This window comes from Engystomops pustulosus, chromosome 5 (assembly GCF_040894005.1).
Source record: "Engystomops pustulosus chromosome 5, aEngPut4.maternal, whole genome shotgun sequence".
NCBI classification, from domain to species: domain Eukaryota; kingdom Metazoa; phylum Chordata; class Amphibia; order Anura; family Leptodactylidae; genus Engystomops; species Engystomops pustulosus.
Genome location: NC_092415.1, coordinates 208702608 through 208929521, shown reverse-complemented (window position 1 = coordinate 208929521; position 226914 = coordinate 208702608). Strand labels below are relative to the sequence as shown.

Genomic DNA, 226914 nt, shown 5'->3' with positions numbered 1-226914 from the left:
GGTAGTAACAGCCACGCCCCCTGCCTGTATATCCTGTGTGAGAGGTAGTCACAGCCCCGCCCCCTGCCTGTATATCCTGTGTGAGGGGTAGTCACAGCTCCGCCCCCTGCCTGTATATCCTGTGTGATGGTAGTCACAGCCCCGCCCCCTGCCTGTATATCCTGTGTGAGCGGTAGTCACAGCCCCGCCCCCTGCCTGTATATCCTGTGTGAGGGGTAGTCACAGCTCCGCCCCCTGCCTGTATATCCTGTGTGATGGTAGTCACAGCCCCGCCCCCTGCCTGTATATCCTGTGTGAGAGGTAGTCACAGCCCCACCCCCTGCCTGTATATCCTGTGTGAGCGGTAGTCACAGCCCCGCCCCCTGCCTGTATATCCTGTGTTAGAAGTATCCTCTATGTGAGAGATGCATATAGAGAAAACCCAGTGCAGACATCGCAGTGTATAGAAGTCTTATTACTGGGCCTGATATGATAGTGGGTTCCCCCTGGGGCAGTGTGTGGTAATAGATCCCAGGCAGTAGGTGAGGAGGAGGCCCATGGTGTTAGCAGCAGCCCGGGATCACTCCCAGTCTCTTTAATGGCAGACAGTCCAGGTCACAGGATGTAAACACCTGAGTGAAGTTGGCCCCCCCACCTTGTTCAAATCAAACAAAATTGGTGTCAAACGTTTGTGCTGGTTTGTGCAGCAGAAATTTTTGTTTGTGCCGCTATCGTTTTTAAGATTTTAATGAAAGTTTCCAGAGGTCATCAGAGGTCAACCAGCCCCCCACATTGCCCAAATCAAACCAAACTGGTGCCGAACAATTCTGCTACGTTTGTGCTGCGCAAATTTTTGTTTGTGCTGCTTTTGTTTTGAATTTATGAACAAAAAATTAAAGTTCAAAAGTTCAAGCAGCCCCCCCCCCACACACATTAACCGAATCAAACAAAACTGATGTCAAATGTTAGTGCTGCGTTTGTGCAGCAAAAATTTTCGTTTGTGCCGCTATCATTTTTAATATATTCATACTTTTTTGCAGAGGTCATCAGAGTTCATTTCTTCCATAGTACAATGTGTTTGCTAGCTCCCCCTGGTGATCAAACCAGGGAAGTGTCACTAGGTTTGTTTTTTTACCAGTTCATCCTAAACACCTCAAACACCTGAACATACCTTAAAAATTATAGCGGCACAAACAAAAATTTTTGCTGCACAAACCAGCACAAACATAGCGCTAACGTTTGACACCAGTTTTGTTTGATTTGAACTTCACTCAGGTGATGTAAACCCCTCTCTGCGGGTGCACACAAGGTGCTGGATTAGTCGGCTGTGGATCCGGATGTTGTGATTCCATGGAGAAGGTGGAATTGACTTGGGTGTCAGGGGCTGGATATAGGGGCCATAGGGGCGAGCTGGGAGCAGGAGTCTCATACTAGAGAGAAAGATCTGGACACAGAGAGAATTTATAGACTCTGTGATCTGGGGATTTCCAGGACACCAACCAATGACCGGCCTGGGTGCTGCAGAAAAGTTACAATGTGTAAGATAACAAAAATAAACATTTAACTCCATAGTGGTGGGTATGCTGTAATATAGAGGTAAATATCACTTTCACACAATAGATGGATAACTATCAGGGGAGCTGCAGAATCATAGAGCTACTGTTAGTAATGACCCATCCAGCGGGACATTACATTATGTTGTTGTCAATGGCAGGACCCCAGTCTATGATGAGTCATAACCCCTATCATCCAGCAGCTACATGCAGCGGGCTTTGTGCTGCTCTCATACATCACTTTCTCCTGGACGTGTAAGAGCAGCACAGAGATTCCTCTATCTGTTGTAGTCTGGACAGGGCTGTAGGGGAGGGGCCTAAGGAGCAGTGTGAGAGCCATAGATGCTTCTTGCCTTTTTCCTTCTCTTTGCACCACAAAAGCTCCAGTATGTACTGCTGCCTACAGTGATCTTACTACCCCCCCAGGGGGAATACTGCCCATAAGAGGTAAATACCTGTTATTTATTATCTATCAAAACAGGCAGAATCTGAGGGAAAGTGAGAGCGGGCGGACCAATCGATTCTCCAGCACCATATGTGTTCACAGCCCTCAAAGGCACAAGTAGAGAATGAAGCGGCACCACCTCACCCTGGCCCTACATCCGGAAGATGATCCTTAGTGGGCTGCAGGTTCCACACTGTAGGTGCTCAGCTCCCAGTACTTAACCCATAGGGGGTCATTTATTAAGGGCCCGATTCGCGTTTTCCCGACGTGTTACCCGAATATTTCCGTTTTGCGCCGCTTGTACTTAAATTGCCCCGGGATTTTGGCGCACGCGATCGGATTGTGGCGCATCGGCGCTGGCATGCGCGCGACGGAAATCGGGGGGCGTGGCCGAACGAAAACCCGACGTATTCGGAAAAACCGCCGCATTTAAAAACCGAAAATGTGTCGCATAAGGACCGCTTACCTTCACCTGGTCCAGCTCGGTGCATTCCGGCGCGATGAGTTTACTTTCAGCGCAGCAGCGCCACCTGGTGGACGGCGGAAGAACTACCTTATTAAATCCCGGCCGGACCCGAATCCAGAGCGGAGAAGCCGCCGCTGGAACGCGAATGGACCGGGTAAGTAAATTTGCCCCATAAAGTCAATCAACAAATATAGGAAATGGAGCGGGACGTTCTATTCACAGTGTATCAGACATTCATGGAATTTGGACATTGGGGGTCATTTACTAAGGGCCCGATTCGCGTTTTCCCTACGTGTTACCCGAATATTTCCGATTTGCGCGATTTCCCCTGAATTGCCTCGGGATTTTGGTGCACGCGACGGAAATGGGGGGGCGTGGCCAAATGAAAACCCGACAAATTCAGAAAAACCGCCGCATTTAAAAAAAAAAAAAGTGTCGCGAGACTTGCACTTACCTTCACCAGGAATAGGCTGGTGAACTTGAGTGCATTTCGGCGGGCCTCGGGGAACTTCAGCGCAACATTGGAGGAACTGCCTTAGTGAATCCCGGGCGGACACGAATCCACCGCAGAGAACGCGCCGCTGGATCGCAAATGGACTGGGTAAGTAAATCTGCCCCATTATGATACACACCTCCGCTGCGGCAGGACCACATGATACACACCTCTACTGCTGCAGGACACCATGATACACACCTCCGCTGCCGCAGGACATCATGATACACACCTCCGCTGCCGCAGGACCACATGATACACACCTCTACTGCTGCAGGACACCATGATACACACCTCCGCTGCCGCAGGACATCATGATACACACCTCCGCTGCCGCAGGACATCATGATACACACCTCTACTGCTGCAGGACACCATGATACACACCTCCGCTGCCGCAGGACATCATGATACACACCTCCGCTGCCGCAGGACATCATGATACACACCTCCGCTGCCGCAGGACCACATGATACACACCTCTACTGCTGCAGGACACCATGATACACACCTCTACTGCTGCAGGACCACATGATACACACCTCTACTGCTGCAGGACACCATGATACACACCTCCGCTGCCGCAGGACATCATGATACACACCTCCGCTGCCGCAGGACCACATGATACATACCTCTACTGCCGCAGGACATCATGATACACACCTCTACTGCCGCAGGACCACATGATACACACCTCTACTGCTGCAGGACACCATGATACACACCTCCGCTGCCGCAGGACATCATGATACACACCTCCGCTGCCGCAGGACCACATGATACACACCTCTACTGCTGCAGGACACCATGATACACACCTCCGCTGCCGCAGGACATCATGATACACACCTCTACTGCTGCAGGACACCATGATACACACCTCTACTGCTGCAGGACACCATGATACACACCTCCGCTGCCGCAGGACATCATGATACACACCTCCGCTGCCGCAGGACATCACGATACACACCTCCGCTGCCGCAGGATCATTTAACAGTCCGGACTAATTATGACACATGATATAACACACTTATATATGAGAATGGAAATGTAAGAATTTTTTTCACTATAACAAAAATCTTTATTTCATGCAAATATATTTAACTCTTTCCAAGCTGAATTAGTCATTAAGTTGTGTATTTGTGCGCCAACTACCTGCAGTCCTAAGTAACACTACAATATATAACAGAATATTATAATCTCGCTATAAATCTGTATAATGTGTTATAGATATCGCGGTCATAGGGCCCATTAACTACAAAGGTTTAGTCTTTAGCAGGGCCCTGGTGTTTGTCCTTGGGGGGGGGGGGCACTGACCACCCCAGAGCTATCCAGTGCACCCAGTACCAGACCTCATTTCCAGGATGGCCGCCTGTTATGATCTGGGGGCTTTCCTCTACTGGGACCACCTCCATTTTGTTTGTCTCTCATGTGGGACTCATGACCCGTGTCTCTCCCTCTTGACCTTCCATCTGATGTCCCGGGGGCTGTGGGGTCCCTGCTGTTAGAAGATATTTGCTTACTCTTCATGGGGGGACGGGACAGGACTGAACGGTCAATGATAGTTTGGGCCAGTTTGCCTCCGGTTCCCCTCCACTCCTGAATGAAGGGCAGGATCTCATCTGAAGGACCAATAACACACAGCGAGCCGCTCGCCCTTGGCCAGATGCACATCTTGCGCTCCTGTAGATGCTCCTCCATTATTCTGGTGACTTCTTCTCTGGAATATCTCAGATTGGTCGGTAACTCAATTCTTTCAGCTCGAAGGCGATTGGTATAATAGTCAAATATATATTTTATTTTATCACAAGCTTCTCCAAAGCGCTCCGGCTGTCCTGGTGACCGGGAGGTCAATGTGATGTTGGTAAAGCCTTCAGAATTGTGTTCTTTCATGTGAACATTGTATCGTGTGAGAAGGTCCTCGATCTTCTGTGCTTGGAATGTTCTTAAATATCTATGGACTGGAAGGTCTACGACAAAGGACTGGGACTGTGATTTGGGGCTGGGGACTCTTTGGACATGGGTCGGTGCTGGTTCTCTGGATGATCTAGTGGATGACTCCTGAGGACCTCCTTCTGGGGAGATTATAGCAGAACCTGCTGTATCTCTTGTTCTGACATGGACATCCTCACCAGTGTCTCTCCCTCTTGACCTTCCATCTGATGTCCCGGGGGGTGTGGGGTCCCTGTTGTTAGAAGATATTTGCTTACTCTTCATGGGGGGAAGGGACAGGACTGAACGCTCAATGATAGTTTGGGCCAGTTTGCCTCCGGTTCCCCTCCACTCCTGAATGAAGGGCAGGATCTCATCTGAAGGACCAATAATATGCAGACAGTGGTCCCCCAGGGACATGGAGAAGATGTCATGGTTATTCAGATACTCCTCCATTATTCTGGTGACTTCTTCTCTCGAATATCTCGAATTGGTCGGCAACTCAATTTTTTCAGCTCGAAGGCGATTGGTATAAAAGTCAAACATGATTTTTATTTTATCACAAGCTTCTCCAAAGCGCTCCGGCTGTCCTGGTGACCGGGAGGTCAATGTGATGTTGGTAAAGGCTTCGGAACTGCGTTCTGTCATATCGACATTGTATTGTGTGAGAATGGCGTCGATCATGTCTTGTCTGAATGTCCTTACGTATCCATGGACGAGAAGGTCCACTACGAAGGTCTGGGGCTGTGATTTGGAGGTGGAGACGTTTTGGGCTTGGGTTGGTGTAGGGTCTCGGGTTGATCTGGTGGATGACTCCCGGAGACTTGGGCTACCAGGATGGTTCTTCTGGTTTCTTGGGGCAATGTGTCCTCTCCCTTCAGGTGGTCTTCTGCTCAGGCCGGATGATGATGGTGACATCCGGTCTGGGGAGTCGGTGACATTCTGGGGTGTTTTTCTGCCCTTCTCTTCTGATGATAAATATTGACTTGCTTTGGGTCCTCTCGGGTCCTCCATAGCGAGGACCTTATACAGGTTCATGCGGCATCTTCTCAGGTCACAGAAGTCTCCCTTGATGCCAAGTTCTGAGCTTCTCTCACAGTAAATACTCATCCCATGCTGCTCCAGGAGCCACTTCACCTTGGAAACATCTCGGAAGTGAGACAGGTCCAAGAAGGTCCGAACAGGCATGGAGAACTGCGGGCAGGAAACAAAGGGTTAAGGTTCATTGTTTGGTCCTAGTTAATAAAGAATCAAACATCTCCTCAACTTTTCCAAGCTCTTCGCTTTATGGGACATAATTTTAGCCTAGTCATGATCACACAGCTGAGGGTTTGTTTCAATGTACACAAAGCAAACAGGTTGGGGGTCATTTACTAAGGGCCCCCTAAGAATCGTGTTTTTACGGTGAGTTACCCGAATTTTTCAGTTTTGCTCAGATTTTCCCTGAACTGCCCCGGGTTTTTGGCGCACGCGATCGGATTGTGTTGCATCGGCGCTGGCATGCACGCGACGGAAATCGGGGGCGTGGCTGAACAAAAACCCGACGGATTCGGGAAAAACCACCGCATTTAAAAAAATAAAAGTGTCGCTAGACTCGCGCTTACCTGCGGCCAGGATAGGATAGTGAACTCCGGCGGGCCTCGGCGGACTTCAGCGCAGCAGCGACACCTGGTGGACGGCGGAGGAACTGCCTTAGTGAACCCCGGCCGGACCCGAATCCACCGCAGAGAACGCGCCGCTGGATCGCGAATGGACCGGGTAAGTAAATCTGCCCCAATCAGGTTCTGGGTGATGGAGTCGGGTCATACATGACACTTGTGTACAATAAGAGATCCCGGACCATGGGTCACTGCTGGATTGTGCAGAGATGGGATGATGGCCACTTACCTGTGAGGCACGAGGCTGATGGCGCCTCACTTCCAGCGCATGGAGACACTTGTTTATTAGCAGTGAGTGCTTTCTGCTCAGAATCCTCTCGGCCACTGTAATAATATGAGCGTTATTATCACTTAAAGGGGAACTCCACCTACACACAGAACGGTTACTGCTGTTACCAGACAAGAATGACTGCGCCATCAGACTACACATGGATTGTTTGTAGTCTGTTACCATGGAGACACATTAAAGCTGTAAACTCAATGTGTGGATTTTCACTGCAAAACCGATAAAAATTGACAAAACGATAAATCACCTTTCTCGTCTTCAAACACCAGTAAGGCGACACCCTCCTCCTCCGTGGGGTACTGGGGGGTGACATCACAACCTCCACCATTTCTGCGCAGCAGGAAGTGGATATGGATCTTGTCTCTGATCGTTTCGGCATCGTAGAGGCGACTGGGGAGACCGGAAACTTCTAAAACGCGTCCGTCCGCCATAGACACGGTGTCACCTGGTACGGTCCAAAGAGAGAGATTACACCCAGCATGGACCATACCATGTGCATAGAGGACCCCTGCAATGTCGGGTGATGTGTACCTGACCACCTTATTAACCCCTTAAGGATGCAGCCTCTCTTTTTTGTTAAATTCTTCACTTCCATCTTCCTATAACTATTTCATTTTACCATTTTCCATGTACAGAGGGGTGTGGGGGGGGGGGGCTTATTTTCTGCAGAACAAATTGCACTTCGCAGTCAAGGGATTTATTATTCTGGGCCGTGCACTGGGAAGCGGGAAAAAAATTCCAAATGCAGTGAAATTGATGAAAAAACGCATTTGCGCCATTTGTTGTGGGCTCAGTTTTTACGGCGTTCACGGTGCGCCACAAACGACAGGTCTACTTTGGGTCAGTGCGATCACGGGGGATACGAAATCTGTATATAGAGGCTGGCAGTGCAGGGGGCGCTGTATATAGAGGCTGGCAGTGCAGGGGGCGCTGTATATAGAGGCTGGCAGTGCAGGGGGAGCTGTATATAGAGGCTGGCAGTGCAGGGGGTGCTGTATACAGAGGCTGGCAGTGAGTGTTGTCTCCGGCAGTGCAGGGAGCGCTGTATATAGAGGCAGTCAGTGCAGGGGGCGCTGTATATAGAGGCAGTCAGTGCAGGGGGTGCTGTATATAGAGGCTGGCAGTGCAGGGGGCGCTGTATATAGAGGCTGGCAGTGCAGGGGGCGCTGTATATAGAGGCTGGCAGTGCAGGGGGTGCTGTATATAGAGGCTGGCAGTGCAGGGGGCGCTGTATATAGAGGCTGGCAGTGCAGGGGGCGCTGTATATAGAGGCTGGCAGTGCAGGGGGAGCTGTATATAGAGGCTGGCAGTGCAGGGGGCCCTGTATATAGAGGCTGGCAGTGCAGGGGGCGCTGTATATAGAGGCTGGCAGTGCAGGGGGCGCTGTATATAGAGGCTGGCAGTGCAGGGGGCGCTGTATATAGAGGCTGGTAGTGCAGGGGGTGCTGTATATAGAGGCAGGCAGTGCAGGGGGCGCTGTATATAGAGGCTGGCAGTGCAGGGGGCGCTGTATATAGAGGCTGGCAGTGCAGGGGGAGCTGTATATAGAGGCTGGCAGTGCAGGGGGCCCTGTATATAGAGGCTGGCAGTGCAGGGGGCGCTGTATATAGAGGCTGGCAGTGCAGGGGGCCCTGTATATAGAGGCTGGCAGTGCAGGGGGCGCTGTATATAGAGGCTGGCAGTGCAGGGGGCGCTGTATATAGAGGCTGGCAGTGCAGGGGGCGCTGTATATAGAGGCTGGCAGTGCAGGAGGAGCTGTATATAGAGGCTGGCAGTGCAGGGGGCGCTGCATATAGAGGCTGGCAGTGCAGGGGGCGCTGTATATAGAGGCAGGCAGTGCAGGGGGCGCTGTATATAGAGGCTGGCAGTGCAGGGGGCGCTGTATATAGAGGCTGGCAGTGCAGGGGGCGCTGTATATAGAGGCTGGCAGTGCAGGGGGCGCTGCATATAGAGGCAGGCAGTGCAGGGGGCGCTGTATATAGAGGCTGGCAGTACTGTATATAGAGGCTGGCAGTGCAGGGGGTGCTGTATATAGAGGCTGGCAGTGCAGGGGGCCCTGTATATAAAGGCTGGCAGTGCGCGGGGCGCTGTATATAGAGGCAGGCAGTGCAGGGGGCGCTGTATGTAGAGGCTGGCAGTGCAGGGGGCGCTGTATATAGAGGCTGGCAGTGCAGGGGGCGCTGTATATAGAGGCAGGCAGTGCAGGTATGCGCTGTATATAGAGGCTGGCAGTGCAGGGGGCGCTGTATATAGAGGCTGGCAGTGCAGGGGGCGCTGTATATAGAGGCTGGCAGTGCAGGGGGCGCTGTATATAGAGGCTGGCAGTGCAGGGGGAGCTGTATATAGAGGCTGGCAGTGCAGGGGGCGCTGTATATAGAGGCTGGCAGTGCAGGGGGCGCTGTATATAGAGGCTGGCAGTGCAGGGGGCGCTGTATATAGAGGCTGGCAGTGCAGGGGGCGCTGTATATAGAGGCAGGCAGTGCAGGGGGCGCTGTATAGGGAGGCTGGCAGTGCAGGGGGCGCTGTATATAGAGGCTGGCAGTGCAGGGGGCGCTGTATATAGAGGCTGGCAGTGCAGGGGGCGCTGTATATAGAGGCTGGCAGTGCTGTATATAGAGGTAGGCAGTGCAGGGGGCCCTGTATATAGAGGCAGTCAGTGCAGGGGGCGCTGTATATAGAGGCTGGCAGTGCAGGGGGAGCTGTATATAGAGGCTGGCAGTGCAGGGGGCGCTGTATATAGAGGCTGGCAGTGCAGGGGGCGCTGTATATAGAGGCTGGCAGTGCAGGGGGCGCTGTATATAGAGGCTGGCAGTGCAGAAGGCGCTGTATATAGAGGCTGGCAGTGCAGGGGGCGCTGTATATAGAGGCATTCAGTGCAGGGGGCGCTGTATATAGAGGCAGGCAATGCAGGGGGTGCTGTATATAGAGGCTGGCAGTGCAGGGGGAGCTGTATATAGAGGCAGGCGGTGCAGGGGGTGCTGTATATAGAGGCAGGCGGTGCAGGGGGTGCTGTATATAGAGGCTGGCGGTGCAGGGGGCGCTGTATATAGAGGCAGGCAGTGCAGGGGGCGCTGTATATAGAGGCAGGCAGTGCAGGGGGCGCTGTATATAGAGGCTGGCAGTGCAGGGGGCGCTGTATATAGAGGCTGGCAGTGCAGGGGGCGCTGTATATAGAGGCTGGCAGTGCAGGGGGAGCTGTATATAGAGGCTGGCAGGGGGCGCTGTATATAGAGGCAGGCAGTGCAGGGGGCGCTGTATATAGAGGCTGGCAGTGCAGGGGGTGCTGTATATAGAGGCAGGCAGTGCAGGGGGCGCTGTATATAAGGCTGGCAGTGGAGGGGGCGCTGTATATAGATGCTGGCAGTGCAGGGGGCGCTGTATATAGAGGCTGGCAGTGCAGGGGGCGCTGTATATAGAGGCTGGCAGTGCAGGGGGCGCTGTATATAGAGGCTGGCAGTGCAGGGGGCGCTGTATATAGAGGCTGGCAGTGCAGGGGGCGCTGTATATAAAGGCTGGCAGTGCAGGGGGTGCTGTATATAGAGGCAGGCAGTGCAGGGGCGCTGTAAATAGAGGCAGGCAGTGCAGGGGGCGCTGTATATAGAGGCTGGCAGTGCAGGGGGCGCTGTATATAGAGGCTGGCAGTGCAGGGGGCGCTGTATATAGAGGCTGGCAGAGCAGGGGAGCTGTATATAGAGGCAGGCAGTGCAGGGGGCGCTGTATATAGAGGCTGGCAGTGCAGGGGGCGCTGTATATAGAGGCTGGCAGTGCAGGGGGCGCTGTATATAGAGGCTGGCAGTGCAGGGGGCGCTGTATATAGAGGCTGGCAGTGCAGGGGGCCCTGTATATAGAGGCTGGCAGTGTTGTATATAGAGGCTGGCAGTGCAGGGGGAGCTGAATATAGAGGCAGGCAGTGCAGGGGGCGCTGTATATAGAGGCTGGCAGTGCAGGGGGCGCTGTATATAGAGGCTGGCAGTGCAGGGGGCCCTGTATATAGAGGCTGGCAGTGCAGGGGGCCCTGTATATAGAGGCTGGCAGTGCAGGGGGCGCTGTATATAGAGGCTGGCAGTGCAGGGGGCGCTGTATAGGGAGGCTGGCAGTGCAGGGGGCGCTGTATATAGAGGCAGGCAATGCAGGGGGTGCTGTATATAGAGGCTGGCAGTGCAGGGGGAGCTGTATATAGAGGCAGGGGGTGCTGTATATAGAGGCTGGCAGTGCAGGGGGCGCTATATATAGAGGCTGGCAGTGCAGGGGGCGCTGTATATAGAGGCAGGCAATGCAGGGGGTGCTGTATATAGAGGCTGGCAGTGCAGGGGGAGCTGTATATAGAGGCAGGCGGTGCAGGGGGTGCTGTATATAGAGGCAGGCGGTGCAGGGGGTGCTGTATATAGAGGCTGGCGGTGCAGGGGGCGCTGTATATAGAGGCAGGCAGTGCAGGGGGCGCTGTATATAGAGGCAGGCAGTGCAGGGGGCGCTGTATATAGAGGCTGGCAGTGCAGGGGGCGCTGTATATAGAGGCTGGCAGTGCAGGGGGCGCTGTATATAGAGGCTGGCAGTGCAGGGGGAGCTGTATATAGAGGCTGGCAGGGGGCGCTGTATATAGAGGCAGGCAGTGCAGGGGGCGCTGTATATAGAGGCTGGCAGTGCAGGGGGTGCTGTATATAGAGGCAGGCAGTGCAGGGGGCGCTGTATATAAGGCTGGCAGTGGAGGGGGCGCTGTATATAGATGCTGGCAGTGCAGGGGGCGCTGTATATAGAGGCTGGCAGTGCAGGGGGTGCTGTATATAGAGGCTGGCAGTGCAGGGGGCGCTGTATATAGAGGCTGGCAGTGCAGGGGGCGCTGTATATAGAGGCTGGCAGTGCAGGGGGCGCTGTATATAAAGGCTGGCAGTGCAGGGGGTGCTGTATATAGAGGCAGGCAGTGCAGGGGCGCTGTAAATAGAGGCAGGCAGTGCAGGGGGCGCTGTATATAGAGGCTGGCAGTGCAGGGGGCGCTGTATATAGAGGCTGGCAGTGCAGGGGGCGCTGTATATAGAGGCTGGCAGTGCAGGGGGCGCTGTATATAGAGGCTGGCAGTGCAGGGGGCGCTGTATATAAAGGCTGGCAGTGCAGGGGGTGCTGTATATAGAGGCAGGCAGTGCAGGGGCGCTGTAAATAGAGGCAGGCAGTGCAGGGGGCGCTGTATATAGAGGCTGGCAGTGCAGGGGGCGCTGTATATAGAGGCTGGCAGTGCAGGGGGCGCTGTATATAGAGGCTGGCAGAGCAGGGGAGCTGTATATAGAGGCAGGCAGTGCAGGGGGCGCTGTATATAGAGGCTGGCAGTGCAGGGGGCGCTGTATATAGAGGCTGGCAGTGCAGGGGGCGCTGTATATAGAGGCTGGCAGTGCAGGGGGCGCTGTATATAGAGGCTGGCAGTGCAGGGGGCCCTGTATATAGAGGCTGGCAGTGTTGTATATAGAGGCTGGCAGTGCAGGGGGCGCTGAATATAGAGGCAGGCAGTGCAGGGGGCGCTGTATATAGAGGCTGGCAGTGCAGGGGGCGCTGTATATAGAGGCTGGCAGTGCAGGGGGCCCTGTATATAGAGGCTGGCAGTGCAGGGGGCCCTGTATATAGAGGCTGGCAGTGCAGGGGGCGCTGTATATAGAGGCTGGCAGTGCAGGGGGCGCTGTATAGGGAGGCTGGCAGTGCAGGGGGCGCTGTATATAGAGGCAGGCAATGCAGGGGGTGCTGTATATAGAGGCTGGCAGTGCAGGGGGAGCTGTATATAGAGGCAGGCGGTGCAGGGGGTGCTGTATATAGAGGCTGGCAGTGCAGGGGGCGCTGTATATAGAGGCTGGCAGTGCAGGGGGCGCTGTATATAGAGGCAGGCAATGCAGGGGGTGCTGTATATAGAGGCTGGCAGTGCAGGGGGAGCTGTATATAGAGGCAGGCGGTGCAGGGGGTGCTGTATATAGAGGCAGGCGGTGCAGGGGGTGCTGTATATAGAGGCTGGCGGTGCAGGGGGCGCTGTATATAGAGGCAGGCAGTGCAGGGGGCGCTGTATATAGAGGCAGGCAGTGCAGGGGGCGCTGTATATAGAGGCTGGCAGTGCAGGGGGCGCTGTATATAGAGGCTGGCAGTGCAGGGGGAGCTGTATATAGAGGCTGGCAGGGGGCGCTGTATATAGAGGCAGGCAGTGCAGGGGGCGCTGTATATAGAGGCTGGCAGTGCAGGGGGCGCTGTATATAGAGGCTGGCAGTGCAGGGGGTGCTGTATATAGAGGCAGGCAGTGCAGGGGGCGCTGTATATAAGGCTGGCAGTGGAGGGGGCGCTGTATATAGATGCTGGCAGTGCAGGGGGCGCTGTATATAGAGGCTGGCAGTGCAGGGGGCGCTGTATATAAAGGCTGGCAGTGCAGGGGGTGCTGTATATAGAGGCAGGCAGTGCAGGGGGCGCTGTAAATAGAGGCAGGCAGTGCAGGGGGCGCTGTATATAGAGGCTGGCAGTGCAGGGGGCGCTGTATATAGAGGCTGGCAGTGCAGGGGGCGCTGTATATAGAGGCTGGCAGAGCAGGGGAGCTGTATATAGAGGCAGGCAGTGCAGGGGGCGCTGTATATAGAGGCTGGCAGTGCAGGGGGCGCTGTATATAGAGGCTGGCAGTGCAGGGGGCGCTGTATATAGAGGCTGGCAGTGCAGGGGGCGCTGTATATAGAGGCTGGCAGTGCAGGGGGCCCTGTATATAGAGGCTGGCAGTGCTGTATATAGAGGCTGGCAGTGCAGGGGGCGCTGAATATAGAGGCAGGCAGTGCAGGGGGCGCTGTATATAGAGGCTGGCAGTGCAGGGGGCGCTGTATATAGAGGCTGGCAGTGCAGGGGGCCCTGTATATAGAGGCTGGCAGTGCAGGGGGCCCTGTATATAGAGGCTGGCAGTGCAGGGGGCGCTGTATATAGAGGCTGGCAGTGCAGGGGGCGCTGTATATAGAGGCTGGCAGTGCAGGGGGCCCTGTATATAGAGGCTGGCAGTGCTGTATATAGAGGCTGGCAGTGCAGGGGGCGCTGTATATAGAGGCTGGCAGTGCAGGGGGCGCTGTATATAGAGGCTGGCAGTGCAGGGGGCCCTGTATATAGAGGCTGGCAGTGCAGGGGGCGCTGTATATAGAGGCTGGCAGTGCAGGGGGCGCTGAATATAGAGGCAGGCAGTGCAGGGGGCGCTGTATATAGAGGCTGGCAGTGCAGGGGGAGCTGTATATAGAGGCAGGCAGTGCAGGGGGCGCTGTATATAGAGGTTGGCAGGCAGGGGGCGCTGTATATAGAGGCTGGCAGTGCAGGGGGCGCTGTATATAGAGGCTGGCAGTGCAGGGGGCCCTGTATATAGAGGCTGGCAGTGCAGGGGGCGCTGAATATAGAGGCAGGCAGTGCAGGGGGCGCTGTATATAGAGGCTGGCAGTGCAGGGGGAGCTGTATATAGAGGCAGGCAGTGCAGGGGGCGCTGTATATAGAGGTTGGCAGGCAGGGGGCGCTGTATATAGAGGCAGTCAGTGCAGGGGGTGCTGTATATAGAGGCAGTCAGTGCAGGGGGCGCTGTATATAGAGGCTGGCAGTGCAGGGGGCGCTGTATATAGAGGCTGGCAGTGCAGGGGGCGCTGTATATAGAGGCTGGCAGTGCAGGGGGCCCTGTATATAGAGGCTGGCAGTGCAGGGGGTGCTGTATATAGAGGCAGTCAGTGCAGGGGGCGCTGTATATAGAGGCAGGCAGTGCAGGGGGCGCTGTATACAGAGGCTGGCAGTGCAGGGGGCCCTGTATATAGAGGCTGGCAGTGCAGGGGGCGCTGTATATAGAGGCTGGCAGTGCAGGGGGCGCTGTATATAGAGGCTGGCAGTGCAGGGGGCGCTGTATATAGAGGCAGGCAGTGCAGGGGGCGCTGTATATAGAGGCTGGCAGTCACTGTATATAGAGGCTGGCAGTGCAGGGGGCGCTGTATATAGAGGCTGGCAGTGCAGGGGGCGCTGTATATAGAGGCAGGCAGTGCAGGGGGCGCTGTATATAGAGGCTGGCAGTGCAGGGGGCGCTGTATATAGAGGCTGGCAGTGCAGGGGGTGCTGTATATAGAGGCTGGCAGTGCAGGGGGCGCTGTATATAGAGGCTGGCAGTGCAGGGGGCGCTGTATATAGAGGCAGGCAGTGCAGGGGGCCCTGTATATAGAGGCTGGCAGGCAGGGGGCGCTGAGTATAGAGGCTGGCAGTGCATGGGGCGCTGAGTATAGAGGCTGGCAGTGCAGGGGGCCCTGTATATAGAGGCTGGCAGTGCTGTATATAGAGGCTGGCAGTGCTGTATATAGAGGCTGGCAGTGCAGGGGGTGCTGTATATAGAGGCTGGCAGTGCAGCGGGCGCTGTATATAGAGGCAGTCAGTGCAGGGGGCGCTGTATATAGAGGCTGGCAGTGCAGGGGGCCCTGTATATAGAGGCTGGCAGTGCTGTATATAGAGGCTGGCAGTGCTGTATATAGAGGCTGGCAGTGCAGGGGGTGCTGTATATAGAGGCTGGCAGTGCAGCGGGCGCTGTATATAGAGGCAGTCAGTGCAGGGGGCGCTGTATATAGAGGCAGTCAGTGCAGGGGGCGCTGTATATAGAGGCTGGCAGTGCAGGGGGCGCTGTATATAGAGGCAGTCAGTGCAGGGGGTGCTGTATATAGAGGCAGTCAGTGCAGGGGGCGCTGTATATAGAGGCAGGCAGTGCAGGGGGCGCTGTATATAGAGGCTGGCAGTGCAGGGGGCGCTGTATATAGAGGCTGGCAGTGCAGGGGGCGCTGTATATAGAGGCAGGCAGTGCAGGGGGAGCTGTATATAGAGGCTGGCAGTGCAGGGGGCGCTGTATATAGAGGCTGGCAGTGCAGGGGGCGCTGTATATAGAGGCAGTCAGTGCAGGGGGCGCTGTGTATAGAGGCAGTCAGTGCAGGGGGCCCTGTATATAGAGGCTGGCAGTGCAGGGGGCGCTGTATATAGAGGCTGGCAGTGCTGTATATAGAGGCTGGCAGTGCTGTATATAGAGGCTGGCAGTGCAGGGGGCGCTGTATATAGAGGCAGGCAGTGCAGGGGGCGCTGTATATAGAGGCTGGCAGTGCATGGGGCGCTGTATATAGAGGCTGGCAGTGCAGGGGGCGCTGTATATAGAGACTGGCAGTGCAGGGGGCGCTGTATATAGAGGCTGGCAGTGGTGGGGGCCCTGTATATAGAGGTTGGCAGGCAGGGGGCGCTGTATATAGAGGCAGGCAGTGCAGGGGGTGCTGTATATAGAGGCAGGCAGTGCAGGGGGCGCTGTATATAGAGGCAGTCAGTGCAGGGGGCGCTGTGTATAGAGGCAGTCAGTGCAGGGGGCCCTGTATATAGAGGCTGGCAGTGCTGTATATAGAGGCTGGCAGTGCAGGGGGCGCTGTATATAGAGGCAGGCAGTGCAGGGGGCCCTGTATATAGAGGCTGGCAGTGCTGTATATAGAGGCTGGCAGGGCAGGGGGCGCTGTATATAGAGGCTGGCAGTGCAGGGGGCGCTGTATATAGAGGCTGGCAGTGCTGTATATAGAGGCTGGCAGTGCAGGGGGCGCTGTATATAGAGGCAGTCAGTGCAGGGGGTGCTGTATATAGAGGCAGTCAGTGCAGGGGGCGCTGTATATAGAGGCTGGCAGTGCAGGGGGTGCTGTATATAGAGGCTGGCAGTGCAGGGGGCGCTGTATATAGAGGCTGGCAGTGCAGGGGGCGCTGTATATAGAGGCAGTCAGTGCAGGGGGCGCTGTATATAGAGGCTGGCAGTGCGGGGGGCGCTGTATATAGAGGCTGGCAGTGCAGGGGGCGCTGTATATAGAGGCTGGCAGTGCAGGGGGCGCTGTATATAGAGGCTGGCAGTGCAGGGGGCGCTGTATATAGAGGCTGGCAGTGCAGGGGGCCCTGTATATAGAGGCTGGCAGTGCAGGGGGCGCTGTATATAGAGGCTGGCAGTGCAGGGGGAGCTGTATATAGAGGCTGGCAGTGCTGTATATAGAGGCTGGCAGTGCAGGGGGCGCTGTATATAGAGGCTGGCAGTGCAGGGGGCGCTGTATATAGAGGCTGGCAGTGCAGGGGGCGCTGTATATAGAGGCTGGCAGGCAGGGGGCGCTGTATATAGAGGCTGGCAGTGCAGGGGGCGCTGTATATAGAGGTTGGCAGGCAGGGGGAGCTGTATATAGAGGCAGTCAGTGCAGGGGGAGCTGTATATAGAGGCAGGCAGTGCAGGGGGCGCTGTATACAGAGGCAGGCAGTGCAGGGGGCGCTGTATATAGAGGCAGGCAGTGAGTGTTGTCTCCGGCAGTGCAGGGGTTACCTGTGACCGTTGAGCCGCTACTCGCTGATTGGCTGATGACAGGTTACTTTGTATCTCTGTGTGCGCCGTGTCTTAACCCTTTGCCCTCCCGGCAGTTGCTGATGTCGCACACACAGACCATAGAGCAGCCGCTTGTGTTACTTCCGGGGTGCCCCTCGGGCAGGGTGTGGGGTGCAGCTCGGGGGCTCCACAGCAGAAGTCTCTTCGTATAAGAAATGAAAGTGAAAGAAACACAAAGTTTCCTCCCACATAATAACTGCAGAGCGACCTCCCCCAGCTGTATATACAGGGTACAGGGCAGTATATACAGGGCGCAGGGCAGTGTATACAGGGTACAGGCAGTATATACAGGTTACAGGGCAGTATATACAGGGTACAGCCACTATATACAGGGTACAGGGCAGTATATACAGGGCACAGGCAGTATATACAGGGTACAGGCAGTATATACAGGGTACAGGGCAGTGTATACAGGGTACAGGGCAGTATATACAGGGTACAGGCAGTATATACAGGGCACAGGACAGTATATACAGGGCACAGGACAGTATATACAGGGCACAGGCTGTATATACAGGGTACAGCCACTATATACAGGGCACAGGCAGTATATACAGGATACAGGCTGTATATACAGGGCACAGGCAGTATATACAGGGCACAGGCAGTGTATACAGGGCACAGGCAGTATATACAGGATACAGGCTGTATATACAGGGCACAGGCAGTATATACAGGGCACAGGCAGTATATACAGGATACAGGCTGTATATACAGGGCACAGGCAGTATATACAGGGCACAGGCAGTGTATACAGGGTAAAGGCGGTATATACAGGGCACAGGGCAGTGTATACAGGGCACAGGCTGTATATACAGGGCACAGGCAGTATATACAGGGCACAGGGCAGTGTATACAGGGCACAGGCTGTATATACAGGGCACAGGCAGTATATACAGGGCACAGGCAGTATATACAGGATACAGGCTGTATATACAGGGCACAGGCAGTATATACAGGGTACAGGCAGTATATACAGGGCACAGGCTGTATATACAGGGCACAGGCGGTATATACAGGGTACAGGGAGTATATACAGGGCACATGCTGTATATACAGGGTACAGGCTGTATATACAGGATACAGGCTGTATATACAGGGCACAGGCAGTATATACAGGGTACAGGCAGTATATACAGGGTACAGCCACTATATACAGGGCACAGGGCAGTGTATACAGGGCACAGGCTGTATATACAGGGCACAGGCAGTATATACAGGGCACAGGGCAGTGTATACAGGGCACAGGCTGTATATACAGGGCACAGGCAGTATATACAGGGCGCAGGCAGTATATACAGGGCACAGGCAGTATATACAGGGTACAGGGCAGTGTATACAGGGTACAGGCTGTATATACAGGGCACAGGCAGTATATACAGGGCACAGGCAGTATATACAGGGCACAGGCAGTATATACAGGGCACAGGCAGTGTATACAGGGCACAGGCAGTATATACAGGATACAGGCTGTATATACAGGGCACAGGCAGTATATACAGGGCACAGGCAGTATATACAGGATACAGGCTGTATATACAGGGCACAGGCAGTATATACAGGGCACAGGCAGTGTATACAGGGTAAAGGCGGTATATACAGGGCACAGGGCAGTGTATACAGGGCACAGGCTGTATATACAGGGCACAGGCAGTATATACAGGGCACAGGGCAGTGTATACAGGGCACAGGCTGTATATACAGGGCACAGGCAGTATATACAGGGCACAGGCAGTATATACAGGATACAGGCTGTATATACAGGGCACAGGCAGTATATACAGGGTACAGGCAGTATATACAGGGCACAGGCTGTATATACAGGGCACAGGCGGTATATACAGGGTACAGGGAGTATATACAGGGCACATGCTGTATATACAGGGTACAGGCTGTATATACAGGATACAGGCTGTATATACAGGGCACAGGCAGTATATACAGGGTACAGGCAGTATATACAGGGTACAGCCACTATATACAGGGCACAGGGCAGTGTATACAGGGCACAGGCTGTATATACAGGGCACAGGCAGTATATACAGGGCACAGGGCAGTGTATACAGGGCACAGGCTGTATATACAGGGCACAGGCAGTATATACAGGGCACAGGGCAGTGTATACAGGGCACAGGCTGTATATACAGGGCACAGGCAGTATATACAGGGCGCAGGCTGTATATACAGGGCACAGGCAGTAAATACAGGGCACAGGCAGTATATACAGGGTAAAGGCGGTATATACAGGGCACAGGCAGTATATACAGGGCACAGGCAGTATATACAGGGCACAGGCAGTGTATACAGGGCACAGGCAGTATATACAGGGCACAGGCAGTGTATACAGGGCACAGGCAGTGTATACAGGGTAAAGGCTGTTAAGGAGGTGGCACTGGTTTCGGACGCCATCTTGACTACTGTCCGCCATCTTGGATACAGCGGCCATGTTCGCTGACCACTGTCCAGTTAATGTCATGATTCAGACTTCATGTTATGTGACGTGTTTGCTGCCTGTCAGCTCATACCCTGTGACATGTAATGAGAAGCCAGTCTGTCCGTGATTATATTGTGATTCTGGAGCCACTTATCATCTCCTTCTCAGCGTTAGTATAAACAATATCTGTGTACAAGGTCTCTGAGGACTGAGCACAAGTAATTCACTTTTTCCCAGAATGTGCTGATGACCAATAGCTCTGCAGTATACTATTCACGCCCCCTAGATGACTCTTCTGTCTGTTATATATTATGCATTTTGATTATTAACCCCTTAAGGACGCAGCCATTTTGTAGCTTAAGGCTCAGTCCCATTTTTTGGATTCTGACTTGCGTCTCTTTATACGGTTATAACTTTTGAACACTGTTACTTATCAAAGCGATTCTGAGATTGTTTTTTCCCCACATGTTGTACTTCATTTTAGTGGTAAATTTTGGCAGATAAGTTTTGCGTTTATTTACAAAAAAAAAGAAAATATGATACATTTTTGGAAAAATTTGCCATTTTCGAAATTCAAAATCATTGCGTTTTCAGGCAGATCGATTTACCACCTAAATAAGTTGCTGAATAACATTTCCCATTTGTCTACTTTACATTTTCATAATTTCTGAAATGTCTGGATAATTTATTTTGATGTCACGCGGCTTGCAAATAGAATATCGCTTTTCCGGATTTTCAGAATTGACTATTTTGGGGATAAATACAGTTTGGAATGAAATTTTACATATTTAGCATCAAAACCCCCTATATAATCTACCCATTTTCAAATCTGCACCCCTCAAGCTATCAGAAACAGCTTTTACGAAGATTGTTAACCCCTTGAGATCTTCATAGTAATTGAATCAAAATGGAGGTGAAATTTAGAATGGTCATATTGTTCCCTTATACGTTCATTTAGCCCTAAAATTTACACATTTCCAAAAGATAAAAAGAGAAAACTCACCATACAATTTGTTCTGCAATTTCTCCTGAGTACAGAGACCCCCCACATGTGGCCGTTACTTGTTTTATGGGCGCACAGCGAGACGCAGAAGGGAAGGAGGGCGCTGCAGCTGCCAGGATTTTAGTTTCCTCATTGGCCCCTTTTGAAGGCTATAAAATTTTCGCTTTTTCGTTATTGGGGCCATGTGATGCCATTTTTTTTGCGGGATGAGATGCTTTTTCCAATGTTACCATTTTGGGGTTTGTATCACCTATTGTTGAAAGTTTAGGAACGTTTTTTGAGGACAGGAGTAGAAAAGCATCAATTCTGTACTGGATTTTTTACTTCTTTTTTTGTTGGTGTTCACCGTATAGACTAATAGTCATGTTATCTTTATTCTATGGGTTGATACGATTACGGGGATACCAAACATGAATATATTTTCTTACGTTTTACTAAATTTGTCAAACAAAACCCTAATGTGGGGAAAAATCTATCATTTATGTATTGCCGTCTTCCAAGTGGCAGAACATTGTTACTTTTTTGGCTACGGAGCTGGTTGATGGCTTGTTTTTTGCGGGACATGTTGTACATTGCACCAGTATCATGTCGCAGTACATATGGTTTTTTGATCACATTTTATAGCATTTTTTGTGGGATTGAAAAGGTAAAAATCATAATTTTTGGAGGGTTTATAACAGTTTTTTTTTACGGCGTTTATCGTGGGGGTTCAATAATGATTTACTTTTATTCTACGGGTTGTTACGGACGCGGTGATACTATATATGTGGGGTTTGTGTTATGATTTAGACTTTTTTTTTGAGTTATATGTCTCTTTATATGTTTTGGGGGTTTGGGGCATTTTTAGTGACTTATGACTTTATTTTTTTATTGAATAACTTTTTTTTTTTACTTTTTTACTTTTATACCATGGGACATGAAGAAGCAATCTTCTGATTGCTTCTTCATGATAATATTCTGCAATACTGATGTATTGCAGAGTATTATCAGTGTCAGCCTATACACTTGCATAGGCTGGCACTGTGCCAGTAAGATGACGTCACAGACGCCATCTTACTGGCAATTCTTGCAGGTAACTCTGGGGTCCAGATCGGACCCCAGAGTTACTATAGCAACGATCGGCGCCCCCCGAAAACGGTTCGGGGGGGCCGATCGTGGGGGAAAGATCCCCCAGATACATGTTAGATGCCGCGGTCGCGCTGACCGCGGCATTTAACGGGTTAAGCACCCGCGATCGGAGACAACTCCGATCGCGGGTGTTACACTGGGGTGCCGGCTATCAGTCACAGCCGGCACCCCGTCTTTCCCGATGCCGGTTCGGCTCAGATCTTGAGCTGAACCGGCATCAGCTCAGCGTCCGATATATCGGACGCTGAGCGCTAAGAGGTTAAAGGAGAGAAGATCTTGACTAAGAGATTGACGTATGTCTTGGTCTCTATGTTCAATCAAGGGTTAATTAGGACTCACCTTACAAAAGTCAAGAGGGCTGTTGGGGCCCTGCATAAAAATCCCTAACAAGGCGGTATATACAGGGCACAGGACAGTATATACAGGGCACAGGACAGTATATACAGGGCACAGGCAGTATATACAGTGCACAGGCAGTATATACAGTGCACAGGCAGTATATACAGGGTACAGGACAGTATATACAGGGCACAGGCAGTATATACAGTGCACAGGCAGTATATACAGTGCACAGGACAGTATATACAGGGCACAGGCAGTATATACAGTGCACAGGACAGTATATACAGGGTACAGGCAGTATATACAGGGTACAGGACAGTATATACAGGGTACAGGACAGTATATACAGGGTACAGGCAGTATATACAGGGCACAGGCAGTATATACAGTGCACAGGCAGTATATACAGGGCAGTACATACAGGGTACAGGGCAGTATATACAGGGCACAGGCAGTATATACAGGGCACAGGCAGTATATACAGGGCACAGGCAGTATATACAGGGCACAGGCAGTATATACAGGGCACAGGCAGTATATACAGGGCACAGCCACTATATACAGGGCACAGGCAGTATATACAGGGCACAGGCAGTATATACAGGGCACAGGCAGTATATACAGGGCACAGGCAGTATATACAGGGCACAGGCAGTATATACAGGGCACAGGCAGTATATACAGGGCACAGGCAGTGTATACAGGGTAAAGGCGGTATATACAGGGCACAGGCAGTATATATAGGGCACAGGCAGTACAGTATATACAGGGCACAGGCAGTATATACAGGGTACAGGCAGTATATACAGGGCAGTACATACAGGGCACAGGCAGTATATACAGGGCACAGCCACTATATACAGGGCACAGGCAGTACAGTATATACAGGGCACAGGCAGTATATACAGGGCAGTACATACAGGGCACAGGACAGTATATACAGGGTACAGGCAGTATATACAGGGCACAGCCACTATATACAGGGCACAGGCAGTACAGTATATACAGGGCACAGGCAGTATATACAGGGCACAGGCAGTACATACAGGGCAGTACATACAGGGTACAGGCAGTATATATAGGGCACAGGCAGTACAGTATATACAGGGCACAGGCAGTACAGTATATACAGGGCACAGGCAGTATATACAGGGCAGTACATACAGGGCACAGGCAGTATATACAGGGCACAGCCACTATATACAGGGCACAGGCAGTATATATAGGGCACAGGCAGTACAGTATATACAGGGCACAGGCAGTATATACAGGGCAGTACATACAGGGCACAGGCAGTACAGTATATACAGGGTACAGGCAGTATATACAGGGCACAGCCACTATATACAGGGCACAGGCAGTACAGTATATACAGGGCACAGGCAGTATATACAGGGCAGTACATACAGGGCACAGGCAGTATATACAGGGCACAGCCACTATATACAGGGCACAGGCAGTACAGGATATACAGGGCACAGGCAGTATATACAGGGCAGTACATACAGGGCACAGGACAGTATATACAGGGCACAGGCAGTATATACAGGGCACAGGCAGTATATACAGGGCACAGGCAGTATATACAGGGCACAGGCAGTATATACAGGGCAGTACATACAGGGCACAGGACAGTATATACAGGGTACAGCCACTATATACTGGGCACAGGGCAGTATATACAGGGCACAGGTCAGTATATACAGGGCACAGGCTGTATATACTGGGTACAGCCACTATATACAGGGCGCAGGCAGTATATACAGGGTACAGGGCGTATATACAGGGCACAGGGCAGTATATACAGGGCACAGGCGGTATATACAGGGCAGTATATACAGGGCACAGGGCAGTATATACAGGGCACAGGGCAGTATATACAGGGCACAGGCACTATATACAGGGCACAGGACAGTATATACAGGGCACAGGACAGTATATACAGGGCACAGGACAGTATATACAGGGCACAGGACAGTATATACAGGGCACAGGGCGGTATATACAGGGCACAGGGCGGTATATACAGGGCACAGGCAGTATATACAGGGCACAGGCAGTATATACAGGGCACAGACAGTATATACAGGGCACAGGGCAGTATATACAGGGCACAGGGCAGTATATACAGGGCACAGGGCAGTATATACAGGGCACAGGCAGTATATATAGGGCACAGGCAGTACAGTATATACAGTGCACAGGCAGTATATACAGGGCAGTATATACAGGGCACAGGCAGTACAGTGTATATACAGGGCACAGGCAGTACAGTGTATATACAGGGCACAGGCAGTACAGTATATACAGGGCACAGGCAGTACAGTATATACAGGGCACAGGCAGTACAGTATATACAGGGCACAGGCGGTACATACAGGGCACAGGCGGTACATACAGGGCACAGGCGGTACATACAGGGCACAGGCGGTACATACAGGGCACAGGCAGTACATACAGGGCACAGGGCAGTATATACAGGGCACAGGGCAGTATATACAGGGTACAGCCACTATATACAGGGCACAGGTCAGTATATACTGGGTACAGCCACTATATACAGGGCACAGGCGCAGTATATACAGGGCACAGGCCAGTATATACAGGGCACAGGCCAGTATATACAGGGCACAGGACAGTATATACAGGGCACAGGACAGTATATACAGGGCACAGGACAGTATATACAGGGCACAGGACAGTATATACAGGGCACAGGACAGTATATACAGGGCACAGGACAGTATATACAGGGCGCAGGCCAGTATATACAGGGCGCAGGCAGTATATACAGGGCGCAGGCAGTATATACAGGGCAGTATATACACGGCGGCAGTGCCAGGGATCTGCTATATATAGGGCATTATTTACAGGGTAGTGGTGCCGGGGGTCTGCTATATACTGGGCAGTATATACAGTGCACGGGCAGTATATACAGGGCAGGGGAGGCTCTCATGGCTAGCAGTTCAGGTTATGAACACCCCAAAACACCCTGTAGTGAAAAGATGAGCGTCCCCTTCCTCTGTTTAATATGAGGTTTTCAGTAGAAGAGCAGTCACTATGATGCAGCCCAGGATATACAGCAGGGCTATGCTCCATCTATAGTGATATCAGCGTGACTGAGGACCGTCATTTGTTTTTCTTTACCTTTTTTTCGTTCTTTTATTGTTATATTGATATTTCCTGTAGTAACTATGCAAAACAAACGGACACAAATTTCTTGAATGCAATTTATTGAACATGTATGTATCATTACTCCTGGGAAAGAATCCTGCCACTACTGTACTGTACACGGGATTACAGATCCTGGGAGCAGCTCCGCTCTGCACCCATAATATGGAAATTAGGCAAAGATTTGGTTGAGTTTACAGCAATTTCATCCGTTTTTATGCCCAAATATGAATCTTTAAGTGTAAAAATAAAACAGATGCAACCTATATGTAACCAACAACAAAAACAATAGAATTTATTACTATGAGAACCGCTTACAATTCCCAAGGGAAAGGGTTAAATACAGAAGAAAACCAAAGAATAAAAAACCAAGCAGGAGTCTGCCCCACAAGGCTTACAATCTATAACGGAGGGGGATGAGTAACGGGAAGAGGTCAGAGACGGTTTCCAGACTCCAATCCTGAAAAAGACCAAAAATTGTATTAAAAAGAAGGAAAGATGAAGCTCAACAATTCATAGAGACATCAGAAAGACTAGAGAAACCTCCCAAGTAATGAGTGCGAGGTGTTAAAGGGGATGTCTGGGGTTTCCTATAACCTTTCCCTATAGAAGGAGCAGGGGGAGGCCTCAAACTGTCCCAGGTCTGATCTAGCAGATCTACAGGAATGGCCGGGACTACCACAAGCCGCGCCATGCTGGAAGATCTGCACCAGTCACATGACCGGCACCGGAGCATTATAGGACCTGCACCAGTCACATGACCGGCACCGGAGCATTATAGGACCTGCACCAGTCACATGACCGGCACCGGAGCATTATAAGCCCTGCACCAGCAACATCCCGTCATCTTACCTCCAGCTCCAGGGCGGGACCTCTAGCTCCTCCTCCGGCGCCATCCACGCTTCTATCCATGCTGTGACCTGATTGTTTCTCATGTCACGGAGGATCCGGCTGAGAAGAAACATTCAGTAAATGTCAGGGTCCTACAGATGGCATTACCCCCCCCCCCCCTGGTGCCCATATAACATGCAGCGGGTGTCTGGGATTTTACCTAACCACCCCCTGCAGAAGGAGCAGGGAGAGGCCTCAAACCTCCCAGGTCTGATCTAGCAGATCTACAGGAATGGCCGAGACTACCACAAGCCGCGCCATGCTGGAAGATCTGCGCCAGTCACATGACCGGCACCGGAGCATTATAGGACCTGCACCAGTCACATGGCCAGCACCGGAGCATTATAATACCTGCACCAGTCACATGACCAGCACCAGAGCATTATAATACCTGCACCAGTCACATGACCAGCACCAGAGCATTATAATACCTGCACCAGTCACATGACCAGCACCCCAAGCATTATAATACCTGCACCAGTCACATGACCAGCACCCCAAGCATTATAATACCTGCGCCAGTCACATGACCAGCACCGGAGGAGCATCCAGAGGATCATACAAACCTTGTGTGCAGCTCCATCACCAGGAGAGAAGGTCCAATCCCTACAAGACAAAAGAAGTGTGAAACTGATTCTGTAGGAATATCCTAAGTAACAATTATTAATGGGGATGTCTGGGGTTTCCTATGACCTCTCCCCATAGAAGGAGCAGGGAGAGGCCTCAAACTGTCCCAGGTCTGATCTAGCAGATCTACAGGAATGGCCGGGACTACCCAAGCCGCGCCATGCTGGAAGATCTGCGCCAGTCACATGACCGGCACCGGAGCATTATAGGACCTGCACCAGTCACATGGCCAGCACCGGAGCATTATAGGACCTGCACCAGTCACATGACAAGCGCCGGAGCATTATAGGACCTGCACCAGTCACATGACAAGCGCCGGAGCATTATAGGACCTGCACCAGTCACATGACAAGCGCCGGAGCATTATAGGACCTGCACCCACCACATCCCGTCATCTTACCTCCAGCGCGGGACCTCTAGCTCCTCCTCCGGGCCATCCACGCTTCTATCCATGCTGTGACCTGATTGTTTCTCATGTCAGGGAGGATCCAGCTGAGAAGAAACATTCAGTAAATGTCAGGGTCCTACAGATGGCATTACCCCCCCCCCCCCCCCGGTGCCCATATAACATGCAGTGGGTGTCTGGGATTTTACCTAACCACCCCCTGCAGAAGGAGCAGGGAGAGGCCTCAAACCTCCCAGGTCTGATCTAGCAGATCTACAGGAATGGCCGGGACTACCACAAGCCGCGCCATGCTGGAAGATCTGCACCAGTCACATGACCAGCGCCGGAGCATTATAGGACCTGCACCAGTCACATGACCGGCACCGGAGCATTATAGGACCAGCACCGGAGCATTATAGGACCTGCACCAGTCACATGACCGGCACCAGAGGAGCATCCAGAGGATCATACAAACCTTGTGTGCAGCTCCATCACCAGGAGAGAAGGTCCAATCCCTACAAGACAAAAAAAAATTGTGAAAATCTCATTCTGTAGGAATATCCCAAGTAATGATTAGGACAGAGGTCGCACTAACATTTTTCCAGAAGGGTAATAATACTCCTATTACTATTATTTAAGGAGTATTTTTTAGCTGAGGAGGAGTATGAATACAAAATACATAGCTCTACACACAGCGCGCGCACACTACACACAGCACGCACATAGAGTGCAGTGACCACAGAGTGTGCGGATAAGCCCCGGCCACAGCTCACACTCACCTGGCACTGCTCTCAGGTCCCACCAGGATCACAACACTGGCGGCTGCTGCACAGGCCTGCAGGACAGGCAGGGAGAGCGGGAGCATGATGAGCAGCCTGCATGTCTCGCCTCCAGTCTCTACAGCGCCGACACGGATCACAGCGTCACATGTCCTGCTGAGCAGTCTGGCGAGTGCTGATATTTCCCCCTTTGCAGTGCACGCTGGAACGCTCAGCCTGCCCGCTACAGGGCAATTATTTTGCGGTCTAATAGCACCTAATCACGCATGGTGAGGTGTTAATGCGACCTCTGTATACAGGTACTTTTCTGAAGATCAGACACTGGGAGATGGTATCCCTAGGCTTTAGGGTCATGTATATCACAAAATAATCACATCTATGTCAGGAGCAAAATGTGCACAAAATGTGAACCAAGCCTTATACCTTCAGGCTGTGGTCACACCGCTGTCAGGATTTCTGTTCCTCTCCTGTCACATTAGAGCGAATGGAGACTTGTGGCAGGCAGGACACATACAGATCCTGACATGATGATGAACACGTGCAGTGTCAGCAGTATCTATAGGTATTGGCCATTTCATACAGGACACGTGTACAGTGTAAGAAGCTATGCATACCCCAGCACCTGCCATATGTTTCCCCTGCACACTGTCACCATATACTAAGCCACCACCTGTTCCCTGTCAGGCCTTCGCCCCTCCATTCACCGCTGCCCACTCTGCCTCCCTAGTGCCTCCCCCGTGCACGTCCACATGGTCCTCGCCTCCAGCATTGACAGCCCAAATCATCCTGTCACCCAGCCCGACTTCATCTACCGCAAGAAGAGCAACTACAGCAAGCAGCAGCGACGCCAATGAGACCCGGACATGACTCTGGGCACTGGGGCATATCTCGCCCAGGCCGAAGCTCTCGTTCCGGGTCTCTCCGGCGCGCCGCTGACACGGATCACAGCGTCACATGTCCTGCTGAGCGCTCTGGCGAGTGCTCTACTGATATTTACCTCCTTTACAGCGCGCACTGGACCGCTCAGCCTGAGGGCTACACAAAATAATTGCCAAGCGTACTTTTGCGCATGGCAATTATTTTGGGGGGTAATGGCGCCTCATGCGTGGTGAGGCTTTAATGCGACCTGTGGATTAGTAGTTATTAATGGGGATGTCTGGGGTTTCCTATGACCTCTCCCTATATAAGGAGCAGGGAGAGGCCTCAAACTGTCCCAGGTCTGATCTAGCAGATCTACAGGAATGGCCGGGACTACCACAAGCCGCGCCATGCTGGAAGATCTGCGCCAGTCACATGACCAGCATCGGAGCATTATAGGACCTGCACCAGTCACATGACAAGCGCCGGAGCATTATAGGACCTGCACCAGTCACATGGCCAGCGCCGGAGCATTATAGGACCTGCACCAGCAACATCCCGTCATCTTACCTCCAGCTCCAGTGCGGGACCTCTAGCTCCTCCTCCGGCGCCATCCACGCTTCTATCCATGCTGAGACCTGATTGTTTCTCATGTCACGGAGGATCCGGCCGAGAAGAAACATTCAGTAAATGTCAGGGTCCTACAGATGGCATTACCCCCCCCCCCCCGGTGCCCATATAACATGCAGCGGGTGTCTGGGATTTTACCTAACCACCCCCTGCAGAAGGAGCAGGGAGAGGCCTCAAACCTCCCAGGTCTGATCTAGCAGATCTACAGGAATGGCCGAGACTACCACAAGCCGCGCCATGCTGGAAGATCTGCACCAGTCACATGACCAGCGCCGGAGCATTATAGGAACTGCACCAGTCACATGACCGGCACCGGAGCATTATAGGACCAGCACCAGTCACATGGCCAGCACCGGAGCATTATAAGAGCAGCAACATCACATGACCGACACCGGAGCATTACAAGACCTGCGCCAGTCACATGACCAACACCAGAGCATTATAAGAGCAGCAACAGTCACATGACCGACACCGGAGCATTATAGGACCTGCACCAGTCACATGGCCAGCACCGGAGCATTATAAGATCTGCACCAGTCACATGACCGACACCGGAGCATTATAAGAGCAGCAACAGTCACATGACCGACACAGGAGCATTATAAGACCTGCGCCAGTCACATGACCAACACCAGAGCATTATAAGAGCAGCAACAGTCACATGACCGACACCGGAGCATTATAAGAGCAGCAACAGTCACATGACCGACACCGGAGCATTATAAGACCAGCGCCAGTCACATGACCGACACCGGAGCATTATAAGACCAGCGCCAGTCACATGACCGACACCGGAGCATTATAAGAGCAGCAACAGTCACATGACCGACACCGGAGCATTATAAGAGCAGCAACAGTCACATGACCGACACCGGAGCATTATAGGGCCTGCACCAGTCACATGACCAGCACCGGAGCATTATAAGACCAGCGCCAGTCACATGACCGACACCGGAGCATTATAAGATCCGCGCCAGTCACATGACCAACACCGGAGCATTATAAGATCCGCGCCAGTCACATGACCAACACCGGAGCATTATAAGACCAGCGCCAGTCACATGACCGACACAGGAGCATTATAAGACCAGCGCCGGTCACATGACAAGCCCCAGAGCATTATAAGACCTATGTCTGACACGTGACCAGCACCGGAGCATTATAAGACCTGCGCCAGTCACATGACCAGCACCAGAGCATTATAAGACATGTCTCCATAATACCGAAGGAGTGTATTAAGCCTATAATATCCAGGCACTCACCAGCCCAGGACACGAGCGGCTCCTCACCCGAGCACATGCAGCAGAGACTGAGCCCCTCCCCGCCGTCCGTGCCTGCACCTCCTCCGGGTCATACCATTACTATCCCCAGCACCCGGCCCTGCGCCCTTTACCGCCCACACCTGGGCAGCGCACACACAGGATGCATTATGTGATACGTCAACCGGCGACTTATATCAGTAAGAGCTCGAAGCTCAGGGGGAAGAGCCTCGAAAAGGCGAAACTATTCCCCCTACAGCCGGGCAGAATGGTACGGTCCGGATGTGAGGGCGCTGCCGAGGAACTGAGAGTGCGCAGATCCGAGAGCGTGTGCGTGTGCGTGTGTCGGGGTCACGTGTGCAGAGGCGGGACAGAGCACCGGGGTCACGTGTGCAGGGAATGTAGCAGTGCTGAGAGGGTGCTGGCATCACGTGTGCAGGAGATGTAGCAGTGCTGAGAGTGTTGGTATCATATGGTCAGGGAGGAGGCAGAGTCGCATTAGGCGCTGTTCACACTGCATTAAGGTGCTGAGGAGTTTATATTGCAGTGGAATGATATAACTACAGTGTGTGAATGCAGCACATAATCCTGTGTATATTACACATCTTCCAATCTCCCATAGGTGTGCAGGAGGGGGAGCAGCAGCCGTGTGCAGGAGGGGGAGCAGCAGCCGTGTGCAGGAGGGGAGGCAGCCGTGTGCAGGAGGGGGAGCAGCAGCCGTGTCCAGGAGTGCAGGAGGGGGAGCAGCGGCCGTGTCCAGGAGTGCAGGAGGGGGAGCAGCAGCCGTGTCCAGAAGTGCAGGAGGGGGAGCAGCGGCCGTGTCCAGAAGTGCAGGAGGGGGAGCAGCGGCCGTGTCCAGGAGTGCAGGAGGGGGAGCAGCGGCCGTGTCCAGAAGTGCAGGAGGGGGAGCAGCGGCCGTGTCCAGGAGTGCAGGAGGGGGAGCAGCGGCCGTGTCCAGGAGTGCAGGAGGGGGAGCAGCGGCCGTGTCCAGAAGTGCAGGAGGGGGAGCAGCGGCCGTGTCCAGGAGTGCAGGAGGGGGAGCAGCGGCCGTGTCCAGAAGTGCAGGAGGGGGAGCAGCGGCCGTGTCCAGGAGTGCAGGAGGGGGAGCAGCGGCCGTGTCCAGGAGTGCAGGAGGGGGAGCAGCGGCCGTGTCCGGGAGTGCAGGAGGGGGAGCAGCAGCCGTGTCCAGGAGTGCAGGAGGGGGAGCAGCGGCCGTGTCCAGAAGTGCAGGAGGGGGAGCAGCGGCCGTGTCCAGGAGTGCAGGAGGGGGAGCAGCGGCCGTGTCCAGGAGTGCAGGAGGGGGAGCAGCGGCCGTGTCCAGGAGTGCAGGAGGGGGAGCAGCAGCCGTGTCCAGGAGTGCAGGAGGGGTAGCAGCAGCCGTGTCCGGGAGTGCAGGAGGGGTAGCAGCGGCCGTGTCCGGGAGTGCAGGAGGGGGAGCAGCGGCCGTGTCCGGGAGTGCAGGAGCGGGAGCAGCGGCCGTGTCCGGGAGTGCAGGAGGGGGAGCAGCGGCCGTGTCCGGGAGTGCAGGAGGGGGAGCAGCGGCCGTGTCCGGGAGTGCAGGAGGGGGAGCAGCGGCCGTGTCCAGGAGTGCCGGAGGGGGAGCAGCAGCCGTGTCCAGAAGTGCAGGAGGGGGAGCAGCAGCCGTGTCCGGGAGTGCAGGAGGGGGAGCAGCAGCCGTGTCCAGAAGTGCAGGAGGGGGAGCAGCAGCCGTGTCCGGGAGTGCAGGAGGGGGAGCAATAGCCGTGTCCAGGAGTGCAGGAGGGGTAGCAGCAGCCGTGTCCAGAAGTGCAGGAGGGGGAGCAGCGGCCGTGTCCGGGAGTGCAGGAGGGGGAGCAGCGGCCGTGTCCAGAAGTGCAGGAGGGGGAGCAGCGGCCGTGTCCAGGAGTGCAGGAGGGGGAGCAGCGGCCGTGTCCAGAAGTGCAGGAGGGGGAGCAGCGGCCGTGTCCGGGAGTGCAGGAGGGGGAGCAGCGGCCGTGTCCGGGGGTGCAGGAGGGGGAGCAGCGGCCGTGTCCGGGAGTGCAGGAGGGGGAGCAGCGGCCGTGTCCGGGAGTGCAGGAGGGGGAGCAGCGGCCGTGTCCGGGAGTGCAGGAGGGGGAGCAGCAAAACAGCAGTCATGTGCAGGAGGGGGAGCAGCTGCCTAATATGCCCTTCACACTCACTGCCGGATATACCTGTCACCGAGCTATGAAGGGCGTATGAGGAAGGCTCTAGGGTTGAGCTCTAGTCATAAAGATTTGGGGTTGGCTGCGTATCGCTAACAGTGGCTCGTTGTAATCCTATGTAAAAATGCCATATAGTGCAATATAGTACTAAAGTGTATGGTAGCAACGATCAGACCATCTAGGGTTAAAGTACCCCCTTTCCCTCGAACTGATATAACATTAAATAAACAGTAAAATCACAAACACATTGCGTATCTCTGCGTCTCATAATGACCGATCTATCAGAATATAAAGATGGTTATTGGCTGCAGAGAACCCATGAACGGAAAATAGCGCAAAAATGTCCGAAACGCGACTTTTATACCATTTTACATAACATAAAAAAATGTAAAGCCGCACTGTCTCCAAAATGGAAGCAAGAAAAATGTCATCTCGCAAAAAACGACCCCGATCCGAAGTGTGAGAAGGTATCAGCGCCAGGAATTATGTTCTTTTTTCCGTACACGTTGTTTTCATTTGTGAAACATTATAAAACCTTTATACATCTGTTATCACCGCGATCGCACGGAATTTGGGGCGCACAGAGGTTATACAGGAGGTGACATGTGATGGATTTCTGAGGGGGGGGGGGGGGGTGTCCTCAGGGGTTATACAGGAGGTGTCATGTTATGTACGGGGGGGGGCTATGTCCTCCGGGTTATACAGGAGGTGTCATGTTATGTACGGGGGGGGCTATGTCCTCCGGGTTATACAGGAGGTGTCATGTGACCACAGGGAGCGAGTAAGTAAAAACCCAAAACAAAATACATATTTATTGTAAAATGAATAAATAACATGACATAGTAATCGCCTGACTCCTCCCACTGCTCCATAGTCAGTGATATCTGCGGCCTCCCTCAGGGCAGACTGCGTGTAGTAGTGGACGCCATCTGTCCGGTCAGCGCCAGACACGTGGTGCAGGACCCTCAGATCATCCACTGGTCCTGGTCGGCGCCCTCCATGTGGTGCAGGACCCTCAGATCATCCACTGGTCCTGGTCCTGCTCGGCGCCCTCCATGTGGTGCAGGACCCTCAGATCATCCACTGGTCCTGGTCCTGCTCGGCGCCCTCCATGTGGTGCAGGACCCTCAGATCATCCACTGGTCCTGGTCCTGCTCGGCGCCCTCCATGTGGTGCAGGACCCTCAGATCATCCACTGGTCCTGGTCCTGCTCGGCGCCCTCCATGTCAGCCTGAGGATGAAGGGGAGAAGTCAGTGACTGGTTCTCCGGATGCAGCGACATCACAGGAGCGGCCGCAATCACCTCAATCTCGCCGTCATCAGGAGACTCGTTGTAGTCATTCATCTCGTCCATGTCCTGCATGTCCTCATCATCCTCAGAGTCCTCCTCACTGTCCTCATCATCCTCATCGTCCTCCTCCTCCTCTTCATCATACGTCTGGTGACCACGAGAAAGAGCAGCTACTATCACATAGTCCATACCAGACCCCCCCACCCCCCCGCCAATAACCCCCGAATATGGGGGTGCGGAGCAGTGCTGGGACCACCACACCCTGTATCCTCCTATCACTACTATCTGTCCCCCCCTCCTCCTATCACTACTGTGCATCACTATTATCTGTCCCCTCCTCCTCCTATCACTACTGTGCATCACTATTATCTGCCCCCTCCTCCTATTACTACTGTGCATCACTATTATCTGTCCCCTCCTCCTCCTATCACTACTGTGCATCACTATTATCTGTCCCCCTCCTCCTATCACTACTGTGCATCACTATTATCTGCCCCCTCCTCCTCCAATCACTACTGTGCATCACTATTATCTGCCCCCTCCTCCTATCACTACTGTGCATCACTATTATCTGCCCCCTCCTCCTATTACTACTGTGCATCACTATTATCTGTCCCCTCCTCCTCCTATCACTACTGTGCATCACTATTATCTGTCCCCTCCTCCTATTACTACTGTGCATCACTATTATCTGTCCCCTCCTCCTCCTATCACTACTGTGCATCACTATTATCTGTCCCCCTCCTCCTATCACTACTGTGCATCACTATTATCTGCCCCCTCCTCCTCCAATCACTACTGTGCATCACTATTATCTGCCCCCTCCTCCTATCACTACTGTGCATCACTATTATCTGCCCCCTCCTCCTATTACTACTGTGCATCACTATTATCTGTCCCCTCCTCCTCCTATCACTACTGTGCATCACTATTATCTGTCCCCTCCTCCTCCTATCACTACTGTGCATCACTATTATCTGTCCCCCCTCCTCCTATCACTACTGTGCATCACTATTATCTGCCCCCTCCTCCTATCACTACTGTGCATCACTATTATCTGCCCCCTCCTCCTATTACTACTGTGCATCACTATTATCTGTCCCCTCCTCCTCCTATCACTACTGTGCATCACTATTATCTGTCCCCTCCTCCTCCTATCACTACTGTGCATCACTATTATCTGTCCCCCCTCCTCCTATCACTACTGTGCATCACTATTATCTGCCCCCTCCTCCTATTACTACTGTGCATCACTATTATCTGTCCCCTCCTCCTATTACTACTGTGCATCACTATTATCTGCCCCCTCCTCCTCCTATCACTACTGTGCATCACTACTATCTGTCCCACCCTCCTCCTATTACTACTGTGCATCACTATTATCTGTCCCCTCCTCCTCCTATCACTACTGTGCTTCACTATTATCTGTCCCCCTCCTCCTATCACTACTGTGCATCACTATTATCTGTCCCCCCTCCTCCTATCACTACTGTGCATCACTATTATCTGTCCCCTCCTCCTCCTATCACTACTGTGCATCACTATTATCTGTCCCCTCCTCCTCCTATCACTACTGTGCATCACTATTATCTGTCCCCTCCTCCTCCTATCACTACTGTGCATCACTATTATCTGTCCCCTCCTCCTCCTATCACTACTGTGCATCACTATTATCTGTCCCTCCTCCTCCTATCACTACTGTGCATCACTATTATCTGTCCCCTCCTCCTCCTATCACTACTGTGCATCACTATTATCTGTCCCCTCCTCCTCCTCCTATCACTACTGTGCATCACTATTATCTGTCCCCTCCTCCTCCTATCACTACTGTGCATCACTATTATCTGTCCCCTCCTCCTCCTCCTATCACTACTGTGCATCACTATTATCTGCCCCTCCTCCTATCACTACTGTGCATCACTATTATCTGTCCCCTCCTCCTCCTATCACTACTGTGCATCACTATTATCTGTCCCCTCCTCCTATCACTACTGTGCATCACTATTATCTGTCCCCTCCTCCTCCTATCACTACTGTGCATCACTATTATCTGTCCCCTCCTCCTCCTATCACTACTGTGCATCACTATTATCTGTCCCCTCCTCCTCCTATCACTACTGTGCATCACTATTATCTGTCCCCTCCTCCTCCTATCACTACTGTGCATCACTATTATCTGTTCCCTCCTCCTCCTATCACTACTGTGCATCACTATTATCTGTCCCTCCTCCTAACACTACTGTGCATCACTATTATCTGTCCCCTCCTCCTCCTATCACTACTGTGCATCACTATTATCTGTCCCCTCCTCCTATCACTACTGCGCATCACTATTATCTGTCCCCCCTCCTCCTATCACTACTGTGCATCACTATTATCTGTCCCCTCCTCCTCCTATCACTACTGTGCATCACTATTATCTGCCCCCTCCTCCTCCTATCACTACTGTGCATCACTATTATCTGTCCCCTCCTCCTCCTATCACTACTGTGCATCACTATTATCTGTCCCCTCCTCATATCTCTACTATGCATCACTATTATCTATCCCTCCTCCTCCTATCACTACTGTGCATCACTATTATCTGTCCCCTCCTCCTCCTATCACTACTGTGCATCACTATTATCTGTCCCCTCCTCCTCCTATCACTACTGTGCATCACTATTATCTGCCCCCTCCTCCTATCACTACTGTGCATCACTATTATCTGTCCCCTCCTCCTCCTATCACTACTGTGCATCACTATTATCTGCCCCTCCTCCTATCACTACTGTGCATCACTATTATCTGTCCCCTCCTCCTCCTATCACTACTGTGCATCACTATTATCTGTCCCCTCCTCCTCCTATCACTACTGTGCATCACTATTATCTGTCCCCTCCTCCTCCTATCACTACTGTGCATCACTATTATCTGTCCCCTCCTCCTCCTATCACTACTGTGCATCACTATTATCTGCCCCCTCCTCCTATCACTACTGTGCATCACTATTATCTGTCCCCTCCTCCTCCTATCACTACTGTGCATCACTATTATCTGCCCCTCCTCCTATCACTACTGTGCATCACTATTATCTGTCCCCTCCTCCTCCTATCACTACTGTGCATCACTATTATCTGTCCCCTCCTCCTCCTATCACTACTGTGCATCACTATTATCTGTCCCCTCCTATCCATCTATTATCTGAATAATGAAATGACGATCAGGGCTACAAGGCTAATATGGCAGCTCTGGTACCTCGGAGGACGGCTTCCCTATTGGCACCAGGTTGTTGTCCTTCTCTGCGATGCTCTGGAGCTAAGGGGAGAGCGAAGGTTAGTAACAGGTAACATGGGGAGGGGGTCTGCAGGTGGTAACATGGGGGGGGGGGAGGAGTCGGTCTGCAGGTGGTAACATGGGGGGGGGGGGTCGGTCTGCAGGTGGTAACATGGGGGACGAGGGTTTGCAGGAGGTAACAAGGGGGGGGGGGCGTCTGCTGGTGGTAACACGGGGGGGGGGGGGGCGGCTGGTGGTAACACGGGGGGGGGGGGGCGGCTGGTGGTAACACGGGGGGGGGGGGGGGGTCTGCTGGTGGTAACATGGCGGGGGGGTCTGCTGGTGGTAACATGGCGGGGGGGTCTGCTGGTGGTAACATGGCGGGGGGGGGTCTGCTGGGGGTAACATGGGGGTGGGGTCTGCAGGTGATGTCATGTGGTCTGACCCAGGCCTGGTGCTGTTGTTCCTGCTGCTGTAGCTCATTCTCATCCACACACGGCCGATCCAGATTAAACCACAGCGACTCCGTAACTTGTGGGAAGAGCGAAGGGAAGAGCGTGGACATGATCTGCGGAGAGAGAGAGAGGCACCCCGTCATCTACAGGGGGTCCCCAATACTATACACACATATATACCAGTATATATATAGGAATAAACCCCACATGTCACAGTCATAACCCCCTCCCCCCTGTGTCACAGTCATTAGTGTCCCCTCATCTCCCCCTGTGTCACAGTCATTAGTGTCCCCTCATCTCCCCCCTGTGTCACAGTCATTAGTGTCCCCTCATCTCCTCCTGTGTCACAGTCATTAGTGTCCCCTCATCTCCCCCCTGTGTCACAGTCATTAGTGTCCCCTCATCTCCCCCTGTGTCACAGTCATTAGTGTCCCCTCATCTCCCCCCTGTGTCACAGTCATTAGTGTCCCCTCATCTCCCCCCTGTGTCACAGTCATTAGTGTCCCCTCATCTCCTCCTGTGTCACAGTCATTAGTGTCCCCTCATCTCCCCCTGTGTCACAATCATTAGTGTCCCCTCATCTCCCCCTGTGTCACAGTCATTAGTGTCCCCTCATCTCCTCCTGTGTCACAGTCATTAGTGTCCCCTCATCTCCTCCTGTGTCACAGTCATTAGTGTCCCCTCATCTCCTCCCTGTGTCACAGTCATTAGTGTCCCCTCATCTCCCCCTGTGTCACAGTCATTAGTGTCCCCTCATCTCCCCCTGTGTCACAGTCATTAGTGTCCCCTCATCTCACCCTGTGTCACAGTCATTAGTGTCCCCTCATCTCCCCCCTGTGTCACAGTCATTAGTGTCCCCTCATCTCCTCCTGTGTCACAGTCATTAGTGTCCCCTCATCTCCCCCTGTGTCACAATCATTAGTGTCCCCTCATCTCCCCCTGTGTCACAGTCATTAGTGTCCCCTCATCTCCTCCTGTGTCACAGTCATTAGTGTCCCCTCATCTCCCCCTGTGTCACAGTCATTAGTGTCCCCTCATCTCCTCCTGTGTCACAGTCATTAGTGTCCCCTCATCTCCTCCTGTGTCACAGTCATTAGTGTCCCCTCATCTCCCCCTGTGTCACAGTCATTAGTGTCCCCTCATCTCCTCCTGTGTCACAGTCATTAGTGTCCCCTCATCTCCTCCTGTGTCACAGTCATTAGTGTCCCCTCATCTCCTCCTGTGTCACAGTCATTAGTGTCCCCTCATCTCCTCCTGTGTCAGTCATTAGTGTCCCCTCATCTCCCCCTGTGTCACAGTCATTAGAGTCCCCTCATCTCCCCCTGTGTCACAGTCATTAGAGTCCCCTCATCTCCCCCTGTGTCACAGTCATTAGAGTCCCCTCATCTCCTCCTGTGTCACAGTCATTAGTGTCCCCTCATCTCCCCCTGTGTCACAGTCATTAGTGTCCCCTCATCTCCTCCTGTGTCACAGTCATTAGTGTCCCCTCATCTCCTCCTGTGTCACAGTCATTAGTGTCCCCTCATCTCCTCCCTGTGTCACAGTCGTTAGTGTCCCCTCCTCTCCCCGTGTCACAGTCATTAGTGTCCCCTCATCTCCTCCTGTGTCACAGTCATTAGTGTCCCCTCATCTCCTCCTGTGTCACAGTCATTAGTGTCCCCTCATCTCCTCCTGTGTCACAGTCATTAGTGTCCCCTCATCTCCTCCTGTGTCACAGTCATTAGTGTCCCCTCATCTCCCCCTGTGTCACAGTCATTAGTGTCCCCTCATCTCCTCCTGTGTCACAGTCATTAGTGTCCCCTCATCTCCTCCTGTGTCACAGTCATTAGTGTCCCCTCATCTCCTCCCTGTGTCACAGTCGTTAGTGTCCCCTCCTCTCCCCCTGTGTCACAGTCATTAGTGTCCCCTCATCTCCCCCCTGTGTCACAGTCATTAGTGTCCCCTCATCTCCTCCCTGTGTCACAGTCGTTAGTGTCCCCTCCTCTCCCCCTGTGTCACAGTCGTTAGTGTCCCCTCCTCTCCCCCTGTGTCACAGTCATTAGTGTCCCCTCATCTCCTGTGTCACAGTCATTAGTGTCCTCTCATCTCCTCCTGTGTCACAGTCATTAGTGTCCCCTCATCTCACCCTGTGTCACAGTCATTAGTGTCCCCTCATCTCACCCTGTGTCACAGTCATTAGTGTCCCCTCATCTCCTCCTGTGTCACAGTCATTAGTGTCCCCTCATCTCCCCCCTGTGTCACAGTCATTAGTGTCCCCTCATCTCCCCCCTGTGTCACAGTCATTAGTGTCCCCTCATCTCCTCCTGTGTCACAGTCATTAGTGTCCTCTCATCTCTCCCTGTGTCACAGTCATTAGTGTCCTCTCATCTCCCCCTGTGTCACAGTCATTAGTGTCCTCTCATCTCCCCCTGTGTCACAGTCATTAGTGTCCCCTCATCTCCCCCTGTGTCACAGTCATTAGTGTCCCCTCATCTCCTCCTGTGTCACAGTCATTAGTGTCCCCTCATCTCCTCCTGTGTCACAGTCATTAGTGTCCCCTCATCTCCCTGTGTGTCACAGTCATTAGTGTCCCCTCATCTCCTCCTGTGTCACAGTCATTAGTGTCCCCTCATCTCCCCCCTGTGTCACAGTCATTAGTGTCCTCTCATCTCCTCCTGTGTCACAGTCATTAGTGTCCTCTCATCTCCCCCTGTGTCACAGTCATTAGTGTCCCCTCATCTCCCCGTGTGTCACAGTCATTAGTGTCCCCTCATCTCCCCCTGTGTCACAGTCATTAGTGTCCCCTCATCTCACCCTGTGTCACAGTCATTAGTGTCCCCTCATCTCCCCCTGTGTCACAATCATTAGTGTCCCCTCATCTCCCCCTGTGTCACAGTCATTAGTGTCCCCTCATCTCCCGGTCTGCTATATCGGAGGTGACTATGTAAATACATAAATAAATGCACCATCACATAACGCACATGTACCGCACTCCCTTGTACACACAAAACATTCAACTACTCACGCGACGGCGCCCTCTTTCTTCGGCTGGTGCCGTGCCTCCAGTAAGATGGCGGATAACGGTCAATGAAGCCCCGCCCCCTCCCGACACCGATCATAGAAACGAATGGGATAGAAGTGCCCTCTATCATGACGTCAGTCCTCCAGACACACCCCTGTCCCCTTACACACTTTTCGTGTCGCGCTGCATGATGGGAAGTCTACACCCAACATGGCAGGAGACTTGAAAAGATTGTGGGGCGCCCGGCGAGAGGAGGAGGCCTGAGAGGGGACGTGAGTGCACCCCACCGCACCCCGCTACTGTGCATCACTATTATCTGTCCCCTCCTCCTCCTATCACTACTGTGCATCACTATTATCTGTCCCCCCTCCTCCTATCACTACTGTGCATCACTATTATCTGTCCCCCCTCCTCCTATCACTACTGTGCATCACTATTATCTGTCCCCTCCTCCTCCTATCACTACTGTGCATCACTATTATCTGTCCCCTCCTCCTATCACTACTGTGCATCACTATTATCTGTCCCCTCCTCCTCCTATCACTACTGTGCATCACTATTATCTGTCCCCTCCTCCTCCTATCACTACTGTGCATCACTATTATCTGTCCCCTCCTCCTATCACTACTGTGCATCACTATTATCTGTCCCCTCCTCCTCCTATCACTACTGTGCAGCACTATTATCTGTCCCCTCCTCCTCCTATCACTACTGTGCATCACTATTATCTGCCCCCTCCTCCTATCACTACTGTGCATCACTATTATCTGTCCCCTCCCCCTCCTATCACTACTGTGCATCACTATTATCTGCCCCCTCCTCCTATCACTACTGTGCATCACTATTATCTGTCCCCTCCTCCTCCTATCACTACTGTGCATCACTATTATCTGTCCCCTCCCCCTCCTATCACTACTGTGCATCACTATTATCTGTCCCCCTCCTCCTATCACTACTGTGCATCACTATTATCTGTCCCCCCCTCCTCCTATTACTACTGTGCATCACTATTATCTGCCCCCTCCTCCTCCTATCACTACTGTGCATCACTATTATCTGTCCCCTCCTCCTCCTATCACTACTGTGCATCACTATTATCTGTCCCCTCCTCCTCCTATTACTACTGTGCATCACTATTATCTGTCTCCTACTCCTCCTATCACTACTGTGCATCACTATTATCTGTCCCCTCCTCCTATCACTACTGTGCATCACTATTATCTGTCCCCTCCTCCTCCTATCACTACTGTGCATCACTATTATCTGTCCCCTCCTCCTCCTATCACTACTGTGCATCACTATTATCTGTCCCCTCCTCCTCCTATCACTACTGTGCATCACTATTATCTGTCCCCTCCTCCTATCACTACTGTGCATCACTATTATCTGTCCCCTCCTCCTCCTATCACTACTGTGCATCACTATTATCTGTCCCCTCCTCCTATCACTACTGTGCATCACTATTATCTGCCCCCTCCTCCTCCTATCACTACTGTGCATCACTATTATCTGTCCCCTCCTCCTCCTATCACTACTGTGCATCACTATAATCTGTCCCCTCCTCCTCCTATCACTACTGTGCATCACTATAATCTGTCCCCTCCTCCTCCTATCACTACTGTGCATCACTATTATCTGTCCCCTCCTCCTCCCATCACTACTGTGCATCACTATTATCTGTCCCCTCCTCCTCCTATCACTACTGTGCATCACTATTATCTGTCCCCTCCTCCTATCACTACTGTGCATCACTATTATCTGTCCCCTCCTCCTATCACTACTGTGCATCACTATTATCTGTCCCCTCCTCCTCCTATCACTACTGTGAATCACTATTATCTGTCCCCTCCTCCTCCTATCACTACTGTGCATCACTATTATCTGCCCCCTCCTCCTCCTATCACTACTGTGCAGCTCTATTATCTGCCCCCTCCTCCTCCTATGACTACTGTGCATCACTATTATCTGTCCCCCCTCCTCCTATCACTACTGTGCATCACTATTATCTGCCCCCTCCTCCTCCTATGACTACTGTGCATCACTATTATCTGCCCCCTCCTCCTCCTATGACTACTGTGCATCACTATTATCTGCCCCCTCCTCCTCCTATCACTACTGTGCATCACTATTATCTGTCCCCTCCTCCTCCTCCTATCACTACTGTGCATCACTATTATCTGCCCCCTCCTCCTATCACTACTGTGCATCACTATTATCTGCCCCCTCCTCCTCCTATCACTACTGTGCATCACTATTATCTGTCCCCTCCTCCTCCTATCACTACTGTGCATCACTATTATCTGTCCCCTCCTCCTCCTATCACTACTGTGCATCACTATTATCTGTCCCCTCCTCCTCCTATCACTACTGTGCATCACTATTATCTGTCCCCCTCCTCCTATCACTACTGTGCATCACTATTATCTGTCCCCTCCTCCTCCTATCACTACAGTGCATCACTATTATCTGTCCCCTCCTCCTATCACTGCTGTGCATCACTATTATCTGTCCCCTCCTCCTCCTATCACTACTGTGCATCACTATTATCTGTCCCCTCCTCCTCCTATCACTACTGTGCATCACTATTATCTGTCCCCCTCCTATCACTACTGTGCATCACTATTATCTGTCCCCTCCTCCTCCTATCACTACTGTGCATCACTATTATCTGTCCCCCTCCTATCACTACTGTGCATCACTATTATCTGTCCCCTCCTCCTCCTATCACTACTGTGCATCACTATTATCTGTCTCCTCCTCCTCCTATCACTACTGTGCATCACTATTATCTGTCCCCCCTCCTCCTATCACTGCTGTGCATCACTATTATCTGTCCCCCCTCCTCCTATCACTGCTGTGCATCACTATTATCTGTCCCCTCCTCCTCCTATCACTATTGTGCATCACTATTATCTGCCCCTCCTCCTCCTATCACTACTGTGCATCACTATTATCTGTCCCCTCCTCCTCCTATCACTACTGTGCATCACTATTATCTGTCCCCTCCTCCTCCTATCACTACTGTGCATCACTATTATCTGTCCCCTCCTCCTCCTATCACTACTGTGCATCACTATTATCTGCCCCTCCTCCTATCACTACTGTGCATCACTATTATCTGTCCCCTCCTCCTCCTATCACTACTGTGCATCACTATTATCTGTCCCCTCCTCCTCCTATCACTACTGTGCATCACTATTATCTGTCCCCTCCTCCTCCTATCACTACTGTGCATCACTATTATCTGTCCCCTCCTCCTCCTATCACTACTGTGCATCACTATTATCTGTCCCCTCCTCCTCCTATCACTACTGTGCATCACTATTATCTGTCCCCTCCTCCTCCTATCACTACTGTGCATCACTATTATCTGTCCCCCCTCCTCCTATCACTACTGTGCATCACTATTATCTGTCCCCTCCTCCTCCTATCACTACTGTGCATCACTATTATCTGTCCCCCCTCCTCCTATCACTACTGTGCATCACTATTATCTGTCCCCTCCTCCTCCTATCACTACTGTGCATCACTATTATCTGTCCCCTCCTCCTCCTATCACTACTGTGCATCACTATTATCTGCCCCCTCCTCCTCCTATCACTACTGTGCATCACTATTATCTGTCCCCTCCTCCTCCTATCACTACTGTGCATCACTATTATCTGTCCCCTTCTCCTCCTATCACTACTGTGCATCACTATTATCTGTCCCCTCCTCCTCCTATCACTACTGTGCATCACTATTATCTGTCCCCTCCTCCTCCTATCACTACTGTGCATCACTATTATCTGTCCCCCTCCTATCACTACTGTGCATCACTATTATCTGTCCCCTCCTCCTCCTATCACTACTGTGCATCACTATTATCTGTCCCCCTCCTATCACTACTGTGCATCACTATTATCTGTCCCCTCCTCCTCCTATCACTACTGTGCATCACTATTATCTGCCCCCTCCTCCTCCTATCACTACTGTGCATCACTATTATCTGTCCCCCCTCCTCCTATCACTGCTGTGCATCACTATTATCTGTCCCCCCTCCTCCTATCACTACTGTGCATCACTATTATCTGTCCCCTCCTCCTCCTATCACTATTGTGCATCACTATTATCTGCCCCTCCTCCTCCTATCACTACTGTGCATCACTATTATCTGTCCCCTCCTCCTCCTATCACTACTGTGCATCACTATTATCTGTCCCCTCCTCCTCCTATCACTACTGTGCATCACTATTATCTGCCCCTCCTCCTATCACTACTGTGCATCACTATTATCTGTCCCCTCCTCCTCCTATCACTACTGTGCATCACTATTATCTGTCCCCTCCTCCTCCTATCACTACTGTGCATCACTATTATCTGTCCCCTCCTCCTCCTATCACTACTGTGCATCACTATTATCTGTCCCCTCCTCCTCCTATCACTACTGTGCATCACTATTATCTGTTCCCTCCTCCTCCTATCACTACTGTGCATCACTATTATCTGTCCCCCCTCCTCCTATCACTACTGTGCATCACTATTATCTGTCCCCTCCTCCTCCTATCACTACTGTGCATCACTATTATCTGTCCCCCCTCCTCCTATCACTACTGTGCATCACTATTATCTGTCCCCTCCTCCTCCTATCACTACTGTGCATCACTGCTATCTGTCCCCTCCGCCTATCACTACTGTGCATCACTATTATCTGTCCCCCCTCCTCCTATCACTACTGTGCATCACTATTATCTGTCTCCTCCTATCACTACTGTGCATCACTATTATCTGTCCCCCCTCCTCCTATCACTACTGTGCATCACTATTATCTGTCCCCTCCTCCTCCTATCACTACTGTGCATCACTATTATCTGTCCCCCCTCCTCCTATCACTACTGTGCATCACTATTATCTGTCCCCTCCTCCTCCTATCACTACTGTGCATCACTATTATCTGTCCCCCCTCCTCCTATCACTACTGTGCATCACTATTATCTGTCCCCTCCTCCTCCTATCACTACTGTGCATCACTGCTATCTGTCCCCTCCGCCTATCACTACTGTGCATCACTATTATCTGTCCCCCCTCCTCCTATCACTACTGTGCATCACTATTATCTGTCTCCTCCTATCACTACTGTGCATCACTATTATCTGTCCCCTCCTCCTCCTATCACTACTGTGCATCACTATTATCTGCCCCTCCTCCTATCACTACTGTGCATCACTATTATCTGTCCCCTCCTCCTCCTATCACTACTGTGCATCACTATTATCTGTCCCCTCCTCCTCCTATCACTACTGTGCATCACTATTATCTGTCCCCTCCTCCTCCTATCACTACTGTGCATCACTATTATCTGTCCCCTCCTCCTCCTATCACTACTGTGCATCACTATTATCTGTCCCCTCCTCCTCCTATCACTACTGTGCATCACTATTATCTGTCCCCTCCTCCTCCTATCACTACTGTGCATCACTATTATCTGTCCCCCCTCCTCCTATCACTACTGTGCATCACTATTATCTGTCCCCTCCTCCTCCTATCACTACTGTGCATCACTATTATCTGTCCCCCCTCCTCCTATGACTACTGTGCATCACTATTATCTGTCCCCTCCTCCTCCTATCACTACTGTGCATCACTGCTATCTGTCCCCTCCGCCTATCACTACTGTGCATCACTATTATCTGTCCCCTCCTCCTCCTATCACTACTGTGCATCACTGCTATCTGTCCCCTCCGCCTATCACTACTGTGCATCACTATTATCTGTCCCCTCCTCCTCCTATCACTACTGTGCATCACTATTATCTGTCTCCTCCTCCTCCTATCACTACTGTGCATCACTATTATCTGTCCCCTCCTCCTCCTATCACTACTGTGCATCACTATTATCTGTCTCCTCCTCCTCCTATCACTTCTATGCATCACTATTATCTGTCCCCTCATCCTAACCTTAATGTCGAATTTTTTTATTCCAGATGCAGATTACCCATGGTCACCAGGTTATAAATTACAGCACAAGTGATATTCCTCCCTCCATCACCTCTTCTCCTACCCCAAATCCTTCTCAACGGCCACTCCCACTAGAGGGCCCATTTTTGCTATAATTTCACCTGTAGCTGCTGGGCTGCAGGTATGTCATTGACCTCCCCATCACGGCCGACAGCAACACCACCCCCCTCCTCTCCCCATTCGTCATCTGCCGCCCAGGATCGCAGGAGGAGGAGACACCGCAGGTGAGAGATGGAAGATGACAGCAAGAAGGGCAAAAAGGTAAGTACAAGTGCCAGGCTGTGATGTGGTGATGTAACTCTGGATCAGTACAGGATAAGTAATGTCATGTATGTACACAGTGACTGCACCAGCAGCAGAATAGTGAGTGCAGCTCTGGTGTATAATACAGGATGTAACTCAGGATCAGTACAGGATAAGTAATGTCATGTATGTACACAGTGACTGCACCAGCAGCAGAATAGTGAGTGCAGCTCTGGGGTATAATACAGGATGTAACTCAGGATCAGTACAGGATAAGTAATGTCATGTATGTACACAGTGACTGCACCAGCAGCAGAATAGTGAGTGCAGCTCTGGGGTATAATACAGGATGTAACTCAGGATCAGTACAGGATAAGTAATGTCATGTATGTACACAGTGACTGCACCAGCAGCAGAATAGTGAGTGCAGCTCTGGGGTATAATACAGGATGTAACTCAGGATCAGTACAGGATAAGTAATGTCATGTATGTACACAGTGACTGCACCAGCAGCAGAATAGTGAGTGCAGCTCTGGGGTATAATACAGGATGTAACTCAGGATCAGTACAGGATAAGTAATGTCATGTATGTACACAGTGACTGCACCAGCAGCAGAATAGTGAGTGCAGCTCTGGAGTATAATACAGGATGTAACTCAGGATCAGTACAGGATAAGTAATGTCATGTATGTACACAGTGACTGCACCAGCAGCAGAATAGTGAGTGCAGCTCTGGAGTATAATACAGGATGTAACAGTGACTGCACCAGCAGCAGAATAGTGAGTGCAGCTCTGGGGTATAATACAGGATGTAACTCAGGATCAGTACAGGATAAGTAATGTCATGTATGTACACAGTGACTGCACCAGCAGCAGAATAGTGAGTGCAGCTCTGGAGTATAATACAGGATGTAACTCAGGATCAGTACAGGATAAGTAATGTCATGTATGTACACAGTGACTGCACCAGCAGCAGAATAGTGAGTGCAGCTCTGGGGTATAATACAGGATGTAACTCAGGATCAGTACAGGATAAATAATGTCATGTATGTACACAGTGACTGCACCAGCAGCAGAATAGTGAGTGCAGCTCTGGGGTATAATACAGGATGTAACTCAGGATCAGTACAGGATAAGTAATCTCATGTATGTACACAGTGACTGCACCAGCAGCAGAATAGTGAGTGCAGCTCTGGAGTATAATACAGGATGTAACTCAGGATCAGTACAGGATAAGTAATGTCATGTATGTACACAGTGACTGCACCAGCAGCAGAATAGTGAGTGCAGCTTTGGGGTATAATAGAGGATGTAACTCAGGATCAGTACAGGATAAGTAATGTCATGTATGTACACAGTGACTGCACCAGCAGCAGAATAGTGAGTGCAGCTCTGGAGTATAATACAGGATGTAACTCAGGATCAGTACAGGATAAGTAATGTCATGTATGTACACAGTGACTGCACCAGCAGCAGAATAGTGAGTGCAGCTCTGGGGTATAATACAGGATGTAACTCAGGATCAGTACAGGATAAGTAATGTCATGTATGTACACAGTGACTGCACCAGCAGCAGAATAGTGAGTGCAGCTCTGGGGTATAATACAGGATGTAACTTGGGATGGGTGATATAATAATGTTGTGTCTCTGTATACTCGGTGCTGGGAATGTTCCAGGATGTGTTTCCAGTCTTCTCCGGGTTGTAGCTATAAAAGCAAACAGATACAGCGTCTGTAAGTTGGGGCAGCGCTGGGTGAGCAGTGAGATGACGGCGTCTCCTCTGTTGTTTCTGTTACTGTGTGTGACATCTGCTGTGGGGGCGTCATGGAGGTCGCAGAATCTTATAATTATCTGGGACTTTCCGGGTTACACACAACTTCTCTCCTATACGGTGACCTTTGATCTCGTCCTCGCCAGGGTTTTTAGGCTAAATCTCTGTTTTCTGTCAGTGAATGTTAACTGTCTCATCCACAATCCATTCTGATATAACACTGCTCACAGCTGAGGGTTTGTTACAACTGTATCCTGTGTAAAAGGATACTTTTTACTCCAGTCCTGATGGTTTGTTACAATGTATCAGTGCATGTAACCGTACCCCACTGGGAGCTCACAGACTGCTATCCAGACCATTGTAGCAGCCCCCCAGCTGTTTGCAGTATTGTATGGCTTCTCATGATTCATGGCTCAGGCTTTATTGACATCTGACCCCCGACCCTCTATTAACCCTTGCATTATTAATGCTGCGGTGTCCGGTGCTCCTCCAGCGCGTAGATCCCTGCAGATAACATTGTCACATTCACCCGAGGCCAAAACTGCAGCTCTACAAAACACAGGGGACCCCCTAATGGTACGTGTAAGACCCCCCTAGCACCTGTGCTGTCATATTCTGTCTGTCCACCAGGGGGGAGCAAAAAAAAAAAACAACACTTTTCCAATAGCAACAAAATATTCCAATATGGGATTGATTGGGTTGGGAAAAATTGAACCGGACCCAAAGATTAGTGCAAAATCATCAAATCCTTTATATGTTTGTGCAATAAGTGTGTAATAATAGAGGGTGATATATAGCGCCCCCTAGTGACCTCACCCATAGCTGCAGCCTCACCGCTCTTCCATTCAGCCATTGTAATCTTCCTGCCAGATGGTGGCGCTGTCAGTCTCCAAGCCCTTCCTGTAAACAGAATTGGAGAAGCAACGTTGCAGTGTAAAGTACGGGGAAGCGCTATTCTAGCAGTTGTGCAGAACAGGATTAGTCACAATTTAGCTTTTTAAATTTTTTTTATTTTTGATGTTCTTCTCCCCAAAACTAAATACACAGCCGAGTGTACAGCGGGTCTGACTGATTGTAGCACAAAACAAAGCTGAGGTGTGACAATCTGCAGGGGAATATGGAGCGATGATCTGCGCGTCCTCCTCCCCTCCCCCGTCCATTGCTGTTTATTCAGAGCAGGTGAGGAGCCCGGCCTGGAAACTTTCCCCATCTGCACATTCTCAGGCCGAGAGATGATCTGCGTTTCCAGCGCCGCTGCCAGAACATTCATAACAGGAAAGTGGAACATAATGGGTGTTGTCTACCGCAGCTCTGGTGACTTACCTTGTGTGCCCCGGGGGTAAGTGACCATGCCCCAGCCCCAAGCCAACTAATGTAGGGTAATCCTAGCAAGAAACATTCACTACTAATGTAATACTGCCCCCTATGTACAAGAATATAACTACTATAATACTGCCCCCTATGTACAGGAATATAACTACTATAATACTGCCCCCTATGTACAGGAATATAACTACTATAATACTGCCCCCTATGTACAGGAATATAACTACTATAATACTGCCCCCTATGTACAGGAATATAACTACTATAATACTGCCCCCTATGTACAGGAATATAACTACTATAATACTGCCCCCTATGTACAGGAATATAACTACTATAATACTGCTCCCTATGTACAGAAATATAACTACTATAATACTGCCCCCTATGTACAAGAATATAACTACTATAATACTGCCCCCTATGTACAGGAATATAACTACTATAATACTGCCCCCTATGTACAGGAATATAACTACTATAATACTGCCCCCTATGTACAAGAATATAACTACTATAATACTGCCCCCTATGTACAGGAATATAACTACTATAATACTGCCCCCTATGTACAGGAATATAACTACTATAATACTACCTCCTATGTACAGGAATATAACTACTATAATACTGCCCCCTATGTACAGGAATATAACTACTATAATACTGCCCTCTATGTACAGGAATATAACTACTATAATACTGCCCCCTATGTACAAGAATATAACTACTATAATACTGCCCCCTATGTACAGGAATATAACTACTATAATACTGCCCCCTATGTACAGGAATATAACTACTATAATACTGCCCCCTATGTACAAGAATATAACTACTATAATACTGCCCCCTATGTACAGGAATATAACTACTATAATACTGCCCCCTATGTACAGGAATATAACTACTATAATACTACCTCCTATGTACAGGAATATAACTACTATAATACTGCCCCCTATGTACAGGAATATAACTACTATAATACTGCCCTCTATGTACAGGAATATAACTACTATAATACTGCCCCCTATGTACAAGAATATAACTACTATAATACTGCCTCCTATGTACAAGAATATAACTACTATAATACTGCCCCCTATGTACAGGAATATAACTACTATAATACTGCCCCCCTATGTACAAGAATATAACTACTATAATACTGCCCCCTATGTACAAGAATATAACTACTATAATACTGCCCCCTATGTACAGGGATATAACTACTATAATACTGCCCCCTATGTACAGGAATATAACTACTATAACACTGCCCCCTATGTACAGGAATATAACTACTATAATACTGCCCCCTATGTACAGGGATATAACTACTATAACACTGCCCCCTATGTACAGGGATATAACTACTATAACACTGCCCCCTATGTACAGGAATATAACTACTATAACACTGCCCCCTATGTACAGGAATATAACTACTATAATACTGCCCCCTATGTACAAGAATATAACTACTATAATACTGCCCCTATGTACAGGAATATAACTACTATAATACTGCCCCCTATGTACAAGAATATAACTACTATAATACAGCCCCTATGTACAGGAATATAACTACTATAATACTGCCCCCTATGTACAAGAATATAACTACTATAATACAGCCCCCTATGTACAGGAATATAACTACTATAATACTGCCCCCTGTGTACAGGAATATAACTACTATAATACTGCCCCCTATGTACAAGAATATAACTACTATAATACTGCCCTTATGTAGAGGAATATAACTACTATAATACTGCCCCCTATGTACAAGAATATAACTACTATAATACTGCCCCCTATGTACAGGAATATAACTACTATAATACTGCCCCCTATGTACAGGAATATAACTACTATAATACTGCCCCCTATGTACAGGAATATAACTACTATAATACTACCCCCTATGTACAAGAATATAACTACTATAATACTGCCCCCTATGTACAAGAATATAACTACTATAATACTGCCCCCTATGTACAGGAATATAACTACTATAATACTGCCCCCTGTGTACAAGAATATAACTACTATAATACTACCCCCTATGTACAAGAATATAACTACTATAATACTGCCCCCTGTGTACAGGAATATAACTACTATAATACTACCCCCTATGTACAAGAATATAACTACTATAATACTGCCCCCTATGTACAAGAATATAACTACTATAATACTGCCCCCTATGTACAAGAATATAACTACTATAATACTGCCCCCTATGTACAAGAATATAACTACTATAATACTGCCCCCTATGTACAAGAATATAACTACTATAATACTGCCCCCTGTGTACAGGAATATAACTACTATAATACTGCCCTTATGTAGAGGAATATAACTACTATAATACTGCCCCCTATGTACAAGAATATAACTACTATAATACTGCCCCCTATGTACAGGAATATAACTACTATAATACTGCCCCCTATGTACAGGAATATAACTACTATAATACTGCCCCCTGTGTACAGGAATATAACTACTATAATACTACCCCCTATGTACAAGAATATAACTACTATAATACTGCCCCCTATGTACAAGAATTTAACTACTATAATACTGCCCCCTATGTACAGGAATATAACTACTATAATACTGCCCCTATGTACAGGAATATAACTACTATAATACTGCCTCCTATGTACAAGAATATAACTACTATAATACTGCCCTTATGTAGAGGAATATAACTACTATAATACTGCCCCCTATGTACAAGAATATAACTACTATAATACTGCCCCCTATGTACAGGAATATAACTACTATAATACTGCCCCCTATGTACAGGAATATAACTACTATAATACTGCCCCCTATGTACAGGAATATAACTACTATAATACTGCCCCCTATGTACAAGAATATAACTACTATAATACTGCCCCCTATGTACAGGAATATAACTACTATAATACTGCCCCCTATGTACAGGAATATAACTACTATAATACTGCCCCCTATGTACAGGAATATAACTACTATAATACTGCCCCCTATGTACAGGAATATAACTACTATAATACTGCCCCCTATGTACAGGAATATAACTACTATAATACTGCTCCCTATGTACAAGAATATAACTACTATAATACTGCCCCCTATGTACAGGAATATAACTACTATAATACTGCCCCTATGTACAGGAATATAACTACTATAATACTGCCCCTATGTACAGGAATATAACTACTATAATACTGCCCCCTATGTACAAGAATATAACTGCTATAATACTGCCCCCTATGTACAGGAATATAACTGCTATAATACTGCCCCCTATGTACAGGAATATAACTACTATAATACTGCCCCCTATGTACAGGAATATAACTACTATAATACTGCCCCCTATGTACAGGAATATAACTACTATAATACTGCTCCCTATGTACAAGAATATAACTACTATAATACTGCCCCCTATGTACAGGAATATAACTACTATAATACTGCCCCTATGTACAGGAATATAACTACTATAATACTGCCCCTATGTACAGGAATATAACTACTATAATACTGCCCCTATGTACAGGAATATAACTACTATAATACTGCTCCCTATGTACAGGAATATAACTACTATAATACTGCCCCCTATGTACAGGAATATAACTACTATAATACTGCTCCCTATGTACAGGAATATAACTACTATAATACTGCCCCCTATGTACAGGAATATAACTACTATAATACTGCTCCCTATGTACAGGGATATAACTACTATAATACTGCCCCTATATACAAGAATATAACTACTATAATACTGCCTCCTATGTACATATCAGTGGTTGTGTATATATATACATGTCGTGTTCCTCTGGCTTTTGGGGTGTTTCCTGGGAATTGTCCTCTCCCCCGGTCTCAGGGCTGCGCCTCCTCCTGTGTATATAAGGACAGGATATGTTATGGAGCACACAATGGATGTGTCTGTCCTCCGCCTCTACGTCTGAGGTTTCGGCTCTACATGTCATGGTAGGTCTCTGCTTATCAGTCTTGTGTAGTGATGTCGTTGTCCTCCTCTAAGGCTTCGGCTGAGACCTTTCTGCTTCTTGTGAACCTGGAGCTGCAGGATGTGCTGTAGTCAGATGTTATAGGAGAGAGATTGGTGCTGCTGATGGGTTCCCTTACACTGGATTACTAAGTTGTATACAAGTGTACAAGGACTGTCTAATATGCTACAAACCGCGTAGTAGTAGTGATGTATAGTATATATGTAGTGATCTCCCCCTAGTGGTGGTGTATAATGTGTATGTAGTGATCTCCCCCTAGTGGTGGTGTATCATCTGTATGTAGTGATCTCCCCCTAGTGGTGATGTATAATCTGTATGTAGTGATCTCCCCCTAGTGGTGGTGTATAATGTGTATGTAGTGATCTCCCCCTAGTGGTGGTGTATAATCTGTATGTAGTGATCTCCTCCTAGTGGTGGTGTATAATCTGTATGTAGTGATCTCCCCCTAGTGGTGGTGTATAATGTGTATGTAGTGATCTCCCCCTAGTGGTGGTGTATCATCTGTATGTAGTGATCTCCCCCTAGTGGTGATGTATAATGTGTATGTAGTGATCTCCTCCTAGTGGTGGTGTATAATCTGTATGTAGTGATCTCCCCCTAGTGGTGGTGTATAATCTGTATGTAGTGATCTCCCCCTAGTGGTGGTGTATAATCTGTATGTAGTGATCTCCCCCTAGTGGTGGTGTATAATCTGTATGTAGTGATCTCCCCCTAGTGTTGGTGTATAATGTGTATGTAGTGATCTCCCCCTAGTGGTGGTGTATAATCTGTATGTAGTGATCTCCCCCTAGTGGTGGTGTATAATGTGTATGTAGTGATCTCCCCCTAGTGGTGGTGTATAATCTGTATGTAGTGATATCCGCCTAGTGGTGGTGTATAATCTGTATGTAGTGATCTCCTCCTAGTGGTGGTGTATAATCTGTATGTAGTGATCTCCCCCTAGTGGTGGTGTATAATGTGTATGTAGTGATCTCCCCCTAGTGGTGGTGTATAATCTGTATGTAGTGATCTCCTCCTAGTGGTGGTGTATAATCTGTATGTAGTGATCTCCTCCTAGTGGTGGTGTATAATCTGTATGTAGTGATCTCCCCCTAGTGGTGGTGTATAATCTGTATGTAGTGATCTCCCCCTAGTGGTGGTGTATAATCTGTATGTAGTGATCTCCTCCTAGTGGTGGTGTATAATCTGTATGTAGTGATCTCCCCCTAGTGGTGGTGTATAATGTGTATGTAGTGATCTCCCCCTAGTGGTGGTGTATAATCTGTATGTAGTGATCTCCCCCTAGTGTTGGTGTATAATGTGTATGTAGTGATCTCCCCCTAGTGGTGGTGTATAATCTGTATGTAGTGATCTCCCCCTAGTGTTGGTGTATAATGTGTATGTAGTGATCTCCCCCTAGTGGTGGTGTATAATCTGTATGTAGTGATCTCCCCCTAGTGGTGGTGTATAATGTGTATGTAGTGATCTCCCCCTAGTGGTGGTGTATAATGTGTATGTAGTGATCTCCCCCTAGTGGTGGTGTATAATCTGTATGTAGTGATCTCCTCCTAGTGGTGGTGTATAATGTGTATGTAGTGATCTCCCCCTAGTGGTGGTGTATAATCTGTATGTAGTGAGCTCCTCCTAGTGGTGGTGTATAATGTGTATGTAGTGATCTCCCCCTAGTGGTGGTGTATAATGTGTATGTAGTGATCTCCCCCTAGTGGTGGTGTATAATGTGTATGTAGTGATCTCCTCTTAGTGGTGGTGTATAATCTGTATGTAGTGATCTCCCCCTAGTGTTGGTGTATAATGTGTATGTAGTGACCCCCCTAGTGGTGGTGTATAATGTGTATGTAGTGATCTCCTCCTAGTGGTGGTGTATAATCTGTATGTAGTGATCTCCCCCTAGTGTTGGTGTATAATGTGTATGTAGTGATCTCCCCCTAGTGGTGGTGTATAATCTGTATGTAGTGATCTCCCCCTAGTGTTGGTGTATAATGTGTATGTAGTGATCTCCCCCTAGTGGTGGTGTATAATCTGTATGTAGTGATCTCCCCCTAGTGGTGGTGTATAATGTGTATGTAGTGATCTCCCCCTAGTGGTGGTGTATAATCTGTATGTAGTGATCTCCCCCTAGTGTTGGTGTATAATGTGTATGTAGTGATCTCCCCCTAGTGGTGGTGTATAATCTGTATGTAGTGATCTCCCCCTAGTGGTGGTGTATAATCTGTATGTAGTGATCTCCCCCTAGTGGTGGTGTATAATGTGTATGTAGTGATCTCCCCCTAGTGGTGGTGTATAATCTGTATGTAGTGATCTCCCCCTAGTGGTGGTGTATAATGTGTATGTAGTGATCTCCTAGTGGTGGTGTATAATCTGTATGTAGTGATCTCCCCCTAGTGTTGGTGTATAATGTGTATGTAGTGATCTCCTCCTAGTGGTGGTGTATAATCTGTATGTAGCGATCTCCCCCTAGTGGTGGTGTATAATCTGTATGTAGTGATCTCCCCCTAGTGGTGGTGTATAATGTGTATGTAGTGATCTCCCCCTAGTGGTGGTGTATAATCTGTATGTAGTGATCTCCCCCTAGTGGTGGTGTATAATGTGTATGTAGTGATCTCCCCCTAGTGGTGGTGTATAATCTGTATGTAGTGATATCCCCCTAGTGGTGGTGTATAATCTGTATGTAGTGATCTCCTCCTAGTGGTGGTGTATAATCTGTATGTAGTGATCTCCCCCTAGTGGTGGTGTATAATGTGTATGTAGTGATCTCCCCCTAGTGGTGGTGTATAATCTGTATGTAGTGATCTCCTCCTAGTGGTGGTGTATAATCTGTATGTAGTGATCTCCTCCTAGTGGTGGTGTATAATCTGTATGTAGTGATCTCCCCCTAGTGGTGGTGTATAATCTGTATGTAGTGATCTCCCCCTAGTGGTGGTGTATAATCTGTATGTAGTGATCTCCTCCTAGTGGTGGTGTATAATCTGTATGTAGTGATCTCCCCCTAGTGGTGGTGTATAATGTGTATGTAGTGATCTCCCCCTAGTGGTGGTGTATAATCTGTATGTAGTGATCTCCCCCTAGTGGTGGTGTATAATGTGTATGTAGTGATCTCCCCCTAGTGGTGGTGTATAATCTGTATGTAGTGATCTCCCCCTAGTGTTGGTGTATAATGTGTATGTAGTGATCTCCCCCTAGTGGTGGTGTATAATCTGTATGTAGTGATCTCCCCCTAGTGGTGGTGTATAATGTGTATGTAGTGATCTCCCCCTAGTGGTGGTGTATAATCTGTATGTAGTGATCTCCCCCTAGTGGTGGTGTATAATGTGTATGTAGTGATCTCCTCCTAGTGGTGGTGTATAATCTGTATGTAGTGATCTCCCCCTAGTGTTGGTGTATAATGTGTATGTAGTGATCTCCTCCTAGTGGTGGTGTATAATCTGTATGTAGTGATCTCCCCCTAGTGTTGGTGTATAATGTGTATGTAGTGATCTCCCCCTAGTGGTGTTGTATAATCTGTATGTAGTGATCTCCCCCTAGTGGTGGTGTATAATCTGTATGTAGTGAGCTCCTCCTAGTGGTGGTGTATAATCTGTATGTAGTGATCTCCCCCTAGTGGTGGTGTATAATGTGTATGTAGTGATCTCCTCCTAGTGTTGGTGTATAATGTGTATGTAGTGATCTCCCCCTAGTGGTGGTGTATAATGTGTATGTAGTGATCTCCCCCTAGTGGTGGTGTATAATGTGTATGTAGTGATCTCCCCCTAGTGGTGGTGTATAATCTGTATGTAGTGATCTCCCCCTAGTGGTGGTGTATAATGTGTATGTAGTGATCTCCTCCTAGTGGTGGTGTATAATCTGTATGTAGTGATCTCCCCCTAGTGGTGGTGTATAATGTGTATGTAGTGATCTCCTCCTAGTGGTGGTGTATAATCTGTATGTAGTGATCTCCCCCTAGTGGTGGTGTATAATGTGTATGTAGTGATCTCCCCCTAGTGGTGGTGTATAATGTGTATGTAGTGATCTCCTCCTATTGGTGGTGTATAATCTGTATGTAGTGATCTCCCCCTAGTGTTGGTGTATAATGTGTATGTAGTGATCTCCCCCTAGTGGTGGTGTATAATCTGTATGTAGTGATCTCCCCCTAGTGGTGGTGTATAATGTGTATGTAGTGATCTCCCCCTAGTGGTGGTGTATAATCTGTATGTAGTGATCTCCCCCTAGTGGTGGTGTATAATCTGTATGTAGTGATCTCCCCCTAGTGGTGGTGTATAATGTGTATGTAGTGATCTCCCCCTAGTGGTGGTGTATAATCTGTATGTAGTGATCTCCTCCTAGTGGTGGTGTATAATCTGTATGTAGTGATCTCCCCCTAGTGGTGGTGTATAATGTGTATGTAGTGATCTCCCCCTAGTGGTGGTGTATAATCTGTATGTAGTGATCTCCCCCTAGTGGTGGTGTATAATGTGTATGTAGTGATCTCCCCCTAGTGGTGGTGTATAATCTGTATGTAGTGATCTCCTCCTAGTGGTGGTGTATAATCTGTATGTAGTGATCTCCCCCTAGTGGTGGTGTATAATCTGTATGTAGTGATCTCCCCCTAGTGGTGGTGTATAATCTGTATGTAGTGATATCCCCCTAGTGGTGGTGTATAATCTGTATGTAGTGATCTCCTCCTAGTGGTGGTGTATAATCTGTATGTAGTGATCTCCCCCTAGTGGTGGTGTATAATGTGTATGTAGTGATCTCCCCCTAGTGGTGGTGTATAATGTGTATGTAGTGATCTCCCCCTAGTGGTGGTGTATAATGTGTATGTAGTGATCTCCCCCTAGTGGTGGTGTATAATCTGTATGTAGTGATCTCCCCCTAGTGGTGGTGTATAATCTGTATGTAGTGATCTCCTCCTAGTGGTGGTGTATAATCTGTATGTAGTGATCTCCTCCTAGTGGTGGTGTATAATCTGTATGTAGTGATCTCCCCCTAGTGGTGGTGTATAATGTGTATGTAGTGATCTCCCCCTAGTGGTGGTGTATAATGTGTATGTAGTGATCTCCCCCTAGTGGTGGTGTATAATGTGTATGTAGTGATCTCCCCCTAGTGGTGGTGTATAATGTGTATGTAGTGATCTCCCCCTAGTGGTGGTGTATAATCTGTATGTAGTGATCTCCCCCTAGTGGTGGTGTATAATCTGTATGCAGTGATCTCCCCCTAGTGGTGGTGTATAATCTGTATGTAGTGATCTCCCCCTAGTGGTGGTGTATAATCTGTATGCAGTGATCTCCCCCTAGTGGTGGTGCATAATCTGTATGCAGTGATCTCCCCCTAGTGGTGGTGTATAATCTGTATGCAGTGATCTCCCCCTAGTGGTGGTGTATAATCTGTATGTAGTGATCTCCCCCTAGTGGTGGTGTATAATCTGTATGCAGTGATCTCCCCCTAGTGGTGGTGTATAATCTGTATGTAGTGATCTCCCCCTAGTGGTGGTGTATAATCTGTATGTAGTGATCTCCCCCTAGTGGTGGTGTATAATCTGTATGCAGTGATCTCCCCCTAGTGGTGGTGTATAATCTGTATGTAGTGATCTCCCCCTAGTGGTTGTGTATAATGTGTATGATAATGTAGTGATCTCCTCCTAGTGGTGGTGTATAATCTGTATGCAGTGATCTCCCCCTAGTGGTGGTGTATAATCTGTATGTAGTGATCTCCCCCTAGTGGTGGTGTATAATGTGTATGTAGTGATCTCCTCCTAGTGGTGATGTATAGTATATATGTAGTGATCTCCCCCTAGTGGTGGTGTATAATCTGTATGTAGTGATCTCCCCCTAGTGGTGGTGTATAATCTGTAAGTAGTGATCTCCCCCTAGTGGTGGTGTATAATCTGTATGTAGTGATCTCCTCCTAGTGGTGGTGTATAATCTGTATGTAGTGATCTCCTCCTAGTGGTGGTGTATAATCTGTATGTAGTGATCTCCCCCTAGTGGTGGTGTATAATGTGTATGTAGTGAGCTCCTCCTAGTGGTGGTGTATAATCTTTATGTAGTGATCTCCTCCTAGTGGTGGTGTATAATCTGTATGTAGTGATCTCTCCCTAGTGGTGGTGTATAATCTGTATGTAGTGATCTCCCCCTAGTGGTGGTGTATAATCTGTATGTAGTGAGCTCCCCCTAGTGGTGGTGTATAATGTGTATGTAGTGATCTCCCCCTAGTGGTGGTGTATAACCTGTATGTAGTGATCTCCCCCTAGTGGTGGTGTATAATGTGTATGTAGTGATCTCCCCCTAGTGGTGGTGTATAATCTGTATGTAGTGATCTCCCCCTAGTGGTGGTGTATAATCTGTATGTAGTGATCTCCCCCTAGTGGTGGTGTATAATTTGTATGTAGTGAGCTCCCCCTAGTGGTGGTGTATAATCTGTATGTAGTGATCTCCCCCTAGTGGTGGTGTATAATCTGTATGTAGTGATCTCCCCCTAATGGTGGTGTATAATTTGTATGTAGTGATCTCCCCCTAGTGGTGGTGTATAATCTGTATGTAGTGATCTCCCCCTAGTGGTGGTGTATAATCTGTATGTAGTGAGCTCCCCCTAGTGGTGGTGTATAATGTGTATGTAGTGATCTCCCCCTAGTGGTGGTGTATAATCTGTATGTAGTGATCTCCCCCTAGTGGTGGTGTATAATGTGTATGTAGTGATCTCCCCCTAGTGGTGGTGTATAATCTGTATGTAGTGATCTCCCCCTAGTGGTGGTGTATAATCTGTATGTAGTGATCTCCCCCTAGTGGTGGTGTATAATGTGTTTGTAGTGAGCTCCCCCTAGTGGTGGTGTATAATGTGTAGGTAGTGAGCTCCCCCTAGTGGTGATGTATAATCTGTATGTAGTGAGCTCCCCCTAGTGGTGATGTATAATGTGTATGTAGTGAGCTCCTCCTAGTGGTGGTGTATAATGTGTATGTAGTGAGCTCCTCCTAGTGGTGGTGTATAATCTGTATGTAGTGATCTCCCCCTAGTGGTAATGTATAATGTGTATGTAGTGAGCTTCTCCTAGTGGTGGTGTATAATCTGTATGTAGTGATCCCCCCCTAGTGGTGGTGTATAGTCTGTATGTTGTGATCTCCTCCTAGTGGTGGTGTATAATGTGTATGGAGTGAGCTCCTCCTAGTGGTGGTGTATAATCTGTATGTAGTGATCTCCCCCTAGTGGTGGTATATAATCTGTATGTAGTGATCTCCCCCTAGTGGTGGTGTATAATGTGTATGTAGTGATCTCCCCCTAGTGGTGGTGTATAATCTGTATGTAGTGATCTCCCCCTAGTGGTGGTGTATAATCTGTATGTAGTGAGCTCCTCCTAGTGGTGGTGTATAATCTGTATGTAGTGATCTCCCCATAGTGGTGATGTATAATCTGTATGTAGTGAGCTCCTCCTAGTGGTGGTGTATAATGTGTATGTAGTGATCTCCTCCTAGTGGTGGTGTATAATGTGTATGTAGTGATCTCCCCCTAGTGGTGGTGTATAATGTGTATGTAGTGAGCTCCTCCTAGTGGTGGTGTATAATGTGTATGTAGTGAGCTCCTCCTAGTGGTGGTGTATAATCTGTATGTAGTGATCTCCCCCTAGTGGTAATGTATAATGTGTATGTAGTGATCCCCCCCTAGTGGTGGTGTATAATCTGTATGTAGTGATCCCCCCTAGTGGTGGTGTATAGTCTGTATGTAGTGATCTCCTCCTAGTGGTGGTGTATAATGTGTATGGAGTGAGCTCCTCCTAGTGGTGGTGTATAATCTGTATGTAGTGATCTCCCCCTAGTGGTGGTGTATAATGTGTATGTAGTGATCTCCCCCTAGTGGTGGTGTATAATGTGTATGTAGTGATCTCCCCCTAGTGGTGGTGTATAATCTGTATGTAGTGATCTCCCCCTAGTGGTGGTGTATAATCTGTATGTAGTGAGCTCCTCCTAGTGGTGGTGTATAATCTGTATGTAGTGATCTCCCCCTAGTGGTGGTGTATAATCTGTATGTAGTGATCTCCTCCTAGTGGTGGTGTATAATGTGTATGTAGTGATCTCCTCCTAGTGGTGGTGTATAATGTGTATGTAGAGATCTCCTCCTAGTGGTGGTGTATAATGTGTATGTAGTGATCTCCCCCTAGTGGTGGTGTATAATGTGTATGTAGTGATCTCCCCCTAGTGGTGGTGTATAATGTGTATGTAGTGATCTCCCCCTAGTGGTGGTGTATAATCTGTATGTAGTGATCTCCCCCTAGTGGTGGTGTATAATCTGTATGTAGTGATCTCCCCCTAGTGGTGGTGTATAATCTGTATGTAGTGATCTCCTCCTAGTGGTGGTGTATAATCTGTATGTAGTGATCTCCCCCTAGTGGTGGTGTATAATCTGTATGTAGTGATCTCCCCCTAGTGGTGGTGTATAATCTGTATGTAGTGATCTCCTCCTAGTGGTGGTGTATAATCTGTATGTAGTGATCTCCCCCTAGTGGTGGTGTATAATGTGTATGTAGTGAGCTCCCCCTAGTGGTGGTGTATAATGTGTATGTAGTGATCTCCCCCTAGTGGTGGTGTATAATGTGTATGTAGTGAGCTCCCCCTAGTGGTGGTGTATAATATGTATGTAGTGAGCTCCCCCTAGTGGTGGTGTATAATGTGTATGTAGTGAGCTCCCCCTAGTGGTGGTGTATAATGTGTATGTAGTGAGCTCCCCCTAGTGGTGATGTATAATCTGTATGTAGTGAGCTCCCCCTAGTGGTGGTGTATAATCTGTATGTAGTGATCTCCTCCTAGTGGTGGTGTATAATGTGTATGTAGTGAGCTCCCCCTAGTGGTGGTGTATAATCTGTATGTAGTGATCTCCCCCTAGTGGTGGTGTATAATGTGTATGTAGTGAGCTCCCCCTAGTGGTGGTGTATAATGTGTATGTAGTGAGCTCCCCCTAGTGGTGGTGTATAATGTGTATGTAGTGAGCTCCCCCTAGTGGTGATGTATAATCTGTATGTAGTGAGCTCCCCCTGGTGGTGGTGTATAATCTTTCCTCCTCCCCTGGGGCTCCCCCTGGTGTCTGTGTTGCAGCAGATGTTGGGTTGTGTAGTTTGGCAGGAAGTTTTGGTCCGGCTGCTTCCTGCTCCCTCTGTGTGCTGTGTATGCGCTGGTGCTGGGGGAGAGTTCATGCTGAGGAGTGTGACCTCTGCTCTGAGGTCGGGGTCGTCCACTTCTACAGATGGATGGAGAGGTAGGAGAGCACCAGGGAGCAGCACTACTACTACAGATATATATTCAGCCAGAGCCTTCTGGTACCTGATTAAGGCTGTAGATGTTCTGTGACACTCTGAGGGGGTGGAGGTGCTTGTATATTCTTGTCTGAAAGCCCTAAATGTAAACGATAGCACCCGGTGGTTGTCACCCAGGAGGTGTAGGAGGCCCCGGTGATAATAGGGGGAGAGGTCCGGATGATCCGGGTCCTTGCTCCTTTGGCTTCTCGTGTTGTATGGAGTCGTCTGTGGTTGAGGTGGAGTCGGTTTCGATAGTTTGTGGTCTTCTGGTTCCTCATTCCTCCTCTGGTGACCCTCTGCAGGGGTAAAGCCTTTACTACAGACCTGAATGATCCTCAAACATATATTCAAAAATCTGATTAATATCGCAGCTCGGCACCAGGGATGAAACATGACCGGCCCAATATCACCGGCTTTACAACAGAAACTTACAGCAACCAATCACATTGTGTCATGAGGTCCCGGCGGGCATTGTTTATTTTTCACATACATGCACTAGGGCTTCTCTCTTGTGGAGCGTCACTTGTGCCATTCTCCTCCCTTGTGGAGCGTCACTTGTGCCAGGCTTCTCTCTTGTGGAGCGTCACTTGTGCCAGGATCCTCCCATGTGGAGCGCCACTTGCGCCAGGCTCCTCCCTTGTGGAGCGTCACTTGTGCCATTCTCCTCCCTTGTGGAGCGTCACTTGTGCCAGGCTTCTCTCTTGTGGAGCGCCACTTGCGCCAGGCTCCTCCCTTGTGGAGCGCCATTTGCGCCAGGCTACTCGCACCTCTCTCCTATAGGTTGTAGTAATCAGATTTTCTGCCCTCATCAGGCTCCTTTCTCCTCTGCAGTAGTAATCAGATTCTTTCCTGTGCGGTAGGACTTGCACCAGGCGTCTCTCCTTTGCCTCAGATTTATCCCCTGCTGTAGTAATTGCGCTGTTGTGCAGGAGAGCTGGCACCAGGCTTTGCAGACTTTGTGTTGTGAAGCCGTACTCTTTTCTCTCCCCTCTGCAGTAGTAATCAGATTCTTTCCTGTGCGGCAGCACTTGCACCAGGCGTCTCTCCTTTGCATCAGATTTTGGTGCCCTCTCGTCCCCTGCTGTAGTAATTGCGCTGTTGTGCAGGAGAGCTGGCACCAGGCCTCGCAGACTTTGTGTTGTGAAGCCGTACTCTTTTCTCTCTCCTCTGCCGTAGTAATCAGATATTTTCTTTTGTGATGTATTTGATCCCTTGTCCTCTCTCCCAGCAGCCTGGAATTGTGTCTCCATTCAAACGGGTGTTCCTGAAGGGGGAGAAGGGGCGAGACAAGAAGGCCCAGGAGAAGGTGACGGAGCGGAGGCCTCTGCACTCTGTGTCCGCGTCGCAGGCCGAGCACCGCGTGGAGCCCGATGTGCTGCTCAACGACTACATAGAGAAAGAAGTCAAGGTGAGAGAATTGTCCGGGTGAGGGGGGGAATCTGAGCCGCACTGCCCTGCACCACCACCAGGGAGCCGCAGTATAGGGACAGGCTGGAGGCCGGGTATGGGGGGAGATCTGAGCCGCACTGCCCTGCACCACCACCAGGGAGCCGCAGTATAGGGACATGCTGGAGGCCGGGTGTGGGAGGGAGATCTGATCCGCAGTGCCCTGCACCACCACCAGGGAGCGGCAGTATAGGGACATGCTGGAGGCCGGGTATGGGGGGAGATCTGAGCCGCTCTGCCCTGCACCACCACCAGGGAGCCGCAGTATAGGGACATGCTGGAGGCCGGGTGTGGGGGGGAGATCTGAGCCGCTCTGCCCTGCACCACCACCAGGGAGCCGCAGTATAGGGACATGCTGGGGGCCGGGTGTGGGGAGGGAGATCTGAGCCGCACTGCCCTGCACCACCACCAGGGAGCGGCAGTATAGGGACATGCTGGAGGCCGTGTGTGGGGGGAGGGAGATCTGAGCCGCACTGCCCTGCACCACCACCAGGGAGCGGCAGTATAGGGACATGCTGGAGGCCGTGTGTGGGGGGAGGGAGATCTGAGCCGCACTGCCCTGCACCACCACCAGGGAGCGGCAGTATAGGGACATGCTGGAGGCCGGGTGTGGGGGGGAGATCTGAGCCGCACTGCCCTGCACCACCACCAGGGAGCGGCAGTATAGGGACATGCTGGAGGCCGGGTGTGGGGGGGAGATCTGAGCCGCAGTGCCCTGCACCACCACCAGGGAGCGGCAGTATAGGGACATGCTGGAGGCCGGGTGTGGGGAGGGAGATCTGAGCCACTCTGCCCTGCACCACCACCACGGAGCCGCAGTATAGGGACATGCTGGAGGCCGGGTGTGGGGGGAGATCTGAGCCGCAATGCCCTGCACCACCACCAGGGAGCGGCAGTATAGGGACATGCTGGGGGCCGGGTGTGGGGGGAGATCTGAGCCGCACTGCCCTGCACCACCACCAGGGAGCGGCAGTATAGGGACATGCTGGAGGCCGGGTGTGGGGGGGAGATCTGAGCCACTCTGCCCTGCACCACCACCAGGGAGCCGCAGTATAGGGACATGCTGGAGGCCGGGTGTGGGGGGGAGATCTGAACCGCACTGCCCTGCACCACCACCAGGGAGCCGCAGTATAGGGACATGCTGGAGGCCGGGTGTGGGGGGGATCTGAGCTGCCCTGCACCACCACCAGGGAGCCGCAGTATAGGGACATGCTGGAGGCCGGGTGTGGGGGGGAGATCTGAGCCGCACTGCCCTGCACCACCACCAGGGAGCGGCAGTATAGGGACATGCTGGAGGCCGTGTGTGGGGGGGAGATCTGAGCCGCACTGCCCTGCACCACCACCAGGGAGCGGCAGTATAGGGACATGCTGGAGGCCAGGTGTGGGGGGGGGGGGGGAGATCTGAGCCGCACTGCCCTGCACCACCACCAGGGAGCCGCAGTATAGGGACATGCTGGAGGCCAGGTGTGGGGGGGGGGGGGGAGATCTGAGCCGCACTGCCCTGCACCACCACCAGGGAGCCGCAGTATAGGGACATGCTGGAGGCCGGGTGTGGGGGGGAGATCTGAGCCGCACTGCCCTGCACCACCACCAGAAAGCCGCAGTATAGGGACATGCTGGAGGCCGGGTGTGGGGGGGGGGGGGGAGGGAGATCTGAGACGCACTGCCCTGCACCACCACCAGGGAGCGGCAGTATAGGGACATGCTGGAGGCCGTGTGTGGGGAGGGAGATCTGAGCCGCACTGCCCTGCACCACCACCAGGGAGCCGCAGTATAGGGACATGCTGGAGGCCGTGTGTGGGGGGGGGGGGGGAGATCTGAGCCGCACTGCCCTGCACCACCACCAGGGAGCGGCAGTATAGGGACATGCTGGAGGCCGTGTGTGGGGAGGGAGATCTGAGCCGCACTGCCCTGCACCACCACCAGGGAGCCGCAGTATAGGGACATGCTGGAGGCCGTGTGTGGGGGGAGGGAGGTGTAATCTGCAGATCTGAGCCGCACTGCCCTGCACCACCACCAGGGAGCCGCAGTATAGGGACATGCTGGAGGCCGTGTGTGGGGGGAGGGAGGTGTAATCTGCAGATCTGAGCCGCACTGCCCTGCACCACCACCAGGGAGCCGCAGTATAGGGACATGCTGGAGGCCGTGTGTGGGGGGAGGGAGGTGTAATCTGCAGATCTGAGCCGCACTGCCCTGCACCACCACCAGGGGGCCGCAGTTTAGGGACATGCTGGAGGCCGGGTGGGGGGGAGATCTGAGCCGCACTGCCCTGCACCACCACCAGGGGGCCGCAGTTTAGGGACATGCTGGAGGCCGGGTGTGGGGAGGGAGATCTGAGCCGCACTGCCCTGCACCACCACCAGGGGGCCGCAGTTTAGGGACATGCTGGAGGCCGGGTATGGGGGGAGATCTGAGCCGCTCTGCCCTGCACCACCACCAGGGGGCCGCAGTTTAGGGACATGCTGGAGGCCTGGACTGTAAGGGGTGACATTTTTGGCTCGGTCCTGATCTGGTTTTCCCTCTCCCGTCTTTCTCTCCAGTACTTGGGGCAGTTGACCTCGATCCCCGGATACCTCAATCCTTCCAGTCGGACTGAAATTTTGCAACTTCTTGACAATGCGAAGGTAAGTGATGCATGTCCTGATCCGTTCTCTGAGGCGACTCTTCGAGGGGGGTCCTTACTTCTGTGATGATTGTGACCCCCAGCGCCTGCACCAGCTCCCGGCACAGCTGACGCAGGAGCATGATGCGCTCATCAGTCTGTCCGCCTACAACGTGAAGGTGGTGTGGCGGGACGGAGAGGACATCATCCTGCGTGTGCCCATCCACGACATCGCCGCCGTCTCCTACATCCGGGACGACTGCCTGCACCTGGTGCTCCTCAAAACAGGTGAACTCCAAGCGCTGTCCCCATAATCCCGCGCCTGCTAATCCCTAATCTGTGGCCTAATGGTGTCTGTAATCTGCAGCCCAGGACCCCGGGATCTCCCCCAGTCAGAGTCTGTCTGCCGAGAGCGGCAAAGTCTTAACATCGGGGTCGCTGTCGGAGTGCGGGACGGGGCCGGTGGAGTCCTGCTGCCTGGTCATCCTGGCCACAGACAATAAGGTAAGTCCCTCCCATCACTGGCCCCGCCCTCCAGCTGTGCACGCGGTCACTTACCTTCTCCCTCTCCCTGCAGGCGGCTGCCGAGGAGCTGTGCTCCCTGCTGGGACAGGTCTTCCAGATCGTTTACACAGAATCCACCATCGACTTCTTGGACCGGGCCATATTTGACGGAGCGTCCACCCCCACCCGCCACCTGTCGTTACACAGCGGTAAGTGAGGAGGGTGGCTCAGGGGTCAGGGGGGTCCAGCGCCGCTCATGGCTTCAGTTTAGTGAAAGGTTCTGCAGCTTTTATGTGTGTGACACCCAATCACTTAAAGGGGTTGTGTCACCATTGCACATTGCTGTAATTGGGTCCAATGCATTGTGACAAGTACTTTCACCATTTACACTTATTAGAAAATATGCAGGCTTACTGAGATAACCTCCTTTTGTTCTGGTTGCTGGCGCCCCCTAGTGGCAGCTGTGTCCCGTCCTGAGCAACAGCTGATCTGGCCGAGTCTGCCACAAACATTCCACCAGCTGCTCTGCACTACAGATCACTCCACACTGAGAGATCACCTGACACACTGCAGCCAATAGGAAGTGAGACATGGGGGCAGAGAGCTCAGCCGTCTACACCAGTGAATGAGGTGATTTCCACTGCTCCACAGGAGCTTCCAGCAGCAGATACAAGGTAACTGCAGACATACATGACTATCTGCTGCACAGCGGAGTCCCCCATAACATGGATCATAGCAATGTAGCAGCCCTCTCCTCCCTCCACCATTAGTCAGGTCACACAGGAGCCTACAGCAGCAGATACAAGGTAACTGCAGACATACATGACTATCTCCTGCACAGCGGAGTCCCCCATAACATGGATCATAGCAATGCAGCAGCCCTCTCCTCCCTCCACCATTAGTCAGGTCACACAGGAGGCTGCAGCAGCAGATACAAGGTAACTGCAGATATACATGACTATCACCTGCACAGAGGAGTCCTCCCCTAACATGGATCATAGCAATGCAGCAGCCCTTTCCTCCCTCCACCATTAGTCAGGTCACACAGGAGCCTACAGCAATAGATACAAGGTAACTGCAGCCAGACATGTCTGCACAGAGGAGTCCTCCCCTAACATGGATCATAGCAATGTATCAGCCCTCACCTCCCTCCACCATTAGTCAGGTCACACAGGAGCCTACAGCAGCAGATACAAGGTAACTGCAGATATACATGACTATCTGCTGCACAGAGGAGTCCCCCCTAACATGGATCATAGCAATGCAGCAGCCCTTCCTCCCTCCACCATTAGTCAGGTCACACAGGAGCCTACAGCAGCAGATACAAGGTAACTGCAGACATACATGACTATCTGCTGCACAGAGGAGTCCCCCCTAACATGGATCATAGCAATGTAGCAGCCCTCTCCTCCCTCCACCATTAGTCAGGTCACACAGGAGCCTACAGCAGCAGATACAAGGTAACTGCAGACATACATGACTATCTCCTGCACAGCGGAGTCCCCCATAACATGGATCATAGCAATGCAGCAGCCCTTCCTCCCTCCACCATTAGTCAGGTCACACAGGAGCCTACAGCAGCAGATACAAGGTAACTGCAGATATACATGACTATCTCCTGCACAGCGGAGTCCTCCCCTAACATGGATCATAGCAATGTAGCAGCCCTCTCCTCCCTCCACCATTAGTCAGGTCACACAGGAGCCTACAGCAGCAGATACAAGGTAACTGCAGACATACATGACATCTGCTGCACAGCGGAGTCCTCCCCTAACATGGATCATAGCAATGTAGCAGCCCTCTCCTCCCTCCACCATTAGTCAGGTCACACAGGAGCCTACAGCAGCAGATACAAGGTAACTGCAGACATACATGACTATCTGCTGCACAGAGGAGTCCCCCATAACATGGATCATAGCAATGTAGCAGCCCTCTCCTCCCTCCACCATTAGTCAGGTCACACAGGAGCCTACAGCAGCAGATACAAGGTAACTGCAGACATACATGACTATCTGCTGCACAGAGGAGTCCCCCATAACATGGATCATAGCAATATGGCAGCCCTCTCCTCCCTCCACCATTAGTCAGGTCACACAGGAGCCTACAGCAGCAGATACAAGGTAACTGCAGATATACATGACTATCTCCTGCACAGCGGAGTCCCCCATAACATGGATCATAGCAATGCAGCAGCCCTCTCCTCCCTCCACCATTAGTCAGGTCACACAGGAGCCTACAGCAGCAGATACAAGGTAACTGCAGACATACATGACTATCTGCTGCACAGAGGAGTCCCCCATAACATGGATCATAGCAATGTAGCAGCCCTCTCCTCCCTCCACCATTAGTCAGGTCACACAGGAGCCTACAGCAGCAGATACAAGGTAACTGCAGACATACATGACTATCTGCTGCACAGAGGAGTCCCCCATAACATGGATCATAGCAATATGGCAGCCCTCTCCTCCCTCCACCATTAGTCAGGTCACACAGGAGCCTACAGCAGCAGATACAAGGTAACTGCAGATATACATGACTATCTCCTGCACAGCGGAGTCCCCCATAACATGGATCATAGCAATGCAGCAGCCCTCTCCTCCCTCCACCATTAGTCAGGTCACACAGGAGCCTACAGCAATAGATACAAGGTAACTGCAGATATACATGACTATCTCCTGCACAGCGGAGTCCTCCCCTAACATGGATCATAGCAATGCAGCAGCCCTCTCCTCCCTCCACCATTAGTCAGGTCACACAGGAGCCTACAGCAGCAGATACAAGGTAACTGCAGACATACATGACATCTGCTGCACAGAGGAGTCCCCCCTAACATGGATCATAGCAATGTAGCAGCCCTCTCCTCCCTCCACCATTAGTCAGGTCACACAGGAGCCTACAGCAGCAGATACAAGGTAACTGCAGACATACATGACTATCTGCTGCACAGAGGAGTCCCCCATAACATGGATCATAGCATTGCAGCAGCCCTCTCCTCCCCCCACCATTAGTCAGGTCACACAGGAGCCTACAGCAGCAGATACAAGGTAACTGCAGACATACATGACTATCTGCTGCACAGCGGAGTCCCCCATAACATGGATCATAGCAATGCAGCAGCCCTCTCCTCCCTCCACCATTAGTCAGGTCACACAGGAGGCTGCAGCAGCAGATACAAGGTAACTGCAGACATACATGACTATCTCCTGCACAGCGGAGTCCCCCATAACATGGATCATAGCAATGCAGCAGCCCTCTCCTCCCTCCACCATTAGTCAGGTCACACAGGAGCCTACAGCAGCAGATACAAGGTAACTGCAGACATACATGACTATCTCCTGCACAGCGGAGTCCCCCATAACATGGATCATAGCAATATGGCAGCCCTCTCCTCCCCCCACCATTAGTCAGGTCACACAGGAGCCTACAGCAATAGATACAAGGTAACTGCAGACATACATGACTATCTCCTGCACAGCGGAGTCCCCCATAACATGGATCATAGCAATATGGCAGCCCTCTCCTCCCCCCACCATTAGTCAGGTCACACAGGAGCCTACAGCAGCAGATACAAGGTAACTGCAGACATACATGACTATCTCCTGCACAGCGGAGTCCCCCATAACATGGATCATAGCATTGCAGCAGCCCTCTCCTCCCTCCACCATTAGTCAGGTCACACAGGAGCCTACAGCAATAGATACAAGGTAACTGCAGCCAGACATGTCTGCACAGCGGAGTCCCCCCTAACATGGATCATAGCAATGTAGCAGCCCTTTCCTCCCTCCACCATTAGTCAGGTCACACAGGAGCCTACAGCAGCAGATACAAGGTAACTGCAGACATACATGGCTATCTCCTGCACAGCGGAGTCCTCCCCTAACATGGATCATAGCAATGCAGCAGCCCTTTCCTCCCTCCACCATTAGTCAGGTCACACAGGAGCCTACAGCAGCAGATACAAGGTAACTGCAGACATACATGACTATCTCCTGCACAGCGGAGTCCCCCATAACATGGATCATAGCAATATGGCAGCCCTCTCCTCCCCCCACCATTAGTCAGGTCACACAGGAGCCTACAGCAATAGATACAAGGTAACTGCAGACATACATGACTATCTCCTGCACAGAGGAGTCCCCCATAACATGGATCATAGCAATGTAGCAGCCCTCTCCTCCCTCCACCATTAGTCAGGTCACACAGGAGCCTACAGCAGCAGATACAAGGTAACTGCAGACATACATGACTATCTGCTGCACAGGGGAGTCCCCATAACATGGATCATAGCAATGCAGCAGCCCTCTCCTCCCTCCACCATTAGTCAGGTCACACAGGAGCCTACAGCAGCAGATACAAGGTAACTGCAGACATACATGACTATCTCCTGCACAGCGGAGTCCCCCATAACATGGATCATAGCAATGTAGCAGCCCTCTCCTCCCTCCACCATTAGTCAGGTCACACAGGAGCCTACAGCAATAGATACAAGGTAACTGCAGCCAGACATGTCTGCACAGCGGAGTCCCCCCTAACATGGATCATAGCAATGTAGCAGCCCTTTCCTCCCTCCACCATTAGTCAGGTCACACAGGAGCCTACAGCAGCAGATACAAGGTAACTGCAGACATACATGGCTATCTCCTGCACAGCGGAGTCCTCCCCTAACATGGATCATAGCAATGCAGCAGCCCTTTCCTCCCTCCACCATTAGTCAGGTCACACAGGAGGCTGCAGAGATAACACAAGTAACAGGCTGAGCTCTGATCTCTCCTGATGCATCTCCTGTACTCTCCACCATTCACTGTCCCTCCATGTTACACTGCTGTCCTGCAGTCCTCCTCCTGTACTCTCCACCATGCACTGTCCCTCCATGTTACACTGCTGTCCTGCAGTCCTCCTCCTGTACTCTCCACCATTCACTGTCCCTCCATGTTACACTGCTGTCCTGCAGTCCTCCTCCTGTACTCTCCACCATTCACTGTCCCTCCATGTTACACTGCTGTCCTGCAGTCCTCCTCCTGTACTCTCCACCATTCACTGTCCCTCCATGTTACCCTGCTCTCCTGCAGTCCTCCTCCTGTACTCTCCACCATTCACTGTCCCTCCATGTTACACTGCTGTCCTGCAGTCCTCCTCCTGTACTCTCCACCATTCACTGTCCCTCCATGTTACACTGCTTTCCTGCAGTCCTCCTCCTGTACTCTCCACCATTCACTGTCCCTCCATGTTACACTGCTGTCCTGCAGTCATCCTCCTGTACTCTCCACCATTCACTGTCCCTCCATGTTACACTGCTGTCCTGCAGTCATCCTCCTGTACTCTCCACCATTCACTGTCCCTCCATGTTACACTGCTTTCCTGCAGTCCTCCTCCTGTACTCTCCACCATTCACTGTCCCTCCATGTTACCCTGCTTTCCTGCAGTCCTCCTCCTGTACTCTCCACCATTCACTGTCCCTCCATGTTACACTGCTTTCCTGCAGTCCTCCTCCTGTACTCTCCACCATTCACTGTCCCTCCATGTTACACTGCTTTCCTGCAGTCCTCCTCCTGTACTCTCCACCATTCACTGTCCCTCCATGTTACACTGCTTTCCTGCAGTCCTCCTCCTGTACTCTCCACCATGCACTGTCCCTCCATGTTACACTGCTGTCCTGCAGTCCTCCTCCTGTACTCTCCACCATGCACTGTCCCTCCATGTTACACTGCTGTCCTGCAGTCATCCTCCTGTACTCTACACCATTCACTGTCCCTCCATGTTACACTGCTGTCCTGGTGTCCTCCTCCTGTACTCTCCACCATTCACTGTCCCTCCATGTTACCCTGCTGTCCTGCAGTCCTCCTCCTGTACTCTCCACCATTCACTGTCCCTCCATGTTACACTGCTGTCCTGCAGTCCTCCTCCTGTACTCTCCACCATTCACTGTCCCTCCATGTTACACTGCTGTCCTGCAGTCCTCCTCCTGTACTCTCCACCATTCACTGTCCCTCCATGTTACACTGCTGTCCTGGAGTCCTCCTCCTGTACTCTCCACCATTCACTGTCCCTCCATGTTACACTGCTGTCCTGCAGTCCTCCTCCTGTACTCTCCACCATTCACTGTCCCTCCATGTTACCCCGCTGTCCTGCAGTCCTCCTCCTGTACTCTCCACCATTCACTGTCCCTCCATGTTACACTGCTGTCCTGCAGTCCTCCTCCTGTACTCTCCACCATTCACTGTCCCTCCATGTTACACTGCTGTCCTGCAGTCATCCTCCTGTACTCTCCACCATTCACTGTCCCTCCATGTTACACTGCTCTCCTGCAGTCCTCCTCCTGTACTCTCCACCATGCACTGTCCCTCCATGTTACACTGCTTTCCTGCAGTCCTCCTCCTGTACTCTCCACCATTCACTGTCCCTCCATGTTACACTGCTTTCCTGCAGTCCTCCTCCTGTACTCTCCACCATGCACTGTCCCTCCATGTTACACTGCTGTCCTGCAGTCCTCCTCCTGTACTCTCCACCATGCACTGTCCCTCCATGTTACCCTGCTTTCCTGCAGTCCTCCTCCTGTACTCTCCACCATTCACTGTCCCTCCATGTTACACTGCTGTCCTGCAGTCCTCCTCCTGTACTCTACACCATTCACTGTCCCTCCATGTTACACTGCTTTCCTGCAGTCCTCCTCCTGTACTCTCCACCATTCACTGTCCCTCCATGTTACCCTGCTTTCCTGCAGTCCTCCTCCTGTACTCTCCACCATTCACTGTCCCTCCATGTTACACTGCTGTCCTGCAGTCCTCCTCCTGTACTCTCCACCATGCACTGTCCCTCCATGTTACCCTGCTTTCCTGCAGTCCTCCTCCTGTACTCTCCACCATTCACTGTCCCTCCATGTTACACTGCTTTCCTGCAGTCCTCCTCCTGTACTCTCCACCATTCACTGTCCCTCCATGTTACACTGCTTTCCTGCAGTCCTCCTCCTGTACTCTCCACCATTCACTGTCCCTCCATGTTACACTGCTGTCCTGCAGTGCTCCTCCTGTACTCTCCACCATTAACTGTCCCTCCATGTTACATTGCTGTCCTGCAGTCCTCCTCCTGTACTCTCCACCATTCACTGTCCCTCCATGTTACACTGCTGTCCTGCAGTCCTCCTCCTGTACTCTCCACCATTCACTGTCCCTCCATGTTACACTGCTTTCCTGCAGTCCTCCTCCTGTACTCTCCACCATTCACTGTCCCTCCATGTTACACTGCTGTCCTGCAGTCCTCCTCCTGTACTCTCCACCATTCACTGTCCCTCCATGTTACACTGCTGTCCTGCAGTCATCCTCCTGTACTCTCCACCATTCACTGTCCCTCCATGTTACACTGCTGTCCTGCAGTCCTCCTCCTGTACTCTCCACCATTCACTGTCCCTCCATGTTACACTGCTTTCCTGCAGTCCTCCTCCTGTACTCTCCACCATTCACTGTCCCTCCATGTTACACTGCTGTCCTGCAGTCATCCTCCTTTACTCTCCACCATTCACTGTCCCTCCATGTTACCCTGCTTTCCTGCAGTCCTCCTCCTGTACTCTCCACCATTCACTGTCCCTCCATGTTACACTGCTTTCCTGCAGTCCTCCTCCTGTACTCTCCACCATTCACTGTCCCTCCATGTTACACTGCTGTCCTGCAGTCCTCCTCCTGTACTCTCCACCATGCACTGTCCCTCCATGTTACACTGCTGTCCTGCAGTCATCCTCCTGTACTCTCCACCATTCACTGTCCCTCCATGTTACACTGCTGTCCTGCAGTCCTCCTCCTGTACTCTCCACCATTCACTGTCCCTCCATGTTACCCTGCTTTCCTGCAGTCCTCCTCCTGTACTCTCCACCATGCACTGTCCCTCCATGTTACACTGCTGTCCTGCAGTCCTCCTCCTGTACTCTCCACCATTCACTGTCCCTCCATGTTACACTGCTGTCCTGCAGTCATCCTCCTGTACTCTCCACCATTCACTGTCCCTCCATGTTACACTGCTGTCCTGCAGTCATCCTCCTGTACTCTCCACCATTCACTGTCCCTCCATGTTACACTGCTTTCCTGCAGTCCTCCTCCTGTACTCTCCACCATTCACTGTCCCTCCATGTTACACTGCTGTCCTGCAGTCCTCCTCCTGTACTCTCCACCATTCACTGTCCCTCCATGTTACACTGCTTTCCTGCAGTCCTCCTCCTGTACTCTCCACCATTCACTGTCCCTCCATGTTACACTGCTGTCCTGCAGTCCTCCTCCTGTACTCTCCACCATGCACTGTCCCTCCATGTTACCCTGCTTTCCTGCAGTCCTCCTCCTGTACTCTCCACCATGCACTGTCCCTCCATGTTACACTGCTGTCCTGCAGTCCTCCTCCTGTACTCTCCACCATGCACTGTCCCTCCATGTTACACTGCTGTCCTGCAGTCCTCCTCCTGTACTCTCCACCATGCACTGTCCCTCCATGTTACACTGCTGTCCTGCAGTCCTCCTCCTGTACTCTCCACCATTCACTGTCCCTCCATGTTACCCTGCTTTCCTGCAGTCCTCCTCCTGTACTCTACACCATTCACTGTCCCTCCATGTTACACTGCTTTCCTGCAGTCCTCCTCCTGTACTCTCCACCATTCACTGTCCCTCCATGTTACCCTGCTTTCCTGCAGTCCTCCTCCTGTACTCTCCACCATTCACTGTCCCTCCATGTTACACTGCTGTCCTGCAGTCATCCTCCTGTACTCTCCACCATTCACTGTCCCTCCATGTTACACTGCTTTCCTGCAGTCCTCCTCCTGTACTCTCCACCATTCACTGTCCCTCCATGTTACCCTGCTTTCCTGCAGTCCTCCTCCTGTACTCTCCACCATTCACTGTCCCTCCATGTTACACTGCTCTCCTGCAGTCCTCCTCCTGTACTCTCCACCATTCACTGTCCCTCCATGTTACCCTGCTTTCCTGCAGTCCTCCTCCTGTACTCTCCACCATTCACTGTCCCTCCATGTTACACTGCTTTCCTGCAGTCCTCCTCCTGTACTCTCCACCATTCACTGTCCCTCCATGTTACACTGCTTTTCTGCAGTCCTCCTCCTGTACTCTCCACCATTCACTGTCCCTCCATGTTACACTGCTGTCCTGCAGTCCTCCTCCTGTACTCTCCACCATGCACTGTCCCTCCATGTTACCCTGCTTTCCTGCAGTCCTCCTCCTGTACTCTCCACCATTCACTGTCCCTCCATGTTACACTGCTGTCCTGCAGTCCTCCTCCTGTACTCTCCACCATGCACTGTCCCTCCATGTTACCCTGCTTTCCTGCAGTCATCCTCCTGTACTCTCCACCATTCACTGTCCCTCCATGTTACACTGCTGTCCTGCAGTCCTCCTCCTGTACTCTCCACCATTCACTGTCCCTCCATGTTACACTGCTGTCCTGCAGTCCTCCTCCTGTACTCTCCACCATTCACTGTCCCTCCATGTTACACTGCTTTCCTGCAGTCCTCCTCCTGTACTCTCCACCATTCACTGTCCCTCCATGTTACACTGCTGTCCTGCAGTCCTCCTCCTGTACTCTCCACCATTCACTGTCCCTCCATGTTACACTGCTTTCCTGCAGTCCTCCTCCTGTACTCTCCACCATTCACTGTCCCTCCATGTTACACTGCTGTCCTGCAGTCCTCCTCCTGTACTCTCCACCATGCACTGTCCCTCCATGTTACACTGCTTTCCTGCAGTCCTCCTCCTGTACTCTCCACCATTCACTGTCCCTCCATGTTACACTGCTGTCCTGTCCCTGACTAGCAGGGAAGTAGCTAAAGATCAGTAACATGTGAGAAGCTGTCACCTATTTATCTATGCATCCATGCATGTCAGCCTGACCGACCATGATGCTGTGAGAATACATAGTACATGTGTACTATGTGCAGTGTCCTGTGTAGTGTGCAGTGGGCGCCAGATTCAGGATTTCTGGCGCACGTTCTTCATGAATCTGGTGCCCCCTGCACTGCTTTGACTTTTTTTTGGTGCACTTTTAACATGGGGCGTATGACACATTTCTATTGGATCAGTAAATGCAGGGACTATTTGAGCACAGCAGGTGGAAGGAGACTCTGAAGGCTGAGCGCTCTGTAGCACTGAGTTGTGCAATAACTGCAGCTGTCAGTGCTGTGCATGTGCCTGGCCCCTCCCACATCTGTGCATGTGCCTGGCCCCTCCCACATCTGCTTCTGTGTGGAGCAGAATAGAGGCTGAACACGCATCATAATAACACATAGAAAGGTACTTTTACTTCCAGGTAACCTTTACAAATAGATTTTTGAAATATTTTAACCTCTTTGACAGCTTTTTGCAGTCAATTGTTTCATGGCATAACCCCTTTAAAGGAAAACTCCATCAGAGTCCATCCTGATAAACCAGGGACACTACCCCTAGATCCAGCCTCCGGGACTGTGGGATCTTCTTATATTTGTTATGCATGGCCTCTTTCCTTCTCAAATCAACTTGTGAAAATATGCTAATGAGTCTGAAGGGCTCGGGGAGGGCATTTCTGATTCATTGGCAGTTACACTGTCTCCTCCTCCCTCAGCACTTCCCCCTCCCACTGCTTGATGTAATCTCACTGCAGCACACGAGGTTTAAGCATACAGTGGGAAAGGGGAGACAGTGTAACAGCCTGTGAATCAATGTAAAAGTGGATTTGAGAAGGGATGAGGCCACGGATAAGAAATATAAGAAGATCCTGGAGTCCCGGTGCCGGATCTATGAGTGATGTCCCTGGTTATCAGGATGGGTTGTCATGGTAGATACGGGCTGCAGTACCACTCGCTACCTGTAAGAAGTGGTGTCACTATTTCCAGAGTGTAGATTAGCAGTATTTTCCTGGAGAAGTAGCAGGACATGTTGCTCTCCTGTACTTGTGTGTTGGGGGTCACTTTGGGATTTTGCGGTTTATTTGTGATGTGATTATTGCAGATGATTCTTCCAGTAAAGTGGAGGTGAAGGAAGCGTACGACCTGGAGGCCGGAGCCTTGTGAGTTATCACTATAGTAACGATAATCTTATCATGTCCTGCTCTGTATCCGGGGGCCAGTCCTGTGTCCTGCGCTGTATCCGGGGGCCAGTCCTGTGTCGTGTCCTGCGCTGTATCCGGGGGCCAGTCCTGTGTCCTGCGCTGTATCCGGGGGCCAGTCCTGTGTCCTGCGCTGTATCCGGGGGCCAGTCCTGTGTCGTGTCCTGCGCTGTATCCGGGGGCCAGTCCTGTGTCCTGCGCTGTATCCGGGGGCCAGTCCTGTGTCCTGCGCTGTATCCGGGGGCCAGTCCTGTGTCGTGTCCTGCGCTGTATCCGGGGGCCAGTCCTGTGTCGTGTCCTGCGCTGTATCCGGGGGCCAGTCCTGTGTCGTGTCCTGCGCTGTATCCGGGGGCCAGTCCTGTGTCGTGTCCTGCGCTGTATCTGGGGGCCAGTCCTGTGTCGTGTCCTGCGCTGTATCCGGGGGCCAGTCCTGTGTCGTGTCCTGCGCTGTATCTGGGGGCCAGTCCTGTGTCGTGTCCTGCGCTGTATCCGGGGGCCAGTCCTGTGTCGTGTCCTGCGCTATATCCGGGGGCCAGTCCTGTGTCCTGCGCTGTATCCGGGGGCCAGTCCTGTGTCGTGTCCTGCGCTGTATCCGGGGGCCAGTCCTGTGTCGTGTCCTGCGCTGTATCCGGGGGCCAGTCCTGTGTCGTGTCCTGCGCTGTATCCGGGGGCCAGTCCTGTGTCGTGTCCTGCTCTGTATCCGGGGGCCAGTCCTGTGTCGTGTCCTGCTCTGTATCCGGGGGCCAGTCCTGTGTCGTGTCCTGCTCTGTATCCGGGGGCCAGTCCTGTGTCGTGTCCTGCTCTTTATCCGGGGCCCAGTCCTGTGTCGTGTCCTGCTCTGTATCCGGGGCCCAGTCGTGTGTCCTGCACTGTATCCGGGGGCCAGTCCTGTGTCGTGTCCTGCGCTGTATCCGGGGGCCAGTCCTGTGTCGTGTCCTGCGCTGTATCTGGGGGCCAGTCCTGTGTCGTGTCCTGCGCTGTATCCGGGGGCCAGTCCTGTGTCGTGTCCTGCGCTGTATCCGGGGGCCAGTCCTGTGTCCTGCGCTGTATCCGGGGGCCAGTCCTGTGTCCTGCGCTGTATCCGGGGGCCAGTCCTGTGTCATGTCCTGCTCTGTATCCGGGGGCCAGTCCTGTGTCGTGTCCTGCGCTGTATCCGGGGGCCAGTCCTGTGTCGTGTCTTGCGCTGTATCCGGGGGCCAGTCCTGTGTCGTGTCCTGCTCTGTATCCGGGGGCCAGTCCTGTGTCGTGTCCTGCTCTGTATCCGGGGCCCAGTCCTGTGTCCTGCACTGTATCCGGGGGCCAGTCCTGTGTCGCGTCCTGCGCTGTATCCCGGGGCCAGTCCTGTGTCGTGTCCTGCGCTGTATCCGGGGGCCAGTCCTGTGTCGTGTCCTGCGCTGTATCCGGGGGCCAGTCCTGTGTCGTGTCCTGCGCTGTATCCGGGGGCCAGTCCTGTGTCGTGTCCTGCGCTGTATCCGGGGGCCAGTCCTGTGTCGTGTCCTGCGCTGTATCCGGGGGCCAGTCCTGTGTCGTGTCCTGCGCTGTATCCGGGGGCCAGTCCTGTGTCGTGTCCTGCGCTGTATCCGGGGGCCAGTCCTGTGTCGTGTCCTGCTCTGTATCCGGGGGCCAGTCCTGTGTCGTGTCCTGCGCTGTATCTGGGGGCCAGTCCTGTGTCCTGCGCTGTATCCCGGGGGCCAGTCCTGTGTCCTGCGCTGTATCCGGGGGCCAGTCCTGTGTCCTGCGCTGTATCCGGGGGCCAGTCCTGTGTCGTGTCCTGCGCTGTATCCGGGGGCCAGTCCTGTGTCGTGTCCTGCGCTGTATCCGGGGGCCAGTCCTGTGTCGTGTCCTGCTCTGTATCCGGGGGCCAGTCCTGTGTCGTGTCCTGCTCTGTATCCGGGGGCCAGTCCTGTGTCGTGTCCTGCTCTGTATCTGGGGGCCAGTCCTGTGTCGTGTCCTGCTCTGTATCCGGGGGCCAGTCCTGTGTCCTGCGCTGTATCCGGGGGCCAGTCCTGTGTCGTGTCCTGCGCTGTATCCGGGGGCCAGTCCTGTGTCGTGTCCTGCGCTGTATCCGGGGGCCAGTCCTGTGTCGTGTCCTGCGCTGTATCCGGGGGCCAGTCCTGTGTCGTGTCCTGCGCTGTATCCGGGGGCCAGTCCTGTGTCGTGTCCTGCGCTGTATCCGGGGGCCAGTCCTGTGTCGTGTCCTGCGCTGTATCCGGGGGCCAGTCCTGTGTCGTGTCCTGCGCTGTATCCGGGGGCCAGTCCTGTGTCGTGTCCTGCTCTGTATCCGGGGGCCAGTCCTGTGTCGTGTCCTGCTCTGTATCCGGGGGCCAGTCCTGTGTCCTGCGCTGTATCCGGGGGCCAGTCCTGTGTCGTGTCCTGCTCTGTATCCGGGGGCCAGTCCTGTGTCGTGTCCTGCTCTGTATCCGGGGGCCAGTCCTGTGTCCTGCGCTGTATCCGGGGGCCAGTCCTGTGTCGTGTCCTGCGCTGTATCCGGGGGCCAGTCCTGTGTCGTGTCCTGCGCTGTATCCGGGGGCAGAACAAGGATATTTTATGTATCCTATGTTGAAGGGACGAGGGGCTGGATACCTCCCACCATGTATTAGCTGTTACTACTACCCCCACCCAGCCAGCGTGTGGCATGCTGGGAGATGTAGTTTTCGCTATGGCCACAGGTTGGGATCCTCTTCCTGGGGATCTGGCTGTCCCGGGGTTCTGTCTGTCCTGGGGGGTCTGGCTGTCCTGGGGGATCTGGCTGTCCTGGGGGATCTGGCTGTCCTGGGGGGTCTGGCTGTCCTGGGGGGTCTGGCTGTCCTGGGGGGTCTGGCTGTCCTGGGGGGTCTGGCTGTCCTGGGGGGTCTGGCTGTCCTGGGGGGTCTGGCTGTCCTGGGGATCTGGCTGTCCTGGGGGGTCTGGCTGTCCTGGGGGATCTGGCTGTCCTGGGGGGTCTGGCTGTCCTGGGGGGTCTGGCTGTCCTGGGGGGTCTGGCTGTCCCGGGGGGTCTGGCTGTCCCGGGGGGTCTGGCTGTCCCGGGGGGTCTGGCTGTCCCGGGGGGTCTGGCTGTCCCGGGGGATCTGGCTGTCCCGGGGGGTCTGGCTGTCCCGGGGGGTCTGGCTGTCCCGGGGGGTCTGGCTGTCCCGGGGGGTCTGGCTGTCCCGGGGGGTCTGGCTGTCCCGGGGGGTCTGGCTGTCCTGGGGGGTCTGGCTGTCCTGGGGGTCTGGCTGTCTGGTAACTCTCCTTCTCTTCTGGCAGCTCCTTTCAGGACTCCCCGGATATGGAGGGAAATTCTCCTCCTCACAACAAGACGGCGAGTGAGAGCGAGCTGAGCGCCACGGCGGCGGAGTTACTGCACGACTACATGATGACGGTAAGGACGCCGCTAGGAGGTCATGTGACCAGTGGCGAGGTGAACAGGGGATGTGTCCGCACTATAGTAACTAAGAGGTTGTCACTCAGCTTTCCCTCCCTCCTGATAGACACATGTGCCCATCCCTGCAGCTCCCAGGACTTGTCCTCTCCTCCTCCTTAGAGTCCCTGGTGCCGATCAGAGGTTTGATGAAGTTGTGTGGGAACCAGTTTAGTTACTCAGCTTTCCCGTGCTCCTGATAGTCAGTGATGTATTTCCCATATCGATGAAAGCTGAAGTCCAGTTCAGTACCAGATATGTTGCCAGCATTGTTGTCACCCAGCTTTTCCAGGATCAGATAGGATGTACGTTCCATCATTTCCTGTCTTGTTGCAGTTGAGGACGAAGCTGTCGTCCCAGGAGATCCAGCAGTTCGCCATGCTCCTGCACGAGTACCGCAACGGCGCCTCCATCCACGAGTTCTGCATCAACCTGCGCCAGCTGTACGGGGACAGCAGGAAGTTCCTCCTACTAGGTAAGTAGCCGGTCACCACCCGAGTGCCCCCCATACAGGAGCGAGACCCCAGGCACATGCAGGAGCCAGGCCCAGCCAGATCCAAAGTATCAGTACAAAAGACACTTATCAATGCACTGCAGCCAGTGTTATGTATTGTCCCTGGAGAGATGTGTAATCAGGCCTCACACTGCTGTGCTCTGTGCTCTCTGCAGCCAGTGTTATGTATTGTCCCTGGAGAGATGTGTAATCAGACCTCACACTGCTGTGCTCTGTGCTCTCTGCAGCCAGTGTTATGTATTGTCCCTGGAGAGATGTGTAATCAGACCTCACACTGCTGTGCTCTCTGCAGCCAGTGCTATGTATTGTCCCTGGAGAGATATGTAATCAGACCTCACACTGCTGTGCTCTGTGCTCTCTGCAGCCAGTGTTATGTATTGTTCCTGGAGAAATGTGTAATCAGACCTCACACTGCTGTGCTCTGTGCTCTCTGCAGCCAGTGTTATGTATTGTCCCTGGAGAGATGTGCAATCAGACCTCACACTGCTGCGCTCTGTGCAGCCAATGTTATGTATAGTCCCTGGAGAGATGTGTAATCAGACCTCACACTGCTGTGCTCTGTGCTCTCTGCAGCCAGTGATATGTATTGTCCCTGGAGAGATGTGTAATCAGACCTCACACTGCTGTGCTCTGTGCTCTCTGCAGCCAGTGTTATGTATTGTCCCTGGAGAGATGTGTAATCAGACCTCACACTGCTGTGCTCTGTGCTCTCTGCAGCCAGTGTTATGTATTGTCCCTGGAGAGATGTGTAATCAGACCTCACACTGCTGTGCTCTGTGCTCTCTGCAGCCAGTGTTATGTATTGTCCCTGGAGAGATGTGTAATCATACCTTACACTGCTGTGCTCTGTGCTCTCTGCAGCCAGTGTTATGTATTGTCCCTGGAGAGATGTGTAATCAGACCTCACACTGCTGTGCTCTGTGCTCTCTGCAGCCAGTGTTATGTATTGTCCCTGGAGAGATGTGTAATCATACCTCACACTGCTGTGCTCTGTGCTCTCTGCAGCCAGTGTTATGTATTGTCCCTGGAGACATGTGTAATCAGACCTCACACTGCTGTGCTCTGTGCTCTCTGCAGCCAGTGCTATGTATTGTCCCTGGAGAGATGTGTAATCAGACCTCACACTGCTGTGCTCTGTGCTCTCTGCAGCCAGTGTTATGTATTGTCCCTGGAGAGATGTGTAATCAGACCTCACACTGCTGTGCTCTGTGCTCTCTGCAGCCAGTGTTATGTATTGTCCCTGGAGAGATGTGTAATCAGACCTCACACTGCTGTGCTCTGTGCTCTCTGCACCCAGTGTTATGTATTGTTCCTGGAGAAATGTGTAATCAGACCTCACACTGCTGTGCTCTGTGCTCTCTGCAGCCAGTGTTATTTATTGTCCCTGGAGAGATGTGTAATCATACCTCACACTGCTGTGCTCTGTGCTCTCTGCAGCCTGTGTTATGTATTGTCCCTGGAGAGATGTGTAATCAGACCTCACACTGCTGTGCTCTGTGCTCTCTGCAGCCAGTGTTATGTATTGTCCCTGGAGAGATGTGTAATCAGACCTCACACTGCTGTGCTCTGTGCTCTCTGCAGCCAGTGCTATGTATTGTCCCTGGAGAGATGTGTAATCAGACCTCACACTGCTGTGCTCTGTGCTCTCTGCAGCCAGTGTTATGTATTGTCCCTGGAGAGATGTGTAATCAGACCCCACACTGCTGTGCTCTGTGCTCTCTGCAGCCAGTGCTATGTATTGTCCCTGGAGAGATGTGTAATCAGACCTCACACTGCTGTGCTCTGTGCTCTCTGCAGCCAGTGTTATGTATTGTCCCTGGAGAGATGTGTAATCAGACCTCACACTGCTGTGCTCTGTGCTCTCTGCAGCCAGTGTTATGTATTGTCCCTGGAGAGATGTGTAATCAGACCTCACACTGCTGTGCTCTGTGCTCTCTGCAGCCAGTGTTATGTACTGTTTCTGGATAGATGTGTAATCAGACCTCACACTGCTGTGCTCTGGGCTCTCTGCAGCCAGTGTTATGTATTGTCCCTGGAGAGATGTGTAGTCATACCTCACACTGCTGTGCTCTGTGCTCTCTGCAGCCAGTGTTATGTATTGTCCCTGGAGAGATGTGTAATCAGACCTCACACTGCTGTGCTCTGTGCTGTCTGCAGCCAGTGCTATGTATTGTCCCTGGAGAGATGTGTAATCAGACCTCACACTGCTGTGCTCTGTGCTCTCTGCAGCCAGTGTTATGTATTGTCCCTGGAGAGATGTGTAATCAGACCTCACACTGCTGTGCTCTGTGCTCTCTGCAGCCAGTGTTATGTATTGTCCCTGGAGAGATGTGTAATCAGACCTCACACTGCTGTGCTCTGTGCTCTCTGCAGCCAGTGTTATGTACTGTTTCTGGATAGATGTGTAATCAGACCTCACACTGCTGTGCTCTGTGCTCTCTGCAGCCAGTGTTATGTATTGTCCCTGGAGAGATGTGTAATCAGACCTCACACTGCTGTGCTCTGGGCTCTCTGCAGCCAGTGTTATGTATTGTCCCTGGAGAGATGTGTAGTCATACCTCACACTGCTGTGCTCTGTGCTCTCTGCAGCCAGTGTTATGTATTGTCCCTGGAGAGATGTGTAATCAGACCTCACACTGCTGTGCTCTGGGCTCTCTGCAGCCAGTGTTATGTATTGTCCCTGGAGAGATGTGTAGTCATACCTCACACTGCTGTGCTCTGTGCTCTCTGCAGCCAGTGTTATGTATTGTCCCTGGAGAGATGTGTAATCAGACCTCACACTGCTGTGCTCTGTGCTCTCTGCAGCCTGTGTTATGTATTGTCCCTGGAGAGATGTGTAATCAGACCTCACACTGCTGTGCTCTGTGCTCTCTGCAGCCAGTGTTATGTAATGTCCCTGGAGAGGTGTGTAATCAGACCTCACACTGCTGTGCTCTGTGCTCTCTGCAGCCAGTGTTATGTACTGTTTCTGGATAGATGTGTAATCAGACCTCACACTGCTGTGCTCTGTGCTCTCTGCAGCCAGTGTTATGTATTGTCCCTGGAGAGATGTGTAATCAGACCTCACACTGCTGTGCTCTGTGCTCTCTGCAGCCAGTGCTATGTATTGTCCCTGGAGAGATGTGTAATCAGACCTCACACTGCTGTGCTCTGTGCTCTCTGCAGCCAGTGTTATGTATTGTCCCTGGAGAGATGTGTAATCAGACCTCACACTGCTGTGCTCTGTGCTCTCTGCAGCCAGTGTTATGTATTGTCCCTGGAGAGATGTGTAATCAGACCTCACACTGCTGTGCTCTGTGCTCTCTGCAGCTAGTGTTATGTACTGTTTCTGGATAGATGTGTAATCAGACCTCACACTGCTGTGCTCTGGGCTCTCTGCAGCCAGTGTTATGTATTGTCCCTGGAGAGATGTGTAGTCATACCTCACACTGCTGTGCTCTGTGCTCTCTGCAGCCAGTGTTATGTATTGTCCCTGGAGAGATGTGTAATCAGACCTCACACTGCTGTGCTCTGGGCTCTCTGCAGCCAGTGTTATGTATTGTCCCTGGAGAGATGTGTAATCAGACCTCACACTGCTGTGCTCTGTGCTCTCTGCAGCCAGTGTTATGTAATGTCCCTGGAGAGGTGTGTAATCAGACCTCACACTGCTGTGCTCTGTGCTCTCTGCAGCCAGTGTTATGTACTGTTTCTGGATAGATGTGTAATCAGACCTCACACTGCTGTGCTCTGTGCTCTCTGCAGCCAGTGTTATGTATTGTCCCTGGAGAGATGTGTAATCAGACCTCACACTGCTGTGCTCTGTGCTCTCTGCAGCCAGTGCTATGTATTGTCCCTGGAGAGATGTGTAATCAGACCTCACACTGCTGTGCTCTGTGCTCTCTGCAGCCAGTATTATGTATTGTCCCTGGAGAGATGTGTAATCAGACCTCACACTGCTGTGCTCTGTGCTCTCTGCAGCCAGTGTTATGTATTGTCCCTGGAGAGATGTGTAATCAGACCTCACACTGCTGTGCTCTGTGCTCTCTGCAGCTAGTGTTATGTACTGTCCCTGGAGAGATGTGTAGTCATACCTCACACTGCTGTGCTCTGTGCTCTCTGCAGCCAGTGTTATGTATTGTCCCTGGAGAGATGTGTAATCACACCTCACACTGCTGTGCTCTGTGCTCTCTGCAGCCAGTGTTATGTACTGTCCCTGGAGAGATGTGTAATCAGACCTCACACTGCTGTGCTCTGTGCTCTCTGCAGCCAGTGTTATGTATTGTCCCTGGAGAGATGTGTAATCAGACCTCACACTGCTGTGCTCTGTGCTCTCTGCAGCCAGTGTTATGTATTGTCCCTGGAGAGATGCACTGGAAGGGGTGTCCTCCGAAAACTGGCTGCGGAGAGCACAGAGCACAGCAGTGTGAGTCCTCAGCTGTAGGACATGGCAGGATCTTGCAGTATTTCTCGGTAATGTCGGTTTCCTCTCACCTTCTGCTCAGGACTTCGGCCGTTCATCCCGGAGAAGGACAGCCAACACTTTGAGAATTTCCTGGAAACCATTGGGGTGAAGGACGGGCGAGGGATAATCACGGATAGCTTCGGCAGGTACAGGCGGACCATGAGCACCGCCTCCAACTCCACCACCAATGGGAATGGCGCGGCGGAGGGATCTGATGACCAATCGGTGCCGTCTGAAGGAGATGAGTGGGACCGGATGATCTCGGACATCAGTAATGACATTGAGGCCCTCGGGTGTAGCATGGACCAGGAGCCGGCAGCACCGGCACCCACAAACTATTCCTGATCCCCTGCCGCCAACCACCATCAGCCCAGCGCCTCCGCCATAGTGCAAGTGCAAACTCTGAACCGTGCCGACACCCCGTTACCCCCCCCCCCCTGCGCCCGTTATCCCCCCCCCTGCGCCCGTTACCCCCCCCCTGCGCCCGTTACCCCCCCCCTGCGCCCGTTACCCCCCCCTGCGCCCGTTACCCCCCTGCGCCAGTTACCCCCCCTGCGCCCGTTACCCCCCTGCGCCAGTTACCCCCCCTGCGCCCGTTACCCCCCTGCGCCAGTCCCCCCCCCTGCGCCCCGGACATTTCTACAGACACTTTTTTTATAGTTTGCACAAGAACTTTTTGTGTCGCTCGTGAAACGGCGGAAAAGAAGAAAAAAAAATTGTAAGAGTTTACGACAATGTGAATCGTGGCGCCTGTGGCGATGTGCGTGGCCTCTGTGTATTCGCACCAGTGTTGGCCGGGCCCCAGGCCCCATGGTTACACAAGGCGGCTCTCAGCTGGTAGTCCTGGGCCCCATGGTTACACGAGACGGTTCTCGGGCTGGTAGTCCCGGGCCCTGGGCCCCAAGGTTACGCGAGCCGGCTCTCAGCTGGTAGTCCTGGGCCCCATGGTTACACGAGCCGGCACTCAGCTGGTAGTCCTGGGCCCCATGGTTACACGAGCCGGCTCTCAGGCTGGTAGTCCCGGGCCCCATGGTTACAGGAGCCGGCACTCAGCTGGTAGTCCTGGGCCCCATGGTTACACGAGCCGGCTTTCAGCTGGTAGTCCTGGGCCCCATAGTTACACGAGCCGGCTCTCAGCTGGTAGCCCCCGGGGCGCCCTCTATTTATGCTGCGTTTTTGTTACAGTTTATATAAGGTCTTGCGCTGTTTACAAGAACCGGATCGCGGTTCTATCGGGTCGCTGTCTTATCCACGAGTTCTGCTGCCGTGCCAAAGCCTCCATATGCTAAAGAACAGGTGGGTCCACGGCTGCCGGTCCATCAGAACCGCAGAGAAGTTCTCCAAACCCTTCAGACGATGGATGTGAAAGATGCTCTAGATGTAAGAATTGTGAACGCAGCTCTGGATGTGACTGGAGTAGAAAACATTCTGTAAATCAGGAAGAGCACATTGTAAACTCTACAACTCCCAGCATGCAGGACGGGTGGCACCAGGCTGTCTGTGCATGCTTGGAGTAGTAGTACTTTGCGGAGGCACAACCATTGTAGCCGCTATAAGATCCGCTTGTTGTCTCTCATCAGAAACCTTATCTCAAGCAGCTGATCATTTGTGACAATGACGCAATCTCTCTGCAGTCCAGGACAGAAAATATAGTGGTGCTGCTGCTGTGATTGAATGCACTGATACATTGTAGCAAACACTCAGCTGTGTGAGGAGAGCTAGGCCTCCCACTCCCATCGTATAATGAGTGAGTCACTAGTTAAGCAATCTTTTAGTGAGGATGGAGTTCCCCTTTAAATAGTGGATTAAGTGCGAGGTTACATCAGCCCAGCAGGAGAAGGCCCGATCTGTCTGCGGCGGCCATCTTGTTCTGGTTCCGGTGACGCTCCTTACTATTTGAAGGTTTGTATTTTGCGTGTGTTGGCGGAGGCTGAAGTTTTGTGTTTTTAATTTTGGATTTTTTTAGTGCTTTTATACCCATTTGTTTACTCGCTGTGTGTACACCTCATTTTGTATGTATTATTTTTATCTGTAAATATAAGCGTGCATTCATCCCGCTGCCGACTCCTGATTTTTGACTCGTGAGAGTTGATGTTCAGTCACTGAGCTCTGAAACTGCAACTGCACAAGTAAGAACCACCTGCTGTGCTCTGTGTGAAGCTGCAAGTTCAAAGGGACCAACCCTGAACTTGCAGCTTCAGTAGTTGGGAATTCCCTCTGAGCTCTGAACCTACAGCCCCACAAGAAGGGACCACCCACATGGCTCAGAACCTATAGCGTGACAAGTGGGAAATGGCTGAAGAGCTCTGAGCCTGTTGGAAGTCCCTTATGAGCTCTGATCAGAAAGCTCCTCAAGTGGGGTTCACTCGTCATGCTGATGCTGCAGCTCTACATATAGGTACCAACCTACAGAACACTGAACCTGCAGCACCATTACTAGGGTACACTCACTAAGCTTCACCTGCAGCAATTACCAGCAGGGAATGACCACTGAGCTCTGATGTTGCAGCACCACAAGCAGGGAATGGCCACTGAGCTCTGATGTTGCAGCACCACAAGCAGGGAATGGCCACTGAGCTCTGATGTTGCAGCACCACAAGCAGGGAAAGGCCACTGAGCTCTGATGTTGCAGCACCACAAGCAGGGAATAACCACTGAGCTATGATGTTGCAGCACCACAAGCAGGGAATAACCACTGAGCTCTGATGTTGCAGCACCACAAGCAGGGAATAACCACTGAGCTCTGATGTTGCAGCACCACAAGCAGGGAATGGCCACTGAGCTCTGATGTTGCAGCACCACAAGCAGGGAAAGGCCACTGAGCTCTGATGTTGCAGCACCACAAGCAGGGAATGGCCACTGAGCTCTGATGTTGCAGCACCACAAGCAGGGAATGGCCACTGAGCTGTGATGTTACAGCACCACAAGCAGGGAATGGCCACTGAGCTGTGGTGTTGCAGCACCACAAGCAGGGAATGGCCACTGAGTTCTGATGTTGCAGCACCACAAGCAGGGAATGGCCACTGAGCTCTGATGTTGCAGCACCACAAGCAGGGAATGGCCACTGAGCTCTGATGTTGCAGCACCACAAGCAGGGAAAGGCCACTGAACTCTGATGTTGCAGCACCACAAGCAGGGAAAGGCCACTGAGCTCTGATGTTGCAGCACCACAAGCAGGGAAAGGCCACTGAGCTCTGATGTTGCAGCACCACAAGCAGGGAATGGCCACTGAGCTCTGATGTTACAGCACCACAAGCAGGGAATGGCCATTGAGCTCTGATGTTGCAGCACCACAAGCAGGGAATGGCCACTGAGCTCTGATGTTACAGCACCACAAGCAGGGAATGGCCACTGAGCTCTGATGTTACAGCACCACAAGCAGGGAATTTCCACTGAGCTCTGATGTTGCAGCACCACAAGCAGGGAGCACCCACAGCTTGTTCCCTGCGGCTCCACAGAGAGACCACACACTGAGCTGCGGGGGAACCCATCCATAAGCTAGCAGCAATCCTTGAGCTCTGCACCAGCAGCGCCACAAGCCCATTCACTTCATATTATGTTCACCAGTCACAAGAATGGACCGAGGGCTAATGAATCTACACGTCCACCCCTTAAATCCGGTGATAGAAATGCACGGGAGCCGGCTCTATCAGGCAAGGTTTATTGAGCAGCTTTGTCGGTGCATCCTAGTAGGAATATATGCAGGTCTAATACAGAGGCAGTTACTGAATAGCTGTGCATCTATACAGGAGGGAGGCTCCAGGAGCCCGTGCAGCCCAGCAGCTACATGGTTAATTCCTGCAGAAGAAGAAGAAGAAGAAGGATGTTACCCAGATAGATCAGGTGTGGCCATCTATACTCTATTCACAGCCAGAGCTGCATGCAGGAATCTGCTGAGCGCATTACAGATCTGTAGCCGTAAGGGTGGTGTCACACGTGGCGTTTTGAACCGGTTTTTAAGCATGCGTTTTCAGTCTGTTTAAAAAAACACATGAGTTTTTTAAAACGTGTCAGTTTTTGACTGTTTTTTGTCAGTTTTTCCCAATTATCTTAAGTAATTGCTTAAAAACTGTGTGGCATCACCCTTAGGCTGCATGCACACGGCGGGCACACGGCAGCGCGAGGAGAGGAGGAGGAGGTGAGCGCAGCTCACTCCCGCCCCTCTCCATAGCGATATATGGCCGCGGCGCCGTAATACGGACATGTCCTAACTTTTCCCGGGCTACGGAGCGGTACGGTGCCACATGTGTGCTGCACCGTACCGCTCCCGTAGGGCGCCGCGAGCCCATAGAAGTGTATGGGGGACGTATATTGGCCGCATATACGTCCCCCATACTGTAGTCTTAGGCTGCGTTCACACGTTGCGTTTTGTTTGTGTTTTCAAACGCATAACAACAGCTGAAGAGATTTGTCTAATTACATTGTTGGCAACAAAGCGTTAACAAAATGTTAACACGTGCATTTTGTAAACGCAATGTTGACAACATTGTAATCAGGTAGCTGTTGTGGTGTGATTGAAAATGCCTGCGTTAAACGCACACAGAAGGCGGCGTGTGACCACAACCTTAGGCTACATTCACACTGGCGTAGTGACGTAGCACGGCGGGCACATGTGGGCCCCGGGGAGAGGAGGAGGGGTGAGCGCTGCACATCCCCGCACCTCTCCATAGAGGAACATTGTGCATGGCGCCGTATTCCGAGAAAGGATAGAACATGTCCTATCTATTCACGGAGTGGTATCGTACTGCTCCCGTAGGGCGCCGTGCACCCATTGCCGGCTATGGGGGGGGGGGGCCTATATATAAGCCGCATATACGTCCCCCATACGTGTGTGTGAATTCAGCCTTAGAGGATCAAGCATGCATCTTATTCACTGACCATGATGGCGTTGACGATGTCGTTGTTGTTGTGTCTCAGCGCTCGCACCGCCTTCGCCCTGGAGACGTTGGCCTGCGCCATCACCAGCTCAATGTCCCGCACCTCTAGTCCGGCCTCGTCCACCTGCCGGGGAGAGAAGCCCAAATTCATGAAATGTCCTACAAGTCCCATCTCAGGCCTCGTTCACACCTGCAGAAAGCACAATGCAGCAGCAGCTTTTTTTTTTTCCAAAATGTTAACAATTGCATAACGGAAAACCTCGATGCAGGTGTGAACTGGGGCGGAGAGAAAGTGATGCAGAGCCGCGCAGCGAGGCCCCTCCATAGGCTTGATCCGTGATCACGTGCTGAAGTTACATTGTGTGTCATCTCAGCGCGTGATCAGGGTAAAGCCTTTGGAATGCACCAAAAAATGCAACGCAACATGTGGAAGCGGCCTAAAGTAGAGGAGATAATTCCCACCTCCTCCTCCTCCTCGCTCTCCTCCTTGATGGTCAGGGCGGGCGCCGTCTCGGTGATCAGCGGCGAGTGATCCATCGGGACCTTGAACTTCTCGGCGGCCGCCTTGTGCACTTGCTGCGACAAATCTTCAATCTACGAGGAAAGTGAAGAATAAGCAGAGGATAAAAGCCCCGGGGACCCCCATATATGCTGCGTGTAGTAATGGGGGTGGTATAGGACCCAGAAGTGCAGGGGCCCCCCTACTAACGAGGCTGCAGCCATCCGGGAATAGCGTGGAGGGGGGGGGGGATATTTTGTTATTTTGGACCCTATGTTATTATGATTCCCAGTCCGGCATCTGAGGTCACAATCCGGTCACATGATCTGGTCCCATCGGGATATGTTGCTGTCATCCCAATATCTTAGGGTCAAGGATCCAGATTTGGGGCGTATGATGTCATGTGACCTAATACATCGGGGTCAGGACAAGCTCTCGGCCCGAGCTGCTGCAGAAACTTAGGACTGTCATTCTCCCCAATCATGTCCCACCCGCAGGTGCCCCCTCTGACCGCCCCCGGGCCACAGCCGTCACCTTGGCTTCTCCAAACACAATGTAGATGTCGGACGCTGGACTCTTGAAGACGTCGGGTTTGGTAATGACGAATAGGATGTTCTTGGACTTGCGGATGGTGATCCTGGTGACGCCGTGGATCTGCCGCAGCCCGAGCTTGGACATCGCCTGCAGGAGTCATGGCAAGACAGGTAAATGTTACTACAAGACCCGGAACCACGGAGGACGTAGGAGAAAGACATGGCAGCATTCTGTAAGAGCGCCACACCTGGCCGCAGGTCGTGTCTGGTAATGCAGCCTCCTGCGGCTTCTCCATAAATCAGAATATCAGCAAATAGTGTTTTTCAGTAACGCATTTTAATTAAGATAATTGGTAAAATCAGTAAAAAATGGATGCATTTTCGAAAAACGCACGCATTTTTTAACAGACTGCTTAAAAACGGCTCAAAAACGGGTTCAAAACGCCACGTGTGCCGCCAGCCTTAGTCTGGTTCAGTAGGCGACACAATCATAAGGAGACGGCTGACTTGACAGATGTCCCACAGGCAGTCAGTGCGCTCTCCACTAAGAGGAGCAGCCACACAATGACATTGCTCTAGAAGCTGTTCACACAGCGCTGTATCACAGCACATTAAAGGGATTGCCTGAGACTTATCAAAAAAACCAAAGGTGGCCGGAGGGACCTGCTTAAAAAATAAAGATGTGCTTACCTCCTGTCATCCTCCGGGTGTCCAGCGCTGCTATCGCTCCGGTCTGTGCCCCATGTAAACAAACATGGCCACGGAAGCAGCGCTGGATTCAGCACGGCACGGACTGAAGTGATAGCAGCACGGGACACCCGGAGGATGACAGGAGGTAATTGGGTGGAGATTCACAAGGGACGGACACTGCCTAAACACCTCTGCAGCACCATCAGCTGATCCCCCCATAAAACCTCTGCAGTGCCATCAGCTGATCCCTCCATGCCATAACACCTCTGCTGCGCCATCAGCTGATCCCTCCATGCCATTACACCTCTGCAGCGCCATCAGCTGATCCCTCCATGCCATAACACCTCTGCAGCGCCATCAGCTGATCCCTCCATGCCATAACACCTCTGCTGCGCCATCAGCTGATCCCTCCATGCCATTACACCTCTGCAGTGCCATCAGCTGATCCCTCCATGCCATAACACCTCTGCAGCGCCATCAGCTGATCCCTCCATGCCATAACACCTCTGCAGCGCCATCAGCTGATACCTCCATGCCATAACACCTCTGCTGCGCCATCAGCTGATCCCTCCATGCCATTACACCTCTGCAGCGCCATCAGCTGATCCCTCCATGCCATAACACCTCTGCAGCGGCATCAGCTGATCCCTCCATAACATTACACCTCTGCAGCGCCATCAGCTGATCCCTCCATGCCATAACACCTCTGCAGCGGCATCAGCTGATCCCTCCATAACATTACACCTCTGCAGCGCCAGCAGCTGATCCCTCCATGCCATAACACCTCTGCAGCGGCATCAGCTGATCCCTCCATGCCATTACACCTCTGCAGTGCCATCAGCTGATCCCTCCATGCCATAACACCTCTGCAGCGCCATCAGCTGATCCCTCCATGCCATAACACCTCTGCAGCGCCATCAGCTGATACCTCCATGCCATAACACCTCTGCTGCGCCATCAGCTGATCCCTCCATGCCATTACACCTCTGCAGCGCCATCAGCTGATCCCTCCATGCCATAACACCTCTGCAGCGGCATCAGCTGATCCCTCCATAACATTACACCTCTGCAGCGCCATCAGCTGATCCCTCCATGCCATAACACCTCTGCAGCGGCATCAGCTGATCCCTCCATAACATTACACCTCTGCAGCGCCAGCAGCTGATCCCTCCATGCCATAACACCTCTGCAGCGGCATCAGCTGATCCCTCCATAACATTACACCTCTGCAGCGCCATCAGCTGATCCCTTCATAAAACCTTTGCAGCGCCATCAGCTGATCCCTCCATAAAACCTTTGCAGCGCCATCAGCTGATCCCTCCATAAAAACTTTGCAGCGCCATCAAATGATCCCTCCATGCCATTACACCTCTGCAGCGCCATCAGCTGATCCCTCCATGCCATAACACCTCTGCAGCGCCATCAGCTGATCCCTCCATGCCATAACACCTCTGCAGCGCCATCAGCTCATCCCTCCATGCCATAACACATCTACAGCGCCATCATCTGATCCCTCCATGCCATAACACCTCTGCAGCGCCAGCAGCTTATCCCTCCATGCCATAACACCTCTGCAGCGCCATCAGCTGATCCCTCCATGCCATAACACCTCTGCTGTGCCATGAGCTGATCCCTCCATGTCATAACACCACTACAGTGCCATCAGCTGATCCCTCCATGCCATAACACCTCTGCAGCGCCATCAGCTGATCCCTCCATGCCATAACACCTCTGCAGTGCCATCATCTGATCCCTCCATGCCATAACACCACTACAGTGCCATCAGCTGATCCCTCCATGCCATAACACCTCTGCAGCGCCATCAGCTGATCCCTCCATGCCATTACACCTCTGCAGCTCCATCAGCTGATCCCTCCATGCCATAACACCTCTGCAGCACCATCAGCTCATCCCTCCATGACATTACACCTCTGCAGCGCCATAACACCTCTGCAGCTCCATCAGCTCATCCCTCCATGACATTACACCTCTGCAGCGCCATCAGCTGATCCCTCCATGCGATTACACATCTGCAGCGCTATCAGCTGATCCTTCCATGCCATAACACCTCTGCAGCGCCATCATCTAATCCCTCCATGACATTACACCCCTGCAGCGCTATCAGCTGATCCCTCCATGCCATTACACCTCTGCAGCTCCATCAGCTGATCCCTCCATAACATTACACCTCTGCAGTGCCATCAGCTGATCCCTCCATGACATTACACCTCTGCAGTGCCATAACACCTCTGCAGCTCCATCAGCTCATCCCTCCATGACATTACACCTCTGCAGCTCCATCAGCTCATCTCTCCATGACATTACACCTCTGCAGCGCCATCAGCTGATCCCTCCATGCGATTACACCTCTGCAGCTCCATCAGCTCATTCCTCCATGCCATAACACCTCTACAGCGCCATCAGCTGATCCCTCCATGCGATTACACATCTGCAGCGCCATCAGCTGATCCCTCTATGCCATAACACCTCTGCAGCACCATCAGCTGATCCCTCCATGCATAACACCTCTGCAGCGCCATCAGCTGATCCCTCCATGACATTACACCTCTGCAGCGCCATCAGCTGATCCCTCCATGACATTACACCTCTGCAGCGCCATCAGCTGATCCCTCCATGACATTACACCTCTGCAGCGCCATCAGCTGATCCCTCCATGTCATAACACCTCTGCAGCGCCATCAGCTGATCCCTCCATGAAATTACACCTCTGCAGCGCCATCATCTGATCCCTCCATGACATTACACCTCTGCAGCGCCATCAGCTCATCCCTCCATGACATTACACCTCTGCAGCTCCATCAGCTGATCCCTCCATGCCATAACACCTCTGCAGCCCCATGAGCTGATCCCTCCATGCCATAACACCTCTGCAGCGCCATCAGCTGATCCTTCCATGCCATAACACCTCTGCAGCACCATCAGCTGATCCCTCCGAGCTATAAAACCTCTGCAGCGCCAGCAGCTGATCCCTCTATGCCATAACACCTCTGCAGCGCCATGAGCTGATCCCTCCATGCCATAACACCTCAGCAGCGCCATCAGCTGAGCCCCCAATGCCATAACACCTCTGCAGTGCCATCAGCTGAGCCCTCCATGCCATAACACCTCCGCAGCGCCATCAGCTGATCCCTCCATGCCATTACACCTCTGCAGTGCCATCAGCTGATCCCTCCATGCCATAACAACTCAGCAGCGCCATCAGCTGATCCCTTCATGCCACAACACCTCTGCAGCGCCATCAGCTGATCACTCCATGCCATATCACCTCTGCAGTGCCACCAGCTGATCCCTTCATGCCATTACACCTCTGCAGTGCCATCAGCTGATCCCTCCATGCCATAACACCTCAGCAGCGCCATCAGCTGATCCCTTCATGCCATAACACCTCTGCAGCGCCATCAGCTGATCCCTCCATGCCATTACACCTCTGCAGTGCCATCAGCTGATCCCTCCATGCCATAACACCTCTGCAGCGCCATCAGCTGACCCCTCCATGCCATAACACCTCTGCAGCGCCATCAGCTGACCCCTCCATGCCATAACACCTCAGCAGCGCCATCAGCTGATCCCTTCATGCCACAACACCTCTGCAGCGCCATCAGCTGATCCCTCCATGCCATACCACCTCTGCAGCGCCACCAGCTGATCCCTTCATGCCATTACACCTCTGCAGTGCCATCAGCTGCTCCCTTCATGCCACAACACCTCTGCAGCGCCATCAGCTGATCACTCCATGCCATACCACCTCTGCAGCGCCACCAGCTGATCCCTTCATGCCATTACACCTCTGCAGTGCCATCAGCTGATCCCTCCATGCCATAACACCTCAGCAGCGCCATCAGCTGATCCCTTCATGCCACAACACCTCCACAGCGCCATCAGCTGATCCCTCCATGCCATTACACCTCTGCAGTGCCATCAGCTGATCCCTCCATGCCATAACACCTCTGCAGCGCCATCAGCTGACCCCTCCATGCCATAGCACCTCTGCAGCGCCATCAGCTGACCCCTCCATGCCATAACACCTCAGCAGCGCCATCAGCTGATCCCTTCATGCCACAACACCTCTGCAGCGCCATCAGCTGATCCCTCCATGCCATACCACCTCTGCAGCGCCACCAGCTGATCCCTTCATGCCATTACACCTCTGCAGTGCCATCAGCTGCTCCCTCCATGCCATTACACCCCTGCAGTGCCATCAGCTGATCCCTCCATGCCATTACACCTCTGCAGCGCCACCAGCTGATCCTTTCATAACATAACACCTCTGCAGCGCCACCAGCTGATCCCTTCATGCCATTACACCTCTGCAGTGCCATCAGCTGCTCCCTCCATGCCATTACACCCCTGCAGTGCCATCAGCTGATCCCTCCATGCCATTACACCTCTGCAGTGCCATCAGCTGATCCCTCCATGCCATAACACCTCAGCAGCGCCATCAGCTGATCCCTTCATGCCACAACACCTCTGCAGCGCCATCAGCTGATCCCTCCATGCCATACCACCTCTGCAGCGCCACCAGCTGATCCCTTCATGCCATTACACCCCTGCAGTGCCATCAGCTGATCCCTCTTTGCCATTACACCTCTGCAGTGCCATCAGCTGATCCCTCCATGCCATAACACCTCTGCAGCGCCACCAGCTGATCCTTCCATAACATAACACCTCTGCAGCGCCATGAGCTGATCCCTCCATGCCATAAGACAGACATTTTATTATGAAAAATCAAAAAATAAGAGAAGCATTTCAAATCTTCGATTGAACGCCACAGATATGTAACACAGATTAACTAAATAATTATCCAGGTAATGAGCAGTACTTTATCTGCCACTCCTTATAATGGCATGGATAAGACTGCAGCTCTGGATGTGACTGGAGTATCACATCTGATGTAAGCGCAACAGAAACGCATTATCTCACACATAAGCTGTCTTATACTAAGAATGATAACTGTAGATTGATACTCCATTCACAGCCAGAGCTGTAGGCATGATCTAACGGTAGATAGATGGTTGCAGCTCTGGTTGTGACTGGAGTATCACAGATGATATAAGCATCGTAATTGACAACATATGATTTCATATCACCTCATATATCACTTCGTATCACTTTACACGAGGGTCTTATACTCATTGCTTATAGTAACCAATCACAGCTCAGACCTCATATTAACGACCTGTGGAAAAATAGAAGCTGAGCTGTGATTGGTTGCTAACTACCATAGCAGCAGCAGACAATGGATCCTGTATATTCTGGTTAATAAGTGTATTATGGTGATTGTAAATGTGACAGTGGGCACATATATACACACATACAGACATACATACAGATACACACACATATATACATACACACATATATACATACACACACATATATACACACACATACATACATATACACACAAACATATATACATACATACATACACACACATACATATACACATACACATATATACAAACATACACACATCTGGTCTGTCCCTTTAAGGGACCACTCAGGCGGCGGCCATTATGGGGCGGAATTTGAGGACATTTCCATGAATCTCATGAATTATTCACCTTCCGGGCCTTCTTCTCACTGCGGCTCTGCTTCACCTTACTGACGGCCTCCTCCCCCGAGCCACTGCACTGCAGCACCTGCTTCTACAGGAAGACAAAGGGAGGTCAGAGGGCGTCACCCCGACCCCACAACCCCCCGACCCCGGGACCCCCCAGTGTTATACATCTCCCGGAATATAATGATATATGTACAGCCGGTATAACCTGGGGATCTCCTGTATATAATGATATATGTACAGCCGGTATAACCTGGGGATCTCCTGTATATAATGATATATGTACAGCCGGTATAACCTGGGGATCTCCTGTATATAATGATATATGTACAGCCGGTATAACCTGGGGATCTCCTGTATATAATGATATATGTACAGCCGGTATAACCTGGGGATCTCCTGTATATAATGATATATGTACAGCCGGTATAACCTGGGGATCTCCTGTATATAATGATATATGTACAGCCGGTATAACCTGGGGATCTCCTGTATATAATGATATATGTACAGCCGGTATAACCTGGGGATCTCCTGTATATAATGATATATGTACAGCCGGTATAACCTGGGGATCTCTTGTATATAATGATATATGTACAGCCGGTATAACCTGGGGATCTCCTGTATATAATGATATATGTACAGCCGGTATAACCTGGGGATCTCCTGTATATAATGATATATGTACAGCCGGTATAACCTGGGGATCTCCTGTATATAATGATATATGTACAGCCGGTATAACCTGGGGATCTCCTGTATATAATGATATATATACAGCCGGTATAACCTGGGGATCTCCTGTATATAATGATATATGTACAGCCGGTATAACCTGGAGATCTCCTGTATATAATGATATATGTACAGCTGGTATAACCTGGGGATCTCCTGTATATAATGGTATATGTACAGCCGGTATAACCTGGGGATCTCCTGTATATAATGATATATGTACAGCCGCTATAACCTGGGGATCTCCTGTATATAATGATATATGTACAGCCGGTATAACCTGGGGATCTCCTGTATATAGTGATATATGTACAGCTGGTATAACCTGGGGATCTCCTGTATATGATATATGTACAGCCGGTATAACCCGGGGATCTCCTGTATATAATGATATATGTACAGCCGGTATAACCTGGGGATCTCCTGTATATAATGATATATGTACAGCTGCTATAACCTGGGGATCTCCTGTATATAATGATATATGTACAGCCGGTATAACCTGGGGATCTCCTGTATATAATGATATATGTACAGCCGGTATAACCTGGGGATCTCCTGTATATAATGATATATGTACAGCCGGTATAACCTGGGGGTCTCCTGTATATAATGATGTATGTACAGCCGGTATAACCTGGGGATCTCCTGTATATACTGATATATGTACAGCCGGTATAACCTGGGGATCTCCTGTATATAATGATATATGTACAGCCGGTATAACCTGGGGATCTCCTGTATATAATGATATATGTACAGCCGGTATAACCTGGGGATTTCCTGTATATAATGATATATGTACAGCCGGTATAACCTGGGGATCTCCTGTATATAATGATATATGTACAGTCGGTATAACCTGGGGATCTCCTGTATATAATGATATATGTACAGCCGGTATAACCTGGGGATCTCCTGTATATAATGATATATGTACAGCCGGTATAACCTGGGGATCTCCTGTATATAGTGATATATGTACAGCCGGTATAACCTGGGGATCTCCTGTATATAATGATATATGTACAGCCGGTATTACCTGGGGATCTCCTGTATATAATGATATATGTACAGCCGGTATAACCTGGGGATCTCCTGTATATAATGATATATGTACAGCCGGTATAACCTGGCGATCTCCTGTATATAATGATATATGTACAGCCGGTATAACCTGGGGATCTCCTGTATATAATGATATATGTACAGCCGGTATAACCTGGGGATCTCCTGTATATAATGATATATGTACAGCTGGTATAACCTGGGGATCTCCTGTATATAATGGTATATGTACAGCCGGTATAACCTGGGGATCTCCTGTATATAATGATATATGTACAGCCGGTATAACCTGGGGATCTCCTGTATATAATGATATATGTACAGCCGGTATAACCTGGGGATCTCCTGTATATAATGATATATGTACAGCCGGTATAACCTGGAGATCTCCTGTATATAATGATATATGTACAGCTGGTATAACCTGGGGATCTCCTGTATATAATGATATATGTACAGCCGGTATAACCTGGGGATCTCCTGTATATAATGATATATGTACAGCTGGTATAACCTGGGGATCTCCTGTATATAATGATATATGTACAGCCGGTATAACCTGGGGATCTCCTGTATATAATGATATATGTACAGCCGGTATAACCTGGGGATCTCCTGTATATAATTATATATGTACAGCCGTTATAACCTGGGGATCTCCTGTATATAATGATATATGTACAGCCGGTATAACCTGGGGATCTCCTGTATATAATTATATATGTACAGCCGTTATAACCTGGGGATCTCCTGTATATAGTGATATATGTACAGCGGGTATAACCTGGGAATCTCCTGTATATAATGATATATGTACAGCCGGTATAACCTGGGGATCTCCTGTATATAATGATATATGTACAGCCGGTATAACCTGGGGATCTCCTGTATATAATGATATATGTACAGCCGGTATAACCTGGGGATCTCCTGTATATAATGATATATGTACAGCCGGTATAACCTGGGGATCTCCTGTATATAATGATATATGTACAGCCGGTATAACCTGGGGATCTCCTGTATATAATGATATATGTACAGCCGGTATAACCTGGGGATCTCCTGTATATAATGATATATGTACAGCCGGTATAACCTGGGGATCTCCTGTATATAATGATATATGTACAGCTGCTATAACCTGGGGATCTCCTGTATATAATGATATATGTACAGCCGGTATAACCTGGGGATCTCCTGTATATAGTGATATATGTACAGCCGGTATAACCTGGGGATCTCCTGTATATAATGATATATGTACAGCCGGTATAACCTGGGGATCTCCTGTATATAATGATATATGTACAGCCGGTATAACCTGGGGATCTCCTGTATATAATGATATATGTACAGCCGGTATAACCTGGGGATCTCCTGTATATAATGATATATGTACAGCCGGTATAACCTGGGGATCTCCTGTATATAGTGATATATGTACAGCTGGTATAACCTGGGGATCTCCTGTATATAATGATATATGTACAGCCGGTATAACCTGGGGATCTCCTGTATATAATGACATATGTACAGCCGGTATAACCTGGGGATCTCCTGTATATAATGATATATGTACAGCCGGTATAACCTGGGGATCTCCTGTATATAATGATATATGTACAGCTGGTATAACCTGGGGATCTCCTGTATATAATGATATATGTATAGCCGGTATAACCTGGGGATCTCCTGTATATAGTGATATATGTACAGCCGGTATAACCTGGGGATCTCCTGTATATAATGATATATGTACAGCCGGTATATCCTGGGGATCTCCTGTATATAATGATATATGTACAGCCGGTATAACCTGGGGATCTCCTGTATATAATGATATATGTACAGCCGGTATAACCTGGGGATCTCCTGTATATAATGATATATGTACAGCCGGTATAACCTGGGGATCTCCTGTATATAATGATATATGTACAGCCGGTATAACCTGGGGATCTCCTGTATATAATGATATATGTACAGCCGGTATAACCTGGGGATCTCCTGTATATAATGATATATGTACAGCCGGTATAACCTGGGGATCTCCTGTATATAATGATATATGTACAGCCGGTATAACCTGGGGATCTCCTGTATATAATGATATATGTACAGCTGGTATAACCTGGGGATCTCCTGTATATAATGATATATGTACAGCCGGTATAACCTGGGGATCTCCTGTATATAATGATATATGTACAGCCGGTATAACCTGGGGATCTCCTGTATATAATGATAAATGTACAGCCGGTATAACCTGGGGATCTCCTGTATATAATGATATATGTACAGCCGGTATAACCTGGGGGTCTCCTGTATGTAATGATATATGTACAGCTGGTATAACCTGGGGATCTCCTGTATATAATGATATATGTACAGCTGGTATAACCTGGGGATCTCCTGTATATAATGATATATGTACAGCCGCTATAACCTGGGGACCTCCTGTATATAATGATATATGTACAGCCGGTATAACCTGGGGATCTCCTGTATATAATGATATATGTACAGCCGGTATAACCTGGGGATCTCCTGTATATAATGATATATGTACAGCCGGTATAACCTGGGGATCTCCTGTATATAATGATATATGTACAGCCGGTATAACCTGGGGATCTCCTGTATATAATGATATATGTACAGCCGGTATAACCTGGGGATCTCCTGTATATAATGATATATGTACAGCCGGTATAACCTGGGGATCTCCTGTATATAATGATATATGTACAGCCGGTATAACCTGGGGATCTCCTGTATATAATGATATATGTACAGCCGGTATAACCTGGGGATCTCCTGTATATAATGATATATGTACAGCTGGTATAACCTGGGGATCTCCTGTATATAATGATATATGTACAGCCGGTATAACCTGGGGATCTCCTGTATATAATGATATATGTACAGCCGGTATAACCTGGGGATCTCCTGTATATAATGATATATGTACAGCCGGTATAACCTGGGGATCTCCTGTATATAATGATATATGTACAGCCGGTATAACCTGGGGATCTCCTGTATATAATGATATATGTACAGCCGGTATAACCTGGTGATCTCCTGTATATAGTGATATATGTACAGCCGGTATAACCTGGGGATCTCCTGTATATAATGATATATGTACAGCCGGTATAACCTGGGGATCTCCTGTATATAATGATATATGTACAGCCGGTATAACCTGGGGATCTCCTGTATATAATGGTATATGTACAGCCGGTATAACCTGGGGATCTCCTGTATATAATGATATATGTACAGCTGGTATAACCCGGGGATCTCCTGTATATAATGATATGTGTACAGCTGGTATAACCTGGGGATCTCCTGTATATAATGATATATATGTACAGCCGGTATAACCTGGGGATCTCCTGTATATAATGATATATGTACAGCCGGTATAACCTGGGGATCTCCTGTATATAATGATATATGTACAGCCGGTATAACCTGGGGATCTCCTGTATATAATGATATATGTACAGCTGGTATAACCTGGGGATCTCCTGTATATAATGATATATGTACAGCCGGTATAACCTGGGGATCTCCTGTATATAATGATATATGTACAGCTGGTATGAGCTGGGGATCTCCTGTATATAATGATATATGTACAGCCGGTATAACCCGGGGATCTCCTGTATATAATGATATATGTACAGCCGGTATAACCTGGGGATCTCCTGTATATAATGATATATGTACAGCCGGTATAACCTGGGGATCTCCTGTATATAATGATATATGTACAGCCGGTATAACCTGGGGATCTCCTGTATATAATGATATATGTACAGCCGGTATAACCTGGGGATCTCCTGTATATAATGATATATGTACAGCCGGTATAACCTGGGGATCCCCTGTATATAATGATATATGTACAGCCGGTATAACCTGGGGATCTCCTGTATATAATGATATGTGTACAGCCGGTATAACCTGGGGATCTCCTGTATATAATGATATATGTACAGCTGGTATAACCTGGAGATCTCCTGTATATAATGATATATGTACAGCCGGTATAACCTGGGGATCTCCTGTATATAATGATATATGTACAGCTGGTATAACCTGGGGATCTCCTGTATATAATTATATATGTACAGCCGGTATAACCTGGGGATCTCCTGTATATAATGATATATGTACAGCCGGTATAACCTGGGGATCTCCTGTATATAATGATATATGTACAGCCGGTATAACCTGGGGATCTCCTGTATATAATGATATATGTACAGCCGGTATAACCTGGGGATCTCCTGTATATAATGATATATGTACAGCCGGTATAACCTGGGGATCTCCTGTATATAATGATATATGTACAGCCGGTATAACCTGGGGATCTCCTGTATATAATGATATATGTACAGCCGGTATAACCTGGGGATCTCCTGTATATAATGATATATGTACAGCCGGTATAACCTGGTGATCTCCTGTATATAGTGATATATGTACAGCCGGTATAACCTGGGGATCTCCTGTATATAATGATATATGTACAGCCGGTATAACCTGGGGATCTCCTGTATATAATGATATATGTACAGCCGGTATAACCTGGGGATCTCCTGTATATAATGGTATATGTACAGCCGGTATAACCTGGGGATCTCCTGTATATAATGATATATGTACAGCTGGTATAACCCGGGGATCTCCTGTATATAATGATATGTGTACAGCTGGTATAACCTGGGGATCTCCTGTATATAATGATATATATGTACAGCCGGTATAACCTGGGGATCTCCTGTATATAATGATATATGTACAGCCGGTATAACCTGGGGATCTCCTGTATATAATGATATATGTACAGCCGGTATAACCTGGGGATCTCCTGTATATAATGATATATGTACAGCTGGTATAACCTGGGGATCTCCTGTATATAATGATATGTGTACAGCCGGTATAACCTGGGGATCTCCTGTATATAATGATATATGTACAGCTGGTATAACCTGGAGATCTCCTGTATATAATGATATATGTACAGCCGGTATAACCTGGGGATCTCCTGTATATAATGATATATGTACAGCTGGTATAACCTGGGGATCTCCTGTATATAATTATATATGTACAGCCGGTATAACCTGGGGATCTCCTGTATATAATGATATATGTACAGCCGGTATAACCTGGGGATCTCCTGTATATAATGATATATGTACAGCCGGTATAACCTGGGGATCTCCTGTATATAATGATATATGTACAGCCGGTATAACCTGGGGATCTCCTGTATATAATGATATATGTACAGCCGGTATAACCTGGGGATCTCCTGTATATAATGATATATGTACAGCCGGTATAACCTGGGGATCTCCTGTATATAATGATATATGTACAGCCGGTATAACCTGGGGATCCCCTGTATATAATGATATATGTACAGCCGGTATAACCTGGGGATCTCCTGTATATAATGATATGTGTACAGCCGGTATAACCTGGGGATCTCCTGTATATAATGATATATGTACAGCTGGTATAACCTGGAGATCTCCTGTATATAATGATATATGTACAGCCGGTATAACCTGGGGATCTCCTGTATATAATGATATATGTACAGCTGGTATAACCTGGGGATCTCCTGTATATAATTATATATGTACAGCCGGTATAACCTGGGGATCTCCTGTATATAATGATATATGTACAGCCGGTATAACCTGGGGATCTCCTGTATATAATGATATATGTACAGCCGGTATAACCTGGGGATCTCCTGTATATAATGATATATGTACAGCCGGTATAACCTGGGGATCTCCTGTATATAATGATATATGTACAGCCGGTATAACCCGGGGATCTCCTGTATATAATGATATATGTACAGCCGGTATAACCTGGGGATCTCCTGTATATAATGATATATGTACAGCCGGTATAACCTGGGGATCTCCTGTATATAATGATATATGTACAGCCGGTATAACCTGGGGATCTCCTGTATATAATGATATATGTACAGCCGGTATAACCTGGGGATCTCCTGTATATAATGATATATGTACAGCCGGTATAACCTGGGGATCCCCTGTATATAATGATATATGTACAGCCGGTATAACCTGGGGATCTCCTGTATATAATGATATGTGTACAGCCGGTATAACCTGGGGATCTCCTGTATATAATGATATATGTACAGCTGGTATAACCTGGAGATCTCCTGTATATAATGATATATGTACAGCCGGTATAACCTGGGGATCTCCTGTATATAATGATATATGTACAGCTGGTATAACCTGGGGATCTCCTGTATATAATTATATATGTACAGCCGGTATAACCTAGGGATCTCCTGTATATAATGATATATGTACAGCCGGTATAACCTGGGGATCTCCTGTATATAATGATATATGTACAGCCGGTATAACCTGGGGATCTCCTGTATATAATGATATATGTACAGCCGGTATAACCTGGGGATCTCCTGTATATAATGATATATGTACAGCCGGTATAACCTGGGGATCTCCTGTATATAATGATATATGTACAGCCGGTATAACCTGGGGATCTCCTGCTGCTCGTGTACATGAGTTACATATGACTAAACACCTCTAATCCCGGAGCGGCTGGTGATCCCCCTAGGACAATGACATGTCTGCTCTTACATAAGCTTTGGGGTCATGTACTGTACAGTCAGAGCTTCTCCCGGCTCAGCTCCTTGTATAGCAGTGGGTTACAGCGATGCACAATCCTGACATAGCGACCCTGCATGGGAACATCCTGGGGTCCAGTGTCACAGGTGTGGGGTCGGTACCTGGCTGGTGGAGATGCGGGTCTGGGTCACATCCGCTTCTTCCAGCTCAGGGAGGGATTCATCATTACTTTCTGTGTCATTGCAGGAACCTGCACCAAAGAGAACATTATTTAAACTCAGAGAAATAAACCCCTGTCACAGTAAGATAATATTTCATCCAGCTGCAGCCACCACTAGCTCAAGGGATTACTACATACTGTATATACAGCCACCACTAGGGGGAGCTCAGGAGATTACTACATAATGTATATACAGCCACCACTAGGGGAGCTCAGGAGATTACTACATACTGTATATACAGCCACCACTAGGGGGAGCTCAGGAGATTACTACATACTGTATATACAGCCACCACTAGGGGGAGCTCAGGAGATTACTACATAATGTATATACAGCCACCACTAGGGGGAGCTCAGGGGATTACTACATACTGTATATACAGCCACCACTAGGAGGAGCTCAGGAGATTACTACATACTGTATATACAGCCACCACTAGGGGGAGCTCAGGAGATTACTACATAATGTATATACAGCCACCACTAGGGGGAGCTCAGGGGATTACTACATACTGTATATACAGCCACCACTAGGAGGAGCTCAGGAGATTACTACATACTGTATATACAGCCACCACTAGGGGGAGCTCACGAGATTACTACATACTGTATATACAGCCAACACTAGGGGGAGCTCAGGGGATTACTACATACTGTATATACAGCCACCACTAGGAGGAGCTCAGGAGATTACTACATACTGTATATACAGCCACCACTAGGGGGAGCCCAGGAGATTACTATATACTGTATATACAGCCACCACTAGGGGGAGGACAGGGGATTACTACATACTGTATATACAGCCACCAATAGGGGGAGCTCAGGAGATTACTACATACTGTATATACAGCCACCACTAGGGGGAGCTCAGGAGATTACTACATATTGTATATACAGCCACCACTAGGGGGAGCTCAGGAGATTACTGCATACTGTATATACAGTCACCACTAGGAGGAGCTCAGGAGATTACTACATACTGTATATGCAGCCACCACTAGGGGGAGCTCAGGAGATTACTACATACTGTATATACAGCCACCACTAGGGGGAGCCCAGGAGATTACTACATACTGTATATACAGCCACCACTCGGAGGAGCTCAGGAGATTACTACATACTGTATATACAGCCACCACTAGGAGGAGCTCAGGAGATTACTACATACTGTGTATACAGCCACCACTAGGGGGAGCTCAGGAGATTACTACATACTGTATATACAGCCACCACTAGGGGGAGCTCAGGAGATTACTACATACTGTATATACAGCCACCACTAGGGGGAGCTCAGGAGATTACTACATACTGTATATACAGTCACCACTAGGGGGAGCTCAGGAGATTACTACGCACTGTATATACAGCCACCACTAGGGGGAGCTCAGGAGATTACTACATACTGTATGTACAGCAACCACTAGGGGGAGCCCAGGAGATTACCACATACTGTGTATACAGCCACCACTAGGGGGAGCTCAGGAGATTACTATGCATTGTATATACAGCCACCACTAGGGGGAGCTCAGGAGATTACTACATACTGTATATACAGCCACCACTAGGAGGAGCTCAGGAGATTATTATATACTGTATATACAGCCACCACTAGGGGGAGCTCAGGAGATTACTACATACTGTATATACAGCCACCACTAGCTCAGGGGATTACTATATACTGTATATACAGCCACCACTAGCTCAGGAGATTACTATATACTGTATATACAGCCACCACTAGGGGGAGCTCAGGAGATTACTACATACTGTATATACAGCCACCACTAGGAGGAGCTCCGGAGATTATAGATACTGTATATACAGCCACCACTAGGGGGAGCTCAGGAGATTACTACATACTGTATATACAGCCACCACTAGGAGGAGCTCAGGAGATTACTACATACTGTATATACACCACCACTAGGAGGAGCTCAGGAGATTACTACATACTGTATATACACCACCACTAGGTGGAGCTCAGGAGAATACTACATACTGTATATACAGCCACCACTAGGAGGAGCTCAGGAGATTACTACATACTGAATATACAGCCACCACTAGGGGGAGCTCAGGAGATTACTACATACTGTATATACAGCCTCCACTAGGAGGAGCTCAGGAGATTACTACATACTGTATATACACCACCACTAGGGGGAGCTCAGAAGATTACTACATGTTGTATATACAGCCACCACTAGGAGGAGCTCAGGAGATGACTACATACTGTATATACAACCACCACTAGGGGGATCTCAGGACATTACTACATACTGCATATACAGCCACCACTAGGGGGAGCTCAGGAGATTACTACATACTGCATATACAGCCACCACTAGGAGGAGCTCAGGAGATTACTACATACTGTATATACAGCCACCACTAGGGGGAGCCCAGGAGATTACTACATACTGTACATACAGCCACCACTAGAAAGAGCCCAGGAGATTACTACATACTGTATATACAGCCACCCCTAGGGGGAGCTCAGGAGATTACTACATACTGTATATACAGCCACCACTAGGGGGAGCTCAGGAGATTACTACATACTGTATATACAGCCACCACTAGGAGGAGCTCCGGAGATTACTACATACTGTATATACAGCCACCACTAGGGGGAGCTCAAGAGATTACTACATACTGTATATACAGCCACCACTAGGGGGAGCTCAGGAGATTACTACATACTGTATATACAGCCACCACTAGGGGGAGCTCAGGAGATTACTACATACTGTATATACAGCCACCACTAGGAGGAGCTCAGGAGATTACTACATACTGTATATACAGCCACCACTAGGGGGAGCTAAGGAGATTACTACATACTGTATATACAGCCACCACTAGGAGGAGCTCAGGAAATTACTACATACTGTATATACAGCCACCACTAGGAGGAGCTCAGGAGATTACTACATACTGTATATACAGCCACCACTAGGGGGAGCTCAGGAGATTACTACATACTGTATATACAGCCACCACTAGGAGGAGCTCAGGACATTACTACATACTGTATATACAGCCACCACTAGGGGGAGCCCAGCAGATTACTACATACTGTATATACAGCCACCGCTAGGGGGAGCTCAGGAGATTACTACATACTGTATATACAGCCACCACTAGGGTGAGATCAGGAGATTACTACATACTGTATATACAGCCACCACTAGGGGGAGCTCAGGAGATTACTACATACTGTATATACAGCCACCACTGGAGGGAGCTCAGGAGATTACTACATACTGTATATACAGCCACCACTAGGGGAAGCTCAGGAGATTACTACATACTGTATATACAGCCACCACTAGGTTGAGCTCCGGAGATTACTACATACTGTATATACAGCCACCACTAGGAGGAGCTCAGGAGATTACTACATACTGTATATACAGCCACCACTAGGGGGAGCAGAGGAGATCACTACATACTGTATATACAGCCACCACTAGGGTGAGATCAGGAGATTACTACATACTGTATATACAGCCACCACTAGGGGGAGCTCAGGAGATTACTACATACTGTATATACAGCCACCACTGGAGGGAGCTCAGGAGATTACTACATACTGTATATACAGCCACCACTAGGGGGAGCTCAGGAGATTACTACATACTGTATATACAGCCACCACTAGGAGGAGCTCAGGAGATTACTACATACTGTATATACAGCCACCACTAGGGGGAGCCCAGGAGATTACTACATACTGTATATACAGTCACCACTAGGGGGAGCTCAGGAGATTACTACATACTGTATATACAGTCACCACTAGGAGGAGCTCAGGAGATTACTACATACTGTATATACAGCCACCACTAGGGGGAGCTCAGGAGATTACTACATACTGTATATACAGTCACCACTAGGAGGAGCTCAGGAGATTACTACATACTGTATATACAGCCACCACTAGGAGAAGCTCAGGAGATTACTACATACTGTATATACAGCCACCACTAGGGGGAGCCCAGGAGATTACTACATACTGTATATACAGACACCACTAGGGGGAGCTCTGGAGATTACTACATACTGTATATACAGCCACCACTAGGGGGAGCACAGGAGATCACTACATACTGTATATACAGCCACCACTAGGGGGAGCTCAGGAGATTACTACATGCTGTATATACAGCCACCACTAGGGGGAGCTCAGGAGATTACTACATACTGTATATACAGCCACCACTAGGAGGAGCTCAGGAGATTACTACATACTGTATATACAGCCACCACTAGGGGGAGCTCAGGAGATTACTACATGCTGTATATACAGCCACCACTAGGGGGAGCTCAGGAGATTACTACATACTGTATATACAGCCAACACTAGGAGGAGCTCAGGAGATTATAGATACTGTATATATAGCCACCACTAGGGGGAGTTTAGGAGATTACTACATACTGTATATACAGCCACCACTAGGGGGAGCTCAGGAGATTACTACATACTGTATATACACCACCACTAGGGGGAGCTCAGGAGATTACTATATACTGTATATACAGCCACCACTAGGAGGAGCTCAGGAGATTACTATATACTGTATATACAGCCACCACTAGGGGGAGCTCAGGGGATTACTACATACTGTATATACAGCCACCACTAGGGGGAGCTCAGGAGATTACTACATACTGTGTATACAGCCACCACTAGGGGGAGCTCAGAAGATTACTACATACTGTATATACAGCCACCACTAGGGGGAGCTCAGGAGATTACTACATACTGTATATACAGCCACCACTAGGTGGAGCTCAGGAGATTACTACATACTGTATATACATCACCACTAGGGGGAGCTCAGGAGATTACTACATACTGTATATACAGCCACCACTAGGGGGAGCTCAGGAGATTACTACATACTGTGTATACAGCCACCACTAGGGGGAGCCCAGGAGATTACTACATACTGTATATACAGACACCACTAGGGGGAGCTCTGGAGATTACTACATACTGTATATACAGCCACCACTAGGGGGAGCACAGGAGATCACTACATACTGTATATACAGCCACCACTAGGGGGAGCTCAGGAGATTACTACATGCTGTATATACAGCCACCACTAGGGGGAGCTCAGGAGATTACTACATACTGTATATACAGCCACCACTAGGAGGAGCTCAGGAGATTACTACATACTGTATATACAGCCACCACTAGGGGGAGCTCAGGAGATTACTACATGCTGTATATACAGCCACCACTAGGGGGAGCTCAGGAGATTACTACATACTGTATATACAGCCAACACTAGGAGGAGCTCAGGAGATTATAGATACTGTATATATAGCCACCACTAGGGGGAGTTTAGGAGATTACTACATACTGTATATACAGCCACCACTAGGGGGAGCTCAGGAGATTACTACATACTGTATATACACCACCACTAGGGGGAGCTCAGGAGATTACTATATACTGTATATACAGCCACCACTAGGAGGAGCTCAGGGGATTACTATATACTGTATATACAGCCACCACTAGGGGGAGCTCAGGGGATTACTACATACTGTATATACAGCCACCACTAGGGGAAGCTCAGGAGATTACTACATACTGTGTATACAGCCACCACTAGGGGGAGCTCAGAAGATTACTACATACTGTATATACAGCCACCACTAGGGGGAGCTCAGGAGATTACTACATACTGTATATACAGCCACCACTAGGTGGAGCTCAGGAGATTACTACATACTGTATATACAGCCACCACTAGGGGGAGCTCAGGAGATTACTACATACTGTATATACAGCCACCACTAGGGGGAGCTCAGGAGATTACTACATACTGTGTATACAGCCACCACTAGGGGGAGCTCAGAAGATTACTACATACTGTATATACAGCCACCACTAGGGGGAGCTCAGGAGATTACTACATACTGTATATACAGCCACCACTAGGTGGAGCTCAGGAGATTACTACATACTGTATATACATCACCACTAGGGGGAGCTCAGGAGATTACTACATAATGTATATACAGCCACCACTAGGGGGAGCTCAGGAGATTACTACATACTGTATATACACCACCACTAGGAGGAGCTCAGGAGATTACTACATACTGTATATACAACCACCACTAGGGGGAGCTCAGGAGATTACTACATACTGTATATACAGCCACCACTAGGGGGAGCTCAGGAGATTACTACATACTGTATATACAGCCACCACTAGGGGGAGCTCAGGAGATTACTACATATACTGTATATACAGCCACCACTAGGGGGAGCTCAGGAGATTACTACATACTGTATATACACCACCACTAGGAGGAGCTCAGGAGATTACTACATACTGTATATACAACCACCACTAGGGGGAGCTCAGGAGATTACTACATACTGTATATACAGCCACCACTAGGGGGAGCTCAGGAGATTACTACATACTGTATATACAGCCACCAGTAGGGGGAGCTCAGGAGATTACTACATATACTGTATATACAGCCACCACAGGAGGATTTCAGGAGATTACTGTATACTGTATATACAGCCACCACTAGGGGGAGCTCAGGAGATTACTACATATACTGTATATACATTACCACTAGGGGGAGCTCAGGAGATTACTACATATACTGTATATACAGCCACCACTAGGAGGAGCTCAGGAGATTACTACATACTGTATATACAGGCACCACTAGGGGGAGCTCAGGAGATTACTACATACTGTATATACAGCCACCACTAGGGGGAGCTCAGGAGATTACTACATATACTGTATATACAGCCACCACTAGGGGGAGCTCAGGAGATTACTACATACTGTATATACAACCACCACTAGGGGGAGCTCAGGAGATTACTACATACTGTATATACAGCCACCACTAGGGGGAGCTCAGGAGATTACTACATACTGTATATACAGCCACCACTAGGGGGAGCTCAGGAGATTACTACATACTGTATATACAGCCACCACTAGGGGGAGCTCAGGAGATTACTACATACTGTATATACACCACTAGGAGGAGCTCAGGAGATTACTACATACTGTATATACAGCCACCACTAGGGGGAGCTCAGGAGATTACTACATATACTGTATATACAGCCACCACAGGAGGATTTCAGGAGATTACTGTATACTGTATATACAGCCACCACTAGGGGGAGCTCAGGAGATTACTACATATACTGTATATACACCACCACTAGGGGCAGCTTATTTGTATGCCTAACCCTTGGTTGTTTTAAAAAATGATTTATATTTGCAGAATCTGAGAACGATTCAAAATTCAAATACTTTAATGACACATATATTTCTGACACATCTGATCTTGTCTCACCTCTGTGACTTAGCTCCTTGCAGCCTCCTTGCCTCATAGTAGGTTTGTTGATGCCCAGGAGGGTCACTGCAGATGTCTCCCGCAGTAGGTGCATCTCCTGCCCTCGGGTTGTTAGCTCGCTGTCACTGGAGGAACTCGGCTCGGATGGGGGGCAGTTAAATTGGGTTTTTTTCCCCACCTGCTCTTGACTCTGTAGCGCTCTTGGACACTGGTCAGTAAAGGGGTGCTCTGTGCATAGAGTGGGGGTGGTGGAGCTCCCCTCAACAGCTGCTGGAAAAATCATGAAACATGTGAGCAAGAAACCACGATAAATGGGAGGAGACACAGTGATCAATTATCAAAGGGACCCCTCCTCCAGGATGCTGACTACGACTACAATGGCAATATAGAGCCATGCTTTATACTGAATTATCAGAGCCTTGGAGGTACACGGGGCTACAACTGAGAACGGGACATTGATCTACGTGGTCTGGTACAGATTCTAGAACCCTAACCATGTGAAGTCAGATTACCTGAGAGCTTTTTGGTGCCCGGGTTTTCAGCAGCGGACAGATTCCTGCTTATTTTGTGGTCTTGAGGACTTCCATCATCAGGCAGAGGGGCCAGAGGTTTCAAGGGAAGAACTTGACTTATAGCGGAGCCTGGAGTTGGTGATACGATGGCTTCACTTCTGGGGGCTACATGCCGGCTTACCCCGCTGTCAGTGTCCACAGTCAGCAGCTTCCCCCGGTGGCCACCACTGGTCGGGCTCTGCTCTTCTTTAGGATTGCTGCTGAGGAGATCAGGAGTTCTCCGTTCCAGACCAGAGATGTCTTTAGATTTCTTTACATCATGAGATGACGGAGTCTGTAAGTTTTTAGGTTCGAGAGAGATCTTTTCTAGAACTTTCTTTTCCTTCCTATCTACTGTATCTGACCTTGAGGTCTTCTCCTGACCTCGCTCAATCCTCAGCTTTTTTGGCTTCTCACAAGTAAAGCCAACATTTGGCTTCTTGGACTCTACGTCATTAGCTTTAGTCTTGTTGTTGTCAGATACAGGAGCTACAAGATGAAGGTTCACATCGCTACTACCAATAGCCCTTCTAGTGGTGACCTCTGAAGAACCTGACCGAATACTGAGATCCAGCGCCTCCAGCTTCCCGAATGAACCTTGTAGAAGCCTGGTCATTTCTTGGAGGTCTTCAGAAATCTCTGTGTGTTCTGCTCTTGGCTTGGACGTTGTACTTGACAAGGCACTCGGAGATGGTGGAAGGTCCTCTTCTGGTCCGGGTTGTGCACTTCTCCCTTCTGATATGTTACATACGGGGAAAGGATTTGTTACCTTCTGATGAGATTCCTCTAGTTGTGTAACTGGATTTGATGATCCTGCCAAGTTATCATCTCCAGAAGGACTGCACAAAACCTTCTCGTCTTGTGACTCCTTCTCCAAGAAATTGACTTTCTTTTTTGCTTCTGAACATGTCCGCTTTGTCTTTGCATGTTCTGAACTATGTTTTTCTGATACATTTTTAGAGTAGAGTGGAGAGAATATATTGGTGTTCTGGTTACCAGCCGGGTCGGAGTCTGGATGGTCACCAGTGGATGATCCTTGTTGTATGATGTCTCCAGACAAGTTGCTTTCATATTGTTGGACATTTCCTTCTCTAGTCCCTTCTGATACTTTAGCTCTGGAAACATCACGTCCTGGCACCCGATCACATATCTGACTTCCTTTCATCTCAGTGTGGGAACCATGGAAGATGCCAGCTATTTCACTGGTAGAAATGTTGGGAGACTCTTGACTATCTTCATCTTCACCTTGAAGAACATCTTTCCTGTCTGGTGGCTCTTTACGGTCAGGGTGATCATGTATACCACTGAATCTATCAAACTTGCATGTTTTTGAAGCTTGGCACCTGGTGGCTCCTTGGTTGTCCTCAGTTACCGGTTCTTTTGGAGTTGAAGAACATACAGTAACCAATTCCCGTTCAGAAGAATAAGGACATGTTTCAAAGCTCTTCAGATCTTGCTCTTTTGAGATCTTATTGAACTTGACTTGATCCACTGAATTTCTTGGACTTGATGGGGGAGATGATAAGACGTGGTCTGTTACTATAACATCCCCATCTTTGGGTTGGGAGTCATTCTGGTTATTATTCAATGAAGACTGAGGGTCTCCCAACCCAGTTTCACTTGTGATAGACCTGGAGGAGTTCTCAGTAACATCGGTGGAAACCAATGTCTTATCTAAACCCTTATCACTTGATGTATTTGTTTGTTTGCCTCCGTCATGTCCTCTGTCATTGTCTCCACTGGTCACTGCAGAGTCTGCTGTAAATGTCTTTTCTTGCTCTCTGTTATGGGGCAGTTGCTCTGGAATATATGCACCAGCTTCTTCTTGTTGCTTCTGTATTTGAGCAAGTAGTGAAGGTCGGTCCAAGGGTTTCACTTCTTGTGAGTCTTCTTCAGAGTCATAGCATGCGAATAACTCTTCATCTGCGGCATGCTTTACATGAGTGTCTCCTTCCTCAGTTGTATCTACCTTTGCAGGTTCGGATTCTCTTCTATTACCATCAACACCATCTACGGTGAACAACGGGGCTTGGATGATATCACTTTCCACTTCACCAGAAATTTTGGCATCTTTAGTATTTTCACATTTCACAGTGAAATAATTCCTGTCCTCGGCCAGCTGCACGGCCATGGAAGTCTTTCTTCCGTTCTCCGCGTCTTGTGCCCTTTCGTCACGTTGGGTTTGCATCACACATAGAGGTGGTAACGTATCCAGCTCTTCATCAGTGTCAAAACAAGCAATCAGACATTCCCCAGCATTGCCAATTCCAGCTCGGAGGATGTGGTCCATTTCAGAGGATGATGAGGATGATTGTTGCTCTACAGGACTGTCGGACCATGTTCTCATTGCTCCTTCATTGAACTTCTGAGATAATTCACAATTCAGCTCCATCTCTGCCTCTGCTGTAAGAACTAAGGTGCTTCTTATGGGGTCTTCACAAGTATCTTGAGGGGCTTTGCTGGCACATGAGTATTCAGGATCACTAGAGGTGACTTGTGTGATGGAAGGGTCTTTGGAAAAGCCTTGTGCTAGATGGGAATGTCCAATGTCTTCATCACGTTTTTCACCTCCGAGTTCTTTTTCTTCTTTTGTGGCTTCATTGACTTTTAAAACTTTTTGTTCCACTGCAAGGAAATCTTCACCATTCATGTCGAGAGCCGAAAACACTGCACATTCATCAGAGTCAGACAGATCAGAAGAGGTCTCCATCTCACTTTCACAGCCAGAATTTGAAGAGTCACGTTGGGCCTTCACAGGACCCTCTGTGCTGGGAGCAGTGGATTCAGTGGTCACGGCATACTCCTCTGTGCCGTAACGTTTGTCATCCTCTTCTCCATCATAAGAGGCCGAATCTGACGACTCTGAGGTGTCATCCTGATAAGCAAAGGATTCATCAACTCCTTCATTGATAGAGGTCTCGGACAATGAATGAAGATATGAGGCCGAGGTGCTATCATCCTCATCATCTTCACCAACTTCTTCTTTCTCGTCTCCATCAATCGCCTCACTTTCTGCCGATTCTCCTTGTGGGAATAACGTGATCTCCATTGACTCAGCTTCGAATATTAAACTTCCCCGAAATGGAAGCATAAAAGCGGGAATCATATGATCATTCTCGCTGTTCGGCAGGCTTATCCTATGGACGTGCTGCTGGCCTGCCGGCTGCAGGGCTCCCTCAACGCTTGCAGAGCTGCCTGCCAGAGGTGCTTGCTGCGGCTCCTGCATCAAGGACACTGTGCTCATCAGTTCAGGACATAGAGGCATGCTTGTAAAAGATGGGGCAAAGTCCGTCTCCCATTCATCTTCATCCTCTTCACTGGAATGGATGTCACTAGGGTACTCGTCTAGGAGCTCCTCATTGGGTGGAGAAAAGTCTTCAGGGTCCATATCTCTGTCATAGAGTTCTGGAATATCTTCATCTTCTAACATATCTGGGGACATACAGCAGGGGTCTTCACAAAGACCTTCTCCATGAACTTCCAAGTGCTCCGGATAAGGTGTGGGAGACTCAATGGTGTCAACCTCAGCCATCAAATTTGGTGAACATGAAGGAGATCCACTAGAAGTGGCCGAGGAGGCCCAGCTACCTCCCTCCGCAGTGACGTAGGATCCTGAAGGTGACGTTGGAGGTGAGGACATGTCATTGTCCAGGTCGTTGTGTTCCTCGTTGAGGTGGCTCTTTGAGTGGTGTTTGTACTGACTGTACGTGGTTTTCACTGGGGTGGATGGAGCGGTGGTGTAAGGGTCAGAGTCGGTGGTGGTCCTGGACACAGCTTGTAGTGAGTGGACCTCGCTGACCGTTGAGCTGCAGGGTGTCTCTTTGGTGGGTTTGAGGAATGAAGGCACATCAGCTACAGATTCACCCTGAGAATAGAAGTCGTCGTTTACAGCAAATGTCTCACGTCTTCCAAAGTGCAGATGGTCAGGAGACTCGGACATGGCTTTGTCACTTCCTTGTCCTGAATTCTCTTGATGTAAGTGCAATGTTACTTCCTCCAAGGGATCCCCGAACACCATCTCCCTCTCAGAAATCACCATGTGCAACCTATTTACAGCCCCCCTTTCCTCAGGACTACAAGACGTCTCTTCTCCCATCACAATCCTGGTGTCAAGAGCATCTTGGACTTCTTCAGGACCACGCTGCTCGGGTTCCTCAGACTTTGCCTCCTGGGTCAGAGGTGACTCCTCTGATACCTTGGAAGGAAGATGCCGCGTGCCAATGGTGTTTCCAGGGGGCACCTCACTACTTGCCCCCTCTGGCTGAGGTCTGTGTCCTTCTTTGGCCTGACGGCATGGAGTCACCATGTTGGTGGCACATGCTGGAGATTCTTCCAGGGGGCTCAAACACTTGGGGGTGGTGGAGTCACTAATTGGAGTTGATGCCGTGGAAGCAATTGGAGATGAACCTGAAATTAAGATGAGAGAAACGTAAAGTCTGGTATATTTGTGGCAGATCTCTACTCTTACTGGTATTTGTTTTGTACTTTTAGGGTGATATTCTGTGCTGCACTCCGGTATTTGGTGCGGTGGGGGAGGTAATCTGTGTTACACTCAGGTGTTTGGTGCTGTGGGGGAGGTAATCTGTGTTACACTCAGGTGTTTGGTGCTGTGGGGGAGGTATTCTGTGCTGCACTCTAATGTTTGGTGCTGCGGGGGAGGTATTCTGTGTTACACTCAGGTGTTTGGTGCTGTGGGGGAGGTATTCTGTGCTGCACTCTAATGTTTGGTGCTGCGGGGGAGGTATTCTGTGCTGCACTCTGGTGTTTGGTGCTGCGGGGGAGGTATTCTGTGCTGCACTCTGGTGTTTGGTGCTGCAGGGGAGGTATTCTGTGCTGCACTCTGGTGTTTGGTGCTGTGGGGAAGGTATTCTATGCTGCACTCTGGTGTTTGGTGCGGTGGGGGAGGTATTCTGTGCTGCACTCTGGTGTTTGGTGCGGTGGGGGAGGTATTCTGTGCTGCACTCTGGTGTTTGGTGCGGTGGGGGAGGTATTCTGTGCTGCACTCTAGTGTTTGGTGCGGTGGGGGAGGTATTCTGTGCTGCACTCTGGTGTTTGGTGCTGCGGGGGAGGTATTCTGTGCTGCACTCTGGTGTTTGGTGCGGTGGGGGAGGTATTCTGTGCTGCACTCTGGTGTTTGGTGCGGTGGGGGAGGTATTCTGTGCTGCACTCTAGTGTTTGGTGCGGTGGGGGAGGTATTCTGTGCTGCACTCTGGTGTTTGGTGCTGCGGGGGAGGTATTCTGTGCTGCACTCTGGTGTTTGGTGCTGCGGGGGAGGTATTCTGTGCTGCGGGGGAGGTATTCTGTGCTGCACTCTGGTGTTTGGTGCTGCGGGGGATGTATTCTGTGCTGCACTCTGGTGTTTGGTTCTGTGGGGGAGGTATTCTGTGCAGTAATTTTGGTGTTGCAGGGGAGGTATTCAGACCCCACACCTTGAGTAACCCTCTATATACAGACCCCAGACCCAGAGTAACCCTCTATATACAGACCCCAGACCCAGAGTAACCCTCTATATACAGACCCCAGACCCTGAGTAACCATCTATATACAGACCCCAGACCCAGAGTAACCCTCTATATACAGACCCCAGACCCAGAGTAACCCTCTATATACAGACCCCAGACCCAGAGTAACCCTCTATATACAGACCCCAGACCCTGAGTAACCCTCTATATACAGACCATGAGTAACCCTCTATATACAGACCCCAGACCCTGAGTAACCCTCTATATACAGACCCCAGACCCTGAGTAACCCTCTATATACAGACCCCAGAGTAACCCTCTATATACAGACCCCAGACCCTGAGTAACCCTCTATATACAGACCCCAGACCCTGAGTAACTCTCTATTTATAGACCCCAGACCCTGGGAGCCTCCCATAGTTTATAAGGGGCTTGTGCCATTTGTGTATCTTAGGGCCCGGAGCCAAACATCTTATGGATCGGTATCAGCGCATGGTTCCATGGCAGCCCTGACAGGTGTGGAGAGCGCCTGCGCCTGGTGCCGGGGAGAGACAACGTGCTGGGTCCTAACCATCCTGCCACTCACCTACTGGACAATTAATGTCCCATAGGCCCTGGTGGCCATGTCACATATAAAGCTGCCGGGATCTGGATGATGACCCAACCTCTAGGCCCTACTAAAGAGCATACCCCAGCCCAAACACCCCACGCTATGTGTATGCTATAAAACATCCCACAGAGCCCCCATCTACAGTGACCCCATAACAGTGACCTCCACATCCCCCATAACAGTTCCAGTTTTTAGAGTCAGGGCTCCTCTCCTCTCTCTGGTGATCAGTGATCCCTACTGTCTGATGCCCCACGTGGCTGCACGCAGCTCCTCTATGAGGGGGGTTAGAGAGCCCCTTATTCTGGTAGTGGTGCCCAGTGCTGTGCGGCCCCGGAGCAGCCGAGACTGAAAGCTATTAGTGATAACTGGGTCACAGCGATCTGCGCAAGGTCCTGAGGCTGTCGGGTCCCTGAGGCTGTCGGGTCCCTGAGGCTGTCGGGTCCTGTGGCTGTCGGGTCCTGAGGCTGTCGGGTCCTGAGGCTGTCGGGTCCTGTGGCTGTCGGGTCCTGTGGCTGTCGGGTCCTGAGGCTGTCGGGTCCTGAGGCTGTCGGGTCCTGTGGCTGTCGGGTCCTGTGGCTGTCGGGTCCTGTGGCTGTCGGGTCCTGAGGCTGTCGGGTCCTGAGGCTGTCGGGTCCTGTGGCTGTCGGGTCCTGAGGCTGTCGGGTCCTGAGGCTGTCGGGTCCTGTGGCTGTCGGGTCCTGTGGCTGTCGGGTCCCTGAGGCTGTCGGGTCCTGAGGCTGTCGGGTCCTGTGGCTGTCGGGTCCTGAGGCTGTCGGGTCCTGAGGCTGTCGGGTCCTGTGGCTGTCGGGTCCTGAGGCTGTCGGGTCCTGCGGCTGTCGGGTCGGAGGAGCTCCTGCAGTGCTTGGGCCTGTGTCTTATCCCCTGACGCTGCAGGATTGTGCGATGTTCTGCAGCCTCCCCTCCCTGATCTCCTAATCTCTGCCCGATCCTCCATCCGCCCCCTCACCTGCTTCCTCCCCCGGCATCTTCCCTGCGGCTCCCGCGGCGGCTCCGGGGACAGTGCGGCGGCGGCGGCTGCGGGGATGGAGGAGCGGAGGCTGCGCACTGATAAGGGGCTGCCCGGCCGCTGCTCTGTCATCCTGCATGACGTCAGCACCAGGCACTGCGGAGGAGGGGCGGGGCCAAGGAGCCCCCCAGCCCATCCCCGGAGCCCCCCACACACAGTCACTGCACGTCCACACGTGTCATCACAACAACTCAAACACACTGTATCCTGCAGATTATTACACCGCGGACCTCTGGAGATCTGAAGAGCATCACTCCTGTCTCAGAACAGATACATAGTGGTATATCCTGCAGATTATTACATTATCTACAGATCTGCAGAGCATTGCACAGTGTGCGGGGTGTGTAGCGGTCCTGATCCTGGGCTGTACCATGTCAGTCAGGGAGGGGCCGCACATGAGCGCTGTCCCTGGTGCTGGAGACTCATCCTCTGTGACAGGAGCGCAGCTCTGAAGCCACAATGCAGCCTCCACATACAGAGGAGCAGAACATGACCAGAGCCCAACTACATTCACTACATCTCTACTTCCTGTCAGCAAATGCAAACAGCCCCCCCCCCCTCAAACACACACACTGCTGCTTCTTGTTACAATGTATCAGTGTAATCATAACAGCAGCAGATACAAACTGATACATACAGCAACAAGTACAACATGAAGACAGAGACATCACTGTATGCACCCCCAAGAGGTAACTATATAATCTGTATGAGGAGCTCATCCCCCTAGTGGTGGTGTATAATGTGTATGTAGTGATCTCCCCCTAGTGGTGGTGTATAATCTGTATGTAATGATCTCCCCCTAGTGGTGATGTATAATCTGTATGTAGTGATCTCCCCCTAGTGGTGGTGTATAATCTGTATGTAGTGATACCCCCTAGTGGTAATGTATAATCTGTATGTAGTGATCTCCTCCTAGTGGTGGTGTATAATCTGTATGTAGTGAGCTCCCCCTAGTGGTGGTGTATAATCTGTATGTAGTGATCTCCTCCTAGTGGTGGTGTATAATCTGTATGTAGTGATCTCCTCCTAGTGGTGGTGTATAATCTGTATGTAGTGATCTCCCCCTAGTGGTAATGTATAATCTGTATGTAGTGATCTCCCCCTAGTGGTAATGTATAATCTGTATGTAGTGATCTCCTCCTAGTGGTGGTGTATAATCTGTATGTAGTGATCTCCCCCTAGTGGTGGTGTATAATCTGTATGTAGTGATCTCCCCCTAGTGGTGGTGTATAATCTGTATGTAGTGAGCTCCCCCTAGTGGTGGTGTATAATGTGTATGTAGTGATCTCCTCCTAGTGGTGGTGTATAATCTGTATGTAGTGATCTCCCTCTAGTGGTGGTGTACAATCTGTATGTAGTGAGCTCCCCCTAGTGGTGGTGTATAATCTGTATGTAGTGATCTCCTCCTAGTGGTGGTGTATAATGTGTATGTAGTGATCTCCCCCTAGTGGTGGTGTATAATCTGTATGTAGTGATCTCCCCCTAGTGGTGGTGTATAATCTGTATGTAGTGATACCCCCTAGTGGTAATGTATAATCTGTATGTAGTGATCTCCTCCTAGTGGTGGTGTATAATCTGTATGTAGTGATCTCCCCCTAGTGGTGGTGTATAATCTGTATGTAGTGATCTCCCCCTAGTGGTGGTGTATGATCTGTATGTAGTGAGCTCCCCCTAGTGGTGGTGTATAATGTGTATGTAGTGATCTCCTCCTAGTGGTGGTGTATAATCTGTATGTAGTGATCTCCCTCTAGTGGTGGTGTATAATCTGTATGTAGTGAGCTCCCCCTAGTGGTGGTGTATAATGTGTATGTAGTGATCTCCTCCTAGTGGTGGTGTATAATGTGTATGTAGTGATCTCCCCCTAGTGGTGGTGTATAATCTGTATGTAGTGATCTCCCCCTAGTGGTGGTGTATAATCTGTATGTAGTGATACCCCCTAGTGGTAATGTATAATCTGTATGTAGTGATCTCCTCCTAGTGGTGGTGTATAATCTGTATGTAGTGATCTCCTCCTAGTGGTGGTGTATAATCTGTATGTAGTGATCTCCCCCTAGTGGTGGTGTATAATCTGTATGTAGTGATCTCCCCCTAGTGGTGGTGTATAATCTGTATGTAGTGAGCTCCCCCTAGTGGTGGTGTATAATGTGTATGTAGTGATCTCCTCCTAGTGGTGGTGTATAATGTGTATGTAGTGATCTCCCCCTAGTGGTGGTGTATAATCTGTATGTAGTGATCTCCCCCTAGTGGTGGTGTATAATCTGTATGTAGTGATCTCCCTCTAGTGGTGGTGTATAATCTGTATGTAGTGAGCTCCCCCTAGTGGTGGTGTATAATCTGTATGTAGTGATCTCCTCCTAGTGGTGGTGTATAATGTGTATGTAGTGATCTCCCCCTAGTGGTGGTGTATAATCTGTATGTAGTGATCTCCCCCTAGTGGTGGTGTATAATCTGTATGTAGTGATCTCCCCCTAGTGGTGGTGTATAATCTGTATGTAGTGATCTCCCCCTAGTGGTGATGTATAATCTGTATATAGTGATCTCCCCCTAGTGGTGGTGTATAATCTGTATGTAGTGATCTCCTCCTAGTGGTGGTGTATAATCTGTATGTAGTGATCTCCTCCTAGTGGTGGTGTATAATCTGTATGTAGTGATCTCCTCCTAGTGGTGGTGTATAATCTGTATGTAGTGATCTCCTCCTAGTGGTGGTGTATAATGTGTATGTAGTGATCTCCCCCTAGTGGTGGTGTATAATCTGTATGTAGTGATCTCCCCCTAGTGGTGGTGTATAATCTGTATGTAGTGAGCTCCCCCTAGTGGTGGTGTATAATGTGTATGTAGTGATCTCCTCCTAGTGGTTATGTATAATCTGTATGTAGTGATCTCCCCCTAGTGGTGGTGTATAATGTGTATGTAGTGATCTCCCCCTAGTGGTGGTGTATAATGTGTATGTAGTGATCTCCTCCTAGTGGTGGTGTATTATCTGTATGTAGTGATCTCCCCCTAGTGGTGGTGTATAATCTGTATGTAGTGATCTCCCCCCTAGTGGTGGTGTATAATCTGTATGTAGTGATCTCCTCCTAGTGGTGGTGTATAATCTGTATGTAGTGATCTCCCCCTAGTGGTGGTGTATAATCTGTATGTAGTGATCTCCCCCTAGTGGTGGTGTATAATCTGTATGTAGTGATCTCCCCCTAGTGGTGGTGTATAATCTGTATGTAGTGATCTCCCCCTAGTGGTGGTGTATAATCTGTATGTAGTGATCTCCTCCTAGTGGTGGTGTATAATCTGTATGTAGTGATCTCCTCCTAGTGGTGGTGTATAATGTGTATGTAGTGATCTCCCCCTAGTGGTGGTGTATAATGTGTATGTAGTGATCTCCCCCTAGGGGTGGTGTATAATCTGTATGTAGTGATCTCCTCCTAGAGGTGGTGTATAATCTGTATGTAGTGATCTCCCCCTAGTGGTGGTGTATAATCTGTATGTAGTGATCTCCCCCTAGTGGTGGTGTATAATCTGTATGTAGTGAGCTCCCCCTAGTGGTGGTGTATAATGTGTATGTAGTGATCTCCTCCTAGTGGTTATGTATAATCTGTATGTAGTGATCTCCCCCTAGTGGTGGTGTATAATGTGTATGTAGTGAGCTCTTCCTAGTGGTGGTGTATAATCTGTATGTAGTGATCTCCCCCTAGTGGTGGTGTATAATGTGTATGTAGTGATCTCCTCCTAGTGGTGGTGTATAATCTGTATGTAGTGATCTCCCTCTAGTGGTGGTGTATAATCTGTATGTAGTGAGCTCCCCCTAGTGGTGGTGTATAATCTGTATGTAGTGATCTCCCCCTAGTGGTGGTGTATAATGTGTATGTAGTGATCTCCCCCTAGTGGTGGTGTATAATGTGTATGTAGTGATCTCCCCCTAGTGGTGGTGTATAATCTGTATGTAGTGATCTCCCCCTAGTGGTGGTGTATAATCTGTATGTAGTGATCTCCTCCTAGTGGTGGTGTATAATCTGTATGTAGTGATCTCCTCCTAGTGGTGGTGTATAATGTGTATGTAGTGATCTCCCCCTAGTGGTGGTGTATAATCTGTATGTAGTGATCTCCTCCTAGTGGTGGTGTATAATCGGTATGTAGTGATCTCCTCCTAGTGGTGGTGTATAATGTGTATGTAGTGAGCTCCCCCTAGTGGTGGTGTATAATGTGTATGTAGTGATCTCCCCCTAGTGGTGGTGTATAATGTGTATGTAGTGAGCTCCCCCTAGTGGTGGTGTATAATCTGTATGTAGTGATCTCCCCCTAGTGGTGGTGTATAATCTGTATGTAGTGATCTCCCCCTAGTGGTGGTGTATAATCTGTATGTCGTGATCTCCCCCTAGTGGTGGTGTATAATCTGTATGTAGTGATCTCCCCCTAGTAGTGGTGTATAATCTGTATGTCGTGATCTCCCCCTAGTGGTGGTGTATAATCTGTATGTCGTGATGTCCTCCTAGTGGTGGTGTATAATCTGTATGTAGTGATCTCCCCCTAGTGGTGGTGTATAATCTGTATGTAGTGATCTCCTCCTAGTGGTGGTGTATAATCTGTATGTAGTGATCTCCCCCTAGTGGTGGTGTATAATCTGTATGTAGTGAGCTCCCCCTAGTGGTGGTGTATAATCTGTGTGTATTGATCTCCCCCTAGTGGTGCTGTATAATCTGTATGTAGTGAGCTCCTCCTAGTGGTGGTGTATAATCTGTATGTAGTGAGCTCCTCCTAGTGGTGGTGTATAATCTGTATGTAGTGAGCTCCTCCTAGTGGTGGTGTATAATCTGTATGTAGTGAGCTCCTCCTAGTGGTGGTGTATAATCTGTATGTAGTGAGCTCCTCCTAGTGGTGGTGTATAATCTGTATGTAGTGAGCTCCTCCTAGTGGTGGTGTATAATCTGTATGTAGTGAGCTCCTCCTAGTGGTGGTGTATAATCTGTATGTAGTGATCTCCTCCTAGTGGTGGTGTATAATGTGTATGTAGTGATCTCCCCCTAGTGGTGGTGTATAATCTGTATGTAGTGATCTCCCCCTAGTGGTGGTGTATAATCTGTATGTAGTGAGCTCCCCCTAGTGGTGGTGTATAATGTGTATGTAGTGATCTCCTCCTAGTGGTTATGTATAATCTGTATGTAGTGATCTCCCCCTAGTGGTGGTGTATAATGTGTATGTAGTGATCTCCCCCTAGTGGTGGTGTATAATGTGTATGTAGTGATCTCCTCCTAGTGGTGGTGTATTATCTGTATGTAGTGATCTCCCCCTAGTGGTGGTGTATAATGTGTATGTAGTGAGCTCCCCCTAGTGGTGGTGTATAATCTGTATGTAGTGATCTCCCCCTAGTGGTGGTGTATAATGTGTATGTAGTGAGCTCTTCCTAGTGGTGGTGTATAATCTGTATGTAGTGATCTCCCCCTAGTGGTGGTGTATAATGTGTATGTAGTGATCTCCTCCTAGTGGTGGTGTATAATCTGTATGTAGTGATCTCCCTCTAGTGGTGGTGTATAATCTGTATGTAGTGAGCTCCCCCTAGTGGTGGTGTATAATCTGAATGTAGTGATCTCCTCCTAGTGGTGGTGTATAATGTGTATGTAGTGATCTCCCCCTAGTGGTGGTGTATAATCTGTATGTAGTGATCTCCCCCCTAGTGGTGGTGTATAATCTGTATGTAGTGATCTCCCCCTAGTGGTGGTGTATAATGTGTATGTAGTGAGCTCCCCCTAGTGGTGGTGTATAATCTGTATGTAGTGATCTCCCCCTAGTGGTGGTGTATAATGTGTATGTAGTGAGCTCTTCCTAGTGGTGGTGTATAATCTGTATGTAGTGATCTCCCCCTAGTGGTGGTGTATAATGTGTATGTAGTGATCTCCTCCTAGTGGTGGTGTATAATCTGTATGTAGTGATCTCCCTCTAGTGGTGGTGTATAATCTGTATGTAGTGATCTCCCCCTAGTGGTGGTGTATAATCTGAATGTAGTGAGCTCTTCCTAGTGGTGGTGTATAATCTGTATGTAGTGATCTCCCCCTAGTGGTGGTGTATAATGTGTATGTAGTGATCTCCTCCTAGTGGTGGTGTATAATCTGTATGTAGTGATCTCCTCCTAGTGGTGGTGTATAATCTGTATGTAGTGAGCTCCCCCTAGTGGTGGTGTATAATCTGTATGTAGTGATCTCCCCCTAGTGGTGGTGTATAATCTGTATGTAGTGATCTCCCCCTAGTGGTGGTGTATAATCTGTATGTAGTGATCTCCCCCTAGTGGTGGTGTATAATGTGTATGTAGTGATCTCCCCCTAGTGGTGGTGTATAATCTGTATGTAGTGATCTCCCCCTAGTGGTGGTGTATAATCTGTATGTAGTGATCTCCCCCTAGTGGTGGTGTATAATGTGTATGTAGTGATCTCCCCCTAGTGGTGGTGTATAATCTGTATGTAGTGATCTCCTCCTAGTGGTGGTGTATAATCTGTATGTAATGATCTCCCCCTAGTGGTGATGTATAATCTGTATGTAGTGATCTCCCCCTAGTGGTGGTGTAGAATCTGTATGTAGTGATCTCCTCCTAGTGGTGGTGTATAATCTGTATGTAGTGATCTCCTCCTAGTGGTGGTGTATAATGTGTATGTAGTGATCTCCCCCTAGTGGTGGTGTATAATCTGTATGTAGTGATCTCCCCCTAGTGGTGGTGTATAATCTGTATGTAGTGATCTCCCCCTAGTGATGATGTATAATCTGTATTTAGTGATCTCCTCCTAGTGGTGGTGTATAATCTGTATTATACAGATTATACACTAGTGATCTCCCCCTAGTGGTGGTGTATAATCTGTATGTAGTGATCTCCTCCTAGTGGTGGTGTATAATCTGTATGTAGTGATCTCCCCCTAGTGGTGGTGTATAATCTGTATGTAGTGATCTCCTCCTAGTGGTGGTGTATAATCTGTATGTAGTGATCTCCTCCTAGTGGTGGTGTATAATCTGTATGTAGTGATCTCCCCCTAGTGTTGGTGTATAATCTGTATGTAGTGATCTCCTCCTAGTGGTGGTGTATAATCTGTATGTAGTGATCTCCGCCTAGTGGTGGTGTATAATCTGTATGTAGTGATCTCCCCCTAGTGGTGGTGTATAATCTGTATGTAGTGATCTCCCCCTAGTGGTGGTGTATAATCTGTATGTAGTGATCTCCCCCTAGTGGTGGTGTATAATCTGTATGTAGTGATCTCCCCCTAGTGGTGGTGTATAATCTGTATGTAGTAGGCTCCCCCTAGTGGTGGTGTATAATATGTGTGTAGTGATCTCCTCCTAGTGGTGGTGTATAATCTGTATGTAGTGATCTCCCCCTAGTGGTGGTGTATAATCTGTATGTAGTGATCTCCCCCTAGTGGTGGTGTATAATCTGTATGTAGTGATCTCCCCCTAGTGGTGGTGTATAATCTGTATGTAGTGATCTCCCCCTAGTGGTGGTGTATAATCTGTATGTAGTAGGCTCCCCCTAGTGGTGGTGTATAATATGTGTGTAGTGATCTCCTCCTAGTGGTGGTGTATAATCTGTATGTAGTGATCTCCTCCTAGTGGTGGTGTATAATGTGTATGTAGTGATCTCCCCCTAGTGGGGGTGTATAATCTGTATGTAGTGATCTCCCCCTAGTGGAGGTGTATAATCTGTATGTAGTGAGCTCCTCCTAGTGGTGGTGTATAATCTGTATGTAGTGATCTCCCCCTAGTGGTGGTGTATAATCTGTATGTAGTGATCTCCTCCTAGTGGTGGTGTATAATCTGTATGTAGTGATCTCCCTCTAGTGGTGGTGTATAATGTGTATGTAGTGATCTCCCCCTAGTGGTGGTGTATAATCTGTATGTAGTGATCTCCCCTAGTGGTGGTGTATAATCTGTATGTAGTGTGCTCCCCCTAGTGGTGGTGTATAATGTGTATGTAGTGATCTCCCCCTAGTGGTGGTGTATAATCTGTATGTAGTGATCTCCCCTAGTGGTGGTGTATAATATGTATGTAGTGATCTCCCCCTAGTGGTGGTGTATAATGTGTATGTAGTGATCTCCACCTAGTGGTGGTGTAGAATCTGTATGTAGTGATCTCCTCCTAGTGGTGGTGTATAATGTGTATGTAGTGATCTCCTCCTAGTGGTGGTGTATAATCTGTATGTAGTGATCTCCTCCTAGTGGTGGTGTATAATCTGTATGTAGTGATCTCCCCCTAGTGGTGGTGTATAATCTGTATGTAGTGATCTCCTCCTAGTGGTGATGTATAATCTGTATGTAGTGAGCTCCTCCTAGTGGTGGTGTATGATCTGTATGTAGTGATCTCCCCCTAGTGGAGGTGTATAATCTGTATGTAGTGAGCTCCTCCTAGTGGTGGTGTATAATCTGTATGTAGGTATCTCCCCCTAGTGGTGGTGTATAATCTGTATGTAGTGATCTCCCTCTAGTGGTGGTGTATAATGTGTATGTAGTGATCTCCCCCTAGTGGTGGTGTATAATCTGTATGTAGTGAGCTCCCCCTAGTGGTGGTGTATAATGTGTATGTAGTGATCTCCCCCTAGTGGTGGTGTATAATCTGTATGTAGCGATCTCCCCTAGTGGTGGTGTATAATCTGTATGTAGTGAGCTCCCCCTAGTGGTGGTGTATAATGTGTATGTAGTGATCTCCCCCTAGTGGTGGTGTATAATGTGTATGTAGTGATCTCCCCCTAGTGGTGGTGTATAATCTGTATGTAGTGATCTTCCCTAGTGGTGGTGTATAATCTGTATGTAGTGATCTCCTCCTAGTGGTGGTGTATAATGTGTATGTAGTGATCTCCCCCTAGTGGTGGTGTATAATCTGTATGTAGTGAGCTCCCCCTAGTGGTGGTGTATAATCTGTATGTAGTGATCTCCTCCTAGTGGTGGTGTATAATCTGTATGTAGTGATCTCCTCCTAGTGGTGGTGTATAATCTGTATGTAGTGAGCTCCCCCTAGTGGTGGTGTATAATCTGTATGTAGTGATCTCCCCCTAGTGGTGATGTATAATATGTATGTAGTGAGCTCCCCCTAGTGGTGGTGTATAATCTGTATGTAGTGATCTCCCCCTAGTGGTGGTGTATAATCTGTATGTAGTGAGCTCCTCCTAGTGGTGGTGTATAATGTGTATGTAGTGATCTCCCCCTAGTGGTGGTGTATAATGTGTATGTAGTGATCTCCCCCTAGTGGTGGTGTATAATCTGTATGTAGTGATCTCCCCCTAGTGGTGGTGTATAATCTGTATGTAGTGATCTCCCCCTAGTGGTGGTGTATAATCTGTATGTAGTGATCTCCTCCTAGTGGTGGTGTATAATCTGCCTCAGTGTCTCCACAGCACATAAGTCATTTCCCACAGTAGGACAGCAGGGGGCGCTGCCTCAGGGTCTCCGGAGCACTTAAGTCATTGCCCACAGTAGGACAGCAGGGGGCGCTGCCTCAGGGTCTCCGGAGCACATAAGTCATTGCCCACAGTAGGACAGCAGGGGGCGCTGCCTCAGGGTCTCCGGAGCACATAAGTCATTGCCCACAGTAGGACAGCAGGGGGCGCTGCCTCAGGGTCTCCGGAGCACATAAGTCATTGCCCACTGTAGGACAGCAGGGGGCGCTGCCTCAGGGTCTCCGGAGCACATAAGTCATTGCCCACAGTAGGACAGCAGGGGGCGCTGCGTCAGGGTCTCCGGAGCACATAAGTCATTGCCCACAGCAGGAGAGCAGGGGGCACTGCCTCAGGGTCTCCGGAGCACATAAGTCATTGCCCACAGTAGGACAGCAGGGGGCACTGCCTCAGGGTCTCCGGAGCACATAAGTCATTGCCCACAGTAGGACAGCAGGGGGCGCTGCCTCGGGGTCTCCGTAGCACATAAGTCATTGCCCACAGTAGGACAGCAGGGGGCACTGCCTCAGGGTCTCCGGAGCACATAAGTCATTGCCCACAGTAGGACAGCAGGGGGCGCTGCCTCAGGGTCTCCACAGCACATAAGTCATTGCCCACAGTAGGACAGCAGGGGGCGCACCTCAGTGTCTCCGGAGCACATAAGTCATTGCCCACAGTAGGACAGCAGGGGGCGCTGCCTCAGGGTCTCCACAGCACATAAGTCATTGCCCACAGTAGGACAGCAGGGGGCGCTGCCTCAGGGTCTCCACAGCACATAAGTCATTGCCCACAGTAGGACAGCAGGGGGCGCTGCCTCAGGGTCTCCGGAGCACACAAGTCATTGCCCACTGTAGGACAGCAGGGGGCGCTGCCTCAGGGTCTCCGGAGCACATAAGTCATTGCCCACAGTAGGACAGCAGGGGGCGCTGCCTCAGGGTCTCCGGAGCACATAAGTCATTGCCCACAGTAGGACAGCAGGGGGCGCTGCCTCAGGGTCTCCGGAGCACATAAGTCATTGCCCACAGTAGGACAGCAGGGGGCGCTGCCTCAGTGTCTCCAGAGCACATAAGTCATTGCCCACAGTAGGACAGCAGGGGGCGCTGCCTCAGGGTCTCCGGAGCACATAAGTCATTGCCCACAGTAGGACAGCAGGGGGCGCTGCCTCAGTGTCTCCACAGCACATAAGTCATTGCCCACAGTAGGACAGCAGGGGGCGCTGCCTCAGAGTCTCCACAGCACATAAGTCATTGCCCACAGTAGGACAGCAGGGGGCGCTGCCTCAGGGTCTCCGGAGCACATAAGTCATTGCTCACAGTAGGACAGCAGGGGGCGCTGCCTCAGGGTCTCCACAGCACATAAGTCATTGCCCACAGTAGGACAGCAGGGGGCGCTGCCTCAGGGTCTCCACAGCACATAAGTCATTGCCCACAGTAGGACAGCAGGGGGCGCTGCCTCAGGGTCTCCACAGCACATAAGTCATTGCCCACAGTAGGACAGCAGGGGGCGCTGCCTCAGGGTCTCCGGAACACATAAGTCATTGCCCACAGTAGGACAGCAGGGGGCGCTGCCTCAGGGTCTCCGGAGCACATAAGTCATTGCCCACAGTAGGACAGCAGGGGGCGCTGCCTCAGGGTCTCCGGAGCACATAAGTCATTGCCCACAGTAGGACAGCAGGGGGCGCTGCCTCAGGGTCTCCAGAGCACATAAGTCATTGCCCACAGTAGGACAGCAGGGGGCGCTGCCTCAGGGTCTCCGGAGCACATAAGCCATTGCCCACAGTAGGACAGCAGGGGGCGCTGCCTCAGGGTCTCCGGAGCACATAAGCCATTGCCCACAGTAGGACAGCAGGGGGCGCTGCCTCAGGGTCTCTGCAGCACATAAGTCATTGCCCACAGTAGGACAGCAGGGGGCGCTGCCTCAGGGTCTCCGGAGCACATAAGTCATTGCCCACAGTAGGACAGCAGGGGGCGCTGCCTCAGGGTCTCCGGAGCACATAAGTCATTGCCCACAGTAGGACAGCAGGGGGCGCTGCCTCAGGGTCTCCGGAGCATATAAGCCATTGCCCACAGTAGGACAGCAGGGGGCGCTGCCTCAGGGTCTCCAGAGCACATAAGTCATTGCCCACAGTAGGACAGCAGGGGGCGCTGCCTCAGGGTCTCCGGAGCACATAAGCCATTGCCCACAGTAGGACAGCAGGGGGCGCTGCCTCAGTGTCTCCGGAGCACATAAGTCATTGCCCACAGTAGGACAGCAGGGGGCGCTGCCTCAGGGTCTCCGGAGCACATAAGTCATTGCCCACAGTAGGACAGCAGGGGGCGCTGCCTCAGGGTCTCCACAGCACATAAGTCATTGCCCACAGTAGGATAGCAGGGGGCGCTGCCTCAGTGTCTCCACAGCACATAAGTCATTGCCCACAGTAGGACAGCAGGGGGCGCTGCCTCAGGGTCTCCGGAGCACATAAGCCATTGCCCACAGTAGGACAGCAGGGGGCGCTGCCTCAGGGTCTCCAGAGCACATAAGTCATTGCCCACAGTAGGACAGCAGGGGGCGCTGCCTCAGGGTCTCCAGAGCACATAAGTCATTGCCCACAGTAGGACAACAGGGGGCGCTGCCTCAGGGTCTCCAGAGCACATAAGCCATTGCCCACAGTAGGACAGCAGGGGGCACTGCCTCAGTGTCTCCGGAGCACATAAGTCATTGCCCACAGTAGGACAGCAGGGGGCGCTGCCTCAGGGTCTCCGGAGCACATAAGTCATTGCCCACAGTAGGACAGCAGGGGGCACTGCCTCAGGGTCTCCGGAGCACATAAGTCATTGCCCACAGTAGGACAGCAGGGGGCACTGCCTCTGGGTCTCCGGAGCACATAAGTCATTGCCCACAGTAGGACAGCAGGGGGCGCTGCCTCAGGGTTTCCGGAGCACATAAGTCATTGCCCACAGTAGGACAGCAGGGGGCGCTGCCTCAGGGTCTCCACAGCACATAAGTCATTGCCCACAGTAGGACAGCAGGGGGCACTGCCTCAGGGTCTCCAGAGCACATAAGTCATTGCCCACAGTAGGACAGCAGGGGGCGCTGCCTCAGGGTCTCCAGAGCACATAAGTCATTGCCCACAGTAGGACAGCAGGGGGCGCTGCCTCAGGGTCTCCGGAGCACTTAAGTCATTGCCCACAGTAAGACAGCAGGGGGCGCTGCCTCAGGGTCTCCACAGCACATAAGTCATTGCCCACAGTAGGACAGCAGGGGGCGCTGCCTCAGGGTCTCCACAGCACATAAGTCATTGCTCACAGTAGGACAGCAGGGCGCGCTGCCTCAGGGTCTCCGGCGCACATAAGCCATTGCCCACAGTAGGACAGCAGGGGGCGCTGCCTCAGGGTCTGCCGAGAGTTATTAACCCTTACTGGGAGGGATAAAATAATGTTTTATCAGCATTGATGCAATCACAACAGTATGGGAGAGTTACGGGTGTTATACATTGAGGGGTCATTATTGGGGTGCTCAGGCTGTGGTGATATCTGGGGGCACTGCACATATGATGGGCGCCGCCTCATACCGCTCAGACCGCGCTTCCTTTCACCCAGTTTATTTTGGATTTTTTTCATGGGCGAGAACGCTGAGAGCAGGGATCACTTCTGTTATATTTGGACTCGGTGCAGGATCATATCAGATGGATCCTGACATCCGGCGTCTGGAAAGGATTAGACGTGACGCAGCGCTGCCCGATAATCCGGAACATCTGATAATCTGGAACATCTGATAATCTGGATTGGCTTCAGTGAGTTCAGAGACGTCACAAGGTGACGCAGGTGAGACCAATGCACATGACGCAGTAGTCGTCCGCCATGCTTTACCCTGCAGCCGGGACAGATTGGCTGCTGTGCACGAGGTTTCATGGGATTATAATCTACATGTAATATTATCAGGACGCGGCTCCTTGTGTAGTCACTGATGATGGGGGTTTTCCTCCCTCCGGCTGACACATCTTGAGGGGGCGTTTGGGGTGATATTTGGCCCCGGGCCCCCATCCTGTGGTCAGCGCTCCGCCCGGAGATGTGATTATTATTTCCTGACTTTTATTCTGGTTATTTGGTTCTCAGCAATGATTTCCTCATGACACGTCCTGAGGTTGTGTAATCAGTGCAGGCAGGAAGGGGTTAACCCCCCAGAGGAGGAGACTATGGGGGCTATGGGGGGGGGGGGAGGGCAACAGTCAGAGTGACCCCATAAAGTGACATTCACAGCTCTGCATCTAGAGGCTGGAGGTTCCCCCATTCTTCTTTGTACGTCTAGAGGCTGGAGGTTCCTCCATTCTTCTCTGTACATCTAGAGGCTGGAGGTTCCTCCATTCTTCTCTGTACATCTAGAGGCTGGAGGTTCCCCCCATTCTTCTCTGTACATCTAGAGGCTGGAGGTTCCCCCATTCTTCTCTGTACATCTAGAGGCTGGAGGTTCCCCCCCATTCTTCTCTGTACATCTAGAGGCTGGAGGTTCCCCCATTCTTCTCTGTACATCTAGAGGCTGGAGGTTCCTCCATTCTTCTCTGTACATCTAGAGGCTGGAGGTTCCTCCATTCTTCTCTGTACATCTAGAGGCTGGAGGTTCCCCCATTCTTCTCTGTACATCTAGAGGCTGGAGGTTCCTCCATTCTTCTCTGTACATCTAGAGGCTGGAGGTTCCCCCCATTCTTCTCTGTACATCTAGAGGCTGGAGGTTCCCCCATTCTTCTCTGTACATCTAGAGGCTGGAGGTTCCCCCATTCTTTGTACATCTAGAGGCTGGAGGTTCCCCCATTCTTCTCTGTACATCTAGAGGCTGGAGGTTCCCCCATTCTTCTCTGTACATCTAGAGGCTGGAGGTTCCCCCATTCTTTGTACATCTAGAGGCTGGAGGTTCCCCCATTCTCTGTACATCTAGAGGCTGGAGGTTCCCCCATTCTTCTCTGTACATCTAGAGGCTGGAGGTTCCTCCATTCTTCTCTGTACATCTAGAGGCTGGAGGTTCCCTCATTCTTCTCTGTACATCTAGAGGCTGGAGGTTCCTCCATTCTTCTCTGTACATCTAGAGGCTGGAGGTTCCCCCATTCTTCTCTGTACATCTAGAGGCTGGAGGTTCCCCCATTCTTCTCTGTACATCTAGAGGCTGGAGGTTCCCCCATTCTTTGTACATCTAGAGGCTGGAGGTTCCCCCATTCTCTGTACATCTAGAGGCTGGAGGTTCCCCCATTCTTCTCTGTACATCTAGAGGCTGGAGGTTCCTCCATTCTTCTCTGTACATCTAGAGGCTGGAGGTTCCCTCATTCTTCTCTGTACATCTAGAGGCTGGAGGTTCCTCCATTCTTCTTTGTACATCTAGAGGCTGGAGGTTCCCCCATTCTTCTCTGTACATCTAGAGGCAGGAGGTTCCCCCCATTCTTCTCTGTACATCTAGAGGCTGGAGGTTCCCCCCCCCATTCTTCTCTGTACATCTAGAGGCTGGAGGTTCCCCCATTCTTCTCTGTACATCTAGAGGCAGGAGGTTCCCCCCATTCTTCTCTGTACATCTAGAGGATGGAGGTTCCCCCATTCTTCTCTGTACATCTAGAGGCTGGAGGCTCCTCCATTATTCTCTGTACATCTAGAGGCTGGAGGTTCCCCCATTCTTCTCTGTACATCTAGAGGCTGGAGGTTCCCCCATTCTTCTCTGTACATCTAGAGGCTGGAGGTTCCTCCATTCTTCTCTGTACATCCAGAGGCTGGAGGTTCCCCCATTCTTCTCTGTACATCTAGATGCTGGAGGTCCCCCCATTCTTCTCTGTACATCTAGAGGCTGGAGGTTCCCCCATTCTTCTCTGTACATCTAGAGGCTGGAGGTTCCCCCATTCTTCTCTGTACATCTAGAGGCTGGAGGTTCCCCCATTCTTCTCTATACATCTAGAGGCTCGAGGTTCCTCCATTCTTCTCTGTACATCCAGAGGATGGAGGTTCCCCCATTCTTCTCTGTACATCTAGAGGCTGGAGGTTCCTCCATTCTTCTCTGTACATCTAGAGGCTGGAGGTTCCCCCATTCTTCTCTGTACATCTAGAGGCTGGAGGTTCCCCCCATTCTTCTCTGTACATCTAGAGGCTGGAGGTCCCCCCATTCTTCTTTGTACATCTAGAGGCTGGAGGTTCCCCCATTCTTCTCTGTACATCTAGAGGCTGGAGGTTCCCCCATTCTTCTCTGTACATCTAGAGGCTGGAGGTTCCTCCATTCTTCTCTGTACATCTAGAGGCTGGAGGTCCCCCCATTCTTCTTTTTACATCTAGAGGCTGGAGGTTCCCCCATTCTTCTCTGTACATCTAGAGGCTGGAGGTTCCCCCATTCTTCTCTGTACATCTAGAGGCTGGAGGTTCCCCCATTCTTCTCTGTACATCTAGAGGCTGGAGGTTCCCCCATTCTTCTCTGTACATCTAGAGGCTGGAGGTTCCCCCATTCTTCTCTGTACATCTAGAGGCTGGAGGTTCCTCCAATCTTCTCTGTACATCTAGAGGCTGGAGGTTCCCCCATTCTTCTCTGTACATCTAGAGGCTGGAGGTTCCCCCATTCTTCTCTGTACATCTAGAGGCTGGAGGTTCCCCCATTCTTCTCTGCACATCTAGAGGCTGGAGGTTCCTCCATTCTTCTCTGCACATCTAGAGGCTGGAGGTTCCCCCATTCTTCTCTGCACATCTAGAGGCTGGAGGTTCCTCCATTCTTCTCTGTACATCTAGAGGCTGGAGGTTCCCCCATTCTTCTCTGCACATCTAGAGGCTGGAGGTTCCCCCATTCTTCTCTGCACATCTAGAGGCTGGAGGTTCCTCCATTCTTCTCTGTACATCTAGAGGCAGGAGATTCCCTCCATTCTTCTCTGTACATCTAGAGGCTGGAGGTTCCTCCATTCTTCTCTGTACATCTAGAGGCTGAATGTTCCCCCATTCTTCTCTGTACATCTAGAGACTGGAGGTTCCCCATTCTTCTCTGTACATCTAGAGGCTGGAGGTTCCCCCATTCTTCTCTGTACATCTAGAGGCTGGAGGTTCCCCCATTCTTCTCTGTACATCTAGAGGCTGGAGGTCCCCCCATTCTTCTTTGTACATCTAGAGGCTGGAGGTCCCCCCATTCTTCTCTGTACATCTAGAGGCTGGAGGTTCCCCTATTCTTCTTTGTACATCTAGAGGCTGGAGGTTCCTCCATTCTTCTCTGTACATCTAGAGGCTGGAGGTTCCCCCATTCTTCTTTATACACCTAGAGGCTGGAGGTTCCCCCATTCTTCTCTGTACATCTAGAGGCTGGAGGTTCCTCCATTCTTCTCTGTACATCTAGAGGCTGGAGGTTCCTCCATTCTTCTCTGTACATCTAGAGGCTGGAGGTTCCCCCATTCTTCTTTGTACATCTAGAGGCTGGAGGTTCCTCCATTCTTCTCTGTACATCTAGTGGCTGGAGGTTCCCCCATTCTTCTTTGTACATCTAGAGGCTGGAGGTTCCTCCATTCTTCTTTGTACATCTAGAGGCTGGAGGTTCCCCCATTCTTCTTTGTACATCTAGAGGCTGGAGGTTCCCCAATTCTTCTCTGTACATCTAGAGGCTGGAGGTTCCCCCATTCTTCTTTGTACATCTAGTGGCTGGAGGTTCCTCCATTCTTCTCTGTACATCTAGAGGCTGGAGGTTCCCCCCATTCTTCTCTGTACATCTAGAGGCTGGAGGTTCCCTCATTCTTCTCTGTACATCTAGAGGCTGGAGGTTCCCCCATTCTTCTCTGTACATCTAGAGGCTGGAGGTTCCCCCCATTCTTCTCTGTACATCTAGAGGCTGGAGGTTCCCCCCATTCTTCTCTGTACATCTAGAGGCTGGAGGTTCCCCCATTCTTCTCTGTACATCTAGAGGCTGGAGGTTCCCCCCATTCTTCTCTGTACATCTAGAGGCTGGAGGTTCCCCCATTCCTCTCTGTACATCTAGAGGCTGGAGGTTCCCCCATTCTTCTCTGTACATCTAGAGGCTGGAGGTTCCCCCATTCTTCTCTGTACATCTAGAGGCTGGAGGTTCCCCCATTCTTCTCTGTACATCTAGAGGCTGGAGGTTCCTCCATTCTTCTCTGTACATCTAGAGGCTGGAGGTTCCTCCATTCTTCTCTGTACATCTAGAGGCTGGAGGTTCCTCCATTCTTCTTTGTACATCTAGAGGCTGGAGGTTCCCCCATTCTTCTCTGTACATCTAGAGGCTGGAGGTTCCCCCATTCTTCTCTGTACATCTAGAGGCTGGAGGTTCCCCCATTCTTCTCTGTACATCTAGAGGCTGGAGGTTCCCCCATTCTTCTCTGTACATCTAGAGGCTGGAGGTTCCCCCATTCTTCTCTGTACATCTAGAGGCTGGAGGTTCCTCCATTCTTCTCTGTACATCTAGAGGCTGGAGGTTCCCCCATTCTTCTTTGTACATCTAGAGGCTGGAGGTTCCCCCATTCTTCTCTGTACATCTAGAGGCTGGAGGTTCCCCCATTCTTCTCTGTACATCTAGAGGCTGGAGGTTCCCCCATTCTTCTCTGTACATCTAGAGGCTGGAGGTTCCCCCATTCTTCTCTGTACATCTAGAGGCTGGAGGTTCCTCCATTCTTCTCTGTACATCTAGAGGCTGGAGGTTCCCCCATTCTTCTCTGTACATCTAGAGGCTGGAGGTTCCCCCATTCTTCTCTGTACATCTAGAGGCTGGAGGTTCCCCCCCATTCTTCTCTGTACATCTAGAGGCTGGAGGATCCCCCATTCTTCTCTGTACATCTAGAGGCTGGAGGTTCCTCCATTCTTCTCTGTACATCTAGAGGCTGGAGGTTCCCCCATTCTTCTCTGTACATCTAGAGGCTGGAGGTTCCTCCATTCTTCTCTGTACATCTAGAGGCTGGAGGTTCCCCCATTCTTCTTTGTACATCTAGAGGCTGGAGGTTCCTCCATTCTTCTCTGTACATCTAGAGGCTGGAGGTTCCTCCATTCTTCTTTGTACATCTAGAGGCTGGAGGTTCCCCCATTCTTCTCTGTACATCTAGAGGCTGGAGGTTCCCCCATTCTTCTCTGTACATCTAGAGGCTGGAGGTTCCTCCATTCTTCTCTGTACATCTAGAGGCTGGAGTTTCCCCCATTCTTCTCTGTACATCTAGAGGCTGGAGGTTCCCCCATTCTTCTCTGTACATCTAGAGGCTGGAGGTTCCTCCATTCTTCTCTGTACATCTAGAGGCTGGAGGTTCCCCCATTCTTCTCTGTACATCTAGAGGCTGGAGGTTCCCCCATTCTTCTCTGTACATCTAGAGGCTGGAGGTTCCCCCATTCTTCTCTGTACATCTAGAGGCTGGAGGTTCCCCCATTCTTCTCTGTACATCTAGAGGCTGGAGGTCCCTCCATTCTTCTCTGTACATCTAGAGGCTGGAGGTTCCCCCATTCTTCTTTGTACATCTAGAGGCTGGAGGTTCCCCCATTCTTCTCTGTACATCTAGAGGCTGGAGGTTCCCCCATTCTTCTCTGTACATCTAGAGGCTGGAGGTTCCCCCATTCTTCTCTGTACATCTAGAGGCTGGAGGTTCCCCCATTCTTCTCTGTACATCTAGAGGCTGGAGGTTCCCCCATTCTTCTCTGTACATCTAGAGGCTGGAGGTTCCCCCATTCTTCTCTGTACATCTAGAGGCTGGAGGTTCCCCCCCATTCTTCTCTGTACATCTAGAGGCTGGAGGATCCCCCATTCTTCTCTGTACATCTAGAGGCTGGAGGTTCCCCCATTATTCTCTGTACATCTAGAGGCTGGAGGTTCCTCCATTCTTCTCTGTACATCTAGAGGCTGGAGGTTCCTCCATTCTTCTCTGTACATCTAGAGGCTGGAGGTTCCCCCATTCTTCTCTGTACATCTAGAGGCTGGAGGTTCCTCCATTCTTCTCTTTACATCTAGTGGCTGGAGGTTCCCCCATTCTTCTTTGTACATCTAGAGGCCGGAGGTTCCTCCATTCTTCTCTGTACATCTAGAGGCTGGAGGTTCCCCCATTCTTCTCTGTACATCTAGTGGCTGGAGGTTCCCCCATTCTTCTCTGTACATCTAGAGGCTGGAGGCTCCCCCATTCTTCTCTGTACATCTAGAGGCTGGAGGTTCCCCCATTCTTCTCTGTACATCTAGAGGCTGGAGGTTCCCCCATTCTTCTCTGTACATCTAGAGGCTGGAGGTTCCCCCATTCTTCTCTGTACATCTAGAGACTGGAGGTTTCTTCATTCTTCTTTGTACATCTAGAGGCTGGAGGTCCCCCCATTCTTCTCTGTACATCTAGAGGCTGGAGGTTCCCCCATTCTTCTCTGTACATGTAGAGGCTGGAGGTTCCCCCATTCTTCTCTGTACATCTAGAGGCTGGAGGTTCCCCCATTCTTCTCTGTACATCTAGAGGCTGGAGGTTCCCCCATTCTTCTCTGTACATCTAGAGGCTGGAGGTTCCTCCATTCTTCTCTGTACATCTAGAGGCTGGAGGTTCCTCCATTCTTCTCTGTACATCTAGAGGCTGGAGGTTCCACCATTCTTCGTTGTACATCTAGAGGCTGGAGGCTCCCCCATTCTTCTCTGTACATCTAGAGGCTGGAGGTTCCTCCATTCTTCTCTGTACATCTAGAGGCTGGAGGTTCCCCCATTCTTCTCTGTACATCTAGAGGCTGGAGGTTCCCCCATTCTTCTCTGTACATCTAGAGGCTGGAGGTTCCCCCATTCTTCTCTGTACATCTAGAGGCTGGAGGTTCCCCCATTCTTCTCTGTACATCTAGAGGCTGGAGGTTCCCCCATTCTTCGTTGTACATCTAGAGGCTGGAGGCTCTCCCATTCTTCTCTGTACATCTAGAGGCTGGAGGTTCCCCCATTCTTCTCTGTACATCTAGAGGCTGGAGGTTCCCCCATTCTTCTCTGTACATCTAGAGGCTGGAGGTTCCCCCATTCTTCTCTGTACATCTAGAGGCTGGAGGTTCCCCCATTCTTCTTTGTACATCTAGAGGCTGGAGGTTCCCCCATTCTTCTTTGTACATCTAGAGGCTGGAGGTTTCCCCATTCTTCTCTGTACATCTAGAGGCTGGAGGTTCTCCCCCATTCTTCTCTGTACATCTAGAGGCTGGAGGTTCCCCCATTCTTCTCTGTACATCTAGAGGCTGGAGGTTCCCCCATTCTTCTCTGTACATCTAGAGGCTGGAGGTTCTCCCATTCTTCTTTGTACATCTAGAGGCTGGAGGCTCCTCCATTCTTCTCTGTACATCTAGAGGCTGGAGGTTCCCCCATTCTTCTCTGTACATCTAGAGGCTGGAGGTCCCCCCATTCTTCTCTGTACATCTAGAGGCTGGAGGTTCCCCCCATTCTTCTCTGTACATCTAGAGGCTGGAGGTTCCCCCATTCTTTGTACATCTAGAGGCTGGAGGTTCCCCCATTCTTCTCTGTACATCTAGAGGCTGGAGGTTCCCCCATTCTTCTCTGTACATCTAGAGGCTGGAGGTCCCCCCATTCTTCTCTGTACATCTAGAGGCTGGAGGTTCCCCCCATTCTTCTCTGTACATCTAGAGGCTGGAGGTTCCCCCATTCTTTGTACATCTAGAGGCTGGAGGTTCCCCCATTCTCTGTACATCTAGAGGCTGGAGGTTCCCCCATTCTTCTCTGTACATCTAGAGGCTGGAGGTTCCCCCATTCTTCTCTGTACATCTAGAGGCTGGAGGTTCCCCCATTCTTCTTTGTACATCTAGAGGCTGGAGGTTCCTCCATTCTTCTCTGTACATCTAGAGGCTGGAGGTCCCCACATTCTTCTCTGTACATCTAGAGGCTGGAGGTTCCCCCCATTCTTCTCTGTACATCTAGAGGCTGGAGGTTCCCCCATTCTTCTCTGTACATCTAGAGGCTGGAGGTTCCCCCCATTCTTCTCTGTACATCTAGAGGCTGGAGGTTCCCCCATTCTCTGTACATCTAGAGGCTGGAGGTTCCCCCATTCTTCTCTGTACATCTAGAGGCTGGAGGTTCCTCCATTCTTCTCTGTACATCTAGAGGCTGGAGGTCCCCCCATTCTTCTCTGTACATCTAGAGGCTGGAGGTTCCCCCCATTCTTCTCTGTACATCTAGAGGCTGGAGGTTCCCCCATTCTTTGTACATCTAGAGGCTGGAGGTTCCCCCATTCTTTGTACATCTAGAGGCAGGAGGTTCCCCCCATTCTTCTCTGTACATCTAGAGGCTGGAGGTTCCCCCATTCTTCTCTGTACATCTAGAGGCTGGAGGTTCCCCCATTCTTCTCTGTACATCTAGAGGCTGGAGGTTCCCCCATTCTTCTCTGTACATCTAGAGGCTGGAGGTTCCCCCATTCTTCTCTGTACATCTAGAGGCTGGAGGTTCCTCCATTCTTCTCTGTACATCTAGAGGCTGGAGGTTCCTCCATTCTTCTCTGTACATCTAGAGGCTGGAGGTTCCCCCATTCTTCTTTGTACATCTAGAGGCTGGAGGTCCCCCCATTCTTCTCTGTACATCTAGAGGCTGGAGGTTCCTCCATTCTTCTCTGTACATCTAGAGGCTGGAGGTTCCCCCATTCTTCTCTGTACATCTAGAGGCTGGAGGTTCCTCCATTCTTCTCTGTACATCTAGAGGCTGGAGGTTCCCCCATTCTTCTCTGTACATCTAGAGGCTGGAGGTTCCCCCATTCTTTGTACATCTAGAGGCTGGAGGTTCCCCCATTCTTCTCTGTACATCTAGAGGCTGGAGGTTCCTCCATTCTTCTCTGTACATCTAGAGGCTGGAGGTTCCTCCATTCTTCTCTGTACATCTAGAGGCTGGAGGTTCCTCCATTCTTCTCTGTACATCTAGAGGCTGGAGGTTCCTCCATTCTTCTCTGTACATCTAGAGGCTGGAGGTTCCCCCATTCTTCTTTGCACATCTAGAGGCTGGAGGTTCCCCCATTCTTCTCTGTACATCTAGAGGCTGGAGGTCCCCCCATTCTTCTTTGCACATATAGAGGCTGGAGGTTCCCCCATTCTTCTTTGCACATATAGAGGCTGGAGGTTCCCCCATTCTTCTCTGTACATCTAGAGGCTGGAGGTCCCCCATTCTTCTCTGTACATCTAGAGGCTGGAGGTTCCCCCATTCTTCTCTGTACATCTAGAGGCTGGAGGTTCCTCCATTCTTCTCTGTACATCTAGAGGCTGGAGGTTCCCCCATTCTTTGAACATCTAGAGGCTGGAGGTTCCCCCATTCTCTGTACATCTAGAGGCTGGAGGTTCCCCCATTCTTCTCTGTACATCTAGAGGCTGGAGGTTCCCCCATTCTTCTCTGTACATCTAGAGGCTGGAGGTTCCCCCATTCTTCTTTGTACATCTAGAGGCTGGAGGTTCCCCCATTCTTCTCTGTACATCTAGAGGCTGGAGGTTCCCCCATTCTTCTCTGTACATCTAGAGGCTGGAGGTTCCCCCATTCTTCTCTGTACATCTAGAGGCTGGAGGTTCCCCCATTCTTCTCTGTACATCTAGAGGCTGGAGGTTCCCCCCATTCTTCTCTGTACATCTAGAGGCTGGAGGTTCCCCCATTCTTCTCTGTACATCTAGAGGCTGGAGGTTCCCCCCATTCTTCTCTGTACATCTAGAGGCTGGAGGTTCCCCCCATTCTTCTTTGTACATCTAGAGGCTGGAGGTTCCTCCATTCTTCTCTGTACATCTAGAGGCTGGAGGTTCCCCCATTCCTCTCTGTACATCTAGAGGCTGGAGGTTCCCCCATTCCTCTCTGTACATCTAGAGGCTGGAGGTCCCCCCATTCTCCATGGTCAGGTAGGTGTACAGTGTTCCCGTCACACAGCATTTGGCAGTATTAGTTTTGGTCTCCTCTGAGCCTCTTCCTCCATATTCTAGTTGGGTCCCTATATACAGGACGTTGGCGTTATACAGCGCCCCCTGGTGCTCCTGCAGCGTTATATACATTGTATGACCATACAGTATAAAATTGCCCCCTGTGCCCCCCTCACATTGGGATTATCTGTGGTCGGTCACCCTGCGCCCCCATTACTGGGCTGGAGATGATCTTGCGCCCCTCTGCCCAGCCCGGGGTGACTCAGGGTGACTCACAGTATAACATCCCAGCTCCAGGAGCAGCAGGAGGAGCCGGAGGAGCCGGAGGGGGAGACAATCCAACCCCTGGACCACATCATCCCCTCCAGCTACAACATTCCTGCACCCGATCCAGCAGAACCACAACCCGGGGAGAGCGAGGAGACAGGAGGTGAGACCCCAAATATACCCCATGTGTGATACTGCTGAGCTGTGTATCTAATCCTCTCCTGTGTGATACTGCTGAGCTGTGTATCTAATCCTATCCTGTGTGATTCTGTCTGCTGAGCTGTGTATCTAATCCTATCCTGTGTGATACTGTCTGCTGATCTGTGTATCTAATCCTCTCCTGTGTGATACTGCTGAGCGGTGTATCTAATCCTCTCCTGTGTGATACTGTCTGCTGAGCTGTGTATCTAATCCTGTCCTGTGTGATACTGTCTGCTGAGCTGTGTATCTAATCCTATCCTGTGTGATACTGACTGCTGAGCTGTGTATCTAATCCTATCCTGTGTGATACTGTCTGCTGAGCTGTGTATCTAATCCTATCCTGTGTGATACTGTCTGCTGAGCTGTGTATCTAATCCTATCCTGTGTGATACTGTCTGCTGCGCTGTGTATCTAATCCTGTCCTGTGTGATACAGTCTGCTGAGCTGTGCATCTCATCCTATCCTGTGTGATACTGACTGCTGAGCTGTGTATCTAATCCTATCCTGTGTGATACTGTCTGCTGAGCTGTGTATCTAATCCCATCCTGTGTGATACTACCTGCTGAGCTGTGTATCTAATCCTATCCTGTGTGATACTGTCTGCTGAGCTGTGTATCTAATCCTATCCTGTGTGATACTGTCTGCTGAGCCGTCTATCTAATCCTATCCTGTGTGATACTGTCTGCTGAGCTGTGTATCTAATCCTATCCTGTGTGATACTGTCTGCTGCGCTGTGTATCTAATCCTGTCCTGTGTGATACTGACTGCTGAGCTGTGTATCTAATCCTATCCTGTGTGATACAGTACGCTGAGCTGTGTATCTAATCCTATCCTGTGTGATACTGTCTGCTGGGCTGTGTATCTAATCCTATCCTGTGTGATACTGACTGCTGAGCTGTGTATCTAATCCTATCCTGTGTGATACTGACTGCTGAGCTGTGTATCTAATCCTATCCTGTGTGATACTGACTGCTGAGCTGTGTATCTAATCCTATCCTGTGTGATACTGACTGCTGAGCTGTGTATGTAATCCTATCCTGGGTGATACTGCCTGCTAAACAGTGTATCCAATCCTCTCCTGTGTGATACTGCTGAGCTGTGTATCTAATCCTATCCTGTGTGATACTGTCTGCTGAGCTGTGTATCTAATCCTCTCCTGTGTGATACTGCCTGCTGAGCAGTGTTTCTAATCCTATCCTGTGTGATACTGCTGAGCTGTGTATCTAATCCTATTCTGTGTGATACTGTCTGCTGAGCTGTGTATCTAATCTCACCCTGTGTGATACTGTCTGCTGAGCCGTGTATCTAATCCTCTCCTGTGTGATACTCCTGAGCTGTGTATCTAATCCTATCATGTGTGATACTGTCTGCTGAGCTCTGTATCTAGTCCTATCATGTGTGATACTGTCTGCTGAGCTGTGTATCTAATCCTCTCCTGTGTGATACTGCTGAGCTGTGTATCTAATCCTCTCCTGTGTGATACTGTCTGCTGAGCTGTGTATCTAATCCTCTCCTGTGTGATACTGTCTGCTGAGCTGTGTATCTAATCTTGCCATGTGTGATACTGTCTGCTGAGCCGTGTATCTAATCCTCTCCTGTGTGATACTCCTGAGCTGTGTATCTAATCCTATCATGTGTGATACTGTCTGCTGAGCTGTGTATCTAATCCTATCATGTGTGATACTGTCTGCTGAGCTGTGTATCTAATCCTCTCCTGTGTGATACTGTTGAGCTGTGTATCTAATCCTCTCCTGTGTGATACTGCTGAGCTGTGTATCTAATCCTCTCCTGTGTGATACTGCTGAGCTGTGTATCTAATCCTCTCCTGTGTGATACTGCTGAGCTGTGTATCTAATCCTCTCCTGTGTGATACTGCTGAGCTGTGTATCTAATCCTCTCCTGTGTGATACTGTCTGCTGAGCTGTGTATCTAATCCTGTCCTGTGTGATACTGTCTGCTGAGCTGTGTATCTAATCCTATCCTGTGTGATACTGACTGCTGAGCTGTGTATCTAATCCTATCCTGTGTGATACTGTCTGCTGAGCTGTGTATCTAATCCTATCCTGTGTGATACTGTCTGCTGAGCTGTGTATCTAATCCTATCCTGTGTGATACTGTCTGCTGCGCTGTGTATCTAATCCTGTCCTGTGTGATACAGTCTGCTGAGCTGTGCATCTAATCCTATCCTGTGTGATACTGACTGCTGAGCTGTGTATCTAATCCTATCCTGTGTGATACTGTCTGCTGAGCTGTGTATCTAATCCCATCCTGTGTGATACTACCTGCTGAGCTGTGTATCTAATCCTATCCTGTGTGATACTGTCTGCTGAGCTGTGTATCTAATCCTATCCTGTGTGATACTGTCTGCTGAGCCGTCTATCTAATCCTATCCTGTGTGATACTGTCTGCTGAGCTGTGTATCTAATCCTATCCTGTGTGATACTGTCTGCTGCGCTGTGTATCTAATCCTGTCCTGTGTGATACTGACTGCTGAGCTGTGTATCTAATCCTATCCTGTGTGATACAGTACGCTGAGCTGTGTATCTAATCCTATCCTGTGTGATACTGTCTGCTGAGCTGTGTATCTAATCCTATCCTGGGTGATACTGACTACTGAGCTGTGTATCTAATCCTATCCTGTGCGATACTGTCTGCTGAGCTGTGTATCTAATCCTCTCCTGTGTGATACTGTCTGCTGAGCTGTGTATCTAATCCTATCCTGTGTGATACTGTCTGCTGGGCTGTGTATCTAATCCTATCCTGTGTGATACTGACTGCTGAGCTGTGTATCTAATCCTATCCTGTGTGATACTGACTGCTGAGCTGTGTATCTAATCCTATCCTGTGTGATACTGACTGCTGAGCTGTGTATCTAATCCTATCCTGTGTGATACTGACTGCTGAGCTGTGTATGTAATCCTATCCTGGGTGATACTGCCTGCTAAACAGTGTATCCAATCCTCTCCTGTGTGATACTGCTGAGCTGTGTATCTAATCCTATCCTGTGTGATACTGTCTGCTGAGCTGTGTATCTAATCCTCTCCTGTGTGATACTGCCTGCTGAGCAGTGTTTCTAATCCTATCCTGTGTGATACTGCTGAGCTGTGTATCTAATCCTATCCTGTGTGATACTGTCTGCTGAGCTGTGTATCTAATACTATTCTGTGTGATACTGTCTGCTGAGCTGTGTATCTAATCTCACCCTGTGTGATACTGTCTGCTGAGCCGTGTATCTAATCCTCTCCTGTGTGATACTCCTGAGCTGTGTATCTAATCCTATCATGTGTGATACTGTCTGCTGAGCTCTGTATCTAGTCCTATCATGTGTGATACTGTCTGCTGAGCTGTGTATCTAATCCTCTCCTGTGTGATACTGCTGAGCTGTGTATCTAATCCTCTCCTGTGTGATACTGCTGAGCTGTGTATCTAATCCTCTCCTGTGTGATACTGCTGAGCTGTGTATCTAATCCTCTCCTGTGTGATACTGTCTGCTGAGCTGTGTATCTAATCCTCTCCTGTGTGATACTGTCTGCTGAGCTGTGTATCTAATCTTGCCATGTGTGATACTGTCTGCTGAGCCGTGTATCTAATCCTCTCCTGTGTGATACTCCTGAGCTGTGTATCTAATCCTATCATGTGTGATACTGTCTGCTGAGCTGTGTATCTAATCCTATCATGTGTGATACTGTCTGCTGAGCTGTGTATCTAATCCTCTCCTGTGTGATACTGTTGAGCTGTGTATCTAATCCTCTCCTGTGTGATACTGCTGAGCTGTGTATCTAATCCTCTCCTGTGTGATACTGCTGAGCTGTGTATCTAATCCTCTCCTGTGTGATACTGCTGAGCTGTGTATCTAATCCTCTCCTGTGTGATACTGCTGAGCTGTGTATCTAATCCTCTCCTGTGTGATACTGCTGAGCAGTGTATCTAATCCTATCCTGTGTGATACTGCTGAGCTGTATATCTAATCCTCTCCTGTGTGATACTGCTGAGCTGTGTATCTAATCCTCTCCTGTGTGATACTGCTGAGCAGTGTATCTAATCCTATCCTGTGTGATACTGCTGAGCTGTGTATCTAATCCTATCCTGTGTGATACTGCTGAACTGTGTATCTAATCCTCTCCTGTGTGATACTGTCTGCTGAGCTGTGTATCTAATCCTTTCCTGTGTGGTACTGTCTGCTGAGCTGTGTATCTAATCCTCTCCTGTGTGATACTGTCTGCTGAGCTGTGTATCTAATCCTATCCTGTGTGGTACTGTCTGCTGAGCTGTGTATCTAATCCTCTCCTGTGTGATACTGCTGAGCTGTATATCTAATCCTCTCCTGTGTGATACTGCTGAGCTGTGTATCTAATACTCTCCTGTGTGATACTGCTGAGCAGTGTATCTAATCCTATCCTGTGTGATACTGCTGAGCTGTGTATCTAATCCTATCCTGTGTGATACTGACTGCTGAGCTGTGTATCTAATCCTCTCCTGTGTGATACTGTCTGCTGAGCTGTGTATCTAATCCTATCCTGTGTGGTACTGTCTGCTGAGCTGTGTATCTAATCCTCTCCTGTGTGATACTGTCTGCTGAGCTGTGTATCTAATCCTATCCTGTGTGGTACTGTCTGCTGAGCTGTGTATCTAATCCTCTCCTGTGATACTGCTGAGCTGTGTATCTAATCCTCTCCTGTGTGATACTGCTGAGCTGTGTATCTAATCCTCTCCTGTGTGATACTGCTGAGCTGTGTATCTAATCCTCTCCTGTGTGATACTGCTGAGCTGTGTATCTAATCCTCTCCTGTGTGATACTGCTGAGCTGTGTATCTAATCCTCTCCTGTGTGATACTGCTGAGCTGTGTATCTAATCCTCTCCTGTGTGATACTGCTGAGCTGTGTATCTAATCCTATCCTGTGTGATACTGACTGCTGAGCTGTGTATCTAATCCTATCCTGTGTGATACTGACTGCTGAGCTGTGTATCTAATCCTCTCCTGTGTGATACTGCCTGCTGAGCAGTGTTTCTAATCCTATCCTGTGTGATACTGCTGAGCTGTGTATCTAATCCTATCCTGTGTGATACTGTCTGCTGAGCTGTGTATCTAATACTATTCTGTGTGATACTGTCTGCTGAGCTGTGTATCTAATCTCACCCTGTGTGATACTGTCTGCTGAGCCGTGTATCTAATCCTCTCCTGTGTGATACTCCTGAGCTGTGTATCTAATCCTATCATGTGTGATACTGTCTGCTGAGCTCTGTATCTAGTCCTATCATGTGTGATACTGTCTGCTGAGCTGTGTATCTAATCCTCTCCTGTGTGATACTGCTGAGCTGTGTATCTAATCCTCTCCTGTGTGATACTGCTGAGCTGTGTATCTAATCCTCTCCTGTGTGATACTGCTGAGTTGTGTATCTAATCCTCTCCTGTGTGATACTGTCTGCTGAGCTGTGTATCTAATCCTCTCCTGTGTGATACTGTCTGCTGAGCTGTGTATCTAATCTTGCCATGTGTGATACTGTCTGCTGAGCCGTGTATCTAATCCTCTCCTGTGTGATACTCCTGAGCTGTGTATCTAATCCTATCATGTGTGATACTGTCTGCTGAGCTGTGTATCTAATCCTATCATGTGTGATACTGTCTGCTGAGCTGTGTATCTAATCCTCTCCTGTGTGATACTGTTGAGCTGTGTATCTAATCCTCTCCTGTGTGATACTGCTGAGCTGTGTATCTAATCCTCTCCTGTGTGATACTGCTGAGCTGTGTATCTAATCCTCTCCTGTGTGATACTGCTGAGCTGTGTATCTAATCCTCTCCTGTGTGATACTGCTGAGCTGTGTATCTAATCCTCTCCTGTGTGATACTGCTGAGCAGTGTATCTAATCCTATCCTGTGTGATACTGCTGAGCTGTATATCTAATCCTCTCCTGTGTGATACTGCTGAGCTGTGTATCTAATCCTCTCCTGTGTGATACTGCTGAGCAGTGTATCTAATCCTATCCTGTGTGATACTGCTGAGCTGTGTATCTAATCCTATCCTGTGTGATACTGCTGAACTGTGTATCTAATCCTCTCCTGTGTGATACTGTCTGCTGAGCTGTGTATCTAATCCTTTCCTGTGTGGTACTGTCTGCTGAGCTGTGTATCTAATCCTCTCCTGTGTGATACTGTCTGCTGAGCTGTGTATCTAATCCTATCCTGTGTGGTACTGTCTGCTGAGCTGTGTATCTAATCCTCTCCTGTGTGATACTGCTGAGCTGTATATCTAATCCTCTCCTGTGTGATACTGCTGAGCAGTGTATCTAATCCTATCCTGTGTGATACTGCTGAGCTGTGTATCTAATCCTATCCTGTGTGATACTGACTGCTGAGCTGTGTATCTAATCCTCTCCTGTGTGATACTGTCTGCTGAGCTGTGTATCTAATCCTATCCTGTGTGGTACTGTCTGCTGAGCTGTGTATCTAATCCTCTCCTGTGTGATACTGTCTGCTGAGCTGTGTATCTAATCCTATCCTGTGTGGTACTGTCTGCTGAGCTGTGTATCTAATCCTCTCCTGTGATACTGCTGAGCTGTGTATCTAATCCTCTCCTGTGTGATACTGCTGAGCTGTGTATCTAATCCTCTCCTGTGTGATACTGCTGAGCTGTGTATCTAATCCTCTCCTGTGTGATACTGCTGAGCTGTGTATCTAATCCTCTCCTGTGTGATACTGCTGAGCTGTGTATCTAATCCTCTCCTGTGTGATACTGCTGAGCTGTGTATCTAATCCTCTCCTGTGTGATACTGCTGAGCAGTGTATCTAATCCTATCCTGTGTGATACTGCTGAGCTGTATATCTAATCCTCTCCTGTGTGATACTGCTGAGCTGTGTATCTAATCCTCTCCTGTGTGATACTGCTGAGCAGTGTATCTAATCCTATCCTGTGTGATACTGCTGAGCTGTGTATCTAATCCTATCCTGTGTGATACTGCTGAACTGTGTATCTAATCCTCTCCTGTGTGATACTGTCTGCTGAGCTGTGTATCTAATCCTTTCCTGTGTGGTACTGTCTGCTGAGCTGTGTATCTAATCCTCTCCTGTGTGATACTGTCTGCTGAGCTGTGTATCTAATCCTATCCTGTGTGGTACTGTCTGCTGAGCTGTGTATCTAATCCTCTCCTGTGTGATACTGCTGAGCTGTATATCTAATCCTCTCCTGTGTGATACTGCTGAGCTGTGTATCTAATACTCTCCTGTGTGATACTGCTGAGCAGTGTATCTAATCCTATCCTGTGTGATACTGCTGAGCTGTGTATCTAATCCTATCCTGTGTGATACTGACTGCTGAGCTGTGTATCTAATCCTCTCCTGTGTGATACTGTCTGCTGAGCTGTGTATCTAATCCTATCCTGTGTGGTACTGTCTGCTGAGCTGTGTATCTAATCCTCTCCTGTGTGATACTGTCTGCTGAGCTGTGTATCTAATCCTATCCTGTGTGGTACTGTCTGCTGAGCTGTGTATCTAATCCTCTCCTGTGATACTGCTGAGCTGTGTATCTAATCCTCTCCTGTGTGATACTGCTGAGCTGTGTATCTAATCCTCTCCTGTGTGATACTGCTGAGCTGTGTATCTAATCCTCTCCTGTGTGATACTGCTGAGCTGTGTATCTAATCCTCTCCTGTGTGATACTGCTGAGCTGTGTATCTAATCCTCTCCTGTGTGATACTGCTGAGCTGTGTATCTAATCCTCTCCTGTGTGATACTGCTGAGCTGTGTATCTAATCCTATCCTGTGTGATACTGACTGCTGAGCTGTGTATCTAATCCTATCCTGTGTGATACTGACTGCTGAGCTGTGTATCTAATCCTCTCCTGTGTGATACTGCCTGCTGAGCAGTGTTTCTAATCCTATCCTGTGTGATACTGCTGAGCTGTGTATCTAATCCTATCCTGTGTGATACTGTCTGCTGAGCTGTGTATCTAATACTATTCTGTGTGATACTGTCTGCTGAGCTGTGTATCTAATCTCACCCTGTGTGATACTGTCTGCTGAGCCGTGTATCTAATCCTCTCCTGTGTGATACTCCTGAGCTGTGTATCTAATCCTATCATGTGTGATACTGTCTGCTGAGCTCTGTATCTAGTCCTATCATGTGTGATACTGTCTGCTGAGCTGTGTATCTAATCCTCTCCTGTGTGATACTGCTGAGCTGTGTATCTAATCCTCTCCTGTGTGATACTGCTGAGCTGTGTATCTAATCCTCTCCTGTGTGATACTGCTGAGCTGTGTATCTAATCCTCTCCTGTGTGATACTGTCTGCTGAGCTGTGTATCTAATCCTCTCCTGTGTGATACTGTCTGCTGAGCTGTGTATCTAATCTTGCCATGTGTGATACTGTCTGCTGAGCCGTGTATCTAATCCTCTCCTGTGTGATACTCCTGAGCTGTGTATCTAATCCTATCATGTGTGATACTGTCTGCTGAGCTGTGTATCTAATCCTATCATGTGTGATACTGTCTGCTGAGCTGTGTATCTAATCCTCTCCTGTGTGATACTGTTGAGCTGTGTATCTAATCCTCTCCTGTGTGATACTGCTGAGCTGTGTATCTAATCCTCTCCTGTGTGATACTGCTGAGCTGTGTATCTAATCCTCTCCTGTGTGATACTGCTGAGCTGTGTATCTAATCCTCTCCTGTGTGATACTGCTGAGCTGTGTATCTAATCCTCTCCTGTGTGATACTGCTGAGCAGTGTATCTAATCCTATCCTGTGTGATACTGCTGAGCTGTATATCTAATCCTCTCCTGTGTGATACTGCTGAGCTGTGTATCTAATCCTCTCCTGTGTGATACTGCTGAGCTGTGTATCTAATACTCTCCTGTGTGATACTGCTGAGCAGTGTATCTAATCCTATCCTGTGTGATACTGCTGAGCTGTGTATCTAATCCTATCCTGTGTGATACTGCTGAACTGTGTATCTAATCCTCTCCTGTGTGATACTGTCTGCTGAGCTGTGTATCTAATCCTTTCCTGTGTGGTACTGTCTGCTGAGCTGTGTATCTAATCCTCTCCTGTGTGATACTGTCTGCTGAGCTGTGTATCTAATCCTATCCTGTGTGGTACTGTCTGCTGAGCTGTGTATCTAATCCTCTCCTGTGTGATACTGCTGAGCTGTATATCTAATCCTCTCCTGTGTGATACTGCTGAGCTGTGTATCTAATACTCTCCTGTGTGATACTGCTGAGCAGTGTATCTAATCCTATCCTGTGTGATACTGCTGAGCTGTGTATCTAATCCTATCCTGTGTGATACTGACTGCTGAGCTGTGTATCTAATCCTCTCCTGTGTGATACTGTCTGCTGAGCTGTGTATCTAATCCTATCCTGTGTGGTACTGTCTGCTGAGCTGTGTATCTAATCCTCTCCTGTGTGATACTGTCTGCTGAGCTGTGTATCTAATCCTATCCTGTGTGGTACTGTCTGCTGAGCTGTGTATCTAATCCTCTCCTGTGATACTGCTGAGCTGTGTATCTAATCCTCTCCTGTGTGATACTGCTGAGCTGTGTATCTAATCCTCTCCTGTGTGATACTGCTGAGCTGTGTATCTAATCCTCTCCTGTGTGATACTGCTGAGCTGTGTATCTAATCCTCTCCTGTGTGATACTGCTGAGCTGTGTATCTAATCCTCTCCTGTGTGATACTGCTGAGCTGTGTATCTAATCCTCTCCTGTGTGATACTGCTGAGCTGTGTATCTAATCCTATCCTGTGTGATACTGACTGCTGAGCTGTGTATCTAATCCTATCCTGTGTGATACTGACTGCTGAGCTGTGTATCTAATCCTATGTGGTGTCATACTGTCTGCTGAGCTGTGTATCTAATCCTATCCTGTGTGATACTGCCTGCTGAGCTGTGTATCTAATCCTCTCCTGTGTGATACTGCTGAGCTGTGTATCTAATCCTATCCTGTGTGATACTGTCTGCTGAGCTGTGTATCTAATCCTATCCTGTGTGATACTGTCTGCTGAGCTGTGTATCTAATCCTATCCTGTGTGATACTGCTGAGCTGTGTATCTAATCCTATCCTGTGTGATACTGTCTGCTGAGCTGTGTATCTAATCCTATCCTGTGTGATACTGCTGAGCTGTGTATCTAATCCTCTCCTGTGTGATACTGTCTGCTGAGCTGTGTATCTAATCCTCTCCTGTGTGATACTGCTGAGCTGTGTATCTAATCCTCTCCTGTGTGATACTGACTGCTGAGCTGTGTATCTAATCCTCTCCTGTGTGATACTGCTGAGCTGTGTATCTAATCCTCTCCTGTGTGATACGGTCTGTCCCGCTATTCCAGGATTTCCGGGATCAGTCAGCAGATTCCTGCAGGTTGTGTCTATATATAACGCTGTGTACATTATAAAGCCGCAGTCAGTGAGGTGATGACCCCCCTGCGCAGAGACCCCCGAGCGCTGCACATCGTAGTCCTGGTCACAACCTTCCTTATACTCCAGTCACATCCAGTACATGTCCCTAACGAAAACAAGAGAAGAATTATGTCATCACCTGAGAAGAAGCTGCTGGAATGCAGTGATGACATCATCAACCGAAAGGGAACTTTTGTATCCAGAAGGATTCAGTTTCCGGCTCGTCTGTGGTCGGGTTCTTTGCTGAGAAGAAGACTCTGAACTGCCGCGGGCTCAGGACCTAGAGCTGGCAGGGGGCTCAGAACCACCAGGACCAGGACCTGGCACGGAGCTCACAACCAAGAAACTGGCAATTGCAAGGGGCTGACAACCACATTAGGCTCAGGACCTGGCACTGGCATAGGGGTCACACCCACGAGGGGCTCAGGACCTGCCACTGGAGGGGAGCTCATACCCACCAAGGGCTCAGGACCTGGTACTGGCACAGAGCTCACAACCAGAGGGGCTAAGAACCTGGTGCTTGCAGGGGGCTCACACCTACAAGGGGCTCAGGACCTGCCACTGGAGGGGAGCTCATACCCACCAAGGGCTCAGGACCTGGTACTGGCACAGAGCTCACAACCAGAGGGGCTAAGAACCTAGTGCTTGCAGGGGGCTCACACCTACAAGGGGCTCAGGACCTGGCACTGGCAGGGTCTAACACCAACAAGAGGCTCAGGACCTGGCGGTTGCGGTGGCTCACACCCACCAGGAGCTCCTGACCTGGAGCTGGAAGGGGGCTCACACCCACCAGGGGCTCAGGACCTGGTGCTGGCATGGGGGTCACACCCACCAGGGGCTCAGGACCTGCCACAGAGCTCACAACCAAGGAACTGGCACTTGCAAGGGGTTGACAACCACGTTGGGCTCAGGACCTGGCACTGGCATGGGGGTTACACCCACGGGGGGCTCAGGACCTGCCACTAGCATGGGGGTCACACCCACCAGGGGCTCAGGACCTGCTAATGGAAGGGAGCTCACACCCACCAAGGGCTCAGGACCTGGCTCGGAGCTCACAACCAAGAGGGGCTAAGGACCTCACCAGGTGCTCAGTACCTGGTGATGGCATGGGGCTCATACCCACAAGGGGCTCAGGATCTGGCGCTGGCATGGGCCTCACACCCACCAGGGGCTCAGGACCTGGCGCTAGCAGGGAGCTCACAACCAAGAGGAGCTCAGAACCTGCCAATGGCATAGGCTCCCACCCACGAGGGACTCAGGTCCTGGCAATTGCAGAGGTTTCACACCTTTGAGGGGCTAAGGACCTGGCACTGGCATGGAGCTCACAGACACCAGGTGCTCAGGACTTGACGCTGGCATGGGGCTCACACCAAACAGGAGCTCAGGACCTGGCACTGGCACAGAGCTCACACCCATGAGGGGCTTAGGACCTGGCACTGGCAGAGGAGTCACACCCACAAGGGGCTCAGGACTTGAAGCTGGCATGGGGCTCACACCCAGCAGGAGCTCAGGTCCTAGAGCTAAAAGGGAGCTTATAACCAAGAGGGGCTCAGGACCTGGCAATGGCATGGGGTTCACACCCACGAGGGTCTCAGGACTTGGCACTGGCATGGCCCTCGCACCCACCAGGGGCTCAGGACCTGGCACTAGCAGGGAGCTCACAACAAGAGCCGGCGATGGCACGGGGCTCACACCTAGGAGGGGCTCAGGACCTGGCACTGGCATGGGGCTCATACCCATGAAGGACTCAGGACCTGGTGCAGGCAGGGGCTCAGACCCACCAAAGGCTCAGGACCTGGCACTGGCACTCGTACTCACCAGGTGCTCAGGACCTGGCAATAGCAGGGAGCTCACAACCACAAGGGGCTCAGTACCTGGCAATGGCATGGGGCTTACACCCACCAGGGACTCAGGTCCTGGCACTGGCAGGGAGCTTACACCTATGAGTGGTTTAGGTCCTGGCACTGGCAGAGGGTTCACACCTTAGAGGGGCTCAGGACCTGGCACTGGCATGGAGCTCACAGACACCAGGTGCTCAGGACCTGGTGCTGGCATGTGGCACTATCAGGGAGCTCCCCTATCAGGGAGCTCACAGCCACAAGGGGCTCAGTACCTAGAGATGGCATTGGGCTCATACCCACGAGGAGTTCAGGACCTGGTGCAGGCATGGGCCTCACACCCACCAGAGGATCAGGACCTAGCGCTGGCATGGGGCCTACAACCACAAGGGGCTCAGGTCCTGGGGCTGGCAGGGAGCTTACAACCACAAGGGGCTCAGTACTTGGTGATGGCATGGGGCTCACACCAACCAGGAGCTCAGGACCTGGCACTGGCATGGAGCTCACACCCATGAGGGGCTTAGGACCTGGCACTGGCAGAGGAGTCACAAGGGGCTCAGGACTTGCGACTGGCATGGGGCTCACACCCATGAGGTGCTCAGGAACTGGTGCTGGCATGTGTTTCACACCCACCAGGAGCTTAGGTCCTAGAGCTAACAGGGAGCTTATAATCAAGAGGGGCTCAAGACCTGGCAATGGCATGGCCCTCGCACCCACCAGGGGCTCAGGACCTGGCACTAGCAGGGAGCTCAAAACTATGAGGGGCTCAGGAGCCGGCGATGGCATGGGGCTCACACCGAGGAGGGGCTCAGGACCTGGCACTGGCATGGGGCTCATACCCATGAAGGACTCAGGACCTGGTGCAGGTAGGGGCTCCGACCCACCAAAGGCTCAGGACCTGGCAATAGCAGGGAGCTCACAACTACAAGGGGCTCAGTACCTGGCACTGGCAGGGAGCTTACACCTATGAGTGGTTTAGGTCCTGGCACTGGCAGAGGGTTCACACCTAAGAGGTGCCCAGGACCTGGTGCTGGCATGTGGCTCACACCAACCAGGAGCTCAGGACCTGGCAAGGAGCTCACACCCATGAGGGGCTTAGGAACTGGCACTAGCAGGGAGCTCACAACCACAAGGGGCTCAGGACCTGGCAATGGCATGGGTGTCACACCCACCAGGGGCTCAGGACCTGGCGCTGGCATGATCCTCACACTCACCAGGGGCTCTGGACCTAGCACTAGCAGGGAACTCACAACTACGAGGAGCTGGGGACCTGGCAATGGCATAGGGCTCCCACCCATGAGGGACTCAGGTCCTGGCACTGGCATGGGGCTCATATCCACAAGGAGCTTAGGACCTGGTGCAGGCATTGGCCTCACACCCACCAGAGTATCAGGACCTAGCGCTGGCATGGGGCTCAAACCCACAAGGTGCTCAGGTGCTGGGGCAGGCAGGGAGCCCACAACTACGAGGGTCTCAGGACCTGGCACTGGGCTTACATCCATGAGGGGTTTAGGTCCTGGCACTGGCAGAGGGTTCACACCTTTGAGGGGTTCAGGACCTGGCACTGGAAAGAAGCTCACACCCATGAGGGGCTTAGGACCTGGCACTAGCAGGGAGCGCTCAACCACAAGGTGCTCAGTACCTGGCGATGTCATGGGGCTCACACCCACAAGGAGCTCAGGACCTGGTGCAGGCATGGTACTCACACCCACCAGAGGATCAAGTCCTAGGGCTGACAGGGAGCTCACACCCACATGGGGCTCAGGTCCTGGGTCTGGCAGGGAGCTCACAACCACAAGGGGCTCAGTACCTGGTGATGGCATGGGGCTCATATCCATGAGGAGTTCAGGGCCAGGTGCAGGCATGGAGCTCACAGACAGCAGGTGCTCAGGACCTGGCTCTGGTAGGGAGCTACATTAAAAGTTCAGGCCTACAGCAGAAACCCATATTATTTCTATATAGGAGAGTAGCAGGAGCCGGGATGGGGCCCGAGGTACTGGGAGATCAGTGGATCTGGAAGTGATTTTGTGACCAGACATCTGTCTGTGATCTGAACAGATTTCTGCGGGATGACACATAACTACATATACATTTAATATTAACCCCTACAGAGGCTGGAAGATCTGACCCTACACAGCTGAGGGTTTGTATCAATGTATTTGTTTAGCCTAGAGACCTGGAGACCCGTTTAATAGGAAGAATCTGTTGTATGGATGGCGTAGCCTCTGCACTGTGCGACGTATGACGGGGGTATACGGGCAGTGTGCGACGTATGACGGGGGTATACGGGCAGTGTGCGACGTATGACGGGGTTATACGGGCAGTGTGCGACGTATGACGGGGGTATACGGGCAGTGTGCGACGTATGACGGGGGTATACGGGCAGTGTGCGACGTATGACGGGGGTATACGGGCAGTGTGCGACGTATGACGGGGGTATACGGGCAGTGTGCGACGTATGACGGGGGTATACGGGCAGTGTGCGACGTATGACGGGGGTATACGGGCAGTGTGCAACGTATGACGGGGGTATACGGGCAGTGTGCAACGTATGACGGGGGTATACGGGCAGTGTGCGACGTATGACGGGGGTATACGGGCAGTGTGCGACGTATGACGGGGGTATACGGGCAGTGTGCGACGTATGACGGGGGTATACGGGCAGTGTGCGACGTATGACGGGGGTATACGGGCAGTGTGCGACGTATGACGGGGGTATACGGGCAGTGTGCGACGTATGACGGGGGTATACGGGCAGTGTGCGACGTATGACGGGGGTATACGGGCAGTGTGCGATGTATGACGGGGGTATACGGGCAGTGTGCGATGTATGACGGGGGGTATACGGGCAGTGTATGATGTATGACGGGGGTATACGGGCAGTGTGTGACGTATGACGGGGGGTATACGTGACTGGTGTGCGATGTATGACGGGGGTATACGGGCAGTGTGCGATGTATGACGGGGGGTATACGGGCAGTGTATGATGTATGACGGGGGTATACGGGCAGTGTGCGACGTATGACGGGGGTATACGGGCAGTGTGCGACGTATGACGGGGGTATACGGGCAGTGTGCGACGTATGACGGGGGTATACGGGCAGTGTGCGATGTATGACGGGGGTATACGGGCAGTGTGCGATGTATGACGGGGGGTATACGGGCAGTGTATGATGTATGACGGGGGTATACGGGCAGTGTGTGACGTATGACGGGGGGTATACGTGACTGGTGTGCGATGTATGACGGGGGTATACGGGCAGTGTGCGATGTATGACGGGGGGTATACGGGCAGTGTATGATGTATGACGGGGGTATACGGGCAGTGTGTGACGTATGACGGGGGGTATACGGGCAGTGTGCGACGTATGACGGGGGTATACGGGCAGTGTGCGACGTATGACGGGGGGTATACGGGCAGTGTGCGACGTATGACGGGGGTATACGGGCAGTGTGCGACGTATGACGGGGGTATACGGGCAGTGTGTGATGTATGACGGGGGTATACGGGCAGTGTGTGACGGGGGTATACGGGCAGTGTGTGATGTATGACGGGGGTATACGGGCAGTGTGCGATGTATGACGGGGGTATACGGGCAGTGTGCGATGTATGACGGGGGTATACGGGCAGTGTGCGACGTATGACGGGGGTATACGGGCAGTGTGCGATGTATGACGGGGGTATACGTGACTGGTGTGCACCATATGGCGGTACATTATCTCTCGTCTCCTTCTCTGCAGACCCTGAGCCACCATGAAGGTCCTGACATCGCTGGCGCTGCTGGTGGCGGCGCTGATTGTGGGGGCGCAGGGGAGCGGTGCCGCTCCGGGCCAGGTGGGTGCTGGTGTCACGGGACCTTTGATTAACCCCTCACACACCCTGATCCTTGTGTCCTCCTCAGGATTTGGGGGAAGATTTTCAGGTTTTCTATAAATTTGTATTTTTCGTCTCCAGTTGCAGCGATCAGGACATTTGGGGGCGGGGAGAAGGAGAGTCATGACTCCGCCCCTGCGTCTGACCCCGCGGGGGAGGAAGAAGAGCATCTGGTCCTACAAGCCCGGACACAGGTCCCTGGCCTTCCTGGTGGGTGATCATCAATACATCATACACACGGGACACGTGATACACGTGCAGCACAGGACACATAACGCCCATGTAGTACCGTTACCCGCCACTCACCTTCTCCTGTCTCCGGTAGGTGGCCGGGGGGGTGGACACGGTCTCTCCGCCGCCGCTGGAGCCTGGGACCGGGGACTATCGCTGCCTCGGCTGCTGTGGGGTCAGAGTGACCATCATGGTGAGTACCCAGCACATCCACAGGGGGCGCTCACACTGCAGGCTGCAGAGCATTGCAGCCACTTACGGCAGGATTGTGAGTGCAGCTCTGGATGTGACTAGAGTATAAGATGCACAATTGTTACTCCAGCAGCTACAACATTCACCTCCTCTCCTGTGCTCAGGGACCATCCACCTCTGCTCCAAAAATCTCCAACAGAGTCAGCGGCCTCCACCCCCCTGGACCGGAACCAGCAGGAACAGAACCAAACGCCATCAATGACCGCTGCCTGGGCTGCTGCGAAGAGACAGTCACCCCCAGCCTGAGAGCGACCACCCCAACCCAGGTGAGACCCAGCAAAGGCAGAACCTAAGGTACAGGGCAACTGTCAGAAGCTGCAACCATACAGACTGCAGCCAGGGTTATGTATTGTCCCTGGAGAGATGTGTAATCAGACCTCACACTGCTGTGCTCTGTGCTCTCTGCAGCCAGTGTTATGTATTGTCCCTGGAGAGGTGTGTAATCAGACCTCACACTGCTGTGCTCTGTGCTCTCTGCAGCCAGTGTTATGTATTGTCCCTGGAGAGATGTGTAATCAGACCTCACACTGCTGTGCTCTGTGCTCTCTGCAGCCAGTGTTATGTATTGTCCCTGGAGAGGTGTGTAATCAGACCTCACACTGCTGTGCTCTGTGCTCTCTGCAGCCAGTGTTATGTATTGTCCCTGGAGAGATGTGTAATCAGACCTCACACTGCTGTGCTCTGTATTCTCTGCAGCCAGTGTTATGTATTGTCCCTGGAGAGATGTGTAATCAGACCTCACACTGCTGTGCTCTGTGCTCTCTGCAGCCACTGTTATGTATTGTCCCTGGAGAGATGTGTAATCAGACCTCACATTGCTGTGCTCTGTGCTCTCTGCAGCCAGTGTTATGTATTGTCCCTGGAGAGATGTGTAATCAGACCTCACACTGCTGTGCTCTGTGGTCTGTGCAGCCAGTGTTATGCATTGTCCCTGGAGAGATGTGTAATCAGACCTCACACTGCTGTGCTCTGTGCTCTCTGCAGCCAGTGTTATGTATTGTCCCTGGAGAGATGTGTAATCCTACCTCACACTGCTGTGCTCTGTGCTCTCTGCAGCCAGTGTTATGTATTATCCCTGGAGAGATGTGTAATCAGACCTCACACTGCTGTGCTCTGTGCTCTCTGCAGCCAGTGTTATGTATTGTCCCTGGAGAGATGTGTAATCAGACCTCACACTGCTGTGCTCTTTGCTCTGTGCTCTCTGCAGCCAGTGTTATGTATTGTCCCTGGAGAGATGTGTAATCAGACCTCACACTGCTGTGCTCTGTACTCTCTGCAGCCAGTGTTATGTATTGTCCCTGGAGAGATGTGTAATCAGACCTCACACTGCTGTGCTCTGTGCTCTCTGCAGCCAGTGTTATGTATTATCCCTGGAGAGATGTGTAATCAGACCTCACACTGCTGTGCCCTGTGCTCTCTGCAGCCAGTGTTATGTATTATCCCTGGAGAGATGTGTAATCAGACCTCACACTGCTGTGCTCTGTGGTCTGTGCAGCCAGTGTTATGTATTGTCCCTGGAGAGATGTGTAATCAGACCTCACACTGCTGTGCTCTGTGCTCTCTGCAGCCAGTGTTATGTATTGTCCCTGGAGAGGTGTGTAATCAGACCTCACACTGCTGTGCTCTGTGCTCTCTGCAGCCAGTGTTATGTATTGTCCCTGGAGAGATGTGTAATCAGACCTCACACTGCTGTGCTCTGTGCTCTCTGCAGCCAGTGTTATGTATTGTCCCTGGAGAGGTGTGTAATCAGACCTCACACTGCTGTGCTCTGTGCTCTCTGCAGCCAGTGTTATGTATTGTCCCTGGAGAGATGTGTAATCAGACCTCACACTGCTGTGCTCTGTATTCTCTGCAGCCAGTGTTATGTATTGTCCCTGGAGAGATGTGTAATCAGACCTCACACTGCTGTGCTCTGTGCTCTCTGCAGCCACTGTTATGTATTGTCCCTGGAGAGATGTGTAATCAGACCTCACATTGCTGTGCTCTGTGCTCTCTGCAGCCAGTGTTATGTATTGTCCCTGGAGAGATGTGTAATCAGACCTCACACTGCTGTGCTCTGTGGTCTGTGCAGCCAGTGTTATGCATTGTCCCTGGAGAGATGTGTAATCAGACCTCACACTGCTGTGCTCTGTGCTCTCTGCAGCCAGTGTTATGTATTGTCCCTGGAGAGATGTGTAATCCTACCTCACACTGCTGTGCTCTGTGCTCTCTGCAGCCAGTGTTATGTATTATCCCTGGAGAGATGTGTAATCAGACCTCACACTGCTGTGCTCTGTGCTCTCTGCAGCCAGTGTTATGTATTGTCCCTGGAGAGATGTGTAATCAGACCTCACACTGCTGTGCTCTTTGCTCTGTGCTCTCTGCAGCCAGTGTTATGTATTGTCCCTGGAGAGATGTGTAATCAGACCTCACACTGCTGTGCTCTGTACTCTCTGCAGCCAGTGTTATGTATTGTCCCTGGAGAGATGTGTAATCAGACCTCACACTGCTGTGCTCTGTGCTCTCTGCAGCCAGTGTTATGTATTATCCCTGGAGAGATGTGTAATCAGACCTCACACTGCTGTGCCCTGTGCTCTCTGCAGCCAGTGTTATGTATTATCCCTGGAGAGATGTGTAATCAGACCTCACACTGCTGTGCTCTGTGGTCTGTGCAGCCAGTGTTATGTATTGTCCCTGGAGAGATGTGTAATCAGACCTCACACTGCTGTGCTCTGTGCTCTCTGCAGCCAGTGTTATGTATTGTCCCTGGAGAGATGTGTAATCAGACCTCACACTGCTGTGCTCTGTGCTCCCTGCAGCCAGTGTTATGTATTGTCCCTGGAGAGATGTGTAATCAGACCTCACACTGCTGTGCTCTGTGCTCTCTACAGCCAGTGTTATGTATTGTCCCTGGAGAGATGTGTAATCAGACCTCACACTGCTGTGCTCTGTGCTCTCTGCAGCCAGTGTTATGTATTATCCCTGGAGAGATGTGTAATCAGACCTCACACTGCTGTGCCCTGTGCTCTCTGCAGCCAGTGTTATGTATTATCCCTGGAGAGATGTGTAATCAGACCTCACACTGCTGTGCTCTGTGGTCTGTGCAGCCAGTGTTATGTATTGTCCCTGGAGAGATGTGTAATCAGACCTCACACTGCTGTGCTCTGTGCTCTCTGCAGCCAGTGTTATGTATTGTCCCTGGAGAGATGTGTAATCAGACCTCACACTGCTGTGCCCTGTGCTCTCTGCAGCCAGTGTTATGTATTGTCCCTGGAGAGATGTGTAATCAGACCTCACACTGCTGTGCTCTGTGCTCTCTGCAGCCAGTGTTATGTATTGTCCCTGGAGAGATGTGTAATCAGACCTCACACTCCTGTGCTCTGTGCTCTCTGCAGCCAGTGTTATGTATTGTCCCTGGAGAGATGTGTAATCAGACCTCACACTGCTGTGCTCTGTGCTCTCTGCAGCCAGTGTTCTGTATTGTCCCTGGAGAGGTGTGTAATCAGACCTCACACTGCTGTGCTCTGTGCTCTCTGCAGCCAGTGTTATGTATTGTCCCTGGAGAGATGTGTAATCAGAACTCACACTGCTGTGCTCTGTGCTCTCTGCCGCCAGTGTTATGTATTATCCCTGGAGAGATGTGTAATCAGACCTCACACTGCTGTGCTCTGTGCTCTCTGCAGCCAGTGTTATGTACTGTCCCTGGAGAGATGTGTAATCATACCTCACACTGCTGTGCTCTGTGCTCTCTGCAGCCAGTGCCACACTGGCTGCAGAGAGCACAGAGCACAGCAGTGTGAGGTATGATTACACATCTCTCCAGGGACAGTACATAACACTGGCTGCAGAGAGCACAGAGCACAGCAGTGTGAGGTATGATTACACATCTCTCCAGGGACAATACATAACACTGGCTGCAGAGAGCACAGAGCACAGCAGTGTAAGGTCTGATTACACATCTCTCCAGGGACAATACATAACACTGGCTGCAGAGAGCACAGAGCACAGCAGTGTGAGGTCTGAGTACACGTCTCTCCAGGGACAATACATAACACTGGCTGCAGAGAGCACAGAGCATAGCAGTGTGAGGTCTGATTACACATCTCTCCAGGGACAATACATAACACTGGCTGCAGAGAGCACAGATCACAGCAGTGTGAGGTCTGTTTACACATCTCTCCAGGGACAATACATAGCACTGGCTGCAGAGAGCACAGAGCACAGCAGTGTGAGGTATGATTACACATCTCTCCAGGGACAGTACATAACACTGGCTGCAGAGAGCACAGAGCACAGCAGTGTGAGGTATGATTACACATCTCTCCAGGGACAATACATAACACTGGCTGCAGAGAGCACAGAGCACAGCAGTGTGAGGTCTGATTACACATCTCTCCAGGGACAATACATAACACTGGCTGCAGAGAGCACAGAGCACAGCAGTGTGAGGTCTGAGTACACGTCTCTCCAGGGACAATACATAACACTGGCTGTAGAGAGCACAGAGCATAGCAGTGTGAGGTCTGATTACACATCTCTCCAGGGACAATACATAACACTGGCTGCAGAGAGCACAGATCACAGCAGTGTGAGGTCTGTTTACACATCTCTCCAGGGACAATACATAGCACTGGCTGCAGAGAGCACAGAGCACAGCAGTGTGAGGTCTGATTACACATCTCTCCAGGGACAGTACATAACACTGGCTGCAGAGAGCACAGAGCACAGCAGTGTGAGGTCTGATTACACAGCTCTCAAGGGACAATACATAACAGTGGCTGCAGAGAGCACAGAGCTCAGCAGTGTGAGGTCTGATTACACATCTCTCCATGGACAATACATAACACTGGCTGCAGAGAGCACAGAGCACAGCAGTGTGAGGTCTGATTACACATCTCTCCAGGGACAATACATAACACTGGCTGCAGAGAGCACAGAGCACAGCAGTGTGAGGTCTGATTACACATCTCTCCAGGGACAATACATAACACTGGCTGCAGAGAGCACAGAGCACAGCAGTGTGAGGTCTGATTACACATCTCTCCAGGGACAATACATAACACTGGCTGCAGAGAGCACAGAGCACAGCAGTGTGAGGTCTGATTACACATCTCTCCAGGGACAATACATAACACTGGCTGCAGAGAGCACAGAGCACAGCAGTGTGAGGTCTGATTACACATCTCTCCAGGGACAATACATAACACTGGCTGCAGAGAGCACAGAGCACAGCAGTGTGAGGTCTGATTACACATCTCTCCAGGGACAGTACATAACACTGACTGCAGAGAGCACAGCAGTGTGAGGATACAACACCCGTGCACCCGAGAAAAGCTACAATCCTGGAACATAAATCCATATATCACAGTCCTTCTCCCAGTAACAGAGGAATCCTGGACTCCTGTGAATGCGCTGCAGGAAGCAGGGAGGTCTGGGTGCAATGCTCTGCAGAGTTCCCATGGCCTGGGCTCAGCTCCAGGAATGTTCCTCTTCCCGCAGATTATTGGTTGTGTGGTTTGCAGCGCCCCCGGAGGTGAGGGCTGGAGGCCATGTTCAGCCGGTCGTGTTGGGCGGTGGAGACCGGATGGGGCGGCCGGGGTGTGACCACATGAGAGGGAACATCCTGCGGCCAGAGCGGTCTCCATGTGGGACTGAGCTATGAAGGATCGGGGAGCAAATGCAACCCAAACTACCCCCCCCCCCCCCGAACCATCATTACATCACTACTGACAATAGATGATGTCACAGCTTATCTCCTCCCCCTCCTTGTACAATGACCTCTGTATAGATAACACTGACCCATCATTACATCACTACTGACAATAGATGATGTCACAGCTTATCTCCTCCCCCTCCTGTACAATGACCTCTATATAGATAACACTGACCCATCATTACATCACTACTGACAATAGATGATGTCACAGCTTATCTCCTCCCCCTCCCTGTACAATGACCTCTGTATAGATAACACTGACCCATCATTACATCACTACTGACAATAGATGATGTCACAGCTTATCTCCTCCCCCTCCTTGTACAATGACCTCTGTATAGATAACACTGACCCATCATTACATCACTACTGACAATAGATGATGTCACAGCTTATCTCCTCCCCCTCCTGTACAATGACCTCTATATAGATAACACTGACCCATCATTACATCACTACTGACAATAGATGATGTCACAGCTTATCTCCTCCCCCTCCCTGTACAATGACCTCTATATAGATAACACTGACCCATCATTACATCACTACTGACAATAGATGTCACAGCTTATCTCATCCTCCTCCCTGTACAATGACCTCTATATAGATAACACTGACCCATCATTACATCACTACTGACAATAGATGATGTCACAGCTTATCCCCCCCTCCCTGTACAATGACCTCTATATAGATAACACTGACCCATCATTACATCACTACTGACAATAGATGATGTCACAGCTTATCTCCTCCCCCTCCCTGTACAATGACCTCTATATAGATAACACTGACCCATCATTACATCACTACTGACAATAGATGATGTCACAGCTTATCTCCTCCTCCCTCCCTGTACAATGACCTCTATATAGATAACACTGACCCATCATTACATCACTACTGACAATAGATGATGTCACAGCTTATCTCCTCCCCCTCCCTGTACAATGACCTCTATATAGAAAACACTGACCCATCATTACATCACTACTGACAATAGATGATGTCACAGCTTATCTCCTCCCCCTCCCTGTACAATGACCTCTATATAGATAACACTGACCCATCATTACATCACTACTGGCAATAGATGATGTCACAGCTTATCTCCCCCCCCCCCCTGTACAATGACCTCTATATAGATAACACTGACCCATCATTACATCACTACTGACAATAGATGATGTCACAGCTTATCCCCCCCCCCTCCCTGTACAATGACCTCTATATAGATAACACTGACCCATCATTACATCACTACTGACAATAGATGATATCACAGCTTATCTCCTTCCCCTCCTGTACAATGACCTCTATATAGATAATACTGACCCATCATTACATCACTACTGATAATAGATGATGTCACAGCTTATCTCCTCCTCCCTCCCTGTACAATGACCTCTATATAGATAACACTGACCCATCATTACATCACTACTGACAATAGATGATGTCACAGCTTATCTCCTCCCCCTCCCTGTACAATGACCTCTATATAGATAACACTGACCCATCATTACATCACTACTGACAATAGATGATGTCACAGCTTATCTCCTCCCCCTCCCTGTACAATGACCTCTATATAGATAACACTGACCCATCATTACATCACTACTGACAATAGATGATGTCACAGCTTATCCCCTCCCCCTCCCTGTACAATGACCTCTATATAGATAACACTGACCCATCATTACATCACTACTGACAATAGATGATGTCACAGCTTATCCCCTCCCCCTCCCTGTACAATGACCTCTATATAGATAACACTGACCCATCATTACATCACTACTGACAATAGATGATGTCACAGCTTATCTCCTCCCCCTCCCTGTACAATGCCCTCTATATAGATAACACTGACCCATCATTACATCACTACTGACAATAGGTGATGTCACAGCTTATCTCCTCCCCCTCCCTGTACAATGACCTCTATATAGATAACACTGACCCCTCATTACATCACTACTGACAATAGATGATGTCACAGCTTATCTCCTCCCCCTCCCTGTACAATGACCTCTATATAGATAACACTGACCCATCATTACATCACTACTGACAATAGATGATGTCACAGCTTATCTCCTCCCCCTCCCTGTACAATGACCTCTATATAGATAACACTGACCCATCATTACATCACTACTGACAATAGATGATGTCACTGCTTATCTCCTCCCCCTCCCTGTACAATGTCCTCTATATAGAGAACACTGACCCATCATTACATCACTACTGACAATAGATGATGTCACAGCTTATCTCCTCCCCCTCCCTGTACAATGTCCTCTATATAGAGAACACTGACCCATCATTACATCACTACTGACAATAGATGATGTCACAGCTTATCCCCTCCCCCTCCCTGTACAATGACCTCTATATAGATAACACTGATCCATCATTACATCACTATTGACAATAGATGATGTCACAGCTTAACTCCTCCCCCTCCCTGTACAATGACCTCTATATAGATAACACTGACCCATCATTACATCACTACTGACAATAGATGATGTCACAGCTTATCTCCTCCCCCTCCCTGTACAATGACTTCTATATAGATAACACTGACCCATCATTACATCACTATTGACAATAGATGATGTCACAGCTTATCTCCTCCCTCTCCCTGTACAATGACCTCTATATAGATAACACTGACCCATCATTACATCACTATTGACAATAGATGATGTCACAGCTTATCTCCTCCCTCTCCCTGTACAATGACCTCTATATAGATAACACTGACCCATCATTACATCACTACTGACAATAGGTGATGTCACAGCTTATCCCCTCCCCCTCCTGTACAATGACCTCTATATAGATAACACTGACCCATCATTACATCACTACTGACAATAGATGATGTCACAGCTTATCTCCTTCTCCTCCCTGTACAATGACCTCTATATAGATAACACTGACCCATCATTACATCACTACTGACAATAGATGATGTCACAGCTTATCTCCTCCCCCTCCCTGTACAATGACCTCTATATAGATAACACTGACCCCTCATTACATCACTACTGACAATAGATGATGTCACAGCTTATCCCCTCCCTGTACAATGACCTCTATATAGATAACACTGACCCATCATTACATCACTACTGACAATAGATGATGTCACAGCTTATCCCCTCCCTGTACAATGACCTCTATATAGATAACACTGACCCATCATTACATCACTACTGACAATAGATGATGTCACAGCTTATCTCCTCCCCCTCCCTGTACAATGACCTCTATATAGATAACACTGACCCATCATTACATCACTACTGACAATAGATGATGTCACAGCTTATCTCCTCCCCCCTCCCTGTACAATGACCTCTATATAGATAACACTGACCCATCATTACATCACTACTGACAATAGATGATGTCACAGCTTATCCCCTCCCTCTCCCTGTACAATGACCTCTATACAGATAACACTGACCCATCATTACATCACTACTGAAAACAGATGATGTCACAGCTTATCCCCTCCCCCTTCCTGTACAATGACCTCTATATAGATAACACTGACCCATCATTACATCACTACTGGCAATAGATGATGTCACAGCTTATCTCCTCCCCCTCCCTGTACAATGACCTCTATATAGATAACACTGACCCATCATTACATCACTACTGACAATAGATGATGTCACAGCTTATCTCCTCCTCCTCCCTGTACAATGACCTCTATATAGATAACACTGACCCATCATTACATCACTACTGGCAATAGATGATGTCACAGCTTATCTCCCCCCCCCCCTGTACAATGACCTCTATATAGATAACACTGACCCATCATTACATCACTACTGGCAATAGATGATGTCACAGCTTATCTCCTCCCCCTTCCATGTACAATGACCTCTATATAGATAACACTGACCCATCATTACATCACTACTGACAATAGGTGATGTCACAGCTTATCCCCTCCCTGTACAATGACCTCTATATAGATAACACTGACCCATCATTACATCACTACTGACAATAGATGATGTCACAGCTCATCTCCTCCCCCTCCCTGTACAATGACCTCTATATAGATAACACTGACCCATCATTACATCACTACTGACAATAGATGATGTCACAGCTTATCTCCTCCCCCTCCCTGTACAATGACCTCTATATAGATAACACTGACCCATCATTACATCACTACTGACAATAGATGATGTCACAGCTTATCCCCTCCCCTTCCCTGTACAATGTCCTCTATATAGATAACACTGACCCATCATTACATCACTACTGACAATAGATGATGTCACAGCTTATCCCCTCCCCTTCCCTGTACAATGACCTCTATACAGATAACACTGACCCATCATTACATCACTACTGACAACAGATGATGTCACAGCTTATCCCCTCCCCCCTTCCTGTACAATGACCTCTATATAGATAACACTGACACATCATTACATCACTACTGACAATAGATGATGTCACAGCTTATCTCCTCCTCCCTCCCTGTACAATGACCTCTATATAGATAACTCTGACCCATCATTACATCACTACTGACAATAGATGATGTCACAGCTTATCCCCTCCCCCTCCCATCATTACATCACTACTGACAATAGATGATGTCACACCTTATCCCCTCCCCCTCCCTGTACAATGACCTCTATATAGATAACACTGACCCATCATTACATCACTACTGACAATAGATGATGTCACAGCTTATCTCCTCCCCCTCCCTGTACAATGACCTCTATATAGATAACACTGACCCATCATTACATCACTACTGACAATAGATGATGTCACAGCTTATCTCCTCCTCCTCCCTGTACAATGACCTCTATATAGATAACACTGACCCATCATTACATCACCACTGACAATAGATGATGTCACAGCTTATCCCCACCTCCTGTACAATGACCTCTATATAGATAACACTGACCCATCATTACATCACCACTGACAATAGATGATGTCACAGCTCATCTCCTCCCCCTCCCTGTACAATGACCTCTATATAGATAACACTGACCCATCATTACATCACTACTGACAATAGATGATGTGACAGCTTATCTCCTCCCCCTCCCTGTACAATGACCTCTATATAGATAACACTGACCCATCATTACATCACTACTGACAATAGATGATGTCACAGCTTATCTCCTCCCCCTCCTCCCTGTACAATGACCTCTATATAGATAACACTGACCCATCATTACATCACTGACAATAGATGATGTCACAGCTTATCTCCTCCCCCTCCCTGTACAATGACCTCTATATAGATAACACTGACCCATCATTACATCACTACTGACAATAGATGATGTCACAGCTTATCCCCTCCCCCTCCCTGTACAATGACCTCTATATAGATAACACTGACCCATCATTACATCATTACTGACAATAGATGATGTCACAGCTTATCTCCTCCCCCTCCCTGTACAATGACCTCTATATAGATAACACTGACCCATCATTACATCACTACTGACAATAGATGATATCACAGCTTATCTCCTCCCCCTCCTTGTACAATGACCTCTGTATAGAAAACACTGACCAATCATTACATCACTACTGACAATAGATGATGTCACAGCTTATCTCCTCCCCCTCCCTGTACAATGACCTCTATATAGATAACACTGTCCCATCATTACATCACTACTGACAATAGATGATGTCACAACTTATCTCCTCCCCCTCCCTGTACAATGACCTCTATATAGATAACACTGACCCATCATTACATCACTACTGACAATAGATGATGTCACAGCTTATCTCCTTCTCCTCCCTGTACAATGACCTCTATATAGATAACACTGACCCATCATTACATCACTACTGACAATAGATGATGTCACAGCTTATCTCCTCCCCCTCCCTGTACAATGACCTCTATATAGATAACACTGACCCCTCATTACATCACTACTGACAATAGATGATGTCACAGCTTATCCCCTCCCTGTACAATGACCTCTATATAGATAACACTGACCCATCATTACATCACTACTGACAATAGATGATGTCACAGCTTATCCCCTCCCTGTACAATGACCTCTATATAGATAACACTGACCCATCATTACATCACTACTGACAATAGATGATGTCACAGCTTATCTCCTCCCCCTCCCTGTACAATGACCTCTATATAGATAACACTGACCCATCATTACATCACTACTGACAATAGATGATGTCACAGCTTATCTCCTCCCCCTCCCTGTACAATGACCTCTATATAGATAACACTGACCCATCATTACATCACTACTGACAATAGATGATGTCACAGCTTATCCCCTCCCTCTCCCTGTACAATGACCTCTATACAGATAACACTGACCCATCATTACATCACTACTGAAAACAGATGATGTCACAGCTTATCCCCTCCCCCCTTCCTGTACAATGACCTCTATATAGATAACACTGACCCATCATTACATCACTACTGGCAATAGATGATGTCACAGCTTATCTCCTCCCCCTCCCTGTACAATGACCTCTATATAGATAACACTGACCCATCATTACATCACTACTGACAATAGATGATGTCACAGCTTATCTCCTCCTACTCCCTGTATAATGATCTCTATACAGATAACACTGACCCATCATTACATTACTACTGACTATAGATGATGTCACAGCTTATCTCCTCCTCCCTGTACAATGACCTCTATATAGATAACACTGACCCATCATTACATCACTACTGGCAATAGATGATGTCACAGCTTATTTCCCCCCCCCCCCCTGTACAATGACCTCTATATAGATAACACTGACCCATCATTACATCACTACTGGCAATAGATGATGTCACAGCTTATCTCCTCCCCCTTCCATGTACAATGACCTCTATATAGATAACACTGACCCATCATTACATCACTACTGACAATAGATGATGTCACAGCTTATCTCCTCCTCCTCCCTGTACAATGACCTCTATATAGATAACACTGACCCATCATTACATCACTACTGACAATAGATGATGTCACAGCTTATCTCCTCCCCCTCCCTGTACAATGACCTCTATATAGATAACACTGACCCATCATTACATCACTACTGACAATAGATGATGTCACAGCTTATCTCCTCCCCCTCCCTGTACAATGACCTCTATATAGATAACACTGACCCATCATTACATCACTACTGACAATAGATGATGTCACAGCTTATCCCCTCCCCTTCCCTGTACAATGACCTCTATACAGATAACACTGACCCATCATTACATCACTACTGACAATAGATGATGTCACAGCTTATCCCCTCCCCCTCCCATCATTACATCACTACTGACAATAGATGATGTCACACCTTATCCCCTCCCCCTCCCTGTACAATGACCTCTATATAGATAACACTGACCCATCATTACATCACTACTGACAATAGATGATGTCACAGCTTATCCCCTCCCTCTCCCTGTACAATGACCTCTATACAGATAACACTGACCCATCATTACATCACTACTGAAAACAGATGATGTCACAGCTTATCCCCTCCCCCCTTCCTGTACAATGACCTCTATATAGATAACACTGACCCATCATTACATCACTACTGGCAATAGATGATGTCACAGCTTATCTCCTCCCCCTCCCTGTACAATGACCTCTATATAGATAACACTGACCCATCATTACATCACTACTGACAATAGATGATGTCACAGCTTATCTCCTCCTACTCCCTGTATAATGATCTCTATACAGATAACACTGACCCATCATTACATTACTACTGACTATAGATGATGTCACAGCTTATCTCCTCCTCCCTGTACAATGACCTCTATATAGATAACACTGACCCATCATTACATCACTACTGGCAATAGATGATGTCACAGCTTATTTCCCCCCCCCCCCCCTGTACAATGACCTCTATATAGATAACACTGACCCATCATTACATCACTACTGGCAATAGATGATGTCACAGCTTATCTCCTCCCCCTTCCATGTACAATGACCTCTATATAGATAACACTGACCCATCATTACATCACTACTGACAATAGATGATGTCACAGCTTATCTCCTCCTCCTCCCTGTACAATGACCTCTATATAGATAACACTGACCCATCATTACATCACTACTGACAATAGATGATGTCACAGCTTATCTCCTCCCCCTCCCTGTACAATGACCTCTATATAGATAACACTGACCCATCATTACATCACTACTGACAATAGATGATGTCACAGCTTATCTCCTCCCCCTCCCTGTACAATGACCTCTATATAGATAACACTGACCCATCATTACATCACTACTGACAATAGATGATGTCACAGCTTATCCCCTCCCCTTCCCTGTACAATGACCTCTATACAGATAACACTGACCCATCATTACATCACTACTGACAATAGATGATGTCACAGCTTATCCCCTCCCCCTCCCATCATTACATCACTACTGACAATAGATGATGTCACACCTTATCCCCTCCCCCTCCCTGTACAATGACCTCTATATAGATAACACTGACCCATCATTACATCACTACTGACAATAGATGATGTCACAGCTTATCTCCTCCCCCTCCCTGTACAATGACCTCTATATAGATAACACTGACCCATCATTACATCACCACTGACAATAGATGATGTCACAGCTTATCCCCACCTCCTGTACAATGACCTCTATATAGATAACACTGACCCATCATTACATCACTACTGACAATAGATGATGTCACAGCTTATCCCCCCCCTCCCTGTACAATGACCTCTATATAGATAACACTGACCCATCATTACATCACCACTGACAATAGATGATGTCACAGCTCTTCTCCTCCCCCTCCCTGTACAATGACCTCTATATAGATAACACTGACCCATCATTACATCACTACTGACAATAGATGATGTGACAGCTTATCTCCTCCCCCTCCCTGTACAATGACCTCTATATAGATAACACTGACCCATCATTACATCACTACTGACAATAGATGATGTCACAGCTTATCACCTCCCCCTCCTCCCTGTACAATGACCTCTATATAGATAACACTGACCCATCATTACATCACTACTGACAATAGATGATGTCACAGCTTATCCCCTCCCCCTCCCTGTACAATGACCTCTATATAGATAACACTGACCCATCATTACATCATTACTGACAATAGATGATGTCACAGCTTATCTCCTCCCCCTCCCTGTACAATGACCTCTATATAGATAACACTGACCCATCATTACATCATTACTGACAATAGATGATGTCACAGCTTATCTCCTCCCCTTCCCTGTACAATGTCCTCTATATAGATAACACTGACCCATCATTACATCACTACTGACAATAGATGATGTCACAGCTTATCCCCCCCTCCCTGTACAATGACCTCTATATAGATAACACTGACCCATCATTACATCATTACTGACAATAGATGATGTCACAGCTTATCTCCTCCCCCTCCCTGTACAATGACCTCTATATAGATAACACTGACCCATCATTACATCACTACTGACAATAGATGATATCACAGCTTATCTCCTCCCCCTCCTTGTACAATGACCTCTGTATAGAAAACACTGACCAATCATTACATCACTACTGACAATAGATGATGTCACAGCTTATCTCCTCCCCCTCCCTGTACAATGACCTCTATATAGATAACACTGTCCCATCATTACATCACTACTGACAATAGATGATGTCACAACTTATCTCCTCCCCCTCCCTGTACAATGACCTCTATATAGATAACACTGTCCCATCATTACATCACTACTGACAATAGATTATGTCACAGCTTATCTCCTCCCCCCTCCCTGTACAACGACCTCTATATAGATAACACTGACCAATCATTACATCACTACTGACAATAGATGATGTCACAGCTTATCTCCTCCTCCTCCCTGTACAATGACCTCTATATAGATAACACTGACCCATCATTACATCACTACTGACAAGAGATGATGTCACAGCTTATCTCCTCCTCCTCCCTGTACAATGACCTCTATATAGATAACACTGACCCATCATTACATCACTACTGACAATAGATGATGTCACAGCTTATCTTCTCCCCCTCCCTGTACAATGACCTCTATATAGATAACACTGACCCATCATTACATCACTACTGACAATAGATGATGTCACAGCTTATCTCCTCCCCTCCCGGTACAATGACCTCTATATATATAACACTGACCAATCATTACATCACTACTGACAATAGATGATGTCACAGCTTATCTCCTCCCCTCCCTGTACAATGACCTCTATATAGATAACACTGACCCATCATTACAACACTACTGACAATAGATGATGTCACAGCTTATCTCCTTCCCCTCCCTGTACAATGACCTCTATATAGATAACACTGACCCATCATTACATCACTACTGACAATAGATGATGTCACAGCTTATCTCCTCCTCCCTGTACAATGACCTCTATATAGATAACACTGACCCATCATTACATCACTACTGACAATAGATGATGTCACAGCTTATCTCCTCCCCCTCCCTGTACAATGACCTCTATATAGATAACACTGACCCATCATTACATCACTACTGGCAATAGATGATGTCACAGCTTATCCCCTCCCCCTCCCTGTACAATGACCTCTATATAGATAACACTGACCCATCATTACATCACTACTGACAATAGATGATGTCACAGCTTATCTCCTCCCCCTCCTCCCTGTACAATGTCCTCTATATAGATTACACTGACCCATCATTACATCACTACTGACAATAGATGATGTCACAGCTTATCTCCTCCCCCTCCTCCCTGTACAATGTCCTCTATATAGATTACACTGACCCATCATTACATCACTACTGACAATAGATGATGTCATCGCTTATCTCCTCCCCCTCCTGTACAATGACCTCTATATAGATAACACTGACCCATCACTACTGACAATAGATGATGTCATCGCTTATCTCCTCCCCCTCCTGTACAATGACCTCTATATAGATAACACTGACCCATCATTACATCACCACTGACAATAGATGATGTCACAGCTCTTCTCCTCCCCCTCCCTGTACAATGACCTCTATATAGATAACACTGACCCATCATTACATCACTACTGACAATAGATGATGTGACAGCTTATCTCCTCCCCCTCCCTGTACAATGACCTCTATATAGATAACACTGACCCATCATTACATCACCACTGACAATAGATGATGTCACAGCTTATCTCCTCCCCCTCCTCCCTGTACAATGACCTCTATATAGATAACACTGACCCATCATTACATCACTACTGACAATAGATGATGTCACAGCTTATCCCCTCCCCCTCCCTGTACAATGACCTCTATATAGATAACACTGACCCATCATTACATCATTACTGACAATAGATGATGTCACAGCTTATCTCCTCCCCCTCCCTGTACAATGACCTCTATATAGATAACACTGACCCATCATTACATCATTACTGACAATAGATGATGTCACAGCTTATCTCCTCCCCTTCCCTGTACAATGTCCTCTATATAGATAACACTGACCCATCATTACATCACTACTGACAATAGATGATGTCACAGCTTATCCCCCCCTCCCTGTACAATGACCTCTATATAGATAACACTGACCCATCATTACATCATTACTGACAATAGATGATGTCACAGCTTATCTCCTCCCCCTCCCTGTACAATGACCTCTATATAGATAACACTGACCCATCATTACATCACTACTGACAATAGATGATATCACAGCTTATCTCCTCCCCCTCCTTGTACAATGACCTCTGTATAGAAAACACTGACCAATCATTACATCACTACTGACAATAGATGATGTCACAGCTTATCTCCTCCCCCTCCCTGTACAATGACCTCTATATAGATAACACTGTCCCATCATTACATCACTACTGACAATAGATGATGTCACAACTTATCTCCTCCCCCTCCCTGTACAATGACCTCTATATAGATAACACTGTCCCATCATTACATCACTACTGACAATAGATTATGTCACAGCTTATCTCCTCCCCCCTCCCTGTACAACGACCTCTATATAGATAACACTGACCAATCATTACATCACTACTGACAATAGATGATGTCACAGCTTATCTCCTCCTCCTCCCTGTACAATGACCTCTATATAGATAACACTGACCCATCATTACATCACTACTGACAAGAGATGATGTCACAGCTTATCTCCTCCTCCTCCCTGTACAATGACCTCTATATAGATAACACTGACCCATCATTACATCACTACTGACAATAGATGATGTCACAGCTTATCTCCTCCCCTCCCGGTACAATGACCTCTATATATATAACACTGACCAATCATTACATCACTACTGACAATAGATGATGTCACAGCTTATCTCCTCCCCTCCCTGTACAATGACCTCTATATAGATAACACTGACCCATCATTACATCACTACTGACAATAGATGATGTCACAGCTTATCTCCTTCCCCTCCCTGTACAATGACCTCTATATAGATAACACTGACCCATCATTACATCACTACTGACAATAGATGATGTCACAGCTTATCTCCTCCTCCCTGTACAATGACCTCTATATAGATAACACTGACCCATCATTACATCACTACTGACAATAGATGATGTCACAGCTTATCTCCTCCCCCTCCCTGTACAATGACCTCTATATAGATAACACTGACCCATCATTACATCACTACTGACAATAGATGATGTCACAGCTTATCCCCTCCCCCTCCCTGTACAATGACCTCTATATAGATAACACTGACCCATCATTACATCACTACTGACAATAGATGATGTCACAGCTTATCCCCTCCCCCTCCCTGTACAATGACCTCTATATAGATAACACTGACCCATCATTACATCACTACTGACAATAGATGATGTCACAGCTTATCTCCTCCCCCTCCCTGTACAATGCCCTCTATATAGATAACACTGACCCATCATTACATCACTACTGACAATAGGTGATGTCACAGCTTATCTCCTCCCCCTCCCTGTACAATGACCTCTATATAGATAACACTGACCCCTCATTACATCACTACTGACAATAGATGATGTCACAGCTTATCTCCTCCCCCTCCCTGTACAATGACCTCTATATAGATAACACTGACCCATCATTACATCACTACTGACAATAGATGATGTCACAGCTTATCTCCTCCCCCTCCCTGTACAATGACCTCTATATAGATAACACTGACCCATCATTACATCACTACTGACAATAGATGATGTCACTGCTTATCTCCTCCCCCTCCCTGTACAATGTCCTCTATATAGAGAACACTGACCCATCATTACATCACTACTGACAATAGATGATGTCACAGCTTATCTCCTCCCCCTCCCTGTACAATGTCCTCTATATAGAGAACACTGACCCATCATTACATCACTACTGACAATAGATGATGTCACAGCTTATCCCCTCCCCCTCCCTGTACAATGACCTCTATATAGATAACACTGATCCATCATTACATCACTATTGACAATAGATGATGTCACAGCTTAACTCCTCCCCCTCCCTGTACAATGACCTCTATATAGATAACACTGACCCATCATTACATCACTACTGACAATAGATGATGTCACAGCTTATCTCCTCCCCCTCCCTGTACAATGACTTCTATATAGATAACACTGACCCATCATTACATCACTATTGACAATAGATGATGTCACAGCTTATCTCCTCCCTCTCCCTGTACAATGACCTCTATATAGATAACACTGACCCATCATTACATCACTATTGACAATAGATGATGTCACAGCTTATCTCCTCCCTCTCCCTGTACAATGACCTCTATATAGATAACACTGACCCATCATTACATCACTACTGACAATAGGTGATGTCACAGCTTATCCCCTCCCCCTCCTGTACAATGACCTCTATATAGATAACACTGACCCATCATTACATCACTACTGACAATAGATGATGTCACAGCTTATCTCCTTCTCCTCCCTGTACAATGACCTCTATATAGATAACACTGACCCATCATTACATCACTACTGACAATAGATGATGTCACAGCTTATCTCCTCCCCCTCCCTGTACAATGACCTCTATATAGATAACACTGACCCCTCATTACATCACTACTGACAATAGATGATGTCACAGCTTATCCCCTCCCTGTACAATGACCTCTATATAGATAACACTGACCCATCATTACATCACTACTGACAATAGATGATGTCACAGCTTATCCCCTCCCTGTACAATGACCTCTATATAGATAACACTGACCCATCATTACATCACTACTGACAATAGATGATGTCACAGCTTATCTCCTCCCCCTCCCTGTACAATGACCTCTATATAGATAACACTGACCCATCATTACATCACTACTGACAATAGATGATGTCACAGCTTATCTCCTCCCCCCTCCCTGTACAATGACCTCTATATAGATAACACTGACCCATCATTACATCACTACTGACAATAGATGATGTCACAGCTTATCCCCTCCCTCTCCCTGTACAATGACCTCTATACAGATAACACTGACCCATCATTACATCACTACTGAAAACAGATGATGTCACAGCTTATCCCCTCCCCCTTCCTGTACAATGACCTCTATATAGATAACACTGACCCATCATTACATCACTACTGGCAATAGATGATGTCACAGCTTATCTCCTCCCCCTCCCTGTACAATGACCTCTATATAGATAACACTGACCCATCATTACATCACTACTGACAATAGATGATGTCACAGCTTATCTCCTCCTCCTCCCTGTACAATGACCTCTATATAGATAACACTGACCCATCATTACATCACTACTGGCAATAGATGATGTCACAGCTTATCTCCCCCCCCCCTGTACAATGACCTCTATATAGATAACACTGACCCATCATTACATCACTACTGGCAATAGATGATGTCACAGCTTATCTCCTCCCCCTCCCTGTACAATGCCCTCTATATAGATAACACTGACCCATCATTACATCACTACTGACAATAGATGATGTCACAGCTTATCACCTCCCCCTCCTCCCTGTACAATGACCTCTATATAGATAACACTAACCCATCATTACATCACTACTGACAATAGATGATGTCACAGCTTATCTCCTCCCCCTCCCTGTACAATGACCTCTATATAGATAACACTGACCCATCATTACATCACTACTGACAATAGATGATGTCACAGCTTATCACCTCCCCCTCCTCCCTGTACAATGACCTCTATATAGATAACACTAACCCATCATTACATCACTACTGACAATAGATGATGTCACAGCTTATCCCCTCCCCCTCCCTGTACAATGACCTCTATATAGATAACACTGGCCCATCATTACATCACTGCTGACAATAGATGATGTCACAGCTTATCTCCTCCCCCTCCATGTACAATGACCTCTATATAGATAACACTGACCCATCATTACATCACTACTGACAATAGGTGATGTCACAGCTTATCCCCTCCCTGTACAATGACCTCTATATAGATAACACTGACCCATCATTACATCACTACTGACAATAGATGATGTCACAGCTCATCTCCTCCCCCTCCCTGTACAATGACCTCTATATAGATAACACTGACCCATCATTACATCACTACTGACAATAGATGATGTCACAGCTTATCTCCTCCCCCTCCCTGTACAATGACCTCTATATAGATAACACTGACCCATCATTACATCACTACTGACAATAGATGATGTCACAGCTTATCCCCTCCCCTTCCCTGTACAATGTCCTCTATATAGATAACACTGACCCATCATTACATCACTACTGACAATAGATGATGTCACAGCTTATCCCCTCCCCTTCCCTGTACAATGACCTCTATACAGATAACACTGACCCATCATTACATCACTACTGACAACAGATGATGTCACAGCTTATCCCCTCCCCCCTTCCTGTACAATGACCTCTATATAGATAACACTGACACATCATTACATCACTACTGACAATAGATGATGTCACAGCTTATCTCCTCCTCCCTCCCTGTACAATGACCTCTATATAGATAACTCTGACCCATCATTACATCACTACTGACAATAGATGATGTCACAGCTTATCCCCTCCCCCTCCCATCATTACATCACTACTGACAATAGATGATGTCACACCTTATCCCCTCCCCCTCCCTGTACAATGACCTCTATATAGATAACACTGACCCATCATTACATCACTACTGACAATAGATGATGTCACAGCTTATCTCCTCCCCCTCCCTGTACAATGACCTCTATATAGATAACACTGACCCATCATTACATCACTACTGACAATAGATGATGTCACAGCTTATCTCCTCCTCCTCCCTGTACAATGACCTCTATATAGATAACACTGACCCATCATTACATCACCACTGACAATAGATGATGTCACAGCTTATCCCCACCTCCTGTACAATGACCTCTATATAGATAACACTGACCCATCATTACATCACCACTGACAATAGATGATGTCACAGCTCATCTCCTCCCCCTCCCTGTACAATGACCTCTATATAGATAACACTGACCCATCATTACATCACTACTGACAATAGATGATGTGACAGCTTATCTCCTCCCCCTCCCTGTACAATGACCTCTATATAGATAACACTGACCCATCATTACATCACTACTGACAATAGATGATGTCACAGCTTATCTCCTCCCCCTCCTCCCTGTACAATGACCTCTATATAGATAACACTGACCCATCATTACATCACTGACAATAGATGATGTCACAGCTTATCTCCTCCCCCTCCCTGTACAATGACCTCTATATAGATAACACTGACCCATCATTACATCACTACTGACAATAGATGATGTCACAGCTTATCCCCTCCCCCTCCCTGTACAATGACCTCTATATAGATAACACTGACCCATCATTACATCATTACTGACAATAGATGATGTCACAGCTTATCTCCTCCCCCTCCCTGTACAATGACCTCTATATAGATAACACTGACCCATCATTACATCACTACTGACAATAGATGATATCACAGCTTATCTCCTCCCCCTCCTTGTACAATGACCTCTGTATAGAAAACACTGACCAATCATTACATCACTACTGACAATAGATGATGTCACAGCTTATCTCCTCCCCCTCCCTGTACAATGACCTCTATATAGATAACACTGTCCCATCATTACATCACTACTGACAATAGATGATGTCACAACTTATCTCCTCCCCCTCCCTGTACAATGACCTCTATATAGATAACACTGACCCATCATTACATCACTACTGACAATAGATGATGTCACAGCTTATCTCCTTCTCCTCCCTGTACAATGACCTCTATATAGATAACACTGACCCATCATTACATCACTACTGACAATAGATGATGTCACAGCTTATCTCCTCCCCCTCCCTGTACAATGACCTCTATATAGATAACACTGACCCCTCATTACATCACTACTGACAATAGATGATGTCACAGCTTATCCCCTCCCTGTACAATGACCTCTATATAGATAACACTGACCCATCATTACATCACTACTGACAATAGATGATGTCACAGCTTATCCCCTCCCTGTACAATGACCTCTATATAGATAACACTGACCCATCATTACATCACTACTGACAATAGATGATGTCACAGCTTATCTCCTCCCCCTCCCTGTACAATGACCTCTATATAGATAACACTGACCCATCATTACATCACTACTGACAATAGATGATGTCACAGCTTATCTCCTCCCCCTCCCTGTACAATGACCTCTATATAGATAACACTGACCCATCATTACATCACTACTGACAATAGATGATGTCACAGCTTATCCCCTCCCTCTCCCTGTACAATGACCTCTATACAGATAACACTGACCCATCATTACATCACTACTGAAAACAGATGATGTCACAGCTTATCCCCTCCCCCCTTCCTGTACAATGACCTCTATATAGATAACACTGACCCATCATTACATCACTACTGGCAATAGATGATGTCACAGCTTATCTCCTCCCCCTCCCTGTACAATGACCTCTATATAGATAACACTGACCCATCATTACATCACTACTGACAATAGATGATGTCACAGCTTATCTCCTCCTACTCCCTGTATAATGATCTCTATACAGATAACACTGACCCATCATTACATTACTACTGACTATAGATGATGTCACAGCTTATCTCCTCCTCCCTGTACAATGACCTCTATATAGATAACACTGACCCATCATTACATCACTACTGGCAATAGATGATGTCACAGCTTATTTCCCCCCCCCCCCTGTACAATGACCTCTATATAGATAACACTGACCCATCATTACATCACTACTGGCAATAGATGATGTCACAGCTTATCTCCTCCCCCTTCCATGTACAATGACCTCTATATAGATAACACTGACCCATCATTACATCACTACTGACAATAGATGATGTCACAGCTTATCTCCTCCTCCTCCCTGTACAATGACCTCTATATAGATAACACTGACCCATCATTACATCACTACTGACAATAGATGATGTCACAGCTTATCTCCTCCCCCTCCCTGTACAATGACCTCTATATAGATAACACTGACCCATCATTACATCACTACTGACAATAGATGATGTCACAGCTTATCTCCTCCCCCTCCCTGTACAATGACCTCTATATAGATAACACTGACCCATCATTACATCACTACTGACAATAGATGATGTCACAGCTTATCCCCTCCCCTTCCCTGTACAATGACCTCTATACAGATAACACTGACCCATCATTACATCACTACTGACAATAGATGATGTCACAGCTTATCCCCTCCCCCTCCCATCATTACATCACTACTGACAATAGATGATGTCACACCTTATCCCCTCCCCCTCCCTGTACAATGACCTCTATATAGATAACACTGACCCATCATTACATCACTACTGACAATAGATGATGTCACAGCTTATCTCCTCCCCCTCCCTGTACAATGACCTCTATATAGATAACACTGACCCATCATTACATCACCACTGACAATAGATGATGTCACAGCTTATCCCCACCTCCTGTACAATGACCTCTATATAGATAACACTGACCCATCATTACATCACTACTGACAATAGATGATGTCACAGCTTATCCCCCCCCTCCCTGTACAATGACCTCTATATAGATAACACTGACCCATCATTACATCACCACTGACAATAGATGATGTCACAGCTCTTCTCCTCCCCCTCCCTGTACAATGACCTCTATATAGATAACACTGACCCATCATTACATCACTACTGACAATAGATGATGTGACAGCTTATCTCCTCCCCCTCCCTGTACAATGACCTCTATATAGATAACACTGACCCATCATTACATCACTACTGACAATAGATGATGTCACAGCTTATCACCTCCCCCTCCTCCCTGTACAATGACCTCTATATAGATAACACTGACCCATCATTACATCACTACTGACAATAGATGATGTCACAGCTTATCCCCTCCCCCTCCCTGTACAATGACCTCTATATAGATAACACTGACCCATCATTACATCATTACTGACAATAGATGATGTCACAGCTTATCTCCTCCCCCTCCCTGTACAATGACCTCTATATAGATAACACTGACCCATCATTACATCATTACTGACAATAGATGATGTCACAGCTTATCTCCTCCCCTTCCCTGTACAATGTCCTCTATATAGATAACACTGACCCATCATTACATCACTACTGACAATAGATGATGTCACAGCTTATCCCCCCCTCCCTGTACAATGACCTCTATATAGATAACACTGACCCATCATTACATCATTACTGACAATAGATGATGTCACAGCTTATCTCCTCCCCCTCCCTGTACAATGACCTCTATATAGATAACACTGACCCATCATTACATCACTACTGACAATAGATGATATCACAGCTTATCTCCTCCCCCTCCTTGTACAATGACCTCTGTATAGAAAACACTGACCAATCATTACATCACTACTGACAATAGATGATGTCACAGCTTATCTCCTCCCCCTCCCTGTACAATGACCTCTATATAGATAACACTGTCCCATCATTACATCACTACTGACAATAGATGATGTCACAACTTATCTCCTCCCCCTCCCTGTACAATGACCTCTATATAGATAACACTGTCCCATCATTACATCACTACTGACAATAGATTATGTCACAGCTTATCTCCTCCCCCCTCCCTGTACAACGACCTCTATATAGATAACACTGACCAATCATTACATCACTACTGACAATAGATGATGTCACAGCTTATCTCCTCCTCCTCCCTGTACAATGACCTCTATATAGATAACACTGACCCATCATTACATCACTACTGACAAGAGATGATGTCACAGCTTATCTCCTCCTCCTCCCTGTACAATGACCTCTATATAGATAACACTGACCCATCATTACATCACTACTGACAATAGATGATGTCACAGCTTATCTTCTCCCCCTCCCTGTACAATGACCTCTATATAGATAACACTGACCCATCATTACATCACTACTGACAATAGATGATGTCACAGCTTATCTCCTCCCCTCCCGGTACAATGACCTCTATATATATAACACTGACCAATCATTACATCACTACTGACAATAGATGATGTCACAGCTTATCTCCTCCCCTCCCTGTACAATGACCTCTATATAGATAACACTGACCCATCATTACATCACTACTGACAATAGATGATGTCACAGCTTATCTCCTTCCCCTCCCTGTACAATGACCTCTATATAGATAACACTGACCCATCATTACATCACTACTGACAATAGATGATGTCACAGCTTATCTCCTCCTCCCTGTACAATGACCTCTATATAGATAACACTGACCCATCATTACATCACTACTGACAATAGATGATGTCACAGCTTATCTCCTCCCCCTCCCTGTACAATGACCTCTATATAGATAACACTGACCCATCATTACATCACTACTGGCAATAGATGATGTCACAGCTTATCCCCTCCCCCTCCCTGTACAATGACCTCTATATAGATAACACTGACCCATCATTACATCACTACTGACAATAGATGATGTCACAGCTTATCTCCTCCCCCTCCTCCCTGTACAATGTCCTCTATATAGATTACACTGACCCATCATTACATCACTACTGACAATAGATGATGTCACAGCTTATCTCCTCCCCCTCCTCCCTGTACAATGTCCTCTATATAGATTACACTGACCCATCATTACATCACTACTGACAATAGATGATGTCATCGCTTATCTCCTCCCCCTCCTGTACAATGACCTCTATATAGATAACACTGACCCATCACTACTGACAATAGATGATGTCATCGCTTATCTCCTCCCCCTCCTGTACAATGACCTCTATATAGATAACACTGACCCATCATTACATCACCACTGACAATAGATGATGTCACAGCTCTTCTCCTCCCCCTCCCTGTACAATGACCTCTATATAGATAACACTGACCCATCATTACATCACTACTGACAATAGATGATGTGACAGCTTATCTCCTCCCCCTCCCTGTACAATGACCTCTATATAGATAACACTGACCCATCATTACATCACCACTGACAATAGATGATGTCACAGCTTATCTCCTCCCCCTCCTCCCTGTACAATGACCTCTATATAGATAACACTGACCCATCATTACATCACTACTGACAATAGATGATGTCACAGCTTATCCCCTCCCCCTCCCTGTACAATGACCTCTATATAGATAACACTGACCCATCATTACATCATTACTGACAATAGATGATGTCACAGCTTATCTCCTCCCCCTCCCTGTACAATGACCTCTATATAGATAACACTGACCCATCATTACATCATTACTGACAATAGATGATGTCACAGCTTATCTCCTCCCCTTCCCTGTACAATGTCCTCTATATAGATAACACTGACCCATCATTACATCACTACTGACAATAGATGATGTCACAGCTTATCCCCCCCTCCCTGTACAATGACCTCTATATAGATAACACTGACCCATCATTACATCATTACTGACAATAGATGATGTCACAGCTTATCTCCTCCCCCTCCCTGTACAATGACCTCTATATAGATAACACTGACCCATCATTACATCACTACTGACAATAGATGATATCACAGCTTATCTCCTCCCCCTCCTTGTACAATGACCTCTGTATAGAAAACACTGACCAATCATTACATCACTACTGACAATAGATGATGTCACAGCTTATCTCCTCCCCCTCCCTGTACAATGACCTCTATATAGATAACACTGTCCCATCATTACATCACTACTGACAATAGATGATGTCACAACTTATCTCCTCCCCCTCCCTGTACAATGACCTCTATATAGATAACACTGTCCCATCATTACATCACTACTGACAATAGATTATGTCACAGCTTATCTCCTCCCCCCTCCCTGTACAACGACCTCTATATAGATAACACTGACCAATCATTACATCACTACTGACAATAGATGATGTCACAGCTTATCTCCTCCTCCTCCCTGTACAATGACCTCTATATAGATAACACTGACCCATCATTACATCACTACTGACAAGAGATGATGTCACAGCTTATCTCCTCCTCCTCCCTGTACAATGACCTCTATATAGATAACACTGACCCATCATTACATCACTACTGACAATAGATGATGTCACAGCTTATCTCCTCCCCTCCCGGTACAATGACCTCTATATATATAACACTGACCAATCATTACATCACTACTGACAATAGATGATGTCACAGCTTATCTCCTCCCCTCCCTGTACAATGACCTCTATATAGATAACACTGACCCATCATTACATCACTACTGACAATAGATGATGTCACAGCTTATCTCCTTCCCCTCCCTGTACAATGACCTCTATATAGATAACACTGACCCATCATTACATCACTACTGACAATAGATGATGTCACAGCTTATCTCCTCCTCCCTGTACAATGACCTCTATATAGATAACACTGACCCATCATTACATCACTACTGACAATAGATGATGTCACAGCTTATCTCCTCCCCCTCCCTGTACAATGACCTCTATATAGATAACACTGACCCATCATTACATCACTACTGGCAATAGATGATGTCACAGCTTATCCCCTCCCCCTCCCTGTACAATGACCTCTATATAGATAACACTGACCCATCATTACATCACTACTGACAATAGATGATGTCACAGCTTATCTCCTCCCCCTCCTCCCTGTACAATGTCCTCTATATAGATTACACTGACCCATCATTACATCACTACTGACAATAGATGATGTCACAGCTTATCTCCTCCCCCTCCTCCCTGTACAATGTCCTCTATATAGATTACACTGACCCATCATTACATCACTACTGACAATAGATGATGTCATCGCTTATCTCCTCCCCCTCCTGTACAATGACCTCTATATAGATAACACTGACCCATCACTACTGACAATAGATGATGTCATCGCTTATCTCCTCCCCCTCCTGTACAATGACCTCTATATAGATAACACTGACCCATCATTACATCACTACTGACAATAGATGATGTCACAGCTTATCTCCTCCCCCTCCCTGTACAATGACCTCTATATAGATAACACTGACCCATCATTACATTACTACTGACAATAGATGTCACAGCTTATCTCCTCCCCCTCCCTGTACAATGACCTCTATATAGATAACACTGACCCATCATTACATCACTACTGACAATAGATAATGTCACAGCTTATCCCCTCCCCCTCCCTGTACAATGACCTCTATATAGATAACACTGACCCATCATTACATCACTACTGACAATAGATGATGTCACAGCTTATCCCCTCCTCCTCCCTGTACAATGACCTCTATATAGATAATACTGACCCATCATTACATCACTACTGACAATAGATGATGTCACAGCTTATCTCCTCCCCCTCCCTGTACAATGACCTCTATATAGATAACACTGACCCATCATTACATCACTACTGACAATAGATGATGTCACAGCTTATCTCCTCCCCCTCCCTGTACAATGTCCTCTATATAGATAACACTGACCCATCATTACATCACTACTGACAATAGATGATGTCACAGCTTATCTCCTCCCCCTCCCTGTACAATGTCCTCTATATAGATAACACTGACCCATCATTACATCACTACTGACAATAGATGATGTCACAGCTTATCTCCTCCCCCTCCCTGTACAATGTCCTCTATATAGATAACACTGACCCATCATTACATCACTACTGACAATAGATGATGTCACAGCTTATCTCCTCCCCCTCCCTGTACAATGACCTCTATATAGATAACACTGACCCATCATTACATCACTACTGACAATAGATAATGTCACAGCTTATCCCCACCCCCTCCCTGTACAATGACCTCTATACAGATAACACTGACCCATCATTACATCACTACTGACAATAGATGATGTCACAGCTTATCCCCTCCTCCTCCCTGTACAATGACCTCTATATAGATAATACTGACCCATCATTACATCACTACTGACAATAGATGATGTCACAGCTTATCTCCTCCCCCTCCCTGTACAATGACCTCTATATAGATAACACTGACCCATCATTACATCACTACTGACAATAGATGATGTCACAGCTTATCTCCTCCCCCTCCCTGTACAATGTCCTCTATATAGATAACACTGACCCATCATTACATCACTACTGACAATAGATGATGTCACAGCTTATCTCCTCCCCCTCCCTGTACAATGACCTCTATATAGATAACACTGACCCATCATTACATCACTACTGACAATAGATAATGTCACAGCTTATCCCCTCCCCCTCCCTGTACAATGACCTCTATACAGATAACACTGACCCATCATTACATCACTACTGACAATAGATGATGTCACAGCTTATCTCCTCCCCTCCCTGTACAACGACCTCTATATAGATAACACTGACCCATCATTACATCACTGACAATAGATGATGTCACAGCTTATCTCCTCCCCCTCCCTGTACAATGACCTCTATATAGATAACACTGACCCATCATTACATCACTACTGACAATAGATGAAGTCACAGCTTATCTCCTCCCCCTCCCTGTACAATGACCTCTATATAGATAACACTGACCCATCATTACATCACTACTGACAATAGATGATGTCACAGCTTATCCCCTCCCCTCCCTGTACAATGACCTCTATATAGATAACACTGACCCATCATTACATCACTACTGACAATAGATGATGTCACAGCTTATCTCCTTCTCCTCCCTGAACAACGACCTCTATATAGATAACACTGACCCATCATTACATCACTACTGACAATAGATGATGTCACAGCTTATCCCCTCCCCTCCCTGTACAATGACCTCTATATAGATAACACTGACCCATCATTACATCACTACTGACAATAGATGATGTCACAGCTTATCTCCTTCTCCTCCCTGAACAACGACCTCTATATAGATAACACTGACCCATCATTACATCACTGACAATAGATGATGTCACAGCTTATCTCCTCCCCCTCCCATCATTACATCACTAATGACAATAGATGATGTCACAGCTTATCCCCTCCCCCTCCCATCATTACATCACTACTGACAATAGATGATGTCACAGCTTATCCCCTCCCCTCCCTGTACAATGACCTCTATATAAATCACACTGACCCATCATTACATCACTACTGACAATAGATGATGTCACAGCTTATCCCCTCCCCCTCCCTGTACAATGACCTCTATATAAATCACACTGACCCATCATTACATCACTACTGACAATAGATGATGTCACAGCTTATCTCCTCCACCTCCCATCATTACATCACTACTGACAATAGATGATGTCACAGCTTATCCCCTCCCCCTCCCTGTACAATGACCTCTGTATAAATCACACTGACCCATCATTACATCACTACTGACAATAGATGATGTCAGAGCTTATCTCCTTCCCCCTCCCTGTACAATGACCTCTATATAGATAACACTGTCCCATCATTACATCACTACTGACAATAGATGATGTCACAGCTTATCCCCTCCCCCTCCCTGTACAATGACCTCTATATAGATAACACTGACCCATCATTACATCACTACTGACAATAGATGATGTCACAGCTTATCTCCTTCCCCCTCCCTGTACAATGACCTCTATATAGATAACACTGACCCATCATTACATCACCACTGACAATAGATGATGTCACAGCTTATCTCCTCCCCCTCCCTGTACAATGACCTCTATATAGATAACACTGACCAATCATTACATCACTACTGACAATAGATGATGTCACAGCTTATCTCCTCCCCCTCCCTGTACAATGACCTCTATATAGATAACACTGTCCCATCATTACATCACTACTGACAATAGATGATGTCACAGCTTATCTCCTCCCCCTCCCTGTACAATGACCTCTATATAGATAACACTGTCCCATCATTACATCACTACTGACAATAGATGATGTCACAGCTTATCTCCTCCCCCTCCCTGTACAATGACCTCTATATAGATAACACTGATCCATCATTACATCACTACTGACAATAGATGATGTCACAGCTTATCTCCTCCCCCTCCCTGTACAATGACCTATATATAGATAACACTGACCCATCATTACATCACTACTGACAATAGATGATGTCACAGCTTATCTCCTCCCCCTCCCATCATTACATCACTAATGACAATAGATGATGTCACAGCTTATCCCCTCCCCCTCCCATCATTACATCACTAATGACAATAGATGATGTCACAGCTTATCCCCTCCCCCTCCCTGTACAATGACCTCTATATAGATAACACTGACCCATCATTACATCACTACTGACAATAGATGATGTCACAGCTTATCTCCTCCCCCTCCCATCATTACATCACTAATGACAATAGATGATGTCACAGCTTATCCCCTCCCCCTCCCATCATTACATCACTACTGACAATAGATGATGTCACAGCTTATCTCCTCCCCCTCCCTGTACAATGACCTATATATAGATAACACTGACCCCTCATTACATCGCTACTGACAATAGATGATGTCACAGCTTATCTCCTCCTCCCTCCCTGTACAATGACCTCTATATAGATAACACTGACCCATCATTACATCACTACTGACAATAGATGATGTCACAGCTTATCTCCTCCCCTTCCCTGTACAATGACCTCTATATAGATAACACTGACCCATCATTACATCACTACTGACAATAGATGATGTCACAGCTTATCCCCTCCCCTCCCTGTACAATGTCCTCTATATAGATAACACTGACCCATCATTACATCACTACTGACAATAGATGATGTCACAGCTTATCTCCTCCCCCTCCCTGTACAATGACCTCTATATAGATAACACTGACCCATCATTACATCAGTACTGACAATAGATGATGTCACAGCTTATCTCCTCCCCCTCCCTGTACAATGACCTCTATATAGATAACACTGACCCATCATTACATCAGTACTGACAATAGATGATGTCACAGCTTATCTCCTTCCCCTCCCTGTACAATGACCTCTATATAGATAACACTGACCCATCATTACATCAGTACTGACAATGGATGATGTCACAGCTTATCTCCTCCCCCTCCTGTACAATGACCTCTATATAGATAACACTGACCCATCATTACATCAGTACTGACAATAGATGATGTCACAGCTTATCTCCTCCCCCTCCCTGTACAATGACCTCTATATAGATAACACTGACCCATCATTACATCACTACTGACAATAGATGATGTCACAGCTTATCTCCTCCCCCTCCCTGTACAATGACCTCTATATAGATAACACTGACCCATCATTACATCACTACTGACAATAGATGATGTCACAGCTTATCTCCTCCCCCTCCCTGTACAGTGACCTCTATATAGATAACACTGACCCATCATTACATCAGTACTGACAATGGATGATGTCACAGCTTATCTCCTCCCCCTCCTGTACAATGACCTCTATATAGATAACACTGACCCATCATTACATCACTGCTGACAATAGATGATGTCACAGCTTATCCCCTCCCCTCCCTGTACAATGTCCTCTATATAGATAACACTGACCCATCATTACATCACTACTGACAATAGATGATGTCACAGCTTATCTCCTCCCCCTCCCTGTACAATGACCTCTATATAGATAACACTGACCCATCATTACATTACTCCTGACAATAGATGATGTCACAGCTTATCTCCTCCCCCTCCCTGTACAATGACCTCTATATAGATAACACTGACCCATCATTACATCACTACTGACAATAGATGATGTCACAGCTTATCTCCTCCCCCTCCCTGTACAATGACCTCTATATAGATAACACTGACCCATCATTACATCACTACTGACAATAGATGATGTCACAGCTTATCCCCTCCCCCTCCCTGTACAATGACCTCTATATAGATAACACTGACCCATCATTACATCACTACTGACAATAGATGATGTCACAGCTTATCTCCTCCCCCTCCCTGTACAATGACCTCTATATAGATAACACTGACCCATCATTACATCACTACTGACAATATATGATGTCACAGCTTATCTCCTCCCCCTCCCTGTACAATGACCTCTATATAGATAACACTGACCCATCATTACATCACTACTTACAGTAGATGATGTCACAGCTTATCTCCTCCCCCTCCCTGTACAATGACCTCTATATAGATAACACTGACCCATCATTACATCACTACTGACAATAGATGATGTCACAGCTTATCTCCTCCCCCTCCCTGTACAATGACCTCTATATAGATAACACTGACCCATCATTACATCACTACTGACAATAGATGATGTCACAGCTTATCTCCTCCCCTTCCCTGTACAATGTCCTCTATATAGATAACACTGACCCATCATTACATCACTACTGACAATAGATGATGTCACAGCTTATCTCCTCCTCCCTCCCTGTACAATGACCTCTATATAGATAACACTGACCCCTCATTACATCACTACTAACAATAGATGATGTCACAGCTTATCTCCTCCCCCCTCCCTGTACAATGACCTCTATATAGATAACACTGATCCATCATTACATCACTACTGACAATAGATGATGTCACAGCTTATCTCCTCCCCCTCCCTGTACAATGACCTCTATATAGATAACACTGACCCCTCATTACATCACTACTGACAATAGATGATGTCACAGCTTATCTCCTCCCCTCCCTGTACAATGACCTCTATATAGATAACACTGACCCATCATTACATCACTACTGACAATAGATGATGTCACAGCTTATCTCCTCCCCCTCCCTGTACAATGACCTCTATATAGATAACACTGACCCATCATTACATCACTACTGACAATAGATGATGTCACAGCTTATCTCCTCCTCCTCCCTGTACAATGACCTCTATATAGATAACACTGACCCATCATTACATCACTACTGACAATAGATGATGTCACAGCTTATCTCCTCCTCCTCCCTGTACAATGACCTCTATATAGATAACACTGACCCATCATTACATCACTACTGACATTAGATGATGTCACAGCTTATCTCCTCCCCCCTCCCTGTACAATGACCTCTATATAGATAACACTGACCCATCATTACATCACTACTGACAATAGGTGATGTCACAGCTTATCTCCTCCCCCTCCCATCATTACATCACTACTGACAATAGATGATGTCACAGCTTATCCCCTCCCCCTCCCTGTACAATGCTGTGATGGGGCTCAGGTTAGATGCCGCAGCCTCATCATGGGTAGAAATAGAAAAAACTTTTTAAAAAATCAAAAAACAAAACCAGAAGGCTCCACCTGGTGGGTAGATTGTGGTATAACAGGACGACAGAAAATATCTGCGAGATTAATCATTTTATCTTCTGATAGAAAAGAATCACGAACAAAGAGCGAGCGACAGCGAGGAAACCGCGACCCCGGGAAACACCGCGACCCAGGCCACATGTACCCCCACCCTGCACCCCACCCAAGTGTAACCCCACATGGCGGTACGAGGATTCCAGCTCCAGCGAGGAGGTGAGAGATCCACATCCTGTGTGATACTTCTGGGCCGTGTATCTAATCCTATCCTGTGTGATACTCACTGCTGATCTGTGTATCTAATCCTATCCTGTGTGATACTGATTGCTGAGCTGTGTATCTAATCCTCTCCTGTGTGATACAGTCTGCTGAGCTGTGTATCTCATCCTCTCCTGTGTGATACTGACTGCTGAGCTGTGTATCTAATCCTATCCTGTGTGATACTGTCTGCTGAGCTGTGTATCTCATCCTCTCCTGTGTGATACTGACTGCTGAGCTGTGTATCTAATCCTATCCTGTGTGATACAGTCTGCTGAGCTGTGTATCTAATCCTATCCTGTGTGATACTGTCTGCTGAGCTGTGTATCTAATCCTATCCTGTGTGATACTGCTGAGCTGTGTATCTAATCCTATCCTGTGTGATACTGTCTGCTGAGCTGTGTATCTAATCCTATCCTGTGTGATACTGTCTGCTGAGCTGTGTATCTAATCATCTCCTGTGTGATACTGACTGCTGAGCTGTGTATCTAATCCTATCCTGTGTGATACTGTCTGCTGCGCTGTGTATCTAATCCTCTCCTGTGTGATACTGACTGCTGAGCTGTGTATCTAATCCTCTCCTGTGTGATACTGCTGAGCTGTGTATCTAATCCTCTCCTGTGATACTGCTGAGCTGTGTATCTAATCCTATCCTGTGTGATACTGACTGCTGAGCTGTGTATCTAATCCCATCCTGTGTGATACTGACTGCTGAGTTGTGTATCTATTCCTCTCCTGTGTGATACTGACTGCTGAGCTGTGTATCTAATCCTATCCTGTGTGATACTGCTGAGCTGTGTATCTAATCCTATCCTGTGTGATACTGTCTGCTGAGCTGTGTATCTAATCCTCTCCTGTGTGATACTGTCTGCTGAGCTGTGTATCTAATCCTATCCTGTGTGATACTGACTGCTGAGCTGTGTATCCAATCCTATCCTGTGTGACACTGTCTGCTGAGCTGTGTATCTAATCCTATTCTGTGTGATACAGTCTGCTGAGCTGTGTATCTAATCCTATGCTGTGTGATACTGTCTGCTGAGCTGTGTATCTAATCCTATCCTGTGTGATACTGATTGCTGAGCTGTGTATCTAATCCTAACCTGTGTGATACATTCTCCTGGAGCTGTGTATCTAATCCTATCCTGTGTGATACTGTCTGCTGAGCTGTGTATCTAATCCTATCCTGTGTGATACTGTCTGCTGAGCTGTGTATCTAATCCTCTCCTGTGTGATACTGACTGCTGAGCTGTGTATCTAATCCTCTCCTGGGTGATGCAGTCTGCTGAGCTGTGTATCTAATCCTCTCCTGTGTGATACATTCTCCTGGAGCTGTGTATCTAAGCTTGCCTCCTCTTCCTCCAGATGCCTCTGATCACACGTCTCCGGTCGGGGGGGCGCTGCCGCCATCTTGGCTGTAGATCGGCTCTGGGGGGGGCTCCGGACTCCTCCAGCTCCAGTGAGGAGGACTGACCAGCGGTAATGTGATATCTTCTCCTCTCTGATTCTGGGAAAGCTGGGTGATACGTGCAGGGATAATCCTGGTGTCTTCCTTTCTCCACAGACTCCGCCGGATGAAGAGGCGACGGCTCCGTGAGGGGCCCGATATTTATTATCCACAATCTGTGGGTCCTCCGGCCCTTGTAGATTGTAAGCTCCTGGGCCCAGGCTCAGAGTTACTGTATATTCTGCTATAATGCTGCACCTGTGCACAGCGGCTCATATTGACGGTTTCCAGGAGGAAAAAGATCCTGATCCAAGGAAGTAATACGGACGAAGCTCGTGTCATGTGACCGGAGATAATAATCTGATAGACAATAATAAACTATAATAGAAAGACACGAGTTATGTCTTCTATACCGCCACCTAGTGCTCTCCCCCAGTACTGCAGCCCTGACACAATGGGGCACATTTACTTACCCGGCCCATTCGCGATCCAGCGGCGCGTTCTCTGCACAGGATTCGGGTCCGGCTGGGATTTAAGATGGTAGTTCCTCCGCCGTCCACCAGGTGGCGCTGCAGCGCCGAAAATAATCTTAACGCCCCGGAATGCACCATCCCATAGAAGGTGAAGGTGAGCGCTCCCCAAGCGACACAGTTTCGGTTTTTAAATGCGGCGGTTTTTCCGAATACGTCGGGTTTTCGTTCGGCCACGCCCCCCCGATTTCTGTCGCGCGCATGCCGGCCCCGATGCGCCACAATCCGATCGCGTGCGCCAAAAACCCGGGGCAATTCATGTACAAGCGGCGCAAATCGGAAATATTCGGGTAACACGTCGGGAAAACGCGAATCGGGCCCTTAGTAAATGACCCCCAATGTATTATATATCTACAATACCGCCACCTAGTGCTATTCCCCAGTACTGCAGCCCTGACACTGTGTATTATAGATCTACAATACCGACACCTAGTGCTATCCCCCAATACTGCAGCCCTGACACTGTGTATTATAGATCTACAATACCGCCACCTAGTGCTATCCCCCAGTACTGCAGCCCTGACACTGTGTATTATATATCTACAATACCGCCACCTAGTGCTATTCCCCAGTACTGCAGCCCTGACACTGTGTATTATAGATCTACAATACCGCCACCTAGTGCTATCCCCCAGTACTGCAGCCCTGACACTGTGTATTATATATCTACAATACCGCCACCTAGTGCTATCCCCCAGTACTGCAGCCCTGACACTGTGTATTATATATCTACAATACCGCCACCTAGTGCTATTCCCCAGTACTGCAGCCCTGACACTGTGTATTATATATCTACAATACCGCCACCTAGTGCTATTCCCAAGTACTGCAGCCCTGACACAATGTATTATATATCTACAATACCGCCACCTAGTGCTATTCCCCAGTACTGCAGCCCTGACACTGTGTATTATATATCTACAATACCGCCACCTAGTGCTCTCCCCCAGTACTGCAGCCCTGACACTGTGTATTATAGATCTACAATACCGCCACCTAGTGCTATCCCCCAGTACTGCAGCCCTGACACTGTGTATTATATATCTACAATACTGCCACCTAGTGCTATCCCCCAGTACTGCAGCCCTGACACTGTGTATTATATACCTACAATACCGCCACCTAGTGCTCTCCCCCAGTACTGCAGCCTTACACTGTGTATTATATATCTACAATACCGCCACCTAGTGCTACCCCCCGTACTGCAGCCCTGACACTGTGTATTATATATCTACAATACCGCCACCTAGTGCTATCCCCAGTACTGCAGCCCTGACACTGTGTATTATGTATCTACAATACCGCCACCTAGTGCTATCCCCCAGTACTGCAGCCCTGACACTGTGTATTATATATCTACAATACCGCCACCTAGTGCTATCCCCCAGTACTGCAGCCCTGACACTGTGTATTATATATCTACAATACCGCCACCTAGTGCTATCCCCCAGTACTGCAGCCCTGGCACTGTGTATTATATATCTACAATGCCACCAGCTCCCTTTTCTGTAAAGCTCCTTTCTCATGAGGGCCTCGAAGAATATTTTCAGCGTTTGGTTCGGGTCCTGACGCCTGAGGGTGCGTTCACACGTTGCGCTTTGGTTGCGTTTTCATTGCATTTTAAAACGCATTACAACAGCTGTTAACGTTTACAAAACGCATTGTAAACACAATGTTAACATATATGTTAATAATGTGTTAACACACACGTTTTGTTAATGCATGCGTTAACATAGCGTTAACAAATGTATATAGTAATGTAATTAGGCAAATCACTCTGGTGGTGTCACTGCCGGTGTAAGATAAAGCTCTATAACGTGTCCATCGCTCTCTCCAGGTCCTGGCTGCAGCACGTGTAAGCTTTAGGCCCCTTTCACACTTGCGTTGCAGATGACATAAGGGGAATGAGTTATATAATGAGGCTGTTTTGGTCTTTCCTATGGCAGTGGATGAGTGAACGCCTTGCAGTTGCTCGTGTCTCGGGGTGCAGTGAGTTTGTGAGGAGTCTCCATAGACTTGTTTGGTGCGTTTTTCATGTGCGCCGCGTGGTTTGGGGTAAATGGAGGGGCAGATACATAACTCACCACATGGAGGCTTCTGGTACAGGACACTGACAGGCCGCAGCCTCTGTAGCAGTAGGCCCCTCACCCCCAGCACCATACACAGGGCTTGTTGTGGATCCCAGGAGTCTCGGAGCCTCTCCTGCTTCTAGGGCTGTGGATCCCTTCTCCTCTTCTCCTCTGTAGTCGGGGTCAGGGCTGTGGATCCCTCCTCCTCTTCTCCTCCGTAGTCGGGGTCAGGGCTGTGGATCCCTCCTCCTCTTCTCCTCTGTAGTCGGGGTCAGGGCTGTGGATCACTCCTCCTCTTCTCCTCTGTAGTCGGGGTCAGGGCTGTGGATCCCTCCTCCTCTTCTCCTCTGTAGTCGGGGTCAGGGCTGTGGATCCCTCATCCTCTTCTCCTCTGTAGTCGGGGTCAGGGCTGTGGATCCCTTCTCCTCTTCTCCTCTGTAGTCGGGGTCAGGGCTGTGGATCCCTCCTCCTCTTCTCCTCTGTAGTCGGGGTCAGGGCTGTGGATCCCTCCTCCTCTTCTCCTCTGTAGTCGGGGTCAGGGCTGTGGATCACTCCTCCTCTTCTCCTCTGTAGTCGGGGTCAGGGCTGTGGATCCCTCCTCCTCTTCTCCTCCGTAGTCGGGGTCAGGGCTGTGGATCCCTCCTCCTCTTCTCCTCCGTAGTCGGGGTCAGGGCTGTGGATCCCTCCTCCTCTTCTCCTCCGTAGTCGGGGTCAGGGCTGTGGATCCCTCCTCCTCTTCTCCTCTGTAGTCGGGGTCAGGGCTGTGGATCCCTCCTCCTCTTCTCCTCTGTAGTCGGGGTCAGGGCTGTGGATCCCTCCTCCTCTTCTCCTCTGTAGTCGGGGTCAGGGCTGTGGATCCCTCCTCCTCTTCTCCTCTGTAGTCGGGGTCAGGGCTGTGGATCCCTCCTCCTCTTCTCCTCTGTAGTCGGGGTCAGGGCTGTGGATCCCTCCTCCTCTTCTCCTCCGTAGTCGGGGTCAGGGCTGTGGATCCCTCCTCCTCTTCTCCTCAGTAGTCGGGGTCAGGGCTGTGGATCCCTCCTCCTCTTCTCCTCTGTAGTCGGGGTCAGGGCTGTGGATCCCTCCTCCTCTTCTCCTCTGTAGTCGGGGTCAGGGCTGTGGATCCCTCCTCCTCTTCTCCTCCGTAGTCGGGGTCAGGGCTGTGGATCCCTCCTCCTCTTCTCCTCTGTAGTCGGGGTCAGGGCTGTGGATCCCTCCTCCTCTTCTCCTCTGTAGTCGGGGTCAGGGCTGTGGATCCCTCCTCCTCTTCTCCTCTGTAGTCGGGGTCAGGGCTGTGTATCCCTCCTCCTCTTCTCCTCCGTAGTCAGGGTCAGGGCTGTGTATCCCTCCTCCTCTTCTCCTCTGTAGTCGGGGTCAGGGCTGTGGATCCCTCCTCCTCTTCTCCTCTGTAGTCGGGGTCAGGGCTGTGGATCCCTCCTCCTCTTCTCCTCTGTAGTCGGGGTCAGGGCTGTGGATCCCTCCTCCTCTTCTCCTCTGTAGTCGGGGTCAGGGCTGTGGATCCCTCCTCCTCTTCTCCTCCGTAGTCGGGGTCAGGGCTGTGGATCCCTCCTCCTCTTCTCCTCCGTAGTCGGGGTCAGGGCTGTGGATCCCTCCTCCTCTTCTCCTCCGTAGTCGGGGTCAGGGCTGTGGATCCCTCCTCCTCTTCTCCTCTGTAGTCGGGGTCAGGGCTGTGGATCCCTCCTCCTCTTCTCCTCCGTAGTCGGGGTCAGGGCTGTGGATCCCTCCTCCTCTTCTCCTCTGTAGTCGGGGTCAGGGCTGTGGATCCCTCCTCCTCTTCTCCTCTGTAGTCGGGGTCAGGGCTGTGGATCCCTCCTCCTCTTCTCCTCTGTAGTCGGGGTCAGGGCTGTGTATCCCTCCTCCTCTTCTCCTCTGTAGTCGGGGTCAGGGCTGTGGATCCCTCCTCCTCTTCTCCTCTGTAGTCGGGGTCAGGGCTGTGGATCCCTCCTCCTCTTCTCCTCCGTAGTCGGGGTCAGGGCTGTGGATCCCTCCTCCTCTTCTCCTCCGTAGTCGGGGTCAGGGCTGTGGATCCCTCCTCCTCTTCTCCTCTGTAGTCGGGGTCAGGGCTGTGGATCCCTCCTCCTCTTCTCCTCTGTAGTCGGGGTCAGGGCTGTGGATCCCTCCTCCTCTTCTCCTCCGTAGTCGGGGTCAGGGCTGTGGATCCCTCCTCCTCTTCTCCTCTGTAGTCGGGGTCAGGGCTGTGGATCCCTCCTCCTCTTCTCCTCCGTAGTCGGGGTCAGGGCTGTGGATCCCTCCTCCTCTTCTCCTCTGTAGTCGGGGTCAGGGCTGTGGATCCCTCCTCCTCTTCTCCTCTGTAGTCGGGGTCAGGGCTGTGTATCCCTCCTCCTCTTCTCCTCTGTAGTCGGGGTCAGGGCTGTGGATCCCTCCTCCTCTTCTCCTCTGTAGTCGGGGTCAGGGCTGTGGATCCCTCCTCCTCTTCTCCTCTGTAGTCGGGGTCAGGGCTGTGGATCCCTCCTCCTCTTCTCCTCTGTAGTCGGGGTCAGGGCTGTGGATCCCTCCTCCTCTTCTCCTCCGTAGTCGGGGTCAGGGCTGTGGATCCCTCCTCCTCTTCTCCTCCGTAGTCGGGGTCAGGGCTGTGGATCCCTCCTCCTCTTCTCCTCTGTAGTCGGGGTCAGGGCTGTGGATCCCTCCTCCTCTTCTCCTCTGTAGTCGGGGTCAGGGCTGTGGATCCCTCCTCCTCTTCTCCTCCGTAGTCGGGGTCAGGGCTGTGGATCCCTCCTCCTCTTCTCCTCTGTAGTCGGGGTCAGGGCTGTGGATCCCTCCTCCTCTTCTCCTCCGTAGTCGGGGTCAGGGCTGTGGATCCCTCCTCCTCTTCTCCTCCGTAGTCAGGGTCAGGGCTGTGGATCCCTCCTCCTCTTCTCCTCTGTAGTCGTGGTCAGGGCTGTGGATCCCTCCTCCTCTTCTCCTCTGTAGTCGGGGTCAGGGCTGTGGATCCCTCCTCCTCTTCTCCTCTGTAGTCGGGGTCAGGGCTGTGGATCCCTCCTCCTCTTCTCCTCTGTAGTCGGGGTCAGGGCTGTGGATCCCTCCTCCTCTTCTCCTCCGTAGTCGTGGTCAGGGCTGTGGATCCCTCCTCCTCTTCTCCTCTGTAGTCGGGGTCAGGGCTGTGGATCCCTCCTCCTCTTCTCCTCTGTAGTCGGGGTCAGGGCTGTGGATCCCTCTTCCTCTTCTCCTCTGTAGTCGGGGTCAGGGCTGTGGATCCCTCCTCCTCTTCTCCTCTGTAGTCGGGGTCAGGGCTGTGGATCCCTCCTCCTCTTCTCCTCCGTAGTCGGGGTCAGGGCTGTGGATCCCTCCTCCTCTTCTCCTCCGTAGTCGGGGTCAGGGCTGTGGATCCCTCCTCCTCTTCTCCTCCGTAGTCGGGGTCAGGGCTGTGGATCCCTCCTCCTCTTCTCCTCTGTAGTCGGGGTCAGGGCTGTGTATCCCTCCTCCTCTTCTCCTCCGTAGTCGGGGTCAGGGCTGTGGATCCCTCCTCCTCTTCTCCTCTGTAGTCGGGGTCAGGGCTGTGGATCCCTCCTCCTCTTCTCCTCCGTAGTCGGGGTCAGGGCTGTGGATCCCTCCTCCTCTTCTCCTCCGTAGTCGGGGTCAGGGCTGTGGATCCCTCCTCCTCTTCTCCTCTGTAGTCGGGGTCAGGGCTGTACAGAGCGGCGAACACTAGCAGGCGCTATCGGCACTGAGCGCTGCTGCCACCTACTGCCCACAATAAGCATCTCCCCCTGATGTGAGTTTGTTCTCAGCTGGTGGTTTGCTACAATTGTATCCATCTGCACATCTGCTGGTTTGTTACAATGTATCAGTCTGTAGTCCAGGCTGTTTATCTCACAGAGCATCGTCTAGACTAGATACAATTGTAACAAACCCTCAGCTGAGGCGGAACTTATACACACAGTTATTGCCTCTGGATGTAAACAGCAGAGTTCTCATTCACCACAGCAAGCAGAGATATGGCACTGAAACATAAAGGGCCTTGTTCAGTTGAATGCAATCCCTGACTTCTCCATTTATAGGGGTGGCGCTATTTCCTCCCATCTGAGGCATTTCCTGGGAGTAATGAGAGACAGACATGACACTCAGAAGCTTTAACCCTTATTACACCAGGGTCACAGCCGCACCCTACACAGAAGGAACAGGATCGGCAGGATTTGTCTTGGTTACACTTTCACTTTGTCAGAATTCCCCTCCTCCGGGTACTTTCCAGAATATCCTGCATCTTCCTGCATCACACAGAGACATCTGCTGATCCAGGTGACGGTCGCCCCCCTCTCTGTGTGTATAGAGGGGTCCGGGTCCTGTGTGTCGCCTGCAGCGGCCGGTACGTATAGAGCAGACTATAGGAAAGGGGGAGTAATATGGGGACCCCTCACATAGGTTACTAGGGACCTACTATCTTTGTATAGATGGCGCCCCCTTCTGGTGCACACATTGCATGCTATAGGATTATGAGTGCAGCTCTGGAGTATCCGGGGGCTTCTGTTGGGGTCTTATTTCTGTCTTGTTCAGTTCTTCCAGGTTTGAGGCGTCTGGGTCCGGCCATGAGCAGGTGGTTCTGGGGGTGCGCTCTGCTGGTGCTGGTGTTGGGGGTGGGCGTCTGGGGGTCTCAGCACACGGAGGTGGGCAGCGAGGCGCTCAGACTGGTCAGAGAGGATTTCCACAACAGAACCAAAATGAAAAACGCCTTCCAAGTGTCGTCCAAGCCGAGCGCAGAGTACGAGGTGAGAGCGCGGGGGGGTCCCAGGGCGGAGGTGGAGGGTCTCTATACACGTTTCTACGGATATTTCTTCCTTTTTCAGGATCTTTCGGATGGGACGTTTGTTAAAGTAAAATTCACAATGAAACAGACAAACTGCAAGAGACAGAAGTGGATGAGCCCCGACTGCGCCCCCATAATGACGTCCAAGGTGGGGGCCGCGCCTGGAGCTGTGTGTATATGAGTGGATGTATATGTATCTGTATACACGTATAGTGTCGTCTCATATACATTGTATCTTCCTATCAGAGGACGCTCAGCTGCCCTTAGTAAATGACCCCCATTGTATCTTCCTATCAGAGGACGCTCAGCTGCCCTTAGTAAATGACCCCCATTGTATCCTCCTATCAGAGGACGCTCAGCTGCCCTTAGTAACTGACCCCCATTGTATCCTCCTATCAGAGGACGCTCAGCTGCCCTTAGTAAATGACCCCCATTGTATCCTCCTATCAGAGGACGCTCAGCTGCCCTTAGTAAATGACCCCCATTGTGTCTTCCTATCAGAGGACGCTCAGCTGCCCTTAGTAAATGACCCCCATTGTATCTTCCTATCAGAGGACGCTCAGCTGCCCTTAGTAAATGACCCCCATTGTATCCTCCTATCAGAGGACGCTCAGCTGCCCTTAGTAAATGACCCCCATTGTATCTTCCTATCAGAGGACGCTCAGCTGCCCTTAGTAAATGACCCCCATTGTATCCTCCTATCAGAGGACGCTCAGCTGCCCTTAGTAACTGACCCCCATTGTATCCTCCTATCAGAGGACGCTCAGCTGCCCTTAGTAAATGACCCCCATTGTATCCTCCTATCAGAGGACGCTCAGCTGCCCTTAGTAAATGACCCCCATTGTGTCTTCCTATCAGAGGACGCTCACCTGCCCTTAGTAAATGACCCCCATTGTATCTTCCTATCAGAGGACGCTCAGCTGCCCTTAGTAAATGACCCCCATTGTATCCTCCTATCAGAGGACGCTCAGCTGCCCTTAGTAACTGACCCCCATTGTGTCTTCCTATCAGAGGACGCTCAGCTGCCCTTAGTAAATGACCCCCATTGTGTCTTCCTATCAGAGGACGCTCAGCTGCCCTTAGTAAATGACCCCCATTGTGTCTTCCTATCAGAGGACGCTCAGCTGCCCTTAGTAAATGACCCCCATTGTATCTTCCTATCAGAGGACGCTCAGCTGCCCTTAGTAAATGACCCCCATTGTATCCTCCTATCAGAGGACGCTCAGCTGCCCTTAGTAAATGACCCCCATTGTGTCTTCCTATCAGAGGACGCTCAGCTGCCCTTAGTAAATGACCCCCATTGTATCCTCCTATCAGAGGACGCTCAGCTGCCCTTAGTAAATGACCCCCATTGTATCCTCCTATCAGAGGACGCTCAGCTGCCCTTAGTAAATGACCCCCATTGTATCTTCCTATCAGAGGACGCTCAGCTGCCCTTAGTAAATGACCCCCATTGTGTCTTCCTATCAGAGGACGCTCAGCTGCCCTTAGTAAATGACCCCCATTGTGTCTTCCTATCAGAGGACGCTCAGCTGCCCTTAGTAAATGACCCCCATTGTGTCTTCCTATCAGAGGACGCTCAGCTGCCCTTAGTAAATGACCCCCATTGTATCTTCCTATCAGAGGAGGCTCAGCTGCCCTTAGTAACTGACCCCCATTGTATCTACCTATCAGAGGACGCTCAGCTGCCCTTAGTAAATGACCCCCATTGTGTCTTCCTATCAGAGGACGCTCAGCTGCCCTTAGTAAATGACCCCCATCGTATCCTCCTATCAGAGGACGCTCAGCTGTCCTTAGTAAATGACCCCCATTGTATCTTCCTATCAGAGGACGCTCAGCTGCCCTTAGTAAATGACCCCCATTGTATCTTCCTATCAGAGGACGCTCAGCTGCCCTTAGTAATGACCCCCATTGTGTCTTCCTATCAGAGGACGCTCAGCTGCCCTTAGTAAATGACCCCCATTGTATCCTCCTATCAGAGGACGCTCAGCTGCCCTTAGTAAATGACCCCCATTGTGTCTTCCTATCAGAGGACGCTCAGCTGCCCTTAGTAAATGACCCCCATTGTATCCTCCTATCAGAGGACGCTCAGCTGCCCTTAGTAAATGACCCCCATTGTATCTTCCTATCAGAGGACGCTCAGCTGCCCTTAGTAAATGACCCCCATTGTATCTTCCTATCAGAGGACGCTCAGCTGCCCTTAGTAAATGACCCCCATTGTATCTTCCTATCAGAGGACGCTCAGCTGCCCTTAGTAAATGACCCCCATTGTGTCTTCCTATCAGAGGACGCTCAGCTGCCCTTAGTAAATGACCCCCATTGTGTCTTCCTATCAGAGGACGCTCAGCTGCCCTTAGTAAATGACCCCCATTGTATCCTCCTATCAGAGGACGCTCAGCTGCCCTTAGTAAATGACCCCCATTGTATCCTCCTATCAGAGGACGCTCAGCTGCCCTTAGTAAATGACCCCCATTGTGTCTTCCTATCAGAGGACGCTCAGCTGCCCTTAGTAAATGACCCCCATTGTGTCTTCCTATCAGAGGACGCTCAGCTGCCCTTAGTAAATGACCCCCATTGTGTCTTCCTATCAGAGGACGCTCAGCTGCCCTTAGTAAATGACCCCCATTGTATCTTCCTATCAGAGGACGCTCAGCTGCCCTTAGTAAATGACCCCCATTGTATCCTCCTATCAGAGGACGCTCAGCTGCCCTTAGTAAATGACCCCCATCGTATCCTCCTATCAGAGGACGCTCAGCTGCCCTTAGTAAATGACCCCCATTGTGTCTTCCTATCAGAGGAGGCTCAGCTGCCCTTAGTAAATGACCCCCATTGTATCTTCCTATCAGAGGACGCTCAGCTGTCCTTAGTAAATGACCCCCATTGTATCTTCCTATCAGAGGACGCTCAGCTGCCCTTAGTAACTGACCCCCATTGTATCTTCCTATCAGAGGACGCTCAGCTGCCCTTAGTAAATGACCCCCATTGTATCTTCCTATCAGAGGACGCTCAGCTGCCCTTAGTAATGACCCCCATTGTGTCTTCCTATCAGAGGACGCTCAGCTGCCCTTAGTAAATGACCCCCATTGTGTCTTCCTATCAGAGGACGCTCAGCTGCCCTTAGTAAATGACCCCCATTGTATCCTCCTATCAGAGGACGCTCAGCTGCCCTTAGTAAATGACCCCCATTGTATCCTCCTATCAGAGGACGCTCAGCTGTCCTTAGTAAATGACCCCCATTGTGTCTTCCTATCAGAGGACGCTCAGCTGCCCTTAGTAAATGACCCCCATTGTATCCTCCTATCAGAGGACGCTCAGCTGCCCTTAGTAAATGACCCCCATTGTGTCTTCCTATCAGAGGACGCTCAGCTGCCCTTAGTAAATGACCCCCATTGTATCCTCCTATCAGAGGACGCTCAGCTGCCCTTAGTAAATGACCCCCATTGTATCCTCCTATCAGAGGACGCTCAGCTGTCCTTAGTAAATGACCCCCATTGTATCTTCCTATCAGAGGACGCTCAGCTGCCCTTAGTAACTGACCCCCATTGTATCCTCCTATCAGAGGAGGCTCAGCTGCCCTTAGTAAATGACCCCCATTGTGTCTTCCTATCAGAGGACGCTCAGCTGCCCTTAGTAAATGACCCCCATTGTATCTTCCTATCAGAGGACGCTCAGCTGCCCTTAGTAACTGACCCCCATTGTGTCTTCCTATCAGAGGACGCTCAGCTGCCCTTAGTAAATGACCCCCATTGTATCTTCCTATCAGAGGACGCTCAGCTGTCCTTAGTAAATGACCCCCATTGTGTCTTCCTATCAGAGGACGCTCAGCTGCCCTTAGTAAATGACCCCCATCGTATCCTCCTATCAGAGGACGCTCAGCTGTCCTTAGTAAATGACCCCCATTGTGTCTTCCTATCAGAGGACGCTCAGCTGCCCTTAGTAAATGACCCCCATTGTATCTTCCTATCAGAGGACGCTCAGCTGCCCTTAGTAAATGACCCCCATTGTATCTTCCTATCAGAGGACGCTCAGCTGCCCTTAGTAAATGACCCCCATTGTATCCTCCTATCAGAGGACGCTCAGCTGCCCTTAGTAAATGACCCCCATTGTGCCTTCCTATCAGAGGACGCTCAGCTGCCCTTAGTAAATGACCCCCATTGTATCCTCCTATCAGAGGACGCTCAGCTGCCCTTAGTAAATGACCCCCATTGTATCTTCCTATCAGAGGACGCTCAGCTGCCCTTAGTAAATGACCCCCATTGTATCTTCCTATCAGAGGACACTCAGCTGCCCTTAGTAACTGACCCCCATTGTATCCTCCTATCAGAGGACGCTCAGCTGCCCTTAGTAACTGACCCCCATTGTATCTTCCTATCAGAGGACGCTCAGCTGCCCTTAGTAAATGACCCCCATTGTATCCTCCTATCAGAGGACGCTCAGCTGCCCTTAGTAAATGACCCCCATTGTATCTTCCTATCAGAGGACGCTCAGCTGCCCTTAGTAAATGACCCCCATTGTGTCTTCCTATCAGAGGACGCTCAGCTGCCCTTAGTAAATGACCCCCATTGTATCCTCCTATCAGAGGACGCTCAGCTGCCCTTAGTAAATGACCCCCATTGTATCCTCCTATCAGAGGACGCTCAGCTGCCCTTAGTAAATGACCCCCATTGTGTCTTCCTATCAGAGGACGCTCAGCTGCCCTTAGTAAATGACCCCCATTGTATCTTCCTATCAGAGGACGCTCAGCTGCCCTTAGTAAATGACCCCCATTGTATCCTCCTATCAGAGGACGCTCAGCTGCCCTTAGTAAATGACCCCCATTGTATCCTCCTATCAGAGGACGCTCAGCTGCCCTTAGTAAATGACCCCCATTGTGTCTTCCTATCAGAGGACGCTCAGCTGCCCTTAGTAAATGACCCCCATTGTGTCTTCCTATCAGAGGACGCTCAGCTGCCCTTAGTAAATGACCCCCATTGTGTCTTCCTATCAGAGGACGCTCAGCTGCCCTTAGTAAATGACCCCCATTGTGTCTTCCTATCAGAGGACGCTCAGCTGCCCTTAGTAAATGACCCCCATTGTGTCTTCCTATCAGAGGACGCTCAGCTGCCCTTAGTAAATGACCCCCATTGTGTCTTCCTATCAGAGGACGCTCAGCTGTCCTTAGTAAATGACCCCCATCGTATCCTCCTATCAGAGGACGCTCAGCTGTCCTTAGTAAATGACCCTCATTGTGTCTTCCTATCAGAGGACGCTCAGCTGCCCTTAGTAACTGACCCCCATTGTATCCTCCTATCAGAGGACGCTCAGCTGCCCTTAGTAAATGACCCCCATTGTATCTTCCTATCAGAGGACGCTCAGCTGCCCTTAGTAAATGACCCCCATTGTATCTTCCTATCAGAGGACGCTCAGCTGCCCTTAGTAATGACCCCCATTGTGTCTTCCTATCAGAGGACGCTCAGCTGCCCTTAGTAAATGACCCCCATTGTGTCTTCCTATCAGAGGACGCTCAGCTGCCCTTAGTAAATGACCCCCATTGTATCCTCCTATCAGAGGACGCTCAGCTGCCCTTAGTAAATGACCCCCATCGTATCCTCCTATCAGAGGACGCTCAGCTGTCCTTAGTAAATGACCCCCATCGTATCCTCCTATCAGAGGACGCTCAGCTGTCCTTAGTAAATGACCCCCATTGTGTCTTCCTATCAGAGGACGCTCAGCTGCCCTTAGTAAATGACCCCCATTGTATCTTCCTATCAGAGGACGCTCAGCTGCCCTTAGTAAATGACCCCCATTGTATCTTCCTATCAGAGGACGCTCAGCTGCCCTTAGTAACTGACCCCCATTGTGTCTTCCTATCAGAGGACGCTCAGCTGCCCTTAGTAAATGACCCCCATTGTATCTTCCTATCAGAGGACGCTCAGCTGCCCTTAGTAATGACCCCCATTGTATCCTCCTATCAGAGGACGCTCAGCTGCCCTTAGTAAATGACCCCCATTGTGTCTTCCTATCAGAGGACGCACAGCTGCCCTTAGTAAATGACCCCCATTGTATCTTCCTATCAGAGGACGCTCAGCTGCCCTTAGTAAATGACCCCCATTGTGTCTTCCTATCAGAGGACGCTCAGCTGCCCTTAGTAAATGACCCCCATTGTGTCTTCCTATCAGAGGACGCACAGCTGCCCTTAGTAAATGACCCCCATTGTATCTTCCTATCAGAGGACGCTCAGCTGCCCTTAGTAAATGACCCCCATTGTATCCTCCTATCAGAGGACGCTCAGCTGCCCTTAGTAAATGACCCCCATTGTATCTTCCTATCAGAGGACGCTCAGCTGCCCTTAGTAATGACCCCCATTGTATCCTCCTATCAGAGGACGCTCAGCTGCCCTTAGTAAATGACCCCCATTGTGTCTTCCTATCAGAGGACGCTCAGCTGCCCTTAGTAACTGACCCCCATTGTATCCTCCTATCAGAGGAGGCTCAGCTGCCCTTAGTAAATGACCCCCATTGTGTCTTCCTATCAGAGGACGCTCAGCTGCCCTTAGTAAATGACCCCCATTGTGTCTTCCTATCAGAGGACGCTCAGCTGTCCTTAGTAAATGACCCCCATTGTATCCTCCTATCAGAGGACGCTCAGCTGCCCTTAGTAAATGACCCCCATTGTGTCTTCCTATCAGAGGACGCTCAGCTGCCCTTAGTAACTGACCCCCATTGTATCTTCCTATCAGAGGACGCTCAGCTGCCCTTAGTAAATGACCCCCATTGTATCTTCCTATCAGAGGACGCTCAGCTGCCCTTAGTAAATGACCCCCATTGTATCTTCCTATCAGAGGACGCTCAGCTGCCCTTAGTAAATGACCCCCATCGTATCCTCCTATCAGAGGACGCTCAGCTGCCCTTAGTAAATGACCCCCATTGTGTCTTCCTATCAGAGGACGCTCAGCTGCCCTTAGTAAATGACCCCCATTGTATCTTCCTATCAGAGGACGCTCAGCTGCCCTTAGTAAATGACCCCCATTGTATCTTCCTATCAGAGGACGCTCAGCTGCCCTTAGTAAATGACCCCCATTGTATCTTCCTATCAGAGGACGCTCAGCTGCCCTTAGTAAATGACCCCCATCGTATCCTCCTATCAGAGGACGCTCAGCTGCCCTTAGTAAATGACCCCCATTGTATCCTCCTATCAGAGGACGCTCAGCTGCCCTTAGTAACTGACCCCCATTGTATCCTCCTATCAGAGGACGCTCAGCTGCCCTTAGTAAATGACCCCCATTGTACCTTCCTATCAGAGGACGCTCAGCTGCCCTTAGTAAATGACCCCCATTGTATCCTCCTATCAGAGGACGCTCAGCTGTCCTTAGTAAATGACCCCCATTGTATCCTCCTATCAGAGGACGCTCAGCTGCCCTTAGTAAATGACCCCCATTGTATCTTCCTATCAGAGGACGCTCAGCTGCCCTTAGTAAATGACCCCCATTGTATCTTCCTATCAGAGGACGCTCAGCTGCCCTTAGTAAATGACCCCCATCGTATCCTCCTATCAGAGGACGCTCAGCTGCCCTTAGTAAATGACCCCCATTGTATCCTCCTATCAGAGGACGCTCAGCTGCCCTTAGTAACTGACCCCCATTGTATCCTCCTATCAGAGGACGCTCAGCTGCCCTTAGTAACTGACCCCCATTGTATCCTCCTATCAGAGGACGCTCAGCTGCCCTTAGTAACTGACCCCCATTGTGTCTTCCTATCAGAGGACGCTCAGCTGCCCTTAGTAAATGACCCCCATTGTGTCCTCCTATCAGAGGACGCTCAGCTGCCCTTAGTAATGACCCCCATTGTATCTTCCTATCAGAGGACGCTCAGCTGCCCTTAGTAAATGACCCCCATTGTGTCTTCCTATCAGAGGACGCTCAGCTGCCCTTAGTAAATGACCCCCATTGTATCTTCCTATCAGAGGACGCTCAGCTGCCCTTAGTAAATGACCCCCATTGTGTCTTCCTATCAGAGGACGCTCAGCTGCCCTTAGTAAATGACCCCCATTGTGTCTTCCTATCAGAGGACGCTCAGCTGCCCTTAGTAAATGACCCCCATTGTATCTTCCTATCAGAGGACGCTCAGCTGCCCTTAGTAAATGACCCCCATCGTATCCTCCTATCAGAGGACGCTCAGCTGCCCTTAGTAAATGACCCCCATTGTATCCTCCTATCAGAGGACGCTCAGCTGCCCTTAGTAACTGACCCCCATTGTATCCTCCTATCAGAGGACGCTCAGCTGCCCTTAGTAAATGACCCCCATTGTATCTTCCTATCAGAGGACGCTCAGCTGCCCTTAGTAAATGACCCCCATTGTGTCTTCCTATCAGAGGACGCTCAGCTGCCCTTAGTAACTGACCCCCATTGTATCCTCCTATCAGAGGACGCTCAGCTGCCCTTAGTAAATGACCCCCATTGTGTCTTCCTATCAGAGGACGCTCAGCTGCCCTTAGTAAATGACCCCCATTGTGTCTTCCTATCAGAGGACGCTCAGCTGCCCTTAGTAAATGACCCCCATTGTATCTTCCTATCAGAGGACGCTCAGCTGCCCTTAGTAAATGACCCCCATTGTATCTTCCTATCAGAGGACGCTCAGCTGCCCTTAGTAAATGACCCCCATTGTGTCTTCCTATCAGAGGACGCTCAGCTGCCCTTAGTAAATGACCCCCATTGTATCTTCCTATCAGAGGACGCTCAGCTGCCCTTAGTAAATGACCCCCATTGTATCCTCCTATCAGAGGACGCTCAGCTGCCCTTAGTAAATGACCCCCATTGTATCTTCCTATCAGAGGACGCTCAGCTGCCCTTAGTAAATGACCCCCATTGTATCTTCCTATCAGAGGACGCTCAGCTGCCCTTAGTAAATGACCCCCATTGTGTCTTCCTATCAGAGGACGCTCAGCTGCCCTTAGTAAATGACCCCCATTGTATCTTCCTATCAGAGGACGCTCAGCTGCCCTTAGTAAATGACCCCCATTGTATCTTCCTATCAGAGGACGCTCAGCTGCCCTTAGTAAATGACCCCCATTGTGTCTTCCTATCAGAGGACGCTCAGCTGCCCTTAGTAACTGACCCCCATTGTGTCTTCCTATCAGAGGACGCTCAGCTGCCCTTAGTAACTGACCCCCATTGTGTCTTCCTATCAGAGGACGCTCAGCTGCCCTTAGTAAATGACCCCCATTGTATCCTCCTATCAGAGGACGCTCAGCTGCCCTTAGTAAATGACCCCCATTGTATCTTCCTATCAGAGGACGCTCAGCTGCCCTTAGTAAATGACCCCCATTGTGTCTTCCTATCAGAGGACGCTCAGCTGCCCTTAGTAAATGACCCCCATTGTATCCTCCTATCAGAGGACGCTCAGCTGCCCTTAGTAAATGACCCCCATTGTATCCTCCTATCAGAGGACGCTCAGCTGCCCTTAGTAAATGACCCCCATTGTATCCTCCTATCAGAGGACGCTCAGCTGCCCTTAGTAAATGACCCCCATTGTATCTTCCTATCAGAGGACGCTCAGCTGCTCTTAGTAAATGACCCCCATTGTATCCTCCTATCAGAGGACGCTCAGCTGCCCTTAGTAACTGACCCCCATTGTATCTACCTATCAGAGGACGCTCAGCTGCCCTTAGTAAATGACCCCCATTGTGTCTTCCTATCAGAGGACGCTCAGCTGCCCTTAGTAAATGACCCCCATTGTATCCTCCTATCAGAGGACGCTCAGCTGCCCTTAGTAACTGACCCCCATTGTATCTACCTATCAGAGGACGCTCAGCTGCCCTTAGTAAATGACCCCCATTGTGTCTTCCTATCAGAGGACGCTCAGCTGCCCTTAGTAAATGACCCCCATTGTATCTACCTATCAGAGGACACTCAGCTGCCCTTAGTAAATGACCCCCATTGTATCCTCCTATCAGAGGACGCTCAGCTGCCCTTAGTAAATGACCCCCATTGTATCTTCCTATCAGAGGACGCTCAGCTGCCCTTAGTAAATGACCCCCATTGTATCCTCCTATCAGAGGACGCTCAGCTGCCCTTAGTAAATGACCCCCATTGTGTCTTCCTATCAGAGGACGCTCAGCTGCCCTTAGTAAATGACCCCCATTGTATCTTCCTATCAGAGGACGCTCAGCTGCCCTTAGTAAATGACCCCCATTGTGTCTTCCTATCAGAGGACGCTCAGCTGCCCTTAGTAAATGACCCCCATTGTATCTACCTATCAGAGGACGCTCAGCTGCCCTTAGTAAATGACCCCCATTGTATCCTCCTATCAGAGGACGCTCAGCTGCCCTTAGTAAATGACCCCCATTGTGTCTTCCTATCAGAGGACGCTCAGCTGCCCTTAGTAAATGACCCCCATTGTATCTTCCTATCAGAGGACGCTCAGCTGCCCTTAGTAAATGACCCCCATTGTATCTTCCTATCAGAGGACGCTCAGCTGCCCTTAGTAAATGACCCCCATTGTATCCTCCTATCAGAGGACGCTCAGCTGCCCTTAGTAAATGACCCCCATTGTATCCTCCTATCAGAGGACGCTCAGCTGTCCTTAGTAATGACCCCCATTGTGTCTTCCTATCAGAGGACGCTCAGCTGCCCTTAGTAAATGACCCCCATTGTGTCTTCCTATCAGAGGACGCTCAGCTGCCCTTAGTAAATGACCCCCATTGTATCTTCCTATCAGAGGACGCTCAGCTGCCCTTAGTAAATGACCCCCATTGTATCTTCCTATCAGAGGACGCTCAGCTGCCCTTAGTAAATGACCCCCATTGTGTCTTCCTATCAGAGGACGCTCAGCTGCCCTTAGTAAATGACCCCCATTGTATCTTCCTATCAGAGGACGCTCAGCTGCCCTTAGTAAATGACCCCCATTGTGTCCTCCTATCAGAGGACGCTCAGCTGCCCTTAGTAAATGACCCCCATTGTGTCTTCCTATCAGAGGACGCTCAGCTGCCCTTAGTAAATGACCCCCATTGTATCCTCCTATCAGAGGACACTCAGCTGCCCTTAGTAAATGACCCCCATTGTATCTTCCTATCAGAGGACGCTCAGCTGCCCTTAGTAAATGACCCCCATTGTATCCTCCTATCAGAGGACGCTCAGCTGCCCTTAGTAAATGACCCCCATTGTATCCTCCTATCAGAGGACGCTCAGCTGCCCTTAGTAAATGACCCCCATTGTGTCTTCCTATCAGAGGACGCTCAGCTGCCCTTAGTAAATGACCCCCATTGTATCTTCCTATCAGAGGACGCTCAGCTGCCCTTAGTAAATGACCCCCATTGTATCTTCCTATCAGAGGAGGCTCAGCTGCCCTTAGTAAATGACCCCCATTGTATCCTCCTATCAGAGGACGCTCAGCTGCCCTTAGTAAATGACCCCCATTGTGTCTTCCTATCAGAGGACGCTCAGCTGCCCTTAGTAAATGACCCCCATTGTATCTTCCTATCAGAGGACGCTCAGCTGCCCTTAGTAAATGACCCCCATTGTGTCTTCCTATCAGAGGACGCTCAGCTGCCCTTAGTAACTGACCCCCATTGTATCCTCCTATCAGAGGACGCTCAGCTGCCCTTAGTAAATGACCCCCATTGTATCTTCCTATCAGAGGACGCTCAGCTGCCCTTAGTAAATGACCCCCATTGTATCCTCCTATCAGAGGACGCTCAGCTGCCCTTAGTAATGACCCCCATTGTATCCTCCTATCAGAGGACGCTCAGCTGCCCTTAGTAAATGACCCCCATTGTATCTTCCTATCAGAGGACGCTCAGCTGCCCTTAGTAAATGACCCCCATTGTGTCTTCCTATCAGAGGACACTCAGCTGCCCTTAGTAAATGACCCCCATTGTATCTTCCTATCAGAGGACGCTCAGCTGCCCTTAGTAAATGACCCCCATTGTGTCTTCCTATCAGAGGACGCTCAGCTGCCCTTAGTAAATGACCCCCATTGTATCCTCCTATCAGAGGACGCTCAGCTGCCCTTAGTAATGACCCCCATTGTATCCTCCTATCAGAGGACGCTCAGCTGCCCTTAGTAAATGACCCCCATTGTGTCCTCCTATCAGAGGAAGCTCAGCTGCCCTTAGTAATGACCCCCATTGTATCTTCCTATCAGAGGACGCTCAGCTGCCCTTAGTAAATGACCCCCATTGTGTCCTCCTATCAGAGGACGCTCAGCTGCCCTTAGTAATGACCCCCATTGTATCTTCCTATCAGAGGACGCTCAGCTGCCCTTAGTAAATGACCCCCATTGTGTCTTCCTATCAGAGGACGCTCAGCTGCCCTTAGTAAATGACCCCCATTGTGTCTTCCTATCAGAGGACGCTCAGCTGCCCTTAGTAAATGACCCCCATTGTGTCTTCCTATCAGAGGACGCTCAGCTGCCCTTAGTAAATGACCCCCATTGTGTCTTCCTATCAGAGGACGCTCAGCTGCCCTTAGTAATGACCCCCATTGTATCCTCCTATCAGAGGACGCTCAGCTGCCCTTAGTAAATGACCCCCATTGTGTCCTCCTATCAGAGGACGCTCAGCTGCCCTTAGTAATGACCCCCATTGTATCTTCCTATCAGAGGACGCTCAGCTGCCCTTAGTAAATGACCCCCATTGTGTCCTCCTATCAGAGGACGCTCAGCTGCCCTTAGTAATGACCCCCATTGTATCCTCCTATCAGAGGACGCTCAGCTGCCCTTAGTAATGACCCCCATTGTATCCTCCTATCAGAGGACGCTCAGCTGCCCTTAGTAAATGACCCCCATTGTGTCTTCCTATCAGAGGACGCTCAGCTGCCCTTAGTAAATGACCCCCATTGTGTCTTCCTATCAGAGGACGCTCAGCTGCCCTTAGTAACTGACCCCCATTGTATCTTCCTATCAGAGGACGCTCAGCTGCCCTTAGTAATGACCCCCATTGTGTCTTCCTATCAGAGGACGCTCAGCTGTCTCGGATGCTTCACCTTCAGTCCTGGACGGGTTCTTCTTAGAACGGGATATCAGAAATGTGTGCGGCAGATCCAGGCGAGGAAGGTAAGTGACCCCCATCCGAGGGAATGTCCTGATCTCTGTAATGTACATGATACCGGATAACCCCGCCCCCCCCCATCTCTCTATAGAAAGAAGTGAAAATCGAAAGACGCAAAGCGTGTGGTAAACTGAGAGGCAAAAAGCCCCAAAACATCGTGGGGGCCTACAGCTTCCAGAGGTAAGACATGAGGGCGCCAGGTGTATGGGAGGGAAACCCCTGGACACCAGGGACCGGGACACTGAACACCGGGGAGCGGGACACTGAACACCGGGGACCGGGACACTGAACACCAGGGACCGGGACACTGAACACCGGGGACCGGGACACTGAACACCGGGGACCGGGACACTGAACACCAGGGACCGGGACACTGAACACCGGGGACCGGGACACTGAACACCGGGGACCGGGACACTGAACACCGGGGACCGGGACACTGAACACCGGGGACCGGGACACTAAGCCACTGGACACCGGGGACCGGGACACTGAACACCGGGGACCGGGACACTAAGCCACCAGTCACCGGGGACCGGGACACTGAACCACTGGACACCAGGGACCGGGACACTGAACCACTGGACACCAGGGACCGGGACACTGAACCACTGGACACCAGGGACCGGGACACTGAACCACTAGTCACCAGGGACCAGGACACTGAACCACTTGTCACCAGGGACCGGGACACTGAACCACTTGTCACCAGGGACCGGGACACTGAACCACTAGTCACCAGGGATCGGGACACTGAACCACTAGACACCAGTGATCGGGACATTGAACCACTAGTCACCAGGGACCAGGACACTGAACCACTAGACACCAGTGATCGGGACACTGAACCACTAGTCACCAGGGACCAGGACACTGAACCACTAGTCACCAGGGACCGGGACACTGAACCACTAGTCACCAGTGATCGGGACACTGAACCACTAGACACCAGTGATCGGGACATTGAACCACTAGTCACTAGGGACCAGGACACTGAACCACTAGACACCAGGGACCAGGACACTGAACCACTAGACACCAGTGATCGGGACACTGAACCACTAGTCACCAGGGACCACGACACTGAACCACTAGACACCAGGGACCGGGACACTGAACCACTAGTCACCAGGGACCAGGACACTGAACCACTAGACACCAGGGACCGGGACACTGAACCACTAGTCACCAGGGACCAGGACACTGAACCACTAGTCACCAGGGACCAGGACACTGAACCACTAGTCACTAGGGACCAGGACACTGAACCACTAGACACCAGGGACCGGGACACTGAACCACTAGTCACCAGGGACCAGGACACTGAACCACTAGTCACCAGGCACCAGGACACTGAACCACTAGTCACCAGGGACCAGGACACTGAACCACTAGACACCAGTGATCGGGACATTGAACCACTAGACACCAGGGCACGGGACACTGAACCACTAGTCACCAGGGACCAGGACACTGAACCACTAGACACCAGTGATCGGGACATTGAACCACTAGACACCAGGGCACGGGACACTGAACCACTGGACACCAGGGACTGGGACACTCAAGCACTGGACACCAGGGCACGGGACACTGAACCACTGGACACCAGGGACCAGGACACTGAACCACTAGTCACCAGGGACCGGGACACTGAACCACTAGTCACCAGGGACCAGGACACTGAACCACTAGACACCAGTGATCGGGACATTGAACCACTAGACACCAGGGACCGGGACACTGAACCACTGGACACCAGGGACCAGGACACTGAACCACTAGACACCAGGGACTGGGACACTCAAGCACTGGACACCAGGGACTGGGACACTGAACCACTAGTCACCAGGGACCAGGACACTGAACCACTAGACACCAGTGATCGGGACATTGAACCACTAGACACCAGGGACCGGGACACTGAACCACTGGACACCAGGGACCAGGACACTGAACCACTAGACACCAGGGACCGGGACACTGAACCACTGGACACCAGGGACCAGGACACTGAACCACTAGACACCAGGGACTGGGACACTGAACCACTAGACACCAGGGACTGGGACACTAAATCATTGGACACCAGGGACTGGGACACTCAAGCACTGGACACCAGGGACTGGGACACTCAAGCACTGGACACCAGGGACTGGGACTCTGGGGATTACACATGTAATGATGTGACGTCTCTGTCTTTCTCTCCGCAGAGCTCCTCGGGGACATTATAATTATTAGCCACGTTCTCCACGCGATGCTGTACATATGACATATATTAAATACTGATAGTAGTAGGTGACATTCTGAGACATGACTGATGTTTAGAGGAGGAGGAGAAATCCCCAGCTGATAACTGCGAGCAGTAGCCTACATTTATTATACAGTCTGCGGAGAGTTCTGGTGTAGACGGCACACAGATAAATACCGGGACAAGCAGCTTCCATATGTAAGACGTGTCTGCGGCCGCAACATCTCGGCATAAATGTGTCGCTCGCCCCTGAAAACTGAGTGCACCAGAAAAACGGGTGCAGGCAGTGCGGGCAGCATGGGCGCCCGCAGGGTGCTCCTGTATTCATGAATGTGGCGCACTCCGGAGGAAAGTCGGACTAGACGCAATCTGCACCACTATTAATAAATGTTACCCGGGGCGCGGAGTCAGGAGGACCAGCAAAGGGTTAATAAGGAGACAGTTTCTGTTCGTCTCCCTGGGGCTCCGGGCAGAGCCCTTCTCTGTATGATGTGATATCAATAAAGAACATTCATAAAAATGTTGTCAGAAGGGTCACATTTTGTGTATTAATAATCAAAAACTATGAAAATACCCTGGACCCCCCCCCCCCCCATATAACATGACATACCTGCTGCATGTAGGACCCACTAATCCTTCCATAGGACTGAGGCAAAGGTTTTCTACCCAGATCCGAGTGTCGTTAAAATGTAGTGCACCTAAATTATTATAAACCCAATGATGTGTGGACAGTGTTATTGTGGCCAATCAGGTAAAGTAAATACAGGCGGTCCCCTACTTAAGAACGCTCGACGTACATACGACCCCTAGTCGTCATATTGGTAATTTTCTGTACTTTAGCCCCAGGCTACAATGATCAGCTGTAACAGTTATCACAGGCGTCTGTAATGAAGCTTTAGTGTTAATCCTGATTCTTATGACAACCCAACATTTTTAAAATCCAATTGTCAGAGACCAAAAAAGTTCTGGCTGGGATTACAATCATAAAATATACCGTTCCGACTTACATACAAACTCAACTTAAGAACAAACCCACAGACCCTATCTTGTATGTAACCCGGGGACTGCCTGTAGTTGTTAAGCATTGGATTTATTGTAGCATGTTTTACTCATTTGCTGCTATGTGCCGCTGATTGAGCTGTTGGACACATTGGGGCAGATTTACTTACCCGGTCCATTCGCGATCCAGCGGCGCGTTCTCTGCGCTGGATTCGGGTCCGGCCGGGATTCATTACGGTAGTTCCTCCGCCGTCCACCAGGTGGCGCTGCTGCGCTGAAAAGCATCGGAACGCGCTGGAGTTCACCGGCTCGGGCTGAGTGAAGGTAAGTGCAAGCTCCGCAACAGATTTTTTTTTTTAAATGCGGCGATTCAGGGAAAATCGGCGCAAATCGGAAATATTCGGGTAACACGTTGGGAAAAAGCGAATCGGGCCCTTAGTAAATGACCCCCATTGTAGCATGAATGTCTATTGCTGCCCCTAGATGTCAGTATTCATTTTCCTCTTGCTGAGCCTGTATATTCCCAGACTGGGTTTTTTCAGATATCTCCAACTTCTCAATTCTCACATAAGCAGCCTGAATTATAGCGGCCACGTGCCTATTGATGGCTAGCTCCGTCTGCAGCTCAGAGCTGCCTAACTTTTGCTAATATTTAGCTCTGTTTCCCACTACATTGAAATTAAAATCAAGATCCATCAGCCCCCCAACATGTTTTGCCAGTTAAGCTCAGGGGTGATGGGTTATATGACCTGTAGCCCATTACCCCTGGGGAAGCCAGGTTACAGTTATTTACTATCCCGGGCAGCGCTGGGTGCGTCAGCTAGTTATATCTATAAAGGTCAAAAATTACAAAGGTGGCGAACCGGACACCAAGGAGAGAGGAGCGTCTGATTGTAACTTTATACTAATTTCTTAATTCCTAGAAAATTGATTAAACACAAATAATCTGATTTTTTTTCAGAGGACCTGTCACCCAGAAATTCAGCACTAGGAGCTACTTACTAAAGTAAGCAGCAGGGTTACAATGATAGACAGCATTATCTAACACCACTGCAGAGTACAACAGAAATGCCGGACCACTCAAAGTGTGTCAGCGTATTCATGAGGGGGCGGGATTAGGGGCGGTGACTGCCACATGACGCACGGCAGTCAGCGCTGAGCTATGGAGTGAGTAGGGCAGTCCGGGGAAGAGGCAGCACCTCGGGCCGCCCCCTTATAAATACGCCGGAACGCTTTGAGAGTGGTCCGGTGTTTCTATCGTACTCCGCAGCGGTGTTAGATAGCGATATCTGAGGTTTCCAATAACGCTATCACTATGCCGCACCCATGTCAGAACGAGCATTGCACCGAAGCACGGTTAACACCTCGCCCTGTTTTGTTTTTTCATTTCCATTTCATTTGTATTTTTACGTGTGCAGAGCTGTGGGATGTCTTGTTTTCTGGGTGACAAATTGGACTTCATAGCGACTTATAATAATTATTATTCCATGCCGTGTACTGGGAAGCTGGAAAATGGTGAAAAAACGCATTTGCAGCGTTTTCTTGTGGGCTCGGATTTTACAGCTTTCACTGTGCTCCACAAATGACGCGTCTGCTTTATTCTTTGGGTCGGTGCGATCACGGGGATAATAAATTTGTATCGGGTTTTATGTTTTCATACATTTATAAAAATTTAAACCACTTGTACAAATATTTTTTTTGGATTTTGCCGTCTTCTGGCGCTAATAACTTTTTCATACTTCGCCGTACGGAGCTGTGGGAGGTGTAATTTTTTTGCAACTTTGATAACGTTTTCATTGCTTATCATTTTTAGGACTGTGCGACCTTTTGATCACTTTTTACTGATTTTTTTTTTTTCAAAATGGCAAAAAAAATGCAATTTTTGCCACTGTCTATTTACATTTATATCAGTACTAGTGATTTGAAGTTAGTTTTTTTTTATTATAATTTTTTTTAACTTTTTTTTTTCTTTTAACTATTTTTCAGACCCCCTAGGGTCCCAAGGTTGTCTAATCGATTCTACCATATACTGCCATACTACAATATGGCAGTATATGGGGATTTTCCTCCTCATTCATTACAAACTGCTGATAGCACA

The 226914-nt window shown here is 49.4% G+C and overlaps 6 protein-coding genes, 1 long non-coding RNA gene and 5 other non-coding genes across 22 annotated transcripts; 3 read left to right on the top strand and 9 right to left on the bottom strand.

Moving 5' to 3' along the window:
* Nucleotides 1-4156: 4156 nt before the first annotated feature.
* On the bottom strand, nucleotides 4157-17358 carry RBM43 (RNA binding motif protein 43). The gene is made up of 4 exons (XM_072154509.1): nucleotides 17146-17358; nucleotides 7066-7263; nucleotides 6762-6856; nucleotides 4157-6068 (listed from the first exon to the last, which is right to left on the bottom strand). Exons 2-4 carry the CDS (start codon nucleotides 7247-7249, stop codon nucleotides 4296-4298), a joined length of 2052 nt encoding a protein of 683 aa, XP_072010610.1. The 5' UTR covers nucleotides 7250-7263; nucleotides 17146-17358; the 3' UTR covers nucleotides 4157-4295.
* Nucleotides 17359-25551: 8193 nt separating this feature from the next.
* Nucleotides 25552-30976, bottom strand: LOC140133860 (uncharacterized). Of its 3 annotated transcripts, XR_011855952.1 has the most exons (7): nucleotides 30716-30976; nucleotides 29394-29461; nucleotides 27662-27701; nucleotides 27202-27293; nucleotides 26741-26780; nucleotides 26136-26234; nucleotides 25552-25743 (listed from the first exon to the last, which is right to left on the bottom strand). It is a non-coding gene; the product is annotated as an uncharacterized lncRNA (long non-coding RNA). The 3 variants fall into 3 exon arrangements; XR_011855953.1 differs by lacking the exon at nucleotides 29394-29461; XR_011855951.1 differs by lacking the exon at nucleotides 30716-30976 and having other exon boundaries at nucleotides 29394-30257.
* On the bottom strand, nucleotides 25858-25993 carry LOC140134489 (small nucleolar RNA SNORA9). Its single transcript, XR_011856315.1, has one exon. It is a non-coding gene; the product is annotated as a small nucleolar RNA SNORA9 (small nucleolar RNA).
* On the bottom strand, nucleotides 26845-26979 carry LOC140134491 (small nucleolar RNA SNORA9). Its single transcript, XR_011856317.1, has one exon. It is a non-coding gene; the product is annotated as a small nucleolar RNA SNORA9 (small nucleolar RNA).
* LOC140134492 (small nucleolar RNA SNORA9) lies at nucleotides 27378-27512 on the bottom strand. Its single transcript, XR_011856318.1, has one exon. It is a non-coding gene; the product is annotated as a small nucleolar RNA SNORA9 (small nucleolar RNA).
* On the bottom strand, nucleotides 29116-29251 carry LOC140134488 (small nucleolar RNA SNORA9). The gene has a single exon (XR_011856314.1). It is a non-coding gene; the product is annotated as a small nucleolar RNA SNORA9 (small nucleolar RNA).
* On the bottom strand, nucleotides 29574-29708 carry LOC140134493 (small nucleolar RNA SNORA9). Its single transcript, XR_011856319.1, has one exon. It is a non-coding gene; the product is annotated as a small nucleolar RNA SNORA9 (small nucleolar RNA).
* A 2682-nt stretch (nucleotides 30977-33658) lies between the features above and the next one.
* ANAPC15 (anaphase promoting complex subunit 15) lies at nucleotides 33659-41030 on the bottom strand. Its single transcript, XM_072154508.1, has 5 exons — nucleotides 40880-41030; nucleotides 37866-37988; nucleotides 37403-37462; nucleotides 34178-34312; nucleotides 33659-34105 (listed from the first exon to the last, which is right to left on the bottom strand). Exons 2-5 carry the CDS (start codon nucleotides 37983-37985, stop codon nucleotides 34058-34060), a joined length of 363 nt encoding a protein of 120 aa, XP_072010609.1. The 5' UTR covers nucleotides 37986-37988; nucleotides 40880-41030; the 3' UTR covers nucleotides 33659-34057.
* CCM2 (CCM2 scaffold protein) lies at nucleotides 40937-87944 on the top strand. Of its 4 annotated transcripts, none has more exons than XM_072154505.1 (11): nucleotides 40937-41148; nucleotides 46839-47133; nucleotides 64767-64946; nucleotides 67525-67608; nucleotides 67691-67874; nucleotides 67954-68090; nucleotides 68164-68299; nucleotides 79058-79115; nucleotides 82401-82515; nucleotides 82891-83029; nucleotides 87550-87944. In XM_072154505.1, the coding sequence occupies exons 2-11, from the start codon at nucleotides 47104-47106 to the stop codon at nucleotides 87852-87854; spliced, it is 1368 nt and encodes a 455-aa protein (XP_072010606.1). In that variant the 5' UTR covers nucleotides 40937-41148; nucleotides 46839-47103; the 3' UTR covers nucleotides 87855-87944. The 4 variants fall into 4 exon arrangements, with proteins under 4 accessions (XP_072010606.1, XP_072010607.1, XP_072010605.1 ...); XM_072154506.1 differs by having other exon boundaries at nucleotides 40938-41148; nucleotides 64770-64946; XM_072154504.1 differs by lacking the exons at nucleotides 40937-41148; nucleotides 46839-47133 and adding an exon at nucleotides 49997-50065 and having other exon boundaries at nucleotides 64770-64946.
* Nucleotides 87945-91156: 3212 nt separating this feature from the next.
* Nucleotides 91157-123516, bottom strand: LOC140133856 (uncharacterized). 3 transcript variants are annotated; one of them, XM_072154501.1, is made up of 9 exons: nucleotides 123360-123516; nucleotides 116282-120727; nucleotides 115770-116039; nucleotides 108343-108431; nucleotides 99694-99777; nucleotides 93420-93566; nucleotides 92849-92980; nucleotides 92388-92510; nucleotides 91157-91307 (listed from the first exon to the last, which is right to left on the bottom strand). In XM_072154501.1, exons 1-9 carry the CDS (start codon nucleotides 123496-123498, stop codon nucleotides 91293-91295), a joined length of 5445 nt encoding a protein of 1814 aa, XP_072010602.1. In that variant the 5' UTR covers nucleotides 123499-123516; the 3' UTR covers nucleotides 91157-91292. The 3 variants fall into 3 exon arrangements, with proteins under 3 accessions (XP_072010602.1, XP_072010603.1, XP_072010604.1); XM_072154502.1 differs by having other exon boundaries at nucleotides 115770-116036; XM_072154503.1 differs by lacking the exon at nucleotides 115770-116039.
* A 568-nt stretch (nucleotides 123517-124084) lies between these two features.
* On the top strand, nucleotides 124085-201527 carry LOC140134305 (uncharacterized). 4 transcript variants are annotated; one of them, XM_072154896.1, is made up of 9 exons: nucleotides 136211-136620; nucleotides 146905-147043; nucleotides 163044-163137; nucleotides 163258-163386; nucleotides 163502-163600; nucleotides 163764-163925; nucleotides 199532-199678; nucleotides 201083-201196; nucleotides 201282-201527. In XM_072154896.1, the coding sequence occupies exons 3-8, from the start codon at nucleotides 163057-163059 to the stop codon at nucleotides 201188-201190; spliced, it is 726 nt and encodes a 241-aa protein (XP_072010997.1). In that variant the 5' UTR covers nucleotides 136211-136620; nucleotides 146905-147043; nucleotides 163044-163056; the 3' UTR covers nucleotides 201191-201196; nucleotides 201282-201527. The 4 variants fall into 4 exon arrangements, with proteins under 4 accessions (XP_072010998.1, XP_072010997.1, XP_072010999.1 ...); XM_072154897.1 differs by lacking the exons at nucleotides 136211-136620; nucleotides 146905-147043 and adding an exon at nucleotides 124085-124108; XM_072154898.1 differs by lacking the exon at nucleotides 146905-147043 and having other exon boundaries at nucleotides 136597-136620.
* A 6356-nt stretch (nucleotides 201528-207883) lies between these two features.
* On the top strand, nucleotides 207884-224330 carry LOC140134304 (retinoic acid receptor responder protein 2-like). The gene is made up of 6 exons (XM_072154894.1): nucleotides 207884-208105; nucleotides 208294-208505; nucleotides 208584-208691; nucleotides 221473-221571; nucleotides 221658-221746; nucleotides 223780-224330. The coding sequence occupies exons 2-6, from the start codon at nucleotides 208326-208328 to the stop codon at nucleotides 223805-223807; spliced, it is 504 nt and encodes a 167-aa protein (XP_072010995.1). The 5' UTR covers nucleotides 207884-208105; nucleotides 208294-208325; the 3' UTR covers nucleotides 223808-224330.
* The last annotated feature ends 2584 nt before the right edge of the window (nucleotides 224331-226914 follow it).

Excerpts from the sequence above, each read along its gene's own strand:
- RBM43 (XM_072154509.1), bottom strand. The coding sequence starts at position 7,249 with ATGGCGGACGGACGCGTTTTAGAAGTTTCCGGTCTCCCCAGTCGCCTC. Across the intron at positions 6,857-7,065 it reads GGTGTTTGAAGACGAGAAAG|TGGCCGAGAGGATTCTGAGC; the intron begins GTGATTTATCGT and ends ATATTATTACAG. Across the intron at positions 6,069-6,761 it reads ATCAGCCTCGTGCCTCACAG|TTCTCCATGCCTGTTCGGAC; the intron begins GTAAGTGGCCAT and ends TCCTGCCCGCAG.
- ANAPC15 (XM_072154508.1), bottom strand. The coding sequence starts at position 37,985 with ATGTCCACGCTCTTCCCTTCGCTCTTCCCACAAGTTACGGAGTCGCTG. Across the intron at positions 37,463-37,865 it reads AACAACAGCACCAGGCCTGG|CTCCAGAGCATCGCAGAGAA; the intron begins GTCAGACCACAT and ends CTCTCCCCTTAG. Across the intron at positions 34,313-37,402 it reads TAGGGAAGCCGTCCTCCGAG|ACGTATGATGAAGAGGAGGA; the intron begins GTACCAGAGCTG and ends CGTGGTCACCAG.
- CCM2 (XM_072154504.1), top strand. The coding sequence starts at position 50,012 with ATGATCTGCGCGTCCTCCTCCCCTCCCCCGTCCATTGCTGTTTATTCA. Across the intron at positions 67,609-67,690 it reads AACTTCTTGACAATGCGAAG|CGCCTGCACCAGCTCCCGGC; the intron begins GTAAGTGATGCA and ends TGTGACCCCCAG. Across the intron at positions 79,116-82,400 it reads GACCTGGAGGCCGGAGCCTT|CTCCTTTCAGGACTCCCCGG; the intron begins GTGAGTTATCAC and ends CTCTTCTGGCAG.
- LOC140133856 (XM_072154501.1), bottom strand. The coding sequence starts at position 123,498 with ATGCAGGATGACAGAGCAGCGGCCGGGCAGCCCCTTATCAGTGCGCAG. Across the intron at positions 93,567-99,693 it reads GTGAGAAGAAGGCCCGGAAG|GCGATGTCCAAGCTCGGGCT; the intron begins GTGAATAATTCA and ends TGACTCCTGCAG. Across the intron at positions 92,511-92,848 it reads AGAGCGAGGAGGAGGAGGAG|GTGGACGAGGCCGGACTAGA; the intron begins GTGGGAATTATC and ends TCTCCCCGGCAG.
- LOC140134305 (XM_072154897.1), top strand. The coding sequence starts at position 163,057 with ATGAAGGTCCTGACATCGCTGGCGCTGCTGGTGGCGGCGCTGATTGTG. Across the intron at positions 163,387-163,501 it reads ACAGGTCCCTGGCCTTCCTG|GTGGCCGGGGGGGTGGACAC; the intron begins GTGGGTGATCAT and ends TGTCTCCGGTAG. Across the intron at positions 199,679-201,082 it reads ATTCCAGCTCCAGCGAGGAG|ATGCCTCTGATCACACGTCT; the intron begins GTGAGAGATCCA and ends CTCTTCCTCCAG.
- LOC140134304 (XM_072154894.1), top strand. The coding sequence starts at position 208,326 with ATGAGCAGGTGGTTCTGGGGGTGCGCTCTGCTGGTGCTGGTGTTGGGG. Across the intron at positions 208,506-208,583 it reads AGCCGAGCGCAGAGTACGAG|GATCTTTCGGATGGGACGTT; the intron begins GTGAGAGCGCGG and ends TTCCTTTTTCAG. Across the intron at positions 221,747-223,779 it reads GGGGCCTACAGCTTCCAGAG|AGCTCCTCGGGGACATTATA; the intron begins GTAAGACATGAG and ends TTCTCTCCGCAG.